The 288358-nt window shown below is 43.6% G+C and overlaps 12 protein-coding genes across 15 annotated transcripts in view; 7 read left to right on the top strand and 5 right to left on the bottom strand.

Annotated features, from left to right (window-relative positions):
* syt10 (synaptotagmin X) overlaps positions 1 to 1941 on the top strand; it is a 9284-nt gene extending 7343 nt beyond the window's left edge. For both annotated transcript variants that reach the window (XM_076111682.1, XM_076111683.1), the window contains exon 7: positions 1474 to 1941. In XM_076111682.1, the coding sequence (XP_075967797.1) occupies positions 1474 to 1545 (72 nt within the window). In that variant the 3' untranslated portion in view covers positions 1546 to 1941. The remainder of the gene's footprint in view (positions 1 to 1473) is intronic.
* Positions 1942 to 16028: 14087 nt separating this feature from the next.
* tnnt2c (troponin T2c, cardiac) lies at positions 16029 to 16832 on the bottom strand. Its single transcript, XM_076111689.1, has one exon. The coding sequence runs from the start codon at positions 16830 to 16832 to the stop codon at positions 16029 to 16031; it is 804 nt and encodes a 267-aa protein (XP_075967804.1).
* Positions 16833 to 19064: 2232 nt separating this feature from the next.
* On the top strand, positions 19065 to 21214 carry LOC142971025 (transcription termination factor 2, mitochondrial-like). The gene is made up of 2 exons (XM_076111601.1): positions 19065 to 19118; positions 19814 to 21214. The coding sequence occupies exon 2, from the start codon at positions 19821 to 19823 to the stop codon at positions 20958 to 20960; it is 1140 nt and encodes a 379-aa protein (XP_075967716.1). The 5' UTR covers positions 19065 to 19118; positions 19814 to 19820; the 3' UTR covers positions 20961 to 21214.
* Positions 21215 to 21320: 106 nt separating this feature from the next.
* cry1a (cryptochrome circadian regulator 1a) lies at positions 21321 to 28580 on the bottom strand. The gene is given in 14 exon segments (XM_076111881.1): positions 21321 to 22052; positions 22529 to 22632; positions 22746 to 22811; positions 23011 to 23103; positions 23194 to 23298; positions 23574 to 23776; positions 23911 to 24062; positions 24163 to 24474; positions 24951 to 25091; positions 25240 to 25328; positions 25612 to 25796; positions 25909 to 26051; positions 26143 to 26251; positions 27699 to 28580. Coding segments are annotated over 13 exon segments (1857 nt in total). The 5' UTR covers positions 27857 to 28580; the 3' UTR covers positions 21321 to 22052; positions 22529 to 22531.
* Positions 28581 to 32111: 3531 nt separating this feature from the next.
* Positions 32112 to 162188, top strand: LOC142971185 (ankyrin repeat- and BTB/POZ domain-containing protein 3-A). Of its 2 annotated transcripts, XM_076111833.1 has the most exons (17): positions 32112 to 32976; positions 118632 to 118769; positions 138977 to 139187; positions 144066 to 144218; positions 145956 to 146121; positions 148009 to 148098; positions 149971 to 150072; positions 150827 to 150920; positions 152508 to 152643; positions 153904 to 154136; positions 155421 to 155599; positions 155847 to 155952; positions 157085 to 157187; positions 157278 to 157359; positions 157489 to 157557; positions 157663 to 157776; positions 157942 to 162188. In XM_076111833.1, exons 1-17 carry the CDS (start codon positions 32112 to 32114, stop codon positions 158170 to 158172), a joined length of 3072 nt encoding a protein of 1023 aa, XP_075967948.1. In that variant the 3' UTR covers positions 158173 to 162188. The 2 variants fall into 2 exon arrangements, with proteins under 2 accessions (XP_075967948.1, XP_075967949.1); XM_076111834.1 differs by lacking the exons at positions 152508 to 152643; positions 153904 to 154136.
* A 556-nt stretch (positions 162189 to 162744) lies between these two features.
* Positions 162745 to 168350, top strand: LOC142971184 (uncharacterized). Its single transcript, XM_076111832.1, has 7 exons — positions 162745 to 163023; positions 163895 to 164097; positions 164480 to 164581; positions 164662 to 164757; positions 164889 to 164999; positions 165176 to 165299; positions 165511 to 168350. The coding sequence occupies exons 1-7, from the start codon at positions 162996 to 162998 to the stop codon at positions 168108 to 168110; spliced, it is 3264 nt and encodes a 1087-aa protein (XP_075967947.1). The 5' UTR covers positions 162745 to 162995; the 3' UTR covers positions 168111 to 168350.
* Positions 168351 to 177199: 8849 nt separating this feature from the next.
* Positions 177200 to 189011, top strand: igf1 (insulin-like growth factor 1). Its single transcript, XM_076111559.1, has 4 exons — positions 177200 to 177247; positions 178591 to 178750; positions 186582 to 186754; positions 188952 to 189011. Exons 1-4 carry the CDS (start codon positions 177200 to 177202, stop codon positions 189009 to 189011), a joined length of 441 nt encoding a protein of 146 aa, XP_075967674.1.
* A 9100-nt stretch (positions 189012 to 198111) lies between these two features.
* pmch (pro-melanin-concentrating hormone) lies at positions 198112 to 199611 on the top strand. The gene is made up of 3 exons (XM_076111675.1): positions 198112 to 198354; positions 199278 to 199419; positions 199562 to 199611. Exons 1-3 carry the CDS (start codon positions 198112 to 198114, stop codon positions 199609 to 199611), a joined length of 435 nt encoding a protein of 144 aa, XP_075967790.1.
* An 884-nt stretch (positions 199612 to 200495) lies between these two features.
* On the bottom strand, positions 200496 to 211140 carry parpbp (PARP1 binding protein). Its single transcript, XM_076111674.1, has 10 exons — positions 210991 to 211140; positions 210143 to 210379; positions 209933 to 210037; positions 208887 to 209057; positions 208586 to 208740; positions 206074 to 206257; positions 205774 to 205955; positions 204762 to 204843; positions 201444 to 201630; positions 200496 to 200935 (listed from the first exon to the last, which is right to left on the bottom strand). The coding sequence occupies exons 1-10, from the start codon at positions 211138 to 211140 to the stop codon at positions 200613 to 200615; spliced, it is 1776 nt and encodes a 591-aa protein (XP_075967789.1). The 3' UTR covers positions 200496 to 200612.
* Positions 211141 to 211813: 673 nt separating this feature from the next.
* Positions 211814 to 222302, top strand: nup37 (nucleoporin 37). Of its 2 annotated transcripts, none has more exons than XM_076111908.1 (10): positions 211814 to 211940; positions 212228 to 212434; positions 212515 to 212636; positions 215972 to 216044; positions 216271 to 216365; positions 220290 to 220380; positions 220920 to 221101; positions 221193 to 221243; positions 221925 to 222018; positions 222097 to 222302. In XM_076111908.1, the coding sequence occupies exons 2-10, from the start codon at positions 212279 to 212281 to the stop codon at positions 222208 to 222210; spliced, it is 978 nt and encodes a 325-aa protein (XP_075968023.1). In that variant the 5' UTR covers positions 211814 to 211940; positions 212228 to 212278; the 3' UTR covers positions 222211 to 222302. The 2 variants fall into 2 exon arrangements, with proteins under 2 accessions (XP_075968023.1, XP_075968024.1); XM_076111909.1 differs by having other exon boundaries at positions 211820 to 211940; positions 212237 to 212434.
* A 2953-nt stretch (positions 222303 to 225255) lies between these two features.
* th2 (tyrosine hydroxylase 2) lies at positions 225256 to 230768 on the bottom strand. The gene is made up of 15 exons (XM_076111310.1): positions 230529 to 230768; positions 229966 to 230140; positions 229697 to 229785; positions 229525 to 229592; positions 229392 to 229442; positions 229153 to 229298; positions 228299 to 228434; positions 228137 to 228206; positions 227995 to 228051; positions 227443 to 227538; positions 227214 to 227347; positions 226701 to 226936; positions 225832 to 225959; positions 225393 to 225505; positions 225256 to 225280 (listed from the first exon to the last, which is right to left on the bottom strand). Exons 1-15 carry the CDS (start codon positions 230766 to 230768, stop codon positions 225256 to 225258), a joined length of 1764 nt encoding a protein of 587 aa, XP_075967425.1.
* A 1195-nt stretch (positions 230769 to 231963) lies between these two features.
* Positions 231964 to 242848, bottom strand: pah (phenylalanine hydroxylase). The gene is made up of 13 exons (XM_076111648.1): positions 242777 to 242848; positions 241426 to 241548; positions 237514 to 237697; positions 235475 to 235563; positions 234923 to 234990; positions 234106 to 234302; positions 233814 to 233949; positions 233655 to 233724; positions 233446 to 233502; positions 233030 to 233125; positions 232455 to 232588; positions 232228 to 232343; positions 231964 to 232007 (listed from the first exon to the last, which is right to left on the bottom strand). The coding sequence occupies exons 1-13, from the start codon at positions 242846 to 242848 to the stop codon at positions 231964 to 231966; spliced, it is 1386 nt and encodes a 461-aa protein (XP_075967763.1).
* Positions 242849 to 288358: the final 45510 nt, after the last annotated feature.

Genomic DNA, 288358 nt, shown 5'->3' on the forward strand with positions numbered 1-288358 from the left:
ATGAGCTTGAAAGGATTTTTTTGCGATTTTTGGAAATGTATTCACTGTCTGTAACACAAAGTCAGTGAAAAGATCGACATCAATTCAATCTCTCTGCATCCAGCTAGCCTAGCTTGGTTAAAGGTGCTTTCCAACAACTCCAATACTGTCTTACTTCCATGTTTCATGTGTATTTAACTCATGTAGCAGCTAAAAAGAGATATGATGTTGTTGAATGGAGCTTTTTTCTGGACCAACAGCAGCAGGACCAAGTGCCTAAGCAAACTGCCAACAAAACAACACTGAAGGTGCTTTGGATGTCTAGTAAGACAGATTTACAGTTGCTGGAAGGCCAACTGTGCCCCCCAACCCCACCCCCTGTATTGCATTTCATATTTTACATGTTATCAATGTTTCTTCCTCTTTTGCCCCACCCCCTCCCCATCCGACGAATAGGAAAACACAGGTGATTTCCCGTTTTCAGTGGTAAATCTACTTCATAAGCTTTGGTAAAAAAAACAACTGTGATCATAAGCAAAAACTGTGTCCTCTGTAGCTCATGTCAAAACATTGTTCTGTAATAAACACTAACTGCATGAGGATATGGGAATACAGTCAACTTGGTTTGTGTTTGTTATATATTTATAAGTCTTGTTTTATTCTCGGGTATTCTGTTAAAGATTAAACAGTGTGCTAAACATACAAAAATAACAATTAAATCATGCAGAAAGCATTAGAAATAATCCTGCAACGACACTCCAGGTACAGCAAACGAGGATGTCCGGACCAGTGGAAGAGCTTTTAACTGCTGCTCACAAGCTCAATAGCAAGTTTAAATTGGAAGCTGTGTGTTATGCTATATTTTGGTGAGGCCCTAAGAAGCACGCAAACAGAAGAGGATTTTGCTGCAAGAGTGCTTTCACAGGTATTTAACAATCTCCTGATAGTTTCGTGAGTTTGTGAAGGTGATACTCCCATTAGTGGATCAATAAAGTCTTGTCTTTTTTTCACCGCTGTGCAAAATGCTGGAATCTGTCACAACAGCCAAACAGCCTGCACTCCTGAAGGGAGGTCATTTTTTAACAGCCAATTTTCAGGTCTACAAGGGGAAGATTTAAGACCACATATTGAATCACGACATATGCACAAACACCAGCCTGCACGCACACAAAATAAATCCTCAAGTAAGTTTATAAGCGATGTGGATGATGTGCAAAATGCATGCCACGAAAGTAAAGGAAATATATTACAAATCACTGTAATGGTTTCAAAGTGTTTTCACCACATGCTGTGGCTGAGACAAAGCCACGATCTGGCTCTGCTGCTAAATGTGACCTGACCCAGCTGAGTCAAAGAAACTTCTATTTTTTTTTTTTTTTTTGCCTATGATCACAGTACATCCTGAGGACTAGTAGAAATAACCTGGCTAGACACCACTAAATGGGCGGCAAAGCCTCTATAATGTGTTGTGCTTTGTGATATTTTCCCTTGCAGTGGCCTGGAAGAGCAGCAAGCTTTGAGAGTCAAGGTTCGTGTCCCTCCCCCAAACCTCCGCAGACGCCCTGATGATCGCTGATGGCGTGGTGACAACCAACCCTGTACAAGACCAGGTGTCTGTTTAGAGTTGCAGACAAGTTGTGTCGACTGTGAGTCTCTTGTGAGCACGTTGTATGAAAAATCATTACGACGCGTTTCTTATATATGTTTCTAAAAAAAAAAAAAAGTTGTATTAAAATAGTTTGTTCATTTGAACTCGAGTCCTTCAAGTTCCCTACAGAGCTGGTTATGCACAGCCCTCACTGTCATTTGATTTGATGAATGTTTCTTCATACATCTGCTTTGAAATTCCCCAAAAGGCTTTACATTTACACGGACCACATGAATGGTAGGACTCACTGCAACAAGTCACCTAGGATTCTCTGGCAAGCTGCATCAACCTTTTTAAGATTTTGAGCGACATTGTTTTCCTCTGGCCCTGGAGCTCTGTAGTGAGGTAGCACTTCCCTTTGAAATGGCAGGAAGTTAAAGGGCTACGCTGCTCAATGCCAAGAAAACATTTACTTGATGACAAATATTCATTAAATCCAGTGAGTCTCAATCCAGGTCTTGGCTGAAGAATGCAGGTAATCGAGCATCTACAAGGGCTGGGTAAATCTCTCTTGAAATTCTTCAGTCACAAATGTCACCGCTGTACAAAACCAGCCGTTAATCAACCTGCACGTATTAGAAACGTCAACAGGACTCTCAGACCTAAAGAAAGTGTAGCAGATAAATGTAGCAAACTACTAAAGTCCATCTGTGGTCACATGGTTAACAAAACAAAGTGTAAATCCGTGCAAACGGTTTTGTAATCAGTGTCCTCGATTCTAGCAAAGAAGAACAAGTACGTCAAGTTGGTATATTTAAGGTGCGGATTATTGGTAGCTAACCTTGCTGTTACAACTAGGTGCTAGCTACGAAGGGAGGCCACACGATACAATATTATGACGATACTTAAGTAATGATACAAACATTATGCGATATGCGACTATTGCAATAACATCTATTGCGGTATATTGCGACATTTTACCTGTTTTCACTTTGATTGCAGTAAAATGGGTTTGTCAGTACAGCAGATGAACTTACCAACACTCGACTAACTTCTTGCCAATCCCGCTGACTTTATCCATCACTTTCTTTTGTTTTCTACCATGTGACCCCGGAGAGGCTTAATAGCAAACATATACGGAGAGATAAACAAAACATCTAAATGTGTTTGAAATACTTTAATAACTTTAAGTATGACAATTTCATATTTATTTTTGTACACACTAGATAATTTTCAGCATATAATTGCTAATTGAAATAACAGCACGTAGAAATTTGTTTAATTTGACTCATTTGTATTACGCCTATAACTTTATTAAATATAATTAAACCGTTGTTTGAACTGCAAATGTCCCTCTAAATAATGCATGTGCCAATGATTTGGATAATTATAGCTTAATAACCATAACCAGGCACAGCAAGCCTGTCAAGCTTTGGTTTTTACCCTCTCCAAAATAATAACAAGACCAATAATGTAAAGAATGGATTAAACTGTGTTTATCTGCTCTAACTTAAGCTGCAAACGTTAGCATGCCTGGCTAACTAGCGTAACAGAGTAGAAACCCATCCTTACATCCAGCTTTATGAGGTTATAGGTAAGAAAATAAAAACAGAGAAGCCCTGTTCACAATCAGCACACCGACTGTGGAAGTTTACATTTGTTACCTGAGACGGCATTACCTTCGTTAGTCCTCTCTTTTAACGTTAAAAGTAGAAGCATAATCTATCTATCTCTGTGAACTAAGCAGCTAAACGGTGTTATACTTGAATGAAATAGTAGAATGTCATCATACATTTTTCCTTATCATACTTAATAGGACCAGGACTACTACTTTTACACTGAAGAACAAGAACAAAACTATGCTGACTTTTTGCCTGGGACATGCTTCTTTAGCCTCGGCCTTTTAACATGATTATATGTACGGTATGTAGAGATCAGGTTATCTGTTTGAAACAAGGTAAAAAAGTTAAGAAGTCAAATTATGAAGCTAACTTTAGCCTAATTGGTTAGCTAGCTGATAAAATCTGCTAGCGACAGCGAGAAAATTGAAAGTCGCCAGCTAGAAACAAAAGGCTGCTTTCGTCGACCTGTGACTGAAATAATGGGCCTATTGTTTTGAAAATGACAATGTATTTCGATTGTTGAATCGGCCACTATTGTTATCGTAAACTGCATGATGTGCCGTGTGAAAAAGGAAAGCTTGACAAGCGGCGCAACAGTAACAAGGGGGGGGGGGTGGAGCTTAGCTTGTACGCTTAATTGGCCAAACAGCACCAAAACATAACGTAGAGTAACACAGGTGGGCTGTGTTCGAAATCGCATACTTATCTACTTTTCATACAAAATATGATGGAAAAATAATCAGAAAATGACGCCGAGTGACGTTTAAGTACAGTTGAGGAAAAAAAGCATGGTAGCTCACATATATATAATGTACTGTTGAAAACATGTTTAACACCAAAAATGAAATAATTTATTATACTGAAAAATATTAAATTGAGTGGAGTTGATGTGATGAGCAATTTTCATTCAACGGTAGCTCGGACTGGTAACGTCCTGATTGATACGGTCGTGTGTCCCAGAGAAGACGTATTGTACAGTGTGAACAGTATGCTAATTGTTAATTTAGTGGGCAGTATGGAGTACATATTGATCAAGTATGTAGTATCAATACGCAAGTATGCAATTTTGAACACAAACTTTATTGCACAACTTTTCCTCACCAGTTACAAATTCAGGGAATTATAATCCATAAAACATTTGCAACTGTTACATGCATTTGTTTTTTTACACGAAGCCATATAAAATTATGTTCAATGCATCTGACTCGGAACATTGACTCAGCTCCTCCTCATGTGTGAGTAATAAGAAACTAATAAAAAGCCAACATAGCAAATAGAAAACAAGGCTGTGTACTGTTATCGTACTTGCACATGGATATGACGCTTTTTTTCCCCTTAATATTAAAAATAAATATTTTTTCTTGTAGCATGCCTTTCACCTCTTTAAAAACACACCTATCGAGGGAAAATGTCAGAAATTAACATGTTATAGTATTCTAATTTAAAACATTTGTAAATAGCATACTTGTCAATGGCACTGTTTGTATTCAAACGTGAAATTTAAGACGTTGTCGTGAACTTATGGAGATAGAAACCATTGTTTGGTGATAATTTGAACAGCTCAGACTTGTAATTGAGTGAAATTTATACACGTTCTGTAATAGTTGTGAACAATTAATCAAACTGGAGACCCAGTGACACCAACTCTACCTTATTATTCCATGTTTAGCAGCTTAGAGCTTTGATCTGTAATTGTTTGCATATTGGTTGATTCTATATCGAGCAAGAACAAGTGCAGCTGCTGTCATGATGTGTACAGTTTGTGATAACTTTTGTAACACTTTAAAGTAAATATTTGGAATATGATTTATTGTATCTGTTTCATATGTATTTTAACTAAATAAATAAAAAATGAAGAGTCACAGCAGGTCTCTCTCTCTTTGTCTGGTATGGCAGAATTATATATTTGATCATAATTCTACTACTCCGTCAAGCGGTCAGAGCTAACGTTATCATGGAGCCCACACTGTCACTAACTGCACTCCCTGAAACATTATCTATGTTTTGGATAAAACAAAAAAAGCTATTTCAGAGAGAAGCCGACAGAAGGGTCTACAATATGCAGAGTTTGTGGTAAGCTTTGAAATTGGCCACAATAATAGCACACATACCCCTCCACACACAGGGAGTGTGTGCAGTATTGTTGCTGCATTGGCAATACAATCAGTTTAACTCTTTTTCTTGTGCTGCTTTTGTCTGATGCAGCCTATTGTCAGTAGCTGTCAACATGCTGGCAATACAATCATTTGAATAATTTCTTAAGTGTTGGCTGCGTTCAAAATGGCACAATTACCCGACTACACAAGAGAGACTTTTCAGAGTGCTGAACTGCATGAAATAGAACAGTAGAAAGAGAACATTTCTTGTTAGCTTTTTCCAAAAAGGCAGACCAATGTTTTATTTTATAGTCATTACAAATATTGGCATTTACAAGTGGGATGAAATGCAACCAAACTTTAAAGAGGCCCCATCTCTAAAACATCTTGTTGTTGGTCTATGTGCTAGGCTGGCACCCTGTTGCATACATCAAACAATGCTAACACTTAAGCTAAAGCAAATAATTAAGGCTACATGAGCACGCCATCGGGCGATACGAGGCCCAGAGTCTGGGAAATGCTTTTAAGACCATGGATGGTTCCCTCTTTCTCATCTTCCATCCGTTTGATGGTAAAACATGAAGAGAGAATTGTGATCGCTCGTGCAGCGTGACACAACTTCCTTTTGATCCGCGATATTGGATATAATCAGACCAAAGGGGGATGTTGCATTAGTTTCCCTGGCAATGAAAGCAGCTCACTCTCCGTGCATTAAACCCCTACTTAGAGTGGAGTTGTATCTTTACTTAGAAAGGGCTAATAGCTCCACGTGGCGATGCATATAATTAAAGCTTTGTCCTTTCCTGAATGCTTGTTTGAGCTGGGTATTTAGCACCACTGCTCTACGGAGACTCAGAGGGAGATTGGACAGGCCCCGTGGCTCAACAATGCACTTGCAGGACAATTTGGGGGAAAGTGAGATCACCCCAGTTTCAGATTGTCAACACAGAAGATGTAACATAAAGATGAGAGCTTCTTTCAAATTCTACTCTTTGAAAACATGTCTTGTTTTGAATAATGACACCTTTAATTAGCATATCAAAGAGCCTCAGTAATGCCAGCGTGATTGGAGCTTTTCATTTAATCAAATTATTCATTAAGATTTTCTCTGAAATATGAAGACGAAGGGATGTAATCATATCCGTCTGCCATCACCTACGCTTGTATTTACAGTTCACATGTCTGCTTTATTACAGCTCCATGCAGTGTTGGATACAGAGGGTCAAAGGTTCCCTCGTTAATGCCGAGCTAGCGGGGTCTAGTTCTATTCTAAGCACAATTACAGTTAAAAGGGTAAATGGATAGACGGTTATGTAATGCCGCCACCCATTACTGCCTTTTAGGGCCTTCAATGTCTCCATTAAAAGAAAATGTACAAGATTTCCAGAAAATATGCAAAGAAATAGATGATTAAATATTACTCCATCTCAGCATGAATACAAAGTTAGCTGATTTTCAATTAGATTCCCAAGACAGATGAAACATCCTGTAATAATCCCTCCTGACATCCTGGAACAGCCAGGCGAAACCTCGTGGTTGTGTAATGATTCAGAGTATCGGAAGCTCGGCTACATCTCGACACCGATGTCACATTAACGGTCCTCTCTTGTCCATATGGAGGCGTGAGAACAAAACTGAAAGCTGCTAACTGTCAACTGGAACAAACCATCGCCATCGCTAGTACACAGGAGACGGCAGGTTGCGACGCTTGCTGAATGAAGAATAAGGAAAGGTGACAAGGAGGTATTGATGTAAGAGACTATCCCATGGGTAAGAAGGCAAAAATCCTCTGTCATTACTGGGCCATCGCAACTTAATTCATCCACAAATTACCCAGAATCCGAAAGTGCATTGATATTAGATGCAGATTTTATAGAGTGGAGCAGGAATGAGTCCTTAAACCCTTAAATAAGTCAGCAACTTTTCACTTCTGGTCAAAAATGGGATTTTGGATTGAAGGTCAGTGTTTAACACAAGCTTAAGAGACTTTAATGTTTTGTTCTATGACGTAAAATACGTCAGTAAATACCCCGCTGGTGAATTTTGAAGCCTTTATGCATCTTTAAAGTGTCTAAATGAGACTACAAAACGTCATCACTAGAACATTCGTCCGCCTTTTGCATCGTGGTGGTGACGTGACGTCATGTGACAGCGGTGTCGTTTGTTTACAGCCTTGCTTTTAGCTTTTAAGCCTCTGCCGATTGCATTTACTCTTCAAAGATCATAAAAGTGGTGACGATTATCTTGCTGAACAAAACGTGTAAGTATCAGAAACTTTTGTTTGCAACGGGATCTCCAAGAAGACACCAAGAGACTGGCATGTCGCTGGTATCAGATAGAAGAAAGCAAATGACCGAGAACTCTAGAGGTCTCTTGTCGACCGCCTATAGTCCAGGAAGGCCGTCGCGTATAAATAAGATGGGATGTTTCTTGTCTAAATGCACCTTGGGAGTTGTAGTTCTCGCTGTTTTTATGTTCACAGGCGTGGACATTAAATGTCCATCCCTGCTGCTCTAGTTTGCCTCAGATATAGCCTCTGAATCAGACTTATATTTAGCCTTCTTTCAAAGTTAGTCAGAGGGTGGTAATTATGACACCATGAGCACCACCGATATGGGAAACAAGAGGCTTCACTGTGGCTCCAACAGGTGTGAGAGAGCCGTCACGGTGGCGGGGAAGACTGATTTACATGGTGAGCAGAGGTGGAGGGAGTTGGCATGAATCACCCGACAGACAGGATGTGAGCTTGAATTTAAATGCAGCCGTTTATCAGATGCCTCTCATGCCGTCACAGGTGTGGCTCATCCAGCAGCGGCGCGATTCATAACCGGTGACACATCCGACGTCCAAATAAACAAACAGGTGGGCCTGAACATAGAGGGATTCCAGATCTCTTCCAGATCTCTTCCACTGACTACACAAGTACATACATACATATACATGCCAGTTTAATCGCTGTCAGGCTCATAATTTGCAACCATCTTGCAAAGACATTGTTGGTACATTCCCAACTCACAAAGCTGGTATCAATAGAGCCTCGCTGTAACCAAACTTAAGAGATTAACATACTGAATGATCACTAGAGATGCACCGATCGATTGGCTGCCGATTGAAATCGGCTGGTTTTCAGCTCGTCAGTCTCACATTTCCATTTTTATTTTAGGCCGAAGAAGACGTAAAGCGGGTCCATTCGCCACCACTGCTCAGAACTTTGATGGAGGTTGCATTGACTTTCATTACGGTGCGTTTAAGCTCTACTCAATACAATTAGTATTGGGAAGGTAAATCATAACGCGATTATGACGCGTTTACATTTGATCGTGTAAAAAGTACAATCTTGAAGCAGATGTTTTCACAGCAATGTAAAATAGATATTATATCAGGAGTTATGACCATTTTAACTTCCTAACACTAACATTAGCTATAAGCAGCTTATAATATATAATTTAATATACAAATGCCAAGATATATTTATTTTTTTATTGTTCAAATAAAGATAGAAAAATGTATTTCCTAATCATTTGAATAGTGCCTTTATGCAAATAAACACTATAGATGACAATAACAAAGTAAAAAGATAATATTTAAAATTTTTGACAGTTTACACAAGACAGTTAAAAATATTTTTTGGGATGGTGATGAAAAAATGTGTCAATTATACTTCTTTTAAAATCAGCAGGTCAGATTTAAAGAAAAATCTGAATCGGCCAAGAAAACTGCAATCAGTGCATCCCTAATAATCACTGGAGTTGTAAATCAACATTATATAGTCGACCCACAGTAGAACCCTCTGACCTCCACAACTCAAACTACCACCATTTATCTGATAGTGCTTTTGGAGTGCAACCCAAAGCTTGAAACAGCAAATTAACTTTTTAACAAAAGCAGACATTGTTGAAGCACGTAAAAGGCTTTCAGTCAAAGCCACCATAGTATCAAGAGTGAATCTCAATGTTGGATCATCCTGTTCTGTTTTTTCCTGACCCGATATTGACACTGTATGTTCAAGACTCCCTCACAACTCGTGGTATAGTCGTGATTTTAACACATAATCAGCCCCAGAGCCCTTGCAGATGCGTCACATCATAGCCAGCACATAATGTGATGTCAGCAATGCATTTGAATCGTTTTCTTTCATGAATGAACAGCCTGAGCTCCTACACTCCAGTGATGAGTCATGGTTCTGACCTGCGTCCTTACAATGAAGGTGTTTGGCAACTGCATGGCGATATATTTATAGTGTTTCCCCGCGGTATGTGACGAAACAAGAGTGACTCACACACACACTCTCTAACTCGAAATGACTCACTCGCTGGCCCTGTGAGTCAACCATCATTTAGTACAATACATCTGCATTCCCCTCACTTTAAATAAATATGAGGGATATTACTAAATACAAGCAGGAACATGGTCCAAGAGCAGCCATTTCCATCTTGATAGGAGGTGTGTGTGTGTGTGTGTGTGTGTGTGATAAGAGGAGAGGGTATGGGGTCTGGGAGGGGGGTTTGAGGGTGATAAGTATGTATATGTTTGTGTGGGAGGTGATGCAATGTTACTGTATTGTATGGAATTTGGGAATGAGCAATAGAAACGGTGAAATTGGGAAGTTCAATTCCTTGTGTTGGAATATATGAATTATACCCAGACCCTTAATCACTCAATTAAAACAAACAAACATTCGTCACTAGTGAGTAGTCTTACCAATTTGTCATTAAAATATGTTTAATTAAGCAGCAGTGATCGGAGCAGACATCTTCAGATTAAGTCACTTGGTAGATGAGGGTCAGGGTAAGTATCACAGTGATTTATGATCCTCTGTTAGTATTATCATATATACCAGACTGGTGCTTCATTCCAGCGCTGAAGCAATGGACTCGTGAACTCACTCTCAACGGGTTGCAATGAGGCGCTGACAGGATGCATGACGACGTCAACTCTTTATATGGCCAGAGGGATCTGGGCTTCGAATACTTGCAGGAGATTTATGCCGTGTCGGCTATGCCAAAGCTCCTTTATACCTCTGGCTGCCACCAACTCCCACCTCAATTTGCAGGAGGTTGGAAACAAGCCCAAACATCGCTGTCTCCGGGGCGAGCTAAAGGCACCCAGAGAGCTGGAGCCAGAGCATTTCTCTGAGCTGGTTCCCTCACTGGTATCCTGTGTGCATGTGTGTGTTTATAGCACAACAACACATCGAAGTCTGTTTGCCAGAAATAAACCACCTGTTAACGCATGTTTTAAACAGCCTCAAATATGAGTTTTATTGTTTTTTATTCTCATCTGACCTGTGAATTAAATTTAATGAAGTGGTTTCTGATATAAATGACCTCCTGGGTTAAATCATGAGTGTTACTTGAGTCCCAATTCTCTGCCTAATTAATAACATAACAAAGTACTATATTAATCACTTCAGTTAACTAAAGTGGATTATGTGGCAATTTAAGTCCAGCTAGTGGAGGAAGAAGTACTCAGATCTTAAAGTAAAAGCAAAATATGATGTTTTGGACATTTGATAGATTAACCGGTCAATCCAAAGAATAATCAATAAACTAATCGATAACGAAAATACTATTAGTTTGAGCCCTAGTTTCATCTTTAATCACGGTTGTATTTCATAAATCTCATGTGTTTTTCACGTAAGATCGTTATCTGCAAAGCACAGCTGTCAAGAAAATCTAGAGGAATAAAGAGTCAAATAATGTACCTCAAAGTTGTATTTAAGTACTTGAGTAAATGTACTTACTTTCCACCTCTCTTCACTGAACTGTATGTCTTCATTTGCAGTTTACCCCAGAAAAACAGACTCTATTGTCTACTCTATCTAGTATCTACTCTATTGTCTTTGTGTAGTTATAATATACAAATATTGACAAGTATTTCAAAACAACCCACTGCCTGTCTGGGATAATGTGACAAGCTATTGTTGTTTTTACTAATCTCATCATATCATAAAACAGATGTTTCTCGTTGCTGTCACTGGATGTAAACGACGGTTATTTGCACTTAAACAAGATAAAAAACTGAATTGTTTAGAATTTGATCAAATGGAGAAAACACGAAGCACAAAGGAGTTTGTTGTGTCTCAAAGGCAGAGAGGAAATATGTTTTTATCTCTCATGGTACTTACCAACAGACATAATATAATTTACTTATCGTTAAAGAAAACCGTAAATAATTAAAAGGAGCCATGAGTGACGACGTCACACGGGCTCATGACAGCCATTATGTTGGATACTGTGGAGTTGAATACACACTGGGGCACTCGGATATTTTGGAAATTCAGACATCATGGCGGAATCAAGACAGCCATATTGTGTTTGAGCCTCCAATGGCTGCATTTACATGCAGGCATTCCACTCGATCAGCTGTTTATTTTCTGGTGAGAGTCGTAAACGTGTTAATTTATTTATGAACCATCCGCTGGGTGAGAATCAACTAATTAAACCACAGATGGGAAATAAATAAAAAGGAACTTACGAGGAGTCGGATGCCAGCTTCCTTCCTTCCTTCATGAGCAAACCTTGGTCGTTTCTTCTGTAACACAAAGAAATGATCCTTTTCAGACACAGAACAGAGTAAGATAAATAAAGTAAGATAAATGAATGCTTTTTAGCAGGTTCAACTCAGAAAACATTTTATTCTAAATTGTTGAAGGAATTTAAATAAACATAATAAACAGTATTTACTGGGTGGTTTGGCCACTTGTGGGCAGGAAATACTAATATACAAAATATATACAAAACATATTACGGCTTCATAAAGTTACTTGCAAACAGTTGTAATCATCTAGTGACTTGTATACAATTTCTCGCTGGTGTAATGTTACACGCTCGGTTTCTGCACCAAATACATGCATGTATAATAATGCATTAGGCCATTAATATTGGGCCGCGTGCTAATGTATTGTACTCGCTCAATAACAGCACACAGATCTGAAAAGTCCGTTTTTTTTAGGTTGCATTCACAATCTTTGGTGGTTAAAGCCCTTGCATAGCTCAATATGGCACTTCCGTTGCCAAAATGCGTGCGCACACCTTCATATGTATCATTATATATAAACTGTAAAAAGGTTTACGCAGAGACAGGTTTAGTCACCATGTGACCGGCTCCCCTGAAGGGTCGGCTAAACCCGGAAGTAAACAAATGCCACCTGATCTCCATTGGCGTGATTGCAAGGTGGGATGGAACCAATAGGAGAGAGCTCCAGCTGTTACAAATGTCCTGCCCAAATGTATCTTAAATGTTCTGACACTCAGGACAAATTGGTAAAATTAAATTATTATTCTCTTGTATTAATGGGACAATTGTGGCAGTGAGCTCGAACTAAACCAAGAGACTAAAAATTGTCCCGAATATAAAAGTGAATGATTAATTAAATAAAGAATGTGACTGTTCAGTCTATCACAAACAGATCATAAAGGTGTTCACGCTTCCATCAGTTAACATAAACAGACAAGATAACGCAAAGATCACACTGCAGTCCATGTGGATGTGGTCAGAAGTCAGGATAACACAGGTGATAATCACAAGAAGCTCTACTATAAAAGTGGCTGCAGACATGCTCTGCACAAATGACTGCTTTTAAACATATCTCACATGGAACTCTAAGATTAACAAATCTGATTATCATACTCCAGCCGACGAACATGATTTTGATTTGTTTACTTCTCTTGGTAGATGGGAGGGAAATCATCGACAGGGGAAACAGCCGATGCTGTATGTGGCCTCGAGGTCACTGCTGCACACTGTGAAGACTTGTGAGTTATATCATCGTCTTCCAGCCACCTTTGATTCATGTGAACCGGTGAACAAAGAACAAACAAGTCCACTTGCCAGATCTAAAGAAAGCATGAGTGCCTTGAAGTAGTGGATTATGGGGTTTCACAACTGGTTGTTGATGGTTGTTGATGATCTGCGAGTGTCATCATGTCGGGTAAAATGTATGAAACATGTAATTAATCCATTACAGTTGAGGTTGCGTTTGTGAAACGTTATGCAGAGACAATTTTGAAAACATTTTTTCTTGGTGCAGTCAGAGATGCTCTCATTGACAAATGTTTCACAACTTCTTTACATCTTTCAAGTCTCTGCCAGGTGATTGTTGAACTGTACTGAAATGAATGGAAAGCAATGACTGTAGACCGGAAATGTATATAATAACTAATATTATGCTTTGAAAGTACTCAGTATGTTTTCTTTATAGGTGCCACCAGAGGACCAAGCTATTGTTGTGTGCAAGTCTCAAGTCTTTGCACACAAATTCAGAGTCAAGTCCCAAGACTGACGAGTCTTAAGTCAAGTCCCAAGACTGACGAGTCCCAAGTCAAGTCCCAAGTCTAGTCCTAGGGAAAAACTGATTATTCCTAAATCAAAACTGACAAGTCCCAAGTTGAGACTGAAATTCTCAAGTTGAGACCGACAAGTCCCAAGTCAAGTCTCAAGTCAAGTCTAAAGTCAAGACAGTCAAGTCCTAAATCAATTCAAGTCAAGACCCAGGTCAAGACCCAGGTCAAGTCCCAGGTCAAGTCCCAGGTCAAGACCCAGGTCGAGCCCTGAACAAGTCGTAATGCATTCTTGTGTAATGTCACACCATTTCCTTTTCGACGCACACGTTTTGCAAAAGACCTGCATGACTCTAATTAAAATACAAACAGCCTTTGGATAACAGAACCACATGATACATTTCCAGTCAGAGTTGAAAGTTTGGCCCTGGAAACTGTCAATCATGCAGCGCTTACATTGTCCTCTAGTCTCTGCTGGGTACTAACGAGCAGATAATCCCACCCCCCCTCTGTGAGTCTGCAGCAGCTGCTCTAAAGGTGCAAACACGCACACGGTTCCAACTCAACATGTGCATCAATATCTGCATTTCAATCCCAAATGGGATCAACATCCAGCAGCAGCTTGTTTCCAAATGAACTTGAGAGTTTCGGGAACATCTTGTTCCCCGGCGCAACACGCCTAGTCGATTGATGCACCATTATGTCAAGACGCTGTCAAGTCGGGCGTTTTGTTCACAACAACATCATTACAGTGGGCGTGATGCGGCTGGAGGAAGGGGGGGGTCTGGAGACCTGATGGCGTTTCCCCCAGTCTCTATGGTAACCTGTTGGCGTACTGCCGTGCCTGGAAGCCTTTTAATGGCTTTTCACGGCCATAAGAGCAAAACAGCGGTAGGGCATCTAGTCCAAGTCTGAGTGACAATCAAAAGCCACAGGGGAGAGAAATGTCCCCCAGCCTTAGTCTGACATGTGTGTCACTGCACTTCACTGACTCACTGTCGGGAAAGTGAGTCTGTTCCATTGAAAAAGTCAGTCTGAATGTATTCAAATGGACAATTGTGATGGACGAAGACACTAATCTTTGGCTGCAGTTACAGTAAAGTCTGACTTACTGGAATTAAGGGCTTTCCACCAATTAGTGCAAAATCAAATATAACGACAAAATGTACAGAAATCTAGCTTTCTGAGTTATATTTTATCATTTATTGTATACATATTTATTGCATGCATACACATTCAGTTATGTAATGTACTTTTTTCCCACAAGTGTGTGTTGAAAGTGTTTGCTACAAACTGGCGCTCTGGTGCCACCTAGTGGAAATAACATCTCAGTGCTGCACACGTTCACTTTCATTTGAGCAGGATGGTATTTTAGGACTACAAAGGCAGAAAATTTAATTAAATTATCAAATTGAACATATAAATTGGGCTTTTATAACATCTTTGCATGCATTTATTCAAATTGTAATGAACTTTCAATGTATGTCAAAGATTAAGATCATTTTGAAGCCAAAAATTGGGACAGAAATTAGGTCCAGAATAGTTTTAGAAACATGAAACACTTAAAAAAGAATATAAAGAATTTTTGATGGGGGATGCGAGGATGCTGAACGCATGTAATTTGCTGCAGATTCCTTATTTAATTAATGAAAACAGAGAGTGAATAAAAGCAGGAGGTTTGATTTCAACTATACTTTTGCCAGCGAGAGAATAGTTTGTGCAGAAGAGTGCATTAATAACCTTTTACACGTCAATTTAACATTAACTATCCGACTGATGTTGAGTTAGAGATCAGTGATTAGAATTATCTGATAATTATTCTGTTCAAAATATGTGAGGTTTGTCTGTGTTTTTCATTGTAAAAGGACAAGAGAGAAAAATGAAGACCCGGGTCTTGCTGATTGCAGGTGAATTCCTTAAAGACATCCAACGCCACTTTGCAAAGCTTCGTCCACTCTGCAGACTCTTAAGGTCACGACCTGTCGGTCAACAGTTGGGTCTTTTTGCTAGAAATACTGCAGGCCTTCTAAATGAGGCTCCTTAAAAAGTCAGCTGTGCAACACCTGTTATCTTAACACAACCAAAGAGACATCCGGTATCAGTTAAGTACCAACAACAACAAACAAGTTAACGTTTCTGTCTTGAGAGAACTTGAGAGACACTCTTTTCAAAAACAACGACATGTTTGAAGAGGTTTATTGGGTATAAATGTAACAGCAGAGGAAACTGCATTTCCCAAGAGAGTTTGAGTTAGAAGAGATTATTTCACAATCATGAAAATACTGTCAAAGACATTAAATCGTGTTTTAAAGACTTTTAAACTCTTGAGCACACTTTTTAGAATACATGTGGGAAAAAAAGTTTGTGGAGTCCCCCCATCAAATCCACACACAATCCCATCCCTGGCATATGACACAGTCCAGGAACAATTTAGCAGTCCCGTTGCTGGTTGAGGGACCCCTCATTTCCAGGAGCCGGACTTGCCCTTGGCCCCGCGGGTGGTCTTGGACGCTTTGGAGCCCCTCTGGTGGTCGCTGACTCGGTTTCGCAGCAGGTAGATGTCGTACTTCTGCCTCTTGAGCTTCTCGGCCAGCTCAAACTTCTCCGCGTGCAGCTGGTGCAGCCACTGCCACAGGTCCTGCGCCTTGTCCGCCAGCTTCTCCTGGTTCAAGTGGTCGATGTTGAGCGGCTTCCGGCGGTCCATCAGCGCCTTCTTCTTCTCCTCCCGCGCGGTCAGCTTCTTGCCCTTCTTCTGGTCCACCTTCTGCATGTAGCCGCCGAAGGACTTGTTGGTGAATATCATCTTCTTCTTCGCCTCCTCGTCGGCGCGCAGCTTGGCCGCCTCGTCCTCGCGCCTCGTCCTCTCCTCGGCCAGACGCGTTTGGCGCTCGCGATCCAGCTCGGCGCGCACGCGTTGCTGCTCCGCTCTGTCGGAGCGCCGGTGCTCCATGCGGCTGCGCAGCGCGAGCAGCTCTTCCTCCTCTTTCTGGCGCGTGGAGAAATGCGACTCGATCAGCGTCTGCAGGTCGTTGAAATCCTTTTCCAGTCGCTTGCGGTGCAGGTCGTCAAAATCCACCTTCTCGCCATCAGGGAGCTTCGGAGGAGCGATATTTGGCACATAGGTCGTCTTGGGCCGCCACTTGGAGTCCTCCTCGTGCTCATTCTCCTCTGCCTGCTTTTCTGTCTTCTCCGCTCCATCCTCCTCTTGCTCCTCTTCTTCTTCCTCCTGCTCGCACTCCTCCACTGTTTCCTCGGTGTCTGACATGATGGAGGCTTTTTAGGGGAGAGACAGCAGGATGAACACCGAGACCAGCTGGTGTCTTGCTCAGAAGAGATGACTGGGGTCTCTGGACGTGCAGCTTGGGGGGTTTTAAGGGGTTTGCCTTTTTTACCATGTGACCTCCAAAGTCTCCAGAGTGGGGGGTCAGCAGCAGGGCGGATTTTGAGACAGATGGAGTAGTCTATTTTCTCCTCACCAAACCTTCAGCCACACTTCACACCCCCCTCCTCCTCTCCTCTCTGACCCTGCAGTGCCTCCTCATTCCTTTGTAAGGACAAGATGAGAGACTATTTCAGATACACAACAGATGCGCACACACACTTGTGCTTTCCCGTCCCACAATGCAACTCAGATACAAATGACACCCATACCTTTAAAGGCCTACTGGAAGCAGAGGATAAACAGAACAATGTACTTCAACTTTATAGATATTTCACGCGCAGTTTGGGGAACCTGCTAATCCACCATGACGGTTTAAAAGCCACCGTGGTGTTTTGAGGAGTTCCATTAACAGAACACATTGCACTCTCTTTAAGTGCATCAGAGCCGGGGGGGGGGGGGGGGGGGGACATTAATGAGGGGAAGTTACAGCTGTCACATTCTCCAAAATGAGCCACCACCTTGAATGTCCTATATCTCAAACTAACATTTTATTTTGGGGGTTTAAAGAGGACATCCCTCTTAATTTTTTGTCTGTTTTATATACTGATATATTTGAAAAGTATTTGTTTTAGCAGTCAGTCAGTGCATTTTAAATATTGGCATTTGTATACCAACAGTTATTATTTCTGTAAAGAAAAACAACACTTTAAAAAGCTCCAGCATCGCAGAGGATCATCAGTAAGAACAAACAAAAAGACAAGATGAGCGTCACTGCTGCGGCCGTGTCTCCACTTTGGAATGTAATTAAAACATTCTTGCTATCAGAGGCTTTCTGCTCTGAGCACTGCGTTGGATTAAAGTCGAATTGCTCCCAAGCTGCAACGCTTCAATGCCGGCGTCAAGAATTTATGTTCCCAAGTCTTGAGTTGTGAAGTGGAAAGGGACGAACGCAGAGGACGAGATGACTGACGGGGGGGAGACAGGTGCTCCGTTGCGTCTGAGAATTCAAATTAAACTGTTGCATTGGCCCTCCTTGGGATAGACGTCGTTCTGCTGTGGAAGATGACACGTTATCTCCAGGGCCTTCAGTTTCAGTCTTAATATAAGTCCTCTGGAGCTCTGGAGTGAGGATAGGTTAATTGTGGCCTTGAGAAAAACAAATTGATCTGCTGATGAGCATGTGCCCTGACTCATCCCAGAGTGGACTGAACCCAAAACATGCCTGCGCACAACAGCAGGCGGTCCCAGTATAATCTTAGTTGCTGGTGGCGAGGGACAACTGTGTCCATCAGCGAAGAAAGACAACAAAGGCTATAAATAGCTGCTGTTTAACACAGTCCACAATGAACAAACAGAGTGATGCAGGGAAACTAAATCCAACATGGTTCGTGATCAAATAAGTTCTTGCAGAGGTTGACGTCCTTAATCAGAATCAGAAAAAGTTTTTTTGCCAAGTATACGTTTGCACACACAAGGAATTTGACTTGGTGTTTGGCTCATGACAAACGCAGTCCAACAGTATAAGACATGATTAGAAATAAAAATGTGAAAATCGACATGGACTGGAGGGGCCAGGGATCAAACCCTGATCTTCCTCTGAGGCACCAGGAACACAAGGAAAAGTCTGCATCTCATGGAGAAAAAGAACATTATACTCATACATGCAGGCAACACCGGGTGAACAGTGACCTCATCTGGTGAAAAGATGCTCACTTGGATATTACACATGCATAATACTTTATATTGTTTGTATATTGCTGTAAGCCAAATAACAATGCTTTGACCGTCTTCCTATTTGTACATCACTTTGTTTTACCCACTTGCTGCCAGTTTAAACTGTGTACAGCCCCACTCGCTTTCCGTCGTGTATTTCACATGTGAAGTTGCACATTGTTTTGTGACACGTTGATGTTGTAACCGCATTTTAGCCGGTTGAAAAGACGGTGAAAACAGGTCTTAGACGTTCAGACCGAATTTCAACCAGAAATCAACGTTGAAATCCGTAAATGGTCCAGTGGGCGGAACTGAATGTTAAACCCCGCCTTCCCCAGCGGGCTGCCCTCTCATACGGGTTTCCTCGTTTGCTCCTCGGCTCCTCCTCTCCTGTTATGTAAGCACAGCAGTGGGTGTGATAACCGGAGTCCTCCGGCTGCAGGGACTTGGAACCTGGTAAAATGACCTGTTGTATTCTTGTTTTTTTCTAATATAAACACTCTCTTTGTGTGTTTTCTCTGGCACTGTCATCACGTCTTGCAGGATTTTTTATTTTATGTGTGTTGTGTGTAGTTGTATGTTATCAAATACATGTATGTAACAAGCCAGCAGAGAGAGGACACAGTGTTCCCTCTATTTGTTCCAGTCTCTGAGAGCTGAGGACATTACATATTCATGCATTTTAACATAAACGTTACACTTCATTTACTCTTGATTCACATAAATATACTGCTGCTTTCTGTGTGTCTTTGCAGTTATAGAGGGTTTGTAGTGACGGCTTGCTTTTGGGTCCTGGAGTCTGGAGCTGCAGAGAATTTGGTCTTAAGTTTGATAAACCTTGGGACACTTCTATTTTAAGCTATGAGTGAAATTCTGAATAAATTAATTACTTTTTATTTACTAGCGTTTAAGCCTCCTGTAGTTCAGTTATGCACAGCCTGCCTAAGATGAAGCTGAGGGGTCGCAACGTAGGAACAAGAAAAACAAGAAGTCACTTTTTTAAGGAGTCAGAAGACAAAAAGTGTGGGAGTCACAGCTGTAATGAGTCCTGCTGGAGGTTTTTAAACTCTCTCAGTGTTTAATGTGTTTCTTAGATCACTTCAGGACACTTTAGGACCTTCTAGGCTCACTTGTACTTCTCCTCCATGCAGGTCCACCATGCTGCGAGTCACCACCACCTCGCTGTGGGCCTACTGCCAGAGGTTGAGGCTCCTCGGCCCGCCCTGTGCCTCGGCCTCCACGGGGACCTCCCGCAACAAAAGACCGGAGAACCAGCTCACAGTGGACTCCCTCTATCAGCTGTCGGTGGACATCCGAAAGGTGCGCAAATTCAAGGACTGGGTTCTGTCTGAGGACTCCGCCTACGTGTCCGAAACTGCCGACCTGCTGAGGGACATGGGCGCGGACGCGACGGCGATCACGCTCATCCTGGAGACTCACCCAGAGGCGGTCCTGTGTCGCCCGGAGGACGTGGCCGCCCAGCGGGACCTCTGGGTGTCCGTGTGCCCCAACAGGCGCGAGCTGATGAGCATCGTTGAGAAGTTCCCGGCGTCTTTCTTCACGTTGAGTCATCATGGCAACCAGCGGGCCAACATCCTCTACCTCCAGAGTCTGCGCCTCAGCAACAGGATCATCGGCAAGCTGATGGCCAGCGCCCCGCAGAGCTTCAGTCGACCCGTGGAGCTGAACAAGGAGGTCATCCACACCCTGAGGGAGACCTACCTGGACCTGGGCGGAGATGAGGGCAACGTGCGCGTCTGGCTGCAGAAGCTGCTGAGCCAGAACCCGTACATCCTGCTGCGGCCGGCCGAGGCCTGGAGGGACAGCCTAGGCTTCCTGAGGGAGCAGGGCTTCACCACGGAGGAGCTCCTCCACCTGGTCTCAAGCCTCAGGGCCTCCATCGCGGAGCTGCGGCCGGAGGCCATGCAGCAGGCGCTGAGTTACATCGAGGGGGCTCTGGCCTGCTCCAAGGACGAACTGAAGCACATAGTCACCCGCTGCCCGGCCATCTTGTACTACTCCCTGCCCACCCTGGGGGGGCGCTTCCAGGGACTGATGGATGTCGGGGTGAGCGCGGAGCAGGTGAAGGAGGCCCCAAACGTCTTGGAGCTCACCACGCATATCATGCTTTATCGCATCCAGAAGCTGGCCTCCTACGGGTACGACGTGTGCTCCGGCAGCCTGGACGTCATCGTGGGAACCAAGAAGGACTTTGAGACGAGCTGCGGCCGACTGCACCTGCGGCGGCAGCGGCCGCTCTTCAACCCGGTCGCTCCCCTCAGATGTGCTGAGGAGTGAACGTTCACAGGTTGATGATGTCTTTGTGAATGTTATTTGATGCAGACCTCCAGCAATACAGTACTTGAATTATGGAGAATCACTGTGTTATGAAACTGTGTTTCAGCCTGTGGCCTTCATCAGCGTTCCTTTGATTTGATGCAGAGGAACACAAGAGGGCTCTTATGAAGATAGTACTGTATATGTCAGAGTGACTACTGTAATTCACAAAATGATTGTGGTTTGATAAGCAATAAATGCACTTCTACATTTTTTATTTGTATCAAATAGCTGCTTTTCTTCACTACTGATTAATACTTTATCATAATCATAACTTACATTTAAATGGTTTGCTTTTTTTTTATTGGATGTCTTCTCCAAAGTTAAAGTGTATTACGATTAAACAAAACATTCATCGGGGGGGATAATACAGAGGAGACACCTCGATATGAAGAATCTGTATTCATGTCAGGAACCTTCTCCGAGGCCAACAACGTGATCTCTAACGTCACACTGAGGATTCAAACGAGTCCACCGGTACGGAGCTCGAGAAAGGGAATGATAAAAACACTTGTTGGTAGATATCTTTAACGGCTCTAACGGAAGTAGAATAAATGAGAGGCAGCTGTATTAGAATAGATATAAGATTTCATCTTATTATTTTAATGGTCAGTCGACAAATGTTTTCATTTTTATGAAAATTGTCCACAAAAAAAAAAAAGAGCCATCCTCATTGATTTCTCATATCAAACATATATCAATGGGTCTATGGCTACACAAAGAGAGAAAACACATACCATATTCAAATATGTACAAGTTGTATGTGAAATTAGCAAATTCATTATATACACAAGGACTTTTTCTTCTTCTTTGTCCCATAAATATTAACCCAAAGATGAGCAGAGTGTAAACGCCGCTCCAGTGACGTCAGCCGGGCCGTGAAGTCCACGTGACCACATACAGTCCTGTTACTGTGTGTGTGTGTGTGTGTGTGTTTAATGAGGCTCCTCTTGGAGTTGTGTCCATGCAGCAGTGTGGCGCTGTCACCAAAAACACCTGCGCCTCAACGTCCACTTAGTGTCGTCTGTGCACTCGGTCCGTCTGCAGACACTCCTGTGAGAGGACAGAGAGGACACACGTCAGCTGAGAGTCATGTCTCATCAAAATGCAGAAACTCATCACTTCTGAAAAATGCAAACTAAAAAGGAGATTTAATGACCATACATTATACATTTAGGATTCACAAGCACATCAATTCAGCCATTTAAGACATAAATGAAGTATTTAAGGACACTAAAAGGAATACATCACCCACACAATTTGTGTATCAGTTACTCGCCATGTGTTACCTTGAATTCTTAAAGAAAACTTTGTTCTTAGTAATCCAGTCGTAACTGAGTAATTGATACACAAATGATAATTCTTTGGGTGAAGTATTCCTTTAAAGAATATTCCTAATTTTATGTAATTGTCGACAAATCTCATGAAAAGACATTCCTTATGTTCCCAAGATTTTCCATTTAAGGTCTGTTCTTGTTCCTGAAAGTTCAGCAGGATTAAGTTCAATTTGAATTTAGTATTTAACTGACCTTCTAGTGGGAGCTTTGTCTCTGGACTTTAGAGCCTTTGCCATTCACTAAGTCCTCGCTGTGCCGCTTGCCACTGGACTGAGTGATGCAGTGGTGTTCAGGTCCTGTTAAAAACAAACGGCACAGTTCAGAAACTGACTACACAAACAGAGGCACGGCTAAATATAGCGTCACAGATAAAGGGTGAGGAGAAGATCTCCCTTTGTCAGTTTCTCACCTTTCTGAGTTGTAGGAATGTGCTGTGCGCCGTAACACATCATACTGGTACTGGTGCCTGCGTAACCTGGAAATCAAGTTTCAAGGATTAGCCGAGACTGCGTGACAACACAAGGGAGACAAATACAGGGAAACAAATGTGGTATACATTTGTTTTTAAATTCAATTTAATACATTTATATTTTACTGTCTGACAAACCAAATTTTTGTATCTATGTATCATGTTAATATGTTTAAACGAATAAAAAAGAAGCATTGGTCCCCACCCTGCTGGTGTGAGCTGGTTTGCGGATCGGCCTGCTGGTACATCCTGACGCCGCTTTGCCAGTCGGCCTGGGAGTGAACCGGCATCGGATAGCCTGTGAGAACAGAACAGCACATTTTAATCTTCACCTCCAGAGGCGATGGAGGAAGTTATGAAGAACTGCTGCAGGTGTTGTGCCGCTTACCAGACGGAGCTGCAGCGCCGTGTGGAGCCTCGCCGGGGAACCCCATCCCGTCTGAGGACGTCTCCCCGTTACCGTGAGAGCCGGAGGGAACTGTAGCCAAAAGGCCTAAAGACACAGACGACTGGCAGTCAACAGCTGATGCAAAGTACTTTAGATAGACAAGACCGCATCAATGCAAACCACAGCTCCATAAGAACTGTTTAGTTCTCTCTGATGGGTCTGGTACCAAGTTTAATATCAGACATTTTAACTCCACTTATGTGGCACGCACCCCAACCATTCGGCTAAACTAACAACCAGAGACGTGACATTCATGTCAGGTGACCCGTCGTTCCCGCTTCGTATCGACATCACAGATGTTTGTGCGTCTGTGTCCTTACCGAGTCCTCTGTAACAGGAGAGCTGCTGGTAGATCTGTTTCATCCGCTCGATGTTGAGACGACTGGCCTCCGCGTGGTGCACCATGGGCTTGGGGTAGTGCACTCCGATGACACATTTGGCCGCCTTCTGCACACTCTCTGGAGCGTTCCAGGGGTCATAAATATACTTGGCCGGAAAGCCTCTCAGGATGGGCAGGTAGCGCCTGAGTGAGGGGTAAAGAGGATCAGTTTAATTTATTCTTGTGGTAATGACGTCAGTTTAAAATACTTCAGCATCCATCAATATCTAGTGTCAATTGAGCCTCAGTTTTAGCATCCCAGCAGTTTGTCAGCGTACCGAATGTAATCTCCGTTGGGGTCGGTGCGTCGGCCGAAACCCACGGGGCAGTAGCAGTGGAAGAACTGCTGGAAGAAAGAGCTGCAGGAGAGCCACATCCAGCTGCCTGCATTCACACTCCAGTCTGCATCCAGCAGCAGCTCCTCAAACACCTGAGGACACACACACACACACACACACAAGCCTCGCGTTAGCCGAGGAACACAAGTATTTATTCTTTATAGTATACGAAAGGACTTCAGCGCGGCCTACCTTCATGCCCTCCTCCCAGCCGATCCACAGGTCTCCTCTGGTCAGGAAGCAGGCCACGGCGTGTCTCGCCAGGTGGTGGATCCAGCCCTCCTGCCTCAGCTGCGTCATGATGGCGTCGATCCAGGGGAAGCCCGTCCGGCCCTCCGCCCACTTGGCCAGCGCCTCGGGGTTGCGGTCCCACGGGATCTGAACGCAGATGGGGTTGCTCTCCATCTTGTCGAAGCAGGGGTTGTTGGTGGCGGCCGTGTAGAAGAACTCGCGCCACAGCAGCTGACCGTAGAGCGAGAGGGGAGGCGAGCTGTTCTTCTTCACCTGGAGGGGGTCGGAGGAAAGCGGCAGGACACTTGTTGATTTTTCTCATAAACAAAGAAGTGGGAAAAAACATCCGCACTGGAATCTGATTTTACAACATCCCACCTCAAGAGGGAGCTAGCGCAACACAGTTAGACTGCAGTGGATAATTCAGCTTGTTACAGAATAAATAAGGAACCACAAGGTGGTGGTATAAACCACCAACAGGAGCAGTAGACGAAAACATAATGTAGTTTAGCTGCAGAAAGAGGCGGGATACTTTTATATAGTAAATAAAATAAATGTGACATGAATGATTAAAGAAATGTCACAATGAGAATAGATCTTATTCTAATCTGATAAGCTTGTTTTAATAACTGTGTTGGCCTGAATATCACATGACCCCTCATTTCCCAACAGCAGTTTTTTTGGGCTGTTCCAGTAATTCGTCGGATGGCGAGATACCAGAACGGTTCGGAGGAGTTTTCGGCACTCACCTTCCTGTAGAGGTCGGTGAGTTTGAAGTAGAAGAGGCGACAGGAGAGGCAGCCGAAGCGCAGGTACGGGCTGAGGCCCGTCGGGCTGGCGAGCAGCGAGTTGGCGTTCATTCTGGGACGCTCAAAGTTGGCGACCCACGCCTGATGGCAACACGGTCACATGATCAGACACGAATGTAATGTCAGATGGAGATATTTTATCTGGAACATGGTCCTTTATAATAGTAGTAGTTCAATATGATTGAACTATTAAATGACAAAGACGGTGAGTAGGTAGGATCTGACTGACCTTCCTCTCCAAATGCCTCTCGAGTCACGTGAGGGCTTCGGTCTCTCCCCCCGGCCACACAGCTGAGGACAGACCTTCAGTGTCAAAGCCTGCAGGGATCACGTACAAAGAAAAACAAACACATTAATGCTGTGTGATTTAATGAGACAAATAAGACTGAAGCGCTATTAAACAGCACGATAAAACAGTCATTAACTGTTGATGTGTGGAGCAGCCATCTTTGATTTAAAGGTCGGAGGTTGGTGGAGTTCGTCTGACTTTCTGAGTCAGAAATCCGACGTTCCAGATGAATTTTCCCGACTTCAAATGGAACGCGGTGTAGATGTATGTGTGGTACATGTTTTTATCTGAACCCTGTCCGGCCTCACTCACCCAGCTCCTCCAGGGAGGGGACGCCGAACTTGTCGTCGTGGTCCTCGGACAGCGGCGTCCTGCATTTCCCCATGATGTCGGCCGTGATGGACTCCGCGGGCATCGCCACTAAATCCATGCGGCTGATGAGGGTCTGGAACCGCTTGTAGGTGAGAGGGGACTGACCCCCATTTAACTCTATGATCCTGCAGAAGGGAAACAAGTATAGAGTCAAAGACCTGAAGAACAATAACAGGTCATAGTTTGTTGTATATTTGGCTTTAAAGCTGGAGTGGTAAAGGGTTGATGTGAACTCACTTGTCCAGGTCGTAGAGTGTGTGGGAGATGCGAACCGTCACCTCCACTCCGGCCTCACTGGCCAGTTTCTTAATAGCTGCATCTCGTTCTTTCCCAAACGGCTCGGAGTCGTACTCGTAAGACAAACGAGAAATATTCCATTCCTAAAGAACAGGGGGTTCGCAAAAGTTAGCTACGGAATGATGATGAACAGGTTTTAAAAGGCTTTAGCTTCACGGTCAAATGAGACGTCACCTTGAAAAGTCTGGGAAAGACATCCGTGGGTTGTCCTCGGATCACAAACAGCCGAGAGTTGAGCTTACGGAGGCTGGAGTCCAGGTCCTCGAGACTCTGCAGTAAGAACCTGGAGGACGGCAGGGACGAAGAACGAGTGGTTAAAGCACTGACGGTAACAATGTACAGCTTAATGTTCAAAAACGTGAACGACGTCAGCAACTCTGGTGATGTTGAAGCTGGAAAACAAGGACATTGTGTTTCTTCATGAAAGTTAAAGAGCTGTTTGGATGTGAAGGAGTCATTATTTCAGGTTGTTCTTATCGGGATAATAAAATATCTACCATCATGATAGAAAAGTGAAAAATAAAATATAGGAATCATCATGCAAGAAAAGAACAGAGTCACACAATAACTTGATTTAAGATTGCCTGATTGATTATTTTAAAAGCATATTTTGTTATATTTTGATATCATGAATCTCTTTCTTTTATATTGTCGACCCACACAAAAGAGTGTAAGTGTATACAAGTGCGTCACATAATTAGTTACTTGCTTGTGCACTCCGAATGCTTTTAGAGACGAAGGGTTTATGGTTTAAATGGTTTAAAAAGAAGCATTGAGGGAATGAATCGGGGAATACTGAGCGGTCTGCGTGTGAGCTCTGCGTCTCCCAAAGGCTTCCGTTGCATAACCGTGGAGGCTCCAGAACAGCCTTCGGTGCTGCCCGGGCCTAACTCTTCCAGTGACGGCGTGGGACCAAAATGCAAACACAGCAGGAAGACTTTCAGTGTAACACAGAAAGGTCAGCTCAGTGCAGACGACTGATCAGTGAGCTGGGGAACCTTAAGATTTTGGGAACTAGAGATTTTACGCACAGTAGAAAAAGTAATATTATAAATGATATGTGATTTATTTAGCCTCATTTAAACATGTATCTGAAGGTCTGATTGATGTTTGGTATTATGATGATTACTGGGTAGAGATTACAGCTCTATTGACCGCTACAGTTCATGATATAAAGGAGGAGTAAAGACCACGTGTACGTCATCTTACTGACACTTTTATCAATATGTGTTCATTACGCATTATGGCATTAACGCTCTGATATCAAAGTGACGTCTGTAATACAATAACAGATAATATAATCCAAACAGTTTAATACTATTCTCTGATGTTGTCCTTCAAAAGTGTATTATTTATTTGTCGAACACTCATAAAGGTTAGATGTTTCTTCTTGTGGCGTACTGAACAGAAGCAGTGCTGCAGTCAGCAGCTCAAGGAGACACCTGCTGTAAATAAAAAAGGGCCACATTTTGTTGTTTAGTGTGATATTCTTTTGGCTATATCGTATGAAGTGTGCTTATCTCTTTGAGGCAGACGCAACAAAACAATGCAGTGTAACAGACACGTGACATCAGAGACATCTGCACCAACCAGCACCACCAATACTAAAAGTCAGTTTTAATATACTGCATTGTTATCATCAAGGGGTTGGGAATGAAACCAACACGTATTTTCATTGAAAAGGTGTCTGCACGTGGTTGGATGCTGTTTTTTCTTTTTCTTTCTCTCACCTCCACCTGTTGATCCCGACGTTGGAGGATCCAGCGAACCAGGGGTCTAGGATGTAGACGCAGCGGACCGTATCCGCTCCCAGCAGAGCTTCCTCGAGCGACGGGTTGTCGTGGAGCCGCAAGCCCTTCCTGAACCAGTGGATCGTGTTAATGACCATCACTCAACTGGATGAGTCCTCTTTTCTTCTTCTTCTTGAATTTAAAAAGAGTCTTTTTTTATGCTCACTCCACTCTTATTCTGACTCACCAATAACAAATATGTATCCAAGGAAAACAAAAAGTGAAATCAGGTCACTGGGAATCCAACTTTCTAAAGGAAAACGCGCGTGCACGTTACTTCAGCTTGCATACAAATCGGTTTTTTTTTGTATTCAGCAACGCAGTCAAAGTTTTCAATTAACCTTGCTCTAACAGAACCTTTTCCATTGTGTCAAATAATTTAAAAACAGCTGGCTGCTGAACCATTTGGGCACGAGACAGCGCGTGCGCGCTCTCTCTCCGGCAATGTGACAAGCAACCCGCCAGGCTTTAGGACTCGGTTGTCGATGAGGTCCAGCCGTAACCTCGTTTCGTATTATATAACTTGTGTATGTGAATGAAGAAATTGTATAATTGTGCACGTACTAAAACGCGTTTGTAGACATGCACTCTATAAACATTACTTACGTATAAACTAAGTAACAGAGTAACCGACGAGCCTGAATAACGTTAACGCAAAAGCTGTTTATGTAAATACAGTTTCTGCATGCGTTTTCTTGTTGTTGTTGTTGTTCTCAAAATCGTCGTCCTAAACCTGCACGAGCACAGAGCTGTTATAAATGCTTGTCCGTCTTCGTAACTGTCGGTCCGATGTTTTTGAGACACAATAACGGTACAGCTGTCCTCAACGTCCACGAATAGCTGCTCAAGCTCATCACCGCACCTACAAAACCCTCTGACTCCGCCCACACACGAGGACGCGCACTGGCTATGAGCTCCGTGATTGGTCCAGGGCGCTGTGTGCGTTTTCTCATGATTGTCACGTTTCTGCAGCGTGCTTTCCCTGTGCCCTTTAAAGAGGCAACACTGAGGAAAAACAATTTAATATACTTGTGACCTCTTATGGTAAACATGCCAAACTGGAAAACACATCTAAATTCTAATGGGAGTTTAGCTGGAAGTGTGGACTGCTCTGATTTTTTTTTTTTTGTGCACTACAAGTAAATAACTTCATTTTTATTTTTAAATAAATAGCTGTGAAAGATGTGCACATGCATTTAAAAGACATATAGTTGATGTAAGAGTTTAAAAGTACCAACAGAACGCTGTGGAATCCTCCAGCTTCCACAGTGGACTGGCTTATTTACCATAAAAGAACCCGGATCAGCACATGAAGTCGGGCATGAGCTGGGAGGTGGGGGCGGTCACGCGTCTGTGTGCGTGTGTGTCTGTGTGTGTCATCGCAGCACTGTAAATTGTAGCTGACGCACTTGGTATTCAACCTGGTTTTTTTGCAGACGAATTTGCCCCACTTCCGGCTACAGAAGGTGTGTGTTCAGAGGTCGAGCTGTGATTTAGCCTACATTTGCACTTTGGATTACTTTTGCATCATGATTTGCTTTGAATTGCACAAAACCTTTTTGTGGGGCACTGCCTTTTATTACGTTACATTCGGAACTATTCATGCGTCATTATTTGTCTTTTTATTTCATGTTTAATATATGTCTTATTTAAAACACTTTGAATGGCCCTGTTTTTAAAAAGGTGCTTTTTAAACTAATTGTTGTTGGAGCCAGTATAAGAAGTAGTCAATATCTGTACCAAACTATCTTATTTTCTTTATATTTTATGTTTTTCACTGTCTAAGAAATACGTCATATTATTCTCTTACATAAAATGTTTTGTAATTGTGCGAGACATAAAATGCAGTTTTTGGATTGTGGGAGTAGTACCATCTTTTGGCCACTGAGCGGCAGTATCACCTCGTGCCATTAACGCCCTCCTCCTGTCAGGTGATAACTTAATGTAAATGATAATAAGAAGTTGTGATAGTGGATGCTGTACTTTTGTTTCTTAGTCTTTTACACCTTATGGGCCAATATTTCCACAGAATGACGGTATTATGGCAATAAACATGTTGAATAAAGTGCAATGAACTATACAAAATTCAATATAAGTCATCATTTTGAAGTGCCAAATGTACAGTCACTTAAGAACAAAATACACAGAGTAAATAACATTTTAAAACAAGCAAAATGCTCTATAATATATAGAGTTATATGCATTCAAACACATGGGAACAAAAAACATTGATGAATAAATTAACAAATAAAAAACGTGACTGTGCAGCATGACTAAGGGAAGCATGTTTACACGATGCACTCATTCTGCCGGCAAAATACTAATAATCTATCATCCTGCCGGGAAAATCATCATCATTTTGCTGTTACCAGGCAACCGAGGCTTGATTCGTGAGGACGAGCTTCAGAGGACCACAGTGCATGTTAGAGAAGCAGCTGACAGCTGCCCACCTCCACCGCTCTCACCTGAGTTAGTCAGCAAGATGTGCTGCATTGCATCAAGAGCTCATGGCAGACTGCAGGAGAGGAGCTGATGTCACAGACTGGGAGACGGGATGTGCTAATGGCGACATCTGCTTAAGAAACTCTTTATATTTATAGGAAGGGTTCTTTATGCAAAATGCATTGTTGTCACTTAATCAAGAAGTTGATATCATCATTTTCTCTATGGAGGTCCTGTAAGACTCAGAATATCCCTTATGTTGACGGGTAAATAATTCAATATTCAGTCAACAGAAATCGTATCCAAAAATGTCTTATAGCATTCAGAGGCCTGACGTGTTCCCACGTGGAGGGTCAATACTGCTCGAAAACAAGACTCTTGCATGGATTGTTTTTACACTTTTCCCTGTCAATCACTCTGCGAGAGTGGGCGTCACATCATTTCTCACAACTCCAGAATTTGTTTTTCTTTTCTTATCAGTTCTGGCACGGCGTCTGCAGTGTCATGCTAAGAAAATAAGAAAAGGGCCTCTGGCACGACAGGCAGTGTGGACAGATGGTTGGGTCCAGCTCAGGCGTACAAGGAGAAGCCCCAGCAGAACGGATGAATCATCGATCCACCAACTGTTCCTCCCAGCATGTCCTCTGAATTCAAATCACCCACTCTTTGTTGTCACGGCAGGGCAAAAAATGAAAAAAAAAAAGTAAATTGTATTGTGGAGAATACATCTCTCAAACATCATGATTGAGGGATGCTGAGCCTCGACGCAGCGGGACTGCAGGTCTGTGTTATCACTGGATGTAGACCAGTGTGTGTTGAACAGTAAAGTATTTATGATCTGGCATTAAAGGCTGTGGAGTTCCTCAAGAAAACTACTTTTGCTGCAGACCCACCCTCACTTATTTACCAAAGATTCTCACTAGTGGTGGGCAGCATGCTAAAAACGCTGCTTTTCACTGCAGCAGGACTACGTGTCACGTCTTTATGTGATTAAAGAAAATACACTTCTTTTTATTTTTTATTCAGAAATGTTGTGTTTCATCCAAATAAGTCAAACAGGACTATTAGCAGAGCAGAATGGAACAAGCGTGAATATATATTAGAGGCCCCTGACAATGTGGTTAAAATGTGTCTATTTCATTATAATTTCATCATTTTTATTTTATTTCTACTTTAATTGAGGAAATAAATAGCACAGCAAGCTGCTTTTGCAGGCAAGTATACCTTGAACTCATCCCATCATATTCGAATCAGGATGTAGGAGAGTAAACAACTGCATGACCTTTGACCTCTGAAGAATGACTTATACTAACAAAACAAAGCACTGTTCATGTCAGTGTTTTTATGCTGTCCCTCTGCTGTTGTTATATGTCATTGGTGCACATTTTCTCCACACCATCGTGAATGTCCACGTCCTTTATCCTCGATCACTTCACTACAAAATACCAGATTGGTTGGCACCGCAGAAAATTGCGCGTGTCATCTCAGATCGTGCAGTTACGTTCCACCAGGTAGCCTCTGCTGTGCTCGAAGGCGGCAGCAGCAGCGGCAGCGGCAGCAGCAGGTAGGGGTTATCAGCGTCGGTCAAAGCTGATGGAGACGCGCATTGGCTCCTTTCAGCCCGCGGGGCTCCAGGCTCCACCTCTCCTTCGGAGTCCTGCCTGCGCTGTGCTTGTTGCAGTGAGCGCGGAGGGTTTGTGCGCTCTCAGGTTACGCGCGTGAAGTTCTGGACATCGAAGACACCCAGTCACTTAGAGGAGGAGGAAAGTAGAGGCTGCCTTCTGTCGCTGGGAAATACAAATTAAACCCTCGGACAGCGGCTGAGAGAGAGAGAAAAGAATAAGCAGGTAGAAACGAGTTTGTGGCATTTAATTGAGAGACCAAGCATACCCAACAGTATGCGGTGCAGTTATGGCAGGCAAGGGTAAGACAGTCGTGAGGACGCTGGAGGATTTAACGCTTGATTCTGGTTATGGTGGAGCCGCGGACTCGGTCAGGTCGTCCAGCGTGTCGCTGTGCTGCTCCGACACGCATCAGTCCATCGCGCATGGGGCCAACTGCTGGCATCTGACGGAATCCATGCACAGCCGACAGAACAGTTTGGACACAGTCAACACCGTCCTGGCGGAGGACACGGAGATACTGGAGTGCTCGGGTCAGTGCGCCAAGCTGACCGAGCTGGAGGACGTGCCATGGAGCCTCGGCGAGGTGGAGGGCGCACTGAGGAAAGACGAGGATCTGATGGTGGGCGACCCTCCACCGGAGGTCCTGGCGCGGCTGTCGGCGCTCATCAGCCGCGCGCTGGTGAGGGTGGCCCGGGAGGCGCAGCGGCTCAGCCTGCGCTACGCCAGGTGCACCAAGCACGAGATCCAGAGCGCAATCAAGGTGGTGCTCTCGTGGACCATCTCCGTCAACTGCATCGCGGCGGCTCTCAGCGCCTTGTCCCTGTACAACATGAGCACCGGGGACAAGTTCAGCCGGGGCAAGTCGGCGCGCTGCGGGCTGGTGTTCTCCGTGGGGAAGTTCTTCAGGTGGATGGTGGATAGCCGGGTGGCCCTCAGGATCCACGAACACGCTGCCATATACCTCACCGCGTGCATGGAGAGTCTGTTCAGAGAGGTGTTCAGCCGCGTCCTGCGCAGCGCGCTGGTGGAGAGGGACAACGGGATCCCCAAGTTCACGCTGGAGTCACTGGAGCAAGCCATCAACAGCGACTCGGAGATCTGGGGTCTGCTGCAGCCCTACCAGCACCTCATCTGTGGGAAGAATTCAAGTGGTAAGACAAGTTGAACAGAAAGAAAACATGCCAATTAGAGATGATCTGCTGAAATATGATTTGACACGCTTTTGTCACCTTTGGTGCTCGGCTGTGTGTCTCCAGTCAACACTCACACTGTAAAAATCCACCATATGATTCCCTTTTGATTTAAATTGTCCACCTGTTCCAAGAAATGTCTAGAAACCAGTGGCTGTGTCTTTAGTGGGAGAGATGAATCTTCTTGACTGAGGAAAGCAGAATTTTCTTTGCAAAAACAAACAACAAACAAGCTGTATTCATTTATTTGAAGAGAAATTTGATTATTTATGATTGATTTGTTTGAGAAAATACTTTTCGCAGTGAACAAAGTGATAATCTGCTCAGTGTAGCCCAGTTGGAAAAGTAATATGTGTACAAAGTGTGTAATTATGCTGGGTAATAACCACTGCTTATCCAACGGGTGTAATCGTATTCCCAAACAAAAGGACTTGACAGTTCCTTGAATATGTATCACCCTCAGCCCACCTCAGGGCCCACCTCTGAAACAGGAACTGCCTATCTTGGTTATCAAAGCAACTGCAGTCAGAATGGGTATTTATGGTCGAGAAGGATCAAACAAGCTCTATGTGCTCCCAGACTCTCATTAGAGTCGAGAACGTTAATGTTAATGGTTGTTTTTGCTTCGTGTGTGTGTAAGATATGCGATTCGTGATTTTTATATGTTTATTTTGCAGAAACAGGCTTTGTGTTTATGTTGTGTGTGCTTTCTGGCCTGGTTGGTAAATGCTATTACTGTCTCACTCCAGAAGGTGTAAGCTGTCAGTGTGGGCTGGCCCTCTCATCCAAAGCCCTGAATGAGCTGGCTGAAACTACAAAGCAGAAGGGACTTGAAATGTTATTCTAGAGCCAAAAACAGGGGCCGTGCAATATTGACCGAAAGAATCATACTGCAGCTCCCTTGTGAAGTGTTTTCAGCGTGATTGTGTTTTTCTTTCTCAGCACTGGTGCGACAAATTAATAGAGGTGATAAACCAAGAGGCTGTTGGGGGAAACCTGTCCTGTGGATGAGCTGTTGCTCTGTGAGATTGTTCCAGAAGCATTGGCTCGCATGCGTTCTTGTCATGGATGCAGGCTTTTTCTCACATAAGATCTCTTCTATAATCCAGAGCATTTATGTCTCACGTTCAACCTGCAGGACAATAATCCTCAATACACCAGAATGCAATAAGAATTAGACAATTAATCGATGCCTCAAGCAAAAACATGGCAAATATTTGGAGGGTTGAAGCTTCTTAAGCTACTATTTTTTGGTTGGTTGTATAAAAAAAATGCCTTGATCTGAAAGTGTCACCGCTGAAATGATGATGTTTCAGCCCTAAAGAAACGACAGGACTAACATAGAAAATGAATTACTAACAATTACTTCCATGAAATGGACTTTAAATGTCAGAGAACATTGAAAGAAAATGCTGATCACAGTTTCCCAGAGCTCAAGGTGACCAACAGTTCAAAACAGTTCATTCAATCTACAATAATGTAACACACTGAACAAAGCAGCAGATTTGAGCTGCAAAAACCAGAAAATGTTTGTTTTCTTGGAAAACACCTGAAATGATGAACTGATTATAAAAACATGTGATGATTCATTTTCTTGATTTGCCGACTAATTGCTGATTGGTATAAACCAGATGTGAGACGTTTCTTCTCACCATTGAATCCGCCTTGGGGAGAGGATTCTGCAAAACGACTGCTGCTTTGTCTTGAAATTGCAGTGGAGAAACAGGTACTTCTCTGCAGACAGGCTGCAGAGCCGAGCGTCATGCACCCCCCCACCCCACCCCCACTTCTATGTGGAACGCATCATTTCCTGATGGTGCAGAGGAGGCTACAATTTGCTCTCGCACAACACAGCATGATGTCACTCCGTGACAGTCAGGAAAAAATGTGAGGATTTAAAAAAGTGCACCATTTATTATGAAACATTGAAAGAAGCAGTATTTGTCACTCATGTGTCTGTGCGTTCTCCTTTTTTCTGTAGTTTTGGGCCTTTACAACTATGATTGTCTATCGGTCGACTTCTAGTCTGTGGTTTAGGTCTAGTTAGGTTTAGGCCCGTAAAAGAAACAAATGGGAGACGCTGACGGTGGTTTTCCTCCGTCATATTCACGTTTCATCAATCCAACAATCCGCCCTGACTTCCTTAATAAGGGGTTTTGGTCTCAGCCTCTAACAATGCCTTGTTACTTCGGCCTTTGATTTGGAGAAAAAGATGTCGCTATTGACAAGAACACAAGAGGTTGCTTGTTAGGAAAATGTCCATTTGGGCTCATATGAGTTTGAACGAAGCCCCCAGGAAGAGCGCAGGGCTTTGAGGCAAATTTAACATCATGACAAAACGGTGGAATCACAACTTCCTGGTCGGTCATGTGAAGCCAAAGAGCCCCAAAAGGACTTTTTACCATAGACTCACATTGGGAAAGAGACATCTGCAATTCACTGGGTCATTGTATTTGAGGTAAGTCAACCTCCTAGTACGCACACTTATTAGTTAATTAGGTCTACAAAGTTGTAAAATGCACTAATTGCCGAAAGCCATGATGCTCCACTGACACGTGTTGCACTTAAACCTTACAAAAGCAACAAAACGTATGCATGGTACAAATCAGTGTTCCATGACTTATCCCTGAATATCATGTGTGAAAACGATTCCTCCTGACTTGTAAATCTCTGCAAGTCTTCACCGTGTTTGAGTCCCTCTTGTCCGTCGTGTCAAACCGACTAACGACTAGTGACGTCAGAGAAAGACAGCGTGGTCATCAGCATCCAAACCTGCCGGGTTTAAATTCGGGATCCCAGATGACTTGATTGTATCTGATAGTGTCTGTCATTTTCCGTGACCTTCCCCCAAGGAACCGATCCCAGCTCCGCGGGACAGATGACACGACATAATGGAATTGCATAGCCTGCTGTATAGTCAGTCTATTAAATTAGCAGCGGGGTGTCTGCTCTCCCTCCTTCTTGACTCTCCGTCTTTCACACCATATTTTATTGTGTTCCCTGCTCGGTGGGCTCGGTGTTTGCATATTTATTTTCCACTGTGGTTTTTAATAAGCTCAACTCATAACCGCATGATCCTGGCAAAGTCTTTTGTTGTCAATTGTGTTATTATTTTTCCGTCTGTCCTTCCCCTCCACGGGGTGGACTCACAGATGAGCTGACAGATTGCCGTTGCTCTGGTGGAGATGCGAGCACCCGGGCAGGCAAGCTGGTTGTGATGGATTTTGATGTCAGGATAATTTCATAAGACCAATGGCTGCACCCACACCCCTCCGCCACGCTTCATTTTCAGCTGTGATCAATGATTGTGAAGTTATGTGAAGTTGTTTTTCGGGGGCCAAGCTGTATTTTACGAGCTGCATCCATTGCCAGTTTTCCCCTCCATGTTCTTGGCTTTCGGAAATATTGACATTTATTTCATATGCTTCTCTGTGATTTCCACAAACACTCCGGGCGAATGGGACATAAATGTTGTGGTTTTATTACTTCCATGTCATTGCAGCGTGTATCCCCTTTTCCACTTTCAGAGTGTATCAGGTGAAAGCACTGGGTCAGGTGGAGATAATGAGTGTGAGGGCGTTGAATGCTTAATGTTGTGAGGGAGTAGAAACCAGGCTGGAGTGTCATCTGGAGGAGGTGGTGCTGGTGGTAGTGAGGGGAGCATTGGCGCAGGTCCCTCAGAGACATAATTACATTACATTACAGTCATTTAGCAGACGCTTTTATCCAAAGCGACTTACAATTCAGAGTCTATCACATTTCTACACCGTAGACACAGCTACGGGAGCAATTTCAGGGTTAAGTGTCTTGCTCAAGGACACATCGACATGCGACTAGCAGAGCCGGAGGCGGGGTTCGAACCACCGACCCTCTGATTGAAAGACGGCCCTGCTATCCACTTAGCCACAATCGCCCCGCCTAATTCTCTCTTTAATCAACGTTTGTGCTTATCCTGTAGTCATTAAGATGAGCAATTAGCAGCGGGGAAACACCAGGGAGCTGCAGAGAGAACAAATATGGTAATTCCACTCATTCAGTTTTTTTTGTAACCCGTCGTGCGGGTCCACGCTGGAATGTTTGATCGGATCGGTCTGTGTGGTCGAGATAAAATGTCTCCCACAGACATTTAGGCCGGTGGACTTTGTTCTGCCACGGTTCCTTCCTGAACAGTGCGACAAAGAAACTTGCACCCGCAACAATAGATGCCTGTGTGGTTGATCAGGAAGACAGCATGAAACACAGATTCCTACAAGACTGCATGCTTCTGAATGCAAGTCAACTGATACTGGTGGATAAAATCTGATAATGATTTGTCAACAAGGCACAGGCATACATTAGCTCCAGTTTGTGCCTCACAGGTACTAGCATCACATTAAAGACAGAGCTAGCTTAAGCACCAGCTTTTTCTAAAACTCAGACTTTAAATGTCGTGTGTGGGCTACACTTGGACTGTACAATACAAATACTGTATGTTAGTCATAGAGACATATTGCTTAGCTAGTTTTCTAGAAAAACACATAGTGGATATTAATAACATATAGATAATATACACTTTATTTTAGGTTCTATGTTCTTCATCTCTGTTGCACAGTCAAACTGGAGCTTAAGCACGCTTCTGTGTCTGCCTGCTACTGTGTGTGTTATCAATATTGTGACTGTTGAATCATAACTGAATCATAGCTGTAATAAGACAACAGTGCATTGGGTGTATTTCTCCTGTCTGAGTGTGCTGGTTCTCTGGTAGCGATCAGTAAGAGAGAAGTTCCAGGATGTGCAGTATCATCATCGCTCTTGTGTCGTTACCCTTTCCTCTCCTTTTCTTTCTCACACCCTGATCATGACCATGTTGAAAAGACATGCCGGCGCTCCTGCGTGTAACCAGCTCCATCTGTCGATCCCTTGACCCCGTGCAAAGGGTGAGAAGTCGGTACAACAGGTGGCCGACGGGTGTTGGGAGTTAGCCGTGTTTGATGAGATTCATCCTGCACACACACACATCGGCGGGTGAGGAGGAAAATCAACGGAGACAATGCTGCAAAGTCGAGATGACCCAATTGTACAGTCCCGAGTTGAGCAAATACACAACATCCAAGTGATGCCTCGATGAGATTAGATGCCGAACCTCTTGAAAGTCTGGAGATTCACTCGGCGTCTTTGATCTCGACACAACGTGTGACAGCGGCTGTCAGGGCACACTGTGTTATTTGATGTTATCTGTCAGCAAACATAATTCAACAGTTATATCCTTCAGGGACTCAAGAAGATTGTGATGCTACTTCTGTTTTAATTTGAACTTTTTTTGGGCTATATTTCTTGAAAAAGGAATTGCATCTTAGTTTTTTTTTCTGTAAAGAGAGTTAATGCTAGAGCACAATATTAACAGCTTCACAAAATGCCTCAAAGGTTCAGTTCACCCTAATTTCAACCCCGTTATCACAATGTACACTCACCAGACTCTACGTATAGTACGCATTAGTATGATATTTGTTTGCACAATACAACCTAACTGGACTTAAGCAGTTGCTGGAATTCTTTACAGTCAGCAACTTCTGAGAAAACAGTTCTGTGACGAAATCCAGTGACCGATTTTGAGATTTTTATTATAGGAGTCGAGCTATTGAATAGTTGTGAAATGTTTTGTTTTCTGTAATACGGATGTCATTCTTAGACAGGGAATGAGGATGTTGGTCTAAAAAAAAAAAAAGAGTCACATCCTCTGACACTCATTTAGTGAGTCAGAGATAGTTTTTTGTCTTTCTGGGACTTTCATGATTGCTTTTTTTAAACTGTCACTTCAAACTGTTTGAGTTGCTCATGCGGTTACGTGTCCCATGCTCTCGACGGAGGGGAATTTCTAGCTCTAGGATGAAGAAAGAAATAGCAGTAAAAGCTTCATGTGGGCGCTCATCAAAAGAGTTGGTCAGAGGGAAAATAAAACTGGCTACCGAGTGATTGGCCTCTTGAGTTTAATGCTTCATCAAATCAATTGTTAGAGAACAAATATGCAATTTAAGACACAGACATATCACTTCAACCACTAAACACTCCCTTTTTTTAAAAAGCAGCAGGCCTCAATCAGAACTCCCCCTCGTGCTTATTATCCTCCCCCTGCTATTATTCAACGCTCCTATTGGAGATTCCTGGAGTTCACATTATTCATGTGTGAAGAAAAATACATTGGAATCAGAAAGAAGAGAATTTCTTTCCTGTTTATTTGTGTGCTCTGTTGCGTTCACTATGCGGTTGTCGACACCCTCCTCTCTGCAGACTGCACTTCAAAATGAATGAAAGTGACAGATGCTTATCTCTCCACTGACTTCTTTCCAGACTATTTTCCCGCTTACCCGTCAACCCTCACACTTCCCCTTTAAGTCAAACCGAAATTTGACAGTTCCTGTGTGTACATTTTTTTCTGGCGAGGACATAAAATCTATAACAATACTGTGGTGCATAATTTTACATTTTTCAAAGCCCTTTTTTTAATATATATTTGTGGCGACAGCGTCTAAGCTTCAGGCCTCTCGGTGGGCGTTTCCCATTGCAGAGATTGACTTTGTTCGTTGCTTTCATGACTGAAGAACTTTATAGCTTTTTTAAAAAAGCCAACATGGAGATGGTGAGACGGCGAGCATTCCTCCCCCGAACATTTCAGGCAAGGAATTTAAATGTGACAGAGAGAAACCGTATTTAGGTATAAATATGCCATGATCAGTGGGGAGTCAGGGCATGACACCACTAATAAATGTGGTTCAATTACCACCAACAAGACGCTAATAATATCACTGTAACTGTAACTATTAGCGCTGATCTTTCTGAATTGGATTATTTTTGCAATGAGGTTCATTTGCATAGAAAAGGGTACATTTTGCACCAAATGTGTGCATATTACCTCATTTAAATATGTGAAAATACTGCAGGAGCACCAAGACACTTATTATATAAAGGAGGCAAGCTAACGGCTAACAATAGCAAATGACCAGACTTTAAATATTCAAAGCGACAGGTAGTCCTGTAATCTGAGTCCTCTGTACCTTATATTGTGATTCAAATCAGTAATTAACGTTGTAACTCGCAAGTTTGTTTTTGCAACAATCAATGTTTATTGGGCAGACCTTTTCCCTTCTTACATTCCAGATATTTCATCCATTTTTCCTCTAAACATATGAGGTAGGATAGAAACAAATCTCCGCACGCTCCCTTACCCTCCCTCGACTCTCCCCTGCTGTACCACTCTCTGCCCTTTCATTCTTCAAACTGACGTTTCTTCCTCTCTCCCGTAGACCTGGTTTTGCTGTATATTTGATGAGAAGTTCCGACACCAACAGGAAGTCTTTAATGTCTCTCTCCTTTACCCTGTGTACAAAGTCTTCTCTGTTTTCTCTCGCGGTGGCTCAGAGTGTCTTCAGTTGACCTTAGCCGGTTTGTGGCTTTGCGTTGACGCCTTCCTGTCCGGCTGAACGTCGGTGGGTCACATTTGTGTTCAATGTGAACGCTGATAGTTATAGCTAACGTCTCCCGGCAGCCTCGGTAAGCACAGATTACTACAAACTATAACATGATTACTTGGCTTCCACTAGTGTGTCCCTCGTGTTCGAGCAGGAGTGATTAAAGGCTTTGCAAGAACCAACAAGAAAGGTTTTTCTCATTTATTTTAATACTTGTCCGTATTTAGACAGGATCCAATCCAGAGAAGAACTTTTCCTGTCATGTGTTTTCATCTGATCCAACCACAGGGCAGCAACCCTTTTTGTTTACTTTTAACATTGAAGTGTCGAGGAGCTCAATACGTTGGTTTTGAAGGATCATAAAGAGATTAACAGCTGATCGTTAGCATTTCTACCAGTTGGGTGATTTCACAGAAAGCCCCTCATATATGATGTCTTTCAGCTGGAGGCCTGTGGTGGTGGATCCCCTGCGTACAGTTTTATCCACGGGCTTACTAAAAACCCATCATTTGTCAGCCTGCATTGAATTGTGTAATGCTCGTGTAATTCTTGTAAGTTATGTACCAAGAAGAGCTTCTGAACACAGCAAGTCTCCTCGTCAAGCTTGCAGACTGAAAGCAGGGATTCCAGCTGTTTGAATAAATGGGATGTTACACTGTTTATAGGCAGTAATGCTGAGTGAAACAACTTTATGATTAATTTACCGACAGCAAGATCACCCACTGTGGAATCAGGTCTACAGGTCCACACAGGGGCAAACTAGTCTACAGGATTCCACATGGAAATTCAAATCTGGACACCAGTGGGGCTGCAACCAACGATTACTTACATTATCGATTAGTCTGCCGAATTTTTCTCGATTAATAGTTTGGTCTGTAAAAGTTTAAAAATGGTGGAATATGTCCATCCCAGTTTCTCAAAGCCCAAGGCTTTAAATGTGTTGTTTTGTCCGTCCAAAACCTAAATATATTCAGTTTAATATGATATAGAACAGAAGCAAAAAAGCTCCATATTCGAGAGGCTGAAAACAGCATTTTGTGCCATTTCTGCATGAAAAATTGCTTTAATTACCATTATTGTTCTGTCGATGGACTAATCGATTACTTGACTAATCGTGGGCTGGGCTGAATATTATCATCTCTCGACTCTCTGTAGGAATGAATTTGGACAAAGTGATTTATAATGTGTTATTGTTCTGACAAAGTGTGTTGCTTAATTAAAACACCTCACAACAATAACCTATACTCTGAGTGCTATTGTGAAAGTAATTTCAGACAAATCTCTCAGCTTAAATTAAATAGTTTAAAATAATAATCCAGTGCATCCCTAATACAGGAAGGTGTCCCTGTTTGTAATTGCACATTTAAATCCAACACAAGAGTGAAAAGCCCCCGGTCCACGTCTGCGTCCTGGTCTCCGCCGAGCCGCAGGGTCTCAGTGTTGATGTTTGACACCCGACAGGACAGGCAGCTATACCACCGCGTGCCCGTTACAGCATTTAATTAATGAGGGCTGAGTGCGGGATCGGTATCTGGCTGTTCCCAGGTGGTGATGGGAAATTACGCTCCTTGCTCTGGGGAGAGCCATCTGGTGCCACAGTGACACAAAATAGGCCAAAAGACGGGGCTTCTTAGCATTCTGGGTAATGCAGTGTATGGGGGAAGACCCTTTTGTGATTAGTAGAAGTGACCCACACTTCTACTAATCTTGGACTTCAACACGTCCTCCCGCCTCTGTTCTGCTTTGTTTGTCGGCGCCACCACTTAATCCTGACACATGACAAGTGCAAACGCCAACTCCCAGAGCCCGCACTCACAAAAGGAACTCCATTTTTTTGTGTGTGTGTTGTCTTAAAGCCCACAGTTACATAAGCTGTTTCTCGACGACTGCTCATTGAGAAACGGCGACAGCGACACAGTCCCCCACTACAGCATTTCTTGACATTCTGAGTTGTTCACAGCTTGACTCATGTTGAAGATGTAGCAATTTAGTTGGCTGCTATTGTGTAGGCAGGATCGCTTCCTCCCACTGACATGCAGCATTTTATAACGGCTGCAAGATAGACGTGGAAAAGAAAGCTACAAGGAGAACTTCTGCTCAGCGCGGTGCAATCAGTGCATGGTTGTTGCTCCCACCAGCTTCTCTTGATGACTTTTCTCCTCAAACCTGTACTTGATAGGATATTTAATTAGACATTTGATGCCATCTCAGCCTGATCTCTTGTCCTGTTTTCTTTCTTAATGAGGGAAGCTGTATTTGTATTGTAAAATGACAGCAGGTACCAGCTCTAAGGCTAAATCATTATAAGTAAAATCTAGCCTGCTACATTTAGCATGTTTGTGTGGGAGATTGGTTTGAACTTCCAGGTTTCTCTGTTTTTTAAGAAAGTGACTGTAGTATACAGCTAGAAATCACTATGCTTCTCATGGTTACTATCATGAAATGGCACCAAAAATACACCTGGCTGCTTTAGCTGCCCTGAGGCAATGACATTTAAGAAAATATATAAGAATCTACAGGGCATATAATGAGGAAAACACTAATGTCAGCGTTCAAATTGTGCTTCTGACCCTCGACATATTGAGCTCAAGCATTGAAGGTGATAAATGAATCATTTTGGCGTTTATGTTCAGTTTATTAATCGGGTCCAAATAGGTTGCGTGTTAAGAAAGCAGGGGGAACTTATGAGGGAGAGAAAGAGGATTATGAAATCAATAGGCAGCAGGATTCTCTGAGACAAAACTCAAACAACAAGTGCCTCTCCACCCCCACTGAGTACTAAAAAATCAGCTCCAAGGAGTTCAAGAGAGCGTTTTTGTTTAGTGGATTTGAAATGAAAAATTAACAATTTGAGTGGATAGAATATTAATGTGTGTGTGTGTGAAAGAAGTATTTTCCCACTGATTGTTTCCTCTTCGGCTTGTTGCTAAACTTGTTTCTCTGTTTCCATCGTGTCTCTTAAAACATGTGTGTACCTGAACACAGTGTTGCGTAATAAGAACTGATGGTTTCCCTTATGTGTTGTCTCTGCTGTGTCATCTCGTGCCCTTTTGGACTTGGACAAGTAGAGGCACATTGAGGCTGCAGACAGGTTGCATCACAGCTCCTCTCTTATCAAAGCCCTGATTCACTGCCAGTGACACACAAGCAGGTGTCTGGACGCTCACGTGTTTGTGTTACTGCTCCTGTGGGAGCGTTTGGTGACTACAGTGACAAAAAACAATGTGCCTTAATTAATTGATATCACATGAAATAATCCACGTAATCATGAACGAGGATTTCACGGTCTATTCCTAAACCTAACCCAAGTAGTTTTGTTGCCGAAACCCAACTGAGTAGTTTCCTGTGAAGATGGAGGTTTATTTTGAAAAGACCGTCTGCACGTAGCGAGAGGAAATTGACGCGGTCCGACTGTAGATACATCTGTCTAGTGTTGCAGTGGTGCACATCCGATGCTGGACCACAAATCTAAACCTACACCAACTAACTAATGAATGGATGATATACAGATATTATGTATTGGTATCAGACAGGTGATAGTCCTCACTCTCCTCACAAAGACAGAATATACCAGAGCTCACAGGAGTTATGGCTGCAGGTGAACAATGCTGCATTGTCAGTGTCAGTCACCTGTTGCTGCTGCTGGATCCATGTTTAACAAAAATAAAAGCTTGTGTAACTTACATTTCCTGTTTTCCTCACAAAGCAGTCTCAGAACATCATCGTCATTTCATAACATGTTAATGTTAATGGGATAAAAAAAGCTCTCCTCAATGCCTTAAAAATAGCTCTGAGTGCGGCCGTCCTTCGGTGCAGAGATATAGGTATTCATGCATATCCTGCAATGCCAAGTTTATTCACCCAAGAACTCATTCACCTATGCTAATGCACACCTACACAAGGCAGCAGCATGATACCTCTCTGCTTCCGCACATTTTAAAGTAGATAATCCTCAGGCTTCACGGCAGCAGACACACAATCTCAACAGTATACCCACAATCCATCAGAATGTCCCAGAGGCTGCCTGGTACCGTCATCGGAAATACTGTTCAGTTCTCTGGCTTGTGTTCGCCAGTGAATGTATCATCAGGGGGGTGGTAGCGTCTCTGTCCCTGACCTGCATTTGTGCTCTGTGAAAGCTTGGTTTAAATGTATGATTCAGACTGAGTCAATATGCGTTTGCATAAAATGCACACTGAACTAGAAAAACACCAGGGATGTTTTACTTTAGTCTATAAAGCATCAGGAAATAGCGAGATATGTCTTCAAATTGCTTGTTTTGTCTGACTAACAGCCTAAAACATAAAGATATCGAGTTCACACTGAATTTGAGACACGTTCAGCACACGATATTTGGTATTTTTCTATTGACTGATCAATTAATCCACTGATGGTTTCAGCAATAGTAATTCCTCATATTGAGTTGAACATTCTCCATCTTGTCTGCTTCTGTTTATCTCCATCCACTGTGTTGTGATTATTGTAAATGAAATTAGGCTTACTGTTCAAAATACATCAGTGTGCTTAATATTTTGCTTGGGGTCTGAATGTATCATAAAAGTGGTCTCATGCTGCTGTGAATACCTTCTCAGTCTATTGTTGCATCAGTTGCTTCCATTCATTGCTGTTCTTTTGTCATATTTCATACAAAAATGGCAGAAAATGCTGTTGTCAGCCTCTCAAATATGAAGAAGTTCTGCTTTTCTCTGTTTTACTTCATATTAAACTGAATATCTTATTGTTTTGGTCGGACAAAACAAGACATTTAGAGACATCACCTTGCACTTTGAGAAACTGGGATGGATATTTTTCAGAATTTCCGGTTTGATCAACGGAGCAGAAACTGGAAATGTTATTTATTAACCTGTTTAACTCCCACTGTTAGCTATTTACATCAGTAACTGGCTGATTCTCACTTGTCAAGGTGACTCCAGATCACTTTTCTTTTTTTTAGTTTGAATTGGGCACCAGTTGACAGCGGTCCTTCACTTTCTGCTTCTCTCTTTCCCTCTCTGCTGGAAGTAGAGGGCTGTGAAATTGCCCCGGAAATATCAATCATGCCTTCATTTACCAGGCTAAACCCCCCCATCCACCCCCATCCACTCCCACCCCGACCATGCCCCTGCCTCTGCTGGTGGTTCTTCTGCTGTCTGCTATCATCTTGAGTGCCTCCTCTGCTGCATAAATCCCTGCATCGTCATGGGAAGGGAGGGCGGGGTTGATCGAGTGCCCTGCTATAAGTTCTCGTGCTACAAGGTGTTGATGTATTTATGTGTTTAGAAAGCTCATTTCAGAGGTTAGCCAGTGTTACAAAGGAGAGATATATGGCAGATAACAGAGACTTCCTCTGCTGGCTGATGGATTGAATGTCAGGATTTTATTTATTTGATTATCTTGAAGCCCACGTTTTGGAAAAGCCTTGGAAAGTACGCAGTCAGGCTATAATGCTGTAGTATGTGATGATAAACGTCCAAGGCTTTGATTCCAGCAACGAGACCTTTGTTGACCTTTCTTTTAGCCCCTCCCCCCCCCCCCCTCTCCCCCCTTTTCCAGTCAGCCTCTAAATTTTAATTTGTCCAACAGAGGTAATATATCTAAACTAGTATTTAATCTTTTATTATTTATATCATTCATCATTCACATTGTTTATATTTAATTTTATTCTATATTTAGCTAAAAAAAAATATTACAAAACATTAAATAAAAAATATATACAAATCAGTAATTAATAAATAATAATCACAACAGGTTACATAGTAACAAATATTATAAATAAAATAAAATAAATACATATAAATTATTAAAATAAAACTAAGAAAATAATGTAATATAAAAATTAAATGATTAAATAGAAAAATAATTTCCCACCAACAAACAAAAAAGAATCATTAAAATGAAGACAAACCAATTTCAACATATAAATAAAAAAATGAAAATATATTGAGCAAATATCATGAATAAATGAGCCATAAAACTGTCTGTTTGCATTCTCCCCTCTTCCTGCAGAACAGATAAAGATCCGTCTCTCTTAGCTTCATCACTGGGGAGATCAGACAGCGAGCTGACCAGCCCTCAATGATCCCAGTGTTTATAGCCAGCTGTCAGTAAGGTGACGCAGGAGACAAGTAATGTGACCCGACAGAGTAAATTATATGCAGAGGGGAGTTTACTGTGAGATAGATGGAGGAAAACGCTGCTCGCTGATGATATTTTCAGGCTTTGATATTAATATGTTGTTGTTCCTCCCGCGTCCTTTCACATCACCGCTCAACTTATACAACTTTTTTTTTACGTGTGTCATCATTTTGTGTGTGTGTGCGAAACACGACAATAAGTCAGATGTACTCAAAGACCAAGTTCTGCCTTCATTGCCAGCCGCTCTTTGCTGCTGTTATTGTGTGTGTTCATCTGTGCATAAGCCCCGACGCCATACAGATACTGCTCCGTCAGACATTTTGCGGCTGACACCGTTAATCACTGAAGTACACGCACGGATACACAAACAGCCTGATGTGCATTCACACAACCAGTCCTCCAGGGGGAATAAACATGTTTTAGAAAAATGACAAAGACTCTCAATCCGCCGCTCAGAAATCAGCTCTGATCACCTTTTCTCAATGTCTGAAATGTTCTGCTGTAGTTTCCTTTTTCTCTTTGTCTGTGGAGAAATCTGTAGAACGGGATTCATTAAAAACTTCTGACACAGTCAGAGATTGTTCACACTCTGCCCACTCGAAGGTTTTCCCGCCGAAGGCCGATCAGAAACAGAAAAGAGTTGTCTGTGTAGGCGTGACTGTTTGAAATATCGCGTTGGATTCATTTCGGCGTTTAACTTTTGTTTGTGCGTGTGTTGTCAGGCAAACATATCAAACATTTGATGGTTTTAGCCGTTGGGGATTGGCAGCTTTTATGAATATTTAAAGATGTCACATGGACATTTTTTGGGACATTTTACAGATACAGTTTTTTAGTCAACATAGAGTAGAACAGACTTGAAAAATGTTGTTGTGTCACCTGATTTTTTTAGGAAGTGCACACCATGTCGTGTTATTGTGTGTGGTTGCGGAATGACTTTATCTAATTCTCATGTCAAACATCAACAAACGTACCCAATCACAGCTGCCAGGATGACACATCTCATGATTCACTTCCACTGTGACCCATGACCTCGCGGTAGTCACTGGTACAGCCCGTCATGTGGACTGTGGGGGTGGAGCAGTTTGTTTACTGAGACAGAGAGCTGCAGTTTCGTGATAGTGCAGGGGGTTTCTGAACACCACTGAACCACTGCTTCAGGCACTTGTAGAGAGGTCAGTGAGGGTTATGCAACTTAATATACTGATCGGAAAATAAACTTTTCAGTGTAACTGTCAGGGCATTATTGGGTTTATATGCTCACTGCAAACTTTAATATGCAACAGAATTGTGAGACATAAACGCAGGGATAAACAAATCCAACTTTTGTTTTTGCTCCTGATATTGATTTTTAAACATTGACTCAGAGTTTCATCACCACTGCTGTTTTCTTTTCTTTTCAAAATGTTTAAAAGTTGTGGTTGTACAGGGATCATACTTCTCCTAAGAGGCTGCAGATGTTTTAGAATCTAAATTCTTTTTAGGCTTGTGCAAACATTTATTATATTGAAGGTTTACTGTCCCATCTTTATAAGAGGAAGGGATTCTAGATTGTCCATTGGCATGGCAATGTTGGCCCCGACTGAAAATCATGAACTATTGGATAGGTTGCTATTAAATTGATGGTCCCCTTATGACACTTCTATTCATATCTACACCATATATTGTATCACTGCCCCCCTAATTATGTGAATCCATGTTCATGCATGTACAACAAGCTGATTGGTGTGTGAGTGAGTCAGTCAAATGAAAGGCCAGAGCATCTTTTTCACTGTGTTTTTACCACGGATGAGGTTGCATGCCTGCTTATGTTTCCCTGGTGTTCATGTGGGGTTTTTCTCTCTCTCGGTGCTGTAGTTTCCTCCCACAGACGAAACACATGGTGGTGTTTTATTCCCCGCCTTTGGTCCGGTGCCTAGAGGGATAAAACTCTCCTGTGATCCGGTCAAGTGACAGTTTTGATAGTGAAGCAGTTCTTACAAATAGTCCTCGTGATCTGAAACGCTTCATCTCTCCACGTCTCTTAATTTACTTTTCAGAAGTCTCCGACACAATTACGCCCAACGGTGGAAAAAACCTCTAATGCAGAAATTGACAGCCTCTAAAATAATAACCTCTCCGTCGAGTGCGCTAATTTGTTTTACTGTGTGTGTGTGTGTGTGTGTGAGAGATGATCTTCAGCTGTTACCCGGCGTTCATGAGTCAGCGTTGTGGACAGCAGTAATTGGGAATCGGACTAATGGGGAAAGACTATTCTGAGTATGTGGGACAGCACAGAACATGTGGACAGCAGTAACATGAGCGCCTCAGTGTATTCAAGTGTCAGTTTAGGGAGCTTAAAAACCAGCCACTTCTAATTGGAATAAATTAGAGAAATGCAAAAAGACGGGAACTTTGAAGCACATTAAAGACCGTTTTTGGAGACTGAGATTGTAGGGCAGGCTGTCAAAGAAATACTGCTTTGATTTACAGTATGTGTTGCTGTACAGTATGTGTTGCCTATTTACTTATTTATTTGACACAAAGCAACAGAAGCATTTATTCGGGTGGTGAATGTAAGTCCAATATTCAGTCTCCTTCAGCTCTGTTTTTGGTCTCTACCAAAGAGACATATCTGTCTCTTTAGCTGCTGAATCCTCACCTTTGTTCACCAGCTAGTCACTAACTTTGTCTGTCTGCTGCTTCGTGCCGGGGCAGATAAAGTACACTCGTGTTTCAGAGTATTTCTTCTTCAGAAAACAGCTGCCTGCTGCAGCCGAACACGACGCTATGAGAGCAACTAGAGGGAACAAAAAAAGCAAAATCAAGAAGCTTTGTCTTATTTAACACTAATCATCTCTTTTTTTGAGTTCACCTTTTGCCAACCAAATGTTTTTCAGAGACGATTTACAGCTGCAGACATAACAATGTTCTCCCCATACAGTAGCAGCTGGACCCTGAAAAACACATTTCAGCATTTTCTGATTGTGCCACGTGCCCACACAGGAGGTTTTAGGAAACAATAACGTTTTTTTGAGTTGCACCGACTTTGCTGTCGTACACCCACTCAGTCACCCTCATCAAACCCACATGTCGGAGCTGAACAAGCCGGCTGCAGTTGCTATAGCTCCGGCTGCTTCGTTTCCCAGCATTGTATCGTGTTCTGGGTGAGACGCCACTTGTTGAAGGTTTATATTAGCAACCTTGGCTTTGTGAAAGACTATTCTTTTATTCTCTGACTTGTCTGTACATAATAATCTAGTTGCATTATGCAGTATAACACAGTTCTATCCATCCAATGCTCCAGCATCGTTCTGCTTTTGATTTGGGTGGTAGCCATCTCCGTAACTGCATCCTTCCTCTGAGGCCTGGTGGGATATATAATCCCCCCCAGTGTGTTTTGGGTGTGGCCCCAGTGTGGCCCAGAAAAACCTCCAACATCAAGGCATCACGAGGCATAGTTGTTGGTGAACCCGGAACCACCTCGACTGGCTTCTTTAGATGTGAAAGAACCAGCAGCTGTAGACACCCGAAGAAGGAAGCTCCACTTTAAACTTTCCTTAACATAAGCATCCATGCAGGAGCATTGCCTTATTTTGTTTAAAATGAGCAATAGTATGTTTTAAAGTAAACAAAAAAAGACTTCCCAGCATTGATGCATGTCGGTCAACTCCTCAGGGCTGGCGCATTTAGCGGATTGGTACATCCCAGCTACCATGACCTTGCGTCATATTGGTAATTAGATTGATGTGCATCAAAGGATGCCACGTTACAAATCTGGCAAAGCATTTGCTGCCAACGGTCTTACTGGACAGTTTAGGACAAATACACATGCGGTCAAGTCTCAAATAGCCAGCCACCATAGAGAGGGGCGAGATGTAATGACAGAAACTATTGAAAGAGAGCTGGAGAGGGATGCTTCCTCTCCCACTGCTGCACAGCCAGCAAACAGCTGCATAAGATGGGCATGATTTGTCGGATTGTTTTGGATTGGCAGGGGATGATCTCAGCTCAAACGACAAAAACAGTACAAACACAAGATGTAAATTACAAATATAACTTTGTGTCATTTCTTACCCTCCTGCAAATCATACTTTACCGCATGATTTTGAGGGCAAGTAACTATACTGTGTCTCTGTTTTACAACCGAAAGTCTGCTTGCAGACGGTAATTTAAGGCACTGATGCATGTTTCCCCTCAATGCCTATTTGGGCCATGGACAGGCTACATCAATCCAAGTGCCCCAAATGACCACTGTCGCCTGCTGTGCCCATGCGTGTGTTCGGGAGGCCTGTGATTCAGCCACAGATGGGGTCATGATTTCAGCCGAGTGTAAATGGACCAGCAGACGGTGAGGACATGCTCAGTGGATCCTCCCAACCCTCTTCTGGGGGGGGGGCTCAGAAAATATGGTGGCCAGCGGGACGGGAGGTGAAGAAAGGCCAGACTAGTTCAGCCTGTTGGTTACGCAGACTGGGCTTTAAAGTAGGCCAGCTCATGCCTGGGAGCAGACGTGCCAAATTAACTTCCTTGGTCGCCTTGTGAGGCGGCGTTTTTGTGGAGGAGCCTCCAGGGAGCCGGCGCTGTCAAGGCAATGTGAAGCAAAAAGTACACTCGCCAACAGTTATGTTAACAGTGCAGAAAGCTTCATATTTTGTGTACGACTGCAACTGATTTTTACTTAAAATTGTGTTCAATCTATAATACTGTATGTCAGTTCAATTAGCAGAGATCAATTGTTAGTGTATAACAATTTTATGGACGTTGAGAATCCAGCACTCAAACTCCCTCCATGTGAATCTTGATGATTATAGTTTATATGACAGGAGTCTAGAAGCTGGTGTTGGTGACCTCACTGGTCGGTGTGGCGGTGATGTGGAAGTGGTGGTTGAAGCAGTAGTGGCTTTGAGAGACCGGACGGCAGAGATGCAGTGATATTTAGAGAGCAGCATCCAAGGAATGATCCCGGTCAGATATGATGACAGCGCAGGGACTTGGATTTGAGGAGCGGATGTGAAAGAGAAGATTAGAATTAGAAGAAATAGCAGAAATTCACCCATGAAAGGCATTACAGTTTTAAATGATATGAGCTGGAGAAAATCTGCGAATACTCTGACTGGAGAAGCTCAAACAAATATTTAAAGCGATTTGCTGAAAAATTGGCCAACTGATGTTTTCTCAAATTTCTTCAGCACTGTACTTAAACTTGCATAACAATATGTATGGCCATCTGGCAGCAGAAACAAGCTTGTTAGTATGCAAGCTTGTTAGTAAACAGTTGATTTAAGCACATCCAGTGGACACGGAGCAACATTGGCATCTGGAGCCGACGAATATCCCATTTTCATTCTCCTTTAATGCTGGTTTGACCTTCACCAACTCCTGAGAAGAACATCTGGTTCTTAATCTGCTAAACTGAGTTCACCAGCTAGTCCCTAACTCTGTCTACTAAACTAAACAATTTCACATATTTTCTTAACAGATATTATTAATATGAATAACAGCACCCGTTGCTGGAAACAGCTGCGTGCTGTGGCAGAGAACGATGAACCAAGACAGAAACGCTGCGTTCAGGAAAATCAAAACAATGAGCTCAAAGACGCTACGAGGAGCTCGAATGATACATTTCTGTGGATTCAAACAAGTAGCCATGTGAATCATTGTTAGCATAAAAATATTGATAAAAGCCGCTTCGATAAAAAACTGCCTTGAGTACATTTTAGTGCATATTTTACTTTCCTAATCCTCCTTCACTGAACACACGAACCAACCATTATTTACCTGACCTCAGCAACTTTTGGTTACTTTCAAAATATATTTTGTAAGCCAGGAAGCTGAGGAGGAAAGCCAATACTTTCATTATTAAGTGCAACCAGCAGCTTTAATCTTGCATTAGGAAAGTAAAGCAAAAAGCATTAAACACAAACTGTCAGATAATCCTTTAAAATCTAACTTCCATATTTCCATATTCTTCCAAAAAAACACTGAACTTCTACTGAATTTCAAATGCAGAAGTCCTATCCGAGGATTATTCTCTTTAAGACCTCCGCCATCACATAAATAAAGGTTTGGTGGACATTTTTCACCGCCGCTCACAGCAGGACCTTGCCTCCACACTTTCATTTAACTGTCGAAATCCACCAGGAGAGTCTTCTAACAGTTTCCATGATGAAATGGCAAGAGCTGTTAAAACAGTCAGGGAGTCCCATGCTGTCGGACAAAAGCTCCTTTAATGAAACTCAAACCCAAAGAGAGACTCGTTGCATTCATGTATTCACACGTAAACACACTGCAGACGCATCGGCCCATATCATGCTGATCATTACTGTGCAGGAGAAAGGCAAGTGGAGAGGTGACGAGATTAGTACGAAATGGGGGAGTGCAATAACTGCACTGACTGAAGGGGGAACTAATACAGGAAGACAGAAGAGAAGTGAGAAGAGGAAGACGAAGAGGAGGAGGTGGAAGAGCGACGAAGGCCCGAGCGTCATGCGGGCCCCCCCCGTTCCCGCTGAGCAGTCCGGGATAATCAGAGCAGGGAAATGAGCCGAGTCCCACGCAGTCCTGGCCGACCGCCCCGGAGCGACCGATGACAAGCCTGATGGATGGCAGCGCACAGCGAGCACACTCCTCCGGGAGGCGAGCGAGGAGAAGGGAGGCGATGGGGGAGGAATGTGAGGAGGGAGCCGCAGGTGGTCAGAGACGAAGCCGGGTACCAGGAGATAGCAGGAGAAGACTAAGGATGAAAGACCACTGAGAGCAAATGTTTACTCCAGGTACACAGGTGATGAGGTCATACAAATATTTCTTGGAGGCAGAACTGCTCTTCAACACTCTTACCGGTCGAGCTTCAGCAGTCTGGTTACAGACCCTTAAATCACCGCTTACATCTCCAATTTCTTTTCATCAAAACAAGCAAGAACGAGGACATCTTGGCATTGCTTTGTTTGTTGTTGTGAGTCGACGCACACACAAGTGACGGCTCTTTGTTTGATCGACACAAGAGAAGTCAGCTGCTCCAAGCGACCACTGCTGCTGCTTCTGATTGGACTGAATATGGCATCGATGAAGCTGGATGTGTCAGTCACACGACCACCAACAAGCGTTGAGGGTTTCACTGACCAACCTTTATGGGAAGAGGCTTTAAGAGCACGAATTGACTTATAACTATGATGTAAAATATGAATTACTTTTATCATCAAACCTGGTTAATAAAATTGTAAGGTCACCACGGTAATTTAAAAAGCTCACCTGCTGTACTTAACGTTTTAATAGAATTATGTCTGTCCGAGGTAAAAAACGGAACATAAATCATAAATTGCTTCCTTTGTGTTGTCATGAAAAGTGACCGCACGGTCGCTGTCTCTGTTCATCTTTTCTTTCCATGTCTTGATCTTTAAAGGTGCCAGACAGCTACAGCCAAAAATAACCCTGAGTCAGGTGGGTTGATGACTTTGAGCGAGTCATTTGATCCACCTTGAATATAAAAATATTGATTATAGGCATCTCTAACCCTCAAAGAGTGGAAAATGTCCACGTTCCAAGAGCCCAAGGCAGCGTCTTAAAAATGCTAAAATGCTTTTCTTTTGCACCACGCAAAAGAAAACCAGAAAATCCTGACATTTGAGAAGCTGCAGCTCACAAATATTTACAACAATTAGTGCATTGTCTCTGGTGGATAAGTTAAGGGACTGATATAGGAGAACCAATTTACTGATTTAGGTGACATCTATAGCACTCTAACTAGCCATATGTGTCACCCTTCCCTTTAAACCCTCCAGTGAAGTGATTGGTGTGATTATGTGGGGAGTTGGACATATTTTGATGAGGCAGAGAGTGAAAAGTGAGCTCTCCCCTGTGGCCTCCCCCTCTCAGCAGTTATACAGTGTTTACTGCCTTGTTTATTTCCTTTGGCTGCTGATCTCCCAGCGATGAGCCCACAAGGTACACTTCAGGGCCGGGACACACCAGCCAATTGGAAACTCGGGCTCAGATACAGTCCCTGATACGGTCTAGTCGGTCTTCTCCTAAATTATGTTTCACCGAGACCCAGTGGAGCTATATAGGGGTAAGTGTAAGAGAGGAGGACAAGGAAGTATAGTGTGTCTACTTTCCAGACGGTTGAACAAACTGCATTTTGGCAGCAGGACAGAATCGGGGTTATGGAGGAGCAGTGCAGTGGATCAAAGTTGGGTTCAGTTAACAGCAGGAGGCACTGGACGTTTTTCAAGCAGATGAAAACCGACCAACGGGAGTTCCATATGTGGAGATGTTTGTTGTTGATGACTTACTGCTTGACGACGCTTCACGCTGTATGTACAAGTGCTGAGAAAGAAACAGTCCACACGTTTCTTTCTCAAATGGAGGCTAATGTGGCTCCATAGTGTTTGTTGCTCACCACCAGCGTTGTGTTTACAGCCCACCCCTAAGTAGCCCAAAAAATCGGTGAATGCGCGTTTAAAGATGAATTAGTTACTCTGAAAAACAACCGATATATTAATTGATAATGAATTCATAATTAGTCGCAGCTCTGCACTGAACTCCTCAGTGTGACATTGTCAGGAGCACCTTCAAGATGTCACGTTACGTCGGCTTGCGAGCGTGTGATGTGGATGTTTTGCACGCTCAAATGTGTGTGTGTGGGAGTCCAGTGGCATTAAATGCAGCTCATATTGGTTGCCAGGTGTGTTGACTCATTAAGGGAGTAATGCAGATTGCGGTTGGAGCGACGGTGCCAACGGTGAGCGCAGAGGAGTGTGTCACACTGCAGTCAGGACTACAGGGCCGCACCTCGCCCATCTCATCCGAAACGCACGGCCGACGGGCATCGGCGACGTCAAAGAACACATGTCAGGGCTGATGAAAAGTGGCTGATGAGCGTATCGGTGTGTCCAATTCAAATCCAGAGCATAACAGACGCTGATGAATAAAACCATCCAAAGTTGCAGCAGCAGCCGGTCGACAGGGAGCCATTAGCTCATGTCACATATCGAGTCAAGAAAATATTATCTGACAAAGAGAACATGTTGGCAGACGGACTCTGTGAAGCTCTACCTCTCAGAAATAAGACTCCCTGCTGAAGTTACGTTGTTATCGATGGAACAGCCGATAGCTTTAATTGTTAATTCACTGCAAATGTCTTTATCTTGTCACCTTTCGTCAATTATTGAGTCCTAAAAGCTTGATTTCTATGTAGTTCATGCCGCTCACATTACCACATTATAGAGGATATTTTATGTAAGTTAACACACTTTAACTATGTGAAGGAAACCATGTGTGATTTCACCCTGACGTTTTCCTCTGTCCACCGTGTGTCTGTGTATCCCTGTGTGTCACTTTAAAAAATAAAAAAAAAAGTTAGGTCTTGAATTATGGAGAGAGGAGGCTGCTCTCCTTCAGGGAATGCACCAGGAATAGTTTGCGGAGATGCTTAGGCTCCTGGGTACCTTATCTTTTTCAAGTTAAAAATAAGGACTGTTTTAAGTTCATCAGAGATGTTCAAGGATCGCATGCAAGGCTGTCTCTGGACCTTCTGGTGCTTTAGGCAGCCAACCACTAAGTGTTGTATTTTTTATGGCTTTAGTTACTTTAGTTTCTTTCAACTTTGTTCAACTTAACATTTAAAACATTTGCTAACATGTCGTCCGTCAAATAGTTTACATGAACACTAGTATTGAGTTTTATCCTGATTTTGATTGACATTTGATATGAAAAACAATAATGCATCCACTGGCAGGTGTTGTTTGATGACAAAAGTTATAGGTGACGAGCTTAGTGTTTAGCTATCATTGTTTTCAGTTATTCATATATTTTACACATTAACTTTCGATGTATTCAGTTATATTTTTGACTTGTCCGATAACCTTTCACTACATTTGGTTCGTTTCAGAGCTCCATAGTAGTACAGCGTGTCTAGAGCTACAAGGATGGCGTTAAATTAGTTATTTTAGGCCATGCTACCACGTGACGTGCTGAAGATGAAGAGGCCGGCTCTCTGGTGAGAGCAGCACCAGGCTGTTGTCAAAGCTGAGAGGCTCTTGTTGAAGAGCGTGGCGGTCTGTGTAGCCTCACAAATGAACCACTCAAACCAGCAGTTGGACCAAAATGACAGCCTTCCTGGAGTATAACTGTTTAAATATGCGACGGAGATATAAGATTCAACAACAGCCGTCGGCACCGGCCACATAGTCCAGAGCCACGGGGCTCCAGAGAGCCTTATGAATAAATGAGCGGAGCGAAACGATCCCATCTGACACTTCTAATTCTCTAATTGACCAGAACACGGGGCCCCAAGGCCAGTTCTTGGGATGGTGTTGCTTCATTGTTCGGTGCTACTCACACCTGATTAAGCATGCGTGTGATCTTTACTGTGAATGGCGAGCGTAGCCCTCAGCCGGGTCACTCCGAGCCGATCTTGACATTTGCGTTTGTTGAACAAAATCACAGTGGTTTGGGGAATAACATGGATGACATACTTACTTAGGTTGGTCACAGAGACATGGGTCATTTTTTGCTGTGAAGTGAAAAATGATCATGCAGGTGGAACGCAAATGCAAGCAGATTCCCTTTAAACTACACAGAGTGCATGGTTTGCATAAATTATGAAAAAATAAAATAAAATACCAAGGCAGCAGTGTCACCCATGCAGATTAGTACCTCTAACTGGCATGTAGCTCCACTAATGGATGCCCCTCAAGGTGCCTAAAGTGGTGCAGATGATATTTTGTATGCTGCATGCAGATAACCCTGCTCCCAGCAGCGTCTACCCTCTATCAAACACAACGGTGTCACTGCTATGCATGCTGCGTACTGCATGATGCCCTTTGTGTGTGTGTGTGTGTGTGTGTGTGTCTGTGTTAAATGTGCTCATACCCCTTTTTTTGCTACTTGTACATTTTGCTCCTTTTTCTCAACGTTCACTTTCACATTCCCCTGTTCTCGTCACCACACGAAACCATTAGCTTTAGCGGTAGCTTGCACCAACATCAATCAGAGCCTAATGAGGCTATCTGTATGCTGGACATGTCATCTGTGAGATTTGCAGCAGAGAGCATCGACACTGTGGCAGCTTGGTGCAAACGTTGAACACTTTCAGACACAACAAGTGCATGTGAGGTCATTTATAAGGCTTTTGTTTTTCTTGGCTGGGAATAGTTCCTCCAGCATGTGATTAGGCCGCTCAGCTGGGTTCCTTTAGAAGCTTCGCAGACTGACTGACTCGCTGCCTCCAGGTGGGTTAGATTTATATTAATGTTACTAAAATCAGCCATCGCTCAGCAGGTCAGTCTAAGGACTCAGAGAAGACAGCTTTGGTGTTGGGTTAGGGTTAGGGTTTCTTTGCATTTTTGTGTGGTGAGTTCTCTTACACACGTTGCCCTTAAGACCTGCTGGCTGCGGTTATCAGAAGCTAAACTATTAGCAACACTTTCCCCCCATTTGTGAAACACTTAGCCGGTATCGATTTTTGACTGACTAAAGTATAAGCCAAATTTATAGAAATTAACAGAATTGATCATGAACATTGTACAGTATACAAAACATTTTTTTTCTTCCTTTTGGGACAACAGCCTCAGAAAACCCCCTGTGCTTGCTTCCTCCACACAAACTCTTAAGCTGTACAGATGCTTCTGTACCTTGGGGACGGACGTCGGCGCGTAGGAACGCTGCCAAACTGGTACAGTAAGATAGGCACACAACGCCGCGCTACTCCCAGCAGATAAGCCCGGTGAAAGAAAGCAGAGAGGAAGCCGGGCGGGTGGTTGGGTCCAGCGCACTACAGGGGTCAGTGGCTCGATTATCTGCTCTCCCTGAGGCCCTCCATTGTTGCCGAGGGGGGCCCCATCTTATCTCCAGCCACTAGATCTCTGACACAAATGAATAATCACACCCCGTATCGCCAACATGGACTCCATCCATCCCAGACACACGGCGATTTGTGGGAGCACACAAGAGCGGCTTTTTATCTGTACTAGAGTATGAATGTGTGGAGGGAAGTATACAGAGGAGCAAAGGGGTGTAAGGGAGAATGATGAGCAAGTGGTGGACATTTGTTAAGGTAATCATAATGGACCTCGGTACCCTGCGCAGTACCCTACTGTAATCTCCCCGCTGGTCTTTTATCGACTGGCTGTCATTGTGCTATTCGGCTCTAAAGGACACCGTCTGTCACACATCTCGTTGTACAGGACTCGCCAAACTGAATCCCGGCCCAATTGAGTCATCCGCACTCGTTTTTAAGAGGCCTTTAGATGTGTGCCGGCTGTGCAGGAGCTAAATCGTTTCATAAATATCTCCCACACTTCTACTTCCACTTGATTATTCTGTATTTTTGCGATGGCTTCACTCGCAGGGCATCACACGTTACATTGTTTAAAAGATGCACTAGAGGTCATGTCGGTACGCCACCAATTAATTACTCCACCACAAGCGCTTGTTCGAAGGCTGCTTCGGACACGGCGCGGTTCATCACTGTTTATTTGCTGGACCGCCGCCACAGGGCACATCAAATAAAGAGGAAATAATTGTGATTACTTCCCCGATCGTTCCGCTTCAAGGACACGAAAATCATAGCGAACGAAAAAGAAATTACAGGAATGACAAGAATGAAGAGCCCCAATCATTCACAACAACAAAGCAGTCGGCAATCAGTGGTGTTTCTGATTAGGTGAGCCATGTTAGCAGGAGAAATGATAGCTTTTACCAAATAGGAAAGAGGAAATAGTTCTCAGCTGTAAGTTTATGTGGCGTTTGCATGTCCTCCAAGTGTTGCATTGAGGGGTTCAAATCCGGGTATAAATCAGACCTCAATTCATTTTAACTTGATCAGCTTCACTTGAAACACACCAAGTGATTAAATTGACCCACGTTTACATTTACCTGACAACCACTTGTAGCAGAGGTTTTCGGGTGATTGGTGAACAAAGCGTGCGACTTGGACACGGAAGATGGCCGTTCATGTCCTGTTTACAGTCCAACATTGGTTTCCTTTTAACTTTGACCACAATCTGTCCTAACCGTAAAAACCAAACTGTAGCTGTGTCACATTATAAAACGCTCATGTGAATATTTTGTGTGGTTGTGGAAGTCATTTACAAACTATTGATTAGGACATCGGGACAGAAAACGCTCACATGGGTTGTTATGAGTCACAAACAACACATCTGATTTAGAGAACTTGGCTCCATCGCAACACGTCCTCAAGAAAACCCATTTTCATAATATGGCTACTCGCAAGGAAAGAGAAAAATATTATTTTCTTCTTGATAAAATTGAGGAATGCACTTAGAAGATGAAAGGAAATTATAGAGAGAGGAGGAAGTGGAGGAATGCATTTTAAAAGCAGGTAGCTGGACTGACAAACGGAACGGCATGTGAGGGCAAAGCACCCCGTTGAATGAGCCCGCCGATGTGCAGAATGGATTCTGCTGTAATGAAACGATTACCCCCACAAAGGACCCCGGTGTGACGAAGAAGCGAAGCAATTAAGTTGAAAGAGAGAGGTCAATTTCAGCACATCTCTGCGGTTAACCCGGCATCCTGCTAACAATAGCGTTGTTGATCTTGTTCAGTTTTTTTTGTTTACACTCAAGATTCTTTCTGTGAACAGAAAAAGCCGACACAGCTATTATAAGCGGACGACACATTTTATGGACTGTTGGTAGAAGTGTTGAGTTTCTTGTTCAGAAGCTAAATCAACACGGCGATCGTCGTCAACACAGAGTTTTTGACGCTCCGTCACAGATTTTCAGTAGATCAGACATTTCCTGGCACTTCCATGTTGGCAGCAGACAGTTTGCAGCGTCTGATGGCTTTTTAATTAAGTCTAGGTTTTAAATGTGATTATGGTGTGTTGAAGTAAACTAGCTCTGAGCACTGTTGAATCCCTCGACCCTTTGGCACTCAAACAGCAAGAGATGTGAGAACAAATATATTTGTTGGACATCGTCCCACGCCGTCTCTTTCTGTCTCAAGTTGTTGTTCTAAATCAAAGTATTCTATTGTTATTCATGGTTTTAGCCACACGATTGAGCATAATATCTTCTGCTTAAAGACGACGACATTAATTACTTAAGCGTTTAGAAGAATAAGTAAGGTAAGAAGTGGATTGAGGCATGTTGTTGTGCTTGTAATGCTACACAAAAGTCATTTTTTCAACCATGAAATGCCAATATTGATAGAAATATTAACACCAGCATTGATGTGTTTCATCACAGCACAGTTATATCATTTAGTTTATAGCTCAAAAAATACATTTAGGTTGTCTTAAGTCTTAAAATTGGATAGGCCTTTGCAGCTTTTGTCATCAAAGACTCAAACAATAAATCAAAGCCAATTGAATCGAGCTCTTCAAAGATCAATGGGCCACGACCTTAAATCAGCAGGATGGATACAAACCTCATCAGCAGGAAGTCACTGATCAACCGTAACACACACACACACACACACACACACACACAAATTTAGCTGACCAAGCAAACTATCGACATCGAGCGGCACATAAACACTGAGCCCTGCGGAGACATTTCCTCTTGTGCTTGTATCAGTTTTACACATGAGCAGCTCCATTCTGTGTGTCACATGCTCTCAGTTCACCAACGGATCACATGCAGTCACTCTAACCCCTCGTGCGCCGATTGCCAAGTTACTGTAAACGGTATCTCAAAACACTGTGTGTATGTGTGTGTGTGTGTGTGTGTGTGTATAATTGATAAGCTAAAATCACACTGTGACCAAGTGTGTGACCTGGGGGGGATCTCCTGCAGGGGTTTATTGTTTGTCCACTTGACATCATGTTTGTTCAGGGTCTTTGGGCAAATCAATGTCAACCAGCATGGTGGAAAAATCTGACTAATGTTTGATTGGTTGTAGTTCGAAAAATGCAACAAGTGAGTAAGTAGTGTTACATTTAATTGTTTATTTATTTTATTCACAACAATCATTATTACATACAGGAATGTAAAATATATGCTACACACACACACGTGCACCAACTTGTAACCTAATAAACAAACCTGTAAAATACAGAATCAGTGGTTTCAGAGTTGTATTCCTGGTTCTACAAGTCTATTATCATCTGCTAGAGCATCTCTATTGAGTTGTGGCTATAGTTACAGTAACTTGTAGACTTTTACTAACAACTTTCCTAAAAGTTAAAGAAGGTTTTAAGACATTATACTAAGTATGAATAATAAGGGAGGGAGCTATGAATGTATCCCACAATCAGTATTGCAATTAAAAACCTGTTTTTAATGTATTTCTTATCAAGTGGCACATTTGTAAAAACCAGTGCAAAGATTCGGGGCAGTTATGTGAACATCAGCTTCATTACAGAGTGTGGGAGTGTAGTCATAGTTGGTCGGGGTTGTGAGGATATCAAACTGCTATTTATTTAATTTAGAGAGGGGGACTGAGGGAAGCCTCATGAATCTACTGGTATGATAGATGTTCGTAGTCCAGAGTTCATTGCTTTTTCTTTTTTTTCTTCTAAATTGTACTTAAAAAGAAGAGTTTTAATCTGATTGTGGCTTATGGAGAGCGCTGCAGTGTCTTGGCTTCGCAAAATTACCACAGAAAACACATTAATGACTCCATGAAACTCTTTATACTCTGTGTCTCTCCGTCCCCTTTTCATTCCAGTCCCAGCCGCCTCACTTTAAATTTACGGGCCTGTTATGGCTCCTTAATTTGTGGCACGGCCAGTGCCTGTGGAGGAGGCCATTACGGCTCTGCTCCGGGTTTGGAGATGACCCGGGTCACGGATTACATCACAAAGTCTCGTTCCCCCTCGCCAGAGTCTTCCACACTTAGGCACCGCAACGAGGTGGGAGAGCTGGCAGAGCTGGCAGAGCATCGTCTTCCTCTGCTGCTGGCGTCGTTTTCATCTCAGCCGAATTACTGCTTTCAAAAGGACGTTTGTTGAGCCGGAACTTTGCAGATAAAAACTTTCCCAGCAGCAGTTGGAGATAGGAAATAAATATGACAATATTACTGAATAATTATTATTCTATAATTGTTCTGAACAGACTGACGCTGCAGTTAAAACTGATTGCAAAGAAGCATTTAGCAATATGTCTGAATGCTTGGTTTCTATTATTGCTGCACTAAATTAAACTCTATGCTCTCCTCAGTCGTCATCTGTCACTCTGCTTTAGGGAATAGACTCACTGGAACAGGTTTAATCCCTGTGGTCAAATTGGGGATTTAAACTCAGCAGAACCTCATAATATCCCCATGTGTGTTTCACTGTTAACACACACACACACACACACACACACACACACACATTTCTGTACTACTACTCTTGTGAGGACCATCGTTGTAAAACTAACCTTCTTAACTTTATCCGACACCGATAGATGAAACACTAGCCCTTATCCTACCCATAAACCGGACATTTTGGGAAAATGCACCTCTTCGCTTACTTGCTGAGAGTTAGATGAGAAGATGTCTGCATTTTAAATATGCTACAGCCAGCGTTACGTTAGCTTAGCTTAGCATAAAGGCTGGAAACCAACGGAAACAGCTAACTAGCTATGGATATAATTAGAGATGCAACAATTCCAATTTTCTTGGCCAATTCCAATTTTCTTAAATTGACAGCAAGGCTTTAGACTAGCGTGTTTCACAACCGCTCCGTTTGATCACGGATATGGTGATCGGTGCCAGGAGAGAAGACAACATCCCCTCTCCTCCGTCTCCAACCATTTCTGGTCAAAACACAAGTAGAGTCTCCTTTAAACTTGGGACGCCCATATAAACTGTATCATTGAGTATGTCCACTCCAGTCTGAGTTTTGGGCTGACAAAAGACCTCGCAGAGGAACTGAAGAGGGTACAAAAGTGCTGCTCCAGGATCAGCGGCATTTTGTCTGCTTCTCCTCCAACACTGAGTGAAAGGCGTGATGAGGCCACCGTACAACCCTCACCAACATCCTCAAAGATAGCTCGTCCTCTCTACTGGCTGTAGCTTCATATTAACCTTACGGACGAGCTTTACGGTAATAAGAGTGGTGTTGATCTTCTCATCTAACGCTCGACAAGAAAGCAAAATGTTGAACTATTCCTTTGGGGGAAGTGAGCAACGGCCGAAATGTCCACTCTTTCCAAAAATATATTCTCTCTGTCTACGTCTAAAAAAAAAAAAAGGTCCTCCTAAATATAGAAGCACAAGGCTACGCAAACACACACACACACACATGCAGCCCTACTCCTCGCTCACCATTACATCATGCAATTACACTTGAACATAGGAACTTTGGCTGGGTTTATTTCCAAACACGGTGTAGCTCAGAATTGATTTCCCGTCGTCACAGCTGCACACTGGCATAAAAACAACCCTGTAGATTTTGCGATGAATGTGGCAGAACGAATACGCCGCACACTTGTTACAGAAGCCGGTCGAGCACAAGCCCTGCCGCACGGAGATCAGCCATCGCAATCAAATGAGTCTCAGGAGGGAGGAATTGTGGGTAATTGTGAGGTTACTGCAGCCCGTTCAGGAAACACCTAGACTCAGGTCTCCCTTTATGTACACTGAATGAATAATCATTGTTTTGTTCGTGAATCAGAGGTATCTAGGTGAAGGACTTATTAAAGGAGACTCATTTCATGGAAGCACAGATGTAGGAGGAACAAAATAACCCATTGGTTGATTTAAAAAGCTTCATAGAGAGAGCCAAAGAATCTTAGCTTGATTTACTCTGAAATCAATATTTTCTTACACTAAAACTCAGTTGCAGCCGCACAAAGATGCCGGCACACTGTTCAGATCAGGTCTGCTCTCTGTGAGATTTCAGTCTTTCCATCATGGCGAAGTACCTCTGTAGATATTAAGACACAAATAATAAAAGATGGAGCTTTAGCCAGCCCTCCACATACCAGAGAGAAATGCTTTATAAACCTCTGGCCACTAATAAAACACACCTTCCAATAATCCAGCATGCTTTTGCTTGAAACTAACTCCCCATTTTGGCTCAATGCGAACAGACAGCAATAAAAAACTTAACAAATAATCTAATATTAGAATTTTCGGTCCACTGTCCACCTCTCTTATATCAATGAGGATAGGTTGAATAACAGCAGCGTCTCTCCCTTAATGCGATGCACTCCAACAGCACTACAAACTGCATTATAACCTTCGCGCAGGTATGGATTGTTGTATTAGACTGTATTACTTTTAGCTGTAGGTGTACCTAATAAAGTATAGTTGATGTGAAACCAGTGAGATTTACTCTCAGAAGAACCCGCACACAAAAGAGAGAGCCTTCAACATATTCTTATGTTCCCTGAAGGCCACCGTAGTTCCTGTGGAGTACCCTGTGGAGGTTCAATGTTTTTTTTAAGAGTGGATCTAAAACTTGGTTTGCATGTTGTATCTTTCTATATCTCTCTGTATCTCATATGAAATGGTTTCAGACTGTTTCACCTTCTGGCAGTTGGTGACAGTAACGTACTAAAACACAAAGCTATTTACCAGCAAAAGGCAGTGACGAATAACAGACTGCTTGCAATGCAGGGTTGAGTTTTCTTTTTTTAAATGGCTTAAAAATGCATTCAAAAACATTTGCCTCAAGGATACACACAATGTCGTATATCTGTAACTCTGTATGAGCTCAGTTGAATATCCACAATCATAAAGGTCCGACATGGTCATGAATACAATTTTAAAAAATGCATTATTTACCTTTCGTTTTTTTTCTTTTTGAAATTAGATTCTGCTCCAATTGAATGCCTTCAAATATTCTTATTCTGGCTCCTTAATGGACGCTCATTCCTTTCATCACCCCTTCACACGCTATGAATCTATCATGGCGAGATTGTGGCTCAGATACATACGGCTGCATTGTAATGAAGTGAGACAGCACTTACTGCCACAAACGGCACAAGGACAAAGAATCTCACATCTCCGTATAATGCAGGAGTAGACAGTGCAAGACGCCCACCGGGGACGGCTCTTTGGCCAGTTCTCACTTATTAGGACGGCTGGCTGAGCATGCAGACTCCCGGAGGGGAGAGGATGTTGAGATGGTGGGTGGTGCCGGGGCGGAACGAGCCACTTTAGTACTCCTCGGGATAGTTTATTTGAGTAGAGCGAGGTCAGGGTCGACGCATTGTTTGCACTTCCTTGCTTCAACTTTGCGCGGCCTTTTTGGAGGTCGGCTGGCAAGTGACCTTTATTTTTTGGAAGAAGTTAAAAGGCAGAGGAAAGAAGTCTGCTTTTGAGACGAACAGGCTTCTTTAATTATTATTCTCTTTTTTAGATTTATTTTCACCTTAAAAAAAGGTTTTTAGAGGTGGAGGTCACAGAGATTCTTGAGCAGCTGTTTCATGTCTTCAGCTTCATGTTTCCTGGCTCTCTGTGCCCTCCATCTTCTCAACCTCTGTCTCTCTCCACATCTTTTATCTCCTTTCAGTCTCACCCTGTCGGATTTTACCAGCTGCAAATGTTCTGTGCTTTACTTTGAATTAAGGAAGGTCAATATTTCTTCTCTTGGATGGGTTTCAAGTGAAGGGAGGCGGTGTTTATAAGTCCAGAGGAGAGCAGACGGGATTGGTTATAATGCATGAAAAGCTCAGAGAGATAACTCTCTGACTTCTTTTGGAATGTAGTGAGAAATTCAGCCAACAAGTAGGTAGATAAACTGGTGCAAGTTGGTTTAACCACCGCAACGCTGCGGGTAAATTCTAACGCAGAGTCGATAAACAGATAACGGCATGTCTGGATGAAATGACAGACACGCTGGTAATCAAGCCCTCCCCGCAGACTTTATGTGTGGACTGTATCATTGACCCAACAAGCGTCGGTGATCAATGTGCCATGTGAGTGAGTGTGACATTACTACCTTTGGGCAACTGGCAGCGATCGCACGTGTCCACTGCAGCTACACAGAGCCGATGGGCTTCTGTGCTGAACAGAGACACGTCACCACCAGTGTTTCAGATCACAGATATGGAGGTAGATGGAGAACATGGAGGTGGTGGTGTGAAGACAAAATGGCAGGAGCTGTGATCTTGTGCAAGGTGAAGGAGTGACCTTTTGGTATTCATGAAAAGGATAAAATGATATGTTACCAAGTAATGATTACAGATCAGGAACTAACTCCTCGTCATTAGTACTGAATAATTCTGATGGAAAGATGATGCAGCTGGAGTTAAGTTACTTGATAGGAGACTGGAGGAAATTTGGAGTTTCTGCTGAAGCTTCCACCTCTTCGCACTGTTTTTGTTTTGTGTTCTCTGCAGCCTCTGTTGTCTAGCTTGGCGGTCGACCGGCTCACTCTCAGTCAGAGCTCAGTGGAGCGTGAGGCCAGTTCAAAAGACAGGGCTGGTCCTGGATCCTGCATGGCACTGAGGCTGCAGCCCTTTTTTTCTCCAGCTAACAAGCTCAGTTACAGTAGCCACAGTTACAGTAGCGTGGCCTCCTGGTTTGATGTACGGTACCTGTTCTGCTCGCAGTAGTTTGCTCTAGTGGGAATGTTTTTACCTTATGGGGCTTTATTTGTTTCATCACAGTACAAGTAAGTGGGATGAAGGTGATGGCACATGTTGGGATTTAGTTGTTGTTGATATTTGCCAGTAATAACAGCCATACTTTCAAAGCACATATGTTGCTAATTTCATCGTTTTTAATACTACTACACATAGTTTATCTTGCAGGTAATTTATGACAATAAAACATATTATTTCAGCTTCAAAGGGGTCAAAAGTCAAAAAGGTTGACAACCACTTCTCTAGTGGCGTCTGCTGCAGATGTGCAGATTGGAATATCTATCGTTGAGATTCCTGCATCCTCCCCAATATCATGGAGGGGGGGTGGGATTTCAATTTGTGGTGCTCACAGGAGTAGCACCAGCATCTCTTTCCAGAAACGGTCTACTTTGAAAGATCAATACAACATAACGACAAGAGTTTCCATAGATAGGGCTCTTTCTTTTTAAAAAGTAGTTCAGATGAAAAATTATGAAATAAGTTGAGTTACATTTTGTAAATTATATTTTTCCGTGCTGTGAGTAGGTCTTAAATGCTTTGGATGGGATAAATGCAAAAGTCAAATTTCATGTATGTAATGAATGTGACGATTATAATTGTTCATTGTTAATTATCCCCTCAGGGCAATTTGTTGCACAGCCAGCAGTAATACATCATCGCACCAATCAGCACACAAACAAACATTGCATAATGATATCCAACATTCAGATATATGAGCAGTAGTATTATTATGTATGGGTATGTAAAGCTTGTGTACTGCAGGTGAGGGTATGTGCAGCAGTGGACTCGTTCCCTCACTGGGAATCAAACCGGGGCTGCCAGTAGACCATCAGGGCCAGCTCACAGTCCAAAGTTTTTTGTAGTTTGTGGCACTCACATCAGAGAGAACGTTGAAACTTACAGTGCAGCAGAGAGAAATGCAGAGTAAACACCACCTCTTCGTCTCACTGCTGCTGATCAGCATAAATCTAATGTAGTGTGAACTCTGCGCTCTCCGGGGATGAAACCCTCGTCATATCAACGCCCTGATTCAAAGAGAGAGCTGTTGGCTTCGTTACCGTTCCTGTTCCAGTACCCGACTAGAAGAGTGGAGGTTGTCTGAAGGTATTTATACAATTGTGGGAGAAATCTGCCAAATTCACTCATCAGCGGCGAGTATAACTCATGTTGTCAGCTTGTAGGGTTCGGTAAGGTCAGGCCGTCATTCGTTTTGGTCTTAAAAAATAAAGAGCCACATGAAGCCACGGGGGCTACACAGACACAGTACCTTCATGTACTGTGTCTGGCAGACATATTGGCGCTTATCGCTCTCCGCAGGGCAGCAGACTCTCAGGAGCCCCGGGTTTTAATCAAGAGGATGACAAATTCTGCTTTCTGTTTGGTTTCACAGTGGCAGTTTATCACGAATTACAGTCATGTTGTGATTATTTTTGTGCCTTTAATGAACCAGTCACAGCAGAGAGAGAGAGAGAGAGAGAGGAGGGACGTATTCGGAGGCAGATAAAGCTCCCTGGCTATATTCCTGCTCTGGACGTTGCAGTTACATGATAAGCATCCAAAAGCAAGAAACCCGTGGTGCGTAGATGTGACGTCAGCAGCCGGCTGAGCTGCCCTCACCAGGATGTGATATCGAAAATAACCACCGAACGTATCCATTGGTCTTTTGACAAAACACACTCGCCTCAAGGTCAATCTAGTAGGTGTACTTACATCAGAAGCTTCTTTACAGACCTTGAGGGGAGAGTGCTTCATAAACTGGTGTTTATTTCTTTATAGGTTCTGTGGATGAAAACTGTTTTTAATCAGACTATGTGAGAAGAGATCAAGTGTTGTTTTGGCTCAAAATGTGGTCGTCAGTCATGCTAGCTGCTGTGCTCTGAGCTAAATGCTAATGTCAGGATGCTAACTGCATGCTGATGTTTAGCATGTAGCATGTTGGGATTAAACACACACTACAGCTGAGGCCGATGGGATTGTCAGTAGTTTGGCAGGTGGCCATAAACGATGCGGCTAGATGAAAAGTTAAGAGATCACCAAAGTGATTACAATTCAACTATAAGGGGCCATGAACATCTGTACAAAATGATTTATTATTTACAAATATCAAGTTAAAACATTACCAAGCATTTCTCACTTAAACCACATTTAAAGCCATTTTCAAAGACACTAACTGAGTCTAATTGTTTTCATCTGTTGAACTATAGTTTTGTAGCAAATAATGAGAAGAAGAGTTCAATTCAAACCTCGAAAGACGCTCATTTAACTACGAACTGTTGCAAACAAATACTAAGAGTGAAGGCCAACAATTCAAGGATATCAATGGTCTGAATAATAGTCCTTAATTCATTTAGAATTCAATTATATTTCCTGGTTGTTATCATTTTATTATATCTTGTGTCGGTTTAAGAAAATGTCTGTCCAGTTTCACCGACTCAGCACGGAATACCTTGATGCTTGAAGTCTCACATAATTCGGCAAACTTTCCTCCTTCACTCAAATCTTACTTTTGGATTTGCTGAAGCGTCGCTGAAATGTTCTCTGCCGGATATTCAAAGGTTTTCTCTCTGAAAGTATCAGAGCAGCTCAAATATCCATAATTTCGTCCTTCCTCCTTCTCTCTGGTTCGGTTTCTATTATACGGAAGAAAGAGCAGAATATTTTTACACCTCATTGACTCAATTGAGACGGGAAAAGTTCTCCGGACGGACGAAACATTCTACCTCTGTTTGAGCTCAGTCCATGTAGGCGCCTCGGTTCATTCGACCTCCTTGACCACACGTTCTACGAGCAAATATTTTACCCTCTGCTGATTAAGGTGCTTCCTCTGTGTTTCCATTAGTAGTCACGTCTCCACTCGGGCCCGTCTCCTCGGCTACTTTTCCTGCGTTCCCGGGGAGTCGAGTAAATGTCATTTTTTTCTCTGGGAGATAATTGGACTCAGGAACATTGCAGGAAGGGATTTTCTACGTGCTTTACTGAGACAGTCTGACATCCAGGTTAACGTCTGTTCACATCCACACTGCTTGGCCTGACGATCTGACACGTCTCTACTGGTTCCCCCCATTCCTAAGCTTAGTGCTCAACTGACCCTTTTCTGTCACTTTACTCATTACGATTTGAGCCTGATGAATATTACAGAGGTGGATGGAAAACAAATCCATCTCTTTGGAACTTTTGTCCGAGGTAAAAGTTTATCTGGCGGTCAAACATTTGACAACACTGCAGCTCTTAAAATGTGTCTCGATAAACAGGTTTGATGTTAGTATAGAAGCTCTGTTTATCGTTCTAGAAGCTTGGATGTCACATCATTATCTTTAAGGAATTTAGGAATCCTACGGACAGATTGTTTGGAGTTGAAAAGAACTTAAAATCAACCCTCACTAATTTGTCTCTCACATCTGTTCATACACAAATAATTTGCATCTGAAACAACAGACACGTCTTCTCCAAAACATATCTGGCAGTACAAGTCAGTAATATATATATATAAGCACATTCTGTATGAGGGTTGTGAAAGCAGTTTAATTCATGGTTATCCTTTTCATCAAGCTCACAGTGGTTGAGACCGTCTTAGAAATTTGTTTCAAGGTCAGTTGTGAATGTGGAACCCTGTGTTGTTAAATTGTCTGTTTTTCTGTGTTGATGATCTCAGATTCAGAACACGTTTGAATGATTTCTGAGAATCGCATCTTAACGTTGGGGATAAGTGTGTAACTACGTGTCTCCCATTCAGGCCTGTTTGAAAAGACATGCTGCCGATTGGCGAACCACCCGCGTGGCAACGTTTCGATGTAGTTACTTCAAAGTCCACGTCCTGTTTCATGTCGCGTTATTTTATCCTTCGCTTTTATTCTTCAGAAGCTCGTTAATGGACCTCTCTGTCCATCTTTGTAGCACATTCCTCCTCTCCTCCCCCTCATCATCTCACCCTTTGATTGACAGCCGGGCTTTTATTTCAGTGGGCGGTGCTTTACTTATGAGAGTTGATGGAGGGATGATTGCCCTCCGTTGCCTTGGACATGAGAAGGTGAATCCATTTCAGCCACATGCACTAAAACAACCTCTGCTGTATACTCTTCTTTATATATTACATTTGTTGCTACTTCTACTGATATTTTTTCTCAGCAAAAAATATAATAAATAATTAAATAAATTGAAAAAGTAACCCTTAAAAAAGATTGTTCGAAAAGAAGGAAAGCGTGTCATTGGAAACTCCTCTACGCGTGGCCGTCTTTAAAAATCATTACCACTGAAATTAGAAAAAGTGGAATAATTCATTGATATGGTTCGGGCATTTCTTTGTCCCCCGATTACGAACAGTAATAGCTTCCTTAAGGGGCCTTAAATAGAAAAGCGAGGCATCCATCAGCCCCTAATGCTTATGATATCATTGAATAGATAATTACCTCCAGGCCGTTTATGTGCCATCCACTCGGAACAATCACTGAGCAAATTTAGCTGAACGCTTTGAAGTGATGCACCCTTAAAATATATGTTCACACCTGAGCTACGCCGTTAATTACTCTTATTGATTACCGGAAAGATCCAGAATCACAGCCGTGTGAGTGTGTATTCTCAGCTGGAATTAAGAGTGTAAATCGTGCTAACATCATTACCTCTCTCTCTCTCTCTCCTACCATGTGTCTGGACCTCATCTCCCCGCTGTCCACTACAGGTAAGCCTCTTTTGTGTTGCACTATCGTCGGGTTGAGTGTGCTCTCACACTTCACTCGCAGTGTGTAATGGTTCAGGCAGCTTGCCAAGCATGAAAACAATTTAGCGCAGCCTAACAAGTTGTGAAATTGGAATCTGTCCATTTTCCAACTGTATTACAGCCAGTGGATGTGCCGGCTTTCTCTCATTGCTCTGAAGTTGGCAGCATGAAAAGCAAACGTTATTTTGTTGGTATGTTGTGTAACAGATTAGAGGAAGCAGAGAGAAAATCCTTTTCTCTTGTCGTCTCCTCTTAACAATTGTGTGTGTGTGGCATCTCTTTACTGGGCTGTAGCTGATTATTCCTTTCATTATGCGTTGTTCTTTTAACAGTTTAGAAAGTGTGATATCTCATTACCAGGCCGCTTCTCTGCTGCTAGTTTTTTATATTTTTAAATCTCAGGAGGTTTGTTATCTCAAATTCATGCTTCAGTGAAGCGCTGCTAGTTCCTGCTTTAAATAGTTTAAAGAAAGCAGCTGGGATCCTTTTCAGACCTTACTCTATATCTGCACTTCATATTATCTTCTATCTCGTGGATGCTTGTTTGTCGAGCTGTCGTACGATATTTAAACGTGTATTAGCTAACAATAGTATATCGGGTGAGTAACTGAGTGGTTTGGAGTGTGTCCGATGTGTCAGCAGCCGTCTGCTCATGACCTCTTATCAGAATCCTGGACCACCTGTGTCCTCTACACGCATATTACAAACTGCTCTGCAATCAGGAGAGCACATTTCAAGAGAGCGATGCTGGTTGAAGTTAATTGGAAACAGCTGGCTTTTCACATTTTGGTTCAGACTTATCGAACCATTAGTGCTGCGGAGGTCGGCTTTGATGCAAAGCTTTCTCTTCCTGCATTAGTACTTCTGTGTTGTAGTACGGGCCGACCAGCTTCACCTTTAAGGAGGGAAAAGACACGTTTATTGGTGACATTGTTTGGTGACACTTTTATAAGCCCAAAATAAGATAACCCAGCATGACCTCCGAGGCCAAGCAGCGTTTCACACACACTGGGGCTGCAGGTTACATGACAGATTTGACGTTAACGTCAGCTGCTGTGTCCCACTTTACACTGGATTTGTGGAAGTTTATATTCCAGCAACTCCGGCCAAACTCATCTTCAGAGATTATCCAAAGACGTTAGTCCTCATCGTAAAAGTTGAGAATGAAAAATAAACCTTTTTCTTGCTTTACCAAGCTTTACTAAGCTAATACAAGAACAGTGCTTTATTTTTATTCCCATGTCGGCTACATTGATTATGGCCATCAAGTGCATATTTTTGTTGTTAGTCTAAATGGGAAATTTGCCTACAAACAAGGATACAAGCCAACATATATATTCTTAATCAAAGGTAGTAATAAATGAATATCAACTTTGGGTTTAAATGGAGAAGTTCTTAAAAGAGAATTCCTTTGCAAATTGCTCTCAAACACAACTAAATTCTAAAAACCTTTCTCAGAATTTTGTCACTTTCTTCCTTATAATTAGTTAGAAATTACACCGTTATTGACAGGAAACTGCAGCGTATTCAGGACTGTATGTATCACTTTCTTGTCCACAGTCAGGATTTTTAGCTGTTTTGGATGCTGCTGTTACCGAGTGTTTCATGCATTTGCTTTAATGTGTCTTCCAGGAGGGATTTGAAGCTTTGATCCGGCAGCAACACTGTGCTCTGGCTGCCGTTCCAAATTATTGCCCAGCGAGTGCCAAATGCAGACAAAAATTGGCTTTGGCGAGGAAATAAAACGGGGTCACCGGCTGGTTGGGTGGTGATTTATTTGGGAATTACTGCCAAGCTGAAAACACTGTGTTTGTTATGCGCTCTGACCAGCTGAGATGATGTTGGAACAATAACATGGCCCTTATATGACCCAATGAAAAAACACTCACAAATCTCAAAGTCAAACCAGCAATAGCTGCGATTTTCATTTTACACCACATCATGAACGATTTCAACATGCTGAGGATGTTTCCGTCTCTGTCAGTGGTGTCGTGATGCAGTTTAATGGTCGGTAAAAAAATACGTCTGGATGGTGAATTTCTCAGTTTACCTGTCACCGGCAGATGGGCCAGAACGTAGATCTTGGTTGCTGGCTCCGGCTGTTGGGCAACAGGCGTCTAAGAATGAGCTGGCTGAAATTAGCATGATGAATGCAGCAGGGCTATTCATCATAGCAACAGGCTCTCTATCACGGTGTAATTACCACTCTGCCAACGATTGCTCCTCTCACTGATGAAAAGGAAACCTTGAACTTCCTCTTCATGTTGTAAAATGTTTGCTGTCATGTTCGTCTTCCTTTGACTTTAATATTTCAGTCTGACTCGTGTTGTTTTGGCTTTTTAAAGGATGAAGAAACTTGTTCAGCTTGTGACTCAACAAAAAAGATATGTCTGAAAAAGTTTAAATTGATAATTACAAGCACACTAATCCATAAGAACTCTACTTATGGGAATTACCCAGTGTTGCCAAATAAAACTATTATTTTAATATGATTACTCTGTTTGTGGGAATGAATGTAAACAGAGTTGGTGTGTAGAGGGAGGTATTGATTAATTTTTTCTCTATCATTTCGTGCTCATTTTGCACTAAAGTTCTAAATTAAATGACAAAATACTTTTAATCTGTCAAGTATTTAATTCACACAGAAGAATACAAAATAAGCTTTACCATGTGGTTATTTCATACAGACTATTTATTTATTGAATTACCAGAAAACATGCCATATCGTTATCAAAATATGACTTATATTGAGATCGAAGGTTTTGGCCATATCGCCCAGCCCTGCTAACAGTTATTTTTATGAATATACCTTCTACTTTTTTGGCACTTCTTGGACAGACGAAAGTGTAAAAGCACGGCTGGAATCAAACCTGTGGACGTTGCAGCTACAGAGGTGCTCCAAACCTCCTCCAAGATTAGTAGCAACTAAAAGTAAAAACCTTTTCTAACACTATTCTCTTATTAACCTAAAGGAAAACTTTGCTGACACTTTTTGATGTAAAAAATGAACGCTGTTCGACCACCTATGAAGGCGCCAGTAACACAGCGGTAGCCGACCTTTGTTCTTATGCACATACCACTTTAGAACGATGCAAAGTATCCCTTTAAGTTCAGTTTCCAGGCAATCACATCATCACACTTATTTATTTTTTCATATGTAGTACCCAGTATTTTGTATTCCTATCAAGCTGTTCCAGGTAAGTATGCAGCTTGGAGTACAATTGTAAAAATATAAATAAGGAGAGGGCGAAAAAGTCTGCTCCCCATACATCAGCGTGAGGAGGCGATAAATCATACGTCTACGTCCTGTAACGACACCATAGCTTGTGCCGCCATAAATAAACCAATGATTGCACGCCGGACGCCTCCAACCCACCGCCGAAGACACCTTAAGAAATCAGTTCTAGCTTATATTGACGCCTGATGAAAGCTAAAGAAATAATTGCGTTTGCAAAATCCATAACGCAAAAGAAACTGAAGACGTTTTAGTTCCGAAGAAATACATTCTGACATTTGTTAGATGCAAATAAAAGCTCCAGTCCAAATGATGAATGGCTTTGGCTTGCTCTTGCATGGTGCATGAGGCGTTGAGCGTAACACCTGTATCCCAGGTGTAATGGCATTTCTACCGGTGACCTTCGGCCGGCTGCGCCGCTGCAGCTCCCGCTCAGTGTATTACAGTAAAAGTGATGTATTATTCCACCCCAGAGGACCAGAAGGAGGGTTAGCGTTTCCCCCCCCCGATGTGAAACGACATTAGAGGATTGAGTTTTGTTCAGCTCACTCCCACTTTCCACCGCTCATTATTTCCTTCCAGCCTAATCACATTCAAATCGCACAGCGACTGTAGATCTTGGTTTTATTGGTGCAGCAGGGAGCCTTGCCTCTTTCTTCTGCTCACTTCCTCCCTTCTGGCTGTATTCTCTGCTCATAACCACACGGTCAAAATCCTGCTATAGTATTCATGCGGCGGCGGCCCTCTGACTTCTGCATTTGTCATTATGAGGGATATAATTAAGCTAATGCAGTGTGTCTGACTCAGGTCAGTTAGTCGGAGGCAGAGCTCGAGTCCAAAGATTCAACGAGCCCCTCGATTTCATTGAGCCTAAAAATGATTTCACTTGATAGATGTTGGCTGCTGTTGCTTTTAAAGAGCCCTGAATCAATGATTGCCAGAGCACACAGCGGAGAAACTGCTTCAAATGACACAATGAAGATGTAATCCGTGTTGTTTCGACAGGAAATATCCAATAAATCCTCCTGGACATCCTGTTTTAATTGCTGCAGATCTGGCTTTATTATGCTGTATTATGTAGTATGTTGACCTTAATTTGATCTCAAGAGTGACCTGAGTTTTTCTCTCGCAATGCAGCTCCAAAGACCATAATGCTTTGCACAATGAATAAAAGTTACATAACATGTCCGGGCGCAACAAAAAAATTCTGCAGAGCATTTTAGAAGCATCTCTGAAGCTTGCTCGATGAATAATTCAGAGCTGCGGCGGCGAAGATGCGTAAGCCGTCGTACGTGTTCGCTGTCATGTTTCTCGCTGAAGGACAAGCGCACGCCGGCGGCCACCCGGGGTTCACCCAGAGATCCCCCAATGCCAAGGTTACATGGGCTTTTGGCTGTAGCGCAAGCAGACTTAATCGGTTGGATGTTGTTGGATGGCTGCCTGTTTTAGGGTCAGCCGGTCAAAGTTCTGAAAGCAACCTCTACTGAAAGATGCAAGAGATGAATAAAAAGTTGATCAAAATGGGTTTAAAAAGTCTTCTAGAGGCTGATGCAGGTCTCTCTGAGCTTTGTGGATTGTATTTATAAGGTTTGTCATGCATCATTTAATCCTTTCTAGTGGTAATGCATAGATTGGTATGTTTTTCAGACGTTCACTCCTTGTCGGTTGATTCAGGTGCCCGTTATGAGTGAAACTGGTACAAATTTAAATGACTTAATGTGAGGATTTAAAGTTGTAAACCGTAGCATTTCAGACAGAGACCACAATCTCATGTTTACAATGTTTACTGAGGAAATAAATGGAAGTGTGACAGAAGGTCATTTTTCAATCAGACTTCTTTTTGCCACCAGAGGAGTCGCCCCCTGATGGCCATTAGAAATAATGCAGGTTTAGGGCACTTTGGCATGGACCGGTACCAGATTTTACCAGTATGAATCATACACATACTCACAAGGTGAAGAAACAATACCAGCCATGCGCCATCGCAGCTGGTGAATACTTAAAGTAAAAAACAGGGTTTGATTTAAGTTTCGTAAGTTACAATTCTTAAATCAAACCCTGTTTGATTTCAAATACAAAGCTGAGAGCGGAACAGATTTCACTCGCAGCGTTTTTAGTGGAAGTACTCAGGAAGAAGCCGGTCTCTTCCCAGAATGCCCCTGTGGCCTCGCTGTCTCCCTGCTCTGGGCCGGGCTGTCAGCCTCCCTCACATCAGCGGGGGGAGGCGGGCCGAGCTGAGAGGTCACGGCTGGACGATCTACTGTCTACACATGGCCTTTTTCTTAACTGTCAGGGAAATGGATAAAGAGGTGTGTGTGTGTGTGTGTGTGTGTGTGTGTGTGTGTGTGTGTGTGTTATTACATAAGTAAACCAGTCCCAACCTTAAATATCACTTATGTCAACAGCTAACGTGAAGTCTCTTATTTCTTTTTAGACTTTTTTTTTTTTTTTTTTTGTCATGTCCACTTCAATTTTTCACACATAGCTGCAATTTAGCTTGATTTTATGAGGGGAGTCTGTACAGTAAGAGTGCAACAGCAGCTACATCATGAAGTATTCATACCGGATATCCAAATAGTTATTCTTATTGGTGTAAGCCCCCATTTATAATTGCCACTTATCCTATCAGGATGAAGTTTGAGTACGATTTGGGCATTTAGATTTACACGTAGCTGCATATACGCTTCTCTATTAGCAGTCAGACAGTCAGAGAAGTGGTAGTGCTGGAGGCTTTGTGATAAAGTGAATTTTTCTTCCTCCATTTTTCTCCACTTTCTCCATCCCCTCAAAGGTCAGTACTGTCAAGAAGATTTGCACGTAGTCAATAACTCACATTTACGTGTCAAATTTCACATAAGTTGAAGTCAGCACTGTGCAAAATTTACTGCACAATTCTGACTGAAATTGAATCCATCTTTTTGTTTTATTAAATTCAAATCTGCTAGGCTCTAACACACTCCAGTGCCACTAAACATGGAGGAAGAAGACAAACATTTCTGCATAACCAGAAATACTAACCAGCAACCACCTCGTTATCATGCAGTGTTAGGTTAAAGCCATACTTTTGTGCTTTTGTTCAACCCAAAATATCTCAACATCTACAGGATGGATTGGCTCACATTCCTGTACAGGCATTCGTGGTTTCCAGAGGATGAATCCTACCGACATTCATTCATCTGACTCTTCCTCTAGCGCCACCAGCTGGTTAACAATTGTATTTGTCCACTGCTTGCTCTTGTTTCCGTCCTCCTTGGCTGTAGTTGGTGTTTAGTGTCAATTAGCAAGTGTTGAGAAGGTTTGTCAGCATTTTGCTCAAAGCCCCGGTGTGTGTGAGTACATTCTCACAGAGACACTGCCACGGGGTTATTCTCTCATTATTGTTAAAGTTTTATTGGCCTTATGTCAATGTGTGTCTCTACCTTCATTTTCACAGCAAGAACAACGAGATGCAAGTATGAGTAGTAATATGCTGAAGTGTTTTTCTCTCTTGCTGCACATAACCATGACCTCAAACTATAGAGTTGAACAATGAGTTTTAAATTAGACTTAAACCTCCCACACACTCCCACATCGCCAAAGAGCCTGTGGTCCTAAATGTTGTTTGTAAAGAGCAACTTTACACAGCCTGAAAGTCTTGTTTTGTTGTCTTCCAGTAGTTTAAAGCCTGACGATTATAATGTCACAGTCGTTTCTTATTTTGCTCTCAAATCTGTGTTAACCGTGTCCGTCTATGTGGCTCTGCAAGATCTGCCTGTCGCTGTCTTCTTCTGGGACTTCATCCGGTCAAAACTTGAGACTTGAATGTTTCTGCTCCAGTTTTCAGGTCAAGTGAAGCCTTTAGGGAGTCGCTGCAAATCAAGTCTCACAGCAGCCAAATCTGTCCAAATCAGATCTGAAGTCGTCATTTTTGTGACTTTAAGGCTCATTTGAGCCTAATGTCTACAGCTCTGATGTTTACATTCCTGACCTGACCTTTTGTTCCCTCAACAAATGCAGCAGTGTGAGAAACAAAGCATTTATATCATATATAGATATATATGTATATATATATGATCGATATATATAGAGATCACATCATATCTGTAGGAAGAGATGTCATTTTAAAGCCAGAAATGAGACTGAATTACTTAAAATGAAGTTCTCAACAAATGCTTTTGGCCCCATGGCAACAGATGACTAAACCAATGTAACGTGCCAGATCGTGCATTCATTCCTCCACTTAGATGTCCCCACTGATGGACAAATGTATCCTGCAGATTTTACATTCATAAGTGCACTAAATACATCATCCACAGTGATATCCAGACTTTTTTTGTGCCCTCACAATTCCCCTCCTTCCTCCTCCCGATGACATAAACCTCTTCTTTTATCTCTTATTATCCTCTTTATTATCCTCTGTTGCCAAGGCGGCTTTTTTCTTTTCTTTTGTTTTTTTTTTGCTCTTCAGACAAGTGATCCAACAGATAAGGCAGCTGAGGAATAAAAGATCGATTGGACTAAAGCCCTGCTGCAGGGGCTGAATTAGAATTTGTCGCAGTCCCCCCCCCCCTCGCTTGCACTTCACAGCCGACACCACACATGCAGAGAGACACATACTCGTACACATCGAGAAAGAGAAAAAAAAGGAGAAGAAGATCATGAAGAAAGAGAGCAGCTCATTTCCTTTTGCTCCTCTCTCTGTGTGTGTCGTGTGCTGGACGTCGCCGATATGTTTCTGTGTTCCTGTGGCTGTAAATCAGACAGCCGTCCAGCAGAGGCATTAAAATCAGGAGCGGCTGCCCCCCGTTGGCTCCACCGAGTCGGGATCGACTCTCGTGAAGGGGATCAATTGAATCCGCCGTGACTCACGAGGTCTCACATTGTAGCGATCAGTGAGTCGTCGCAGCTTGACTCGTGGATTTAGAGAAGGGAAGCTGTGGCGATGTAGCCGGGAGAATTGAGGCTTTGCAAAGACATTTGAATTCCGCTGGATCTTTTTGAAATATGCTCTGTTAAGCTCCCGTATTGATCTGCAGAGGAGAGGAGAAGGACAGTGACAGTGAACGATGGCCTTTTAGAAAAGGCAATCATAGAATCAGAATGCTTCTAGCCACCTTTTACCTGACTTATGGATTGTTTGAAGACACGTTGTTTGGAAAGTGCAGAGTTTTTCAGTGGTTTGCGGCACACAAGGTCCGTTCACCTTTTGTACAGGACTGTAGGGGCCATTGGTGAGCCTTGTTGGATTCAACCCAACTCATCACCATTACAGTGTCTTACTGTACCAGGTTGTCACAACAAAAAAAGCACAGCATTGCGGAGGAAGACGAGTGTTCTCATTGCAAGGGAAATGGATTATCTGCCAGTTTTTGGGGCCCAAAATTCAACTCGATTTATTATTTCACCCTCAAATACGCCGACCTCTAAAACACATGATCTGTTTCATTCTGGCAGACAGGAAGTGGAATGTTTAACTGCAAATAAAAACCAAACAATGCACTTTGTGCACTCAGAGTTACACTATGTAGTTGTTTGCTTTAATCATATTAGTATTTTATTGTCCACAAAATGATGACTTTACTTGACATGGGGCCAGTTGTAGCATTATTATTGAATAGCAGCTACACCTCCGTTAAGCTTTGGTTAAGTTTAGATTCAGATTTAGAAACACTCTGACCTCCACGCTCTGCGACACAGTATCTCCAACGCTGTCATCGAATGGAAATCAGTATATTGTAAATAAGAACATAATTATTCACTATCTCTACAATTAAGCTGAGCTCGACCCGGCCGGCGGGCGACTGCAGCTCGCCCGGTGTGAAAAATGAATCTCAAGAGGCGCTGCTGATGATGAGCAAGTCAACACGGGTTGATTATGGATCTTGTGCGGGTTGTGATGGCGAAAATCATTCAGCTCATCCAGCCAGAGTGGACACTGCCCGGAGGAATACAGGCATCGATCTCTCTGTGCCAACACGGCTCAGGAATATTATCTCTAAATCACAGCCTCCGACACGGAAACACGTTGGTTTGAATACCAACCGTTTACAGAATCGTCTTTCAGTATAGAATTAAACGGAGGTAGAACGTTTTTACGACCAAGATGAACATTTTTTTAAGTTTTGCATCTAACCGACGGACATCACATTTAAATGAGCTTCAGTGTAATGAAATTAGGCTGTGATTTGAGTCACACTGAGCGGGGCTCTAACAAAAACATCTCCCACAGGTTTGGATCAGCGGTGCAATCAGAGCTCGACGTAAACAGCCAGATTAAGAAGAGGATGGCTCTCATTTCTGAGGCATTCTAGAACAATCTTTGGTTGGAAACATCGACACAGATGCAAGACTAAATCGTCATGGTTAGCCGAACGTAGTAGCATCTTCAATAGACACACACAGGAAGTTCTATTGTATATTGTATAAAGTAGTACTGCTTCAAATTGGAGCTGCAGATCCTCTGAAATTCATTTAATTTGAGAGTTTAAGTGTTTTGCACTGCTGTTTCCAAAGCCTATCAACTCTTTGGAGCAACATACTGCACTTGGTAACGTTTAAAACACAAGTACGAAGTCATTTTAGTCGGTAGTTGTGTCATTTACAGTGTGAATTTGGTATTTTTCAACCTGGATGCTCTTTTTCCCCCATGTGACTAATGGAGTAACTAAGGAGGACAACAGTTTTTGAAACTGGTCCAGTGTCGAGCAAAAACGCTGCAGACCACATTACATTACAGCCGCTAAATGAGCTTAAGTACTGTCTATGTACTTAGTTACTTTGCACCGCTGATTTCAATTATTTCAGTCTGTAATCGAGTTCTCGCTTTCTTGTTTTCTTCTGGCAAATAAAAAACACCTGCAGTGCTGTCAGAACATTTCAACGAAAAGCAACTTGTTTCAAGTGTTTTCTTTTAATCTGGATTCCCGTGCAGCGACACGCCGTACTTCCATTTTCTGAAGTACAGACGGGTACGTTCAGTACTTACGTCGAGACATATCTTGGAACAGGTTGATTTGTTTTGGGGAAAAAAAGGTTGTGCAGGTTTCCACCTTTTGTCCCTCACACTTTATTGAACATTGTTTGATTTCAGTTATTTTAATCTGTAATTGAGTCCTTAGAGTCTCACTTTTTTTATAGCAATGAAAACATATCTGCATTGACTCTGACCCTCTGTAACTTATTTCCAATTAAAACTTGTTTCAAGTATTGTTTAAAATGAGGTTTAATTTGTCTTGATTTTATAGTTCACGACACACTAGACACTTTTTTCACTTGTTTAAAGAAGATTTCTATATTTTTAAGGACCTCGTTATAGACAGAAACGACTTGATACGATGGAGTTTTTCCTCCAGTAAGCATCACCTCGGTACATACCATCCCCCAACAGAGCAGTGGCAGAGGTGAAAGCATGCTCTGTGTGATCCTGGCCAGGCATCAGTGGCTCCTGTCAGCCAGACTCATGGTCCAGCTTTATGGGGGTATCCCTGTGTCTTGGCTGGGTCCCCAGCTCCCTCCCCTCCCCTCCGCTCCCCTCCCGCCTGCACGCCTTAGATCAGCCTGGGTCTTTATGAGCTGTCTCTGCCCTGTCTACCTCCCTTAATCTCACAGCAGCTATTACTGTAACAGGAGCGACCGCTCCAGCCCTGCATGGCAACACCGCTGTCTAATCCTGCTGCTGCTGTTCGGGGGTGAGGCTGACTGCTGACGCACCGCTCAGGGGGGAGGGAGAGAGGGAAGGGGGGAGGGAGGGAGGGAGGGAAAGCGAGACGGTCACTGAGTCTTCTGAGAAGGAAGAAATCAGTTTTTCATGAAAAGTACACACTTTGGATGTGCACTTAGTGTATTACTGCTTATGAGACGGCTAAAATAATAGCAAAATACTTTTGAAATGTTCCTTGTACTCCCTAAATGCAGGACAAATGATCACAAATGGTCTCCTCTGCATTGTGGACGCTTTTTGCTGCAAAAGCCTTTTGATTTCCTGTTTACGTCAGGAGAAACTTAAATCTAAGCCTTGAATTGTCAAAACAATCACAGCCCACATAAGTGATTGTTTGGCTGAATTGGGAGCTCTCTATGCATACTGGTCACTGTGTGTGTGTGTGTGGATGTAGTTGCATAGCGGGATGAGAAAAGCCCCCCCCCCCCCCCTAATCGGATTATTATACAAAAGCACGCTGGTGGAAACAGAGCTCGGTAATTAGCAGAATTCAATGGTCTATTAAATATCCTCCTCGGTCTTTCTGTTGTATCTCTGTGTGCCATCCAGAGAGAGCTGAAAGCAAATGGCACCACGTGATTAGTAAGCAGACCAATAAGTGTATTTCATTTGTTTTGAGTCTTCATGTAACAATTATTTTCATTGTCTAAAATTGCAGTGGCATCTCGCTTCGTGTGCTGAGCACAATGGCCCTGAGTGAAAATACATGCAAACAGACGAGTAAACACAGAAACACTGCACGTTGTTCACAAAGGAAGTTAGCCATCAACGCGGCTGACTTAGAGGCTCCGTTAGCTTGTACACAATATTCATTTTAATAGAAAAATACAAGCAGATATCTGCAGCAAATCCTCCCGTCTGAGAAGCTGACACTGGCAACTTTTTGCCATTTTTGCTTATTTTGCTCAATGAATGACTCGAGTGATTCTGTGATTCGTTTTCAATGAGTCAATAGATTGTGGCTCTAGTTTAGTTTGTGACTTTAAATGTGTTGTGCTTTACTGTACATGCTAGTGTGTGGCCACTGAGTAGCACACATATAATTGTAAATCAGGATGATTCCCAGAACAAACACTCGATGTGTTATATTGCTCTTTCCTGAAAAATGAAAAATCAGCAGGATGTCATTTCGAGGTACCGGCCCGTCTCATTGTCTTCCCTTGATGTTACCACACATATCGCACTCATTCCTGTGGGGTTGTTATCACGCGCCCGTCAACCCAACTGTTAATTATTCCTGGTTAATACCCACCTGCATCAGCTTAATTTTGATTCCTGACATTTCATTAGCTTATATCAGATGCCTGCATTACATCTCTGGAATCACAATTCAGGATATTAAGTGGGATGACATTAACTTTCACACTAAAATGTATCTGATGAACCCTGTAAATTGTAAATCATGTAATATTCCACCCGCTGGGAGTGTAATTTCAGGTCCAGGTTTTATTGCTTGGTGTATATTCAGTCTCTGTAGTGTGATGTTCTGTTTTGATTGCATGAAAGATGGAGTCTGGAGTGATCTTGTGAATCTGCTGAGGGCTGTTTTCGTACATGGACTGTTCATCATCTGGACCCCAGATGTACTGATGAGCCCTGAGGAGGAGACAAAAAGATGGAAGTATGACTTAGTGTGAAAATTCCACTGCAAGTTCAACTCCAACTTCTCGGTTGTTTGGCCCTTTGGTCAACTTATGCAACATCTAAGAGGACTGGCATCTAACAGAACTTTGTATAACTGCAGTGAGAGATGACTGGACTGGAGCAGCTACTACCTTCCTACTGTAGATTTGCATGTGGCTTGATGTAAATAAAGTGCTTCATAACTGGATTTTTTATCAGGACACCTGAAATGCAGCCCAGCATCCAAACAATTTCAGTTCCTATTGAACGATTCTCCTCCTCATGATTGAAGTTCATCATCTAGGAAGCAGTGTTACGTTCCTGTAAAGCTAAACTGCAGACTCAGTTACGTTTCGAGCGTAACGCGTGTTCTCCTGGATTGTGGTTACAGTTTTAGGCAGTTTAAAACATGTGGTGAACCAGAACAGGAAAGGTATTTGGTTAGGTTTAGGCTACAAAGTACTTGGTTGACACAGGACATGATCAACACTCTCCTGGGTCAAAGTCCTGTGGTTTTGACCCCTCCACCAACCCGACCTCGTTCCCTACGTGGACGTCCGCGGACACATCAAAAGCTAACGTAATCCACGACAGAATACGCTTGGCTCAAAGCGTAATTCACAATGCAGTTTCTTTATATTGGAATGTCATTTTTTAGGAGACGGGTCTGGCTCTCTTTGTAGTGAGTCAGGATATAAGTGTGTGGATGAATGACGGTGGATCAATGGCAGCATGTGAGACTTTCACCCAGGAGACCAAAGTTTGTGTCCCGTAATTAACGTTTGTTTTTTTATGACCTGTAACCACGTCGTTCCCTAAACAAGTGTTTAAATCATCCAATCCTAACCTTTAACCCTGATCTGTCTTTAACTAAAGTTTCTATGTGCAGTCACTGTAGAGAGCTACTGGTCTTATCTGGCTATAATATTGTGATATCACAAAATTAAAATAGAGCCTTTGATAAAGCTTATCACCTTCTGATGGTTTCATTAAATCTAAAAGACAGAAATGTCTGCCAGAGATTATTTTGTCGTTGATCCTTTTGCTCATCAAGTGAGTTCGTGAACTCCTCTGTAGCGGACCGACGGCCTCTCTCTTCCCGTCCTCTGATCGCCAAGCAGCCGTCGATATCGAGTATTACAGCCGAACAAACGTCTCCATCGGTGTGGCGGTGTCAGATCAATCCATGCGAGTCCCACGGAAGCTTCTTCTGCCACAGCGAAGCCGACCTCGTTTCCTTTTTCCGTGCACACAACAATCCACTCTTGAGTGCTTGAGAGGACGATGTGAGGAAGGAAGCATGCCTCTGATTAAAGGAAGCTCCCTCTTGAGTTGGGACCCAGCCCTGCCGTGGCAGCACTCCAAATCTGCTGATGAGGACGCTTCAGCGAGTGTCTCTCTCTCTCTCTCTCTCTCTCTCTCTCTCTCTCTCTCTCTCTCTCTCTCTCTCTGCCGACATTGGGGGTTTTCTGTCGGAGCTCCTCTGTTCTATAAACATTTTTCCCGTCAAGTGCCCTCCTCTAATTCACCTGGCAGCTCGCTCAGCATTATATAACTCATCCCTGTGCTTTTACCGTAAAAGTGGAAGCTGTAACTCAGCGTGGCCCAGTGCTTATGAATCAAGCTGCAAAAAAAAAGCACTTAAAGGACACTAACATTGAGGAAGATTCTGAAATCAATCATGTATATTATCAAAAATGAATCTCTTTAACCATGACAACACAGCACTCGTTTGTCTTTGCTTGAATGAGAGAAAAACACTAAATATTTCTTTTAATTAGCAAATGAGTTGATACACGATTCCAGGTTGTCCTTGTCCTGTAATGTAATAACACGCATCAGTACCTGCCAAATACTTTGCACAGACTAATTTAAATTTGGCATTGAGGGACCGTACTCAATTTTGAGATGAAAAGTTTAGAAATTCCCAGGTGCAGTTTTTAAAAATAAAACTTTAATCAAGCTCCAAGGTTGAAATCCTGCCACGCTTTTAATTTCCACGTGCTTCATGGGTCTCTGTGGCTGCTGAACCTGTAACTTAAGAGGATATTTGGGAAAGTATAGCGTGTTACAGGATCTGCATCCGTCACTTAGCGTTAGCTCGTCTGCAAAAAGAAAAACTATCAGAGCTGATTAGAAGTTTGTGAGAGAAAACCCAGAAACGGATGGAGGACCGCAGCAACTTATGATGTAACGACTGCTGGAGCAAGAAAAAAGGGGCTTTTTTGTTGTTGTTATTGAATCATTGGAACCGGAAAGATAAAAATTCGAACTATATTTTTTTTTAACTATCCATTGCAGGATTATGAGAAGCAATTTCCAAGTTATTGACCTGCATTTGACCCCACTGCCTTCACCGATATGATAATGTTTACCACATGTCTGCCATGCGTGGTCCGTACACTAAATGTACAGAGGCGCTTGTCACTGCATCAGTGTCTGAGCAGCCGGTGTGCTGATACGAAGTCGCCATTTTGATCCGCTCTTATCTGTTTGGACAGGAAGGCGCTCAGATCAGAGGTGCGAGATAACAAAGACTTTCTAAGGAAGACATCCAGTCTGTGATCAGACACTTTTTTGGCAAAGCTGAGCTCCCTGTGAGGGAGCAGAGGGCGGGGCAACTGGCTGCTCCAGCTGGAGTCCAGCCCATTTTTATTATGGGGATGTTTTAAGGGTTTAGCACATAGAGCCGTGCAGATGTTTGGAAACTCCGTCTTATTTTTTGGAAAGAAACTTGATTGACTGTTTTGGCTCTGCTGGTTTTCTTTTCTGGTCTCAGTGTTGACTTGAAGGTTTTTTTCCCATGATTTTAGCTGCACGATGCCAAGCCAAACCGTGACGAAATACGCTTCCACTACAGACAACTTGTGACGATCTCCTCCACTTAGCTGCGTGTCTGTGCCGAAGAGAAATATCTGGTTTCATAAGTCTCTCTGTGTTCAGTACTTTTGTAACTTCTACCTAAAATAATGTAGTTCTTTCAGAGATCAGCCTTATTTTACTGTCTACTATTGGAGTTGTGTTCAGTTACTGCTGATGCAAACCAAACGTTTCCTGCTGCTGCTGTTTCACATTAAAAGCTTTCCACTGGCGAAGTGGGATGCTTTTATTGTGAAGTTACAGGACATGATTTTGAATCCCTTTTGGACCTGGTTTCAACTTAAACTCAGCTGGATTTGTTAAAGTTATTGTAGGTTTTGTACTTGAATTAAGTTATAGAAAATCTTAACATAGAGATGCACTATATATGAATCTTCTATAACCCAACACCATAGCAAAACAAAAAGGTTTCAGTCTGTGTGATGCCTCTTTACAGCTTAAATCTAATGTAAATAATGATCAAATCTCATAACTTTTTGGACCAGCAGAACCCAATGTTCCCCCCACTCGTTAGTAAATATATAGTTAAAAACAAAATACCCCAATTGACTTTGACATCCTCTGAAATGCTCGCTCTTTATTTGAACTTAAAATAACATCTGTTTGAAAAGCTCCCGTCACAGGTGCATCTCTGATCTGTTCATTGTTGCTCTTGTAGGCAAGAATGATGATATTTCATACATCACCCGTGTTTAATGATTCACTCCACATTCACTTGTATTCTCTGTGTTGTATTCATACTGAGGGCTTTTGTCTCTGCATAAAGGGACGGGTTGGGTTCTGGAACGACTGGAGCGGTGATGAAAAGTGTGGAGAAAATTCTACTTGTCATTCTTCATACAACACCAGCTCAGAATTAGTCTTTTTCCCATTTTGCAGGGAGGGATTTGAACTTGGCTCGATTCCCATCTGCGTGAAGATTTTTCTCACTTTGCTCCCCGTCTTCTTCTGAACGAGGAGAGACGGCATTTAACTACTCCGGACGATTTAATCACGTATGCTAATCTGGATTGATTTTGACTTTAGCCTTGATTAATCCGGCCGGTTGTACGAGTCTTTCATCAGAGGGAAACCTTGAAGGTCTCTGTGTGCTCACTTCCACTTTCTCTGACTATCATATTTCATCAACAAATGCAGATGAACGATGCTCCTCACAGCTCTATTTGTTTATGAGCTTTTAAGGGCATTTTTCCCCTTTTATTTTGCCTCTCTTCGTCAATGTGTTGGCAAATTTGATATCTTTGAATTTTGGAAAAACAAGCAATTTGATGACATCACTTTGGGCTCCAGGAAACAGGGATGTCCGTTTTTCACTATTTTCTGACATTAAACCAAACACGCCCAAAAATGAGTTGAAAAGGGGACGTTTCTGGTGTTGCCCTCAGATCACTCCAGATAAATACAAGCTAGTTCTTCCAGTGTTTGGCGTTTATTCCTAACGATAGAAATAACGTGGTGTTTTGTTGATCTGGCAATGCAGCAATGTTGATAAAGGACAGAACAGCGAGGAGCAGGAAACGTTGATCAGACAAAAGCTAAAAGAGAAACTAAAGGTGAAAGGTGAAATTATTTTGTAAACATCCATCACAGTTTACAGACCGACTTCCTGGATCAACTTAGACCGTACTTGCTGTTACGCACACACACACACACACACACACACACATTGCTATTTAGTTTTACCTCCAAATTAAGTGGTTTTAATAATTTGCTGAAAATTAGATCGTTAGTGGGTACAATATTTTATAAATAACAATAAATTGTGAATAATACTTAGATAATCTTAGAATAATAAAGGTTTGACCAAGACATCATTGATATATGATTTATGATTTATAAATCCCTCCAGATGATTTTCTCACACTGCTGAAGTGAGTTATCCCAGGTGCCACTTTTGCTTTGTTGTTCAAGCTTTCAACAATGATATCTGGAAGTCAGTCACAACAGCAGAAGGCCACAACGGGCAGAATTATGAAAGAGGATTACTGTTTGCATCAATAAAACAGAATCCAGGTGGTGTTCCTGTTTTAATTAGTAGTTACCTGGGAGGTAAATACAAAGAGACTGTTTGAGTCACAACGAAGGAACAAAAGGTTCTTTTCCGTTTCTGTAGGAACGAACACGCACATGCAGCATTCCTCGAGGGCCTTTTGATCATTAGGGCTTACGGTGCCATGAACCAGCATGTCAACAAATTGGATCAGCAAAGCATTTAGAGAATTAAAACACCTCCTGTGGAAAATTGATCGATACGAAATGAGACGCTGGAAAGAGCCCAAACGGCACAACAAAACCTGCTGATGCCTTTCTTTCATCTCCATACTTCACTCCCTGGAGGGAAAGATCCGTATCTTCTCTCGACTTGTTTCATATCTCTGATGTGGACAGATTTACACGACACACGTGGTTCACCTTCACGGATGGGTTTACATAAAAACACCTGTAAATACTGTAGAGCATAGAACACTGCAAGCTTCTTCTTCTTCTGCTTCCTCCAGACTGATTAATGGCCCCCTCTAAAAACCCACACCACCTTGTTTTTCTACACCAAAATGACCAGGATTATTTGAGGGATTTGTTCTATTAGTGCCAGCTGTGGTACATTTCTAGCTGCTCTCTCGCTCCAGTGTGTGTGTGTGTGTGTGTGTGTTTTTCACAGAGAGAGTGGGTGTTATGTAAAGCCTCCACCCAATCAGGGCATGCAGGGGGCAGATCAGTAACTGCACTGGATTGAGGACAGGAGCGTAAGATGCAGATCCTTCTGGAGCAAAGATGTAAAAACCTTAAAAGTGAAATATTTATGCTCCATGCTCCAGGAAAGCTAATGGTGTCGCACCATTTGTTTCCATTTCCAGCTGAGTAACAATGTGTACACGGCTTCATTTGAAGCCGCTCTGGATGGTAGTGGAGGGTTTGCGCCGCAGACTTGTACAATATAGATGACTGCAGTCTGAATCTAACTTTCACGCCTGATAAACGGCAGGGCCATGTGGAAACAGCAGGTGGTGGTGAGATAACCAACACCTCATGCAAATTTTTTTTTTAAAAAGTCTTATTTGGTCACATTGGAGAAAATAGAGAATTTATTCTGAAGCTGAGAGGATTTGTGCCTAATTAAGAGAGGTACCTGTCTGCAGCTTTCCCCGGAAATTCTGGGGAATTGCCTGTGTTTTTGAGAATAATGAGGTGAGGCACTGGCAGTAAATTCATCTCACGAGCAGCCTACAGCAACTTTAATGGAGCTTTTTGTTTCTCACCGAGGCTCTCTGACCTCAATAAGAACAACAACTCAGAAAGTAAGTAGGGTCTGTGTTTCTTTAGAGAGGGAGTCTCTCCTCTAGGGTTTGTTTTGGTGTCTGCTTTAGACCAGGACCTTTTGGAGTATCCGGAACATTTAACTGATGTTTTTTTAATTGTATTTAGCCACCCTTACACAGTAACAATTATTGTCATTATTTACCAACCTGCTGATGAATATCTTTGATCAATCGTTGCGTCTATAAAATGTCAGAAAGTAGTGGTAAAAAAAAATGTAGTCCTCAAATTGCTTAATTGTTTGACCAACAGTCCGAAACCCAAAAATATTGAATTCATAATGATAGAAAACAGAGAAAAGCAGCAAATTCTCACTTTTGAGAAGCTGGAACTAAATCACTTTTGTCACTTTTGTCTGATAAATTACCACAACAAACTGTCCAAAACCCAACGATATTTGATTTGACATTGGGGAACTGGAATAGAATTCCGTTATTGTCATTGCACGAAATTAAGTAGCAATCCTGACAGTGCATACACATATATAAATAAGATCAAAATATATTCTTTAAATAGAGAATATGTGTTTGATGTGACCTATAACAACAGTAAGATATTGCACATTTGCTGAGTTGGAACATGGGAATCTTTGGCATTTATGTGAACATTGATGACGCAATAGTGTTTTTTCCTCCTACTCTTCCACACTGGGTAAAGTGATCCCAGGATTTAGTTTGTTTTGATCCAAATTAGATCAGTGTGGAGTTCACACGAGCTGTATTAATCAGGGCTACACACAGTCACAGAATAATATAAAAAAAATAAACATTCATGAGGTTGCTGCAGATTTCTGCTAACCTCCTTTCCCCTCTCCTAAAGCCACATCCTCGGCTGCCAGGCTGTGTATTTACAGATCATCTATGTATATCGAATACTCACCCTGTGGATGAGGTCAGCCATGAGACTCCAGAGCAGCCCCTCCTGCGTCTGGAAGTTTGACTTGTGCTATTCGTATTCCGCCACCAAAGTGCTCGGAGAGGAGGAAAGAATGGGCGCGCCCTGAGAGGAGAGCGGCTGTATATGGACGGCTGGTCCTCCAGCTGACCCAGCTCCCTAATTGGACAGTCTTACATAAGCCGGACTCCCCCAGTGCACTTGAAGAAAAACACAGCAAGTGTGCATATAAGGATGCCCAGTCCTGGAGTGTGTTGATCTATGTACAGTGTGATTTCAGGGACAGATCGGAGGTTTCACTTAATGACTGAAGAGGTGGAAATTACCGTCAAATACACAAAAGCAGCTGACAATACAAAAGCTTTCCTCCGTTATTTTCAAGCGTCGAGCCTGATTGCGTCTGACTTTGAATTGGTAGCAGTGATTCCCTCAGTGGGCAGTGGATGTTGTCCCAACGCCCACAGCTTCAAGCTGCTTTCTTGCTCCCAGTATTTCAGATTTATTTAGCAGATAGACTCACGATAGCTTCTTAAGTAGCACTGCTCAATATTCTTAATGTTGTGTTTGAATCCAGTTCATTAGCTTCAGCAGCCTTGCAGCTACAGTCTGCTCGGAGCACAGTGCATCCCCTGCTCTCTGTTCCATCTATTAGGAAGCTATAAGGAGAGCCATCACAGTGCTCCTTTTAGAATAAGGTGGTGGGTTTTGTGGGCTGGAAAGTTCCTTGTGTTTAGCATAAACGAGTTTGAGAAGTCTATAGTTAATTTGTTAACTATAGACTTTGTTTAAATTGTTATATGTTAATACACGGTTTCTTTTTTTGTGCAAATAACCAATAAATTCTCATCAACAATACCAATTCGAAGCAGGTTTTGAGTTCGTAGTGTTCTGGAAAAGGGACAAAATTAAGTATACTTCAAGTATACTTACTTGAACCACAGCATGCATACTAAATATGATTGATTGTTCGTATGCTCCCACAATGCAACACACAAAGGAAATGGAAGAGCTGCTCACAGCAGGGGAAAATCAACGTTGGTTAGAGAGCTCCAGAAATATCTTGGAAAACAAACAAACGAGAAAAAGTATTGAATCTTAAACATGCAATAACTGAATTTTGGCCACTTGTAGGGCAGCGGAAACAATATTATTCCCTTGTTACTATTTATAGCTCGTGCACCACAAAAAACGAGGTGTTCAGCTAGTCCCATTGTCATAGTAATAAAGCACTTAATCGGCTGTTTTATTCCTACAAGGAGAAGTCACCAGCTACGAGCAGGAAATTACAATTATTGTGTTTTCTCCAAATATCCACTGCTGTTATTTACTTGGTTTTATTTACACTTGAACTGGCAGGCTTTGAAAATAAAAAAAGACTTAGAAAGTTTTGGAAAAGCAGGTGTTGGGGGGGGGTATAAGAGGCTTTTTATTCTTTTGTGACTTAAATACTTTTTTTTGAAAGGGCTCCGAGGGACGGTGATAGAGCCTCATAAATGTTCAATTACTCCCTCAGCTTGTTACTGCAGGAGGCTCGAGTTTACAACGGCACCCGTGCAACATCTTAATCCCTGACAGAACTTTGAAGTCGTCTCCACTCGCTCACTCAAATCAGCTGTGTGATGATGAAAGTCCGTGGAGGCTGAAGGTATCATGAATAGATAACAATAAAAGAAAGCAGCCTGAAGGATTACAAAGAAAAGATCGAGGTTGGGATTGAAAAGGTAACTGATCGCTTTGATATGGGAGTTTTTTTTTTTTTTACCATGTTTACAATTCCTGGCTCTGGTCCAACATGTGGGGAACCGCTGCTCTTAGTCATGACTCTGCCGACAGAAAGTAGAGAAATTTCAGATGTTGTCCTGGATGAGGCGCAGATTTTAAGGCGAACAGAAACACTCAGTAAATGACAACAAAGGTGAGGTGCCTGCTCGAACACTGCAGCATCCTTCTCGAGTCAAAGGGAAAGCAAAGGCCTTGGAAATGAAGGGTGGCTCCACAGTGAAAGGGAGATTATCTCCAATTGTTCCTTTCAGCCGCCTAAACTGCCCCGATTTACTTTCAAATCATTCATTTTGCAGCCTCATCGCCGTACACCTATAGCATGAAAAGTAACAGCAGGCTGGGTCTCTCAAGTTGCTGCATTAAAGACAGACAACGTATTGTACGCTACAGTACGGACTCGAGCACAAAGCTCTGCCAGGCTCATTTATTAGAGCTCTACTTCTTGTGGAATTATAGTGAATGAAATAGGTCATCAATTTTCATGCTTGGTAAACTCTTTTCATCCTGCGGCTACCAAAGAAATACAATAATGGAAGGTTGCACAGTGCTAGTACAAAGGTGGCTGCCAAAGGGCACCTTTATTAATAAGAGAAAGCAAACAAACCCACCTTGATGAGCTTGAATGAAGGCCCCCTGAGCCTCGTCCAATCTCAGGGTTCAGAGGGACAAAGTGAACAAATCAACTCGTAGCACACACCCCGTGTTCACAAGCCTTTGTTTATGACGGGAAAGAATCCTCGTGGCGGTGGCATGTTTGTACATCCAAGTTGAAAACACGAGAGAGAATGCATACACCGCAAGAAAACACGATCGACACGCCATGAGAAGATGGACCTTCATCACACCTCCAAAATATATGAATAAATGAAATAACACATCAGATCCAAATAGAGCTGTGGTATAATGATGTGTATTCATGGTGTCAGTCAAAGAAAACATAATCATGATATATTGTAGGATAGTTGTAGATACTATGAACAACATTTTATTCTAAATTCATGGTCAATTCCAAATGTTCTCGACCTCTGAGTCGCTGTCCAGGTATACAAATATATCTGGTGTTGTGTTGATTGACGGTTGGAAAAACAACTATCCAAGGATTACGGATCAGTGTGTCACTTTCTTGTACGAAGAAAAATAACTACAGCAGGGTGAACAGGCTGTGGCTGTAGTGGGTTTTGTCTTTTAATATCCTTTTTCGCTCTTTGCAGGCACCTCTTGTCACCAATATCACTGATGCTCAGTAGATGGGTACCAATGATGTTCTGGGCGGTTTTAATCACCCGCAGTAGGGCCGTCCTGCCTTGCACATGCCATGCCAGCTTGTTATGTTTCCAGTCAGGATGCTTTCTATTGCTCCTCTGTAAAAGTTAACAAGAACTTTGCATTTTGAATCTCAGCTCCATTGATGTAGACAGAGGTGTTTGTCCTCGCCTCCTTTTTTCGATCAACAACTTTCAGCATAATAAGATAACTGGCCGAGGAATCGTCTGGGACATAACATGGTAGTTTTGTTGCCTTTGATTGGAGGCAGGCAAGCTGTTTCCTTCTGCGTCCAGTCTTTGTGCTAAGCTAACTGGCTGCTAGCTCGGGCCTCATATTTAGAATGGAGACATGACATATTTCGAAATTATCAAACTGTTGCTTTTGCACAAATAATTGCTGTCAAACTAATTAGATTGCACTGCAAACATCAGAACCTCGTCCTGCATCATTTTGTAATATTTCTCGACAGAATAAATCCGGTGAAATAGTTGTATTTTGTTTGTTTCGTCCCTTTTTCGTCACGACTCTCCTGAGAAACAAAACCACTTAAAAAGTGTCACTAACAGTTGTTACATCGTCTGCTCATGCTGTACATGCTTCTGCTAAAAAATAAATATTAATAGCACTCATTAGCTTCAAATTTAGTGATCGAGTATGGTCATTATTTTCAAATCTTGACAGTCTGTGGCAAGCTGGATAATTAATGGGGAATGCGTTGCCGAGCAGACACACTCATACCTGAGATGAACGTATCTAGTGGAGACAAGACATGTTATTATAACGTCTACCTCTCCATGTACATGCTAATCAACCCGGCTATTCTAGACGAGGCGTTACAATCCTCCTGCTTTATTTCAAAGGAACCATGAAATCAATCTTTGGTCACATTGGCTGGCTGCAAGTCACGTTTGGAATCATGTTCAGAGCAATTCAAACCTATTTCATGTTGATAAAACCAATAGAGACAGTGGGAGATGCATTTGCCTGTGAAAATTATCACAGTGAGGGCTTCAAGTTTAAACACGAGTGAGCCTCCGACAGCAGGGAGCACAATACAAAGGGCCTAATAATAACGGCAGAGCACAATAACGGTGTTGTGGGATTGAAATCTCCCTCTAGACGTGTCATATTAGATCTAATGAAAATGTGGCTCGTATCGTTTGCCAGTGTTGTTATTAAAAGCAATTCCATTCACCGCGGCGTTGGTGTGACTGGTTGCCTGAGCGGTTCCCCCGTTGAGATCCTGAATGACTTCGGGTCATGTGTCAGTTAGACATTATCAGCTACCTTTCTGCAGCCCGCTGTTGAGTAAATATACTGTTGCTGTGGCTCGTATATCTACATCACTGCATGTGTTGCCGACAGGTAGCAAGAAAACGCATTATATTGCCAAATATGTCATTATACCCACCAGCGAGCATCAACAAGTTTATATTCAGCTGTAAAAATGTATACATACCTTGTTCACAATTCTGAAAATCTGCATTAACTAATATTTTTTGCGACTTATGGGCAGTAAAACATGCTCTATGGTGAACATGTTAGCAAACTGGTGAATGTAGGTCCATTAGTCGCTTTACTTTTACCTCTGTTTTTGGTCTCCACCAGCTCCTGACGAAAATATCTCTATAACGAACACTTCCGCAGCAAACCATCCTCTAAAGTGATCATAAAGTTGAATCAACACCTGAACATTATTGCAGGACTGTATCAGACTAATAAACATGTAATGAAGATGCTGATCATGACTCACAAAACCTTGAGTTTGCCCATCAGCATGTTCCCCGTTTCATTTCTATCTGCTGTCAGAAGGAGCACAACTTGACACACTTCTTCTCTCCCTCTTGGCAACACAGTGGATGTGGGTAGTGAAGTGGTCCCCACGTTGGCCCACGATGCTTCACTGCACTTCTGCAGAGCCAGGTAACTAGGCAACAGCCCTGCCGGTCGGCGGAGGTGGGTTTGCAGAGGATGCTGCCGGGAAGACTGTGACTTTTGAGATCCTCCTATTGCGTCACTCTCGTACTCTGAGACGCTCGACGAGGGGGCTTTTTGGTCGCGGCTGGGTCAAAAAGAAGGCGATTTAAAAAAAGAATACACATATATATATTTAGTTTTTGTGAAGAAGGAATATCCGCTCCCTGCTGTTGTTCTAGAAATCGACTGGTCTTGTCGTTTTCTTGGCTCTCCCAAACTCCCTCCTCGACTCCCACAGAGTCGGGCTGCCTGCCGTACGGTGCGGGACACGGTGGAAAAAGAAGTGCACTGAGGGAGTTTCTGCACAGAACTGGGTCGCTAAGATTGCTGGCCTATGATCCGGCACGACAAAATTCACTTTTACCTTTTATATTTTCAACTTCTTTAAGCCCTTTGATTACTGATGTAAATTCACAAGATTAAGAAGCATTACAGTGGTGTTATTTAATATGCAGATAGGGGCTTCTAACTGCATAAATCAATGTTTGTTTGAATAAATAATATCTTTTTTGTTTGCTCTGGGGATTATTTTCCATACGATGATTGCAGAGTAGGCGTAGTGCTCACCTTTATATTTACCTCGGCTGTTACATACAGTGCGAGCTATGTGTTGTTTTCCCACAGTTAGGCTGTCAGGGTGGGACCATCCATCTGTTTGTTTGTTAGTTTTTAATCAAAACTTAAGGGGCATGATTCATACCACCACAACGTTGTAGCATTTACTGATTAGCGTAAGGGGGGGCGTCACAACTACAGGTCAGAGTTATGAATTTTAATAAGCAGCCACGCCGCCCCCACACGCTGAAATAACTGTGAGATTTCCTGCACACGTACATACAACTGTCTTTACTCGGCAGATTCGCCTCCTGGATCATCAATGTACTGTACATCGTGTCTCACCGTCTCGAAAAAGGCTGCCGAAGCTCTTTTATTTATATTCTGGCTGCCCCTCAGTGGGGCTGCGTCACACGTCGGCGCGTTGACAAGCTCACTTTTTTATTTTTGCTGCACAGTTGCTTTTCAGCGGCTCAGCTTGTGTGCTCCATCGGTGTTTGTGTTTTCAGAAGGTGTGTGCTCCCGAGTTCCTGCAATTGTCTTCATGTTTAATTCATACTGGAGTTCATGTATAAACCAGGCTGTGTTTGTCACGTTGGCTCTTCCTCTTCCTGTTGGCCGTCTGGAGCCGAAGTCACGGCAGGAAATGTGAGCGGGCGGGTCAGTTTGATCCGAGGCCGTCCTCCAAACCCGAACAGCTTGTGAAGATTTACAGTAAACCCACCTGACAATCACAGCTGGCGGTCCTGAAAGTGAAAAATAGACACTTCATGACATATTTGTGCAGCTTCAAAGCTCGAGTTCTGCCTCAAAGTTGCACCAACAAACTCGTGTGGCCTCGAGAGAGAGCGGATTTGATTCTTTTTTTAAGTTTGACAGTTTTTATGGGAGGTGAGAAACAGTGTTGAGTCCAGGTTTCACTGCAGAGTGCTGTTTGAGATTTTGAAGCAGTGATTATAGCAGAAATAGATTTGGGTAAACTATGCAAATTCATGGCATTTGAAGCAGAGCAGAATGTAATTTAGGGCTGATTGGTTTGGTGTATTTTTGAAAAGGAAAAAAAATCCTTGCAACAAAAATACTTTATTTTTTTTATACTTTATTCTTTTACACCTTGGTGGCACTTTTTCCATTTATCTGCCTGTCAATGATCAGAACTAAGTTGCATCCTCGGTGTCCGCAGCTGTGTGTGTGTACAACCGAGGCTTGATGGCGAGATGCATAAATCGGTTCAAAGCCCCATGAAAACCATTCAGTCTCTTTAGATGGTACATTACTAAATAAATGAAAATATTACACTGAAATCTCATTAGCACCTGTTTTGTCCATCTGTCTTTGCTCATGCAGCAATGCTCCATCATAGGAAACAGTATCTAGACAGATGAAGACAAATTAAGTCACGGTGCTCCCTTTTTTTTTGTGATTGTTTTCTCTTTTGTCAATTTAGAGATTCCTCGGTTGACGGCCGACGCACCTGCTACTGTGCACTCACGATAATCTGCCGTTCCTGCACAGTAATTGTCTCATTTTGTAATGATGCCAGCGAGATAATCCGAGCTGATAGCAGCAGGACACGGACACAGAGAGAAGCTTCAGCTCCCCCACCCTCCCAACCCCCATGTCAGATGTGGGTTGTAACGGAGCTTCAGAGGCAGCAAAGGCTCCTTCTTACCTGACTGCTCCATTAAAAGGTGACAGCGGAGGTCTGAGGTGACGCGTCAGCTTTTCTGTGGGCCGTAAAAGGCGCAGCTGACAGCGTGCCATGTCACCCACAATCCCCCTGGGCGGCACAGCGGTGACAGTAAGTGGCAGACGGAGACGGTGCCCCGATGTGACACCCGCTGGTGCTCCGACCCAGGTTCTTGGGTGGCCCCTGGCCTCTCCACGAGTCAGCACCAGCCGTCACCATCTGCTGTCAGCGGAGCGCCTCGACAGGCGAGCTGGCTGCTTGTTGCTCTTCGGGGTCCTCGAGCCGAAATCTGACTGCGGAGTCATGATGCAGCCATGTGGACTGCAGATAACAAAAGAGCATCGTGGTGAAGGTGTCAGAGCAGTGATCCCCAACCCTTTCAGCTTGGCACCCTTTGAGACAAAGCAGTGCTGTGACCAGTAAGCAGAGTGCATTGATTTATTGAATTGTTAATGCTTGTCATCGGTGCCACCGGGTCAGATTCCAAGCATTCAAAACTCCTTCAGCGAATAGCCCGTACATTTTTTTACAGCAGATATCGATTGCCTGTTGGGGCTGAGAGGGGAGGAGTTTGCAGGCCTGAAAACCCCAAACACAAGCTGAAAGACGCTAAAACAGCAGGTTCATTCTCTGTGGATTTGTGACTACAAATGTAGACATTTGATCTTTTGTCAATACAAAAAAAGTGACGTGTGCAGCTTTAAAGTTGATAAATAATCCAGATTTCATGCAGAAACTTTATCAGTGAGTCTCGAAACTAGACTTAGCAGTTTTTTTTTAATCATAAGCAAGAAATTCTTTGTTGTTATCTTACAATAGCAACCTGATAGTCTCTCTGACAACACCTCTACTGAGAACCAGGCATCCAGGAGTCTTATTAGCCTTCAGATGAGAGCAGACAGGCGGCGAGGCTGTGACCATGTAACTCTACTCCTCCCGTCATGTTCATGAGGAGCCGATCCCCGGCTTCAAGGCTTCGTGAGAGCCAGACACTAAGCTCCTCATCTCCCCTTCTTCTGCCACCCATCAAGGACTTATCTCCTTTCTAACAGACCGCGAGCGGCATGTCAGCGCTGCAAAGTCACGCTAGGGCAACTGTCAGAGGAGTAACGGGGAGCTGGGACAGTCGGATTTCAAAGCAAAATATTCTCGCCCAAATCATCTTCCTCTCTGCTTTCTATGCTAATCTGACATGTGATACACACAACTCCCAAACCTTCCTGAAGGCCCTCCCTCCTACGGTGAGAGCATGCTCAGCTAATTCGCCTCCAAGGAGCGGTTGTGAGGGGATGGACCAGACACTCCTTCCTGAGGTATAATTACACCACCGCAGCCCAACCTCTGTAGCAGCCGGTTGTTCCGTGTGTCTGGTCTCACTCGGCTGCTGGTTCTCACTCTGAAAGGGTGTGAAGAGGGTTTTTTGGGGGGGAGAAGGGGGAGAGGACCCTGGGGTTGCTACACGATTCCTTCAGCTGAGGAGTGATAAACAGATCCACTCACTTACTGCTCTGCTTCAACAAGTTCGACTTTTTTTTTTTAACTTTAACTTGCAGAAAGTCGAATTTAAAGTAAGAATCTGTGGCTTCATATCAATAAATACATCAATAAATAAGCATGCTGCTGCTGTGGAGATAACCCCCTCAAGGCACTTTATAAAAGTTTTATACTTGCTGTGGTAAACATGAGGAGTCTAACCGATCTTTCCCTGAAAATAATGCACCCACTGTTAGAACACTTAAAGAGGCACGATGAGCGGTTGAGAGCACTTCGGTTGCCTCTCAACGGCTCTCAACGTGGTGGCGGCTTGCGGCTAATGGTGCAAACTACAGCACACGCGCTCACAAAGCGAACAGTGTTTACCTGAAGGGTCACCGGAGGGTGGAAGCAAAGGCTGGCTTGGCAATGTCAACGAAGCAAGAAGACACTCAGATTACAACACATTACTTCATTCTCTTGACACACAGAAAACAAGCAAGCGGAGAAAAGCTTATAACATGCAGTAAACATATTAATATTTAGAGTTAAATACCTAATATAAAAGTGTTCAAAGAGCCCATTGGGGACAGAAGAAAAGAGATTATGCTATTATGCCATTATGGATCATTGTTTGTTTGAAATGCGAAATATCAGCGAGATCAACAACAGCAATGAGCACTACAACTCTATTCAGGATTTCTGTCATTTATGCACATCAAACACAGAATAAAGTGTGTTTTTAGTTCAACAAATACAGTGGTGACTTATTGCACATGTTCTGACATCCAGTCTGATCCAAAGCAGCAATACAACACACAACCGGTGCAGCATCTGCAGGCTCCAGAATAATTGAACATAATTGAACCGGGGCAAACAGAGCGCGGCGACTGACTAAAACTTTTAGCAATCTCATTGTGTTCCTCATAATACGACCACACCTGTGTCCCTGAACACACATCAGCCATAACAGTGTAATGGTGGTAGAGGTGGTGCTGCTGTAGTTTTAATGATTTATTTTTAATCTTTTACTAGAGACTCACATGAAGCCTGAAGACAAGGGCGTTTTCTTTCTGGCTGAGGGGAGATACACTGCAAAAACATCCAGTTCAACCTCCTCAAACTATTAATCAATTCAGAAAACCAGGAAAAGTACGAGCATGACGGCAGTGTACATCCTGTTTCCCGTTGTTTGAGTAGACACGAGGCCGCCTGAGGAACACCAGGTTTTGCTGCAGCATCTCGTTGGCTTCAAGGGTTCTGCGTTTTTCATTAAGACACAATTACTCATATTCCCGTTATGATTTCAATGCGCCTGCAGCACCGTTCTCAGGTAGCCAGCCGCAAACAGCTGTTCGCCTCACTGTGTGGAAGTGACTGCGATCCGTCTTTTACGTGTAAGGCAACATCAGGCTAGACTTGAACAATGCTTTCCCAATTTTGTAAAGCAAAATTGTACAAATATATACATAGATACAAATAAATATTCAATTTGATGGTTTCTTTCATTCATTGAATCATTTTATTTCTTTACATTTAGATGCAAAAATGCACATGAGATGTTAATGTGCTTGCTTTTATTTTGATTGTGATGATGATGATGATGATGATGATGATGATTAATTGATGATTAATTAAATGAAGCAGGCTGATTGTCTTCAAGATGAGTCATAAAAACATTTTTAATCTGGCGGTACAATAGTTTACTGTATGTCGTGCATATTTCATTCATTGTAATAGATTTTTCTTTCACGAAACACTGAGTGTGTGTGTGTGTGTGTGTGTGTGTGTGTGTGTGTGTGTGTGTGTGCCAGACATGATTGGACCTCCTGTCAGCTGTGACTCTTCCTCAGGTGTCGGTGTCTCTTCTGTTTGAATCAGTGTCTCTGAGACAGTAATTGCGACGAATGCAGCCTGCTCATATTCCTGCACCGAGGCACGCTCCGTCACCTCCGTCTGGCACCCCCCCTAAAGATGCAGACTCTGCTTCTGTGCAGCTCATTTCCAACAGTCCTGTCTCAATTAAAGTAATTGTCCCGTCTCTTACGTCCACAGTGACTCTTTGAACTGTGTTAGCCTTGACTGGAGGGTAGATATACCCGCAGATCTGATGTGTGTGAACATGAATCAGTGTAAATGTGCGCTGTGTCATTTAGTTAATCAGCTGATCGTTTTTTTCAATTAGCAGCCCTTTTACACAAGACATTTTAAAATGTCACAGCAGGACAATCACAGATAAATAATAGGCTTAATGATAGCAGGAAAATACCTTTTGTTTCGTCTCTAAAATGTCAGCAAATAGTGAAAATGGTCCAAAATAACTTCCCAGAATCCCAAGGGGGACATCTCCAAAGTGTTTGTTCTGTCTAATAAACAAACAAACACCAAAATATTAAATTTGCAAAAACAGGGAAGAGAAGTAATTGCGTGATAATTGACTTAAACATTTATAAATGATTAAAATGGCTCAGGATTGTTTTTCTATTGATTGAATAACATAGTTATAAACAAATCTTTTATAGCAGCAGTTGTTTTGCAGTGTTGGCAATTATTTGTATCGGATAACATTTTTAATTTACAACAGTTAGTCCTATTATCTGACACGATGTAAACAAAGAAGAACCAAAGATTAACATCTGAATTATTGTCCAGATTATACTTTTTAATGTTCAGTAGATTTTTCAGAGTGACTTCCTTAAATGTTGTCCTACTGTACCGTACAGCAGCTGTGCACAACAGCAGATCCTCTTTGCAAAGGTCAACTAGAACACACGGAGTGGCTGTGCTCCATTTTGGTTTCTCTTTGAAATAAGTGGTTTAGTTAATGCAGATAAACCGGGCATTTGCTCAAAACCTGTGTTAGCATCTGACATCTGGTGTCTTTATACTTGTGCTCATATTCTTTATGCCAATATCTCAGCAGCTAAGTTTGTTTGTGATAGCTGATAGTGATAACTAATAGCAACGATTGGTCATAAAATATAAATCTGACGTCAATACAGTGATTATTTTACTCTCCTGATGATGCCAACATTGGCAGACAAAGTAGTTCCCCTCCGGTGGAAACCGCCCACTAAAAGAAGAAGATGAAATAAGCATTTATTCCAACAAGCTATTTGGTTACTCATCCGTTCAAAGTGGAGAGAGCTGTGTTATCCTGATTTTTTCAAGGGGTTGACAGTTTTGTGGGTGTAATGAAAGAGAAAAATAGAGTCCTTGTTTTTTAGGGAGTAATGAGCCCGACAAATATGATATTTGTACATAATATAAGATGTCCATAACAAACACCAGAGGGGCACGCTGGCTAAACAAAGTGAGCATTCCTCCGCCCTGTCTGCTCTCCGGTGTTGCCGGCTCGCTGTATACGCGGTGCGATGGACATATGGTGACCATCTGGGCCGAACACGGGGACGTCAGGACATTGTGACTCGCAGGTCGGGTTAACCCCCTCAGCGGCGAGCGGAGAGGACAGACGGTCGACTGTTAATAATGCTGAAGCAGCAGGCTCTGGGAGGAGAGCAACAGCCTGGCTGACACACAGAAAACCCTCCCTCTTGCTGTTACACACACATGAGAAGATGCATCCTCACACACACACACACACACACACACATTTCCACAAACATTTCACTTTGCACCTCCACTTCCAAGAAGCAGCCAGGCTTCCTCAGAGAGATGCAGAGGTTTTTGACATTTTCGATGATGACTGTTTGTGACTCTACGCCCTTTCATTCACCTGGGAGCGCTTGTTTATAAGAGCAGCATCTCCCCCACAGGAAAGGTACACCATCGTATACCTGCTTTCATTAACGCCTGTCGGACTCCCCTCTCTCGTATGACACATTGACATTCCTACATGTAAACAGAGCGGAAACCCTACGTTAGCGTGTCGAAATCCTGCAAAATCGGAAGGTCAAACAGAAGATTATCCGGCACAGCGCTGAAACTGACTCAGTCCGGATTCTTCCTCTCGCGATTATGCTTTTGGAACGTCCAGGTATAAACAAAGCATGCTGGGAAGTGTGTGAACAATGCTTGTTGCTTGTCTACACATACAGATGCAGCCACATTGGATTTCCCCTCACAGCCGGCTGCTGCCAGCCAGTTCCCAGCGAGTTTCCCAGCCGCTGGGAGTCCCCCTCCCCCCCCCCCCATTCTGCTCCTGACAGGCCTTGTTTAGACTCAGCTGTAAGCACGCCCATTAATTCAATTGCAGACTGTCACCATGAGATGGTGCTTCCTTCACAAAAACACATAAACCAACTGAGGTACACTGAAGAATAATGTTTCTTTGTTTAGGCCGTGCTTTGCACTGTTTGTTTGCCTCAGCTTTCACTTGTCTTTATTGATATTTTGTATCAATATATATACATAAAATATGATAAGATCAGCTGATTTCAGGCTGCAGTAAACCAACGTATCCTCTTCAAACGGTTCGTATGATATCTTAGGAAAGCTATTCCTCGTTTTTTTGTGCGTTTTCCTATAAAATTCTAGCAACAACTCACTTCACCTCTACTTAGTTAGGTTCAGGAAAAGATTGTGGTTTGGGTTAGAATAACTACGGAAGTTATTCACCACAAACATCAGTCTCCTGGAGGAAAGTCCTCTGTTTGTCTATTTTTTGGGGGGTTTTACACTTCCTGGTTAATGATCGTGTGGATAGGATTTGCTTTCGTGGGATAGCTACAAGGAGGGGAGATTCTAGGTGACTGCATCCGTGCACCTCGGTAAAAACATTGAGATCCACGAAAGCACATTCTCCATTGTCACAACCTCCAGGTAAACAGTAGAATCCCCCCCCCACCTATTTTGCAGAGCGTTTGACTTTCCGACGCAGTGCACCGCTGAATGACATTGCACAGTGACTTTTTTGTCAGTCGAGTCTTTTTGGAGCTGGTCATTGTCCTTCAGGCCAGGAAGAGACAAGATTAGTCCTCAAAAAGACGATCAAATAGAAGCTAAAAGATGAAAACACGACTTCCTGGCTCTCTTGTCTCTTTCCTGTGCTCACAGCTTCCACCTTTACAATCTCCACACACATCAATCACTTTTACTTTCCAATTTTCTTTTTTTTGACATTCTCCCTGCATCCTTCAGGTTGATTGTAGTTCGTCCCCATTGTTCTTTCACACTCTCTTGATCACGTCTGTGGTGCTCTCGTTCTTTCATTGTGGGATCAGAGCTCCGCCGAGCTGCAGCCAAGTCACAGCTGTGTAACCTCGGCCACTTCCAAACTGCCCGCGGCCCAGTGACCTGTGAGCACGGCGCACGGTCACGTCAGCCACGTCGCCGACCTTAACATCAAGACTAAGTCACATCGCCCCCAAATACAGAGCTGCCAGTCCAGATCTGCATGGTTGTTTTTTACTTGCGTCACGGCTATTGTTTTTGTTCAAAGGGGATTTTCGTGCCATGCTTTTTGAAAAATATCACCAGAACAGGAGGGATAGCTGTATTTGATAGACAAATATTTTGTTTTCATAATCCAGCGTTTCTTCTGGGTATGAAGACAAAAATAAATGGATTGTGGATCCCATTTAGCAGCAGCTCTGTTCATAGTGTGTGACATAATGTAAGTTAATAATGCAAGAAATTGTATTTGGAACTTTTACTAGTCCCTATATTTTTTAAATGTGTTTAATGTGGCGTCTAGGGCTGATTTTTAACTGTCCTTCCTGCAAAAAGCCCATAAATAATGACATCAAATAAAAAATGTATAATAAAGGAACATTGAACATCATTGAAAATATATACGTGAAATCCGTTAGACAAAGATTCTAGCACATTCAAACTGTATTCAACCCAGAAATATACACATATCTCCATTACCATGCAAAAAAAGTTATTAAATAATGAAATAAGTAAATAAAAAATGTAATTAACTAAGGTAAAATAATAAAAGCTAGATTATGTGTGTGTAGGTCTTCCTGCATTCTATGAATCACATTATGTCTTTTGCAAGAACAGATCTAATCGATTCGAAAGAGAACCAATGAGGATATCACCTGTAAATATGATTTTCGTAAGAGGAAACACCTTTTTTTTAACTTGTTTTAATCACTGCTGTAAAGATTCCTTCTTACAGCAACATTCTCAGACAGAAACTGCTTCAACAGTTGAGCTGAAGTGATGATTTGTACATCTTTGTACATCTAAAAGGAACTAATGAGAGACCTGCTCCTCCACACACAGGTGTTATCAATCCTCTGCTTGATTAGACCTCTCGTCAGGTTGGAAATGACACAATGAGAGGAGCTCTAATCAGGCGTAAATGAAAACACCTGTGTGGGTGGACTGCTGCGATGGTAATGTACGGACTGTACTTCTGACTAGTTCAGCCTTTGTGTCAACATTTGAGCCGCAAATACAGCAGGAACACGGCGCGGTGTGTTTGTTAACGAGCTGGTTAATACAAAAGTGTGTGAAATCCTAAAACAAACACCTCATCATACAAGGTAATTAAACCCATATTGGATGGGTACAGTGTAAAAATTCACTGTTAATCTTCCCAGCAGCTACCAGCAGAAAGAGAAAATCAGCTCTTCTTCAGCAGTGTTGCTTCACGTGAGATGAGTCCAGCCAGGTGTTATGGCAAAGATGGTTCCCCTGTCGAATAGGGTTTTCTTCCTGTTTAAATGAAAGTGCCCTCCTCGGTGGGTCGGGTTAAGGGTTGTTTTTTTTTTTTTTTGCATCGCAGACTGTTTTTATAATGACAGTGTGTCGCTGGGCTGTGAGAGAGGTCGAGTGAGATTTATGTGGAAAGTGCTGAGAATTTTAAATAGAAGTAATTATTAGCTATTGTTGTTAGCGCTGCAAAAATAATCTATGAAAGCCTATTAAGTGATTCTTTTATCAGCGTGGCTTTTATTTCATTTTCATTTTCACTTTATTGTTATTGAGGCTACAAAACGTCATTATAATTACAATCAATTAGTAACAAAACATCTTGAATGAAGGTGCACTTTCCTCGCTTTTCTGGTAAATCCAGTAAGTGGACCTTACTTTTTTATTTTTCCAAGTTCAAGATTGGATTTTGATGTCCAAGAGTGATAAAAAAAAAAGAGACTTTTAATCAGCCAGGTGGCTCATCCCTGTTGTGACGTTATTACATATGTCGTCTCCAGGCTTCTGTTGCGTCAGAGGATGAGAGGCTTTTGTAGGAGGTTGGACAACTTTCACACGTGTTTCCTTATTCCTTCACATTTAATAGAAGTTATTGATTGCTTGTTATCCTTAGAAAGCTTCCCTCCTTTCTGTCTGGTTGCACAGTCAGCTGTGTTGTGGCCCCTCCGGAGCCGGAAGAGGTTTAGGATCTTACTGGAAGTTACCTTGATGTGATCGCCTGCAGGGGGGGGGGGGGGGGAGATCAAGACTCAAGTTCCCCTGTTCGACCAAAGGCCGGTCCGTCTCTGTCTGCTGCCTCACACCGCTTCTGCTTTTCAAATCGGATGTCATTTGTGGCGACTTACCCAATCGATAAAGCTCCGTTTTGAAGGGATTTTTGTTGTTGTTTGATGCAGTGTGAGAACATCCTGTGAGAACAGATCAGGTGCGGTACGGTAGCAGCATCCTAATGCGAGGTCGCTGCCTTTCCCAACGGGGCAGAAGATCCAAATGTCAGCATCGCACTTGCCAAATTAGGGACGTGCTCTTTTTGGGTACATGTGGCGGCGCGGGACACGCTGAAGGGATGATTGGTCTCAATCCACCTCTTTACACCTGTGGAAATAGGGGAAAAAACAGGCGGATTTCTGGAGGGAAAACCTCGGAGCTGACCATTAAATACATTAACATGCTAAATATAGCTGTAATATGTTTGCCTCTTTGGGACCAGGAGCAGCTGAGGTCTTGAACATGTGACTTTATTCAATTTGTCGTTACAGCACATTAAACCCCAACGGCCGTCAGCTTATTTCGGGATGTTCTCCATATGATTTGATTACATACAGGATCCTTACATTGAGGCGCCGCCACCTTAAAGCACCTGAACTGTTCTCTGCGTTCAAAAGGACGTTTACTCACTGCTTCAGTCTGTGTATTGTAATCATAAATCCCCTCAAACACAACATTATTGATCAGATAATTCTTCTAAAATGCTGTTTGATTGAGAGCGGAAGCTCTGTGAGGAGAATGAGACAGACATGCTTTTTTTTCCCCCAGTTAGTATTCCTCTTTAACATGCAGTTTGCCCCTTTTGTTTCCCATTAAGTAGTTTTTAGTACATTCAATTCTTCCTATACTACTGACAGTCGCAACTTGTTGTCCCAGCCTTTTATTGGAACTTCATGATGTCTACAGTTGATTTATCGACTGATGAACTGAAGGTTTTATTTTATAAAATGTTGTGCTCTGTATGTAATTTGGTCTCAATACCATAAAAAATCAAATCTAGTGCATCATTATCAGATTTTTCGATCAAATATTGATGTCAGTATTAAAATCCACTAGCAGTCGGGTGATGGTTTAGACCGACCATCCAATCAAATGAAAATATGTTTGTGTGTTGTACGCAGAATATTCTGCCTTGTTATCTGAAATTATTTTTAAAAGTCATGTGTGTTTGAACACCGTTTGGCTGCACTGCATGCGTTTGTAAGTCAAACTCACCAGTGGCTGCTGTTGGTTTTCATATTTCTGGAAAACATTAAATATTCACTGCAGAATAAGTCAACGTTAAAGTTTGGAAAAATAATTCCTAGTGATTGTTTATTAAGAGTTTAGGGCACAAAAATCTGTTGGCGCAAGAAGAGAAACCCCACAGCTGTCACGACATTTTAATATAATGCTGCTTCATCCTAATTAGTTGAGCCACAGCCACTTTAAACCAGTGTGAAGATCACACACAAACCTTTCATGTGAAATAACCAAAAAATGCTCCTGTTTCCTCTTGTTCAGAAACACCTCTTCCTTCACAGCTAATTGAGAATTTGAGCTTTCAGGGCCTTTAAAACTGCAGCCTGGACTGTAGGCGACTGTGTAAATTAAAGTAGTTTTGAAGTGAGCACCGTGTTTCCTTTTCATCCTCTTGCACATGTTGTTTTGTTCTTCCTCTGGGTAACGGTGCAAGCTTGAAATTGAATACAAATGGTAACAAAGTCTAGCTGACGCTGGTACAGTCTGTCTGCAGAGCGACTGGTGGCCGAGTGAAGCTGCTAGGATGCACAGAAGGTTTTGGCTTCATGCATATTGCAACTCTTACATCCAGCAGGATAACTGACACTGAGGTGCTTTGAAGTTTTCACCTAAATATTGGCGTTCATGCCAGCTGTTCTTCTTTTTAAGCTGATGTATGTATGATGTCCCTCCTGCATCATTTTTAAGCAACGCCGAAGCTGCGTCAGCTGTTTTTAGTAGCGGTTCATTTAACGTTTGTTATGTTTATTAAAGAGTAATGCTGATTGAAGAGGTTTTATTCTGTAAGTCGACTTATAACAACCTGTAGAGCTGCATATATTTAATGAATGGCAATTTTTGACATGAGGAAGCAGCTGTCAGAGATGGGGACAATGTTTCAGGTATGGAGTGAAATCTTTTCTTCATCAAAGTGAAAGGACGTCTTGTAGCTGATGGCTGACCTTCTGCACACTTTTTAGCTGATGCACGACTTTAAATTGGACCGGAATATTCTGTTGAAGGCTTTTATTCATACCATTAAGGAGAATTAACTGTGTGGTATTAAAGTTTTATGTAAACAATATGGTCGGATAAACCTGCTCTCAGATCACAGAGGAAAACAATGATTTTTTTTTATGTATTTTTAGTTTTAGTGAACAACAGAAGTTTGCGTTATCGTTTTCAGACCACTTACTCCTTGACACAGTCGTTTTTCTTCTCTGATGTTTGTGTTGCGTCTGATCGCACTGCGCTGCCTCAGTGGCTTGTGATGAGTCAGATGGAACCGGGGGAATTCAAACCACTCATTTTGAATATATAATATCCGCATAATGCAATGCAGACTGACTGACAAGACAGCGGTGTCGTTCGAGGCACAAATGCGGTCTTTGTGTTGATTTAATTCGTACCACGATGGGGCTCTATGTGGTTGTAAATATAGTAAAACATCTGGCTCGCCACCTGCAATCCATCTGACTTGGCGTGATAAAGGTGCCCACATGATGAGGGATTAGGCTCCTTGTGATGCTGATGACTCTGCGGCTAGATTAAGCAACAAAAACAGACTCACCGCGTTCATGTCGCTTCTTTTGTGTGTGAATTATGATGCAGAACGTATGGATTTCTCACATTAAATACCACGACTTTGGTTTCACTTCACCTGAAGATATATCGTCCAACAAAAGCAATTATCATGACAGGCCTAATTAAGGCTTGATTATAAGACTGGCGGTAGTTTAGCTAACTATTTGGAATAATGTTTGAGCGGCGTTTGAAGCGTTTCAACACATCCCGTCTCCTTGAAGTTGTGTTTTTTTGGGGATTGAGGCAGTGAAAATAACCAATTTTTGGTTGGCGAGTCCAGCGTTCACACTGACTGAAAGGGTTCTACTTCACTGTGTTGCTTGCATAACTTTTCCCTGACATCTGAATGGAATTTTTGAGAATAAAATAACTCTGGTGTCTGAGAGAGAATGGGGCACAGCAGAGGCAGCCGATTCCTGTTCATCTTTGATCTTCAGTGAGCTCTGCTTCATAACAACTGAAGGACCTTCACGGCACCCTGTGAGGTGCAAGAATGTAGGAACTTCCATTAAGAGCCGCTCTCACACTCTGTGAGGAAGATAATTGTAATACTCCCACTGACAACTTGTGTATCGTCTGTCTGCAGCGTGAACAGGCGCTGAAAGCCGGTAACACAAACGTTTATAAGGGCAATGTCAGAATACACCAAACTGAGCTACTATTATGTAGTAGTAAGTGCTTCTCAGTGACATAATGAGACATTACTTGGAAGCTAAACGACTGAAACAATGAATAACAAAGAACAGCTTTGGGTACATCAACTTAAAGGTCCTTTATCTGACCTGACCAGAACATTGACGGTCATGGGAGGCTTCTTATTTACCTGCTATCGACCTGTTTTATGGATTCTTTTAGTATCAAGAGTGCTTGGTGTCATTGCATTCCTCCTTCACCTTCGTTGCACCCTCATAACTGGCCTGACTCTCATGCTAGATAGCCAGAAATGTGTCTTTCTTTATTATTTTATTTTACTACTTGAATTATTTCAGGCTCTGGATTTACGAAGCCCCTGCAGCAGGGGAAGATTACATTTGTTTTTATCTTGTGGTGATAAGATTTTATCTCGTGTGCACAATTTATCACCACACAAGTTATGTTTCTAAGAGTTATTTATTTTATTTAGTGTGCATGATTATGAGACATTTAATTCTTCTATAAATATTTTCCAGTTGTCACGACACAAATTACACAAGAGAAGGTTTATGGGGAGACGATGTAACTTGACGAATTGACTTGCCTCCATTTCCCATCATCAACGTCATCAAGAGCCATAAAGTCAGCAAACGTACCCGTTAACTCAGACAGAGGACATTTTTTTTTGTGATCTATGTATTTGAATTTTCTAATTATATTAAAACTGATGTTGCTAAAAACAAAAGAGGGAAAAAAACATGCATGCATCCAAACTAAATATAGGAATATCAGCAAGTCATAGCAGAGTCATGAAGTCAAAAGACCACAACTAGAAAAGAAACAGGAAACAAGACCAAAAATATATAGAAATAAATGAAAATAGAAATGACAATAAAAAGAGGCAGACAACAATGGTTCTGTGAGAAGTACTAAAAATAAATCTCTGGCTCATATTGGTCGTTCGGGTCGAGGCTGAGGGAGGAGCTGTGAGGTTCAATCTGTCTCAGGAAGGTGGAGTCACGTAGTGTCTGTCTGACTTTCTCTGGCTCCATAAAGTAAAGAATATCAGCTACGCAGCATCTAAACATCAGCCACCATACGCTGCTGGTCGTACCGGAGTAAGTCTGTGGCAGCAGAACTCCGAGTGTAATTAATTGAGCACTTATGAATTAAACATTTAATTTGTGAGAAGAATAAAAAGTTACATATAGTCTCACTTTAATATCAGCATACGTGCTATGTATACTTAAAATACTGTCTCCTGTGAAGTTGTTGCAGTCTATGTCCTGATAGGCGAGTTTCTGGACTTTTCTTTTACAGTAATGTTCTTTGCATTTCATGAACATTCATCTTAAGTAGTAGATTCTAAACCGTCTTCCAACTTGCATCGGGCTGCTTTCTGTTCAAATACAGAGCCCGTGATTCCTGCTGATGACAGTCCGTCAAACAAAAAAACTTGATCTACTATGTTATCTCCATGTCGAGGTGCATTTGTGTGGTAGGGATGTAAATTTACTGATGCTAAATTACTGTATCTTATTCCCACAAGATAACAACTCTAGCTCGCAACATATGGATCATGTTTGCATAAAATAAATAACTATATAAATCACCTTTTGAGACTTTGTGGTCTCTGTTCTCTGCATTCGGAGATAATTAGTGTCACCATATGGTGAGGCCTGATATATATATATATATATATATATATATATATATATACTGTATATAGTATAATGATAGTGAGGCAGTATAGCTGGTTCAGTCGCTGACATCAACGAGCCATGTGGTTCCGTATTCTTTACCGAGGACTTGAGAGCTGCTGATCATCTTGGGAGCCTCGAAGCTTAGAACACATTTAAAATGCATAACTAATTAGACCCTCACGGGACTCTATTGAATCCACTTTTGTCTCGGTGTCCACTCTTTCTCTCGCTGCTGTGGGCTCCTGCAAACAGCTGGGTCGTGGATCTCTGCGGCTGACATTTTGCAGTTAGCCAGTTGGGGTTCGGCCGTTAAATCATTTTGGCCATTTCACCGCTAATGTGGTCTGAGTCCCAAATACATTCATTCATTATTGATGAGAGAATGAATGTCTCTCTGGTGCACTAGATGCAGCAATTACCCAACTGCATCATCACCCTGTGATGAGATGCTTTGTGTTGGGGGGCTGCTCATCCGTGTGGATGAAGCTCTGAGGCTTAAAAACTCACAGAGCAGCAAGAGACTTTTTCTTCTGTGTTCATGTGCTTTTTCCTTACAGTGAAAAATAAATAAAAGACAGAAAAAGAAACTGCTGCTGTTTTCCCAGCTCGGGCAATCGCCGCGCTTTTTTAGGCAGCCGTCGCCTGTTGCCACGGCAACTACCTGTTAATATTCCGGCAGAGTTTTCCCACCGACTGAGCGGGGAGAGCGCCGCTTTCTCACAACAGAAAAAAATCGATCGGGCATTCCTGCAGAAAATAAGGGATCCGAGCCATGTGGGGATTTGGTGCTGCAGCGCCGGCACGCGTCGGCACCGACGGTACAAAGTGACCTAATTGACCTTTGAGAGCAGATGAGATGCTCGTGGCTTACAGCCAATCAAAACGTCACCCTAGTCATCGTAACGCTTTGGTTCTTATTGGGCAGTCATTTTCTTTTAAAGTGATTTTTCTCGAGGAGATGTTCAAAGGTCGGGCATTAAGGAATTGAGCTTTCTTTGCTCTTGAGTGGTGAAGCCATTCAGAAAGGATTGTCTGTCTATGATGAAAAGGGACGGCATTGATCACGAATCCCATTATGCCCCCGGGCTCAATATCCAACAGTCCAGACGATCCCGCCTCCCGTTTCTCTTCTGAAAAGACCTTTTTTTAAATGACTCTTTTCTCACGCAGACGGCAGGAAAGTCTGAATAACGAGCTATTAATTACACACATGCACACACACACATGCACACACACACATGCACACACTGCTTGTATAGCAGTGTGTGTTTATAGCAGAGGTGTAAGTCTACGCTAGTCTCACGACTCTTATCTTATTTTTTCAATCCCAGTATCTGCGTGACCTCAAACTTCAAATTCAAATCCAACTTGTGGCCCTTTGCAGCATCTCATCCCCTCTCTCTCTCTCTCTCTCTCTCTCTCTCTCTCCCCCCCCCCCCCCCCCCCCTTTTCTGTCTCTCTTCAGCTGCACTATCCAATAATGGCAAAAAGCCCAAAAATAATCTTCATAAATGAATAAAACACTTCAGTAAAGTCAGGAGCAGAGATGTAGGGAGGCATGATGCATCACCTCTGAACCGGTGACAAAGCGCAACAAGGCTATTTTTTTTTTTTAGTACAAATATATAAATGTGTTCAACCTCTTGTTTCAGGCAACAAATAGCTCACATTTATAATGTCAAGGTGTCCCATTAAACCTGTCACCTGTGTAACTGGTGTGCACTGCTTCTGAATTTGGAATAAAAGTCTCTTTGGTGCCTCTCAGACTTCAGATCTCTGGGAAAAAAAGATGAGTTTGAAGTGCTGTCCGACTTTTAGGCACTTTTCAGACCTGTGTTGCTGATTGATATCGCACTCCTCTCCGTCACATAAACCCTTTTTTATTAAAACCCTCTGCACGGTGTTTTCCATTATGAGGCTGAAAACATGGCGGTTTTCTTGAGTTCCTGGAAACTCTCTGAGGTTCTCCAGGTCCTCAGCTTGTAGCCTGTAGGTCATGCTCACATCCAGCTCCATCAGGGTTCAGTAAACACTGAGCAATGATTTGTTGGAAGGGATTGCAGCCAGTTCGGTCCACTGAACTCACAGAGCATCTCGCATTGTTTTGAGCTGTCAGCAGTTTCCCTTTCGGAAAGGGCAACAATATCAGCAGCAGTGTTCTGTTTATATCTTTCACTTATGTTAAAGGTTTTATCAGCTGTTTAAGAGCTGATAGAAGAAAAGTCTGACATTTTTGGGAAGTTGGCTTATTCGCTTTCTTGCAAGCGGATCGACACCACTCATATCTGTGCGTTAAGCTTCAGCCAGGAGACAGTTAGCTTAGCTTAGCATAAAGCCTGAAAACAGTGGGACTTAATGCCAAGCTAAGCTAACCGCTGTAGCTTCATATTTAGCGCACAAATAGAAGAGTGCTCTCTCAGAAAGGAATGCTCTATTAACGATGTCTTTAACGGTGTTATGGCACAATATGTTTGAGCTTTTGCACCGGTCAAACTTGCAGGTCAAGATTCACCATAGTTGATGTACATTTGTGCACATTTGCAACAAGCAAACCGACTGTGTGCGCTACATCTAAGAGAGACTCCATTACAAACACACCTGGAAGCAAGAGCTGAGCTGAACCCTGCGCTGTCTGTGCTGTTAAAGTACGTACATCCTTAATAGCTGTAAAACAACAACTCAGAAATGAAAAGAACCATATTTGTGTTGCCTCCTCTTCCTCAAAGAAGTTCCAGCTCATCGGGCTCATGTAAACATCAAAAAACCTGGTAGAGAAGCCGCTTCATTAACGCGGCAGCGGCTTTAAAGCTGGATAATATCAAAGCGTAGCATCTTTGTTTCACGCTGTGAGATTTATATTAATTGCTTTGTTCTGGGCCTTGTGTTGTTTTTTGTTTTGCTTTTTTGTCTGTCACTCTTCTTTTCCTCTTCCTTATTCTTTTTTTTCTCTCCGATGATCTGCTCCCATACAGACAGCTGTTGTGTGCACATACCTGCACGGCTCGATGTCCTCTACATTATTTATGACGACTTGCACGAGCAGCAGTATTTCTGCGGAGATGACTCGGGGGGAGTTCGGTAAAGTGGTCTTGTCCCGGTGACCCAGTCTCCGTCTTCATCTGCCCGACGGCAGCACAGATGAAGGGAGCCCCGTGAATAGAAAATGCAGGTCACATCTGTTTATCTGGGACTAGTGTTTCTCAAGTAGCTCTTCCAATTGCCTCGGAGGTCACATGAAGATGTGGTGGACGTGACTCAGAAATATGAGCTTATAAAAACACGCCTGTAACGCCTCGGAGTCTCGTGTCGCTTGTCATTTTCTAATCAGGTGTTTGTGTCAGCATCCCCTCTTCCCTCCATCCCGCCTCTTCCTCTCTTTTCCAAGTCTCCAAGGAGCCAGACTGGCTTCTTTCTCACCTCTGATGTTTATTACACAAACAGCACCTAGGATCAACTATTCATACTTTCTTTTTTTTGCTTTTCTTTTCATCCAGAGAAGCCAAGTGTTGGTGAGAGATAACATGTAGAGGGAGTGGGAGGTGGGGAAAGAGAGAGCTGCGGAGTTGTTTATATGTCTTGATCTGATGGGATGAATAATTCAGCAAAGGGCTCCCTGAATTATATTAAAAGAATAGTTAGGGCAGTGGGGGGGGGGGATGTTGGGGTGACGGACAAGATGGGAGGCCTTGATTACGGAAGGCACTGTGAATTATTCAAACTTGTTTTCCCCTCAAACACAATCTCACACACACACACACACACACAGTGCTAAATCTCCAGCAGAGGTAGCCGTGAATAGCAATATGGTTTTGGTGATTAGAGGAGATTTCTCCGCTTCGCTCTGTTACAGGAGACGGAGAGCGTCCCGAGGATGGAGGAATCCCTGCTTTTCTGTTTGCCATCAGCCACTCTGAAGTCTTCTTTCAGAATCTTTACTTTTACTTTTTTTGGACTTTACCTTCCCTCGACATTTGCAGCAGGGCAACTCTGATGTGTTGTTTACTCTGCAGTTTCTCAAACCTTTTATATAAAAACTGCCAGAGTCGCTCTTGAATTCTGACTTGGATTAGTCCCAAGTTAGCTTCATGAACTCATTGAGTCATGTCTTTCTTCATATCATTTTTACTTAACTTTAATGCTCATGATTTGCAGGTCAAAAGACATTTATAGTCAAGATGAATTAACGAGGCTAAAGTGGGTGAAGTCTTGGTTATAACTATTTCAAAAGCACATAAATTACTATATTTCAGTGAGAAGTAGCTCCAGACTATACTTTAAAATATATTCATTTATAACGCTTTACCCTTTACATCCAGTTGTAGCCCCGTTCTCACCTTCCTGCTAATCACCGTATCATTACAGCAGTGTCTCTCAACCTTTTCGAGTTGCGACCTCCCGAGAATAATCAGCTTGGTTCAGTTGCAGCTAGCACTGTGGCTTTTTGACTCATGTGTACTTTGACTCTCACGAATCTATTCTGAGGCAAATGATATCACCTAATGTTAAAACCATTCCTCTGTCTAAAATATGTTTTTATTTCTTTTTTCTCAAAAAACATCTGGCGGCCCCCCGGGAAATGATCTCAGGACCCTTTGGTTTAGAACAACGGGCTAACAAAGGAATCTTTCTTCTCTTTTAAATATAGAAATGCTTCAACATTGCAGACCAAAAACATCCTTTTTTTGTTTCATGGGATGTCATTAGAGACACACCCTAATATACCAGCTGCTCCATCAATACCGTTCAGAGGTTAAGCAGTCATAGAAAAAGCTGTTGTGGTCATCCTCATCATCAGAGGCTCCGGATAAAGCTGACCTCCCCGGAAAGGCTGTGGGAGGAAGAGGGAGCGGGACTCTGACTGGGAATACTGGAATTCTTGGGCTGGACTCTGTGGGAACATGACGGGAGGAATCTGGAGCTGGAGGGGAGAACTCCAGACTCCTGATGCTGCACCTGTGTCCGCCTGCGTGGCTCTTTTGTCTTCTGCGCTGGCATCACACACACACACACACACACACACACACACAAATTGACTGAGCTCCTCCATGTTGTAATTACTGTTTGTTGAGAAACGGCGTGTCCCCCTGCGCCGCGTCATTAGGATTAGCACTCGGCAGGGTGTTGCTTTCCATTCTCCTGCAGCAAAAAACTCAATATCCCATCTGTCTGCTGCCATTCTCTGCAGCTAAACAAAGCCTGGCTGCAGTAACGCCACCAAAATGGATTAATCCTCTCCAGCCAACATGATCTGCATCTTGTGTCCCGGGGGGGGGGGCACAGAGCAGACCTGTGATCACAAGGAAAAAAAACAACTATTTATGCTCAAGGTCATGCTTTGAATTTACAGCTTTGAATTGTGGGTCGCACCCTAGTTAGCTCAATTAGGGTTCAAGCTATAAACAAAAAGTCGGGCGGAAAGCCAGAGTGACACCAAAACTCCAAGACTCAAAAATCACTGCAGGGATTTATTTCAAAGACGACAAGTGACTCTTCTATAATTATGCCCTTTGAGTCGTATCATTTTCATGGTAAAAAGAAACCTTTGTGCAGAAGAGCTGCAACGCATCACCGGAGACTAAATAAATCAGCGTCCCATTCATTAGAACGTTCGGTCTGAGCTTGTGTTCATGATACCAGCTGAGATGTTTTGCCGACAAACGAAGATGTGCAGTACAGTGTGCCATTAACCTGCGACTTTGTCTCCATGTTTAATCATTTCAATAAATGTTTGCACTCTGGCTCGCTCTCTCTTTTTCAGCTTAACAACTCTGTTTTGAATATTTAACTGAAAGTGCTGATTTGTGTGTTGTACTCTTATTATTTTTTCACAGTTTGCATTCCCCCTGAGTTGTTGATTAATCTGACATCAGCAAAAAAATGTGCTGCAGATAAAAACTTTTGGCACTTTTCACTAAATACATATTTTTTGCAGGTGTGCTGAGCCTGCCGGAGAGTTTGAACCTGCACCGGGACCAGCAGCGCTCGGGGAGGGGGAGTGAGGGTCAGGCCGAGCTCCGCACGCTGGAGCAGTCGCTGCTCGCTACCCGGGTGGGCAGCATCGCAGAGCTGAGTGAGTACACTTTTACCAGCAGTTTACACGATACAAAATGTACGTTTTAGAGAAACCAAAGGTTTTCAGGTTTCCCCATTCTAGCATTGAAAAGATATTTGTGATAAAACATGCGAAAGTCAAGGTTAACTTACTAGCTTGCGACGTAGTCCACACGTACACGGGTATTTTTGTAAACTGGGTTTTCCCTTCTTCGTTCTCAAGAAACTGTTTTATAAAAATCTTCATCCAGATGACACACACACACACACACACTGGTGATGTTGGCGACGGGGTCTGTGTCGTGGGTGTGTTGGATAATTGCTGCAGTCAGCATTTTTGCACTTCCATTGGCCTTTTGTCGAGCAGGGTGACGCTAACTTCCGGGTTGGCCTGCAGAAACGCAGCAGTAACTGTTATGCACATTAAATCTGATCATGTCAAGGACCAAATAGCCCCGTCAGTGTGTAGGAATGTTCACTCCCCGTCCCTGTGGGCCATCACGGTGGTCTGAGGGCCAAACCCACCGCCTCTCCACTGTCTCCTCACCCCTCTCCCTCTGCCTCTCCCTCTGACGCACCGCAGCCAGCAACCGTTCTGTTGCAGCTGTTCTAACACCTGTTTATGAGTCACACCCGGAGACCTTTAAATCCAAGGTGACCTCCTCAGAGGCTTTCAACCTCAACTTGAAAGGAAGGGCTCCACCTTTAACTCTGACACCCCGCTGCCTCGCCCCTCTCCACAGTCACACATTAGATCACCCTGTCCCCTGCAGACATCTGCGCCACCGAGTTCGTGTCTGTGCACATTTGTACCGGATGGATGTTTCTTTCATCCCTGTAGCGCATTACAAACCATCACTTCTCTACGCAGCATCGATTAAAGCAACAATTTGCAGTCTTTTCTTGTCACCAGTTGCTGTCACGCAGTTGTGATTGAGCCTGTAAGCAGTTTGTGAAGTGTTTGGGTGCATTTATATTCATGGTGTTTTGGGAATCGATACAATAAGAACTGGTTAGTTAGCATGAGACCTGATAGCCACCGAGGATGAGTAGATGGATAGAAACATACAGAAAGTTCACACTCTGTTAGGTGCAGTGGATATCCTCTTTAAACCTGCAATAACTGATGTTTTGGCCACTTGTGGGTTGTTTAAACAAGCTGTGAACACAACACTGACATATATCACCTTGTAAGTGCAATTTATTGGCAAAAAGTTGCCTATTTATACATTTAGAGTTGTATTTATGTCTATCTGATGAATGTAGGTCTAATATTCACTCTGTTTTTTAGCTCTGTCTTGGTCTCCACCGACTCCTGAGGGAAATATATGGCTCTTAAGCAGCTAACTGCTCCACTAAGTTCACCAGCTACAGGGTTGAACCGTAATGTTGTTTTTATCTGCCATGACTAGATATCTCGTAAACGAGCTTAGTAACAGTGTTAGGTTTCAGTTCTAACCAGCTTTCTTTTTAGTTTAGAGGGTATGATTTGAATTTTGTTTAATATTTATTCTCAGTGTTATCTACCCAACATCTTCCTCATTGCCAGCGTTTTGGTACATTTTGTAAAGATTATTGTCATGTAATCTTTACTGATGTAAATGAGTCTGGAGTTTAACGCCACCCACCTAAACTTTGGTTGGTTTGTTGTTCGGTCGGTGGTTTGGTGACGGACACACACTCTGGAATGATGCGGGTACCTCGTGGGAAAATAAATCTCTGTGTGGCAGACTCGGTGAATAACCACTCGCACTCGTTAGCATCCAAGTGAGGGACATTCTGTTCACGCGCTCGGACCAGAAGGCAGAAAAAAGCAGCACAGGCTGCTGTTTGATTCTTGTTTAATGCACCGTGTATTTGACTCCCACCGCCGCGCTGCCTCAGCTGGACCTCCTTACCTCCAGGGTCGGCCAGTCGAAGCTGCCAGGGGTTGACATGTGGCTCGTGATACAGTTGATGCCAGCTGCTTGTAGTCATTTAGTAGATTTCATTGCATTCTCTGGCACAATTTCCACCTCGTGTTGCGTTATGTGGACAGATTGATCTACAGAGCACGAGCCATGAGTGTGAATCTGCTTCATCAAGTGCATGCTGATTGCATTAAGAGTGCTACTTTTTACATGTTCCACCATCTGCTTTTGCAAGAAACTTAAAGGAGCAGATCTGCTGGAACTCGTGCATCTTATTTATCAGAAACGGGTGCGACAAGAGCAGCTTCTCTCTCATCTGCAGTGCAGCTTGTGCGTAATCTGCTTCTCTATATTTTACACCAATCACACATACGCAGTTCTGCTGCTTCAAATACTCACTACAGCAACAAATGTGCATTAATCCGTAGCTTAAAGTAGTCCCCAATCAAAGTACTATGTTGTCCTGAAAACACCAGTGGCCATCTGTTTTTGGAAATGATATACTCTTTTCTATAACTTAAGTAGGAACCAGTGGGATTGACTGCAACAGACATAGAAAGTATTGAGAGATGGACATTTGTCTTTTCATGACATTTGCAGGGCACGTTGCCTCTCACAGCAACTTCCTGTTAACAGTTATAGTGGAACGACAGAAATAGAAATACAAGAACAAGTGATTATTAGAACAGAATAACAAGTCAATCTGTCATGGTAGTGCGGGGCTGGACCCAAAAGCAAGGACTCGGAGTTGGAGTTAAACACAATTTTCTTTATTTGCCAGAGAGAGGTGTGGGAGCTGTCGTTCACGGAGAGAGAACAAACGATCTGGCGAGGAGTTGAGGGAGAGCTGAGTAGATATACTGTGGGAGCTTGATGAGGGAATGAGTTCCATGTGTGTGAGTTGATTGGCAGCAGGAGGGGGAAAGGAAGGCCACGCCCAGGCAGACACACCTGGGACCATGACAGTACCCCCCCCTCAACGGGAGCCTCCGGGCGACCCGCCGGGCTTGTCAGGATGGGTCCGGTGGAACTCCCGGACGAACTCAGGATCCAGGATGAAGGACCGAGGTACCCATTGCCGCTCCTCTGGGCCATATCCCTCCCAGTCCACCAGGTACTGGTACCCTCTGCCCCGACGACGTACGTCCAAGATCCGTCGAACAGAGAAGGCTGGGTGGTTGTCGACCACCCGGGCGGGAGGTGGGGGATCGGAAGGAGGGCAAAGAGGGCTGGAAGAAACTGGTTTTAATTGCGAGACATGAAACGTGGGGTGGATCTTCATAGTGTGAGGTAGTTTTAGCCTGAGAGCAGTTGGGTTGATTATCCGTTCTATGACAAAAGGGCCAATGTAACGGGGTGACAGTTTCCTAGAGTCGGTCTTCAGCGGGATATTTTTGGAAGAAAGCCAAACACTCTGACCTGGTTGGTATGCTGGGGCAGGGGTCCGGCGGCGGTTAGCAATGCGCCGGTTGCTGTCGGCAGAGCGGAGTAGGGCTTCGCGGGTGTCTCTCCAGACCTTCCGGCAGCGGCGGAGGTGCATCTGCACCGATGGGACAGCCAACTCGCACTCCTGGGAGGGAAACAGAGGTGGCTGATAGCCCACAGAAGATTCAAATGGAGACAAACCCGTGGCAGCACTGGTCAGCGAGTTGTGGGCGTACTCCACCCATGCCAGTTGCGAGCTCCAGGTGGTGGAATTGGTGGCGGTTACACACCGTAGAGCAGCCTCAAGGTCCTGGTTAGCCCTCTCCGACTGGCCATTGGTTTGCGGGTGAAAACCGGAGGAAAGACTGACCGTTGCGCCAAGAGCACGGCAGAATAACCTCCATACCTGTGAGATGAACTGTGGGCCACGGTCAGAGACTATGTCCAGAGGAATGCCATGGAGGCGGAAAACATGGCTCACTAAAACGTCGGCGGTCTCACGGGCAGTGGGCAGCTTAGGAAGGGCCACAAAATGAACAGCTTTAGAAAAACGGTCGACGATGGTGAGTATGACTGTGTTACCTTGAGACGGGGGTAGACCGGTTACAAAGTCTAGAGCAATGTGGGACCAGGGACGGCTAGGAACGGGAAGTGGACGTAGTAACCCAGCCGGCGGACGATGGGAGGTCTTCCCTCGTGCACAGACCGTGCATGCAGCAACATAGGCCCGGGTGTCTGCTTCCATGGATGGCCACCAGAAATGTCGCTTCAGGAGGGACAGGGTACGGTTCATCCCTGGATGGCAGGCAAAACGGGAAGTGTGCACCCACTGGAGAACCTGAGACCGGACAGAGTTAGGGACAAACAAACAGTTTGGGGGGCCGTTACCTGGGTCTGGCTGTGTCCGTTGAGCCTCCCTGACCATGGATTCGATCTCCCAAGTAACTGCCGCTACCACACAGGTAGGAGGAAGGATGGAGTCTTGGCTGGGTAGAGAATCCACCGAGACATAAAGGCGAGAGAGGGCATCAGGTTTCGTATTTCTAGAGCCGGGCCGATAGGTGAGGGTAAAATTAAAGCGGCCAAAAAACAATGCCCAGCGGGCTTGACGGGAGTTGAGGCGTTTGGCCGACTGGATATACGCCAAGTTCCTGTGGTTGGTCCAAACCACAAAAGGTTGCTCTACTCCTTCCAGCCAGTGCCTCCACTCCTCCAACGCCAGCTTGACTGCGAGTAACTCTCTGTTGCCAACGTCATAGTTGCGCTCGGCTGGGGAGAGGCGATGGGAGAAAAAGGCACAGGGATGGAGTTTCTGGTCGGAGGTAGAGCGTTGCGAAAGGATTGCCCCCACTCCACTGTCTGAAGCATCCACCTCCACAATGAATTGACGAGAGGAATCGGGCTGAATCAGGATGGGGGCTGAGGTGAAGCTACCCTTTAGGTCGTTGAAGGCAGACTCCGCCTCAGGGGTCCAAGCGAAGGGGATGGAGGTGGACGTGAGTCTAGTTAGAGGTGCTGCCACCCTGCTGTAGTCTCTGATGAATCTGCGATAGAAATTTGCGAAGCCCAGAAAGCGCTGTAGCTGCTTTCGGTTGGAGGGTCGGGGCCACTCCGTCACTGCCTTGATCTTGTCTGGGTCGGCCCTTACCCTCCCACTCTCAATGATGTAACCCAGAAAGCCGACTGAACTAGCATGGAACTCGCATTTCTCTGCTTTGACGAAGAGCCGGTTCTCCAACAGTCTCTGAAGGACCTGGCGGACATGGGAGACATGGTCGGACATGTTCTGGGAGAAAATAAGGATGTCGTCCAAGTACACAAAGACAAAACGATGGAGGAAGTCTCTTAGCACATCATTAACTAAGGCTTGAAAAACAGCGGGAGCGTTAGTGAGGCCGAAAGGCATTACCAGATACTCAAAATGTCCGAGTGGAGTGTTGAAGCCGGTCTTCCATTCGTCCCCTTCCCTGATTCTGACCAGATGGTAGGCATTCCTGAGGTCCAGCTTCGTGAAAACCGTAGCACCCTGAAGAGGCTCAAAAGCAGAGTTTATTAGGGGTAAGGGGTACTTGTTTTTTATTGTAATATTGTTTAATCCACGAAAATCAATACAGGGTCGCAAAGAGTGGTCCTTTTTGGAAACAAAAAAGAATCCAGCTCCGACAGGGGATGAGGATGGTCTGACTATGCCAGCTGCCAACGACTCCTTGATGTATTTCTCCATGGCCTCCCTCTCAGGACGGGACAGGTTATAAAGCCGACTAGACGGGAGAGGAGCGCCCGGGAGAAGATCTATGGCACAGTCGTAAGGGCGGTGAGGAGGCAAGGAGAGGGCTAAGTCCTTACTGAACACAGTCCCAAGATCGTGATACTCCGCTGGGATGGCGGACAGGTCAGGAGGCTGAGGGCTCGGTGGTGATGTGGTGCCCTCTGCAGGGGGCAGTGCTGACTGCAAGCAGGCAGAGAGACAAAAGGGGCTCCAGCTAAGGACTCTCCCTGCCGACCAGTCGATGTGTGGGTTGTGCAACCTTAACCAGGGATGGCCCAAGACTAGCGGCGAGTTAGGGGAAGAAATTATGTTGAGCCGAATAATCTCACTATGGTTACCAGACAGGACAAGGGACAAAGGGACTGAATGATGGGTAACTTGCGCAAACGGCTTGCCATCTAAAGCAGCTGCCAAGAGGGGGGATTGTAATCGTTCTAAGGGAAAACCAGCCTGGATGGCCACATCTCTATCTAAGAAACTATCCTCAGCGCCAGAGTCGACCAAGGCTAGGAGGGGCAAGGATAGTTGTTTGTGACAAAGAGTGGCTTGAATCAGCAACCTAGATGGGAGTGACTGGCTCGGGGAGCTGGACTCTGAACTAGACAGGGAACTAGATGGGGAACTGGGTTGGCTCGCCAGAACCCCTACTACTACTGGCGAGCCCTGTCTTTTGGGCGGACTGGGCAGAGAGCAATGAAGTGACCGGACTGGCCGCAGTACAGGCACTCACCCACCCTCATCCTGCGCAACCGTTCAGCAGGAGAAAGATGAGCCCGGCCCAGCTGCATGGGCTCCTCGCCAGGAGGAGCAGGGTCTGGAGGCGTGGAGGGATGAGCCGGCGTGGGGTACTGAACCGGGATGGGGGGGGTTGCACTCCCCAGTTAGCTTGAGGTGGTGACGAGTGGGAGCTGGCAAACTGACTGGGACGGCCGGCCCTCGCCTTGTGTCGCTCACGCAGGCGGTTATCGAGCCGGATAGCTAGGGAAACCAGAGAATCAAAGTCTACAGGTTCATCACGAGAAGCCAGTTCATCCTTTAGGTGTTCGCTGAGCCCATTCAAAAACGCCCCTTGCAAGGCCTCATCGTTCCATCTGGAATCCGCTGCGAGTGTTCTAAACTCCACAGAGTAATCAGCCGCACTTCTGGGGCCCTGGCGAAGGTTAAGCAAGCGTCTAGCCGCATTACCAATGTGGTCTGGGTGGTCGAAAACCACCTTCATCCTGCAAAGGAAGTCTTCATAGGAAAGGGCTGTAACTGCCAGATTAGAATTAACGGCTTCTGCCCAGGCTAAAGCCCTTCCTCTCAACAGTCCCAAAATATAGCGTACCTTGGAAACATCGGAGGGGAAGGTCAACGGCCGCTGGCTAAAAACCAGAGAACACTGGAGAAGAAAACCTCGGCACCTACCCAGGTCTCCGGAGAAGGGTTCAGGGTCCGGAGCATAGGACTCTCTAAATGGAGTGGGTACTTCCGGGAGCAGAGCTGGAGAGGGCTGGAGGCCGGGCTGTGCAGGATCAGCTGAGGGAGGCAACCGAGAGGTTAACAGAGACACTTTCCTTGTTAATTCCGCGATTTGGTCTACCATTGCCCGGTCGTTGTCAAATAGGGTGTGGAGATACGCTTGATGTTGTCCGAGTAAGGCTCCTTGGCTGGAAAGCGCCGTCGAGACGGTGGGCTTCTGCACCGGTTCTGCTGGGTCCACTGCTGGGTCCACATGGCCAGATCGTTCTGTCATGGTAGTGCGGGGCTGGACCCAAAAGCAAGGACTCGGAGTTGGAGTTAAACACAATTTTCTTTATTTGCCAGAGAGAGGTGTGGGAGCTGTCGTTCACGGAGAGAGAACAAACGATCTGGCGAGGAGTTGAGGGAGAGCTGAGTAGATATACTGTGGGAGCTTGATGAGGGAATGAGTTCCATGTGTGTGAGTTGATTGGCAGCAGGAGGGGGAAAGGAAGGCCACGCCCAGGCAGACACACCTGGGACCATGACACAATCAACAAGTTACCGGCTGAACTAAAGCAGTCACGACCAGGCAGAGGACGGATGCAGAAGGTTTTAAGTAAACAGGAAGTAACCACTGGTGCGGTAGAAGTGTGCACGTCAACGCTCCAACAAGGGCTTTATAGATAGAAACTCCAGTGGTTATTACATCTCAGCCAGATGTGTCCTCCTCTTACACATCTATTAATAAATAAATAAATAAAAACATTGGGGTCTAAAAGAAAATATAATGAACATGTCGCTGCAAAAAGCACAAGGGGAGAGTAACACTGAATCATTTACAAAATAAAAGCTTTGTGGAAGAAAATAGTATGAAGTAGTTTAAAAAAAGAACTCAATCTGCTAATGCACCGGGGTGATTTCACTCTTATGAGAAGACGAAGTGCATTAGGCTGCAATTACCACGGGCCTGTAGTGGGACATCGATGACGTTTACATTCTGCTCCAACCAGGTGCTCCAGTTGAACCTCGGAAAACATTTTTCCAATAAAAAGTTGCCAAAAATGTCCGAGGCTGCGTACAACCTCCACCAATGATTGGCGAAACCCGGGGCAAAGAAAGCAAGCACTCAGTGCTGCTCGTAAAGCTTAATGCTGTAAGTGCGTCGTAATAAATGATAATTTAATTAAAAGAGCATATCAACAGTTTTATCTCTTCTCTCGTCTTGATATTGCAGCTGTGCACTAAGAGGAAGTTGCTTAGAGCGATTTAAGTGCGTAAATCAAACTGAGACTGTAAGTGTGTTTAGAAATGATTCAGTCAGAGCTGTGTTTAGTAACTCTAATGCACGCGGAACACTAATGCTGCTGCTGCGCCACATTAAAAGCATTCAAGTCTTTACTTTCGCACTGTTTGTGAGAACAACTAGGAAGGAAGATGCAGTGTGATGCACTGAGATGTCCCTGCAAGTAGCTCCTTAGTGCTGCCAGCGAGCCCAGAGCCGCTTTGTGTTTAAAACCGATGCAGCAGAATCCAGTGATACCAGGTGTCCAGAAATCTGGTAACTGCAGAAATACAGGAATATATGCAGTTTTCCTCCGTGTGTTTAAGTCATCTCAGCGGCAGCCCGGTGTATTTACAGTAATTACACTAATAGTCATAATAACAGATAACGTGCCAGCGACGTTAATGTAAAAATGCTGCAAGCACGCCCTCTGATATCACAGCAGAGACCTGGAACCAGTGGAGTGCAGGGAGCAGGTGCTCCCACATAGAGCGTTTAAAAGCTGCTCGGGATCAACACATTTTAACATTTTAAATTGAAATCAATCTTTAATCTATTTGCTCAATATCTGAACAATAAACAAGATCACTTAAAAGTTGAGCGGCCACACGGAGCCGGCATTCAGGGGCAATTTCACACCCGAGCTGTTTGGTAATTAATGGTTGATAGAAGAGGCTGTGAAAGAGCAACATTCATCACTATGTGCATAATTTCATTCTCTAGAGGTGGATAAATACGTCTTTTATTTCTGAGGTTGCCATTATCTCACTGCTCATCGTATTTCACGTCTTTGTCCGAGCGAGGAGAGCAGACCGCCGATGGCAGATGTGATGCTTTGGGTGTTTGCACCTTTCCTCATCTGTCACGACACGTTGCCATGACGGATAACGTTCTTTCCCTGTTTTCCGCCATGTGCCACATTGTGTGTGTGTGTGTGTGTGTGTGTGTGTGTGTGTGTGTGTGTGCGGCGTATAGGATCTATAGGCGCTGAGCTGACATATTGTGACCAGGTGTGACAGAGGAAGGCCGTTCATCTGTCAGCACAGCGGCCGACCCCGCGGGTCAGCGAGCAGCCGCCAGGCAAATAAACGCCGAAATGTAATACAGTGCAGGCCTCCAACAAAGGGGCCCTCCATTCCTGAAGCTGGGTGTGCCTCCACCGCAGAGGAAATATTCAAAGTATGGACTTTGTCAAAGTTATAAACCTTAAGATGTTTATGAAACCAAACCCCATATTTTATTCTGTTTATGGTCAGCAGTTTTTACTCGTGGTGGAGTCAGCCATTCCTGGCCTGGTTTCACATGGCCTTCAAACTAATGATGCAGCGTTTAATCCAGTTTTTTTAAATCTTATCTCATTAATTTCAGCCTTTTTCTGACAACAAAAACATATCCCCTCGTAACGCTTCGTATATCTTACCAAACCGTTTTGGCCTTTTTTTGTATGTTTTTTTTGCGGATGTCCAGCAATACGAGCGATCAGGGCGCCTGCGCGAGCACCTGCAATGTTTAATTAAGCAACAAAACTACTTGTTTAGGTAAAGAAAAAGATACTTACTTATTAAGTATGAAAGTGGCGTTACAAATAAGTCAGCATTGACTTCTGATTTCACACCGGACACGAACAGCTGTCTCCTGGGTGAAAGTCCACCTGACCTCCTCCCTACGTGGACTTTACTGCACCGCGGCTGCCTCACAATTACGTGGGTTGTATACAAATTAAAGTGTATTAACAGCCTGACTGTTTACTCCCCTGCAGCTGTATCACAGCTGGATTAAGATACTGCCAATGCCAATCCAACATTTTGCAACATTAGCTTTTATTGTAGAGCAATGACGGGAAACGCAACGGGTTTGTCACGACAGCGATCGATTATTTAAACTGCGTCAACAAAACAAGACAATTGTTTCAGTTTCTGTGCTTTCTGACGGCGACTCTGCGTTAAATATTGCAGCGAGTGATGGAAGCCAGCTGTTGGATGAAGAGCTGCAGGCTGCACACCTGGAGCATGAAACCATATCCATGGAACAACCTCTCTATTAAAACAATTTGTTTTGCCGCACTGTCAACAGATACAGTTGATCTTCAGTGGCGTTTTCGACCAAGCGGCAGCTCAGGGACTGTTTGCTGCAGCATTAATCTGCACTCGCTGTTACCACAGTAACCACAGTTGAGCAAACCATCGGTTTGGCTAATTTGCACCTTTTTTATGTGAGCTTTAAACATGCAGACATCACTCGCTCTGTATTTTCCCCCAGCTGACAATGGGCAGCTTGAGAAATGAGTCACCGTGTATTCTACTGTGCCTGGGCATGAGTGAGGAAAAGTGCTTATTCTTCAGGGCTGAGTGGATTTCACAAAGAGAGGGATCCCTCTCCCGCCGCAGAGCTGCAGGAGTTGTGCGCCGGTTTAAAAGGCTACAGAGAATCGCACCGAGATGAGATGTTGTTTCTCTTCTTCCAGGAAGCGATTGCTTATTAGAGACCTGTCGAACTCACATTTCTATCCATAGACCAGCAATATTCTCATGATAGATTATTATCTAAAAGCATGCTTTTTCTTATTCTTTTGTAGCACCCTACATTTCAACAGAACGACTTCCTCCCGTCGCTGCTCCATTAACCCACACTCACTGCTGTGGATGTGAGATAATGGGTTCTCTTCTCACACACACACACACTGACTGAGATAGGAGGTGTTACATTTCATCTTGAGGCCGTCCATGCCGTCCTCATTTTTCATCATATTAGAGTTAAAATACGTCTCCTGCTTCGCCATGCATCATCTCTCCTAATCTCACATCTGACCCACTTCTCAGAGAAGAAAAAAGAAGGTGAAAAATGAGTCGGTCCGACTTATTCTCTAAAAAGCTCATTAAGCTGCTTTCAGGAATCAAGTTGCAGTTCGAGGTTGCGTTTCTACCCATTTGACCACTGCAGCTCCCGATGGTAATGTCACCCTCAAGTCCTTTTCAGTATCTCTCTCTAATGGACGTGTCAAGGCAGAACAGTATGTCAATGTGCCGCTGGGAAAGGTCCCCGCTGTCATTTAGTCCTCTTCATTTCATTTTCTCGATCCTCTTCGGAGGTCTGCAGCACCATTTACCTCCTCGTGTCTGTCTATCATAGGAGACACAGTAGTTTACGGAATAACAAAAATAAAAAAAGGAATTGTTGACTTGGCTGTTAAAACGAGGCCGGCTCATTCAGTCTCTGGAACGGGGTGCGGTCATTTCCCTTATCTGTCTCCCAGCACCTTTTTAGGAGGACGGCGGGGGCTTGCTGACACAAACAGCCGTCCTCACAATCCTCCAGACACACTCACCTCTTTATCTCGCACAAAGGACACATGCTGGAAAATCGTGTAGGCTGTTGCTGCATGCTGCAGTAATTACGTGAGGCTGGATTCATTATTGTATAATGGTTTAATGTCCCTCGATACCTGCCACAGGAATCCCACTCACTCACCGCAGCTCGGCGCTGCAAAGATTGCAGTCGAGTCATGTTTCAAAAGAAAGATGTAAGACAACATTTTCTGGGCTAAAGCACTCACACACTTACTCAGTTTGCATTCTTCTGTCTTCATCAGCATGGCGTTGGTGGTTTCAAGGTCAAAAGACTGTAGGTTAAAGCAGGTTTTTATTCTTTATTCTCTGTCGGGATCCCCATCAGCTTTCCTTCTTTTGACTGATGACACACATTAGTGCTTATTTGCAAATGTTAGCATGCTAACACGCCACAATGGTCAACATTGCAAACGGCTGTGTTCCTGAAGTTGAAACATTTTCAGCTCACATCTTTACCTCAATTTGAACCCTCCTGGTAACGTGTGAGTGTTAACATCCACCTTCCAACATTTCCCCTTAACTATTTGCAAAAGAAATACTTCCAACAAGGACAAGCATCAACTTTCTAGTATTTGTTATTCACCTTGGGTCTGTCTTCAAAAGCGTTACGGGCTGTCCATTTGTCCTCCGTAATCCTTCGACAAAATTTGTAAAGGCTGACGTACAACTGCAAAACACAAAGGAAGAACAAGGACGGACGAGGGATGAAGATCTCAGCGGTTTACCTGCCAACTGAGAATGCATCACATGGCGACTTGGCCGGCAGCAGCGGATGAGAGGAAGCGAAGGAGAGCCAAAGACTCACTTAAAGAATCACCCATCACGCCCAAACAACTGTGTGTTTCCTTTTACAGCCCCGAAAAAACCGCAGCGTCACTGAACAGATTATACAACAACAAACTCAGGACCAACTTGAAACCGTTGAACGCCACTTCTTGTCGAGTTCTTGAGAGGTTTTGTTCCACAAGGACTGATGTTAATGACCACCGATGTGCTGTTATTGCTGAATAAGCTCTGAATACTTTGTTTCCTGTTCATACATAAGCTCAGCGGCCTCTGTGTACGTCTCTCGTGTTGTTATTCGATCATGCCGTTGCCATGTTGTCGCGCAGCCCAAGTGTTGGATTCTAATCAAAGTCTATTGAATACGGCATTTCCAATGAAGCTGATGTGTGCACCTGAGCGTTGGAGTGTGCGACACCTCGCCGGAGAGGTACAACACGCGCAGGCAGATGTTCTTCATTAATAATTATTACCCATCAGCCTGACATGCGAGGACTGATGATACTCGAGCTTGCCTCTCTCAGCTCCTCGACTATTACTGACTTTAATGACGGAGGGACTAGTTTAACTTCCACTTTTCACTCAAGTCCTGCTGCAATAAGATGAAGGACTTTACGCCATAGTCCTCATAGCGGTGCTGCTGTGAGATAATGCAGACCCACTAATTGAGTGTTTTTGGAGAGAGCCCAGAAGGCTAATGGACGTTTTGGGGTAATAAGGCGGTGAATTGAACAGGCTGCTTTTAGTTCTCACCTCACTGTTTCCTTAAAGGAAAGACAGGGCAGCTGTTTGATGAAAGGGTTCTTCACAAAAGAGCCTAATAGCTGTTGGTATTTTAACCGAACTTGTCATTGAGAAGGGCATCATTCTCTGGCTTCATACACAGCCAGACTCATCATTTATTTACTGTAATAGGACTCTTCTGTGATTATGGCTTATTGGTTAATCCTTATGCATAGTAGCATTGTTGTTTATTTTAAAATAAAAAGCTAGAAAATACTCCCTCACATATAGAGGCTTGACTTTTTTTTAGTGTCTGCTTGTCCACCCCTTTGGTTCAGACTCACATATCTCAACATGGATGGATTTACCTCAAAGCACCACTGTGCCTAAGTACGGCCTCGCAGAGTCAAAGTGTGTCTTGTTATATGTGTATATTCTTGTTCTTTTGCTACCGGTGCGTATTTATATTGCCTACACACTTCTCTCTACAGTGTATAAGCTGCTGCTGCGTTTTAGTAGCAGGACTAGTAATTTCCGGTGGTACTGTAATTGTGAAGCATATCTAAAACAAATATAAGCCCTCAGCTGGAATATGAATGTGAATACTACTTAAGGACATCAGGACCCAGCATAGGAACGTTATCTATTGGACACTGCAGCAGTGTGCAGTAGTGCTTCTGCAGATCTTCTCAGAAGAGCCATTAAAGTCCCTAAAACAGCCATTAGACAGAATAAAGTGGCATCCATTTAGAAGTCCCCTCCTGTGAGTCGGAGGAGGAGAGATGATGACGATGGAGCGAGAGAGACGGTTTGTGTAATCTCCCGTTCCGTCTCCACAGACCGGTAATATCTGGGAAACGCTAAGCTAAGACAAGATGATGAAGCGAAATGAAGCCTCTTTAGACTGAGAGAAGCCATTATCAAGAAGAGTGTCGTGTTATTTTTCACAGTTTCACACTAGTTTTCTGGGACTTTTACAAATGAGCCATCACAGCTTGTGTTTCCACGCACTGCGCCTTTCCTGTGCTCGGTTCTTAGCTTGTGGTCACAGTCGTCAGTCCAGGAGTGGACGGCTGCAGCAGACTTTCTGTTGGACGGCGTAATAGCCATAAAGAAGGAATCGTGATGGTTTCTGCAGCACACGTTCAATCGGATTCGATACAGAAGCTGAGCAGAGACGAACATTTGACTTTCCTAAACAGGGATTTCTTAACATTTGCAGCATCTTGCATCATGGGACCTTCATTCCACATATTTATTCAGAATATCTTCCTCTGAGGACGGGGGGTAAAAGAACGACTTTGACCCTGGCTGACCCGGATACTTAAATGAAAATAGAGATCTGAAATTAATCTTTTTTATATAAAACTAAACATTTTAATGACTTATTCTTATACCCCACTGTTCTGTTGAAGGATCCCGGGGTAGAACAGATGGTATCATGCTGCTGCTGCCTTCAAGTGTTCCCTTTTGAGCGTCTGCCTCCAGAGATGCACTATTTCGTGGTGTAGTGGCTGGTTAGAAACTGCACATTAACTAAGTTTTACTTAGTCTTTCAATAAAGTTACAGTATCTGAAAGACACCTGAACTTCAAAGACTCGATTCTAACTTTATAAAATCACCACTGCACACTTACCTTTTATCACATCCTCTGAAGTATGCTAACCTGCACATATTTAGGAATATGTGACAAATAAATCCTTGAATCTTGAAGTAGTTATCACCTTATATAGTGGTTATGGATGAAATGCTAGCAAACAGCTGCCTATTTACACATCCAGCAGACATGGAGCAACTTGAGCTGATATTTGAGGTCACTTTTCTGGCCACCCGAAGAATTAAAGTCCAAAATTCACTCTGCTTTGATCTCCACCAACTTCCAAGAAAACTATAATGGCGTTTAGCTGCTAAATGTTCTGGTCTCACTCCGAGGGCGTCAAACTTCACATGACGTTACGCCCTTAGTTTAAGTTACGTTACAGGAGCACATATTTTAAGCCCAACCATGATGTTTTTTCTGACCCTAACCAAGTAGTTTTGTTGCTTTAACTTTACCGTGACCGTTATACAGCGTTAACAGTGTGTTACAACATTTAACGCAACCTTTTTACAACGGAAACCACGTGTTACAACATTTTCCGTGACTGTTTCACGACGTTAACCGCTTGTTAAAACAGTCACCTGCTGCTGCCGAAAAAACGGGGTTGAGTCAAATAGTAGCAGGATTTAAAGCATTTTAGCTCCATTGAATTCTCTTTGATTAAAAGAGTTCCTGTATTTAATCTTTGCTGTTGCTATATTTACTGTGTTGGTTGGTCCCTCATGTGAGCACACCGTGTGAGTATTGTATGATATTTCCAGCAGCGGTTCAAGGCTACACAATGGCTGGAACATCAGTAGTGCTGCGCTGACGTCTGGTGCTGCAGACTGAATGAATCATTCTGGAGCATTTGTTGCACAGCACTTTGTTTGGTTTCAGCCCCACCTTTGCAGATGGTGCCCTGCTGCTTTTCTCTGTCGCTGGGATTTACTCAGAACACAAACAGTGTGTCACATTATTATGAGTTCACCGCATAAAAAGATAAAATAGAAGATGGATCAGTAGCTTGCTCATGACCAGCCCTCCCTCTCTTCCCTCCATGGAGCCTGTTTGCCACTAGAAAGGACCAGAAAAAGCACATTAGGATATATTTTACCCTTTTGTTTCATTCCTGTTTGGCGGCTCCCAGAACTCCAGACGGTCACTCAGCCTCTGATTGCATCCGGGCCAGGTTACTATAAAGGTGTGACCTAGGATCATAAAACCACCAAGCTGAGAGCATATATATACAAACTTATAAGGAGCTCCTGTTCTGTATTGTTACCGCATAAGTTATCACTGACCTCCCTCCACATGTCCAATATTAAATAGGTCTACTGGTGATTCATTTCCCCTCGAGCAGCGCTGGTAAAACGTATCTGCTAGTCCTGTGTTGACGATGACATGTCCTGTAATTGACTGTGATTAATAGTTGCCACGGAATTGCTAATGTGCCCCAAAGGCAGAGCTCCGAGTCGGTCGTATTACCAAGTGATGATTAAATGTCCTCGGTTCGGTCCCCGGGGGGCTGTAGGCCATGACAGCGTGTCAGAGGACGGCGAAAGGAATCTTCCATCTCAGTCGTCCATTAGGGAACACAACAGTTGTCTCGCCGCGATAATATCGGGTCACGTCTGATAATCTGGCTCACCTAACTTTACCTGCCTGAATTACAAGCTTGGTTTCTGACTGTTGGGGGCAGTATGCTCTAAAAACACATCCCATCACAATCACATCTGTTCAATTAGGTCATACATATACGTAGGTAGTTCTTATCCTGAATTTGCACCCAGAACTTTTCACTGCTTCCTCCCAAATATGGCACCAAATTGATGAGGAAACAAGTTTGCAAAATAAAAACATCTAATACTTTTTGGTGACGATATGATTTTTCATCTGGCAGCATCATCAATGTCACAATGTTCTTAATACTTTGGTTTATAACCAAATACCTGTATAAAATAATGACATCAGCCTCAGATGTACTTTGTGTTTAGTGCTAATTGTTAGCATGCTAACACGCTTCACTAAGCGGGTGAACATGGGGATAATCTCACCTGCATGTTATCATATGAGGATGTTCGTGCATATTAGCACAGTAAGTACAGCCTCACTGAGGCTCTTAGTAAAGATCAGAGTCAGAGGTGAAAAGAGTTCTTTATGTTACATGAAAACTATAATCTCCATGAAAACATTCAGCCCTTATTTACATGAGGAAACTGAGAAAGACAAGGTAATTACAGGGTGTGTAGCTGCTGTGTGACATAATTTACAATGTTGACATTTCATTAAAGCAGGGGCTTTTTTTTTTCGCTCTGTGCCGTTTCACCATTTTCCTCTAATAGGGAACAAAGTTCTGCTCTTTAATGAGTCCTTCCAAGAGGAGAGGACTTGGCTGGAAGAAAAGGGAGACGCTAAGCTGTCCTCTATGATTAATTAAAACAAGATGAAACATGACCCCCGTAGGAGTGTCGCTTAGATAATTACAGCAAAGGAGACGGGAGCAAATGTTGTCCTGCTGACAAACCCAAAGTCAAAAGAACAATTAATAACGACAACGAATGCTTGATTATCAGACCCGGCACGCTGGCTGTTTAGCTCTGAGGGACGGCGGCTGGGTTAGCCATTTGCTCGTTGGCTGACTGTTCCGTTTGTTGTGGTGAAAAACTAGATGTCTTTTATTTATGGGCGCGGTGTGGTTTGCAGAGTTTGCTCTGCAAACCACAGGGAGTGGTTTTGGGAGTTAGTGTTTCTCTTTTGTCTTTTTTTTGTTGTGGTTGGTTTATGTCGTGTCCCACTGAGCAGGAGGGGTTTGTAACGTAAATGCATATTTCTGTCCCCTTTGCTTTATCGTAATCTTTATTAATGTCTCACTTCCTCTTAATATTCAGGCCAGAAGCACACTGCGTAAACTCACCCTGAGTAGCATGGGGACTTCCTGAGTACCTGGAGTGGAAAGGTGTTCTGTGCTGAATGAATCTGCCGGATTGATGTTTCATGCTACAGTAAACGCTACCAAACAAGCAAACAGAGTCTGCAAGCTGCAGTCAAGCAGAGAGGCGCAAGTGATGATTGTTGCATTTAATGATTAATGTATTGATTTTCTTTCGTGTGTTGCTACAAAATAGTGGAAATTCCCATGATGACATGTTCCCAGAGCCAAAGATGAAATCTGCAATTGCTTTTTTTGGAGTAAATTCAATCAATCAATTAAAACTCTCACCGTGAAGAAGCAGTGTTTGGCATTCTTGTTTGCTAAAAGACAAAAGCAATTAATCAATTCTCACGATCACATGATCATAAGATACAGCAGTGTTTAACACATGTCATATTTAATTGACGTTGAAGCACAGATCCCTGCTGCCTCTACTCCTCTCTCCTCGTGTCGCTTCCTCGCCTCCTCCCCTCGCATCTCAGGAGGAAAGGAATCGAGGACGTGCAAACTGAGGAATGAAAAGAGCCGTGCAGGTGATGTCATTGGTTCGCACTGAGCACCTTCAGGAGCTGCCTCTGACTAAACGCACTGGGTGACCTTAGCTAATCGTGTTTGTCTAATGTGTCATACCTGGAGATGGGAGCCTTTTCTCACCACACATCTTTAATCACTTCATCCTGAAGAAACGGGGCATGATTTCCCTTGTTTCCTGTGATTTATTGATGTATTTAATTCTTTCTAGATAACCGTCTATAAGGCTCCCCCGGAGCCGGAGAGCAAACTGTGCCGTGAGCATCGTGCTCTGTTTACGTCTGACTGCCTGTGAACCCTGTCAGGGGCCTTTGGTCTGACAGATGGAGAACCTCGGAGCGCACACTCACCGTGTCATTCTGTCGAAGCAATGAGGTTTCAAGACGAGGCCAACTTTGCTCAGACTGGGTATTTTTGGAACAAACAAAATCAGAAGAGCAGATGTGTGCGTTGTGCTGCGGTGTGTTTACTGTTGCACTGCAGCTCAGAGCTTCAGACTTTCACACATGTTGTTTTATTCACATAGTACTCATCGTGTATCCAGAAAGAGAACGCGTTAACTCGCCATATTCAGGCTGTGGTGGTGTTTTCCGTCCGTGTTTTCCTGTAAGCCTCACACCAACCAGTGTTCCGATAAGCAGAGTAACTAATTAGATCAATGGGGGTATTAGTTTTGTCTGAGAAATCGACCCTGCATGCTCACACTGCAGTATTTTCCTCCCTCGGAGCAATATCGTTATTCTTAAATGCATCGCTAATGACCTCATCGATAAAATCCTACATCAGAGAATTATGACTCTCTAAATGTCAGCGCTGAGTATTTGAAGTTCATATCTCCTCCAGTGTTCAAAACTATTAGAATCGTAAAATTTCTTCTGACTTTCATTCGCTCCCTGCTGCCTACAGGCACGGCGTGAAACAGGTTCATATTAAAAACAATGGACCACATTTATCAAAGAAGATACCAGGAAATGTTCTCCATGCTGGTTTACTTAATCTCTGCAGTTTTTACAGGAAACTGTTTTGAGATTTTGTTTTTAATGTGTGAGTCCTCAGGACCGTGAGAAAAATATCACACGATGTTCTCAATCCTGAATAAATCATGATTAAGTACGGCTTCACCATTATACACGCACTTGTTTTTGTTTCTTAAGATGACATTGCATTTTTACCCCTTGGTTGAAAACATAGTATGTGAAAATACTTTTGTCCCTACAATGCGACTTAAGGATCATCATCATTCCAGCTTATTGCAGTTTGGATATTATTATTATTAACTTTATTTCTACTAGCTAATGTTGCTGCGGCTTCTGTGTCGACTGAAACTGGACTGAAACTCAAGTTTGACTAATTCTGATAGAAACAATGGTAAGAGCAAAAAAACAACAGGACCCATGTTATTAAAAATCGGAACTATCCTTTAATAGAACTACAAGTTTAACGTTTCTGTTTGTTCTATTCAAGCCTACAACCACGTTTCTAGTGAAGTTCACCTCATTTTGCACACACACACACACATGCACACGGATGCGCTGTAGTTTTCCCCATGACTCTCTCGGTGATCATGTCAGAAAACTGGGAGAAGAACAGAGAAAAGTAAGAGCTGAAGGTAGAATGAGGACAGAACAAAGGCTCTCACTTCACCGATTCACTGAGAGAGGCACGATGTGCGTAAGATTTAATTTCGAGCCAGCAATTTCCCACTCGGCGAGGACTGTGTGGGCATATGTCTCTGACTAAATGTACGGTGAATCAGAGGGTGTGTGAATGAAGCAGTGAGTGCAGCGAGTACTCCCGTGACAAAGCAGTGGTGAAAGAAATGGATCTGCGCTCTGGGAGTAAAGCGTAGGACTTTCTTATAATGAGTAGATCTTCCCTCAGCGTACTACACGGTGGTATTATTCTTATCTTTAATGAATTTCTATTTCTGACATCTTTTTTTTTATTGCATGTTGGAAAAGTCCATGCACCGTCCTCATGTGTAAAAATATTCTCCAGGTGATCTTGTATCCCGGGCCATGCACCACCTCCAGCCCCTGCACATCAAGAACCCCAGCAATGGGACTCCAGTCCACCAGAAGACCACCAACACCACAGTGCACTGGGAGCCCGAGGCCCTCTACACCCTGTGTTACTTCATGCACTGCCCACAGATGGAGTGGGAGAACCCCAACGTGGAGCCCTCCAAAGTCACCTTACAGACCGAGAGGTGAGTCGAATACAACCCAGTGAATGATGCTGCTTGCACACTTTTACTTTAGTCCAAATCCAGAAACAGATATAGAATTGTACCAGTTTGAGTCACAAGTTTCATAATTGTATTGTGCAATAGAGGTGGAGACAAGAGCGGTGTCACAATGCAGTTGTTGGCTCCTCCAAAGGACACAACCCCTGAATGGAGGGTTCCACGCCTCCTCCCCAGAAATGACACATTGCACCCACACGGAGACGAAAACTACTGGTGCGTTCAGACGCTTTAGTTTTACTGAAAGTCAAGTCAATGACGTCGAAGTTTACCCCCAGAAAGTTACCTTCAAACAGTCAAACGTTAAATGTTCTATGATGCCCAACTTTAGAACATGAGTGATGATGTTTTACTTCAGCACTTGACAGACAAGTAGCAAATATGTTTCTTTGGAAGCCCTTTGATTAATATATCCAGGTTGCTAATGAGAGAAGTCAGCAGCTCGTCTGGCGACTGTTATTGACTCCGAGGTTCCTTTTTTATTGGCATAGATTTACCAGATTCACCAGTAACTGTGACCACCTCAAAACAAATACCTGGTAAATATGACACGGTCGTGTGAAGGATTACTTTAATTCTTGAAAACAACTTTACCACTTTGGCTCAATTAGGGCAAATGTAAAACCTTTCTTGGCTGCTCTGGCAGAAGTCCACATGGCACAAGTCTCGGCGAACACTTAAGTGTCCCAAAGAGCCAAAAAATAAGAATCCCGCCTTCGTTATTACATTGTGTCAATTAGCTACTTTGTGCAGTACGAGATGTGGTGCTTGGCCTCCACTCCTCGAGCTGTAAATCAAGCAGCGAGATGATTTTTTTTATCTCTGAGAAATCTGTGTGTAAGTTACAATCTCCCAAAACGTCCATCACCCACAATTCTGGCACACATCACACACTTTAAAATCTCTCCGTCTTGATAGGTGGACACATATATCCTGTCAGCCATATTGCCTCTTGTCAGTTTGTCTCACATTCCAGAGCTGGAATAATGTCAACTGGTCTGAAAGGTTGCTGCAGACATTCCTACTTTCTTGCACAAGTTTTTCGCCCCCACAAGCGATCCCGTAAGACGCTGCATGGTCTGGGCAGCGCTGACACTTCCCCGGGCGTCAATCACATTGATGGGAACCAGAGGGACTTCACTCGGATAGATGAATGGACAGATTTTTCCCAACGTCTTTCCTCCACTCTGAGGAGATAAAACTCCATTGTGACGACCTCGGGGAGCATCAGGAATGTCAGGCGGAGTGACATGTCAGCAGGCTCTCGGATCCCCCGAGAGAAAAATCCTCTATTTAGCATTCTGCTGAAAGGTTGAAGACGAGCAGGAAGGCCCCGAATAACACAGAGACGACGGGAGAATATGATGAAATGAGACAAAGTAATCTTCTAGCGTCTGTGTTGTGAAGCTTTAGATTATAGAAGGGGGAGTAAATTACTGAAATGACTTGTACGCTCTTTACCTGGAGTTACATCAGAAGAAGAAAATTAGTTTATCGCTCCAATTTCTTAGAGTTAATAAGAAAGATGAAAAACCTTGAGGAATTTAAAATAGTAACATAGTAATAGTATTTTGGCCCAGACGTTTGCTTCCAAGGTGTAATTTTTACCCTGGCAGCTCTGGGTGTTGGTTGTCGCTGCAGGCCCGCCGTCTGAATCGATGGATAACATTACCCTCACTGTTTTCATTCCAGACTGGGCCTCCCCTTTCTGCAAACCCAGAGCGGTAGTTATGTCTTACGGGGGAGCACAAGCTCTGAGGAAAGGGAGGAGGTCTAATTTGTCACATTAGTCAGCCAACATGCTAAACAGCAGCTCCCTTTTTTTTTTTTTATAAAAACCCTCGCCAGAGTTCAAATTCCTGGCACATAAAAAAAGACTAGTCAAACAGTGCGTGTCAATATCTAAACGCTGCTGCCTTTATTAAACATGTGCTTACAGCTAAATGACTACAGAAGGAGGAAGCAGCTGAATACACGGTAAACACAACAGTCCCAAATGGTTTCGCTGACTCGGCTACGTGCTGGTTTGAATCATTTTTGGAGAAATTACGGTTGCCAGAGGGTCATGAGGGAATAAAGCTCCACTGGGGCCTTCACTGATGGATTCATAATATAATTTAACTGACTATAACGTGAAATTAACCCAATTGATTTCAGGTTTTAAGGTTTTCTAATGTACATCTGAGACTGTTTGATGGTTTTAAAAGCCTGAAAGGAAACTCTGTCTTAATGACATCTAAACAGAATTATTCCTAGCGCTACTATAATTCATATTTATTGTATAATAAGTACATTTGTTGCTAAAGGTAACTTTAATGGTTCGTAAAAAGGCCATATTCATATGGTTAAGTACAAATGGGGGAAATAATCGTGCTTAGTATCTGCTGAAGCGAGTGAAAGGTCTTTTCCTATCTAACAATGACGTGTAATAAGTACATTTGTTGCTAAAGGTAACTTTAATGGTTCGTAAAAAGGCCATATTCATATGGTTAAGTACAAATGGGGGAAATAATCGTGCTTAGTATCTGCTGAAGCGAGTGAAAGGTCTTTTCCTATCTAACAATGACGTGCTAAGTGCCAGGGATTGCAAAAAGACTGTACAAGCCACATATACCAAGGCTGTTCTTTTTGTCATTCGTTCCCTTTTACAGAGTAGAGAAAAGGGCAGTCTTTATGAGGACGATTATTATAATAGAGGAGGATGTACTGAAGGCACACTGCCAGTGGATGGACTCAATGTAACAATAATTATGATCTATGAACTCCATCAAGTTCATGAAAACAACAAAGTTTATCATTTCCGTTTTGTGATCAATTTTTCTTTTTAAAGAAACAAGAAAACAGATGATGATAAATTGATTTTATATTTGATAGATAACTATATATACACGCAAATTGGTCATTTGTGATTTTACGTTCCCCCTAAATCATATCCTGCAGTTGTTCATAGAGCTTTCACAATGTTACAAAAATTCAACATTAATAATTTTAGCTAACGTGAAATCATAAAAAAAAATCATTAAAATATATTTGATAAGATGTGTTTTATATTATTGGACAACGAGTATTTGAATAAATGTGTTCAGTCCCATTTTCCTGCATACAAGGCTGAATGAAGTATGCATTAGCTTTAGCTCAGGGAACCAAGCCCTCTTGGACATAAATAAATTATTTCTTACGGGTGTTATCTGTGTTAGCAGAATGATGACCAATTTTACTGTTTGGATTTTCTTTGTAGTTTGTTTTTCTCTGGGTTGTCTGAGTGCTCCCATTGTGGTATGAAGCCAGTGTGACTGAATGAATGTCCGAGAACACCAACAATGCACTGGAGAAGCACTTCACTGACAAAGAGAAATGTCATGATTAAACAGTCACCTTGGACCTTTTTTCACAGAGTTATTTATTCTCTTATAAAAACATGAAAGCTTGTCAAATTGTATGATTAGCGTTGCCCAAACGTAATATGTCCCAGGTTTGATTGTGGCAGCTCAATAGCTGTCATCTTACTCTGGAGATACTGTGCTGCCATCTAACAAAACAAAGCTACATTTCAGCTGCTGATCAGATTGTGTTGTAGCTTATTAGCTTAGTCGCTAGTTCTCAACAACAAATTGTTATTTCAGCCGGAAAAATGTACGGTTACAGACAAGAAAGGTTTTAGCATATGTGGCGTGCGAGAATAGAAAGCTTGACGAGCTTAGCAACAAGTAAGGCGTTAGCAAACAGTCAATTATTTACAATATATGGATAAAATAATGTAAAATCGCCTCATAACACGACACTTAACGCACAGCCATATCAATCTATTAAGAAACAAATAACTGTATTTCCCTCCAATTATTTCTTTAATGTGTTCTTTTTTTTCTTAGAAAACATGAAGTTAGAAAGTTGTGCATGTAAAATTTCATATATTTATCTTTTCTGTAAAGCACAGCAGCTCATTCTGCCTGTGACGTGACGTAAAGAGGTCAAATGTCTGATGAATGACTGACCTGAATTGTGCTTCTGTTGCATTGTGGGGGGAAAAGATAAATAACAGACAGAACAACATAAGCATGTGTGTGTTAGACGTTGTGTGATTAGAGAATATATCCACACACACACACACACACACACACTAGTCCTGGAAATAAATGATGAAACATGAACATGTCAGCTAGGAAGGACTCATTACTGATTTTGATTAAAGAAGGTAATAACAGCGTTTAGGGAGGTTGCAGCATCTAGATCTCTATTTGTTCTGCGCTATCTGAGTTATAAATTATAAATATTGATTTGGTGTAGCTGCTTTTTCAGTTAAAGGCATCTTTAATTAGAAAGTGTGTGTGTGTGCTATCAGTGTTGGGTCTCTATTAAGTGATTTTATGTGAAAAGAGAAGAGAGCAGACGTGTGTTTTAAAGGATTAGTTCATATTTCATCATACATAGGTCACATTAATCATGATACTATATATTGATATGGCCTATAACACTCTGTGTATCTACATTTCTACACGTGTTTATATTAACTTTTTTCATGTTTTATAATGACCTATATAGCTCACACATAAGTTAAGTAGTACTTTTACTTTGTAATGTACTTAACTTACTCGATGTACGTAACATAGATAAAATAAGAAAGTAACAAACATACTTATTTTATAGCTTTACTTCAACCTGACCAAGTAGTTTTGTTTGAATGTTAACCGTGTTACCGCGTTTATACCTTGCATGTGGAAAATTGATACCCAGTGTGTTAAAAAGTGACGCTAAAGGGTCCTGACCAATCATCCGTATGTGACGAGTCCAGAGTGAGATAATGCACATTTCATGTGCGCAAAACGAACTTTTGTCCCCCTGCAGGCCGTTCCTGGTACTGCCTCCGCTGATGGAGTGGATCCGGGTGGCGGTGGCCCACACTGAGCATCGACGAAGCTTCTCTGTGGACAGCGACGACGTGAGGCAGGCCGCCAGGCTGCTGCTGCCCGGGGTGGACTGTGAACCAAGACAAATAAAGTAAGGATATGATGCTTGTGACAGAGTTTCACTGCAGCAGGCAAGCTGCTCTTGAGGGAAATAATCTCACTGGTTCAGATAAACCTCAGTGAGTGAAGAAGGAGTGAGTCCTTCTTGCTTCTGGAAGTTTTAATCATCATAAACTTTTGCCCTTAAACCAGTAGCTCAACTCAGAAATCTCTCAAGGCATTCAAAGGTCCAGCTTTGTGCAAATATTTTTAAATCCTCAATTCCCCCTTTAATATAGTCTAATAATAGTGTGTACCTAAAGCCCTCTGTTGACCTGGAACTCATTTTTTCTATTTATTATTTAATTTAATTTGATTTAATTTAATTTAATTTATTAAATTGTATTTCATTTTGGATCCCTATTAGCCACTACCAAGCTAGCAACTACTCTTCCAACAATAATAAAACTGTGTGTGTGTGTGTGTGTGTGTGTGTGTGTGTGTGTGTGTGTGTGTGTGTGTGTGCTTCTTTTCTAGGTTGTGGTTGTTGTGGCTCTTTGATGTAGTCTTATATCATCAGTAAATTGCCACTTCCTGGCACTATTTGAGATCAGTCCGTCCTTCGATCATTACGATAGAAGGGCATGTCGCCATGACATTTGATTTAGTTTTTATTATGGTTACCTTTATTTTACAGGATATTCCCATTGAGATATAAAAGCTACATTTGTGTTTTTTAGTCAAATCTCTTTTCATCTCGCGCCACCATCAGATCCACTGCTTTGGTTTGTGACCACACAGCTGCACAACTAATGGCATTCCCATCAGCCTCAGCTGTTTAGTGCTAATTAGCAAATGTTAGCATGCTAAACTCAGATGATTTACATCATGTCTGCTAAATACAAGCAGGTTAGCATTCTCATTGTGAGTGTGTTAGCATGCTGATGCTAGCATTGAGCTCAAAGCATGGCTATAGACTCTTGTTAAACTGCAATGTCTAACTTCAAAGTGACTAAATGAAGTGTGTTTGTCCCTCTTTGAATGGACAGCAGCAACTAGTCTGCTAGCTTCAAGACTTGGGGATGAATCTTCTCTTTTCTAGTTTCTGTCTCACTATAGTCTCCCCTGTTTCTCCCCTGTTTCTGCCCTGTTTCTCCCCTTCTATCTTCCCTCCTTCACAAACACACCCATCACGTAGCCATGCACAGTGTTTGTCACACGGCAGCTCAGTCTGCAGCGTCGTGTTGGTGTCAGTGGGTTAAGAGTCGCATCACATCTCGAACGCCAGCAGAGAAATAATAAATAAAACACTGCGAGGTGTGAATTGCCAATTAACATCTCTTTACATATGTCAGCTATAATTGTCGCGTAACATTTGACAAAACATCATCAATCGGCTCCTCTGCCACCTCGTGGAAACGTCAGCTGTGACAGCGGCTCACAGATTGGATTAAGACATGAGTGAGTAATAATGAGTCGCAGCAAAAGCCTCACCTGGAGGAAAGCTGCTTTAGGAAAGGAGGAAATTAGAGAACTCGGCGCAAGCAGAGAAAAGTGACATGTTGACAAATGTGAAAAGTGAAATGACTTTGAATTCAAACAGCCCCAATGCTTGTAATAAACTTGTAAAGTCGCAGTAAATATTATAAATTAAAGGGTTAAAGTTGTGAACAGCAGAGTGGCTCTGCTTCAGTGTGCAATGGAGATGTTTATCCGCTGATCACAAAATCCATTTCTCAGATAAGCTCCCACTTAATCACAGTAATGGATCTGCTGTGTCCACCTGCAGAGCGGAGGATTGTTTCTGTGCCACCAGGAAGCTGGACGCCGCCTCCACAGAGGCCAAGTTCCTGCAGGATCTGGGCTTCAGGATGCTGAACTGCGGACGGACGGACCTCGTCAAGCAGGCCGTGAACCTGCTGGGGCCCGACGGCATCAACAGCATGAGCGAACAGGTGACAGGTTACCTTCATAATGACATCACACTCCTACACAGAAATAGTGAAGAGTTGAACACAATTCATTTCTAACAAGTATAACCTGGCAGTCCGTCCCAGTTCTCTCATACTGGGCACAAGCTGCTCCCTATGAGTCATGCAATGTGCTTGATTCTTATGCCGCGGTGCAAATTTCTAACATAATTTACAAGAAAATGTTGTCTTTGTGTCTGCGTATAAGGATGTTTATAAGAGTACAAATACAGAATGCGAATATGCACAGATATGGACACACTCTGAGTATTCACTGTAATATTTGTCGCATGAACAAAGACTCACGATTATTCTAAAATATATACAACTTGCAGTATGAATCCAAATACAGATCTGAATACTGCTATTTTTGTTAAATAAAAAGACTGGTAGTAGCTGTGCATTTATCCAAATACAGAAGAAGAAAGGAGTGACTTAATGGTGCATTTGATACCGCAACACTTTTCCTGGACTGAGCGTTTAGGTCGATATCTTTCTGCATCCAAGTGTTAATGTCATTAGGGATTTTCTACCTTCTCCAGTCAATGGAAATATTGGTTATTCCTCGCTCTGCTAAGTGGAAGCTAATAGTGCAGTCTGTTTTTTTTCCTTGGTCACAAAGCTGTGCCTGGCAGGTCTCGATATTCAGGATTTATGTTTGTACAAAGCAAACTTTTGTTTCTAGCATAAACCTGTATTTTAGAAAAAGTACAGGTTTCATTTCATCCACAGCTCCTGGCAGGTTGATTCATACCACATTCATATGTTTCAGTATTTACAGGTCCTTAGGAGTATAACAAATTGTATTGACTGACACTTTTCCGCCTCACTCCTCACCTAAATAACAAGCTGTGGTGACATACAGACTTTTTATTCACTTGCTGCTAAATGGTGCAGGGGCCCAGACGGCGGTACAGGAGCAATAAAATGAAAGCTGCCATCACGGATGAGAAGCATTTGAACTCATCACAATGATCATCAGGGTCCGCCATCTATCGCTCCTTTAGCTGTCAGTTGATTAAGTAGATCGGTGTCCGGGAAATATTTAATAATGAATCACCACGAAGGGAGATCGGTCTTCCACATAAAGTGCTTTGGTGTGTTGTGAACGCGTCATAAAAGGCTTGTTTGTCCCGGATCAGACACATGATTGAAGTGTTACGGAAGCTCGTCCAGGGTGATAAACGTGAGGAACGCGCCGCCTGCTTTTAATATAAATATCCTATAGAACTAAAGAGCACAGCTGTTGGTGAGAAGAGTCTTAAACCTGCATTCTCTCTAGTGTCCACCAGGGGGCGACTCCTCTGGGTGTATAGAAGTCTATGAGAAAATGACTCTACTTCTCTCTTGATTTATTACCTCAGTAAACATTGTAAACATGAGTTTATGGGCTCAATCTCTAGTTTCAAGTCTTCGTCAATACAGCATGATGTTCATTTAGTAAATGATGGTAATTTAGAGTCAAATAGACCATGAAGCCGGATGTGCTTTAGGGCGGGGCTACAAGGTGATTGACAGGTCACTGCTGATAAAAATGCTTCATACTTCACACATTTCATAGTATTTGTGGATGTTAGTCGTTAAGGTAGTAAGTTAATCCAAATGTATGCAGTGTTAATAGTAAAAGTTAAAAGTACAAGTACATCAATTGGAGTAGTTTAAAGTATTGTAGCATAAAATGGTCATAGTACAAGTGTGGGCATTCGTAATCACAATTTAGAGGCGCTACGCAACTGTTAAAATCCAAAGAGCTGCTGAATAAAGGCTGAATGATTGTGATTGGCTGAGAAAGACATAGAGTTCATCACCTTTCCTCTGTACTAAAGTGCATCGTAGGAACCCTGTAACCTCCTCCCTCCCTCCCTCCCACAGGGAATGACCCCTCTCATGTACGCCTGCGTGCGCGGTGACGAGGCCATGGTTCAGATGCTGCTCGACGCCGGAGCCGACATCAACAGCGAGGTCAGTGTTCACGAGACACCGTCACTCCGTCAAAATGTCACGTTAAATCCACATTTTTGTTGTTGTTCTTTTGTCCAAAATGTTCATTTACATTTGTTCTGTGAAAACGATGAACCCACTTTGTGTTGCTCTCCCCCCCCCCCCCCCTCCCCTCTGTCCTCATTGTCTCACCTGCTGTCGGCATGCTCTCTGTTCTCCTGGCAGCTTATTACATGAAGTGCACTGATGAGCAATAAAGGAGGATCATTTGCACAGTAACAGTGATATAGAACAATAATCCACCGATGCTCCCTCAGTGCAGACAGTTACTTCATTACATTTTACATTGTAGACTTCCAGCAGCAAGTTGCTTTAAACCGCATCACTGTTGCACAAGTGTGTGCACTTAGTGTAATCTGCTACCATAGACTGTACACCAAGCACGAACTTCATTGCACTTGTGTTTAACGAAGAACAGTGAAAGTAATCAGTGAAACTTTAATATTGTAAATCTCATTCTGTCTCCGCTGTGTGTCCTTTGTTTGTGTGTGTGTCTGTGTGTTTGTGTGTGTTTGTAGCTGCTTTAATCGTACTCAAGAGTAGAAATGTTTCATGGACTCTCCTCCACCATAGTGACCCCATTGTTGGTTGTTGTGATTGCTCCATCGGTCTGGTGTCTGTGTTCAGTGCGTTGACTCTAAATGTGTAAATCATCTGGGAGTCCACTGTGACGTGTTTTTAATCAGTTCACCCAAATTACAAAGAAACCTATTCATCAGTGTCTCTACAAGCTGTCATAAGAAGTGGACAACTTTCTACTTTTAACTTTTTAAAATAAGAGAATGTACTGCATCTGGTCGCATTGTGCAGAAGGCTTTTTCTGACTTTTCTGAGATTTGTTCTGAAGTTTATGGTAAATAAGTCATTTAGCATGAAAAACACATAAAAGAATAACTGACGTTTGTCGACTAAGGCCAAAACGACTGATTCATTGGCTATTCGACTAAGAGGGGGCAGCCCTACGAGGTAGTATGTCCCAGTTGAATGCATACCGCATTCAACAGTATACGTACTGGTGGAAACTGTCCTGAGCGAAGTCTGTGGGATATGAAACGGTACTTTAAATGAATTTCCAATCACCTCCACTGAAATCTCAAAAACCTCAACATATAAAACAAAAACTATCTGCAGGGCAAGTACATGAGAAAAGACAACTTCTTGATTGTAATTTGGGTGAGCGGTTAAGTAAAATGATGTTGCTTAAATTAAGAACTAGTTAATAATTCATTAGTGTGAACACAATAACACTAACAGTCCCACTGTTGTTTAGCATCAGCGCTCAATTGAAATGTGACATTACATTAAACGTCTGTCGTAAAGACGGTCCTCCTCCAGGCGACATTTAGGAACCATTTCTGTAATTTAGTCTGTGACGCAGCCACTTTATTAGAGATCCCAGAACGACATCATCATTTCACTCTGACGCTGCTGAGTCATTACCAACCGCCTCGACTGCGTTCGTGGTCTTTGCCAATGTGGTGTATGTCCTCTCCGGTTTCATTCCGCTTTGAAATGAAACGCCGTTGAAGAGTTGGAGCTAGGCAGATAGCACAGAGCGCTGGTCAGAGAGCCGTGCCCGGGCGGACACACGCTCTAAAGGCTGAGGATTGACATGACGAATAGAAGTCAAGCTGCTCAGGATTTTCTGTGAAACTCAAGAGGAAAATCTCCTTCTGCCAACCCGCCCTCCCTTTGCTTACACTTCTCCTCCTGCATACTGCTTCTCGCTCCCCCTCCCCCGCCTCCCCACCCCCCCTTCATCTCCCCGCCCTGAGCTGTGAATGTTAATGGCTGTATATCTCTCTCCCTGAACCTTCACCTATGACTTCCCAGGTGCCAAGCACAGTAAACAAGCACCCCTCAGTTTACCCTGAAACGCGCCATGGGACGCCACTCACTTTCGCCGTGTTACACGGACACGTGCCTGTCGTGCAGGTAGTGACGTTTATGACCTGTAACCATTAACCTGTGGCCCTTGCCCCCCTGACCTTTGCACCAAAATGAGGATATAATGATGATAATAATGCCATATGTCGTTTTAATTGCTCCTCCTTAATCCTATATGTGCAGTAATTATTTGGAGAGGAGTTGGTCAAGGAGAACTCTGTTTTTAATAATATATGCTACTAAGAGATGTGTAGATGAGTGATCTAGCCTCCTGGTTTCCTCCACAACTTAAGGATTTGTCCGACAGCAGCAGGGAGAAGCCTCCGGAGGCTAACGACACAGAGCTCAGCCAGCCTGATACACAGCTGCAGGGATGCCAAATTTCAGTGTTTTGTTCATCATCTAATATATAATAAATTCTGTTGCGGTAGTTATTGTATGAGCTGACACCGGCTGAAAGCCTGATGAACAGCGTCACCCTCAGGATTTTTCTAAATTATTCATCTGCACTACCGCAATCAGAGGGTTTTTTTGGGGGGGGGGGGGGTATTGAAAAAGAATCCATTTCTCAGCTCAGGCAAGTCGTCAGCAACAAGAAGAAGCTAATGAGGAAGTGTGTGAGCGAGGACAATCTCTAACTGAGGGGGTTCAGGTTTCCAACAGTTGAGGCTTCCCCTGTTGCCAAACCTGAGTGTAACACACCGTCTCCCCCTCGCCCCCCCCCCCCCCCCCCTGGTTTGTTTTCCCCCTCCCTTCCTCCCTCCCTCCCTTCCTTTTCCACCTCCCTCCATCTCCGCCACAGTTGTTGCTGGATAACAGAGCGAACGTGGAGGGCGCCCTGCAGGATGGGGCGGAGAACTACACGGAGACCCCGCTTCAGCTGGCCTCTGCTGCAGGTAATCACACACACAAGCAGCAGATATGTGGATTTCTCTTCACGTTTAGAGTCCGGTCGTTCATATTTGACCCGTATAAGGGCCATTAGTCATGACGGGCTTCATTCTAAGCTCACCAGAAAGCACTCTGCTTTAATCATCTAATTAATTCATCACCTTTTAATTACTATCTGAGATTCGAGAATGCACTACATTTTAAATGCTGCTCATGATTGTGTTGTTGCCGTGTGGTTGTGCAGCCACGTATAAAAGAACCTGCAGCATGTCGTTTTATTCAGTCAAAATTAAACTGACTGGACTCATCTGTCAAAGCAGCACTGAATGTGCATCTAAAGGAATAGTTTGACATTTGGGGAGGAACATTTGCTTTTTTCCCCCCGAGAGTTAGATGAGAAGATTCATGCCACTCTTTGTGTGCTCGGGTAGACGGCCATATTTTTATAAGGTCATCCTGGGAGCGCTTCCATCTACCTCTGTATGGGACGTTATTGTCTTCACTCCCTGGACTTACTCCTACTACCTGTCCCCAAAGCCAGGGCTGCAACACTGTTATGTGATGCTGGATAATGAATGCTATTAACATCCATAATAAATAATGCAGATTAAATAAAGACTACAATCCCAGAGCAAATTTAGTTAATGAATAGCAATGAGAGAATAATTGTATGCAGGTTGAGGCTCCTGCCTGTTTTATTGTACTGTTACATTAACTTTATAAGGATGTACACGCTTGAGGAGGCAACGCAAGTATCAGCTGATTTCAAATGAGCAGTGAAGTGTTTAAACTACTTTTAAGCTGGTGCCGACAGTATTTCCTGTTCGCGATGCTTGGCTGATCGCATCAGGGATTAGTTTTGAGTTGTTTTTGTCCCCAGAAGAGCAGATCTCACTGCTGCCGTCGTCTCATTTAACCGACGGCGACCATGTGGAATTCGGTGAATGTGAAAAGGAATTTTGATGCTTTGTGTTTTGTTGTTGTGCACTTTAACATTAGTGCTGGTATTCAGATCCGTTACTTATATAAGAATCCACGCTGTAGAAATACTCCATTACCTTTTTTACACAACAACAAGTTATTATTAACAACTCTGGAGAAGGGAACTAAGTTAGTATCGTTCTTTACTTGTTCAATCCAAACTTTACAACACATACAGATCAATACGCACCTTGTCGTGTATGCACTCAAACATAAAGTAGTCCCTCATTATAATGTAGGCTATATGGGACACATCATTTTGTTTTTTTCATTTTTAAAAAGTAACTATTAATGACAAATAAATGTATGAAGTAGCATTAAATGTAAATATTCAAGTAAAAATTGTACAATACTTGAGTAGATGTATTTAGTTACATTTCACCTCTGGTGAATTCTTAATAAGCAAAGTAGCTATCAGATGAATATATATATATATATATAATATATATATATATATATATATTTATATAAAATGTCTCTTTAAGTATAATACTTTAATTAATTAGCAACATTCCACCACTCGTCAACATAGATGGTTGCAAAGCATGAAAAGTAAGCTGTAGTTTAGTGCATTCACCCTAAACGTGTGCTTCGCGTGTCATCCTGGTCAGGTAACTTTGAGCTGGTGAGTTTGCTGCTGGAGAGAGGGGCCGACCCCATGATCGGGACCATGTGTCGGAACGGCATCTCCTCTGCCCCGCTGGGAGACATGAACTCATTCAGCCTGGCAGCAGCACACGGCCACAGGTAATACAGGCAAGCACACACACACACACACACACACACACACACAGGTGCCAGTCAGCAGAGATATATCCATTACCACAGTATTGATCCATTTACACACTGGGCCCTGGTCTACCTGCCTCTCACGGAATCCTGCAGCATGTGAGAGGCAGATATCTCCCCGTCAGACAGCAGGCGACGATAAGCTGCTGCAGTCGATTCAGCGCCACTTACGGCTCCAGTTTGACATACATCATTTCCACCGCAGCTGAGTAAGATAAAGCCCGTTAACAGTCAGAGCAGAGGGAGCTGTCAGGAAGTGGAATGGTAAGCCAACAACACAATGCAGCATCATTAAGACAATCAATTATAGAGTCATGATAATGCTGCAGCGAGAGGAAATCAAAATGCTCCCAATCTTGGATCTTGCACCTTTAAGCGCTGCTATTTTAAACAATGCTGCGCTTCCAACTATGTGCCGCCTGTTTCCCCATGAATGAATACCCCACGTACAAAAAGCCAGGTCCTGAAAGAAACTTTCACAATGGGGTGTAAAGGAACTTGACTGATCTACGCACCTTTTGTGATGAGCTGAAATGTGACTGTGCGTCAGCGCTGGACCTCACTAACGATCTTGTAGCTGAATGGGAAGAAAGCAGCCAGTCTCCCAAATCAAAAAAGAGTGGTGGCTTTTGTAGGAGATCAAACAACATTCTACCGACAGCTTCAAAGTGACGGCCGTGAACCTCCCACCAACTTGTCATCCGTGATCAAACAATCTCCCAAACAGGATATGATGTCGCGTAGGACTTCTCACCTCCCCACTAAAGCAGACGGTGGCAGTGATGCATCATCAGGCTGTCATCTCACTGTATACGTTACGTTCTGCATCATTCTGTTGCTGAAATGTTGCGGTATGAATCTGCCGACTCGAACAAATGTTGTTTTTTTTCACTGTCTGCTAAAGGTAATCAGTTTCAGCTTCATGTGTTTTGACTCTACGGAGCGATTGTGCTTGATTATAAGTCCATGGGGATATTTTGAGTGCCATCAGAGCTCGAGAGCTGGATGGGCTTAATGTGGAGTTAACACGGGACGTGTGAGCTTAAATTAGAAGCGTTTTCCAGTCTGTGACCTCAGGCCATGCTCGGTGTTTTGCAGTTTTCTCATCCTCTCCCCGCAGCTTGCCCTGACCATGAAACAATCTGTCACTGTGTCTTATCCCTCTCTGCGTTCCTTTAATCTCTGTTTGGGTTTTATTTCCTACCTCTTCCACTCCAGGAACGTGTTTCGGAAGCTCATGTCTCAGTCGGAGCAGGAAAAGGGGGACGTGCTGTCCCTGGAGGAGATCCTGGCCGAGAGTACGGATCCCGGGGAGAAGAGTTTGGCGCCGCAGGCCAACGGCGGAGGGACGCTGCGAACAGGAAAGGCCAAACTGAGGGCCCTGAGAGAGGCCATGTACCATAGTGCAGAGCACGGCCATGTGGACATCACCATAGACATCCGCAGCTTAGGTCAGATTTACTAATACATGCTTCACTGGCACACGTGCATCGCTCTCTGGTGCTTCCAGCTGTCCTGGAGATGTGCTCATGCTGTGTGCCTGTCCTGTCCTGTGCTGTCCTGTACACACTCTCAGCAATCACCGCCACTCATCCAACCATGAAACGGTCCGATAATAGGCCGATAATATGTCGGGTGCAGTGGTCACTCTGTACAAGATCATCAGCTTTCACCTCATTGTGAACCTTTATTTGGCCGAATGTAGCATTTGATCAGGATTCAATTAGGATTAATTGACTGACAAAACAATCTCACCACAAGTGCCATTTAGTAGTTGTAGTTAAGACTACCTAAACCGAGACATGACCAAGACCAGAGTGTATCTAGACTATGACAAGACCAGGACTTTTAGGGATGGAGACCAAGACCAGACCAGAGCGACACTGCATGACACTCTTCTTTTTTCTATTTTCATGTTGATCAGCCAAATACAACAAACAAACAACTCCTCTTCCTGCTCGTGTGTAGAACGTGTGAATATATGAATGTCTGTAATGAATATATAAGTGTCCGTGTCTCCACTGAAGTACGGTCAAAGCTCGACTGTGTCCCCCTGCTTCCAGTCTTCGTGCTAACCATCTTCTGGCTGCAGCCTCTAAATGGTATTTGTGATGAGATTGTTTTGTGAACTCCGGTTTCCAAGGTCAAGAATGAACTTTCAATCAAAGAAAATAGAGAAAAATGCCCATCACAAGCTCCCAGAGCCCGAGGGGACATCTTTAAATAGCTTGTGTTGTCCGACCAAGAACCCAAAACTCAAAAATAACAAATTGATGCTGTTATGTAACATAATAACATAAAAAAAGCAGCAAATACTCAAATTTGAAAAGCTGGAATCAGCAACTTTTGCTTGATGAAAGATTAATCTCTCACAAAAATTGATTAACTTTCGACTCCATTAATCAAGTACTCATTTCAGCAGAGCTGCTGATACACAAAGCCTCCACTGTCATGTCATTTTTTATGTTAATCTCACACACACGTCATCCGCCGCTCATCCTATTGTTGCAGAACATTACAGCCATTTTTTTTAACAGGACATTCTTTAATTGTATTCACGTGCTGTCTTTATATTCCCGCCGGAGCCTCCCGACTGTCACCACGCAATCAATCGCCCTTCAACTCGACACAAACGCCACAAAGTGATGGAAACATGGTCGGTTCTGTCGCCCCCTTGAATCCGCTCCGACTCAGCTTTGTGTGTATTCACTGTGGGCGTGTGGTGTTGTTCCCAGGCGTTCCCTGGACGCTGCACACCTGGCTCGAGTCCCTGCGCACCTGCTTCATGCAGCACCGCCGGCCGCTGATCCAGGGCCTGCTCAAAGACTTCAGCTGCATCCAGGAGGAGGAGTACACGGAGGAGCTCATCACGCACGGCCTGCCGCTCATGTTCCAGATCCTCCGAACCAGCAAGGTCACCGGGGCTTTCTTTTCATGTGCATGTAAACAAAGTGCTTGTTAGAGAAACATCAGACAAAGTAAAGGCCTGTTTTGCTGGGAATACTAGCTCGTGTGCTAGGGTCACATTAACGCTCATATTTTACATATATTTAGTTGCACTCCACACTATATTACCATACATTTGCATACGATTTTAGCTCAGAAAACTTTATAATCTGTTTAAAGTTTCTGTCCTCACTTGTGTTGGTGTCTGTTTGCAGAATGAGGTGATAAGCCAGCAGCTGTCAGTCATTTTCACCCAGTGCTACGGGCCCTTCCCCATCCCTAAGCTGACAGAGATCAAGAAGAAGCAGACCTCGCGCTTAGGTAAGAGAGCGAGTTAAAAATAGGGACCGCTGCTCGACGTTTTCTTCTGCTTTCTGCATTAAATGAAGCTGAGTGACGAGGGACCGACAGCAGGGTTTGAGCTAAAGTGGCAAGACGAGAGACTTTTGGAGGGAATGTGTCTCTTGAGGTCAGAGATCACAAGACTAGACGAGGTATTTTTTTCATCAGATTTTTAGTTTAGGACGTCTCTGTCGGGGGCGACTTTGTTCATATGAGATTATTATAGTTTGTAATGGCAAAAAGAGAAATATACACTGATCAAAATGTCACAGATTATTGCTTTATTACATAACAGATCACAGAGTTATTACCTCTGTTTAGTTTCAAGGTCTTAACGTTTGCACGAGAGAAGCAGTCGTTGGATCTCAGACTTCCTCCAACACTTTTTTCCAACAGAAAAATGAGAATCTAAGATATAAAATGCTAGTTGCTTTTGGCACAAGCTTTTTTCTCAGAGTATCTGCAGGTCATGACAAGTCTTTAAAAGCATTCAATTCACTTTCCTAAAACAAGGCCTTTGACGGTGTTTAAATGTCATTATTATTATTTACAAAAGTCCCAAATATTTTGTGGCAGCGATGTTACGAAATGTTTTCGGGAGACGCTACACTTTCATAAAGTCACTTTGAACATTCATCATGATGTGCTTTGGAAGCATGTCTGTAATGATGTGATTCATCAGTCTGATCTGGTGTTTCAAGCTCCTTTAAAGTCAGGAAGGTCACCGACATGTCCACATTCTCATTTCTCTCATGTTTCACATAGTTAGAGCAGCAGGAGGCGCTGCAGCACCACCAAGTGTTTGGCTAACAACATGTTTACTGGCTTCTATACTTTCTGTACGGAGACAATGAATGCTTTAAAAAGCGAATTGATTGATTGATCAGGATCTTCAAGGATACACTTAAAGAAACAGCTCAAAGGACCGGCTATGAATCCAACCGCCGGCCTTTAAGAATACTAATGAAATGAGACTTGTTGTATTTTCATAATCCTGAGAGCTGAGTGACGAATCACCCTCAGAGTAACGACCACGTCAGCTTAGTCTTTTGTTGTTTGCTGAGACTCTGGTAATGAGGCATCTTCTGGCTGTTTTTATTGTCTTCTTCAGACCCCCACTTCCTCAACAACAAGGACATGTCTGACGTTACTTTCCTGGTGGAGGTGAAACCGTTTTATGCACACAAAGTTCTGCTGTTTACAGCTTCACCCAGGTAAAGGAGCTATTTTGCCGTTTATTGATGTATTTTCTTTTTGCCTCACACGGCTATAATAAATGCCGTGATTTCCATTGTTCCATCCAGGTTCAAGTCACTTCTCCAGAACCGACCGGCAGCAGAGAACACCTGTATTGAGATAAGCCATGTCAAGTACAATATTTTCCATGTAAGAATTTAATTTTCATCCAAAACCCTCTGTCATTGTGTTGCACCGTCATCTATTGCATGTCTGACCAGGACGGACAGATGTGTCCAGATGAATGAACAATGGAATCGATGCTGTTCTGTGTTTCAGTTGGTCATGCAGTATCTGTACTTCGGAGGCACTGAGGCTTTGCACATACGCAACACTGAAGTCATGGAGGTAAGAGAGACTTAACCAAAGCCTGCCGAGCGACAGCGAAAGTATTAGCATTTCTAATCCCCGAGTCCTGTGCCTCATTCTGTGTGGCTGTACTGTTCCCTCCAGCTCCTGTCTGCAGCCAAATTCTTCCAACTAGAGGCCCTCCAGAGACACTGTGAGATCATCTGCTCCAAGAACATCACCACAGAAACCTGCGTGGACCTCTACAAACACGCCAAGGTGAGACGCAAACAAGGTGAAAAGGAGAGAAAAGGACAGACTGCTGCGAACTAAACTAAAAGCAACACAACACCGTATGAATTGACCAGGAATACCTAATATTTCTACCATCACATAAACACTCAAAAACTGCTTTTGTCTCTCCATCGTCTTGTCTCAATGTAGTTCCTCGGCGCCGCGGAGCTCACGACTTTCATCGAGGGCTACATCCTGAAGAACATGGTGCTGCTGATCGAACTCGACGGCTTCAAGCAGCTGCTGTACGAACCTCCTCCCGCCGAGAGCCCCGCGTCCAGCCCCGGCATCTGCACCGACATCCTCCTCGACCTGGAGAAAACTCTGGCCACGCGCATCCACTCCATCCACCTCTCCACCTCTAAGGGCTCCGTGGTGTGACGCCGTCCTCCCACGAAAGCCCTCCGATCTCCAGACACAGCGTCCATGTAACACGACCCCCCCCCCCCCCCCCGTCCACCTGTCCCGGCTCCACTGCTGAAAAGGGGCTGTCGGATGTTTTGATGTCAGGGATTCCCTTTAATTCTGCCCCAGAGGGTTACAGTTGGCATATGTGACAAAATCAGAGAGAGAGAACTTTCCGGCTTGTTGTCCTAATGGCTCCCACTGACCACTTCACACCCCTACAGTCTAAAAAACACTAAACAGACTCAGCAGTATCACTAAGACCTAATCGTGATCATAAAACGTATCGTATTTCATATAGGACACATGCATGGAATACATTCTGTACACCTTTAAGGTAGAGTAGAACTCAATAAAATTAGCTTTCTCATCATCTCCGATGTGAGACTTTAGGTTTACAAACTTTACGGAAGTGGATGCCATTACAGTGTAAAGTTTTTCACATGCCAAAATATAATCATACTATACAACCAATAAAAAGTGACTAGTAGCAATGCCAGCAGACAGACTCTAGGTGGACTTATCTCCGTTTCATCCTGTCACTTCTACGTTGGATACGTTTCACTGTGTTATATCTACTGCGTGTGCAGAGGCCAAACCGATCACAGGCACTTCCACCGAGGCCGACGCTGCAGCGCTGACTGAACTAAAGACGGCCCACTCATAGTGAGATCTATGCTGACGTACGCTTGAACCATGGATGTCCAACCGGGGAAATTAACTACGATAACTCCACGAAACGCCGTCGACGTTTCTCTTTTTGTTTTTGGATTTTTGCATGACACCTCCTCAACTGAGCTGCCGTGATATTGCTTTTTATGCAGAGCTTACTTCACGGACCACTTTCGCAAAGGGGGAAGTTAAGGGAAACCGCTGCTTATTAACTTTCTATCCACCGCAAAACTGACTGAGCGGGATTTGGAGATGGATTCTGATTCTCTTTAAAGACGTTTAAAGCAAAGTGTAAATACGTCCCTAAAGTCATCTTGCTGGTCGTTCTTGGTTTTTTTTTTGTAAACTGATGTACAGTATTCTCCCACACTCGCTTGGCTGATGGCACCAGTCTCATTGAATGTGCTCCAACAGTTTGTTCCCGCCGTTTTGTGTCTGTTTATGCAAAAGTTGCATGTTTAATCTGTTCCTTTGAATCCTCCGTTTTGGCTTTAGGTGTGCTTTCTGTGTAGGTCGTTAGGGCTGAGCAGGGTGTTGATTGTTCGTGCAATCAAAGGATGTTCCCGTCAATCATTGAGCTATTTCTGATGCATTCCAAATGATCAGGGTAGATAACGAGAAGCAGCTTAAAGGCCTCACCTCAGCTGAATTTATCAATCACATCAATTCTGTGAAAGAAAGGTTCAATTCTCACACGCTGCCAGTTTATTAGAGACGCAACAATGTTACGTGACTCACAAAGTCCCAAACTCTTTTCATGCACATTAATTTCAATTTGAGCATAACAACTTTAGTACATTTGAAAAATGCTCTTCATACTTTGCACCTTCATCAGTCACCAAGTTCACGATGTGCAGCAACACGTCTTTATACCAAAGCCAAAAGAAGAGCGACCAAATCTCAAACACCTCTGACAATTATCACACTAATTATTGATTAAATAACAAATATATCAATATATGTCTAAATACATGAGGCAGATCTGACCAGTACAAGTCTCACAACCAGGTTTCATTTGTATTCTGCCTATTTAAATAGATATTGTTTGTCACATTCTGGTGTGTATATCAATAATTAACATGGGAATGGTTCCAGGCGTTTTGAGATTTGGTTTTCATTGGTTATTTGCAGCTTTAGTATAAACATGTGTTGTTTCACATCCGTGACCAAAAAGGCCGCGTCTCTAATAAACCGATTCTGAAATTCAAACCTTTAGTTCCACATGATGGCATCGTTGCCGACGCCTGTCGCCCCCAGGTGTGCATTAGATGATACTTGTGAAGTCTAAAAGGACCAAATGTGAAGCCGTGACTCAGCAGCAGCCTCTGTGTGTCAGCCTGCTGTTTGACTTCAGCCGTCTCAATACGGGAGGAAACCCTCGAGCCTACAGTTCATTTTATGAATGTAACAATGCAGCAAAGGTTTAATATTTACATAATGTGCAATATCTGCAGTCCAGCAACAAACCAAAAACAAAAACGCTTCCCTCTGTTTCCAGTGTCTCTGAAGTGTTCGTACTCTGTGATGTTGTTTCTACATGAACCCGACTGTACCTTCAGATATTTCTTAAAAATATTGTAGCACACTCAAAATTACTTCAACATTTTGTTTTGGGCCATAAAACAACATTTGAACGGAAACACACAGGCATATAAGAGTTGGTTTTAAGTTCTGTAAATAGTTACAGAAAATGAAATATAGATATTATCCTACGACTTTATTTTCTTACCTACATGCATATATATTTTATTTTACATTCCACAGCTCTTTTATTTTACAAAAGTGAAAAAGATTATATAAAAAAAGATGCTTTAAAGTTTTGAAATCAAGCAATATTTCCATGAGACTGTATGACTCTGAGTAACGATGAGTAACATGCCACCGGGTGTGGAGCTACAGTGTAAAGGTGAATTGAAAGACGCATAACAACAAACAACAAATGAGTGACTGAGAAAAAGCATGAATTTACTCATTTTTGTGACATCCCACGTATTTTATTTTAATTCACTCATTTTAAAAGAACATGTCTTAACTTATAGGCTGCCAGTCTGATGGCTTTAACAAAGCTGATAATTTATTTAGATTAACTCTGGTTGAAAAAAATTCACATTGAGCTTTTTATTGAATCATCATACATGCCCACATTTCTAATGAAACATGCTTTTTTTTAAGGTGAAATGTAACTTAAAGATGCAAACCGTTTCATCTCCAGAGGTGAAAAGGTTCATAATGATGTCAAGCACTTCCCGTGCTCACACACACACACATTATTTCAACAGAGAGCTCAAGTCTCATTGTGATCAAACAGCAGCTGAATATGACTTCAGAACAAGAGAAAAACCAAAAGACTTTATCTCTGTGTTCTTTTTATTCATCTTAATATTATGTAATTAGCAGAAGACGAGCTTCTGATTCTGAAGTCGGTCCGCATGGCTCTTCTTGTTTAATGTTGTTGAGAATGTGCTTTGTACACCAGCTTTGTCGAACAACACTCCCCTTAATTTGTCTGAGCATTTATTTGCCCGCGTGTTTGTTCCTGGTAATAAACAGCATTTCTCCGAGACGCAGTGGAAACATGCATGGGATATTCAGTAGATAGGAGGGGTGGGGGTGAACTTTTGCTATTATTTTTCCTTTGATGAGAACATGTATATTGTACAAAATATATATATATATATGAAATATAAATTATACATGGTGTGAGAAGCAGGGATGTGGTGGAGTATAACAACAAAGAGGAATGTTACACTCGTGCTACAGTTTCTGTTGACATGCTTTTGTGGACAGCTAATAAAAGACCAGAGTTTAAAAGAGTGTGAAGATGTTTTTTTTTTTGCTATTTTGGTATAAAACTTCCAAAGATGCAGAGCAAAGTTAGGGACAATGTAGATGGAAGCAGTTTGGGATAATTGTATTCCTCTACAAGGACACTGCAGCATCCTCTGGATGAAAATGTGACAAATGTGGCCACAGCCCAGCAGCAGCGTGTTTTATCGATCCTTTTTACTTCTACCGAGCAAATGACTCAAGGCACTAAAAGTGGTGACACCTCCCTCACAGAGCCAGCGGACTGTCTGCCGTCAGGCCGATGAAGAAATACAAGGTCTTAAAAAGTCAGGAGGACAATTTGGCTGCGATTCCTCTTTTCTTTTTTTTTTCTGTCTCCATAGGAATTCACTGCACCAACGAAGGAATGAAACCAGCGCAAGTTCAAGAAGTTATTTATTTATATGAATAGAGGCAGTTGTACTAGTAGCCTGGGTGTAAATGGAGACTGTAACAGGCCACACATCGTGTTGCTTAAGTATATCTAGTCTGCCCTTTCCTGATGAGTACATGCCATGGTAGCTTTGGAGGCATTTTTCCCTGCATGAACATGGGCAACTAATAAAAGTAATTATTTAAGCAAAAACGACAAAGTAAAATTAACTTGTTTCAGCACCACAATTCAGAATTTGTGTTGATTGTTTTTATTGCAAATAATTGTTGGTTGCAGCCCTTATATATAATATCTTCATCTACTCTATTTGTGGTTTATCACAGCCGACAATAATCACCAGTCCCATAGACATTGGGTTCATTTTCCCTCCCTAAAAGGAAGATTATTTAATCCTCATTGCCATAACTTTATCATAAAATAACTGAATACATACTTATTCTGAATCTACAATAACGTACTTATTGAACGCCTCTGAAATAGGAAGAATTTGCTGTATTTTGCCACAGAAGATGCTTGTTTTAAAAAATATGTTTGGGCTAATTTCCTCAAATGGCCTCTAGGGGGCAGTAACGACCAAAGCATCTTCACATTCCTCAGGCGAAGAAGAAGATGACCATGTTTCCTCTGCAGGCAACCGCAAAGTTGGGCAACTTAGTCCACGGTGTCGCTTTCGTGACTGAAGTTAACACAATGAATGTATTAGCAGATATCGATTGATCCCTAACAAACCGCGGCTGCTGAATGAAACCAGTGGGGACGTGTGTTCGCGACTACGCATGCGCACTCCGGGCCGAATATCGAGCCGCCCTTCTTCTCCGCCAACTTGCACCGCAGGGTCGCGCGGACGTCGACTCACAACAACCCCGAGTTCATTTGCTCGTCTTGTTGAGTATTTGCCGGCATAAAAATGGAGAGCCCGTATCGCGCCGAAAACGGTAAGCCAATGATTTTACGAACGCGTGCCACCTATCGCGAGTTATCGGCTGTACTTTTGGATTGTGTGCGCCCGATTTAGAACATGGCGTACCCCGCTCTCGAGATGGCGGTGGCTTTGTGCTACGAGCTGATGTGTGCGGTAGTTATCGGAAGGAGCTTCACGTTAGCTCAGCTAACGTAAACGTCTGAAAGTCGTACCAGTGTTACAATAGAAACCATTAAATATAAATGTAATTGCACTCTTTTTAATAGTATACTTCCCGAACCATTTAAGCAACTTATATAGCATAGTTATATATTTACGACTTTGTTGTGGCGGTCATGTGCGGATAGTCGTAATTCCGACACTGTTGCCAGTCCGTGAAGGCAACCAAGGCTAGTTTAGAGGAGGTGCTACAAGAGACCCCCAGAGCGTCACTGTAATGTCAGGAATACTCTGTTTGGACATGTTTAACGTCATTATTTCAACTTATATTGAAATGAAATGGTTGACATTCCTAGATAAATGTGTGTTTATTTGAATTACCACTCAATAATTAAACCCGGGGTCATAGTAATGTTACCACGGGTTGGTTATTGTGGTTTTAGGCCAAGTATAATTAAGCTACCTTATATAATCAGCTGTGGCTACTGTACTTGCTGGACACTACGGCTGAAGCTTCCAAGTATCTTCATCGTGGATCAACCTGCTAATTTGTTTCATGAGTCAATATAATGTCAGCAAATGGTGAAAAATACCCATCACGATATCCCAAACCTAAGTTGACACAAGACCATGAGAGTGATTGCAGTGAGGAGATGTATTAGATTTTTAATGAAAAGCTGAATAACGTGATAATTCAAATTGCGGTTCTGACAAATGTTTTCCAGATTCCCTTCTTCTGCTGCCGTCTCTCCGCCTCTTCATCCCTCCTCTGCGCCTGGTGTCTGCAGCCATGTGGCAGGTGGTCCAGCGGGGCAGCGTGCAGGACTACGGGATGGTGGAGGAGTTCGTCACCACGGTGTCAGAGATTGTGCCCGAACTCCTGAACGCGGATCAGAAAGCTCAACTCCTCCTGGGCCTCAGAGCGCGGGTACGAGGTTTTTAAAAGTTCATGTCAAACAACAGCAGCGGTTTGTTTTCTTCCGTGCAGATGTTTAGCTGTCAAAACGAAGTGTAAACATGATTTATTACTGTTCATTCTAGCGCTCTCGTTTGACTCAGCTGGTAACGACATCGTCTCAACAATAAAAGCTAAATTATCGCCTGACAGACCGTAAAAGTGCAGCTGATGAAAAGGTTTAATATTTTGAGAGAAGAAGTCAGCAGCACCTGCGAGGCACCACACGTCTCCCTGGAAGAGTTATTGTACAGCTTCCCAGTGCTGAATCCTGTGAGCCTGCTGTTGGTGCTTAACATGCCCTGGTGCCGTTCCGTCGGTCGTATTCACCCTGAGGTGGAACCGTTTGTTGCAGGTGGTTCTTGAATTGTGTCGGGCCGAGCAGATCCGAGACACGGAAACCATCGAGATGCACCTGGAGCGGATCAGGGCCCTCGTCTCCACCTGGGCAGCGCAGGTTAGCCTCTTTAAATGCCACGTGTAGAGCAGCAGCGTTGTCGTGTCGTTGTCCCGCTCAAACTTCGTCTTTTGTTCCAGCCGTGTTTTGCAGAAGTCGAGTTTCCAGAATCCAACTTCGTGGATCAAATCGAGTTGCTGTTGAAAGACGCCGACGAGAAGGAGAAGTTCTTCCAGGTTTGGGATTCGGTTCTTTGAATTTATAAGATGGATTTCATCATATTGCTGAAGCAGTCTCGGCTGCAGCACATTTTAATGTTCACTAGTTGTGGAGTACTTGAGCATTAAACTGTGATTATTTCTTCCAGGATGTTTTTCCTACCGATTTCGGGCCTGAATACGACGACGCTCTCCAGGTCCTGATGCTGGATTTTCTCTCCAGGCTGGAGAAGCTTCTTCCTGTACCCGACATTCAGCAGGTACTGGAACATACATCTGCTCAGAAATCATAGACAAATATGCTCCTTATAACTCCAGAACCTGCCTGGAAAACACAACATTTTTAAAGTTTAAAGTAATCCAGTGATGGTTATCTGTGCGTCAATAGGTAACAGGACCTGCTAATGGCTAATTCAACATTGTATTTCTTCACTAGACGGCCTCCATGCTCAGTGCGGTCCCGTCCACCCTGGAGGAGTGTGTGCACTCTGTTCCTGACCCTCAGCACCTGAGAACGGTGCTGCTGTACCACACCACACTCGGACATTTGGATCTATCTGGTGAGTCACATGCATAGTATTAAAAACCTTCATTCAGTTCAGTTCTTTATTGTTTTTCAGGGGAGCAAACTTGTCACCTTACGGCGAAAATCGCAGTTTTGACGGCTTAGTGCTTTCGGTTTAATTAAAGGAATTGTGTTTTTGCTTCTCTGATGTCCTTGTAGTTTATAGCTGAAGCATGAAGCTAATGGCGTCCTTATTTTCCCCACAGATGAAACTCCGACCATTCCTTCCTCCTTTGGGAACTGCATCCTGTCGTCGCTGTCCCTCCCTCAGCTGGAGAAGGTTGTGATCGATGCAGACCAGATACAGCTGCAGCCTCCGTCAGACCAGATTCAGGGCTGCATGACCGTCCAGGTGGAGGGCGAAACCGTGACTCTGCTGGACTACATCCAGATCGAACAGCCGTTGGGTCTGGTCGAGCCCGATGATGATGAAGAAGAAGAAGAAGAAGAAGAAGAAGAAGAGGAAAATGAACTAAACGAGGAGGAAGCTAACGAGGACATCGGTGACGCCCTGACGCCGGCAGCTTTTCAGCCACTGAAGCAAAGCAAGAGGCTCCAGGTAAAGAGGAATGCTTTGAAAGACAAAGACTCAGCGGCGGCTAAGAGGCAAAGAAAGAAATACTCCAACGATAAAACATGTCCTGTGTGCAATAAGATCTTCCTGCGGGCTGCAGCCATGAGGCGGCACCAGGAAACTCACTCTGCTAACAGGGAGTTCAAGTACAAGTGCGCCAACTGTGACAAACGATTCAGGGACCATTACGACATGAACCGGCACAACATGCGCGTTCACGAAAAGGACGAGCTCGGTCACAGCACCAAAGAGGAGGACGCAGGAGACGCCAGCACTTCTGACATGTCGGAAAACAAAAACTGCACGCTGTGCGGGAAGTATTTCGGCCGCCGGGTGGACATGGAGCGACACATGAGGTCCCACTCGGAGGACCGGCCGTACAACTGCTGCTTCTGTGAGAAGAAATTTAAGAATCCTTACGTTTTAAAGAGACACCAGCTGGAGATTTGTAAGAGCAGAGAGCTGAAGAGGCCGAGGAAGAGAGAGACGCAGCGCTCCAATCCACAGCCGCCGCCTGAGGGCTCGACGGAGGGCAAAGTCTGTCCCATCTGCGGCAGGATCCTGCCCTGCACTGCGGACATCGCGAAGCATCTACGGTCTCACACGGAGGAGCGGCCTTTCATATGCATCACTTGCGAGAAGGGCTTCAAGTACAAGGACACGTTGAAGAAGCACCAGATCATTCACGGCCACGAGGGCATCAGAGAGGAGCAGAGCAAGACGGTGGAACAGATTCTGGCCGAGGCCGATACGGGCAACCTCGATAGAAAAGATAAAAATCTGGATGCTCCTGCCGAAGCTTCTGATGAACCCCCGTCGGCGCCCGCGCAAAGAGTCAAGAGAAAAGCTCCTAAAGTTTGCCCCGTCTGTTCTCGGGCGTTCGACAGTGTCAAAACACTGAACAGGCACGTGCAGTGTCACACGGAGGACCGGCCGTATCACTGCATCCACTGCAAGAAGCGCTTCAAACACATGCACGGGCTGAAAAGACACCAGATTTATGCCATTTGTCATAAGAAAATCACCCGCTTCTCGTGGAAGAAGGAGCCGAGAGCCGGGCCCAGCCAGAGCGAAGTGACCGGCGCCGACCCGCTGAAGATCCCCGTGTGGTGCTCCAACTGCGGCAAACACTTTGAGTACCCGTCCGCTCTGAAGGAGCACCAGGAAAGCGTCTGCAAAGTGGAAGTGAGTGAAATCATGAGATGCGACGACTGCGGGAAGGAGTTCAAGAGCATGACGATGCTCAAGGTGCACCAGAGGATCCACGATCCGCTCTACTGCAAAGAGTGCGGCAAGATCCTCGCCAACGAGCCCGCCTTCGAGAGGCACAAGCTCATGCACCGGCCGATGCAGTGCACCATGTGCGACAAGGCTTTCACTCTGCTGAGGCGCTTGAGGGAGCACTACGAGAAGCAGCACGAGTTCACCGGGCCGTATCCCTGCGCGCAGTGCGACAAAACCTTCATGCAGCTCTCCTACCTCGCCATCCACCAGAGAATCCACAAGGGCGAGTTCCCCTACATATGCAGCATGTGCCCCGAGAAGTTCCGGTCCTCCAACTGTCTGACGGTGCACCAGAGGAAGCACACCGGGGAGAAGCCCTTCCTGTGCTGGCAGTGCGGGAAGTGCTACCGCTCGGCCTCGGAGCTCACGGTGCACATGGGGACCCACTCGGAGGAGAGGCCCTGGGCCTGCGCGCAGTGCGACATGGCCTACCGCACCAAGCTGCAGCTGACCAACCACGTCGAGCAAATCCACATCGGCGTGCGGTACCCCTGCAACAGCTGCGGGAAGCAGTTCATGAAGGAGACGTCGCTGAAGAGGCACGAGCTCATCCACACGGGCGAGAGGCCTCACCAGTGCACGGTGTGCGGCAAGACCTTCCTGACCGCCAACGAGCTGCGGCTCCACAACCGCTACCACACCGGGGAGCGGCCGTACAAGTGCGAAGAGTGCGGCAAGGCCTTCATTCAGTCGGGGTACCTGAAGTCGCACATGCGCATCCACACGGGAGAGAAGCCGTTTAAATGCGACGTGTGCGACAAAGGCTTCCGGTTGTCTTATCACATGAAGAAACACAAGCGGACGCACGCCGGCAAGCCCAAGAGCTACGTGTGTGAGGAGTGCGGGCTGACGTTCCCCCACAAGAAGTCTCTCTGGGAACACTCGCTCTGTCACGACGTCAAAGTAGAACCATCGTTCACCGGCGAAGTGAGGATAGAGTTTCAATAGAAATCCTCCTTTTTTTTTATTTCTTTTTTTTTTTTATTCATGCAGGTTGTTTTCATTTATTCATTTATTTCATCCTCAAATTCTTAATTTTCTTTTTGTTATCTGATTTTGACCAGTTTGTGACTTTGTTCTTCTTTTCACTCCTCGTTGCTTCGCGTGTTCTTTAAAGCAGTTTGTTGTTTGTTTGTTGAAAGCCGATGATTCGTTTCTGCTTTTTGAAATAAATGTACCTTGAATGTATTCTTGCTGCAGTCATGTTCATTTATGAAATGGTGATGAAGAGGTTTATCAATGAATCGATGATAGTTGAGTGAAAATTAAACAAATGCTTGACCAATTATTTGTTTAATTTGAAGATGAGCTCGGTCCAGCCTTTAAAATATGAGTGCACATTGATCATCTTCAGGGTTTTGGACTGTTAATTTATTTATTATGTTGAATAATTTAGGAAACTGTTTTCTGACATTTCAGCTCTTTGGTTATTCTATTACTACTAAAAGACAGTTGGCTTGTTTTAGCCCTCGTAAAAAATACTTAAGTCATATTTTGTCGTTATTTAAGAATAATCCAAAACAAATCCAAGATTACGGTCGGTGAGTAAAGAGACGTACTTTAAATTCAGCTAAATAAATATTACGCTAAATGTGCAACGTAACGTACTGATTAAAACGTGAAAGATTATTAGAATAATCATTGTTTTTTTTCAAATGGATCCAATACCTCGCTGAACATTACACAAAATCTGGTCCTCCATTAATATAAATATAAAATATGCAAATAATGTTCACGTAAAGTTTATTCCCTGTGTGTGTGTGTGTGTCTGTGTGTGTCTGTGTGTGTGAACTGGAGGGCTGCATTTCATTGGTTGTTCCACTTCCTCCTCAGGTGGGCGGGGCATTTAAATGCAACGCACCTGCTTGTGTACACTTTCAACCCAAACTATCAGAGTACCAGTTGTACACTAAGAGCTAAACTGCTTTTTACAAATATTATAAAAAATCCTTCTTCTGTGGATAAATGCACCACGTGGGCTCTCGGTAATTAATAATATAAATAATTAGCTGCATCAGTTTGTTTGTGATCTGTTTCAAGATGATCACAACTATTTATTAATCTCCTTCAGTGGAAGCTTAAGCAAGCAACTGCAGTTTAACCTAATTACTGTCACCTAACCATGAATCTGTTTTCCACCAAATGCATAACTGCAATGCATTGTGGGTGATGGGGAGTGACCATCGTTGCCATCTCACAAAGTCCACTTCATGACAAAAAGGAACGAGTCTTCTGATGGTCAACGAGCGCGTGCTGATCGACTGACGCAGCCGTGGGTTTCAGGTTTCACGTCACACCTGTGTAAGTTTCACACTCTACTACGATTGGCTCCCCGAACTAGTTGTGATGTCACAAAATCATCTCCCACTTGCACCTGTTCAACTCCGACTTGAGGTCGACCTTTCCCCTCTTCAGCAGATGGTTTAGAAACAGACGCTCGATTGTTAAACTCTGCCCACACACCGAGAACCTCCAACACACAAAGATCAACATGTGTTTGAGTAGGAGGCTTTAAAGCGCGGTTCAGGGCTACAACATCACAGCCTCACACAGCAGACGGTGTTTAGTCAGTGGTCTTCTTTCTCCAGAAGATGGCAGTATAGTAGTGATGATGAGCATCAGAGCTCAGCTGTGCTTCACTCACAATATTTGCCACAGCTTGTGTTGGAGGCTCTGGACTCTGCAAGCTTCCTTATACATAAATAACAATGTTTACCTTTTTCACATCAGCATCCATATCTCATGCTCAGCATGCACAGAGACATCTGTTTTGCGATGTGCAAGGGAAGAGCTTGTTTGTTTACGCAGCTTTTATGCAACATAAATTTCCCAATGACTGTTTACGCAAGCGCAGCGACTGCGAGTCAATATTTATCCTCGCCTCTTCCTCGCTGTCCGTGCCACCTGACGTGTAGACTCGGCACGAGCGACGGTTCACGACCACAGCGGCAGCAGCTAGAGGCGGCATCGTGGCCCGATTCCAGAGAAACTGCTCCCATCTCTCAGGAAAAAAATCAGAGGCCGACTGAGTCAGAGCCTCTCTGGAGTGTTGGGAGCAGATCACTTTTTAACCCAAAGCATATTGATTTATATGGGGCTGTAATTGCTTCAGTGTGTCCTGGATTATTCCCCCAGTAATTGAGGCCTGGCAGAGGTCTCTTTCCTAGACATAGCCTCCCCGCTGCCAGGTGGTGGGGCAGAGAGGAGCACCGCTCCCGACTCCCCAGCCACCCGGAGAGAGCCAGGGAGCAGTGGCCTCTTGACCCCCCACAACCACTCCTGGTCAGGGGGTCAGTAAACGGCACAAACAGTGTGCTTCCCGGCATGCGTCAACTTATCTCACTCAGGCACTCCTCCAGCTCTACTTGTATGAGGCAGCACATTGTGAGTAAAGCTGGATGGAACCAAACAGCCCACCGCAGTATCCCTCACACTAAAAAGTCCTGAATGTGTGCTTCTTTTTTCTTTAATATTTGACTGTCGTCTGCAGTTTCTCTCTCCAGGATTAGTCGTGTTTACTGAAACCATATATTAAGGCTATTGTTCAAGTATTTGTTTGGTGTTGTTGTTCGTGACTCAGTGGAACATTCCTGGATTTTGTAGACGGAATGCTTGCACGCACTAACAGGTCTCGAAAATCACCGCGGTGTCACGAGTACGAGGGGTAGACAAAATAATGCAAACACTCCACGAAGAAGTCACTTTTAGAAAACACTACTTTGTCTTTGCATTGTGTGCTTTACGTTGCACCTGCAGTTTATTTGGTCTCGATATCAAATATATAAGAAGGGAAACTATATTTCTGTCGGACAAAATTCATTTGTCTCTCTTTTTTGGTTTTTGTTTTGGATACTTTTACCTCTTCAGTCCTTCAAGTGAAACAATCAGAGAAGCAAAAAAGTCAAAGACCATAAGTTGTAACGAGGGGTCGCACATATACATCGGTTTGTTTGAAGGGGTCACAACATCTCAGATCAACTTAGTTTAGACTACCTCGAGTCAACGAGGAGCCAAAAGATAGCAAAATATGACTCCAAATTAAGTCTGCTACATGAATAAATAGGCATTTATTGCTATTACATTAGCAGTAACAACTATATAAAGTGAAAAAACGTTATTTTTGTTTAGTTCTTCTGCCCCCCTTTGGCCAAAAAAAACAACCTCCCCTACCTTTTGGCGACTTGGGTGCAGTGGAACAAGCAGAAAACACAACACTGTCATTTTATTCAGCCTGGACTCAGAAATACCTGAAATCGTCATGACCTTAAAGTTACGTGTCGGCGGCACGAACACAATGACAAGTCAATTAGGATCGTTTTTAGTGGTGGACACATGGTGTTCGTGTCCCAAAGTGTTGTTTTGAAGTGAAGTGCGTACTTCAGTAACGACACTTACGTAGTTTCTTTAACCCAAACCACGATCTTTTCCTAAACCTTAGTAAGTAGTTTTGTTGCCTGAACCTAAGATGTTTCCTGTGAACAAGTCTTTTTTTGAAAAGACTGTATTCACGTTACAATGTCTGCACGTTACAATGTATGCACGTTACGATGTATGCACGTTACAATGTCTGCACGTTACAATGTATGCACGTTACGATGTATGCACGTTACAATGTCTGCACGTTACGATGTATGCACGTTACGATGTCTGCACGTTACGATGTCTGCACGTTACGATGTATGCACGTTACGATGTATGCACGTTACGATGTCTGCACGTTACAATGTATGCACGTTACGATGTATGCACGTTACGATGTATGCACGTTACGATGTATGCACGTTACGATGTATGCACGTTACGATGTATGCACGTTACGATGTATGCACGTTACGATGTATGCAAGTTACAATGTATGCAAGTTACGATGTATGCACGTTACGATGTATGCACGTTACGATGTATGCAAGTTACAATGTATGCACGTTACAATGTATGCACGTTACAAGCAGAAATTGACATGTTTTGCTGGACTTTCTTTAAAAAATGAGGAATAAGATATCATACGAACCACTGTATGAGGATACGTTGTTGTTTTGACACCTTATAAGTTGGTACGTGAACTTTAAAAGGAAACGGTTGTTTGTTCTCACATCCAACCGTTACGGAGGAACGATGTCATTCATATGTAGTTTGGGTGGACCAGGTGAATGTAATATTCTGTCTCATTTTTGCTCTGTTTTTGGGCTCCACCATCTCCAGAGAGAAATATCTGTCTCTTTAGCTGTTACATGCTCCACTATGTACTCCAGCTAGTCGCTAACTTTGCTGTTGCAGGTACACTCGGTTTATCTGAGTTTTTTTTGCTAAAAACAGCTGCCTGTTGAGCGATAATTCTCTGTGGTTTTGTCACTATAATCAACTTCTTTTATGTTGCACTGCAGTCATTTGATCCATTGTTTGTACAAAGGTATCGATCGATGCAGCTTTAACTGATTGGCATTGTCTAGACTTCAATGAATCAGCTACTGGAGACTAAAATTCATATTTTGTCGAACTCCAGCTACGCAGAATAAGGCACAATCACAGAAACGTTCAGTAAAGAACAACCAGTGCAGCCTCCACGTTTGGTTTCCTGAGAAACTGATGTGATTTATTGAAAATCCTGCCAATTCCAGCATGTTCAGCGATCACAAGCAATTAAACTGTCCCAGAGATATTTTTGAAAATAGTTTTTGATCATCAACAGGCACCACGGAATTTCCTGGCTTTTTTTTTTGCCAAAACACTGTGACCCCTGCGAGTTACTACGGAAACATAGCGTATCAATAACAAGCGCCCCATGTCTTGCTTTTGCTCCATGACGCACCTTTATTTCTTCCATATGAACAGTGAATGCACAGCCGCAGGCTTTGATCATCTGACTTGAATTGTACAGCAGTGGCTGCACTACACCGTGTTCAACCACCAAGCCTGGTAAAGTATCACACACAGAAGAAATACCCTGACAATCACTTGGAATAGATACTTTCATTGTTTTTGCAAAGCGTTTTCCTTTTGTTTTAGTCAATTGATAAAAAAGGAAATATAACACAGAACCCATTGAGCTGGAAAACCCCCTGCAGACTAATGAAGAGAATAGAGGATTGCTGTACTAATCAAGTGGGTGTACGTGCATGCGCTTGCATGTGTGTCCTCAAGTGAACCTGTGTGTGTGCCCAGACCCATCCCCAGCCTCACACATTCCCTCCCATCTCGAGTACCAGCCCTGCAGTCTCCCACACGCAGCCCTCCGTCCTCCCTCGACGTGTTCACGCCGTGTTTATCTAGTTTTTCATCCACTCTAATTCTTCCTCCGCCATCTCACTTTCATCTACTCGCATTCATTTGCATTCTGCACTGCTGTCTGTATCTGTGTCTCCCTCTGACTCTGACATTTGCTTGGCAGGAGGAACCAGACGGGATGCTGTTAACACTGCAAAAAGTGTCTGTTTTTGCAAAGGCTATTGCTTTTCGTTAACGTGTAAAGATTCCTCCAAACGGGGGGAAATAACTCTGCTTGTTGCCAAATCTGTTGCATACATTTTCTTTTCTTTTCAACTTAACAAGGCAGATCCCTCAGCTATTAATAAAATAAATAGATTCAAGAGAGAAACCTTTAAAAAGTGGGCAAAGCATTGTATGTTTGTTTAACTATCCTGGTGGCATCATTTTTAAACACTTTTTCAGGAGAAAACGTGTGATTTTTAAAACACACTCTTCATCAAGATGCACATTTTTTGCAGTGAACACTTTCTCCTTCCTTCACCAGAACGGAGTAAAAACAAGTCTTTCCCTGGTCAATGAGTTCAAAGGGGCGGACGTCTCCTTAGACAAGGCTGCAGGGGGGGTGAGGAGGGGGAGGTGGTGGTGGTGGTTGGGGGGTTCAAAAGTCTTGCAACCGAAGAGAAAAGAGAGACGGAGGGAGGGAGGGAGAGAAACCTGGCACCAAGACAGTACAGAGCACTGGGTATTAGAGACAGCGAACAAGGGAAGGTCAGCCCCCCCCCCCCCTTTTTCTTCTTCCTCTTCCTCCTACTACTGCATCAGCAGATGTGCAGCCCATCATCAATACTGCTAGACAACAGTGATAACAGGACAGTCTGTGATGAAGCATTTACATGCTAGATTGTGTTTTTTTCTTCTTCTTCTTTTAGTCAAGAGTCAGTGAAAGATGAGATCATTTCACATCCAAGATGAGCTACTGACAGAGAGGCTTATGGGCATCAGTGACCGGCTATACGTCCCTGATCTGATGCTAACAAGGTCATCCTCTGGTCTCAAAGCAGCTTTGCCCCTCTAATCAGAGGAGCATCGCCATCATCATATTCCACGATGTATCAGCAGTTCTCAGCGGTGATGCAATCCGCCAGGGGAGGCAAACGGAGACGCTGGTCTCCAGCAGCACTGAGAGGAAGAAAAGCCTGCTCACAGATTGACGAGGAGCTGAGATGTTGAATGCAGATTTGTTATTTGGTGCGCCGCATTTTGTATAAATGTGATGGCGTAAAGCAAGGCTGCAACTACAGTTACTCTCGTTATCGATTCATCTGTGAATTATTTGCTCAATTACAATGACCAAAAACCCAAAGATATTCAGGTTAACATCATATATGACGAATTCAACATTTGGCATTTTTGCTTAAAAAATACATGATTGATTTAGTCATTTTGTAGAGTAAAGTGGAGCGGCATTTTCATCATCGATTAATCTGCTGCTGCTTCACATTATGGTGAAACATGGGCTGGCTTTCATTCTGAAGCAGCCACTGAAAAAGGGAATGTAGTCATTGCATTCAGTGCTAACCAATGTCACTGATCAAAGATGTGACAGCGATCATTATCTGCATTAATTCATCAATCGATTAGTTTTAAATTGTGCAGGCGATAAGCTGCACTCCTCTGCTGTTGTGTGGACAACTACGTGTACGGTGTGCAGCATGAAATCAGATCACGATTGTTATTGACTGACTTCTTTACTAAAACAACATTCGTTTGTTTGGCTGCACTGTAAACAGATCAACCCAGTTGCCAAAAGAAATGTTGGCATTGTACGTTTCTGCAAACCACGGGAGGCGTTGACCTCTCTGAACCCTAAAGCTTCATAAATACATTTCATATCAACCTCGTATCAGGCTTGCAGAAAAGCATCATTGTATAAGGATGGTTAGGGTTATGTAACAAAAACGCCCTTCGGGGATTTTCTTAAGAAACAAGCGTAAAGTCAACGTTTACTTTTGGTTTCAAATGGGACAGACTAACAGCATCCTGGGTGAAAGTCCTGTGTTTGTTTGACAAAAAGACTTGGACGGTGATTGGGTGAACAATTTGTCAATCAAACTCTTACTGAAACCAGTCAGTGGAAGAGCAAAGCATCTTTTCTATTTAAAAAGCCTTCCGTACCGTTCTTCGCTCTTCTTTCACTGAAGAAATACTTTTAAAAATGAACCATCGCAGACCTTCGACTCCTCATCACGGGTTGCACACGACTGTGAGCAGTTCACACAAAGTCCATCTTTCCCTTCATCTAACTTGAATCTTGTACAATCTACCAGAATAGTTGGTGATTAGCCTGACTGAACTAAACTGACTAATCGCTTGATCTCCAGTGTAAAAAATCGTCATCGCAGCGATGACCAATATAGCTTAGCAGATAGCGACATGGCATGTGGCACTGGATTTGATGATTTAGTGCGGTCCGTGTCATTTGGGGACATCGTGCTCACGTTTTGACCCACTTTACTCCAACCACCTTAACTGTTGCGTGTTTTCGGCCTTGGCCCCCTTTTGGATCCGACCTTGCTCGTGATGCACTTACACACACTGGCCGAGCATGCTGGGATACACGCTGGTGTCCTGTTTTATGATTGGGTCGCAGCACTGATCCCATGTTTAGTGCTTGGATCAGTGTTGAAATGCCAGCAGGGATGGCATTAGTGCTTTTCTGTGGCACAGTGGGAACTCCGCTGGGGCCCTGACTTTAACATGTGGCTCTGCACAATGGGTGCCACCAAGTGTTAGCCAGTCCCTCAGTAAAGCATCCGGTCTCTGTTTGCTCCAAGGAGGGGGTTAAAAATCTGATAGATATGAAATCAATGTCTTCTTCGTCATAAATTGACACTTTTTTTCCCACATTTTTTTCACATCAGTCACTCAGATCATGAAAGCATCATGTGTTCTCATTTACAGACAAAGCTGCATTTATTGACTCAATTTCAAGACAGACACCAGAGCAATGACTTCTGACATGAAATCACAGACAAAGTGCGAAAAAGCAGTAAATCCTGCAGAAGATCAAAGTCTAAAGTGAGCAGGACTTCCGATTAAGCTTTTTCTGCTTATCTCTGATTTGTATTTGCTCTAACGAAATACCACATTTTGATCACTACCACTTCAGTTCACATGTATTTAGCTTTTTTATTTAGTTTTTATTGGGTATTCAAGTCAGTAGCACAGTGGTGACTGAGTGGGAAACTGTTTTTAATGATGAATTTCAGCTTTAATCGAATCAGACTTTGGATAGAAGGGCTGTTGAATTACGCGGTGCCAAATTACGCACAACAACCAGCAGCCACATCAAAACCTCCAGCTCGCCTTTAACTTCTCCTTCCCGAGCTCTCAGCGCAGTGAATAGTGTGCTGCGTGAGTGTGAGCTGCTGCTGGTGGGGCAGCACCGCTTTTTCTGTCTTGATCTGAACTACTAACCACGTCTTAAGAGAGATCAAAATTCAATCCCGTTCTGAGAAAAAAAAAGAGAAATGACGTTATTTGAGTATGTGCCCAAAATCCTTAATGAATAACTTAGGACGAGTAGGAGGCAAATGCTGCCCCAGCTGTTTCCTGTTGAAAATGTCTGTGTAATGTAGATAAATGTGAGGGATTTTCTCTCTAAATCCGTCTCCTGTTCGCTAAATCTCACTTCTCCAAAACGAGCCTGCGCAATGGAACAAAGTCGGAATATTGAGATGTGACATTGCCCGCATCTCTTTCTCCCCGTTTTTTAATGACTTCAAACAAGTTCCTTTTCGCCGGGCTTTGTCTTGCGGGGACCCGTGGGGATGTCTAGCGCTCTTTCCTTTCAGTGGCATTTATGTGATGTCTTCAAGGTAACTTACCTGCTTTCCTTTGACACTATATATTATCACCTTCACTTGCTCACCATTTGCACAGAGCATCCTCAGTTTAAACTGGAACACCACTTGTTTCAGTTTGAATGTTTTACTGATTTTAAATGCATGACAAATGTGGATTTATTCTGATTTTCATCCTTTTTTATGCAGTTAGAGAGCAACTGTCCTGCGTGTTTTAATGACTTGCTTTTTCCACAGATAACAAGAGATTGTCCACCTACTGCTTAAATTGACTTTTTTTTTTCTTGACATCGTGCATGAGTTTCTCTGCGCGGATGAATGGGTTCTCATTCTCAGCGCTTCTGTGCGTCCTGCGCTCTTTTTCTCCAGAAAGTCCGAATGCAGCTCTGCAACTTTCAATGTCATGACTGCTGAGTGTGCATTATGAAGTGCTAAATGTCTAACCTGAGGATGCGGGGCTAAGAGAGAGGGGAGCCTTAACATGAAATACTTCATGCGCGGTTGGGGTTGTGATGTAGATGGATAGTGTCCTGTGTTTATTCTTTTTATTATGTATATTTGGCCCACTCAGCTTCCTCGGCTGGGTTTTGGCGGGGGAGCCGTTTTCCATCTCTCAGTTTGGATCGGAAAGAGATCCCTCGCGCTTTTTGATTCTCTTATTCTGCTTTTTTGAAATTTGAAGCACTTTTGGTTTAGTTCTGTGCGTAATAATGCGCTGACAGCTGCTTTTTTGGCACGAGGGGGAAATGCTTAAGCATCATTACCGAGTGGTACTGTATACATTTTTTAATTTGAATTGATTAATATGGATTGTTATTAACTGGTGAGGACATGCAGGGGCTGAGAGATGATAAGGAGAAACGTGTGTTTTCAATTTGGTGGCACTCTTCTCGGTTGCGCACAGGCGCTCCGGAGCATCAGAGCTGGTCAGCCTCCTGTTTGACTCTTTGACTCTGGCACACAGTGGAAGTTTGGATTTAATACATTTTCCTCCACATCTCCAAACTCCTGTAAAGTTACCATCTGTGGCCACTTTTATTTCCCGTTTTTTTAGCAGAGCGAAAGCCTGGAAGTTATCAGGAAGCAAGCCTTCGGCTCACTGGGTTCAATGTTCAATGTGGGAAAATGTTTAGTGTTGCCACCACTGATGTGTCATTGAGCAAGGCACTCAGCCACCAACTGTCACAGCAGATGTGCTCAGTGGCCAGCAGTTTAATATGGGAGCAGTGATTTTAAACGTGTGACTTCCCTTGCTTGAATTAAATGAAAAAAACTCTCTCTCTGGCTCTGTCTTTAACAGCAGTGGAAATGCTAAAGATCTCTCTCTCTCTCTCTCTTTCTCTCTCCCTGTGCTGCAGAGTGCGATGTGCTGTATCTCCTGTAGCCACACCCTCTCACTACTGCTGTGCGTCCTCACCCTGACTCCGACGGCAACAGGGGCGGGTCCAGAGACCCTGTGCGGGGCGGAGCTGGTCGACACGCTGCAGTTTGTGTGTGGAGAGAGAGGCTTTTATTTCAGTAAGTGCAGCTTTTTATTAATTCATAAAGGTTGGCTGTATCTGTCCCAGAGCTCTCCACCTCCAGCGAGCTCATAAATAAAAAAGCAGCCTGTTTGACATCTCGTCTTGACTTTCTCCTGCATCAATGTTCCCTTTCTTCTTCCATTCATTCCTCTTACATCTTCTCTTTAAGTTCACATTCATCCCTGCACATTTGTTTTAATGCCCCACTCTCATTGATGGACAGGAGCCCAGATTTTGAACAAGCAAACCTAAATGAAATATGGAATACTGATAATGAACTATTCTGCTGGTGGCAAAGGGCTTTAAGTGGAAATTGGCTCACTATCTCTGAGAAAGAGGAGGGGCAGAAACTAAATGTTGCAGTGAAGTTTTTTCACTTTTTTTCCACCAGAGAAGGGAAAGTGACCCAAAGAAAACCCTCCACAAACAATCCAGGATTTAAATCTCAGATTTTTCCATTAAGGGTACAAACCAGCCCAGAACAGCACAGGATGGAGCTACAGAGGTTAGGTGCAATGCTCCATTGGCTGCCAGTGTTTCTCCGGACATTTATCCTGATCCTTCTGACAGAGACGAGCAGTGTGATTGTACAGTATAGCTGGCTCCGACCCAACCGAGCTGAGGTTTATAACCCCATTATTCACATTTCTTTGGCTGACATCCACCAATTAAGCCAATTCGCATCGCATCTCCCCAAAAGTCATTTGAAGATTTCTAGATTAATTGATTGTCCCGGTGACTCCTGTGCCGTTTTGACATAGCATCCATTATTATTGGTTTGGTTTTGGTCCCAAAGTTATGAAAGCTTTTCCACATGTGGTGGACTTTGTCAGCTGCCAATTTCAAAAAGAAAAGAAGATATAAGATTTCTGTGGGAAATCAGCAGGATCTATAATGTTCTCTTTCCCAGTAATTGATTGCTTTCGCCTCAACCTGAACCTGGAGTGGTTTGTAGATACACCTTCTTGAGAACTTGGTGACGGATGGAGGATTATAGGGGCCGGAGGGGGACTTTATCTTTGAATCCCAGCCTCAGTACAGCAGTGGAATAATGTAGTAGTGGCCCATGTAGCATTTATGGAAGAGAGAGAACAAGTCATTAGGATTCATCCTCTGTTGGACCATAAATATTCGTACAAAATCTCATCCATCCAATGGTTTTATCCACTGGATCTATTGCCATTTTAAAGCCCACTCTGCAGTTTATCCTTGGCTTTGATGCTCTATATCATCCGCTGCCCATTTTGACGCAAACTATACGTGCCTCCATGTGTCTCTCTTGATTCTTGGCCATCTTCGTGTGACTGGCTTCTTAGTCCAATCCTCCCATGAACCGTCTGTTCACTTTACTCCGTGACCACCTTTCTTGGCGTTTCAAACAGCAAATGTTTGCTGGTGTTTGAAGAAACGAAAAGCCACTGCAAAGATTTCGGGGGAATTTGAACTTCAACATCAGCCTTTAACACCTGCTCATGGTACCAACAAAGCATCCTTTTTACGAGACAGCGAACAAAACCCAGTTTTTTAACATTCAATGTCTATGTTTAAAAACATTTTTTCTTTGCATGACAACGTATGGTTAAGGAAAGGAACATTAATTGCAGGCATGTGACGGAAAGTAAGGGTGTGAGAATTGGAACGATGTTACCAGTTTGTGTCCAGTCACACTCCAACCCTAACACCGAACCTTCTCCCTGACCTTCATCAAGTGTTTCCTAACCATAACTATGTCCTACATTATTGTGGTTTTCATGCACAGACGTTGTAGAAATACTGTAAAACGGTTGGCATGAACCATTCCAAAATGTCATTGAGCGTCATCCAAAGTTTTTTGCAGAATCATCCAATATCGATGTTCTGTCTGGAGGTCGTGTGACCATGCACCTTGCTGCTGCTCCCCACCACCCCACTGCAAAATTCTTCCACCCCTTCATGCAGCTTTTCCAGCACCAGTCAACATCATTCTCTGCATCAGGCCCTTTGTACGGCGTTTGCCAGAGAGTTTGTTGGAGAGCCACCAAGCTGCTGCAAAGCTGCGAGTCTTGTTCGTCCAGATGCTGCTGGCAGCACCCACATGCTGTGAAGTGGTCGTGACAGCCCGCTCGATTGCCAGTTTTCTGCCAGTTAAGACTTTTTGGTCTCTGGATTCCCTCTGCTGCAGCACTTCGCTTGCATAAATGACCATGTTCTCTTCATTTAGGCTGAGAGACGGCAGAAGATCGTGGACTACGTGATCACAACAGCTTTTGAGTAAATCATGCATCGCATTTAGCATGTGATGCACGGATCAAATCTTTAACACCAACAAGACATTCTCTTCTTAGGTGGTGATTGCAATTAGTTCATGATTAGTATGTCAGTTTAAAGGTTTGTAAAATGTTCCCAAGCAGTCTGCAGCTGTAACTTAAAGCCAATGAAAATGTTCAAGATTTTGACAAGGTTTGAGGGTGTCCAGAGATCGGACGATGTGAAAATGTGACAAAGAGTTGGCTACTCATAGCAGAGTTTTACTACAGCTTTGTAAATGTTTCTCACAGGCTATAGAAGTGCGGCACTACTGTCCATATTCATCTCATGAGAAAGTGTTGAATGGAGGCCAATGTAACTCATGAATCCTCCTGCAGGATAAACTTCTTAAACAGGAACAGACCTTTTTGTGGTACGGGGAACATGTTTGTCTTTCCCGCATTACCTTACGCTGTGCAGTCACTGAACTGCACAGCGTCCATCTATCAATGCCACATTTTCCTGTGTTGAAAAAGAGGTGTATTTCACGAACACTCCATCCCTTTTTTTTCTGAAAAGAAGATGAGGTTTGAGCAGCAGGGTGCAGCGCCTTGGAAAATATGTTGCTCCCCGTCTTCCTTCTGTTTCACTTCGCTCTCTCATATTCTCTCTGTCATTCCTTTTCCGTCTCCTCTCCTTCAGTCGCCACATTCACCGGTGGCTGTTTGCACGACGATATCTGGAGAATTCATTTAGTTTCTGTCGTCCATGTGACCCGGTGGCCTAGAAAGCTTGGCCAAAGGAGGCGTGCTCCTTTCCCTGAACTCTTCCTCTCCAGTCTGGCCGTGTTGAACTTGGCAGCCCTCTGATTGATAATGTGTCCAGAGAAAAGTGTTGCAACGGTAGTGGGCTTTCTGTGCTGACGGTGCTTTTGCCAATCCACCTTACATATGTCATCAGTAAAGTAGCACACTTGCATTTTAAGACTGAAGGTTTCCAACCCTGACAGAAATGCTAAATACTAGTTGGTGGAAATTTTTCTTTTTTTTTAAGGCAATGAAACAAACTGCACTCTATGAAACAGAAAGAAATACCACTGGAGTCAGTTTTTCCAATTATTAGCCTGACCTAGAAATCCTCAGTTGTCTTTGTAACGCTTTAGCAGGCAGGACCGTAGGGTGATTTCACTGCGATGTTCATTCCATGAATCAGATCTGTTATGGGAGTTTTTTGGCCAAAGTGTGAGTGCTAAGTGGCTCCCAGTCCTAAGTCACTTCATATTTTATCAGTTCTTGCTGAAATATTCACATTTATTCGAGAGTGAGAGCGTATATATATAATCTTACTGTTGATTTCTGTGAAATGAATGATGTGCAAACTCTCCTGAATTACGACAAGATGGAACAATCCGTCATTTATGGCCCAGGGGCTAATTGTTGGTACACAAAGTTCCACCAAATATGAAACGTGGTATATGTTTTTTAGATGTTTTGGCTTGTACTGATGGCATGTGAGGTGGAAAGGAAAAGGGAAAATTGCTTTTAGCAGCCATTGATGAGACTTCCTCGTCAGTGTTTGTCCCTGTCAATTTTATTCAAAGCCACGGGAGCTGCAGGGAGGTAGAATGTGCAAACACCACATCACAGGCATGCACGCACACATGCACACACTCAAACACACACATAGCTTGGCATTGTCCCTCAGCAGCAGGGGATTATGTGGATTACAGGATGATCAGGACACCCCCACCCCTCCCTCCCTAGTTTTACACTGGACCTGGACACACAGCGGAAGGCACTGAGATCTGAAGAAAGCCCTCCTGTGTCCTCTTCATCACTGAGAAAAGGAAAAGGTGTCGTTTTCCCATTAAGACCTGAACTAAAAAACTCTCCGACCCTTCTGTGAATTACTGCTCGGCGGAACAAAGAGGCATCTCATGAAAAGGACAGGCAGGCGATCTGTACATTAGCTGAATCTGAGACACGAGGGATTTGAGGACACCAACCAGTACTTTACCTTTTGAAACCCTTCATCAGTTTAATCCATAGGACCCCCACAAAGAGTGCATTAGTGCAGAGATCTTCAAGGTTTACAGTTGATATCTTGGACCTTTCTGGCGTTCTTTCTTCTTCATCATAGGCAGTCTCATACATTTTCTTTCATTTCTTATTCCAGTTGTAAAGGAACCAAAGAATCCTGCGTACTATTCATCACTTGTACTCGCTCTATTACCAATAATTCAGCAAAAACAGACACGATGACAGCAGGCAGCACTGTCTAACCACAGGCTAACATATCTTATGATTGATACCTATTGGCCACCAAAGAATCCAGGCACACTGCGTTGTTTCGCACCTAATTAACCTCAGATCTTTTATCTTTATTAGGTACACGTCGAGGATTTTTTGGTTCCTTTACTGTCTGGAGCTTTTGATCCTACTCACCTGTCAATAAAACCCAAAACTATGTGTTTCGAACACCAAGAAAAATAGATAAAAACTCCCCTCGATTCCTTTATTCATTTAGTTAAAGAACACCATGGCATGTGTAAACCCTTTCCAATCACTCTCGTTTCTACATTGATGGTGTGACACTTAAATATAGTTCATTGTCTTCCAGTGGCGCCGTAAAGTGAGGAACACCTCACTCCTGCCATAAACTCTTTGTGGTACCAGTGATAAAGAGGTAGTTTCCAGTACTTTAGCAGCTCTTACAGTCCCTGCCCAGCCGTAAACTGCTTGACACTTCGCAGGAAGAGCGGTGCGCAGGCTCCAAGAATCCACTGCTTTTTATTGACCATGACCAAGCTGTAAAACTCAGATGCTTTCTGTGTCACTCTGGAATGGGGGAATCCAGCCATCAGTGCCGCTCCTTGGAGGAATGAACGCTATGTGTGCTGAGGCTCTCAAACACCAAACCAAAAGATGCTACGTGGAGCAGCGCGGTGGCATCAGATGAAACACTTAGTCAACACTTCATCGGACAGGTTGAAGACTAGTTTTCTGTGAAGAAGGGTGCTAGCGCTGCACTCCAAAGGAATATTTTGTGGAGTGTCAAGCACTTGAAAGGTGGTTCTGAAGAGTTCGTAGCCTGCTCGGACGGCGTCTGTAGTCAGCTTGGATTCACTGCAGATACACATTTATTGGAAAGGCAACGGAGAGCTACGCAACATAAAATATGCCAGAACATGTCAATATACCCATAGAAACTGCAACCTTGTTGGACTCTTGATTCGTCTTTATGTCACTTAAATATGCCACTCGTGGTGGTGCTTTGTAACTTTGAATATGTACAGTAAAAGAAGTAGTGTATTTACTATGTATCCTAGAAACTATTAGTGTTTGAAACATGCAGATAAAGAGTGGAGATAGTGAATATGCTACAAAAGAGCTTGGACAGACGTCAAAACGTCCATAGAAAGAACAAAGACCAGCCCGCTCTCATCAATTGGCGCATGAATGACAAGACAATGTGTGAGTCCTTTTGCATGCTATGAGAAAGGCGGTCTTACGTTTTGCATGTAATTTGTACGCCATGTAGTCTCAACTGACTGCAATGTAAATGCATTCCGCGTGAATATGAATCGTCTGAACAAGAACGTAGTATGAAATGTGAGAGAGGCGGGAAGCACTGGCAGAAAAAGTTATTTACCCTTATTTGTTTAACAACAGTCACAGAAAACAACTCTTTATGAGGGATTACAGCAGCTATCCATGGAATTGAAGCATTTAAAACCTTCCAATGCTTTTAGACCTGATTATTATATGCATGTTTTTTCCCAAACCTGCCCGAGCTGATTATCCTACATGTTACAACCAGTGCCAGCTGATTTTTCTCTCCCTTCCAGCTGTTTGTGCAGCAGGGTTGCAAGCTATTTTCAGAATAATAGCGGATGTTAATTTGTAAAGGCTTTATTGGGAGGGATTGAAAAAACAGGCCAGGCTCTTTTGGCTTTCAGCAGCCATTATATAATCACCGGCCAGGGCCGAATGTCATATTTCTCTCTTTCTACATTACTTGATATCAGGCGGTAGTACAGCAGCCAAGGCTGGGCCCACTGATGATACTCACCGCAGGGAAGAAAAAGCTTGTTTGTTCAGATGACTGAAAAGAAATAATTAGTAGGTGTAATACCTGGCCATGAAAGGTGTAGCTGAAATTAATACAAATGCAAATGCCAAAAAAATGTTCTCATCTACCCATTTTATTTAACACATTCCCTTTTCGGCAGTTTGAGATCTGGGTGAATGTGGTTCTTCTGCTGCCTAAATAATGCAGGTGCACGGTGTATTTCTAGCATCATTCTTACCTGATGTGCAACATGAAAGCCTCCCCCAGTTCCTCCCTCTCATTCACACCTCCATTATCTTCCACTCTAGCTTTGTGTCCGAGGAGAAAGATGCCGTTTCTGAATGAAAACTGCTCTCTGTCCAGAACAGCATTGTCAGGACAAGGCAGGCAGAGAGCAGAAGTTAATGCACTTTGTCAGCACTGGCAGGCTTCTGAGCCAAGAGCTATGAACTCAGAGAGGGAAAGGCATTTCCTCCTTGTAAATGCCATATTAAATTATTATTATTTTATTTGGTAACAGGGGAAAGTCCATCAATGCTATATTGCTCAAGGTGAGCAGGGAATTGTTAATGAAGACTGCGTTTTTCTAAAGGCCACCAAAAGAGGGTGGGTTTTGGGGTGTAAGGGAGTTGAGTATTGGTAACTTGATGTGGTCACTGACTCAACAAGCTGATCACACCTTCAACTAATCTTTTGCCCATTTTTTTCAGTGATAACATAGACTACAACATCTCCACCTCACCTCTACTGGCGTCATATAGTCACGGTCGTTTCTTGGGCGCAATCGTGCCGCCGTCTTGAGTGCCTATGTTCTCGTGGCTTCTGCCAAATAAAAAATGTGAATGAACATTGGGGCAGAGCCAACAGGGGTGCAGCCTCAACTTCTGCCGGTTGATCGAGGCCCAGAGGGCTTGTGGTTTGGCCTCGCCGGACGGGCCGCCGTGTAAAAGATACCTGGGCCAAAATGGCTGAGTGTGATATTCTCAACGTTTGGGTGACTGCGGCCGCCTTTGGAAGCAGCTGCCAAAAAGGGTCCATAGTGTGCAATGTGATACATGGTAAATTATACACCGAAGAACTCCATGTCATTAAGGCTGTTCGTATATCTTTGGTATCAGACCCATAACCATGGCTGTTATCACTGCTAACAGATTAACACTGCTAACAGATATAAAGCAAATGTAGAAAAGAATGTCGGATCAAAAATCTGATTTGCATACATTTTATTGCCTCTTGGCTAAATAGAGTTCACGTGGGTTTTGTCACTGCCCCGCCCCTTTAGGACACCAGCTGCAGGTCTTGAGTCTATTAACTCCAATGAGAGAAGTGAATGTGAAGACAGATTCTTTGAAGACAGACGATTCTTTCACTCCGTTGTAAGTTTATATTGGACCCACTTTTGACTAGTCACAGATCTTCCGAACATTATGACACTGAAATGGCATTTTCCTGCAGATCCGGAGAAAAGGAACTTTGTTCCAGACTTGTTGCCAAAACTAACCCCTCCTCTTGCTGTTCCTCCTAAACAGGTAAACCAGGCTATGGCCCCAATGCACGGCGGTCACGCGGCATTGTGGACGAGTGCTGCTTCCAAAGCTGTGAGCTGCGGCGCCTGGAGATGTACTGTGCACCTCCCAAGACTAGCAAGGCTGCTCGCTCTGTGCGTGCACAGCGCCACACAGACATGCCGAGAGCACCTAAGGTTAGTACCGCAGGGCACAAAGCGGACAAGAGCACAGAGCGTAGGACAGCACAGCAGCCAGACAAGACAAAAAACAAGAAGGTGAGCACAGCACCAAACAGATACACTCTCAAAAAAAAAAAGATTTACTCATCAGGAAATATGTAAGAGTAACGAGAAAAGGATTGATATTTTGGTAGCTTTTGTCAGAGCATGCACACAAACTATCCTGAGAAATTGTTGACATTTGTTTTCTTGCCAAGGGTTAGATGTTAGCTTAGCATGAAGATTCAGTTGGGGATCAGTTGGGGGATTGCCCATTTTTCAAACCGTCCATTATTCCAAAACCCCAAGAGTCCAAAAAGCGTCCCATTGGACCGAAAGCCCCTTATCCCGAGAACAAACGCTCAATGTTCAGAAGGCCCATTGATCCAAAAAATCAAACTCTCTGCAGCAAACAGAAGCACATGGCTAATTATTAAGCAGAATTACATCATTGAGACTTCCCGATTTGTTGCCTCTTATATGGTTGGGCTGGTGAGGTTTAGGTATGAGGAGTGGGATTAGTTAGGTTTAGGGTACGCCAGCCAGAGTAAGTTGCAACAAGGCGGCAACCTCCGGTTTGGCCAAGTGAAGCCAATGCGGAAGTGTCTTGAACTTGCATTCTCTCTACTGACCAGCAGGAGCCGACTCCCCCGGTTGCAGAAACAAGTCTGATTGTATAGAAGTCTATGAAAAAATTGCTCTACTTCTCACTTGATTTACTACCTCAGTAAACATTGTAACCATGAGTTTATGGTCTCAGTTGCTAGTTTCAGGGAAGATCTCTTGATGTCATAATAATTAGCCATGTGCTGCTAAGAGTTTGTATTTTCAGGGCGTTTGTGTTCAGGATAACCAGCTGTTGGACAAATGGGCTTTCCATCCAAAGGTTGGGGTTTTGGAGTAATGGGCTGTTGAAACAATGTCATGGCACCAATCAGGTAGACTAGCTTTGACCACAGGTGCCCAGCCAAGAAATAGTCTTGCACATAACCCTCCGTTAAACTACATTTAACTTTAATTTTTCATTTTTACATACAGTTTTATATGGATTAAACAAACAAGATAGAATGTGTTTATTTGTGAGCTTTATGTTTGATTTTGTTGCAGACAGAGCCGGGCTAGCCAAAGCTCACTACTTAATAAAACGAAAAAACGCTGGGCACTTTCTGATAGACCAAGGCTAGCAGTTTAACCCTCTTTCCACTCTATAATAGGGTTTGCAAGCAGTATATCACTGTATAACAAGACAAATTAATCCATCCAACTTAAGTGGCTTAATTTTCTTCCCACAGAGACCTTTACCTGGACATAGTCATTCATCCTTCAAGGTATGCATGCCACTGGACACTTCATTTCATTTTATTGTAATTTTTGATTCGTCTAGTCATTTAAACCTCTATAAACCATACAATCTCCACTCTGACATGCTCAAGAGTTTCAAAAGAAGAGTATTTATTTTGAAATGAGAGGGATTCATTTGAATTTGTTCCGAAATCTTAAAATCTCGGCCAACGAAAGAAAGCGTGAGGTCTAAATGGAGACTCTGTTTCATCCTCGAGTTGCCAACCTGCAGGAGAGTGTGATCCTTTTAAGATTCGACCGTGTGCTTTTTACCCTTCTCTCAAAAAAGAAAACCATTAGCAAGAGAAGGAACTAAGTGGTTTTTGTGGTAGACCCAGTGGCACTCCCGCTCCCCAGGCAGAATCTCCACTCTGCTGCTGTACATTATGTGCTGAAATTCTGGCGTCTCACCATAACAGACACATGCAAGGTCCGGAGATGAAGCGAGCGTATCACGTTCAGTGTGTCTCCGTGTGCAGTGGCTTCTCCACCACTCAACTCCTTTAACTGATAGGAATCCTCCTCACATGTTTCTCTTTATGTAAAAACTGAAATAGGAATCTGTGTGTTTTCTATATTTTCATTTTTCTCCAAAGAAGATATTTTTGGACATACCAGTTTTTGAGGAAACAGCATCTAAGGCTTTGAGCCTGTGGGTACTCAAACTAGGCAAACAGGAATTGTAATTTCAGAAGCAATTACCTCGGTGACCAAGTTTTACTTTCACCATCCAATCAACGCAATTCTTTCCCCCCAAATATTTACCAAAGCTTGCAAAATGTCTATCTGTGTCTCCGCTACGTGGCTAAAATGTGCTTTTCTTTTATTGCAGGACGTGCATCAGAAAAACTCAAGTCGAGGCAACACGGGGGGCAGAAATTACCGAATGTAGGGAAGGAGCGAATGGACAAATGCCCAGCGACTTGGGAAGAGAGAAGGGAGTGGCCTTACCTGGTACCCCTGTGGAATGGTTCACTGTAAAACAAAACAAAGAAGATGCTAGCAAATGTTCTAAAAGCTCTTCAAAATGATTGAAACCTGAGAGCTAAGTGGTGTTTAAGGGTTTGATGAGGGATCTTGTGATTATTTTATACACTGCACCATTCCACATCGGGAGGAATTCTTTGTAAATGCAAAGTAACAGACTAGTTTAGCTGCTGAGACACGAACAAGAGCTTATTATACCTCCACGTGTGAGCTGCAGCATCCCCTGGCTCCAGGAAAGGTGGGAAACGCATCTGGGCTCCAGCCAATCAGAGAGCGGCAGGCTGTGTTTGAGAATGAGTGTCCTGTCCCCTGAACTTTCCAGGGGGTAAATCTTTTTACTCTGAGAGAGTGGATTCATTCACTCCTTTGGTAAGACAGGAGACTCTGTCACCGGTCCCCGATTACAGTTACTACCCCAGTTTGTCTTTATGCACCATGCATTACCCAGGATATTTATAATAAGTAAAACAAGGTTTGCTTTAAAGGACAAAGACCAGGCCGTTCATTATCAGATTTAAACATTGTTTTAGTTATTTTACCTTGAGCTTAAGTCAAATCCCTAAGTTTCATTAACTCCCGAAGTGGAGTCCCATAAAGGTTTGAGTCCAATCCAAACCCCTCTTAAACCTCAGGAAGCGTTGAGAGCCTGGGGATTGAGTCTACGATCCAAACACTTCTACAACAACAGATCAAACACCATTAGAGGGGATTTTCGGGAAGGTGGGAAGTACAAAAACAAGACAAACTTACAAACCAGAAGCTAAATTGAATTAAGGTTTTTTTCGGCCCATCAGTTCATGGTGCATGTTTAGTTGTCAGAAATGGGTATTTCGGTAGAGTCAAAGTACATTTGGCATAAACCAGTGGAATTAGTCAAACAGCAACAAATAGGTCACAAAGCCGTTTGTCAACAATCCAGTAACCGGTGACCAACATTTGAGTCTGAGTGGAGGCCTGTGTTCAAGGTTAAGCGCAAGTCGTAAAAGTCTAGTCACGGCAAGTCAACAAGCGCTCTAAAAAGAGTCAAATATTTTTCTTGTTCTCTTAAAGAATTTACAATATGTTACCAAAGTTTGAAGCAAAAGGAGAGGCTCTAAGAGTTGCCACGTAGATGGGAAGTTTAACATTTGATTGATCGATTGTTTGTATTTTTGTTAGTTTAGGGAGGCTGTCAACTTTGCTACTGCAGTTGTCGCTTGGACTGCATTACGTGGCATCATGGCAACAGTACAACAAAACTCCACGGCAATCTGTTGCAAAGTCCACCGGAGAAACATGCAGATTAGACAGATTTGGTAAATATTGCAAACCAAAACCAGACAAGTCTTCCGGGAGATATGAGATACGGGACACATATAACAGAACACAAACAAACACATACAAAGCACCCACAGTGTAAATGACAGTTGTGTAACCGTGAGCAAAGGTGAAGCGCACACAACCACGATTCATAAAAAGACAGTTCTGAGAAGTCCTTGCATGAGGACTGACGGTCACGGCTGTTTATTCAAGCCTCCATGCAGATTTACAGTCTTTCTATCGCACAAACCACCCAAGACATCTCATCTTTGCCTCTGCCTCCTCTGCCTGTGTATAATCAAACAGTACTCCCATTTATGTTAACCTATGCATTACTATCATTCATTGTACATGATGGTTTCATATAACAAAACTGTATTAAGAATCCTATCCACTGTATAATGGTGCTATTTTGTAGTTTGTTACTTGCAACAGACGGCTAAGACAGACAGATGGCAGGGCTTAATTGGAGGTCTTCCCTTTTGCACAGCCTTGTGGCCACCATTTTAATAGTGTTTTTATTTGTAAGCTGTTTCAATAAGGTAGTAGTGTAAGCGAGTAAATGTATCTGTGTGAAATCTGTGAATGCATGGAGATTAAATAAAAAAAAAGAAGATAATACCAAGTTGTGTTCCCAAGAAGGCAAAACGCTATTTTTTCTACTGTTTTTGAATTATTTTCTCAATATAGATCCCTTCTGCCAAATAACTTGACAAAAGTACTGTGAACTGTGATTCTTCCAATTGTATTGAGATTGTTAAAAGTCATGGTTTGCTTTGTCTGTCCTGAGATGTGTGTGTACATGCACTCGCTGGAAGCCAAGGTATTGATTATTAAAAACACTTCATGCGAGACTACGTAACTATTGCTGAACAGCGGCAACTGTGGCTACAAGTGGTAATTACAGGAAAATAGAATCTTGAATTTGCCTTAATTTTCCAAGATTCTCTTAACTCGGACAACATTATCTTTTACCAACAGCTGTGTTTCTATTCAATCGTCAAGTGAACTTTTGAACCGTCGCAAAATAAAACACGAATTAAGGCATCAACTGGTGTGCAGCGGATAAACTCAACTACAGAATTTGGCGCTAAATATTTGCTATGTCAGAACTTATTCGGCAAAGGTGTGTCCATATCCTATTTAGTGCATCATCTCTTTTCAGACAAAAACAAAAGAAAATCTGTGAGAATTGTAAAAAAAAACAATAATATGTAACCTGTACTCAAAGGATGTGGGTTTTTTCGTGCAATTGTTTTAAGGCTTTCGCCCAGCGGTCTATGTTGGCTATAGTGTCCAGCTGTGTAGAGTTCTTGTGTTATCGGTAGGGGCGTCACAATTTAGATTCTACGTCGTAAATCGATCGGAATGAGCTTTTGATTTCGAACTTCGAAGTCAAAAACAGGATTGTCGATAATCCCAGTTTTGTTTTTATTATCTCCACACCCGCCTATTTGGACGCGTCTGAAATAAATTTTGAAAAAGACACCGTGTATTTTAATAGCTGCAAAATATAATTCAAAGGTAGATTTTCTAAATTAATGGATGTATTGTTCCACACATTCCACAGGAAAAAATAAACATGATTGATACTATGTTTAAATTTCGCACAATTCCGAGCAACATACCGGCGGGAGCTGCTGATAAAAAATAGTCTACGTGAAACACGTTGAATTGTACGGTATAGTTTAGGAGCGGCCATTTAAAAAAAAAAAAAGACTGTCCAGTGATTAAAAAAAGATTACAGTTGCTTTTGACGGTAGCTTGGCTATTTTTATGAATTCTAGTTTTGGCTCAACTAGCTTGGAACCTTGACGAATGGTACTAAAAACGCACCAGGTACAATCGACATCCTTTGCTAATGGGAAACCCAAAAAGAGTGAGTCCAGTTAAGTTGTGGAAATGCCGCATAAATGTTTGCTAACAATAGCCTGCGGAAGCTACTGGTCAGAGCAAGGGTGCGTTTGGTTGCTAATGAATTAAACTTTTCATTTGTTAGAGCAAGAACGTGTTATTTCCTCAGAACGTTACATAGTCTCACTTTAAGAATGAGCCAGGAGTTTAATTTATTTTAAACAAAACATTTGTTACCACCCTATCGAATTAAAACCTATTTTCATTCAATAAAAATAGTGTGTTTTTGTATGACGATACTTTGGTGTCTACAAATTGTATAATCAGTCGACCTGGCGGCTGAAATGAAAAAGAAGCTGGTTGTGGAACAACTCTGGTCCTCCCAGATTTTCAGATTTACAGTACAAACCAAAGACTTTCCCCTGAAGCTCACTGTCCAAGAAACTGTTTGATTACAGCGCTGTTATTTATGGTGCTTGATTGCCTTCTGTAGAAAAAAAATACTGACAAATTGTTCACCATTCCTGCTGAATAAACCACTTGTCAACATCACATAAATGTCTGGAGAGTTGTTTTTTTGTCATGCAGCATGCACATACAATATATATATTTTGCTCATTTATTAAAAATAAAAAACAGAAACATGACATTCAGACTCTTTGCTATGACACTTGAACTCAGGTGCGCTTGATCATCTTTGCTATGTTGCTACACCTTGATTGGACGACACCTGTTGTGAATTCAACTAATTGGACGTGATTTGGAAAGGCTCACAGCTGTTTATATAAAGGCCTCAGAGCTGGCCGGCAGAGCCTGGAGAAAGGATTGTGTTGAGGCAGAGCTCTGGGGAAAAAAATATTCTGCTGCATTGAAGGTTCTCAATAATTCCTAAATGGAAGAAAAGTTAAACTGAGCAATTGGGGGGGAAGGGGCGATCTGTAAGAGCGGTGACAAAGAACCCACTCTGGCTGAGCTCTTGTGTGGAGATTGGAGAAACTTCCAGAAGGAGAACCATCAATGCAACACTCCACCGATTGGGTCTTTATGGCAGAGAGGCCAGACAGACGCTTCTCTGTAGAGAAAGTGCAGTTCAAGTTTGCAAACAGTTTGCAAAAAAGCTGTGCAAAGCCGGTTGCGTCGAGGCCGCCGAAAGTGCTTCAACTAAGTACTGAGTTAAGGGCCTGAATACTGTCGGTTATTTAAGTGTATTCCTTTGAATACATTTGCAAAGGATTCGAGCAATAAGGCTGCAACATAACAAAATGTTAAAGGGTTGAGTACTCTCTGAAATTCAAACACTCATAAAACCTCTGGTGAAACATCATCCTATAAAGACAAAACTCCCTCTAATATGCAACATCGCACTGGTAAACCGCTTTTATGAGGAACGCAAACCGCAGGCACCTGCAAAGCAGAGGTTAGTCTCTCTTAAGGCATTTTGACTCCAGATAAAGCCGTAACTGGAGCTGAAACTTTGTGCATGGTGCAGTATGAAACTGAGTGTGTGCTGAATGACAAAGTGATACTTCCTAAGAGGTGGCGGGGTCTGCCAAAGCAAACGTAGCGGGGGCGTGGTGCTCCCCGAGGCCAGAGCTGCATGTTCAGCTCTTTGGAGGATGCTCGCACTGACAGCTTGAGCTCCAACTCACTCACTGTCAGCACTGTTTTTTTTTTTTTTTTTTAACGGATGTATGTGGGACAACAATCAAACCAGGATCTATATTGCCTCTCTGGCCGACGTGCAGCAAACGCCAGAGATCGAAATGTGAGCAGCAGGGAGGTCGGCGAGGTCCCGGTCATCGCGGCCATCCTGGATGTTATTTCATCCGTCTCTATGACTAATACACAATCAATTATGGTCCAATTGCCGGCTGCAAGCTTGCAAGATTTAGAGTTCAAATAAATCCGAGAGAAATTGTGCGCAGAGAGATGCCTGGGCAGTGGCAGGTAACCAAGCCATCACAAATAAGCCAATTACGGATGTACAATATCATGCTGTTCTAATTATTCTAAAACACACAAAAGCCAGGATGTCTTAAAAATGCACTGTTTATCCTCTTTCATGCGCTAACTTTGGATTATATGGAGTGCAACACAAAGATGTTTGAACAACCTCAAGAACCAGGATGGTTCTGGAAAGAACACAATCCGTTTCCCATTGATCTGCGTGCACTCACAACCCAGGGCATCTGAGGACACAGACTTTGGACCGAGCCCTGAAACACGATCTCTCCACACTCTTCAACTCCTCATCTTAAGCACACAATTGTCTTTTGAATGACCTCGTGGTCTTTTTTTTCTTCTTTTTTTTTAACTACACTCACCAATTTTTACTTATTCTACTGGTTGTACAGGAAAAGTGGTTGTAAGGCTTCATCAGTCTTTAACCATTCTTTTTTTTTTCCAGTAGGACACACAGGACTTCACTTAGCTGGGTTTAACTTTTGCTCCTGCTGTTGTCAACTCAGCATTCGTTGTCACTAATCCCAAATATTCTCGTATCCGAAGGCTAGCATCCAGTCTTGGCTAGCGATGAGTTGATCATGAAAAATACACAAATAGCCTTATGTCACATTTTATTTTTGCCGTAAGCCAAGGCCAGATGTAAAAGGAAATAGAGACACAAGAGTCCAACAAGTGCACCGCGAGCTTCGCACTACAACGGGAATGTTAGCAGTCAGATTAAAGCATGTGTTAGAAAAGAAAGTGCCCAAACCATTGGAGGAGATTCTCCCTCTTTCTCAGTTTCAGTCGACAGTGGAAATTCACTGAGGCTTGATTATAGCAGGAGAGAGTGTTGGCTCAGCTGTGTGCTTTAAGAACCCATGATGTCAGAGCCTTATTTTCCTTGGAGAGACTCTCATCAGCTGCATTGTTCCAGGAAACTATGGTCTGTTCTCTGGGCAACAACAACAAAAAAACAAAAAAAACTGCCTGAAATGTGGTGGGTTTGCACCCGCATTTATGCAGCATGCCGCCCTCAAGACTCTGCAGCACAAACATGCAGATATCATGCAAGGAGCATCGAGCCCATCCCCCCCCTCTGCTGCGACACTTTTATTTCCTTCTATTAGAAGACGAGTGTCGGTGATGAAAGGCAGAGTGTTAATACATGATTGTAATAATGTGTTGGCCTCCGGGGGATTATAAAACAATGCTTCTGATGTCATAGGGTGCAGACTTCTGAGGCCTCTTTATGCACAAAGCTGTGAGCGGTGTGATTGAAATACTGCAGCTGACAGGTGATGCAAGCCGCCGACAGAGCTAATGAAAAAAAGTACTCCGCAGCTTCCTCAGGTTCAAAATTCAAACCATGCGTGAGGCCGAAACCAATCTGGATGCAATTACGAACGCATACAACAAAACAAAACCAAACAGAAATCAGCGACAGCACCGTCTGTAGTTGAATAAACTTTACTGGCATCGGTTGAAGATTTGACGAGCTGTGTTGTGGAAACATAAAGATTTAGTGAATAATGTTCATGGATACCCACAGAATCACATCTGGTCCTCATAAGATTATTTGACTGTTGGCTTTTTTTGCTAATGTTCTTTATTAGAGAATTATGGTAATGATTTCTTAGAAATTCAGATCAGGGGGAAAGAAATCACAGTTACCAGATAAAGACCTTCACCACAGCTCAGAGTTCATTGAATCTTCTCAGTGAGTGCCAAGGAAGCTTCGGATCAGGTGGCATCGGTTTGCAGGTTGTCTACTGTCCATGTGAGCACGTTAATGCAGCCAGAAATATGGAAAAAAGGGGGAAGGAGAGATTATCAGAAAGACAGCGAGAGCAAGAAAGGTTACAACAACAGAGCATGAAGCTCACAAGTTCAGTTGTGCTTCTGCTGGAACGGCTGTGCCCCTGTGGACAACTTCAGTCCTTCAGTAGAAGTCCTCGCCCTCCAACAATAATACTTACAAAATAAAGGCTGACCGCTCCAAGTTAAATCACTTCAGCTGAGTTCAATAGCTATTATTCATGTCCCGGCTCTCCATCTCCTGCGCCACGGCTCCTGTGATGTTAATAAGGTAAGCCTTTTGAGCCGAGTAGAGCTATGTCAACATGAAGGCCCTTTTGGTTTATGCTTGCCTCCGCCTTTCATCCTCAGCTGATGATGGTGTGGGTTCTTGACGATCAAGGCTTGATCACAGAGCTGTGGCAGATCAAATTCTCCTTCAAATGAATAGTAAGACATTTGGGGCGAAAAAAAGGTTTATTTCCTTTCTTGTCGGCTTAGCATCTCAAAGCTCAACAATAAACACATTATATCTTATATAAATTGGAAGAATAAATGGTGACATTGTAGTGTAGTGTTTGGTTTCTGCCAACCACAGGAATCGTTCTGATGGAATCCTCCGTTTTCTGAAAAGTGAAGCCAATGCAGAAGTGCCCTTAACTTGCATTATTTCTACTGGCCATCAGGGGGCAACTTCTATGGTTGTCAAAGAAGTCTATGAGAAAATTACTCTACTTCTCACTTGTTTATTACCTCAGTAAACATTGTAAACATGAGTTTATGGTCTCAATCTGTAGTTTCAAGTCTTCTTCAATACAGCAATACTTTGTGATTGACATGTCGCTTACTCTGCGTTGTCCGGTCTGGAGGTTGTCCGTGTTTTTATCTTACAACTTTAACACTTTCACAGCATGTCTTCAGTTCATGACAGTTCATTATAACCTCTTTGGTCACTGAAAAATGTCTTAGTCAGCGTTAGGTTGTACTTAGCTCCACCCTCTTGTATCACTTCTGGTTGCAAAAAGCCAAAACGGCGACGGGCAAAATTCAAGATGGCGACAGGCAAAATGCCAAACACGAGGCTCCAAAACGGTAGTCCACAAACCAATGGGGGACTTCACAGTGAAGTCTACTTCTTTTATACAGCATTGTTTGAATGCATTGGTTGAATGTCAACATTTCTTTTACAAAAAATACATTTCATAAATATGTTTTATATCAGCCTCCTATCACGTTTGCAGAAACACACAATGCCACGTTGTCAACGTTGTGTAACGATTGGTTGGGTTAAGGCAACAAGACTACATTATGTCGTCATTCAACGTATCTGTGGTTTGAAGAAACGTACAACGTCTACACCTGGTGACGGGCTGCCACAGCAGTGCTTTAAGCTAAACGCTAACGCCAGCACGCTAACATGCCGATGTTAAGCAGGTGTAATGTTACACGTTCACCATCACAAGCGTGTTCGCGTGTTTACTCTTCTCAGCAAGACAACGAATAAGTGGATTTCCCATAATGACTCATGATGTTGTGGGTCGTATTAGTGTCACCAGTTCATACATGTTACTGACCTTTTGTTGATGGTCCATCATGTGCAGCCACTGATGCCATTCAGAGAAAATGACCACTCAATGGGCGTCTTTCATGCGACGCAGCCAGTCTCTGTCCGCTCGCCTGCTGGGTTCATTTCAGCATGTGGATTTTGAAGCAAAAGAGTCACAATTAATTCCCGCCCTTTTGACCTCCTGTGGGCCGTCTCGACGCCACTCTGTGGTGTGGTGGAATAAAACCGCCCTCCGTGTTTCTCCCCTTTTATCCATTTGAATTCATCACATCTCTAAACAGACAAAATAAAGCCATTCACCTTCTTATTTATGAAAGGAACACCTATTAATGGAATTACAGCTGTGACTTTAAACTTCCTGTGACCTTCGGCCTTTGAGATGGATGCAGCCCTGCAGGAGACATGACGCTTTCTTACATTGAACAGTTTTAGGTTCAAAATGCTCCTCTCACTGAATATATAAGACGGGTGAAAGCACCATCACAACACTCGCTAGGTGAGAGAAGATCAGTCAAAGACGGCCGAGCTAAACATTATAGATATCATGATCTCTGTTTACTCTGTCCTGTATACTCTGGTGCTGTTCTCTGAACTGAGCAGCCACTCGGTCAGCGTCGCCATGCCTGCATCTAAAGTAGAAGACGGCATACCGGAGCAAGATGGCTTCTTCCTGGGGGGTGAGCCCATGACTGAGCCCGCTGTGGTCCCCCTCACGTATAGACGCAACCTCGTGCTGGACAACGACATGAGGGATGAAGATGGGAGCCCGAAAATCATCATCGTCTCAGTAAGTGTCACATTGCAATTGTTGTTTTCAAAGTTTGTTTAAATACCTTTATTATTAATAAATCATTTGCTGATTAGTGGTGTGTATCACCCAGGGCACTTTTTTTCTTTTGTTATTTGGGTGAAGCAACCCTTTAAAGTAGTGAGCTCAACAACATATTCATCCAATCTAAAGTTACCAGCTGTTTGGAATACTCTTAGTTATGTTATCCCAAATAAATGTACTGTATAGGTGATTCTCAGTTTGCAGTCGTTGAACTCTGCCAATAACAGTCATGCACCATAACTATTCATCGTATGAGATCTCTTTCCATAAACAGCCGCAGTTAACCATCGTTCAACAACAACAAAGAGCACATTATCTCCATCCTGTGGCTGAACATTTGACCCTTTTCAATTGGTCACCGTCCTTGTGTCGACTGCTAAGTGAATATGTGATACACATATGAAAACTTTTACAGCAGCGCTGGAAAACCGGGAAATACTGTTAGCTGAAAGGTCATATGATCACAAGCCTATAAAGATTTATTGGAACCACAGTGGGAAGAATGATGATGTATCTGTGCTCACTCAAACGTTTGGCTGCGATGCGTTAAGAGTTTATCTGGCGGTTGCGTCTCCTGTGTGTCATGAACATGGTGGTTATCTCTGCGGTAATGGGAAACAGGCGGCCATGTTGGAGAGAACAAAGCCATCTGGGTGAACCGAAGGTGGAAGAAAAACGGGCCACTGTGAAATCGTAAAAGCGGGGAAACACATTTCTCCATTTGGGGTTCCTGTGGCTTGGATCAGCTGGTAAAGACAGATCCAACACCTGTGCTGCAAGTGAAAAGATAATGTTTGAAAGCTGACGATCCAGAGTTCAGATCAAGTTGTGTGGTCTCATGGTGTCACATGTAATCACTGATCAATACTGTGTTGCAGGACATGGGGCTGAAAGGACACAGTATCCGTGGGCTGAACCCGGCTGCCAGCCGGAGCCTTCCTCTGCTCACAGACCGAAGCTTGAGCTACACTCCGGCTGAGCACAGTTTGAAAATTGAACGCAGAAACACCGACATCGATAGTAAGTATGCAAACCCCAAAAAAATGTTGAGTATCCTCTGATATAAATAAACATACCCAACCAATAAAGTGGATTGTGACATCAAACTACTTAATATTTGTCAATGCAAGTATTCTTCACTCTCTTTCCTCTTTCCTCCTAGTGTTGCGGTGTATGATAGGAAGAGTGTACCGACCCTGCTGGCAGGTATAAATGTTTCCCTGCCATCCAATATGATTAGCACGCTTTAAACATTCAATTAAAACCGTTAGCAGCTTCAAAATGTCCGGTTGTTACGTGTTGGGTTGTCAGAATGGCGCCCATTTTAGATTCTGAGTCTGTCACAGTATTTTACATTCTGTATGTATAGTTGTAAGCATCTAGTGACTTGTATGCCCTTAATTTCTCACTGGTGCAACATTACACGCTAGGTTTCTACCCTAAATACATGTATATGTCTGGCCACTATATATTGGGCCACTAGCTAATGTATTGTACCCACTTACTAATAGCATACACTTACTAATAGCATCCACCTTTTTAGGTTGCATTAGCCGTCTTTGCTGGTTAATGCCCCTGCAAAGCTTGACAAGCAATTGCAGTCTGCCGTACTTCAGTTGCCAAACTGCATGCTCACACCGACGTACGTCATCATTATTTACAAATTGTAAAAGGGCCCATATGTGTGTTACACTGAAATGCATTTCCTTGTTGAAAATGAGAGATCACAAACATGTAAAACAAAATAAAAGTTTATTAAAATTGAAAAGTGTGCATCTTATTTACAAAGTCGACTTGGTTGAAGGTTGAATAGATAAACTATACAGCTAGTGATACAATACATTTCAAGTAGGACTTGTCTTGATAGAATAAGTGTGCTGATCGAATGTCCCAATGATCGGTCATCAGATGTATTCACGTTTAATCTATGCAATAAAAATGAATGTATGCTAAATGCTACTGCTAGCCAGATAGCTTAGTTTAGCATAGAAACTGTTTCCCTGACTCTGTCCAAAGTTTTAAAAATTTGCTCTTAAGCACCTTTTAAATTTTTACTAATTAACTTTTTATATATTGTTAAGCAGAGCCAGGCTAGCTGTTTAGCTTTGCTTGATGTGAGAATAAGCTAATATAAGCACCTTTTAGCTTCATATTTAGCGTACAGCGTATCCCAAAAGGTGTTCATTAAAAGAAATGACCAGTGCAAACGACCATTAGACTCTGAAGAAGCTGGTTAGCTTCCCCTGTCCAGCTATCAGCTTCTTCTTACTCGAGGCCTTGCCGACATTCTTGCCAGGCATTTTGACAGAGACACAAGTGAGCTGTTTCTTCTCCGGAGGCTTGTTCTCCGATCCTCCGTGTTGGTCAGAATCCACCTGCTTCCTCTTGTTGCCCTTTCGCTGCGCCGGAGTGCCAGTTTTCTTTCTATTGCCGGAGCCTGCATCTCCGTTTTGGACATTTCCACTTCTTGGCCCGAGAGCAGCCCCCCGCTGCACGCCGCTCTGCTCCTTATTCGGGCATTCAGAGGTAGACTTGGCTGGAAAGATTGAAACAAAGCAAAAGCAACTGTGACCACCTGGTAAGGGGGAGGGGAAAAGGGAAAAATGTTGTGACGAAATTGCTGACGTCAGCTGCTATTTGAAGCAGGCTGTGTTTATTCTATGAAGCTGAAATTTAACATTTGTCATGTAACCCGACGGAGCCGAGCCTGAATTCCCACGGAACAAAAGACAGAAGGGGAAATGGGCAAAAAGACTGTGTGAGTGAGTGTTTGGGGTTTTTACTACAGATGTGGGTGTGAGCAGGTTTTATAGAATGGGGATTGGTTTAATGGCTGATGGTAAGTTCCAGTCCCAGGGCAGGGGCTGCGAAGGGTTCAAGGCTGGAGCTGAGAAGGTGTGACTGGGCCTCAATCCAGCTGTGTGGCGTCAGAGGAAACAAAAAATCCAACCCAGCAAAGAGAGAACGCTGCACCGCGTGTTGACATCTTGAGCTTTTCTCTACATGCAGAAAAGCACAAAAGAAAATGGGGGTTGAATCTGTACCTTTGGTCGTCTCCTCCACATCAGAGCTGCACTCTTCCTCCACAGCTGGGGTGGTTTGGTGTTTGGGTGCTGGATGCACACAGGTAGGGACTTGGCTGCTGCTGGGGAACTCCAGCACACGGTTGAGTGGCATTTCTTCATCTTTGTACGTGCACGCAAACTGGGATCGAATACCTCTGTCTTTGGCCTGGAATGAACAGGACAAAACAACAACTTTAATCCAGCGGATATTACATCGTGACACGGTCAATGACCAGTATCAATGACTCCAGGCAGCTGGCCCAGGGCTTTGTTTGTAGCCATGGAAAGATTCACTAAAAATAATTACAAATGTTAACCTCATGGTGGCCTTACATGAAAAGACAGGGGCCAAATGATTCATATCTATGTATTTATTTGTTGCATTTTGTTTTTACTAAGTTGGTAAAGCAACATTTAAGTCAGGCCTGACGTTGCCTTACACATCTCCCTCACACAGTGAGGCATACAGCGTATTAACTAAACACTAGTATGGGAACCGGTTTTCAGTATCGTTCGATACCAAAAGCCCAGGTAGTAATATCGAGACTGAAATAGTCGGATCAATACATCGAAAACACACTTTCTGGGTTTTACATTGTCTCTCTTTGGAATTTCTAGTGCTCTCAAGACGAGAGGAGGCACCACAAAATGTCACAAGACATTTATTTTTCACGCCTAAAATCAAACGAGAAAGAGGGAGGCATTATTAGTAGCGTTTCAAATTAATCTTTTCTGCTTTAATTAGCCAAGCATTATTTTTATTTATTTTTTTACACCAATTACAGGCCGCCTGATTGTCATCGATAGAGGTTGACAAATCATACATTAGTCCAACTTTAAACAAGAGTAACAGTTTTCTTCAATCTTATCACAATTACAAGGCTGAGACAGTAGAGCAGCACCTCATTAAAGAGCCTAGATATAACAAAGTGAATGAAACTAAAGACTACAATCCTGGCCCCCGGAGCACACAGATCCACAGCTTTTCAACATCTGTTTGATCTACGCCTGCTTGGGATTATCACAATCCAGGGATTTCGCCCTTCAGGCCAGAGGGCCTAGGTAGGGAGGGAAAAAAATACAGCGAGCAAAGCTGGGTGGGTCCGTAAAGCACAAAGGGATCAAAGCCTTTGTGCTTTTCAAAATAACTTCTTAAAAGAGCATCTAAAACAACAGCAACCCTAAGAACTAGGCACACTTCAATAATGGAGCTGAAAATGTATGCTGCCCTGGTTGCATGCTGATAAAACACATCTGAAATGCCCGTGAAACAATGGGAGTGGACGGAAGAGTGAACACGGCCAAACTATGACTGACGGGTAACATTTAATCCAATTACAACACGTGGGAGCGCAACATGGCACCGCGGGGTCAGACAGCCCTCATTCCTCCGAAGACGGCTGTCCCGAAATACCCTCTGCACACCGCCCGACCCGGAGACACCTGACCCAGACATTCCTGACAGTAACTTCCAAAAACAGGTGCAAGCAAATCCTGCAGCTTTGTGTCTCGACGCACAGGTACATAGAAGTGAGAGCAGGTGCCCCATTTATATGATCACCCCCAGAGACTGATACAATCATGAAATAAAGTCTATGCATCTTTTCACAAACGTCATTACCGACGTCACAGAAGAGACTAAATCGTTTCAGAGTTATGTCTGCGTTTGTGGCACCGAGACAAAGATTTGGAAACGTCCCAAATCAGTCCATCTGTGTGTGTGCCAGTTGACGTCAGCGCATGATGAAACTGCCGGAGAAGTCTGGGATAAAGTCATTCGGCAGACAACAGGAAACAATAACCTTTCAAGTTTCCCTTGCTAGTCGAATTACGCGACTGATATGGCATCTTCAAAGTGAAATTGATGCAGAAAGCTTCCGCTCGCCGAGTTCAGGAAGCGGTGAGCTGCCCAGGGACCATTACAGCGCACTCAAACAGGAAGGCAGCCAGATTGTGGGGAGCTAAAATGACATCTGCTAGCACAATCAAATAAAGGGGCCATTTCACAAAATGTGTTTAGCATACATGTTCAAAAGGAGTTCACACAGCGGAGCTGCTTCGTGTTTAAAAGAGCAGTCCTGCCGTTAAAATCTAAAGCTGGTCTCGTCAGTGCTTTTTGGGTGACTCGGCAATTGTGTGGTTGCAAGTGGTGGAAGAAGTAGTGTTGCACTCCTGTGCAGTTAATAAAAAGAAAAAAAGATCGATGCAACAGAAACAAAGACGTCGCCTTTTTTTATTCCGCGCTTAATTCTTCCTCGTCAAACCCTGGTGCCTACATTACCCACAATGCAACCCAACCACTGACAGATTGGGCGGAGATGCCGGTGTCTTGTGCTAGTCGCGCTTTGAGAGGAGCAGCGTAGCTGCAGAGTTTTGGTAAACGCACTTATTTTTAGCTCTACGCCAACAGAATTTTTTCGTCATTGTCAACTTTTAGTCTTCAGACGTCGACTCGAGTGACATCACTTGAGGCAATTTATCGGCCTTCTTGCAGCTCCTGCTGCGGCCACAAAAGGCTTTATACAACTTTATGCAAAAAGTTTCCCTTTTAAAACATTTGTGGCCAAGATGCATCTGTGCTCTCTGGTGGACAAACTTTGTAATGTCGACAATGTTTCTTAATTACCTGGACTGTATCAAGTAGTAGTAACACCTTAAATGGTACTTAAGTAAATGTGCTACTTTCCACCGCTGAGTGTATGTTATAACTGCGGGTTGTAAATCAAGAGTCTGATTAAATAATCCTCTTCACTCAATACAGATTCAATTTCAACAACAAAAAGCACACAAACAGTAAAGTCGGTACACTCAAAACCTTTTGGCGATAAAATCTGTCTCATCATAATGTCATCATTTTGTCACACTGACCCCAGAAACACATAAAGGAACAAATACGGAGCAGTTGAGCTCACAGCCAGGAAGGAAGGAAGAGATATTGATATCAGATTCACAGTGCGTTATATTGCGCCACTGCGAGCAAATTGACCTGAGCCCTGACAATAGGATAACTCATCATCAGGACTGGTTAATGGTTTGAATCCCCCACGAATAAGTAGTTTCATGCCATGGATTTGAACGGCGCCCTCAAACCAACACTAAAAGCTAAAACACAGCTGTGCAAACGGGAACGGTGGAAGTCAGTTAAGATGTGAGCTTCAGCTAAGCAAATAAATAATATAATACCAGGGAGAAATTACAGGATGTAAAGACGTTATTTTCAATGTTTGTACATCTGATTCAATTTGAAGTAACTGATGGTTTGGTTTTGGGGCTCTTGGGTGAAGGGGCCCACGTTACCTTGGGTTTGAGCAGGTCTAGTCGGCTCTGGACTCGGTTCTTTAGAGGTTCTGGAGAACATCCAGTAGACACTTCAGGGGATCTGAGGGCCGAGCCACAACCAGAGGCAAAGACAAGAGGTTTATGAATTAGAAAAGCAAGAAGGTTAAACGGTCGCACTGCTTAAGAAATCGACCCTCTGCTGTTCTCCCTTTATTGCAGCTTTAGATAATCATATTCTCGACATGTATAAAGATGGTTTCACTCAGACTGAGCTGATGTTCGGCTTTTGCAACAAATTGGATATCAGCCATTCAATGTCATGCACCCCCGACATAATGTAGGTTTCCCCGAACACAGCCAGTGGCTATTTCTTTTAAATATTATTATTTTTAATTCAGATGTTTGACCAGAGAAATTGTTCCAGTGTGGTGTGGGAGGACTTTCCTCCATATGGTTTTGGTGGAGAGTCTCATGTTGGTCTAATTGCTGTTTTAGGGGCTTTCCCACTCTGACTGAATCCCACAGAAGTAAAAATAGTCAAATCTAATTCAAAACTCTGACTTTTTTCATAGTGAAATATTAACTTAACCAAAGTGGTGGACTGACTGACTGACTGACTGAGCCATCTCGCGAGCTACTGGTTACAAAAAGAAGTCTGGTTGTATAGAAGTCTATGAGAAAATGACTCTACTTCTCTCTTGATTTATTACCTCAGTAAACATTGTAAACATGAGTTTATGGTCTCAATCTCTAGTTTCAAGTCTTCTTCAATACAGCATGATGTTCATTTAGTACATTATGGTCCATTTAGAGTCAAACAGACCATAAAGCAGGGGATGCTTTAAGGCGGAGCTACTGTGATTGACAGGTCTTTACCAGAGTCGTATACGGTGTCTCTACGTCACTCCTTCACAAAATATGGTCACTTCAGTTCACTGGTTGCAAAAGGCAGTCCACAAACCAATGACAACTTAAAAACATAGTGTATGCTCCCTAGTAGAAAATCACAGTTTGCACGGTGTGTGCCAACCTGAACAGGCTGAGGACGCAGGTCCCCTCCGCTCCACTGAGGACGGGCTGGTCCTCAGACAGCAGGTCTGCCTTGTTCCGACACGGCGGAGTCAGCGCCTCCTCATCCAGCAGAGCCATCAGCACCTTCACAGTGTCCCGACCTCCGAACGCAGTGCAGTGATTGACTGCGTGCGCCTTTGGCTGCAGAGCAACGCAACAACAATCAGGGCACTGTCAGAAAGATGAAGTGGGTTTTCTTATGAACCTATGGAAGCCCAAAGTGCAGCCGCCTTGCTGGAGAGCGGAGGTTATACATTACCCTGGCGGGGCTTATCCCCGTCCCGCTTCCATTAGCAGTCTGCTTCTGGACCTGGTGTAGCTGGCAGATCCTCTCCTGCAGCTCCTTTGTCGTCTCCTCGGCTGCAGCGTACACTGCATCTCCACTGCTGCGTCCCTTCACCAGCGCTGCCCTGATGGCGCTCACCAGCCTGGCTCCGCACACACTGAGAATCAAACACAACACGACAGTCACAATGACCGTGACGTAGGTAACCTGCGTTTTCTTTGGACAGCAATAGACTCTTCTGCAGAACACACGTCCAGGTTTTCATCTGGTTGGAATTAATAGTTCTCAAGAGTTCAGCCAATATTTGCCAACATGAATAACTCTCTCATAAAATGCAAAGCGCAGAAAAGCCAGGCCTCAGTGTGAATGTCTTCAAAAGATATACTGCAGCTTCACTTTCAATTAATTGGACACTGACTTTAAGGGCTCAGAGTAACTGTTTCGGTGTTAACATCCAGTTGAGCTTTATTTCACTGTAACGCAGCTTTGCCAATGTTAACAGTTGTGAAGCAGAAAACGTTCTCCAAATCCCCGTTAGAGTCACCCCGGGCACCGTCACATCGCTCACCGATGGACTGTCAGCAGACAAAACTCCAGGATTTTCCTCTTTTTTATAGTTTTTGGGGATTTTTCGCTGCGTGCTCCGCGCTGCATGTCCAACAATCATAGCGAGATATCACTTCTGTAAGTTTGAGCTGCACTAAAGTGTGCTCGAGGAGATCGCAGTAAAGTGGGAAGAGGAGGTGGTCCAGCCCTGACCCGGGGCTCAGTAACAGAATAATTTGGGAAAACAGATGTTCGTTGAACAAGGGGCCCTGAACTCTCCATAGAAGGTGTTTGTGTGAGGAAATACAGTACTCCTCTGAGAGCGCAAAGGCACTGCCTGTTGAAAGACACATGTTGGCCGAGTTCATCAGTGTCTCGTCAGACGTGGAGCGCTCTCATCAGCCCCGCATGAACTGAAAACCCTCCGAAGAGCAGCAGCGGGAGTCGAATCCACTGTTGCACAAACATCGCAATGTGTTGTTATGGCTCTGGCGAGAGGAGCTAACGTCGCTACTGGGACGGCTACAAAGGGTGCCTTCAACAGCTTCACTTAAAAAAAAAAAAGAAAAGAAAAAGAGCTCCACCCTCCACATGATTGACCGGCTAAACCCTCTCTGATAACCGCTTCTGTTGTGGTGCCAAATGCGTTGACATCCAAAATAATCTGAGACGGTATTGGGGAATGATCTGTGGAGCTCGAGGGTTGATGATAATTCATCAAAGGAGGAAACAGGGAACACGTTATTTAAGAAAGATGGGCTTTGATGTGGCAAAGACGAACATGCTTTAGCAAGCCAAAATTGTTATCATGAGAAGCTTAGACGAGAGGCCATTACAGGGATTTGAAGGAAATAATGGCGAGCTTGGGGGGGGGGAGACAGGTGGATTTGTGATTCCAGTGCACAGGCTATTACTCTCAGTAGCAGCAGTAGCACCCCCCCCCCCCCCCCCCACACACACACACACACAGAGCTGAGAAGATTATATTCAATTCACCGGAGAGAAACGAAGAAAGAAAAAAAAGTAATTTAACATGAACTTGAACTGCAGGAAGAAGTGAAGCAATTCAAAGAAAACCCAACACAGTCATGAATCACGAGCTTTAGTGTGTTTGACCTCAGTCGCTGCCAGATACCGACGCACTCGCAACTCTTCTTGGAACCTCCGTGTTCCCACAATCAGCTCAGGGTGATTTATCTGGAAATTGAATAGGTGTGTCTGATTATTAGACTACAGTAAAGTAAAGCCAGCATTTTGCAGCAATGCGTCACTTAAAATGGAAAGTTGCTTGCTCCGCATGTTTAGGAGAAGCTACTACAAATAAGTGAAATATCCCTGATTTAACTGGTGCAACAGTTACGATTTCAAAGGATATAGTCATTCTGCTGCTGGAAAAACTTATGAGTGCAACCAATGTGTATTATTCCGTGGCTGAAAATATTCCCCAACAAATGCACCATTTCCTCCTGTTCGAGGAGGGTTTGATAAAAACTACAGTGCCCCTGCTGTTTTAGTAATTCAAGGAGTGAGACCTTATACTCAACATGCAGAGACTCCAGGAAGTTACTGTACCTGGCCAAGAAACACACATAACCCATAGTAAAGCTTTTACACTTCCTTTTTTGTCGCTTTTAAACAAACAATATAACGTGTAAATTAGTGAGCTTTGGAGGAGCTGGAAGGTAGAATTTTTTACCGAACTGTTTCCACCCAGGTTCCCAACTTTGTGCTAAGCTAAGCGTATCACCTGTTCCGGTCTTTCAAAGTACTGTAGGACCAGGGCCGCAAACAAATCAAGAATAGAGCAAGAATTTGTAGTTCAGTCCTAAATGGAGCACTACATTTACAGCCGATTCTGTCACAAGAGAGGCGGCATTACTTCAAAAGAAACAGTAAGACAGGGAGCGAGGGGAAGCCTGGATTAGGCTGCATTGTGTACCTTGGGTCAGGAATCTCTCCCAGTATTTCTTCCAGGTTGTCTAGAAACTGGACAAAGTCAGACAGGCCTTTGACATGTTTCCTCAGTGGGTGGGACTCAGCTGGAGCGTAGCCCTTCCCTCCGAGCTGGATGGCCCTCACAAAAGATGACACAGCCTGCAAAAGCATGAAAGAGACCCAAATGTTGTGCCAGAGAGGATCACTCCAATTTTGCCGTCATAGGTTTGGTTTTTCTCGTGAGGTAACGTGTGAATACATCGTCGGTAAAGCCCGAGCACATGCCGAGTGTGGATGATTCTTACCAAGAAAAGAGAGGTGTTGTTGTCATGTGCAGCGTGCTTTACGTCGGTAAATGCCTGTCTTCCAAGAGCGCGACTGGGGACATCAAGGGTTAGCGCCAAGGCCATGTCGTTCTTGGCGTTCACAAGCAGATTCAGATAGGAGCAGAAAACCCTTTTCACTGCCATTTTCACCTGAAGATAATGAACAGATTAAACATAATTAAATGTAACATCAGAAAACATCACACAACAATTTGTGTAAAATGCTTATTTGCATTATTTCGGAGTGTTAGGTGAGAAATTTGATACCACGCACATATCAGCTAAATATGAAGCTGTACGTGGTTAGCTTAGCTTAGCACAAAGACTGGACACAGGCTCAAAAAGCTAGCCTTACTCTGCCCAAAAGGGAATAAAATCCAAGCTAAGCTAAGCTACTGACAGACATGAGAGTGGTATAGGATTTCTCATCTGAGTCACCAGAAAGTGAATCTATGCATTTCCCTAAAAGTCAAACTATTCCTTTAGTAAAGCTTTTGGCAAGTCCAGGTTGTGTTTATAAAACTACCAAAAACAGACAGTAGCTTTACTGCTGCAGTGAAACCCCTAAAAACAGCCGCTGACAGCGCATATTAACCTCCAAAAATTACATCACTCGAGCTGGTAATGCAGCAGCAAGCCTCCACTAAAATAAACTCATAAATTCACAAGTGACAGAGAAGAGTGGAGGAAAGAGACTCTGCAACAGAAGCACTTGTCCAGCCTCACACTGTGTTGTTTTAAACATCTGCCTGGTAATTGAATTCAAATTGCGCTCTTAAATCTAATGATATGATATAGAGTTCCTGTCAATAAGAGCAGGATGGATTCCAGAGAGAAATTAAGTACGCTGAAGACTGGGAAAGTAAACGCGTGGATTATTGCCAGCAGGAGAAAAAGCATTTTATTTTCCTGAAAGAAAACTTTAGATGAGGGTAGAGGGCAAAGTGGAAAGAGAAGTTTCTCATGGTGGTTTATGGAATAAGTTGCACCTTTTTATTAGTGTGTGAAAGCAGGACTGGACCTACCTGTGAGCTGCAGGGTCTGCTTTTACTAGACGGTGTTGATGGGACTGAAGAGTCTGGCAACTCTGACACCTCCCTGTTTCCTGATAAAAACTCAAAGAGCTGGATCTTTGCAAAAGAATGAAACAAGTAATTAGAGAGATACATTGATTGGCCTTATTAGATCATCCATAATCAACATCATCAGTCTGATTTCAGCCGGCTCCTGCTCACCGGGCTCACAGGTTCCCCCGGGTCCGAGTCCACTAGCCTCAGCTGGTCGTACATGGAGAGGATATCAACCAGGTCCACGGTGTTGGAGCGTTTCAGGGAGGATTCGTATGCCTCCAGGATGAGATCAAAGTTCTCCAAGCGTGCAAAGTCGGGGGGTGGCAGGTGAAGTTTGTCTAGCAGTAAGTGTTTCCAGGCCATCAGGACATCACTCAGAGCCACTTTGAACTCTCCAGCGTGCTGCCACAGGAAGAGAGAAAACAGTGAAAGCAGCAGCCATAATTACCGACGGCCTGGAACCAATCAGTTCAAAAGCAGAAAAGACCTTCTCCGACAACGGGCCATGAGCGGTCTCGGCCGGAAATCTGTGTTAATGTCATCAGTTATAGACGTGATGACAGTCAGCCTGATGGTTCAATTGAATTATGCCACGATGAAGATGATGATGATGTAAACTGGGTTTGTTTCGCTTACAGCGGGAAGCCAGAGGACAATCCCATTGTTTTATTACTCTTCCATCGAAAGTATTTTTTACTTTTTATTTTATTTGTTGGTTTACATTCCCTGGCAAGGTGATGTTAGACTCAGCTCTAAAATGAATAGCACAGCGCAGAGATCACTCACAAAGCTCAATACTGAAGAATTCCCCAAAAAAGGCATTCATCAGAGGCCACAGTACAAGTGGTCGGTTTGCTTTGTGTACAGATAAATGTACTTTTTGACATTATGTGTAATATTTGACTGTTTTCTGAGCGTTCGCATGCACAAATTGTTCATATGGGATGAATAAAGTTTTTTAAACATAATCCAACTGAAGAGAGGCTGTTTGAATAAAAGCAGTGAAGCGTTACCTGCTTGCTGACTTCTGCCATGGCCAGCTGCAGCAACATTAGCATGCCATCAGCTCCATGAATGGCGGTCCTCTCAGAGGGTAAAACCCTGTGACACTCTCGCCTGAAGAGTTTAACCATCACTTTTAGACGATCTCCCAAAGCCTCCATTTCCCCCTAAAACAACAGTAAAGGAAAATCTGGTTGATAAACAAAAATTAATGTTAAAAAAAACAGGTTTTACTCCACACAGATGGAAAAACAACATTTAAATTAAACTTTTTTTAAACATAAAAAGTAATTTATTAACAGATGATAAGGAACAGCCTTCCATTTTCATTGAAAGGAAAACTTTCAGATTCGTTGACCTCGGTGGCTTAAAGGAAACTTAACTTACTGTTTATTCCCAAAACATGTCTTTATGTCAGCGCCCACAAGATGCGTTAATATAACTAAGAGTATAATATGTTCATGGCTACATCAAATCACAGGCAATGTTAATTCAAAGGTGCAAACCTCTAATGTTGTAGTAGCCTCCGAGAACACACGTCCACGAGAATAAAGCAATTGTTTTGAAATTTTAAACTGACGATGACGTTTATTGCCTTCGGCCAATCAGCTTTCAGTACACAACAACGGGAGAGGTTGACTAAAAAAGTATTTCTCTACTGCATTAATCTTTTATAGTTTTGTAGCAGAAGTCTGTGAAGAGATGTTTAGCATAAATAATTCTTTATAGCTCAACAATATGCCAATATATTGGCGAGGTGGTTTAGATGTTTTCCTTTACTTTGCGCGAAATCCCCCTTGACATTTGTACTCAATGGTACAGTCCATGACGTCCCCGGAAACAGCTTGAAAACATCTCAAACGCGCGCACCATTTGATTCAAGGAAATTCTTGAAAATAAAGTGGTAAAGTATATCACTCTGTGCTGCGTTTTGACTCGGAATACACTATCATAACCCCGGGTAAGTATTAAGCTCTTGGTGGGAGCGTTAAAGTGTTAAAACGGGAAACATAAATCTTTGTTTGCTAGCTAGCGGTGCACATGCAGATAGCAGTCACGTTTTAGCTCTTTGCCCGGAGACACATGACAGTTATGTGTATTGTGGTAATATCGTTATAACCCCTGACTTTAGCTGAATTATTCATACCAGCCTACGTTAGCTCAATGTAATGCCCAATGTTGTTTAGTATCAACAACGGTGATCTTCTAACTTAAGGCTAATGCTTCTGTGTCCTCTCTTGTTCTGAGGTATTACAGTTGACTCTCTGGTCTGAAGCCAGCTCTACCAGGACACCCAGCATGCAGGAGGACTCTAGCCGCAGTCCCAGTTACACGGTGACATGTGAGGACTACGTTCATGTGGTCGAGTTCAGTCCCTTCAGCTCTGGTACCCCTGCCTCTCTCCTGGCCTATGGTGGAAACCAGTATGTGGTGGTGGGCACCTGCCTATTCCAGGTTAGCGTTGCAGCCTCACACAACCTGGTGTAGCAACTATAATCCCCATCTCTTTTCTGAATATAAGCATGTTCCCACAGGAGGAGGATATGGAGATCGAGGGAGTTGAATTCAATGTACTTCGAGCTTTCCATCACGAATTGCGTGTTGATGCTCTCGCCTGGAGCCCAGAGTCGCGGCTGGACAGGATACCCACTATCAGGTACTGCTTCTTTGTTTCCAACACTTTTTTGTTTGGTGATATTGAGTCTCCACCAAGTTGCATGGTGCAGGACAGTATGGTGGCAGTGTCTGTCTGTCTTGAGTTCCCATATAGCCAGACCTATCTCCAGAGAACCCTGGCTCCACACATTATCATTCTGGAAAGACCGCTCTGGCTTATATATCTTTCAACCAATTACAATCGTCTCGCTCCGAGACGTTCGTGGCCATTGCCAGATTTAAACCCACAATCTACATCTGGTGAGTCAGACTAGTGAGTTGAGTAGATTTTGGAATTCCTTCTTGCATAAATTGTTTCAGCATCAAACTTGCATTGTATGCACATTAAATGGATTCACTGTAAAAGATGCAAATCCAGTATGTTACACGATACAAAACACGTCACTACTTGATGGACAATACATACTACCAAAGGTCGCTCCTAACTGATCGTAAACACGGTTTAGTCCATGGTGAATGACCACAGTCACTTAGTGTACAACGAGGAACGCAAGTTAAGATGTTTGCCGTGTAGATCATTTCATTTTGTGGTGAGTTTGGCGGTCCCTCTGGACAGAAGTGGTAGTGTTTCCTAACACCAGAGTCCCTTTAGAAAACCTAATTTTCTGCTGCTGCTGCCCTGCACACATACGGCGGTTACAGACACTCTGACTGGTTACTTTTATCCAATGCAACTTCCATTGTCCTTCCATGCACATGCATCATTTGGGGGGCTCAGTGTCTGACTCAAGAACACTTTGACATGTGGAAAAAGAGGAGTCTGGGATCAAACCACCAACCACCATTCGATGGTCATGGCCCCCCACCAGCTAAGCCGTCCATATATGATGTGAAGTGGTTCTGACACATTTGCTGAGTCATTAATCCGTTTAAGCAATGATGCTATTATCACATCTGGCTGCTTTTAATATAAGATATGTTTATGGTGGGATATCTGCGGCTCTAGTGTCTCTCGGTGTGTAAGTGTCATTCTTCACTCCAACATCAGAACCCTGACATCTGTGTCTTTAAACACAGCCGTATGAATATTCACAAACACTCGTCTATTGACCAGAACAAGAGGCAGTTGTAGAGAAAGCACAGCAGTGGTCACGCTTGTGTGAAAGTAGTCATCACCGCCTCTCGCTGCCAGGATGTGAGCAAAGTTATTTCAGGTGGCCTCGGACAGGAGGGAAGTAGCCGAACTGTAGATTGTTAGAAAGCAAGAGTTCCCTCCTAATTGGAACGTCGGATGGGTGAGGTCCCACGATCCCCCCAGAGGTGTTTAGGCTTTCTGTAATTGTAAAGGAAAAGCAGCGATAATTCCTGGCCTTCTGCGGTTTACTCCACAGGGCCCTCGAGCCAGCGCTGTGACGTGCGCACATGTTATTGCGCTGATGACTGCCCACTCGGGTTCCATCCCTCCCTTCGATCTGCACGTAGCCGTGCCTTCCAGGAAAAGTACAGCGTTCTCACGGGCTTGCCTCAAGCAGGGGCCCAGAGAGTGAGAGTGAGAGTGAGAGTGAGACGAGGGGAGGGGGGGCTGCTGCGCTGCCACCACCACAGTGGCTTGTGATGGGAAGATGTGAACAATGACTCCTACAAAGACCACATAACAACTAACTTCCACCAAATACGCAGATTTTTCAGTCTTTACAGTCAGAAACGAGCACTTATTGAAAAAAACATGTAATTTCAGCATTTACTTGCTATCTACAGATCTGCAATGTTATATATCATTCGAAGCAATCCAATAAATCAGATTAAGCCCACCATTTGTGCTCTAAATATACACATTTACTGCTCGTTAAAGAACAAAAAACGTGGCTGATCGCAAAGACAAAGAGTGCCCCATCTGACAAGAAACAGCCTTATTTTATTAATAATTACGTTTTGGTCACATAATAATCCCTCTCAGAGCAGATTTGCTCAGCGTACAATATATAAATCAAGCTAACAAGGAGTGAAGAAGAGCTCTTGTGGTAAGAAACTGTTGCATCTGCTATTTAAAAGTACAACTGCAGGGTTTTTCACAATGGAGGTGAAAGGAGGGAGGATAAGAACCCTCACCGGCTTCCCACCCGCTCACACGGCCAGCTGGGTTTGGCAGCTACTAGGATTAAAACCCTCTCTGGGCAAGAACTTCACACCTGCACTAACTGTGACCCGGCTTTTATACACTTATATTTCACAAACAAGATATAACGTGTTAATTATCGAGCTTAAGAATCTGCTGCGAGGCTGATTTTTGAACTTCAGACAGAGCCAGGCTAGCTGTGTCCAGTCTTTATGCTAAGCTAACTAGCTGCTGGCTGCAGCAATATTCTCCTCCAGAAAGCGGAGAAGCATATTTCCCATAATTCTGAAATATTCCTATTTGATATTGCAATGTGTGTAGCTGAAACCTAAACTATTGTAAAAGAAAGAAACATTAAACCCATCGCATAACGTAACTTTCAATTTGAGATGTTTTGGGGGAAAACAATGTGGAAGTATTCAGAAGTCAACTGAAGACGTCCCACACTTGAAGATAGCTCCTCTCCTCACATCCAGGTCTCTGGGTTCAGGTGTCCTCTGCGGTGACATCATCTAGGAAAGAATAAACTCATTTGCGTCTCGTGCTAAAACAATAATCACAGTAAAGCTGAAATGAACCGGTGCTCAGATTCACTGCTGTTTCCCTTTTCAACAGCGACTTTAACTGTAGATTGTTGGAGATCAATAAAGAAAATGGCCTTGACATTTAAAGTAAAACAAAAAAAAGACGGAATGAGTTCCATGCTTTCCTCCAAAGAACAACACTAATTTGCAGGGTTAGAAGGCCAATCCTAATATAATCTAATCTCCTGGAGCAGTAATACCCCAAAGCACGTTAAGGGTGTTTGTAGTGACATCGTGCCAAATCCATCTGTGCCTGCGACTGAAAATGTGTGAACCGCTGTCTGTTTATTCTGCTGATATGTGTGTGTTTTTCTTGTCATAAGTGAGTTAGTGTAATTGTGTGAATAATTGCAGGCGCTGGTGTATACTGCGACTGATTAGAGGGGAAAGTCCTCTGCCCGGCTTCGCACAAGCTCTTCAACAGAGACCTGCGCAAATGGCGTGAGGGATCCTGTTTTGCTCCGTGTTTATCTTAGCTTGCAATTAGAATCTCCCTGGCAGCGTTTCTACCACACACACACTCGCGCTCTGATCCAGAGGTGTCAGTCCAGGCGGCTGCAGGCGAGCATGGAGGAAGAGGCGCCGCCTGTCACTGCTTCTGCACAGTCCGACTCCGTTTTGATGTTCTCCCTTTTTGTTTATTTTTATATCCTCTCTTCCTCTCTCGTTTTGCAGATTCTGCACCGCTGCAGCTGACAGAAAGCTACGCCTGCTGACTTCTGATCTCCAGGATAGGCATGAAGTCAAGGTAATGCAACATCTGGAGCACATTGGCCAGAATTGCGCTTGTCAGTTGGCGTCAAACGTTCTCTTAGCACTGACATTTGGTACTAAGCGATGTAGGAAATGTAGGTGCACACACAGAAAGCAGAGCTGCAGCCAGTGTAGTAAAGAAAATGCTCATTGAACAGTTGAGTATTGATCATGTGTCTGCTCCTTTTGTTTACGTTTAGTTCTTCTATGATGTTTCCTAGGTGATGGAGGGCCACACCAGCTACATTAACCAATTGGTGTTCGAGCCCACGGAGGGGAAACAAATTGCTTCCGTCAGTGATGACCACACTTGCAGGTCCAAACTGTTTTGTTTCCGTGTGTGTGAGTGTGTTCGTGTGTGTGTGTGTGTGTGTGTGTTCGTGTGTTCCCAGCTTCTGATTTTCAGTTCTGTTCTCTCCTAATGGTGCAGAAAGTCCTGACTGTGTTTCCACAGTGAAACTTGATGCTAAGCACAACATGCTCCGGTGTGACTGTGCCTAAGCACAGAGCTGCTTTGTAGCTTTTCTAGCTAATTGGTTAAATATGGAAATCCAATTAGCTGCAGAAAGATTTTCCTCTCTAACGGGGACCTATAACAAAGTCCCCAAACTTTCCTTGTCAATTAATGCTAGAGAAGGGAAAATGTGTGTCAGCAGCCAGGGTCACCCCCCCCCCCCCCCCCTCCCCCTTCATCAGCAGGCTGGTTCTCCTGCAACATGCAGAGCTGTTTTGCAGTACTGGGTCCTGTTGTTAGATTGTTTTTGTACAGTAAGTCTTCTTTTTAAATACTTTTAGACTTTAACCAAAAGTTGCACTGCAGGTGAAGACTTGGCTATTTTCATTGCCATTTAATTGTTGTTAGAGAAAGATGTTAGAAAATGGTGACATCTTCAAATGACTTCTTCTGTCTGATCAACTGTCCAAAATATTCAGTTTACAATTAATGTCTTTGGGCTGTCACTTAAAACAAAAACAATTCTTAGTGAACCAAACAAAATGCACAATTTATTCCAAAATCCTCCTGACTTTGCACATGACGCATAGTCATAAACGAGGCTAGCATCCACAGCCAGGCGGCCACATCGGTGCCGCCGGCTTCATGATTGTGCCGCCACAGTAGCCTGACTCTCCTCCGCTCCCGTCCACTCTCCTCTGACCCTGCCGCCGCTGACCGGCCAGAGAAAACAGTGAGTGCGCTCCATCTGCTGAAAGATTTAAATTCGGTCATGTTGAGAAAATATGGGACGCGGGAGGAAGAGCGGGGCGGAACAAGGGATGGATCAAGTTAACGGGAGAGGACCTTCCAGTCAGCCCACACAAACTGAGCTCCGATATGAGAGGAGGAAACTGGTCCTGCAGACAGACGGGGAGGGAGGGAGAGGAGTGTTTGCCTGCATGTATAGTGTATATGCTCATGACCTCTCCATCGCTCTGTTGGGTTTGGCAGCAGAGCCTCTACTATAAGTTTGCTTAGCTTTGTCATCACGGTCCCCTGCAGTTGTGGGAAGTCGGCCGTTGCCAACGTGCAACCTGACGCTGCAGCGTCTAGGCGGGGATCCGGACTCTACTCCCTCGGGGGAGTTTGCGTTTGGTTCACGTCTAAACGGCTCTCGGTATCGGCGTGGACGGAGCCGGCCGAGTCTGTGGGGAAATGTGCCACCTAGAGGTCACAGGGGCACTCTGCAGGATCCTGAGGGGATTTGGGGTTGACTGAGTTCGCAGATGAACTCGGGACCGAGCACACCTGCTGCTGCTGCATGATGTATATGGTTTAAAGCATGTTGTCCTGTTCTCAGCGATAATCTGGAGGTTTATTTTATGTTGTGTAATGGAGACTTATTACGACAGCTTAATATCTCAGCCTCGCCTCCGACCTGACGAAACCCTGCAGCCACATCAGATGAACTCCAGTCCCCCGTCAATAGATTATACACTGCATGCTGTTTTACACTGTTGGTTATGAAAAGTAGATTCTTTCTCACAAAATGAAGTTGTTGGTGTGAGAGAAGCTGGATGTTTCAGCCATTTCTTTCAGATATGTTTCAACTCTTACGGTATTACGCTTACGACAGCAGCTGCTAAACGGGCTGTAACAACTTTTAAAAAAGTAGATAATGTTAGATTGTCCAAATCAAATGTTGAGCTGGTCCTGTAGAAACGGATGCTGATGCACACACGGTGCACCTCGAGCAGAGCGACCCTGTGATGCCCTGTGATGGGATTATATCGTCTGACTCTTCCAGTTCTCCCCCTCCAGAGAGTCACCCCCGATTATTTACTCTGCTCTCGACAATAAATCAGATCACGCAGCTCTAACGGCATTTCCCGTTTCCTCCACTTATGGGAAACATTGACAAACCGTGACGCTCCGGCCGCACTGTTTTCTCACTTAGATAACACAATACAGGACTTCAGATGTCCTTTTCAACTCTGTTGTACATGGAAGCCGAGTGTTATTGCTCGTTGTAGTGTTATGCAATTACACAGTGTTTTATCAGAGGCGGTCACGCGTGTTTTCGTGTCTCATGTCTTTCACCTCGTTTGGCGGCGGTTGTGTTGTTTTGGGGAGCCGGTGCTCTCTGTTTGAAGGGCAGAGTGGTTGACCACAGTTTGGCCGTTGGTGGTGTAGCGTGCAATTGAGCTCTGCTTGGCTAGTGGTCTGAAAGAATAGGGTTTAGTCGTTGTTTTCCTGGTGTGGTCTGGTTCTCCCCCCCACCCACCCACCCACCTCAACCTCACTCATGGCTACGTCTGCACATGGGCAAAGGAAAGAAGCCCAGAGTTTCGCCGGGGCTCTGTCCTGCTGCAGGGGAGATGAGGCAGGAAAAGTTGAGTTTACTGAGGTCTTCATCTGAGACGGGGCGTATCCTCCTCTTCACCGCACCGCGAGGACATCGATCTCTCCAACAACACACTTGACATTTAGATGGTCTTTGGAGGTACTGTTTGGGCTTTATTAGATGATGTCTTCTGCATGACCTCATCAGTCAGCGCCTTCCCATGCTTCACAAGCGTTTGCTTTATATTCCCAGAAACACTTGCACCCCCCCATCCCCACCTTTTCTTCTCGTTCGGGGATCGGTCTCATGTGGTTAACCATAGATCCAGGTCTCAGGACCCGCATTCTCTCCATCCAAGTGCTTCATTACATCCGTGGTCTCTCTCAGCTGCTTTTGCCATCACGGGTCTTATTAAGCTTTAGAATGGGCTATTATTTCAATGACGATTGGTGGTAATCCTCACACGAGCTTTGAATCTTGGTTGGCCTTTTGCTCTTTCATTTGCACAAAGCGGGATGCTGTTGGACTGCCCTCCGCTGCTCTTCTTCAACTCACTTGCTGCCCTCTCTGTACTCCGCAGAAAATGAATGGCAGCAGGCCGCCCACAGCGAAACATTTGCTGTAATGTGAGTGGAGCGTAACGCCGACTCTGGAGAGGGTGATGGCCCCCCCCCCCCCCCCCTGCTATCATAGCTCAATGTAATGAGAGTCTGGCGTTTCTCCCTGAAAGAGGAGTCCAGCATGAGTCTGTCTTCACAGCTCGGGGCCCCATATCTGAGAAAAGAGCCCCTTTCCCTGGAAACGCACAAAGAACCCTGCACATCCCTTTGGCACAACAAGCAGAAGTTGGATCAATTAGGAGCAAACGTGACGTTCATCATTGCCCACGTTGTGCGCCATAAAAGCCTCAAAATCGTGTGGCTTGTATTGAAAAGTTGAGCTTGAATTCGGTCAAAAGAGCAACGGAGAAAGAAAAACAGAAGAATATTTTGGTATGTGAGGAAACTTGTGAGGCTGTTAACATTCAGGCCACCTGGACAATGAACTATGTCACCTTTTTGTGGATCCAGCACCACAAAGAAGGGAATCTTGGGAAGGTGAACCCTCTTCAGGTATTATGTAAGCCTCTCAGGGTGGCTCAAACGCCGAGGCTTTTGTTAGAAGTGCTGTAAAACCCCGTCTTTGTTGTTAATTAGGAGGTAGTGGATTCTGTTTTGGATTTGAGGCCAAGAGCGGTTCACACATCAAACCGTATTAACACTAATGAGAACTGATTAAAAGTCCTGTTTACTTCCTTCACAATAACATGAGAACTATTGGAGTTTTTGCAAAGAATTCTCGCTTTCAGTTTAAAAAAAATAGTTACACTTGTAAAAGTTAGCAAATATGATGTTTGTGCAAAAACACGAAAAGCACGCTCTGGTCAATATTTGAATGCTGGTCTTCATTCATCTCTACAGGGTGTGGGACCTGGAGGGAAATGCAAGCTCTACTCTCAGACTTCGCTCTCCTGGCATCAGCGTGTGCTGGCACCCAGAGGAAGCCTTTAAGGTAGGAGGGCTTTGTTTCAGATGCATGCTCGGATTCTCAGGTTTAGGGCCGCGACTAACGGCACGGTAATGTCTTGTCAGAATCTAATATATAGAATATTCAGTTTAATGTGATGTAAAACAGAGATAATTGGGAGCCTGAAACTGCATTTTCAGTGTAAGTTTAGGTGAAGTGTCCAACTCTCAAGTGGCCATTAGATAACCAGCGGATCCAGATGAGTCCTTAATGTAATCTAGCAAACGTAATGTCATGAGGTCAAATGAGCCCAGTTAAGATTCTGCCCAACTATAAAATGTGAAATATCCTCTAATGAATCATTGTCTAGTAGAAGCTTGTCCTAAATGCTCAAAATAAACCAGCTATCGGTGTGCAGAACTCACACAATTACGTAATTAAGTAATGTCTGTTTCTCGCTCTCGGCTTGAAGCATACTGAAGCATACATAATGGAGTACAACTTTCCCTGACATGGGACATGGATTCTGGAGACGCACCCAGAACTATAAATATTGTTTTAAACGACCCGTCTGTCTCCTCCAGTTAATGGTGGCAGAGAAGAAGGGAACGATTCGCTTCTACGACCTGGTGACCCAGCAGGCCATTCTGTCTCTGGACTGCGGTCAGTCGCCGCTCATGTCGGCCGACTGGTGCCTCACAAACACGATCAAAGTCGGCGCCGTGGCGGGAAACGACTGGCTCATCTGGGACATAACTCGCTCCAGGTAACTGGGGGGGGTCATCGAATATTGATGCACGATGTATTGGGTCATTAGAATGGGATGTGCTTTAAACCTTCTTCTTGTTTGTTTGCAGTTACCCACAGGAAAAAAGACCAGCCCACATAGATAAAGCCCGGTTATTCAAGTAAGAAATATTTCTCATTCCTAGGCCTCTGCGCAGCTGGTCACTGGGACCTCACAAAACACATTTCTGGCAGGCAGCAACCTCAGGATCGCCCAAAAAACACTGAAATGACTCTACTCCTCTCGTGATTTATTCCCTCAGTAAACATGAGTTTATGGTCTCAATCTCTAGTTTCAAGTCTTCTTCAATACAGCATGACGTTCATTTAGTACATTATGGTCCATTTAGAGTCAAATAGACCATAAAGCAGGGTATGCTTTAGGGCGGGGCTACACGGTGATTGACAGGTTGCTACCGCGTCGTCCAGTCCGTGTTTTTGTTTCACAGCTTTAACTTTTTCAGTGTGTTTTCAGTTCATCAAAGTTAATTATGACATTATGGTCGCCTAAAGTTGTCTTATTCAGTGTTCGGTTGTCCTTCTCACTTCTGGTTGCAAAAAGCAAAGATGGCGACGATGAAATTGCCGAACTCGAGGCTTCTTCTTCTACTCCTCATATATGCTCTATGATGTTGTGGCCACACGCTAGAATTCATATGCTAATAACTGAAATTTCACACAGATGTCTTATAGAATAAAGTGATGAAGTGATTACATTTTGGACAGGCATGGATGTAAACTGCACCTTTTTTTTGACGTAGTTTAATTGCGCGATGACATTTATATGTTGCCCCTCCCCTCAGGTGGTCTCGAGCCAATGAAAACCTCTTTGCCACCACTGGATGTCCGGGAAAGATCTCCAGTCAGTTACTCATCCACCATCTTGGCCACCCACAGGTGAGCGGGGATGCTTTTCACCGGTTTTTAATGTTCTCCACGGCTCCAGTCTCACATCCCACCCTGATATCGTTACAGCCGGTGATGATCGGATCGGCCGCAGTGGGATCGGGTCTCAGCTGGCACCGGACGCTCCCGCTCTGCGTGATGGGAGGCGACAGGAAGCTTTGCTTTTGGATGACTGAAATGTAGATGTCTGTACAGCGCTTTCCATGGTGGACACAGTCGAACTAAGTGTTTATATTCTAATAAATGTCCAATAACAATAAATATTTTTCTGAGTATCTGCTGAGGCTTTTATGGCGTTTGATGGATATTGGCTGCACGCTTGAGTTTTGTTATTTTTCAAATCTGCGCACCAATTCAGGTCGGCTACAGATAAACGGCAGGCTGGTCGGGTTTCTGCGAAGGAGCTCGTTTTTCTTTTCTCTTAAGAGTAAGTTACGTCAGCTTTCTGTTAAGTCCTGCCAAGACTTCAAAGGAATGCACCGAGGCTCCAGCGCCAGGTCTCCCCTCAACATGACCATCGTACTACAGGTGTTCTCTCTCTCTTGGCTGTTTCTCACTTTTCTTTACTATCAATGATCGACTGAATCGGATAAATAAAATGTTCTTTTGTACGGGCCGTTCCACCTACTGTGGAGCGCCGAACATCCACAGAAAGGTCGGGATGAGGTAAAACTAGGAGGCCTGGCCGCGCTCCAGCTGTTGGACAGACCCTGAAGGGGAGGCCGGGGTTGTAAGCGTAGATCATAGGAAGAGCTTTGGGAAGTAAGGGAGCCATTTCAGGTCAGCACCATGGCATGCAAAGGATCATTTGGCAGGAACTTGTAATGCCCTCCTGTAAAACAAGGTACTCATTGTACTAGCACAGGAACGTCGTGTGTGTGAACCCAACGTCTCCGTTTTCAGACGCCCGCTGAGCAGCAAAGGGCACTTGTTTAATTAACTCGATCATGAATCATTCTAGGTGACAGCTGATCACTTGTTTCCACAGGTGTGCCTGATCTTACCCGTTCATAACCAGGTGTCTAATATATATATATATATATATATATATATATATAGTAATGCAGTAGAATAAACTGCTCTGTCAGCTGAAACACCAGGTTTGGATTGTACAGCGTCGCCTCTGCACGACAGAGCGTAGCAAGTCGAGGCCGCGGAGACCTCCACTCCCTCAAAACCGATTCGTCAACCTTCTATATTTCTTGGACGGGACGCGTTAACCGTCATCCGCAAAGCATAACATGCTACTGCTCTCGTGCTCTGCGCTCTTGTTTGAACAAGTCCAATGTGGTCTACGTTTGCTGTGCGTTAGGCGCAAGTGGTGCCGGAGCAGCTGCGTGTAACGCGGGAGAAGTCAACGACAGATGCGAGATGCTGCCATTTTTTTTTTTTTTTTTCATCCGTGCACACTCTGAATGTTTTCCAAAGAGTATAAAAGCTCCATCAGAGGGCACTGGAGCCGCTTTCCTCTGAAACATGAGTCATGAGTCTCAGTGGCTTCACAGATCCCTGTGACTCGAGGGCACCATCTGATGGCTGATGAGCAGAATCACATCGAAATCCAATTCTTGTCTGTGAGATTTCTACAACATATGACCCCCCCCCCCGGCCTCCTTGTTACCTTTGATGTAACCTGAAAGAAGCTATTGTACCTCACACACTGTGTGTGTGTGTGTACTGATAACAAACTGTGAAATGGATGAAAGAAAGATCAGACTGCCTTAAAATCCTCACTAACTTTCTCCTAATCTCCCCCTCAGATAACTCTTCTGGGGCCCTGCCCAACTTTAAGCCCTGGGCTCAACAAAAAAGAGAGCAAATAAAAATAATGAGGAGCATGATATGAAGGGAAACAAAGACAGAGATTAAAGCTCTTTGAGGCCGGTGTTTGATTTAATCTCACGGTTGATTTGTTGCGCAGCGCTTTTCCCAGAATGAAGCGACTACGTTGATCGTGATGAGCAGAAGAGAGTCGGCCGAAAAGTGCTCCATCACAACTTCTGAGTAGTTTGCTGATCATCAGAACTGTTGTCAACCAAAGTCCATTAAAGAAAATGAATATGTACATCTACTGTCTTGATATTAGTGACGACGCTTCATTTTTTGTTTATTTAACATTCATAGTAGCGATGACTTACGAGCTTTTGCTGTCTGCTCACTAGAAAATGAGAACCGTGTGGTGCGTTATTAATGGCTCGTTAAGATTTATAACCGCACACTTGATGGTTAATTAGAAAGTGAGAAACACTAGCATTTAATTTCGGGTCACTGAATGAGTTACCGTAATGAACCTAAAAGCTAACTCGAAATTTAAAGCAACTGTCAGGGAAGGACATTAAAAATAATAGAAAACAGCCAACCAGATGTTTTCATGACCTGGCAACCCAGCAATTGTTCTTTTCAAAGGAGTAAATCAATATTTTAGGATCTATGTGTCCAGAGAGATGAATAGATGGGTTTTATGTCTGTGCATTCAGTGCATAGTACATAGTTATTTCTCCTGTGGGACATAAACCTCCATTACTTCTTGTCCTTGGCAAAATGTCCCTTTTAATGCAACACATTCTCATTCCAACTCGTCACATACTTCAAACCCCTTAGCACCACATTCTAACACGCCGTGCAGCCGCAGCGCCCGGTCACAGTAAAAACGTCATGGTCGGGCTTAAAATAAGTACTTAAACTAAGTAAAAGGTAAACATAAGTACAGAAAACATGTCACTAAAGTAACTTCAAAACAACTCAACATTGGTCTCTTGGTTAAAAGTCCCGTGTTGGATTGACCCGTCCACCTCCCCTCCCTCTTTTGGTCGTTCTACTACTTTCTCTGAGCGTCTGATAATGAAGTAGATTAGTTTACTTTGTAGTAACATGAAAGCGTCTCATACGGACACTACAGGGTGCCTCGTGAGTCGGTATCGGACGCAGAGGGGCGGCCCTTATATATATGGTTATAACTGATCTATTAGTTGACTATGAACAAAGCTATAAGACCTTTATCGGGCCTAAAGGGCACAATGAGCAGGGTGCTCCCCAGCAGGTGAAAGCCAACCTCAGATTCACTCTTGTTTCGTAGTGAGCTTCGTTCGCTTGCTGTTTCGCTTCACTACATTTGCAATCTTAATTTTTTTTTTCCGGCCCTGCTCCATTTTCGTAGCTTCCTCTTGGGTGCGTGCTTACAATCCTGCACCTGGTTTCTGTGTTTTAATGGAGGCAGAGTGAACACAGTCAAATGAAAAGAAAGGAAGGGTCTCTGTAGATACAGACACCACCGCACACAGTGAGTCATAAGTGATGATTAAGAGGAATTATTTTTGTCAGTTAAATTATTTTCTCGGAAAATACTCATTGTGCCTACAACTAACCCGATTCCCTCCCCTACTCCTGGAGGATCTCTCTTTCTGAGGACAACGTGAACCTCATGACCCTGCTTCCAGTCCGGAGGAGGCATCGTAGCCAGCTTAGCGATGGGATGGCCCTGACATCAATAACAAGAAACACTTATGATATGAGGGCTTGATTTACTGTACAGTGGAATCATGGGAAGGGGAAGCTTCCCAACACAAGGTGGCCGATGGGAGGGTTTTGCCAGCCGCCGTGATGATGCCGGCGATGCTTTACGAGTCCTGCACATGGAGACGATTTGTCTCTTTGACGTGCGCAGCTCTGATATGCATTGTCGCCCGTGTGGAGATCAAAACGCTGGACGTCCGTCAAAAAACCCCGAAGGCCAAATTCTGCAGCTGCGCAGCGCAAGAGAAATAAAGAGAGAAGAGCATCTGTCAGCAGTGCAGCCCCGCGGACCGTGCTGTGGTTGACTGTGAGGTCCCGGTGACCTGGACCCAGACCAATGTTCTGGGCCGCAGTGCTGGCTCTGGCCTTGACCAGCGCAGGGAACATGATACTTAAATCATTCATAATTAGCTCCTTCCCTTCGCTTAATAACACATGAAGATAAATGGGTTCCAAGAATTTTCCAAATGGAAATAGTCGGTTTGGAATTAAAAAGCTAGAAAATGTCTACAAGCTCTGTATTGTAGTGGCTCTCTCTCTCTCTCTCTCTCTCTCTCTCTCTCTCTCTTGTTCCTCCTGCTGGCAATCCGTGTCTTTACTGTCTTCAATGGTGGAATGTAACTAAGTACTTTTACTCTAAGCACTGAAATATAGACTAACTACTTTATATACATATTTATATATAATAACTACATTGTTAAATATTGTACTTTTTACTGTACTACATCTCAGAGGTAAATAATGTACTTTTTACTGTACTACATCTTAGAGGTAAATGTACTTTTTACAGATTAACAGGATATAAAGGAGGTAAAATGCAACATGAATGCAGCAGAAACATCAGATATAATAGTAAAACACTGACGGGGAAAGTTTTTCTGCACTATCAATACTTTTACTTTTCATATTTAAAGTAAATATTGCTGATGATACATAATTGTACTTAAGTGAGGTTTTGAAGACGGGACTTTTACTGAAGTAAAGGATCTGAAATACTTTACTTTTCTGTCTCTCTGTAATGTAAAAAGTTTTCAAGACTTCTTCATGAAAATAGACGTATATTTTTACATTATACACACATTGTGGAACCACACAGACCTGACTACGTCCTGATTCTCTTTGTGTTCTTCATCATAGTAGATCTCATATACAATGTTTACAGGCCAAATGTCCCTCCTTCTCTTTTCCTGCAGGACTTTCTTCTCTCTGCAGGGAGTCTGTTCCCGGGTCTGAAGATGAGCTGAACTTCTCCAAGGCGATGTGAAGGGTCTTCAGGTCTTCTCTGATCTGGCTCAGACTGTCCTGGATCTTGCCGGGCTGATCCAGAACCTCCACGCTGCAGGTAAAGGGGTCGTAGCGAACCGCAAAGGGACGCTTGATGGTTGCAGAGTATCTCCTGTGGAAGGAGAATTAACAGATGCAGTGATACAGATGTGTGACAAATATCAAGAAAAAACATAATTTAAAGGTATACACACACAATGTGTTTTACTGAATGTAAACAGAAACTTTATTCTCAAGATTTCACCTTAATTTGCAGCCATCTATAGATCAAGTAATTTATTCATTCCATTGGGAAACTGCGTTATTATATCATCTAAGTTGCAAGACTCTCATAAAACACAGTTGGTTAACAATAAAGTAAAGACAGCAGTAAAGTATCAGGCGGATACCTCAGCTTGGTCTTTGCATCCTCGAAGCTCTCAGAAACAAAGTAAACGGGCTGGTAGGTCTGGTCCTGGTACGGCTGCGTCGCCGTCACCTCGGGGTTGAACGGCTTGTACTCCGGCTCGTTAGACAGAGCGTACTGGAGAAGACGGGTCAAAGGTCAGAGACTGGCAAAAAAAACAACAACTGAATATGCAGCAAAATATGTGCGTGAACGTCGGAGAACAAACTCACAACGAGCTCTCCGTAAGATGACAGCAGTCCGGCGCCGTACGCTTTCACCGCTCCGTTCTGCTTGCAGAGGCCGAACTCCACCGTGAACCAATATAACTGTAAAGAGAGAACATGATAACCATAAAGGAAGATGAAGACATTATCTGAAAGAGAGCGTGGTTAGTCATGTATTTAAGCCACTAGATGGCAGTGAAGAGCCATTGCACAGAATGAGGAGAGCCTGTGTTTCCTCAGATATTAGAAGCTTCTGATTTAATCAGAAAACAGGTTTATTGACAAGACGGTTCTCACATACAAGGAATAATGAAAGAGTCAATAATCATACAACTATAATAGAAATATACGATTAAACATGTGTTCGATATATCCGTAGGAAGAAAAAGAGCTATAGTGTTTAAAAACAAAGACAAGTCAGAATGTTGCCAGTTTAAAGAGAGCCGGTGCAACATAATAAGAAATACTTGAGCTTGTGTCATTCTCCTGTTCTCACGATGAAGAGCTGACAAAACAGTACGTATGTCTGAATATGTTAAAATCTCAATAACAACCTACCGTTGACAGTTTCTCAATGTCTTCATCTGAAGCTCCAAGCGAGGCAAGTCCAATCTCCTGAAACAGTTCAAATGAATTAGAATTAAAGGTAATAAAACTAGATTACACTCTGATTATGTCAACGAGCCGACGGTGCAGTTACCTGTGAGAACTGTGCGAATTCTTTGTCTGCCAGCATGGGAATATGGCCGAGTAGTTCGTGGCAGCAGTCCCTGTCGGAGCAGACGGAAGCGAGTCAATGAAAGAAAGAAATCAGACGAATGAATAAATGAATAATTCAGGGTCCATGAAAAGGATGACTCACGGCTCGGGGGAGTGCATGGGCGCCGAGGAGTGCCGGATGTACTGCGTGCACTGAAACACCCTGAAGGCCAAACTGTTGAGGAAGTCTCTGGCTGACAGCAGGCCGGCTACCGGACGCAGCTGGAAACCAGTTTTCTCTGAAACCAGCAGAAAGTCGAATGAAATGAAATATCTGCGTGCTTAAGCAGTCCTTCTGCAGTATCTCAACCACACATTCTAATAACTACTTATTGAATGATGTGTATGTATCTTTGTGTCTTTGTCTTCTATGCAGCACAGAATGACATTCATGATTGTGACTTTGTGCATTTTGTTTCCTGTTTATACAACAGATATTAAAGTTTGTGTGATCTTTTTATGTAACTCATATTGGATTACATTTGTATGTAACATAACAGTTCATGCATATGCTTGCAGGTATTACTTTAAACATAATGACATCAGTAATCGACACTCTGAAACATTAAAACAGCGCTTTTGAGACTGCATTGTGTTTTCTATCCTGGTCCAGCTGTTCATTTGAAACTTCTTGTTTTTACTTCCTCCCTCTTTCATGGCCTCTTAAATGTGTTTTGTGGAGTTTTTAAACTTCTTTAATGCTCGATGCTTCTTTTGATTACATGTTTTAGTTTCTGTGTTATTTTGTTAGAATGTCAGACGCCTATAATTTATGATTTCTGTCTTCTTTTATGATAAAACAAACTTTAACTGCTAGTTTATAAGTGTTATTACTGTGTGTTTCTTATCTCTGTAACCTTTTAGAGAGACCAAAGCAGATTCATTGATTTAATTAATCTCTATTATCTTTTGAAGACTTTAAGCTCTCATAATTCTAAATGTTTCCATCTTTGTCACCTTTCAGGAAGGCAGAAACCTCTCTGAGCTGAGGGATGCGGTCCTCTCCGTAGCCGGACTCTTTCTCCAGCTGCTGCAGCCCGTCCAGGAACTGTCTGCAGGCCAGACCGGGATAGATACTCCTCAGCTGCTGGTAAACCTCCCTCCTTTGAACACAACCACACATCATTGTACGTTAACCATCCTCTGGCATGCATTCTGCATTTCTAACGGGCAGGACATGAGCACTTCTTTCTCACCATGTGGACACTTCTTCTGCTGTGTACTCCACCGTGGGCAGCGGGTCCCCCCTGTGACAAAGACAATGAACTTAAGAGAGAATATCTGAATGGCGCTCTGTGTTTCATGACGATGGATGAATATCTGACTCACTGTTTGTATCTGAAGGCGAGCTCCGAGATGAAAGCCCGTCTCTTTCTGTATTCTGGATCGCTGTATCCCTGCCGGCAAAAGAAAGACATTAAGTCACCATAAATAGTTTTTTTGTTTCATATATATTATTTCAAACCGTGACATTCTGCAGCAGGTATGTAAACACACTCACTGGGTGATCCTGGTCCATGTCTGGATCAAACTTGGTTATTAACATGTTGCACCTGTCGAGGTCTTTTATCTGTCGGGGAAACCAGGGAACTGTGACGAGAGGGAAATAGTTAATTAGTGCTTTTGTAATTGGCCTTATTGTCATATGACAACAACCTAAAAGGAGCAATAACTGATTTAATTTAACATTTCATATGATGTCCTAACATCAACGCACCTCACAACATATAGGTCCGATAAAAAAGAAAGAGTAATGATGAAGTCAGGCACCTTTTTCCTCTGGAATGGAGCGCACGTCGTCCACCACTCTCTTCAGAGCGTTGATGAAGACGTCCCGGTCGGAGCTGTGGACTTCACACTCCATGAAGAACTCCAGGTCAGTCGTGCTGTTCTTTGACTTCCTTCCCGGTCGGCTTTCGATGTGGAGAAGTTTAGCCTCAAACGTCTGTGAGACACAGAGAGAGACCAACATTGTTCCTTCTTATCGATGTTTTGACACCGAGGAGAAGCTTTCGCGTCCCAAAAATGGCCTCGTAGTTTAGTTTTTGTTATTCTTATGAAGAAATGTAGGAGCTACAACTTCAACTCTGCCTTCATTTAATAATAGTCGGCCGAGTAATATAATATCTTATAATATCACCAATCAGTCAGATGTTTATTAGCTTGGATTGTTGGAAGTTTAACCTCAAGTGATGCATTTTGGGGGAAAATATTTAGTCACGGCCTTAAGCACAATTTTGAGGTACTTAATGCTGCTTTCTACTTTCTCTCTCTTTCTATACATATAACATGACAGCATCAGTACACAAGTACAATATCTGAATTTAATATACCTCGAATATTTTCCCAGTTTTGAAGAAGCCCGCGTTTTTCTCGTTGCTGAGGGCGAACAGGACGTTCAGCGTGACCCGGCCGTCCTTCTCCTCGAACACGAAGCCGTCTCCGTACCTGGAGGGCCCCGGGGAGCCCGCGGAGCCCGCGGAGCCGCTGCCGCGCTCCCGGCGAGCGTCCTCGATCAGGCTCTGCTTCCTCCCGCCGAACGGCGCGGTCTGCGCCCCGCTCTCCGTCTTCATGGCTCCGCTGGAGGCTTCTCGGTGGGACCGGAGCCAACTGGATGTGTGCCATCGACACCTCCGCGTTTAAATAGCCCGTCATCTGAGGGCTCTATGGAGATGAGTTGCGCAAGAGCGGCGCGTGCGTTTGGCTTTTTTTTAAGGCCTGTTTTGCGTCATGATATATTGCATCCAAGAGGTCCCCATAGCTCACATACATGTCTTATTATAGGTCAAATACAGTTTATCCGGATTTGTGGAGGTTAAAAGTGCTTTGTGTTGCACATCAGAGACTTTATACTCTATTCTTCATTGAAAAATCAATAACTCAAAATATTTTAACTGCAAAAAACATTATTATAATTTCAGTTACACTTTAAACCCATTTATAAGAAGATAATACACATTTAACAAATGGTCAATAACAAACTATTTCATATGTAGCAACAACTATAACTGAATGCTGATATGAATATAATAACAGTTTTTCTATGAAGACATATTTATGTTTTTTCCACTGTGTTACTGTATTGTCATTCATTATCTGTTGCAGCCACTGACAGGATGACTTATAGTTGTTATTAGACACTTTTCATGTTTAGTTAGTGTAGTATTGTTTAGAAATGTGCAGCGTCCTGGCTCCTTGCTTCTATAATTATGTGTTGTCCCACACATAATTATGCAGCACATCATGATAAAGGATTCTGTATAATATTATTAAAAGATATGCAAGAAGTAACTGTAAAGGAACTCATGAATGACAAAGAGAGAGAAGAGAAATGTTTATTTGCTTCATCAAAACACTTCATGCATATACAAAACATTACATTTAGCCAAACAAAATGAAAGCCAGTGTCTGTCAGAATGCTGGTTTGAAATGCATCAAAATATCTCATGATTTCAGCTGTTTTTACATCATATTAGACATTAAATTAGATGTTGACATAATGGGTTTTAAATTCATCAAAGTCACTAAAAAGATCCACAAAACCCTCTTATTTTGAAAAACATGCCTCTTAATAAAACTTACACTGAGATAAAATTGACGGTAACATTTTTTTAGCCGTTACAAACCCATTATTATCCTACGGAAGTAAGACAAAGAAAGCTAACTTGCAAGTGTGCAGAGCACAACTCCAAGCGGACCAATAAGAAACGGTTTCATTGAATACATGAGGAGACTCTCGGGGAGCTCGGGCTCAGATTACACGTGGACTTAATCCAGCTTCCGCAGGGCTTCGCACAGTTTCCCCACTTCACCTGGAATAAGAGAAGACATTTAGAGGAAAACGAAACTAACCTAAAACTAAAAAAAGATTGACTTGCATCTTCAGACTGGCTTATTTATTGTTACAGAAGTTGATCTAATTTATGTTAATGCTATTGTCTATAATACTGTGTGTGTGCCTGTAGACTTCTTGAACTGAAGGTGAAGGACAACGGCGGGCAGAAGATAGAATGGTGCAGAGAGGCCACATACTATTGATGCAGTCAGCCAGGTTCCTGAGCTGCTGAGTGTTGTCCAGCACCTCGATACTCTGAGTGTAGGGATTGTAGCGCACCGTGAAAGGCCTGGGGATGGTGGCTGCAAATTTCCTGTAGGCAGACAGAAGTAAATGTTTATTTTATATATGCAACCTAATCCTGTATATATGCAGGAAAGCTTCAAATCAAATGGACAGAAAAAAACAAAAAACATTTACTTACCTCACTTTCTCTTTGGCGTCCTCAAAGCTCTCAGCCACAAAGTAAACGGGCTGGTACTCTGTGATCGGGTATTTCTGGAGGCTGGTCTTGGCGGGGTCAAAGGGCAGGACTCTGGGCTCGTCTGACAGGCAGTACTGAAAGAAAACAGTGTCAGAAAAGATGTTATTTTGTGTTTTTTTTACCGTTTGTATTTCAGTTTGTCAATATGTGTCTCTGCTCCCATCACTACTCCAGTAAACAGGAAGTGCAGCATGATTCTGGGATCTGCTTTCTCCGTTGATGTGACTTGGCAGAGTGCACATCCTCTGCTGACAGCAGCTTATGAAACCGGTGGCCTAGATCGTCCTCCCGTCTCTCTGCCACCCTCCCCCCCCATTTACCCACTGAATCACTTCACCCACTGGGGGAGTAGTGACACACAAAACCCCAATCTGAGTGGACCACTAACCCACTGCAACAAGGTTGAGTGTGTGTTTATCGTGCTGCTGCCTCCATGTTTGCTAAAAGTGATGTACAGATGACTCAAACACGTGCACCCCCCCCCCCCCCCATCCCATCCCCTCCCCCTCTCTTACCTGCAGCTCGCCAAACGATGAAAGCAAGCCAGCTCCGTAAGCTTTGATCTCCGAGCCCTGCTTACACAGGCCAAACTCCACGGTGAACCAGTAGACCTGAAGACACACGATTCATCAAAAAACATATCATCCATTATCCAAACTCAGACAGGAATTCACCAAACAAGGAGGACGTCTTTCCACAAACCCAGAGAACTCAGAGAAGATTGACAGAGTCACAATCTGTTGCATTGCTTATCCCTGTTAAACAAACGTAGAAATAAGATAAATAGTTGCCCTTGAGCAATGTTTCATTGACATGAAGAAGTGCAGAAGTACCTGTTCTGAAGCCGACCAGAATTAGTTTCTTGTTTAGTTCTTAAACATTATTATATAATAGACTATGTATATTTTGGGCTCATGTACACAGCACTCACAGTAGCAAGTTTCTCAATGAACTCGTCAGGGGCACCGAGGGAGGCAAGACCGATTTCCTGCACAGAGTTAAATAGAGAAAGCATAAAGATTAGAAGATAAAAAGTTACAGAACCACAAATGTTCCAGAGATTTGTGTGTTAAAATAAAACTTCATTGATCCTATGGTGTATCTTTTCATCATTTCTTCTCTGACAGGACACTTGGTTACCTGTGAGAATTGGGCGAAACTGGAGTCAGCAAACAGAGGAACGTGTCCCAGGAGCTCGTGGCAGATATCCCTGCATTAGAAACCAAAATGACTCCTTGAAAAATCACATAAAACATGTATTTTTTCCTCCTTTTTATGAATAGCGTTTGGAACACTCACGGCTCAGGTGTGTATGTGGGCTTGGAGCTGTGGCGAATGTACTGCGTGGAATGAAAGACGCGGAAGGCGAGTCCGGCCAGGAAGTCCCGGGACGAGAGCAGGCCAGCCACCGGGCGAAGCCGGAAGCCTGTGCACGCTGCAGGACAGAGCCGGAGAGATGAGAGAGGTGAGCGTTTGGTTGTGTTGAATAAGAGCAGTTAGTGAGGGAGGGATAGGAAGTAGGGCGTTTGAACAGGTCCTGCCTCCCACATCGAAACACCCCGGGGTTTCCAAAATGAAATGAAGGACTTGCACTGCAGGAAGCGGGACACGTCCTCCAGCTGTGGGATGTTGTCCTGCCTGTAGCCGCAGTATTTCTCCAGCAGGGGGAAGACCCGGTTGTGTTCGTGGCAGGCGTGAGTCGGGTACAGAGTCTTCAGCTCCTTGAACACCGTCCCCCATGTGGCCTTTTCCTGCTCCGTGTACTCCACTCGAGGGACGATTTGGCCACTGGGACGAAGACGTGAGGTTCATTTATGCACTTTGTGCCGTTTCTTGTTGAGTTTTGTCCAATTTAGGAACAAACATTGCAGTAAAGTAATAAAGGGTAAGTCTATAGTTTAACTGCAGATAGACTTGTTGCACAACGACAGTATATACGTAAGCAAACAAACAGATCCACGTAAATATTCACTTATTTATTATCTTTTATTATAAATGTATTCTCTGTTTTTGCTGAATTGTATTATAGACACATTTGTTTTTATTTTTAGTTGAAAGTGCCGTCATTTGTAAGGACCCTCCTAAGACTACAAAGGAAGTTACATGATCAGTGTTACTGTCCTTTATCAGTCAATACATCCTCCTGCTTCTACATTGCACTTTAAGCTGAATTCATTTCCCCCAAATATCCCCATGATGATCGACTACGTGAGCACAGCAGCTCTTCATTATGATCACAGTATTACGTATGTAAATGCGAGCCACCTCAGTGGGTATATCATTGGGGGTTCGGAGCTCTTTGTAGTGCCTGTGTGTGACACATTTCAATTATGCACACAAACACCAAGGCCCTTTTTAAAAACACACACAAAATAAGAGGTGGACTTTCAAAATAAAGGAGTAGTTACTGTCTGTAGTTGAAGGCGATGTCAGCAAACTCCTTCCTGCGGGCTCTGTACACTGAATCTGTGAAGCCCTACACACACACACACACACACACACACACACACACAAAGGAAAGCCATGTTAGATCTCATGATCGCAGCCTGGCCACTCACAGCTAAATCAAAGAGTGGAAATCCTCTGCTAAGGCTAAACCCTGTGGCCTTTGACAGCATTATGCCCTCCGTCTCTAATAAGAGCATGCAAATACATATTCAAATGAAGCCTTTGTAGAGGGGTTTTCAGCTTATGATGAATACATTTTGCTTTAATGGCGGTGGCAAAAGGGAGCAATTATCTATAATTATAGGGGCTCAATTAAAGCAATGACATCAATTTGTGTGTCGAGGTAGTTTCCATTAGAATAGACGGCAGAGTGCAGCCTGTCATCTCCACAGCCCCGTCTTTCATAAGACGCGTGGGTGGGAGTGGACACGTATTCACACACAAACACACACACACACACATGCGGAGGCAGGATGCGGCACACAGACAGTGATGGATGAGTCAGTCCGTACCGGGTGATCAGAGTCCAGCTCGGAGCCATAACTGAGGATCTGGTTGGCAAAGCGGTCCAAGTCCTGGATGTCATTAGGGAACCACGGCACTGGAGAATAATTACAGTTATTAAACATTGATAGTTTATGTTTGTATTCAACATGTATATATTCACGTCAAATCAATTCAGATTTAATGCCACAAACTGCGCAAGGCGAAGAGCATTTTAATATTCTGGATATTTTGACGTAGTATATTATAATTTTTATGCCAAATAATTCAAATGTGTAATGCCAATGAGAAGTAATCTCTTGTTTTATATGATTTTAAACTGAGCTTTTGGGTTTGAGGCTGTTGGAGGGACAAAACGAGACATTTGAAGACGTCATCTTGGATTGGAGATTAATTGTTATGGACATTAATTGTTTGTTGCAGGCTGAGAATCGTGTGATTCTTGACTGATGTGAATGAGTAAAGAGGATTTTTTTTTTCAGTGCCATGGCATTTTGACACTCAGCAGAACAGTAATCAAGGGTCATCTGCTTCTTCATATGGATTTATGACACTCAAAGACACTGGGGCCCAATCATTAATCTGCATTTGTGCAGTGTGGTCCAGCCTGAGGCCCCAAGAAGACAATATGTCCCTGCTAGGCTCCTCTATAAACAGGCAGTCTCCAAAACAGGCCATAAATATCCCCTCGTCCACTTGACCCTGACCAGCAGACCACAGTGTCTTCACCGAGGTCAAAGGAGGATCCATGGTGGCCCTGTCTGTCTCTGCCTGCCCTGTGTTAGTCCGGGACCAGGACACAGAGCCCCTTTGTTCCTGCTGAGCCTGTTGGTCCTCAGTAGCTAAACTAATGTCATTCTGGAAACAACTAATAAAGGGGTCTAGATGTGGGCGATGGGCCATCAGTCTTATCGGCGACGCTGGCTCTCCATTACCCCGTCTGACTGGAGGGTCATGAGGCACCACCCAACAGCACAACAACACTTGATAAATGGACCGTTTCAGCTGTTTTGATCTCCATGTAATTAGATTTTTTAGCCACGCTAGCTGTGTGGCTCCAGGGATTGCCACATCGGGCCAGACTGAAATATCTATTCATGGTCCACAAAGGATGAATCCTACTTACTCACTAGCTATTGGATGGATCGTCATGAGGTTTGGTTTGGAAGTCATTCATACATTTGTGGGGCGACTGTGGCTAAGTGGATAGCAGGGCCATCTTTCAATCAGAGGGTCGGCGGTTCAATCCGGTTCAATCCCCGGCTCCGGCTCTGCTAGTCGCATGTCAATGTGTCCTTGAGCAAGACACTTAACCTCAAAAGTGCTCCCGTAGCTGTGCCTACGGTGTAGAAATGTGATAGACTCTGAATTGTAAGTCGCTTTGGATAAAAGCGGGACCACAAATGCCAACTCTAATAACAACTCTAATAACTGCCCTGACATTTTCTCAAACACCAACTCAAGATCAAAAGAGTCACCTGTGTAGCAAAATATCTCTACATCTATGGATGAGCACAAAATCGAATAAAGACATTCATGATCCCCAGGGGATGAACCTTAATGACTTTGGTAATGCCCTGATATTTTCTCTAGCACCACCATGAGGTTTTCTAATACTTTAATCATAAACCAAAAACCTGCTAAACGAATAACAGCCTCAGCTGTACTTCTTGTTTAGTGCTAAGCAAATGTTAGCATGCTAAAACATTATGTAATATGGAGAATTTAGTAAACAATGCATGATTAAAAGACAACAAAACACAGGATGTTAGCAAAATTCATTAAACTTATGGCCCCTTCTGTGGATCTAATAACATGTGACACACAAATGTAAACACTCCTTCGAGTTAGGGAACAATTTAGACCAAAATAGTTGTTTATTGAGAAGATATTATTGTTATCGTTAAGCTAATATGGTGAAGTGTGGATAAACTCACTCGTAAACTCTCCTCTCACAACTTGTGGAGCACGTTGTTAAAACACATGTATATGATCATGTTGAGGATGCGTGCTCATCCGCTCTCTTCAGTTACACGAACTCACTCACCTGTGTCCTTCTGTTTGTTGCGGGACAGCTCGTGCACGGGGCCGCTGATTTGTGTACGCAGGCTGTCGATGACCTCATCCAGGGCCTGGGAGCAGCTGGCGTCCACGCTGATGAAGAACTCGTGATTTCCTTTGTTCATCCGCGACGGACGGGACTCGATGTGCATCAGGTTGATGCCCTTCTCCTGAGGTTTGCAGGAGAAGAAAAAGGTGAGACCTGATTTGTTTTTGCTTTGAAGATCCTGTTAGTTTCTTTTATATTTAATGTAAATTTCAATTTGTTGACGATAAAAGTTTCATCATGAAAACAAAGTGGAAAATTACAAAATGCATGCATGTAAGACAAACTTGTGCTGCAGCAGCACTGCCTTTATTCCACCACTAGATGGCGTTGTGTTGGTATTAAATTGATAGCTATTGATCAGACGTTGTGTCGGTCACCATGACTTCAGATCAACTCTCTCTGCAAACTGACAGAGAGCCACACAGACTAGACTTGCACAGTGAAGTCATTCAGGACATATTGTGGTGGTTTAGTGGAATAAACAATCTTTGCTTTTTCTCACTCTGCAGCATGAACACAAAACCATTGAGATGTTTCCAAAGTCTTTTGAATGAAAGTTCTTCATGTCCAAAATGAGGCTCTAGCTGGTGCTGGAGAGCGTAACTATCTCTAAGTGGTACTTACCATCAAAGTTGGATTTTGGTTCATGTAAGTTTGGAGAGGGAGAGGGAGTATGTTGTTCTCTGTGTACTATTGGCCAAGTAAAGAGGAGGGCGTGCGCAGCAGATCCCATCTGGATCCTATTCTACTTTCAACAGCTTATTTTAAAGAGCATGTGGTCCTGCGTCCCCCTGGAGTGACTGCATTGATGACCAAAGACTCAGTCCAGGTCTGCATTCAAATAAAATGTAACTCTGTTTTTCATGGGCAGTTATCTGTTCGCTGTCAGCAGATTCACTGTAGCTTTCTAAGCAAACGTGCAAACGTGGCTGCATCTAAATATTTGGAAGATGCGCCCTATTTTGTGCATGCATTGCATTTAGCAGCAATGAACAGAAGAGTGAAGCGTTTAGATTGCAACACTTAGATTCAAAAACATTTCTTAAGTCAAGTCTGTTTCATTTAAATGTTTCATTTGTCCCTCGGACAAAAGCTCAAAAGCTTCAACGCTATTGCTGTTTCTGTGCACAAAGGGAAATACTTCAGCATGCTATCGGTGGGCTGGTCCAGCTTAACATAGTCAACCCTAAATCCTAAACCCAGCACGATGCAGTGGTCGTCAGATTGCTGTACCTCTCCGAGCCGTCCCTCCACCGGTAGGTGACATTTACCCTCCTGTCAGCCTCGCTGAGTTCAAGGCCGACCCCAGGCTCCGGCTCGTCACGTGAAAGCCACGTTGCCGTGTCACATGCGCTTGAGTCCCAGGCGGATAAACAGTGTGACGGTTTTAATGTAGCCACTGAAATATGCAGATTAAACATTCACACGTTGATGGAATGAAACGAACACATGATGAGATGCCACCGCTGCTCGGCTGAACGCTCGCACAGGGCAGTTGCTTTCAATTTGTCAGAGAAAAGCAAGGAAGACGTGCAGTGTGTGCTCTTCAACATGTACTTTTTAGGGGAATCAACATGTGTTGCATTGCTGTGAGGGGGGGGTTTGATGGTATGGGGGTAAATTGGCCTTGAAAAAGTTTGAAAGAAGAGGAGATCTGGGGGAGGAGGGGGGTGGAGCAGGGGGAGGATCAGGAAAGTGGGAGCTCATAGGTCCAGAAAGGATCCTGATGTGTTTACTGCTGCATTTGGCAGATACTTGATATTAAACAGAGTCAAACCAAATCTCCACCCCCACAACAACAAAAATATCCACAATAATGTTTTTCTCTGAAATAAAACATATTTTTCTCGAGGGATATCAGCACGTATGTGAACTGTTTTCCGGCTAACTGTTTTCCGGCTAACTGTTTGGGAGACGTGTTTTGTTTGCAAGCAGAGTAAACTGGCGCTGCCAGTCAGTGTCTACTTCGAGCCTCACACAGTCAACACAGTCAACACAGAAATAGTCACGTACACACAGGCAAATACATGTTTTTGTTTTGTTTACTGTTAATTAGTAACTTTGTGATTATGAATGACCTAAAAAAGTTAATCATCCCGGATCAGACCATAAATATTTTGGGAAATACTCTTATTAATTTTTTATTTTTTATGTTATTGATACTATATTATATTGCATTATTACTGATGATTTTACACATAAAGTTCTGTGTATTTATCACAAGCCTGAAAACAGGTGTATAATGTCCCATGTTGCTCTGGAGGAAGCAACTTTAATCTGTAACAATCTGTCAGTTTATACCGTTATCATATATTTTGTATGTTAAAGCAAAATTTAAAAGGTAGCTAATAATTGTTGTGAAGTAAAGAAGTAAAATGTGTTCAACTGTAGAAGTATTAAGTGGTAAATCAAAAATGACAAATACATATTTCTAAATTGGACTAAGTGGACTGCTACATAAGTGAATGCACTTTCACTGCCAACTACAAGTAGACGATTGGTTCATAGATTTCTGAGCAGTTCAATGTTTGACTGTTGCATATAGAAACCCTGGAGGAGGTTGGTTCGTGGATCAGAGAGCTGCCCGTCATGTTTGCACACGACTGATACGCAAACATGTGAGATAAGCTCAGCTTGTTTAGTTCCCTTCGTTAAAGGGTCAGCTACACCAGCAGCAACTACAGATAACATGTAAAAGCTACTTCCTTCTGCCCAAAATACTGTTCAATGTTGTAACTACATGAACTGGTGAACTAGATTAAGTAATATATCAGTCCCTCAATTTTGAAAGAACCTAACTGTTCACGCAGCATGTTTTGTTCATGTTAATCAATAACTTTAAAAGACCTGAAGAACCTTCGTCATCAGCTCATCATGTCCGTCTGTTGTTTCAGACCGTCATTGGTACAAAGGAATGGTTTGACATTTGGGAATTTCACTTGGGAAGCTGTATCGGAAACCACCGAAGCTGAACTTTTTGGCAGAATTGCCAAAACTGCAGTCGGCTTAAGTTGGTCAATCCCCATAGACCCCCATGTAAAAATACCCAACTCTACAGCTGAAATACGAATATCTAATGTCTGCGTTCATGACAACTGAGGTTGAATTTCTATAAAACTCATTTGTTTAAATTATATTAAGGCATAAAGTTATATAAAGGCATAAAGGTGTCGTCACTGCGAAGATGGCGACAGACGCAGCTTCCAACTTTGAGCTTCTTTTTGTCTCTTCAGAAACCTTTGGGGGACGTCACAGAGACTACGTCCATGTCTTATACAGTCTATGGTTGTGGATTCCTCTGACTCAGATGCATTTCATAATTGTAATTTAAAGGTCCAGTGTCCAGTGTTTGTCCGTTCTGGGCTACTGTAGAAACACGGCTGCCGGCTGCTCCCTTTAACGTCTTCTTCTAAGCTAACGAAAACACAACAATTCATACGTTCAGGGGATTATACACTAAAGCAAACATACTTATTAATATTATATTCCATTTATGCCAATAGATCCCCCTAAATGCTACACACTGGCCCTTTAAAACAAAAGAGATTATTTCTGGATGTGTTAGAAGTCAATCTCAGCGACTTGTTTTTAACGACACCATGGAGGGGTTAGTTTTACCCAAAGTATGGTCCCAGTAGTACATCAACATTCCTGCGTGCTCGGGTTGGTGTTAAACTGCAGAATGCAGTTTTGCCTCCTGAACAAATGCAGTTCAGACCTCTGGCCATGCAGACCAGGTTTCCTTTGGTGCTTGTAACTTATGTCATGATCTGAGAGAAAGGATGGATCTTTTATTGTATATCAGCGCTGGGGAAGCGTTAGGGTCAACAGTCGAGAGGTGGCGTTTACCTCAAAGAGTCGCAGGCCCCTGGCTAAAGCTCCGACCTCCTCCTTCAGGGAGAAAATGCAGGTGATCACTTCGGACTTCTTGTTGGTCTCCTCCTCCAGGTACATGGAGCCCCTTCTCCTTCGCTGAGAAAGACACACAGCAGAACACATGGCTTTGATGTGGGGTTTACGGGTTTTTTGAATGTGCTTTAGACACTTTTCTTGACACAAGCAGAATCACAGAGGAGCAGCTAAAACAACTTCAACTGCAGCAGTCAATGAAAGAGGAGGACGAATTGGAGTATTTTTTATCTCGATCATATGATCTCTCTAAATCTGGCAGCTGAATGGGCATGATTGTCTAATTAACCTTAATAAAAACTAGGGCCCATCATAACTACTTCACGCCACTGCATGGGATTGACCATATGCTCCACACATGAGAGGATTTTAAACAAACGAGAGCACACAGCGGATCACAATATCTCACAGATGTAGAAATTCCTGCACAGTCCAGATAGTTATTTATTAAATCTAACATGTCATATGGAACTTCAGCACACAGTCTGTACTTGAGATAATTCATGAACCGAAATGGTACATTTTAAATGAAGTGTTACATTTAACAGTTAATTAAAGATAGTCTTGACTGCACAGGAATCTTTAAAACAGAGGCCTTCTGTTGGTGCTGCAACTAACGATTATTTTTACATTTGATTAATCTACACATTATGTCTTCATATAGCTTGTTTTGTCAAATCAATAACCCTAAAACACAAAGATATTTATATTTGACATGAGACAAAGAAAGGAAACCCTCATATTAGATAAACTGGAATGAGGTCATGTTTGACATTTTCTGCTTGGAAAATAAACTTTTAAATAGTTGCATATTATTTTTCTTGCTGATCGACTAAAGCTCTAGCTTTTGTAACATAACAGACAGGATATATATATATATATATATATATATATATATATATATATATATATATATATATATTTTAATCCAGGTTCCCAAATACCTTTATACATAGATCATTTGTAAAAAAAAAAATTTGCAAGACCTTGTCATCACATAGTTTTAATTTTTTTCAGTAACAGCTGCTTTTTGTTTTGTTTGTATTTGCCCTCTGTTCACTTCAACTCTCCCTCCTTTGTCTGCTGTACCTGGAACATTCCAGCTATGACTCCATCACTGTTGTTGCTGATTTGAATTAGCAGGTGGAAGATTATATATAATACCTCTTTTTTTTCATCTTAAAATTACTATTTCATCACAGAAGAAGAGAACAAATAAGCTGATGGGTTTTTGGACATAAAGTGGTGCCCCAGCCAAATGCAAAGGACGTTAAATGTTATATAGATTTACCCCTGTGTTTGGTTCCTCTGGCTCTGCCTCTGGCCCGTGGTCTCCATTCACTCTCTTGTATGCAGCGTCCATCCTCTTGCTCTTCGGTTGAACGACCTATGTGTGTGCTGCTGTGGAGCTGTGATAAAGTTTCTGTGTGCAGCTCCTGTCTATAAAAGCTCTCCGCTCTCCGCGTTTGCAACGGCGGCCCACGTGACACCACACACCCCTCTGCATCGGTATGTCACGGGACGGTTGTTGTGAAACAGAATTACAACGGAACATCTGGTTATGGCTGTCCAGCGCTGGGTTGAAGTTGGTCCCGGGTATGCACTGCTGGGTTTCAACTTTAACTTTTTTTAATTTAAATGTTGCTGCTGCCCATAGGCTAGTTTGTGTTTGTGCAACAAGTCACCTTTACCTATTTTATTAAAATAATTACACTTATTGGTGATCTTTTACTTTGGTTACAAAGTAGCAGCATCACAGTGTAGAAACACTTTAGTTTATGTAAAATATCTGCATTGAATTTTTTTTTCTTAAGCAAAAATATTATTAAAAATAAAAATATTTAACTTGTATTTTAAGTTATGTCATAATTATCCCCCGGCTCAGTGTATAACACTACATTTAGCTTGTTGCCACATTGATTTATTCTGAGTAACGTTAACGGTTGTTTAAAACTGGATATTTAACCTTACTCAAGTCTTAACTGGGTACATTTCGATGAACACGGCAAATAAAAACACAAGACTGCTCTCTACAGACTACTAAATCTCTACAGTGCTTTGAGCTAAATGCTAACGCCAGCATGCTAACCTATAGTCACAATGACAGTAATAGCATGTTTATGTTTAGCATGTTGATCCTAGTTTAGTATGTTTGCATGCTAACATTTAGAAATAGAATAAAAATCTTAGTTATTACATTTCATAGAAAATTATATATTACAAGAAAAGTCCTTCCGCCCTTTCGTAATGATGTATCTGCGTAACAGATATGCAGATCTATATATATATATATATATATATATATACTGTATAGCTAATAAGAGAAAGCTGCTTGGGCTACTACATGTGTGCAGTTGTGCACATGTTTGCATATACTTCAGAAGGTTCTGGAAACTACCTATGGACTGTGAAATTACCAGTGTGTCCACAAGTGTGACCAATAGTCCACTATGGTCAAGGTGGTTGCAGAGGTTAGTCTCCCGCTAAGCAGACAGCAGTGTGTGTCATACTCTTGAATGTGTTTCTCATGTTTTTTCTCAGGGTAACCTAGTTTTCTTGGGCTGCTTGTATACAAAATATACCTTCCCATAGTGAGACATGTTTTCTTTATCTTTATTTGTATCCGTTTAATGAACATAGGTAGGTTTGAAGGGAAATGAAAGAGTTTTAATACATATTTAAGGAATAGTTGTTACAAGATTGCATCCAAAGTCAGTGGAACTTCATCTTTTCAACAAGAGCTTTTAAATAGTAAAGAACACAATTGATGCAAACAAAATTACATTAATTCTGTATTCAATATACCATATACAATATACAACCACAAATTCAAAGCCAGTAAAAACGTTAAACTGCAGCCATATCAATATTGAAGCCATATAAAAACTCCTACAAATAACAAAGAGCAAATTTGTGTCCGTGCAAACAAATCAGCTCCGACTATCACACCTGACAGTGAGGAGGTCCACAGGTGCCACATGAGGGCAGTGTAGGTTTGGTAATGTTGAGAGCAGGCCACCAGTGCAGCACTCAGAGCAGCACATTTAACACCCGATGATTATTCAGTATGATGTTTTATGTTACATAAATAGTCATGAAGACATGTAGGAATTTGATGATGTGTTAGTTTTGTTCGTTTAACTCCTGGTGTCTTTTTTTAAAGACTGTTTTGTATTTGTACATGACTCTAAATTAAGTGTGAATGGTTCTCTGTCTCTGTGTGTCAGCCCTGCGATAGTCCGGCGACCCGTCCAGGTTGTACCTGCCTTCGCCCAATGTCAGCTGGGATCGGATCCACAAACCCACAGAGAATTGACATTTCAACTTTATAAAGTTATACTATGACAATATTGTGTTTACAGCTTGTTTGGCTGCCCAAAGCTACCAGCAGGCGCTCTATTTCCTTTTATGTGTCCCCCATTTCTTGCAGAGAGGGACTCATAATGGCCCACTGTATGTGTCGTCTGCTTGTCTCCAGCGGTCAGTAGTTTGTTCCTCAGTGTCCTCCTCATATTGAACAGTGGATGGAGAGCTCCCCACTGCGTCATTTACTGTCTTTAATGGTGATGGAGACAATTGCTCATTTATCACGAGAAGTGGTGCAGTGTGCGTCTACAATGGCCCTTCTCCATAGGGCCTCAGTCTGATTCACACACTGAAGATCCATTCTCACTCTGATGATTAGCCAGATGCAGCGGCTTTACTGCCCGATGGGTTCAGACTGCGAGGAATGAGCTCTTTTACACTCTGCAGCTGTCCTCACTTAAGGAAAAAAAAAAAAAAGTTTTGTCACGATTATGCAACTTCAGTTTTTTTTCATAATAATTGTCGGGGACAAGTGCAGTTGGATGAGGAAAACCAACTTCGGCACAGAGCGTTGCTGTGCAGGACGAGTAGCAGGGGGTGCTTAGAGATGATAATCTGTTATAGAGTTGTGAGGTTCCTAATTGTGCTTTCATGAGACGCCGTTGATTAATGGACTAGTTGACAGACATCCTGTGAATGTTGTCCACATGTGCACTGTCCACAGGGGTGCTGAAGAATCCACTCCAGCCTTCCAGCAGCATTGTGGAGGCTCTTTTCTGAGAGTAGGAGAGCAAGAGGGGAAGGGGGGAGGGGGGGGGGGGGGGAGAAAAGAGAATTAAACTTTGAGGCTTTCGGCAGTGCTGTTGTAAAGGGGAGTGAATGAGAGAGGGGGCCGTGCAGCCAGCCACATGGGCCGTTCTCACTCGGGATAATGGAGGTCTTTCTGTGGTTCTTAACCCCCTTGTCGCATGCTGGGAACGGGCAGCCGTCCGCCCACCGCTCACAACAGACACGCTCACCCGCTGGATAATTGAATTTTACACCCAGGAAAGTCACCCCCTTCCTTGACCGGGTCCCTTCACTACACGTGGCCCTGACAGGAACTCTCTCAGGATCAACATCTCACCCAGGCAAAGAGTCTGATTTGGGCCCAGTGGTTGTTTAAAAAAGAAACAGGGAAGTGGTGCTATGATGTGAAGGAGACACTTGTTGTTAGTCGGCCGGTCTGTCACTTTGGTCCAAACTTAAACATCTTAACACCTGTTGGATGGATTGCAATGACATTTTGCACGTACATTCATGGTCGCCAGAGGATGAATCTTCATGACATTGGTGATCTGCTCATCTTCCCTCTTGCACAGCCATGAGTTTGACATTTGTAGAACATCTCAACCACTGTTGGAAGAATTGACGTGGATTTTGGTGCCAACACTCCCGTCCCCCCGCTGTTCAATTGTAATAACTTTGGTGATCCCTCCACTTTTCATTTAGAGCCACCAGCAAGCTGGATCTTCCTATTATACTTCATCCTGTACTTGCACAATGACATTCCCAACAGCCTCAGCTGTACTTTGTGTTTACTGTACCTGCTATGAGCATGTTAGCATGCTGAAATTAGCATTTAGCCCCGCTGCAGCCTCTCAGAGCTGCTAGCATGATTGTCAACACACTGAATCAACAAGAAACATGAGGGACTTCCTCCTGATATTGACTTGTAGCGTCCATTGCTTGTCACTCGTGTTAAAGCTACAGAATCCCCCCTCGTGTTCGTCTGGTTCTCTTTATTGACGTCTTCTGTTTTGTTTAGGGTGTAAATTTAATAAGAGAAATCAATAAGGGAAACAGGCTGGATGTGTCCCTCAGGAAAAGAAAATAGTAGTTAATATTGTGTGCACTTAGTGTTTGTTTCTGAACAATTAAAACTATACAAGTTGGCTTAATCAATGCATCCAATTTGATTAGAAACACTGATTGCATGCTATAAAGGCTTTTATTGGCAGAATGTGCAACAGATAAGGCATAGTGTTACCTGCAGGTGGACGATGTTTTGTATTGCCTTCTTGTTTCCTACACATGTGGTAAAGATGGAGATTAGATTGAGTGTGTTTTAAAGGGGAGAGAGCTGAGGTCCCTAACTGAGGGGGATGACATGCTAAGGTCGTGATGTATTGTTGATGTGAGGAGAGAGTGATCCAGATCCTCCCCTCCTCGCCCTCAGGCGGATGATCTCGACGGCAGGGGGACCTGGTTCACCGCCCTCACCGGCTCTCTGACCAAACACAAAAGGTGTTTCCTCCCTGCAGCCGTGGTCACTTTCACCTGTCAGTCAGACTTTCTCTGTGTCCCCCAGAGTCTGTGAAAGGGTCCAGGTGAGCGTTGGCTAACGGCTCCCCCTGAAGGGCCTTCTTGTGCTCGGTGTCAGATACTAAAGTATTGGCTTATAGGAGATGTACATATTTAGTTTGACTCTGCAAGAAAGCGAGTATGCATTTTTACCCAAAATGTAGAACTACTCCTAAAACTAAAAAACTCCTAAAAATCTACTGTACTGGGTGTTGTAGTTCGGTGGTGTCCCAAACATCGGTCTCAGTCATCAGGCGCGTGTTTGCCTTTTAAGCTGTCCTCAGGTCTGTGTTTACCCAGCCGTCACTGGCAGAACGTACAGTGTGCGGAACACGGAGACTTAATGAGAACTCTGTGAGTGACTGACATGCATCATGCTTGTCACACGATACCTGACAATACCTGATGGCTGCCTTCACCAAACACAGAGGGACTGTCGCTCTGCAGCAGCTCATCACATTCATGTTTGACGAGTCATTTCCTCTCTATAGATGCGTAATGCAGTTCACCTTCACTGTCAGGGCCACACGTATTTCTACATGAATTTCACAAAAAAGGGGGGGGGGGGGGTAGATTTCTCTTTGCATTCTAGAAATTAGTGGTGATGGATGGATTTTTTTTTTTTAGTTCATACTAAATATCTTAATATTTAGAAAATCAATCAAGTTTAATGTCAAGACAGCTAGAATACAAGCCTATTGATGATGCATTCAGCTTATAAAATGCATTTTGAGAACTATTTTTCTGGGGAGGAGGCAGAAATCTCTGAGACAGATAACTGAAAACATTGGCAAATAAAACCAAAGATATCTGCGTTGTTAGACACCATAGACGTAAGAGAGCACATGTGTTTTTGTAATTTGGGTGAATTGACCCTTTAAATCATACTAAATTCTTTCTTCAACACCAAAAACATGTTCAACAGGTGTCCTCTGTTGGAGGAAACGGCACCAAATATTGACTCTGTCTGTCAAACTCTCCAGCAGAGGACGACATTCGGCCGGCAACCTCCCACCCATCAGCCCCCTCCTCCTCTTCCTCTTCCTCCTCCACCTCCAGTCAACCTCCTCTCTGTCCCCAGCGACCGCCCCTACCATCAATGCCGTAGCCTCTCCTAATCCCCCCCACCCCTTGTCGCCCTGGAGACGGCTCAGACGAGCAGGTGATGCATTGACAGGGAGCAGATGGTTCCCTGTGGAGGTAAGCATGGCTGAACAATGCTTCCATATTCATCATAAAGTCTCGCTTACCCTCCGTTTCTCCCTCCTTCAACTGCGAGTACACACATAACTTCAAAGTTGAATGAATCATGCTTTCACTGAGACACACACACACACACACACACACACACTGATGTTTGTTCAGGTCTTGCTGATTGAAGCCGACCACATTCTGATGGGTCTGTCCATACAGCGGCGTTTTATTTGCAGGTGATAATGTTGTGACAGGTTATGAGACGGCACTCGTGATAAATAAAGTCTCCTGCATTCAGAAGAAGCCGGCTGACGGCACCTCGGAGGGTAGACGTGTAAAGTAAAGACAAACAATAGGGTTGCCTTGCCTCGGCCTCCCCGCGCTCGTCTTCTGCAGGTGTTTTCGGGCTTTTCGTCGCAGTAACTCACTCCTCTAAAGAAGCTCCGTCTTTAGCCCCTGTCTCCCCTGGAGATAAAGTACAGACACCCCACTCGCCCTGTCTCTTTCATTCAGCTAACTCCTGAATAATCCAGCAACAATACAGGGCTCTGAGGCGGTGTGCGGCGATTCGCCGGAGGCCTGACTTGTTTTGGGGTGCAGCGGGGGGGGATGGCATTATGGAGATCAGCTAATGCATGTTAAACACTGCATCCATTTTTATTATTTTTGTGGTAAAGAAAAAGTCCGCGGCACAATAGAGGCTACGGAGCGCTACGCTTAACCCACCACACCTGGAGCACACAACAGGGGGTGAGTGGCGGCCCCCCCCCCCCCATCCTGCCTCACCCATCATCACCAGCACCGCAGCACCTATCAATACAAGCTGTAAGGATTTTGGTTGGGCTATGCGAGGAGGGGGCTGCCTGTATTCACGGCCTGACTATGATAAAGACGCACAGTGAGGAGCCATTCAAGAGCCCTGTGCCCATAAAGGAGTCACTAATAGGTGCCTATTCAGCAAGGAAAGTGTTTTCTGGAGGAGGGAAAAAAGTTTTGGGGAAGCAACAATCACTTTGTCTGCTGCCTTGTGTATGTAAAATTTATGCAGCGCCCCACCCCTCCACCCTCTCCCAACTCTTTTTGCTGTCTTTTTTTTCTTTCTTTAAAGAGCGTCACCCGTGAATAGACGACATGCATAGTTTGGAGTCTTCCTTTCATCCTTACTTGAAAATAAATTGAATGGTCTGTTCTCGAGTGAGTCCAGTCCAGCGGCAGGAATATACACTCTCTCTTTCACCTCCCTCTCTCCATAAAACTGTTAACCACAGGTGGCCAACTTTTACTTAAAGTATCTTAGCGACTGGATTTTATCAAATCTTTGTCAGTATTCATCGTTTAAGTTGGGTACTGATGTGTAGTAGGTGTGTAGTGAGCAGATGTGAGGAAAGAGGTTCAGAGTTAATGAGCACGCTTGGTAATGGTGTAGAATATCACACAGGAGAAGATTACATCTTAGTTTACTTGCACAAATAGCACTAATGTATTCCCAATACTGTAGGATGCTACTTCAAAACAACAAAGGCTGAAACAGCTGCAGGTCTGAAACGTTTTTGGGACATACATTCAGTATGTATCACTCCCAGATCTTCAAAAAATACATCCCTGAAGATTTCCCACCTCATTTACTCACATTTTTAATCAAATGACATTAAATTCATTTAGAATTATCTCTAGCTTGAACAAGGACTTGTCCCCTGGAACTTAAATTGTTGTATCTTCAGTTTTTTCGAATCTTAGGGTTTTCTCTACAACTCATGACTAAAACCATCCCAAACTGTACAAACGCTTGCCGTAAGCCCTGAAGAGTGGGAGTATGCAACTTGCGAATAACCAAAACTGTCCTGACTTATAATGGATAATGGGATGAAATGAGATGAACATGATCTTGGTTCCACTATATCCAAAGAAAGAGAGTATATAGGATTTAGTGATTGCTTATGAAATTACAACCTGTTTGTAATTGAACTTGTTTAGATAGATAGATAGATAGATAGATGTATACTTTATTCATCCCCAGGGGGAAATTTGTTGTTTGTCGCGTTTGAAATTTCAGTTGGAGTTTTAACACAGATCTGGTCAATGTTTGTTATTATTTAATTTAAATGTGGAGAGATTTAAAATACATCTTCTGGCTGTTGTTCAGGCCTGAAAGCTGCCATTGCTTTGCTTCTAGCAACTATATTTGTGTTGAACCCCCCCCCCCCTTTGGTCCTAAAGGCACCAGGGGAGCAGACCTTGTGGGTGAGCTGACTAATCTTGAAATGCTGGAACCATATTGAAAAGAGGGGGAATGAACTGAGAAATACTGGGACCATATTGTGCTGCGTGTCAAAGGGCTTAGCTGACAGATTGACGAGATGAGGAAATAACGGAGCGAACCGGGGGGCAGCAGGAGGGAGTCGAAGTGTGGGGGGGGGGGGCATGGCAGGCAGGGTTTGGAGTCAGAGCAGGAATTCCCGCAGGCCTGCCGGGCAGAGCTGGCGCAGGTCAACGCTCTTTGATTCTGGGTCCCGCTGCCGACAAAGAGCAGCACGCAGAGGGCCGGGCTGCTTTCCTTAGAACAGCATGAAAGCCCTTGTAATTGTATTTTTATGTGTTTGGTGAGAGGCTTTGTCAGCTTTTGTGTGCTGATGAATGTGTTTATTTATTTGTCTTTGTGTGAGGGAGCTTTTTTGTCAATTTTTTTATCTAATTGAGAAAAAAAGATTGAAAATTAATTATATTTTCATCTTAAAAGCACATAACTTTTATTTTGTCTTAACAGGGACAGTCCCTGTAAATGTGCCAGCAAGTTCCAACTGTTGTCCCTCAGCCAGATGTTGAGTTAGATATTCATTTACCAGTTAAGTACTCTCAAGTATTTGAAAATGAATAGAGAGACACGCTTGAACAGCTTTAATCAATATTTATATGACTGTATGTAAAAGGAGTTGCTCATAGTGAAGACCACACAGAGAATCATCCGACGCTACAGTCTTTAGCATCTTTCACGTTTTGGTTTTGGTTTTGCAGCCACAACTTTACTGTTTTGATTCACTCGCACAGCTAGAGTCGTTTTCGGATCCAGTCGGCTGCTGATTTTAGTAAAAACTCTCAAACACGACTGTAACCTACCAACACAAAGTAATGCACTATCATTTTTATACTTCCCACAAAATCAATTGTTATGTAATCCACGGAATTGTGAACCAGAACGTATAGAGGACGGTTAAGGTGGATCAGGTCCAAAAACAACAGACTTTTACCCAGAAGGCCGCTGTTCGTGTCCCTTGTGAAACCAGAAGTCAACCTTGATTTATTTGTCACGTAATATTACTTATGTAACGCCGCTTCTGCAGTTATTCTTAACTCAAACCACAATCTTTTCATCAACCTAACCAAGTTGTTTTCTGTGAAGTCCGAACTTTAATTTGAAAAGACTGTATGCATGTAACAAGTGTAAATTGACACTTGTTGCTGGACATTCGAAGGAGAACGCACGACAAATGAGGAATAACTTTTCATAAGATATGAGAATTTTTTTCATTTAGCCTTTAAAATTACAATACAACACATTTCAAGCTAAACCAAAACAGGAGACTGTGAGGATTGCTCACAGTCTGACAAGCTGTACATATAGTCAACCATATATAACACAACCAGTTTGCACTGTAGTGATTATTCAATGCAATAAAAACTGTATTAATATAAGAAAAGATGCACAAGCTTCGTCACAAACATTCTTGTCATTAAAAAAAGAACATTCTCATCCGTGCCACAAAACCACTGCGATTTCCAACCGTACGTCCCCTCACACAATGCATTTTCTGGCAGTGTCTTAGCAACTGGTATTGTGGCGTCTGGATTACCCAAAAAGCCCTGCAGAGCCCCCGTAGGGCTGAACAGAGGGAGACCTCGGAGAGAGTGTGCTTGAGGAAGGGAGACGTCGGGGAGAGGTTGATCTCAGATGGTCCCAAGAAGCTTTCGTACATGTCACAAGTTGGGCTTATATAATCAGAGTACTTTCATGTTTCCTCTTTTTTTAAATTTCTTTGTCAGTTTTGGAGAAATTTAATGAAGCAGATTTGTTTTTTGCAGCTTCAGAAGCTTCTGCAGAGAACATACGTCTTTAAGATTCATTTTTGGAGCTGAACATGAGTTGTAAGGGGGGTTGGCTGCTTGTGTCTGTGAGTGTTTGGTCCGGTCACCATGGAAAACACGGACTGCTCCTCCCACTGGTCCACAAGCCTTGTTAATATTACACCAAGAGCGTATTTACTTTGTTTTTCCTGCACTACGAATCTTAAACTGAAGAACCTCAAACACAAGTCACACTCTAGACAATAAGCTTTGGCTGGAGATGCAGATAGAGGGCTGTTCAGAACCTGCACACACACACACACACACAAGGACATACACACTCGACTGAGCTCTGATTTGTGCAATTGATAGGGCCCATTGTTTCCCCAGTGCTTGCCACTCTATGCCCTGTAATGTAATTAAGCCCAGGAGATTTATGCTGCTGTATAGCAGCCCAGAACCTGATCCATGTTGTGTCTGGAGTCGGGCTGAAAAGCCCTCTCTCTGTCCAGCTGCTCCTGATCTCTGCTCTGGCCTCTGTCACTGTGTGGGGCTACAGTGCTGTTCACTTCCTAATTGAAAGCTTTGGTTTGTTGTAGTCCATGTTTTTGTGTTGCATGTGGAGGGAGCGCAGGGTTTAACTTTATTATTTCCCTGCAAATTCAGAACATGCATGGGAATATTGTCTTGTGTGCTTTTTCTTTGGTGGCCAAGGAAACGATATGCATGAGAGAGTTGCACCAGTTTAGCAGGATTGTAATCATTAACAGACATAAGCTTTTTAAATAGAGAACATTTTTTAGCCTCCCACAGAGGGGCATTGCTCAGATCCTCTCCCCTTAAACCAGTCGGCTACAGAGCTTGAAGGTGTATTATTCAACGTTTCCTTTGTTGAAATGTAAAGTGAAAGACTAGCGCTCATTGGACATGTCTGCTGTCGAGAGAAGAGGAGCCCCAGAGCCTCACTGGGAAAACAGAGCTTCCAGAAACCAGGACTTCAGGTATCCCCGGAGGCTTCTGGCTCGGCCCCGGCATCCAGTCGGCATGAGCAGCTGGCGGCCTGACGGGTCCCGTTCCGCGCACCACGCTCGCAGGGTGAGTTCATCCATGCCCACCCAGCTCTTCCTAAAACCCACAGCCGAGCGGCCTGCTGCCGCCACCGCCCACAACTCCAATATCCCGAATGAAAGACACGTCAAACGCTGCTGAATGAGCCCCATGTAGGGAACATGAGAGAGAAGATCCGTAAGACCCGGAGCATCTGTCCACCTCTCTGACACTAATGAATGTTAAGTAGGTTAGCTGCTGGTGTGCCACTGTCCCACAGGTCATTGTTGGCCGGTGGTGGCAGCGGGGCTGTGCTTTTGTCAGGGTGCGCCAACCCCCTGTGAGACATCTAAAATGGCTGGACCGCTTACCTCTGCACACAATCCCAGCACCAATAGTCGCCATATCGATTCCCCTTGCTTGCAGATTAAAGCATAAAGGAGCTCTGTCCTGCCAGCGGGGGTCCCCACTGACTCCCAGAGCTCATTTCAGGGTCACAGAGTCCTTGCAGCCCCCTGACCCGAACCCCAACGTGAGCACACACAAACACCGGTGCGAGGCAGGACCGAAACCTTTCCAAGGATGAAGCCCATTAAACAGGATTGGTCGGATGCTCACATTCACGGCTCATTATAGCTGACCCCGGGCTTTCTCTCGCTCAATCTGGGTGCTCGTCTATTCTATCTCTGCCTCTAACCTGGCCCAAGCCATGCTGAGGTGGTCACACTCGCCCTTTGTTTGCCATCGATTGCTCGGCCGTTTGCTTGATTGTTTTCTGAACTGGATCTCCTCATCAGCTGTGTTGCGCTGCATTGTCGAGTTCCTGCGGTGTGCTTTTAAAGTTTTTGTCCGTGCTTTAGAAACTGTGTAGCTCTTTTGTCTCGAAGTTAGTTGGTTTATCGAGAAATCCTGCAGCTGATATACGTGTATTGATCTTACTGCAGTGGCAGAGTTGAACTGACCGCATCTACACTGAGAATGAAAGCAGAAGTGTTTTGAGTTTTCACCGTCTCACTTATTCAGCCCCAAAGCACTGAAGAGTCTGAAAGCGAGAATATTGGATTTACATTTGCCAGGTCGACAGAATAAAGACTGAAGATGGATCACGGCACAAAACAGAAAAGTAACTACAAGCTGGACTAAAATGAGTTTAAAAGATTATCGCCGTATTTAGATTAAATTGAATGACTATATTTCAACATTTAAGAGCTTTAAAAGTGAAATCATCTTTACATAGTGTTTCTCCCTGGAGACTGTAGTTGGTAATTGGAAATTTACGTAAGATAATTAGCTGCCGAAGTACCCAACTTCACCAATATTAGATTAGCATTAATGGTCAATGGTATCTCCTGCAGTGACGCCACCTGTTTGCTGTTGTGCATTGATGATGATACAATTGAGTTTGGACTATAACTGTAGTGGATACTGTAACATTAGTTAACGTTAGTTACCTTAAACAATGTTGTGTCCTCACAATGCCTTGGTGTCTTGAATGCAGCCAGGATTGTTCCGGTGCAGGCCGTCACAGTAATGTAATGAAACGCTCTACATTAGAGTGGTACACAGGTTTACGTGCTTGTTTATTTCTTCATATGCTGTGTGTTAGTGTGTCCTTGCTGCTGACCTCACCAGGATGCAGCTCTGCTCTGTGGCTCTGTGTTCAATGCCTGCTCCCCTTAATTAAACGTTGATTAAATGCCTATTTATGTGCCCTGACTCACAGACAGGGTGTAATCAGGTGAAACGGAATTAATAAAACATCCAGCGCGGTGCTCAGGAGAGGAGGAAGGGCTCCCCTGAGAAAGACGGACAGATGGCGGCAGGAGTCACCCGGGAGAGGAGTGGGAGAGGGGATAAAGCAAAGACCAGTCACCATTTTGGTGATTAGCTCTAAATTGGTAATTTGATCCGGCCCGTTCCACCTACTCATTATTGATAAGACTGACCACATTTGACCATATTGTCCCCCTGCTGGCTCACATCGGCACCACAGCACTTCCTGTCTGTCTGAGTCCTGCCAGCCCACGCCGCTCTGGCGCTCAGCGGCTCTGCAGGAAGTACCTCGAGGTGGGGTTTGCGTGGAAAAAGGGGGGAGATGCACGCCGTCTACACGAGCACAGTGGAGATCCCATCTGCTAAGAATCTCCCTAATCTCATCATCTTAATTGAACAAGGAAAAGAGGAGCAGCAATCACTTTAGACAAACCCTGTATGGGATTATGTGTTGTATTTGTGATGATGGGTCAAACGATGACATCAAAGGCAGAAAGAGGCCATTGAGTGATGCATTGTGGTTTGAGCTAAAAGAACTTCAGCTTTGGGGTTTTTTGGCACGGTTTTACAAATGTGTGTTATTTTGCCTCTTTTTGTGTGTAATTTTATTCTTTATTGTCATTAAAGTAGTTTATAAATCAAATAGGTATTAAGATTGAGTTCCATTTAGTAGCTGTTCTGGATCTTTTGATGGCGTCACATGATCTTCATGTTTTTTCCTGTTTGTCACGGAATTGTAGCAGTTAAAATTTCTGCAATTTCATTAAAATACGTCGCTACACTTTATGTTGAAATATGACAAATCTAAAGGGGTTCAGCAAACAGACTTAATAGTGAAAACGTAATACAAAACATTAAATAAAAAACTAATTAAGTGTTCGTTTTGCATTTTCTTTCCCTCACAGATTTTTGAAAATGTAGAATTTACTCTTTTATCCTTATTCATTTAAATGATGGCTTTCATCCTTTGCCTTATTTTCTGTTTCAGTTAAAATAATTACTCCACATTGTTGTCAACCCAACTCTCCAGCCACTTCATCTACTGTCTCAAAATGTACTTGATTTCACATTCAGCACATAATTAGTAAGAACAACGTCATCGGGCAGCGAGCACCCCGTGATTCACTGGGGAAATTGGTTGATATTCATTATTTCGCTGCAATTAAGGCTTCTATTAAGGATGGAGAGCTGGTGAGATATTTCTGGCACAATGTGCGTAATCACATGTAACGTGCTTTGTTGAATACAACAGGTACGGTCTAAGTGAAGCCAATACACAAAGGCGGGGGGGATGGCCAGACCTGACGCTGCCCTCTAGCCTCTCATGGTGGCACTGAATGGGTTTTGAGAGTCTGCCACAAGCTGGCAGAGAGCTCCACACCAGTGCACTCCCAAAGAAAAGGGAAACACACACACACACGTATACACACATCAAGCTCCATTGTCCTCCCACCATGCGAGTCCCTCTTGCCCCCTGTCACCCACTCTGGTCTGGGGTTACAGCCCATGAATGGAGGGCGAGTCCTGGGAGGATCTGCTCTCTTGCTCCCTGGAGTGGACCGACTCTGGAGCTGACTCTGTGCTTCTGGGAGCCGCAGAGAGAGAGAGATGGATGAGCCCCTCCGCTGACTGCTGGGCATCGGCGTGTGATGTGTCTCCGGTGATTGATGAGTTAACACATCGGCCCCTGCTCCTCAGGGTCAAACTGACGCACCCTAACCATAAAACCACCATGCTGTCCTGAGGCAGCTACATGTTTAAAAAAAGAAAAGGGGCAAAGAGACGAGGAGCAGACGTTTTGTAAACTGAGCAGATGTTGGGCGAGTGGCTGCGTGGGAGAGCAGAGTCCATCATTGAGTCTTCTGCTGCAGTGGCTCAAACCACTGGAAGAGTTTCACAGCAGCTCGATGAGCAAGACAGAGGGGTTATTAATGCACTGGTGGTGGGTTGGAGGTCTCTGGAGAGCCCTCTCACTGTGTGGCTTTACATTCGTTTTGCCAGGCTTCAGTCATTGTGCTCTCCCCGGGGGCCCGCGGAGCAGGAGATTGAGCCACTGAAAGCAGTTCATTTCTGAACCCTTGATTGATCAATCTCAATCTGACTCTGATAAATCTGTTTTTAAGTTTGAACATGTACCTGTGCCGTCTTCCTGTGATACCTTTATAATATTTATTTGGCTTGTTTTCTCTCTCTCCTTTCCTCGCAGAGCCCCATTTATGTGTCTTTTGTCAGCAAGGCCATCTTGTGGGAAAGAGGACTCTGCCACCACACTGTGAGTGCCCGAAAACTATTTGAACTTAAATACAAGAAGGCCTTTTTTAAAATTCATGAATATCTCTTACTTTTTTCCAAGGCTTTTTCGTATGTGCCTGGGTTATTGTTGTACACAAAAGTAAAATAAGCAGTAAAATATATTGTCGTAAACAGAAAGTGATGAACTAAACACAATATCCTTTAAGAAAGAGCTGTTGTAGGTTTGTAACCATGAATGTATAAAGAGAACTGGATACAGTGTTGGAGGCGATGCCCCGTGAAAGTTGCTAAGTGGCGCATGAAGTCAAAAAAGGTTCGACTTCCGAGTATAAAATTACCCGGATTGTCCGTCAATCTTCCGCATCCATGGGACGGAAATTGTAATTCCACCGTTTGGCCGCTATATGTCAAATATGCCTCAAAGCCCGACGCTCTTCCTGGAGGCTTTGTTGTACCTGAAGATTCAGTTCATTATTGATGAATCTGTCTGATACTTTTAAATTCATAATTAGAAATTTAGGACAATTAGTCAAAAATGGTATAAGCAGCTCAAGGTGACGTGTTGAAAGTGTTGTTTTTTAACCAGAAATGATCAAACCAAATCCCAATATTATTGCCTTTCCTCTAACAAGGGAAACACACACACACACACACACACACACACACACACACACACACACACACACACACACACACACACACACACGCTCCTCCTCTTCTTTTTTCTCTCGTCCAACACTCAAAAGTCCCCACCTCTCCCCTTTGCTGAAAGGAGTCCCGGGAGTGGATGTGCCGCAATTAACAGTGGGGTTGCCATAGGGACAGCAGAGTTGTGTGGGCTGGCTTCCTGTCTCGGCCTCTGGTTAAACAAACAAGTAAAGTCGGGCAGACAAAGACGCTCGCTGGTCCTTACAGCCTCATTTACATCCTCAACGGCCTTCAGCACGTCTGCATTCAGCAGGTTCATCAGGCCTGGCATCAATCTGTGCCGTCCTCCACCTCTCCACCGCTCCTGCTCATATCTAATAAATCACGATGGGCATTGTGACGGAGAAACTGCTCCCGTCATACTGCGACACAACTTTTACAACAAGCGTGTCCCTGTCTAAACAGACGGGCGGCCGACGAGAGGCTGTTGACCCAGCGGCGTGTTTTATATAAGCGTCAAAGCTCCCGTACTGTCACCCGGGACACGAGCTGCAATGGGACGGTCCCGGTCAGAATGCACAGGTGCCCAAACAAGGCTGCAGAGCTTCAGAGCTGCAATTTAACACTTCATATATGTGTTTTCTGTTCAATTGTGAGTGAAGTCTGAAAACCTTTGACGATATACAGCAGAAATTGTGTTAATCAGACTTTTTTAACACAGGTTGATCTTGCGACGCCACATATTTTGTCCCTTTAAAGGTCACATATTATGAAAAACTCACCTTTTCAGTGCTGGTATAAATACATTTGGGTATCTGGAGCGCATACCAGCCCACACAACAACCCAGTCGGTTTTATTGTGGGCTGCCTCGATCATAAAACATGCGATTCAACAAGCCATTCGGGTTTCACTCCCCTTCATTACCTACTGGCTTATTACAATATACCGCCCGTACCAGAGATATCTTCTTTGTTTATTATGTCTTCCTTGACTTGGTGCCTACGTTACCCACAATGCAACAAGATTGCCTGACAGTCCAGTCAGAGTGTGTTTGGGTGTGTTATTCTAATAGCAGCTAATGTAGCCTCAAGCAGAGCTCCGGTAAACTCACTTCTTTTTTATCTCCACACCCCCAGATTTTTGAAAAAAGCTCTTCAGACCCAACCGACGCTGACTCAAGTGATTTCACTCAAACAGCTCCCTCTGGAGCCACAATATGCTTATGCATATATGCAGTACTACTACTTTGATGTGTAAAATGGGTCCAGCTCCCCTTTAGGTACAGAGTCTGAATACTTCTTCCAGCGCTGGATGTAACGCTGTATCTGAGTTCTGTCACCCTGTGTTGTGTTGTTTCAGTTGGGGCTTCAGGGGAAGGGTTGCTGGGCCCTCTGGGGCTGCAAAGAGGGGGGGGGGTCATTGTCTAACCATCGAAAGTAGAAAGTTGCTCTGAATGCTAAGCTGTATCTGAGCCTGGCTTCTGACACGAGCTGATAATCAGATTTACTCCCCTGAATCCGCCGGACTCCACAATGTGCCCCACTGTCATCGTCCCCCGCTTCGCCCCTCGCCAGCATCCCCGACCCTTCGTCCACCCCCCCCCCCCCCCCCCCTCCCCTCCCCCGCAGCAAAGCTAATTACACCCCGCAGAAACACAAATCTCCATGATTTAAAAAGTCACTCTTTTTCAGGGGTTTAACCTTGTTAGGGCCTAAGCCTGGCCTTCTTGTGCATCAGCTCTGTGAAGAATTCTCTGTTCCTGCAGACACTGGGACATAGACACACTTCTGTCTTTGCTCGTAGTCGTCCGCCTGTCAGAGGGTTCACTCGGAGGCAGTGTAATTAAGTGTGCGTGTGTGTGTGTGTGTGTGTGTGTGTGTGTGTGTGTGTGTGAGTGTGCATGTGTGTTATGCTTGAGTGTTTAGAGGTGGGGGGGGTGAAGGAGCACACGCAAGTCTGTCCTCTGTAGGCCATCTGGGACTCTGACTAACTAATAGACTTCCTACATTCATCGAGCAGCGCTACTTGTACGTCTCAATCAGGGAGCTGTTGACCACAAACAGGCCCGTAATGACATTAGCCGGTTCTGGCTGTGTTGAGGACAGCGTGTGGGTTGCCTGACGCCAGGAGGTCAGCCTGTTTCCTGGAGGCCTGCAGGGGCCCCGAAGGAGCCCACACGTGTGTTCTGGGTGTGTACAGAAACTACACTATTACCGACTGTCCCCTTTTCTAGTGCTGCAAAGTTATATTTTTTATTGTATAACAAACTTTATGCAGCTCTCAACATTTGATCCATCTTTAGTATTTAGTCATTTTCTTCAGAGGGGCACAAATATCTGAATTTGGTTTCTCTCATTATGAAGATGCATGTTATATTAAAATTGCACAACTTCATATTGACTTCAGTTGTTAGGTTGATGGTATTCAAATAAAAATATTATGATAAACTATTCAGCGGTATTTTAATTTTCAGTTGTGATTAAATTTCACAATAAGGCACTCCGTTTTCTTTTCTTTTTCTTTCTTTGGATTTCAGTATTTCAAGTATTGGACATCAATAATACGTTTTTCTGATCATTCAAAGAAGCATACTGGCTAAAAACGAATATGATTGAAAGTAATCACTGGATAATTCCAGTTCAACACATCTCTGGTCTTATTTTTGAAGTTAAAATAACAAGTTACAAGAGATTAAGATGCAAAAAGAATGGACCAGAAATACACTTTTAGTGCCGAAACACAGGAATACAATCACCAATTTTGATAGCATTGAGTTGCTGAAGAAAAAGCAAGTAATAAACAATGATTAGTATTTTTTTGGGCACTGTGTGAAAGTGTAAACTGCTCTTTAAGGTTGGACCATACAGAAAACTCATCAGTGTGACCACATGAGATAAGAATCAGGATACGCAGCTTTGTCCTACTGTATGTATGATCGTGTGTGCGTGTTGTGGGTGCATTAAAAGAGCTTCAGCGTAGGTTGTAATGACACAAGCCGATGTTAAAACATTCGTGCCCGAACCTGTTCTGCAGAAGTTCAGGAGTTTGATGACACCAGCCCGAGTCTAGCCTCACAAAGCCCTCCTCAGCCTTTTGACGGGCCTGAGTGACAGGTAATGAGGAGGCCGTAGGGGAGGAAGAGGAGCGAGGAGGAGGAAGGCTCCCCCGTCACCGGCTCTTGTTCGGCTGTTTCTACCTCACTTCTCCCTCTTTACATCACAAGAATGCAAATCTTTAAAGCCTCCACATCTGAGAAAAGGGAATCAGTGGAGATGGTGCAGGGATTTAAAAGCTGATCCTCCCTGTGTGAGTCACAGACAGTGACCCCCGCCATCCCCCCTCCCTCTCTCTCCCCCCTTTCTCTCTCTGTCTGAAGCTCTCCTGGTTCATTATTGTATTCAGACAGATGTATCTGTGCATTTTCTGTTTTTTTTTATTGTGTGTTAAAAGGGTGAGGAGCTGAACTTTGTTTTAGATGAAGCTCAAATCCAAGTCAAATAGAGCCCTGTGTCTGTGTGTTATTTATTACAGCTGTTTGCTCTCTAAAGGCCAGAGAGGGTCTGAATGAGTCTCTGGCACCGGGGCTCTACGCCGGGCTGGCTTTCACTGCTTGGCGTGCTGCCGGCAGTCATCCGTCCCTCCACATTTCCAATATTGACCGTCCCGCCTGCTTTTATCTCGCGTGTCCCGACCGTGTACTCTAAAGAGTTTTATCACCCTTGAGATAATGTTCTGCCTCCTTTATATTAAGGAGGAGGAAGGTTTTTGGGAGGAAGGAGAGACAGCTGGAGTCAAGAGGTGTGTGATCTGTTTCAACAACACAAGGGGGCAGTAGTGGCACCATGTATCATTTGAATTCTGCTCCACCAACAGCAGGGATTCTCATTCACGCTTTTATTTTGTAGTAGCATGGGACACAGATGTTTCACAGAGTGACTTTTATTTTGTATATCAATTGACACACAGGACATGTTTTCTTAGAAATAAATGTCAATAACCACAAAGTGTTAAAAAGAAGAATAACAATGGATTTTCATTTTTTCAAAAGTGTATTAATTTTTTTAATTGTATTTTTCCAAATAATACAGTGATCTTTTCCTCGAATAATGATTTAGTTTTTCATTATTTATTGACTTATTTGTTCTTTGCATCTTTGTTAGTTTTTTTATATGCATTATAATTTTATTAGTTTCATTGTTTGTTTGGGTTTTTTAAAGAGAGACGAAAGTTTGTTCGAAACAACAATGGCGGCTCCTAAAGAAGTCAGCATTGATGCCGCAATAGCATCAGTTATATCAGAAGTGGAAAGTATTTCTTCATTGAAAGAAGAGCAAAGATCAACACTGAAGGTTCTCGCTCCTCTACCGACTCGCTTTGTCAAGAGTTTGATTGACAGATGGTTCATCCAATCAAGTGCAAACAGTTTATAATGAAACCTTCTCAGATGGTTTTATGTAACATATTGAAAACAGTTTATTTCTCCAACTTTTATTTTGCACTTTACTGACTTTTTTTCTCTATTTCTTCTCTTCCAGGCCCACAATGGTCCACATCATCGCCCCTTATTGTGTCCACGGTTCTTGTCTCACATGAAGGCTCGTCCTGAGGACCTCAGACCTCCTTGCTTTCTGAGCTCCAAGTCCAGACCGCTGCCTCCATCTCAGGAGAAGACGGCGAAAACGCACACTCTCGCTGCCCCAAAGACGCAAACGCTGGACGGTGAGGCTTATCAACAAAACACCTGGTGCTTTCACACCATCGCAGCCCAAACAGGAGGAGGCCACTGCCTCCTTTGACTCCACAGCTCTGCTCATTAACAATTTTTCTCGCCTTTTCTTCCCCTCCTGGAGCAGTGGAGGTAGAGGCCACCAAACTCGTCGTTAGCTCTTAATCTCTCTCTGTGGTTGTTTGGTTAAGTGCAAATCTCCTCTCTGGCGAGGAAGTGCCCACAGCGCCGCCCTCCTGGTGGTCTTCTGATGGGAGTGAAAGGCCCGGGGCCGGGAGACCTGCCGCTCCTTTCAGAGCCCGGCCTCTGATGTGAAGGCATTTTTTTCCCAGCACACACCTCAGCTCCACAGCAGGGCACTGCTTTCACCATGCTGGCGGTGTATGAGTGTGTGTGTGTGTGTGTGTGTGTGTGTGTGTGTGTGTGTGTGTGTGTGTGTGTGTGCAGATAGCAGAGGAGGGGGGCATTTCTCAGCACCGGGGTCTAATACTAATTATTCTGCCATATGGTGGTTGGCTCCCTCACAATCGCCCTTAACCCTGCTCCCTGAAGAAACGTGCTGCGCCCTGCGCCGTGGCTTTGCACTCTGATACATGTCATTCACATGCACATCGGCACGCACAAAGCATACACATGCACCAGTTCACGTACTCTGGTGTGTGTGTGTGTGTGCGTGTGTGTGTAACAGATGGGAATGGCAGGGCATTGTAAGAGGAGGCAGTGCAGAAATGTGCTCTCCAATGCGTTCTCTTTATCCCCCTGTGCTGACTCCTCTTGGCGGCAGACCCCCAGGAAACAAGAGCAGATTGTCTGACACCCTCCACCCCCCCTATCTCACACACACACACACACACACACACACACACACACACACACACACACACACACACACACACACACACACATTCACTCTCAGCGGTCAACAAAAAAATCGGAGAAGAGAGAAAGGAAGGGGTGTGCTGAGGCAAAGGGGGAAGAATGGAGGAGGTGAAAGGGAAATGGGCGGTGCTGGATGGAGTTGATGTTTGTGGAAGAGAATCTCAGAGTGATGAAAGGAAATGTTCAGAAGAAGAAAGAGGATTTGGAGAAAGGGAGATAATGGGTGTTGTAGGAAGAGAGATGGATGTATAAAACATGCTGTAGAAATGAGTTGGGCTACGCACTTTCTGTAGCGACGAAAAAGCGTAAAAGTAGCCTAGTATTAAAAATGTATTTTATCATCAATCCGACATCTAATATATATATATATATATATATATATATATATATATATATATAAGATGTGCCTCTGGTCTTCTGTTTATTAGTATTTTCGATTATACAACGTTGAAAGGCTTCACCCATATGAACACATGTAAGCTGTTACGAGGTATTCATCACAGAGCCGTAGGGCTGTGTATTGGCAGGAATCTGGCGTTACAATACGTATCTTGATACATGGGTTGGGATTCAATATAAACTGTAAGCAAAGCGATATGTATTGTGGTTTTTAATCTAAAGACCACCACATGCATCTTCTAATCTCAGTCAAAAAGTTTACTTTTGTTAATCGAATCAGAACAGTTGGATCTGCATTTATCACATCCAACATTATGAAACTACTTTTTGTGCAATCTGAGCTGTGAGTCTTTGCATTTTAAACTATTAGATACAATTCAATACAGTGAGTTTGAGAATCAATACAGTTTCACAAAACGTAATATTATTATTAAGTTTATTTGAATATGGCCGAACGTTTTGTTTGTAACCACTCAACTTATCACAACCCTCTTCAAAACCGCAAAAAACTGCCACTGATATTCCTCAAACACTTGTTTCAGGACACCTGTAACTGACACAGATATTCTGTCCTCGGGTCTGATTACTGTTGTGAATATTGAGTTTGGAAACAAGCAGCTGCTACGGCTGGGCGATTTCTCACTGCTTTTGTCAGCAGGCCGACCCACCCAGCAGGGAAACCTAACCAGTGGGCAATGAGAGTGTCACAAGCAGACACTGGAAGTTTAAAAAACTAAAATTACCTTCAGCATGTTGGCGAGTGAAAAGTGACTTTTATAAGAATCTTACTCTCAACACCAAAACCGTTTCTTGGATGCATTTTGCCAAACCAATATTTAACGACTCTCTGAATGAAATATGTTTTTTCTTCTTGTCTTTCTTGAAGGTTGCTTCCATCTCAACCCAGACAGAAGAGGAAATGGTGTGCAGATGGCAGGAAGGCGCTCTGCTGTTGTTGTTCCCTGTCCTCCGCTCCCTGCTGCTGCTCCACCACCATCCACCGTGAATCCAGCACCTCCCCGCCAAAACACCCGTCACAGCGACTTTGAGAGACAACAAAGCAAGCCGAACACAGTGCCGGCATCTCCCTCCTGCCAGCAACCTGCTCCGGAGGGAGAGGCTGAAGTTCAGGAGACGGAGAGAGCACCACAACCTGCTGTGGTGTCCATCCCGGAGTCAGACTGGAAGCTGCATCCGGAACCGGCTGGACCAGAACTCTCACCGCCGCCGGCCTCCACAATCTCCCACGGGTCTCTCTCAGATTTCAGCCGTCCACCGTCAAGCCTGTTCAGCCGCAGCACTGACCTCGCCAGTGGCAGGAGCAGTGTCCTGTCTGGTGGTAAAAGTTCTAGATTACCTGCGGCCTCTTTCATATGTGCTTTTAAAACTTAATGATTGTGTTAAATGAGGCTACAGTCTAATTTTCCTCTGTGGTTTTGCAGCAGATATCAGAGACTCGGACCCCGAAGGCAGCGTTTGTTTCTCGCCGCTCCAGCCTTGTCCAGTGATGAAGTCACCTTCGGCTTCTTACCCTCCGGCGGGATCCAACCCTCGCCAATCTCCCACCAATGCTACGGCCACCCCTCCACTCTATGAACCGCTATTTGGCCAAACCAAACCCCTCTCCCCTCCCTTAAAGTCAGCTGTCCTTCCTCAATCAGATAAACCTCTGAGCAGGAGTGAAAGTGCTAAAATATCAAAGAATCTCCAACTGGATGCATCTGTGGATCCTGGTCTCCACCCATCCTTGGCCTCCGATCATGGCCTCGTTGCCCTTGCTTTCCCCTCCGCCACTTGGTCTTCCTGCCCGAGTCCACAGAGGACCACTCCCCATTCCTCAGGGTCAGGACCAAAGCTGACCCCTTCTGCATCAGTGACTCGGCTGGAGTCTCACCGCTGGTCTGTCCTGCCTCCCATCTCCCCTGTCAGAGGTGAGAAATGAGCTCTGCCGGCTGCATATGTCTCGTTCACAGCCTCCTCCCTGCCCGGCGCTACGCTCCTGCCCGTGTTCTTAGGGGCCCGATTGTCCTGAACATGGCTGGACATCCACCCGTAGACAAAGAGACTGGGCCAGACAGAGAATTCAAAGCCTGCTTCCATAGTGAGGCGTTATGATGCTCCTGCCCCCACCAACACATTGTGAAAGCATTGCTGTCAGCCTGTTTTTCCCACCTCCTCCTGCCCCGTAATAAATAACGCAGAAAGCTTTTCTTTTTCTTCTAAATCAGCAATAGAAAGGAGGGCTTTTGATGAAAAGCTGGTACCGTTTGATTCCCTCTTCAAAGGCGTGAGGCCCCAACAATAGAAGTCGGGGTGCCTACCTCGTGTGCCGTGCCTCTCAGCCTCGGCTCCCCCGTGCCTCCACTATTCTCTGGGCTCTGAGAGAGAGACGTGAGGCCGATGGTCATAAATCCACACTGACCACCGCTCGCTGACGGCAGAACACTGAGGAGGCACGCCACAATAGAATACCTCCGCAGCTTTCCTGCGGACGCTAATTTACCGTTCCCAATGGGGATAAAGGACGGGGCCACTGACATCTGACTCCTCCTGGAACTTTATGAAAGAAAGCAAACAATGTGGAAATTGTGTAGGGATTTTCTCTTTTCTATCAGAGACATCTACTGTTCCCTGTGTGGTGCTGTACTGCGGGGGGGCCCATGCTGTATCGGAGCACGCTGTTCTCTTCACGGCAGACACAGAGCGAGTGTCACTGGTTCATTTATTTCACTGCAGATGGAGGCAACTCAAGCTCAATGCGGCTTCAATGTGGCAGCGTGTAAAGCGTAAAGGATAATTCTGGTTTATTGCAACTTGGGTCTACTTTAATAGTTTTGTCCGTCACTTCTAATTATTAAGATGACAACGCTGCTACTGTGAAGTCTGACAGGGAAAGAAACACAACAACCACAGGACAGTTTATCCTGATCATCTAAAGCACTTTATTTGGAGGTTAAACCAAAAGTGAGAACACCAGAAATGTCAGTAGAAGTCCAGCATCGCACAGGAATTTGTGCACAGCTACAACATGTAGAGTTGAACCAGACAGTTGGTCTGTCAACTGTGACAGTCACTTTGTTTTTTCCCTGTACTTCTGCGTGCAGTGTTGTTGCATCTAAGAGTTTGGCTGTAACGTTAGTATATGCAGCATCCAGCATTAAAAGTGAGCTGTAAAGGCGTGTGGATGATTGACTCAGTCCCTAGAGGCCTGAAGCCCCGCCCTCACTGCTGCACACAGCGCTTTCGCCTTTTTATTTTAAGTTTATTAATATTGAACGCCCAAATTGCACCAAATTCGACACTCCCTTGGGTCCCTTTTTGCACAGGATGAGGAGTGTAGATTTTGTCTCTCATCACTTGCACATTGAAATTGCTTTAGGAACAGATTTCTTTCCTTTAGTCTTGTTTTTTCTTGTCTCGCCCAAAATGATGAGATAATCTTTAAGACGTTTTGTAGAGGGTTATAAGTGCTTCCTTGGAAAAGTATGTGGGAGAAAAATGTGGTGGTTTTTAGTGGTAGATGAGTTTCTGCAGCAGCAGATTACATTCAACCATGTGAGGTATACATAGTGTATCTAACTGATGGGAGACTTCTCATCTCCGTCAGCCCTTTTTGACCCCCAGCGTGTTTTTTCAGACCCCCTACCATCCACAGCGTGACCCTGAGCTGACCCGTTTTGAGCACCATCTCCAGAGTGTAACTGTCCTTGACAATGAAGCGGGGCACTGTCCTGTCCTGGCCTGGCCTCTCCACTCTGAGCTCTTATACCACCGGCACTGTGACCGGGAAAAGAGGGCCACAGGCACACAGAGAAGGCCTTGTCTGCCTCTTACTCTTATCAAACTCACTGACACCCCCCCCCCCCCCCCCTCACCCCCTCACACCGCCACCTTTAACCTCCCCGAAAAACTCACCCTGACTCAGTGCAGCCCTCCGCGTCTGCTGAGAATGACAGCTGAGTTGACAGCAGCAATATGCTTTGAAGTGTCAAGTCAAGTCCCTCCATTGTCTCTCTGAGCGGAGCGCCGGGCCGCTCAAGTGCACAATAGTGCAGCGATGTGTGCGTGTCGTTGTTCACATACTTGACTGTGTGAGTGTGGCTCCATGTGTACATTTAAACTTGTCCATGTGGGCAGACACCAAGGAGCTGAGTTAGCCTTTTTTCCTTTTAGAGCCTCCGTATATATTATCCTTTTGTCCGGGGCCAAGCTGTTCTGCATTTCTAATGTGAGAAAAGCCTCGACAAGCCTCTTTCAGGACGACGACAAAACACACCACCCGGTGAAACTGTTTCTCCCGCTAATCCTCTGATTCCTAAACCAGAGCGAAACACTTTTGTTTTGATGGTTTGAGAGGAGATAAGTAATTAGTGATTTTTTTCACCATTCCTTTGAGTGAGTTCTTTGGTAGTTAAATCTTAAAGGAAGCGTTTTTTGCCCCGTGTTTGTTTATTGAAGGTGAGATGAGAACACTTTCGCCCCAGAGGTCAAACTGTAACGCCGTACTCGGGCCTGAGGGGCTTCACTCATGGAGGTCCCGGCTCGTGTTGGGAGTTTTCCACCTGTCAGAGTGTAAAACCTGGAAGGGACAGGCTTTAACTAAACCCACAACAACATCCAGCCAAGATTCATGGTCCGATAGCTGCACAAGAAAATGTCCTCCGGGAGCTTTCCTTTAGCCGTCGGCTCCTCTGGTGTTCTTTATTTATTTTCATCTCAACAGTTATCAATCCAATCCACACCCCTGAGATTTACTGAAATCAAAACAAGCGGATGAAATGCCATTTGATGCAAAAAATATTGAGAAACTTATTATTGTTCTTATGTTCTTTTGCTTTAAGTGTGTTGCTAAACAAATTCTTCCATTAATAAACCAAAACAAATCTGCCAATGGCATAAACAAAAGTCTTTGAAATAAACAAAGCCATCTCGTTTTCTCTTACAGGAATAGTTTAACATTTTTAATCAAGATTTAATCATCCTAAATGAAGATAATGTGACGTTCCTTAATTGACCCTTTTGCAGCAGGCTCATGGAGTTGTTTATTGTTTATACACCTTTCATCTGTTTCCTATTATTTCCTAATGAATCAGCCCACTGTGCCCACGTGTGTCATTAAAGTAACATCTAATCCTCATCATCACAACACAACACACCCACTCTGTGCTGCTTGCAGGACGCTGTGGCACCGCAGCATCACGCTACTCAGAGCTCAGCTGCAATCAGTCACACGTGTTTGATGAACTGGATGCCATCGCCCCTCGGTCCCCTTCCTGTCCGTCTCTGGACCAGCTATCGGACTCATCCGGTCGCCCTTCACCCGACAGAGGTACCCTACACACACACACACACACACACACACAATTTTAATGTGTCCAATACTTTGGTTTATAACCGAATACCTGAAAAGTGAATGACATTCCCAGCAGCCTCAGCTGTGCTTTGCTCGTAGTCTAGTTTGGTCCTAATTAGTAAACGTTAGCATGCTAACACGGTACACTATGATGATGTTCATGGTGAACATCATTTTCCATTATTTGATCAATTATTTTGTCTATGCAATGTCACAAAATGAAGAAAAGGTCCCACGGTTTCAAAGTGCACACGAGAGTAACATCTTAAAATAGCTTGTTTTGTCCGACCAACAGTCAACATTTCAATTTTCAGGGATCTAACCAAAGACCCATTGATTTGGAGACGAGGGAACCAGAAGCTGTAACTGCCACCATCGTGTTGTGCTCAATGCTTGTTTGTTTGTTTGTTTGTTTCCATCTCTCTCTGGCTCCCAGTTACGTCTCAATTAGACATTAGACATGCTCTCCTTCCTCTGTGACTTCGGCCTTGTTACAGACGGGGATGGGCTTATCTGAGCGCTCACTGTGTCAGGTCTTTTGTGTCAGCAAATGTTGCCCAACAAAAGCAGAGTAAATGTGATGTGTGTGTGTGCATGCCTGTGATAGATACCATGTGTAAATGTGTGTGTGTGTGTGTGTGTCCTGGAGGTGGTTCAGTGAGCTGCTGAGAGAGACATTAGCCAATGAAGACTTCCTCCACCTCCCTCGTAGCCCTCTAATCCCCGACAAGGTGTTTAACCTGCTTGTTTGACCCGAACCTCCATCTGACCCCGACGGCCTTTGCCCCGAGGATGTGGAAGGATCAGGTCGACCGCTGCCATAGTGACCGCAGCGTGATAAAAATCAGCTCGGGGCTCAAGCCCAACGTGAGCTAATGCTCCAGACTGATTTTTATCAGAGACTGACATGAAGCACCATTTACATTTGTATAGAATGGGGCAGATTTAAAGCTCCACTGAGCAGGATTTTTATTGTACAAATAGAGATATGTTATCAGCCTCAATCACAGAGGGGCTAATACATGTGGGGACCCAGGCCCAGCTTGTGCTTACAGAAAGGAATAGGCACTAAATCATTTGTATGCGCAGCCCAAATTAACACAGCTTTGTCAGGATTCAAATGCTGCGTCCAGAACCCTGAAAGATTTGACTTTTAAACAATTTGATTTTGAGGATGTGTGACTTGTATTTCACAGCTCTGAGGCCTCTTTACAGAAAGGTCATGTGTCTGAAATCTTATCTCCGTTTAGGATGACATTTAGATTTGTTGTATTACAGAAACATATTTCCTATAAATGCATTTATCTTTCTATAAGAATCTAGTTATTACAGAACCGTCCTAATCTTAAATTCAAAATAACTGACAGAACTGGAAGCAGCTTTGATGCTCGGTCTTTATGGCAATGACATTGAAGATGGGGAACAATATGATCACCGAACTGTAATGATTGAAAGGCTACTCACACCCGATAATGGGGCTTTAAATCTGCTGGTCCATGTATTAACGGGTATATATCAAGTGCCACGACGATTCATTTTGAATTTGATCGACGTTCTACGTCATGTTCTGGAGAGGCCTACGAGGAGGCAGGACTCTGCCAGGGGTCGTGCACACAAGGAGAAGAGATACGGGCATGACAGGACGAGTGCTGATTGAAGAATCTTATGCACAGTTATAGTCCGGATTTCTTAAGTTAAGATAAGATAGGAGGTCTGAGAACGGATAGGACTCAGCCATGATCGGACAAGTAGTCAGGATTTCTTCCTATAATGAGACTGCAGGTATTTAACTCAATGACTTTCCTTTTTTCCCCAAACTTAATCTGGCCAAAGTATAAAGCATTTAAATAAGAAGTGTGTCTGCTGTCTTTCTCACTCTGACTGGGTGGTAACCAGTGCGTCCAACACCTTAATCACGAGATTACTCATTTGTTATCTGCCACTGTGTTTGCTGAGTGTCTTTCAATCGCGCGGCTACTTTTGGCTAATCATGGACTAATACCCCGGCCTAACTGAAAGTGTGTCCCGCCACGTTATGTCACGCTCACGGTTATCCCAGGGATTTCCTCTCAACGACTCCTTAATTTATCAGCCGAGGCAACAGTTCCTTTTTTTCGTACCTGAGAGGATTACTTTACCAAACGTCAGCACACAGACGGACACATGTGAGACGTCCCAACGGAAAACGCTTACAGGAGAGAGAGAGAGAGAGAGAGAGAGTGCGTGTGTGTGTGTGTGTGTGTGTGTGTGTGTGTGTGTGTGTGTGTGTGTTTAGTGGGGTACCTGTAGCAGAGCGTGTTGTGTGAAATCCCCTCGGAGAGGAATGGCAGCTCCACACCCAGCCAGCGTGGGCTGGAGATTTGCATGGGCCCCGAGCCACACTGTCACTGATCCGCTTTTAATTGGGTGTGACGATGAGAACTTTGCAGCCTGAGGGAGGAGGAGGAGGGGGGGGGGGGGGGGAGTCGCTCTGGGGTGGGGGTGTTTTTGGGCTCCGTGTAAAGAAGGCAGTGTAGTTTACAGTATATTCATAATCCAGTTCAACAAGTCATTGGGTGTAATTATCTTCAAAGGTCAACGGTTGATGATGTACTTCCTTTTAACACAGGACTTGTTGTACTTTGAAAAACACGTTTACATTTTCACAATTGCTTCAAGTGTTTTATTTCACCTTTTTAACCATGCATTTTCTCTAGGGATGGAAATATCTGTTTGTCATTTGGTCGGTCAGTCTGAACTGAAATATCTTTTAAATGGATTTTTGCACAGACTTTTATGATACCAAGAGGCTGAATCCTCGAGACTTTGGTGATCCTCTGAATTCTCTTCCATAAGGTTGATATTTGTGGTTTCAGATATCTTGCCATGGGATTTGGTACACACATCCATGTTCCCTCTCTGGATGAATTGCATTAAATTTGGTGATCCCTAAACTTTTTATTTAGTGCAAAATGAGTTTCCTCTGTAGGGTGGAAGGAGCTCAGACATGTGGAGTTAGTTCGGAGTAGAAGAAAAGAGAGAAGAAGCCAGTTAAGGTGATCAGGATGCCTTCCGATGCGTCCAACTGGCAGGAGACACTTGTGTAGACCCAGAACACGCTCTATATCTCCCCCGTCTCCCCCAGCAGGAGCTGGAAGACGTTGCTGGGGAGCTGGATGGATGGATTTTATGTTTGAATATAAGATGCAATAAGTTGTTTGTCTGCTTATTGTTAGCAGCTGCTTTGCAGACCCATCCGTGGTCTGTTTAGATACCAAAATTATTCACCTACACAAAAGCAAACCCGTTTGACAGAAGTCACATCGGTATTCGTTATGTGCTGCAGCGCCGCGGGATGTTTTTTTCTTATTTCAGACTTCGTTGTCTCCCCCTGCAGAGCTGTCTCCCGGCCTGGCGGCGCTGACGGTGGGCTGTGACTCCGGGAATCTTGGCTCCCTGTCCCGGGTCCAGCTGCTCCTCCTGGACCGACCGCAGCCCGAGACCATGCCGAGTCTATTCGGTCCGGAAGAGGAGCTCTCACCGGTGCCGGACTGGTCTGATTTCATGATGCAGTACGATCCAGGAGGTATACATAGATATATTTAGAGCAGTAATAATGTTTAAATGAAAGCCCATTTTCTCTGAAAAGTGATCAAGTATCAAATCCAGCAATAAATTCCACCAAAACACAATAAAAGAAATAAAATATAACACTAAAAGCCACAATTTTGACTGTGAAAATTCATTGGAAACCTAATTCAAGGTCCACTAACTCGATTTTTTTAGGCGCATTCGACCTGCGGAAAACCAGAAATATATTTTTATCAAAATAAAATCAACACATTTCCCGTTACACATTTAACAACTCTGATAATAAAACATCTCCATGCAAACCAATATCCATTTCCTCAGTAAGACGAAGGGTTTGCTGTCAAATTTGAAGACTTAAAATAAATTGAGAGAAAGTGATGTCGATAGAAGTATTGAGGGAAGGCCACATAAACACAGTTTAATACCAGCATCAAACACAATCCAGCCAAAACATCCAGATGCAGCTTATTAATGCCAGCAGCCAAAAGAGGAAGTTCCCGTTCCAATTAGTCAACATCAAGTTCCCTTTCTAACTTTTGAAACTTCTTAATTATTAATATAATCAAAAATGATCTGTTATTAAGCATCTGTGATTTGTGGTCATGTGAAATCATTGCTTGTGATTGTTGTTGATTATTGTGAGTGTATTTTTAATGCCCATTGTGGCTGACAAGCAATCTCAGTATTTAGTCAGAGCAGGAGGCTTATACTTTATAAGCCTCCTGCTCTGACTAAATCTTTCTGACAGTTTGAATGAGATCGTTAGATAAGCAAAAACCGTCACTTTAATAACAGGGAGCAGTCAAACAGGTGTGTGTGTGTGTGTGTGCGTGTGTGAGGTTAAAACACACATGGCCAATCAGCGGGGGAAACACATCGCTGTAGGTGTGTTTTCTCCGTCCGTGGTCGGCCTTGAGAGTCAGCGATGCCTTTATGGCGTTCGAGCGACTTTTCTTTTAACGAGCTGTGATACCGCCTCTCATCTGCTCCCAGGCATGCCGCTGCGAGTGCTTAACTGCTTTCCCCCCCCTCCTGTCAGAGGGAAAGGTTTATAGGGGTATCAGGACGTGCCATATTAATAAAGATCAAACCGCTAGAGTGGATCATTAACCGGGAAAGTCCGACTAAGATAGCTGGAGACACTAAGCACTGCATGCATAGCAATGGATAAGAAACTGAGACGAGGGTGTGCAGAGAAGCCATTCAGTCTAGCGCCTGTTGTTTATAGTCTGATAACGCTTCGGGGCGAGAGACAAACACTGCCGACGTTTAAAGGTTCAGTTCAAGCTAATTATAAAAGAACATCTTTCAATTAACTTTAGTGGTAGGCAGATAGTTTAGGGTTTATTTGTCCAGGTATGGAGATATATGTCGCTGAGATTGTTGTCTCTATCCCAATACGACACACCCCAATGCCCCCACGATTCTGTCATCGGAAAGGTGTGCGGGGGGGGGGTTCAGATGCTGTTTGACAGGTTGAGGCATTCTGACACTTTTAAGCAACAATCTCTGCAAATATCGGCTCGGCCACATCAATTAAAACCAGTGTGAAAGAAAATAGTGTTCCATTTTGGTGCAATCTCACAGGTCAGAGTTGATCTTTCTTCAACTCTGATCTGCACATGTGTTATTGTTTGACCAATAGAACCAGTGAAATACTGAAATCCTTGTTTCAGTGATGTGCCGCCATCAGTTGATACCCGATTCTCTTGCAGTGACACGTTTGTTGCACTGAAGGCAAAAGGTGTCGGTATGCTTTGAACGAACAGCGTCTGATGCACCCTCTCCCGAGTTATCATGTCTCTTCCCGCTCTATGTCGGCAGCTCTTTGCTCTGCCTTCTGTTGTGTGGTCATTCACAACAGATGCACACTATCGTCTTTAGACTTGATCGGATGACACTCAGTGCAAGCTAATTTGTTTCAAGTATATGTGACCGTACCTTCACTCAGGATAATCCACAGACCTCAACTGTGAACAATTTTCATTGGCACCACTTTCTCCTGAACGAGTCTGAGTCTGAGTTAGCAGCACCATTGAAATTCCATTGAGCTCCATTGTTTTTGACATAGCTGCAGATATCTCAAAACCTGAACAAATAAAACCAAATCTATCAGCACGGCTGCGTAGATATCACCAGATGCAATTGCGGGGGGGGAAAGAGCAAAAGAGAAGTATGTGCTTTTGTTTTCCTTGCTTCTGTGCCACCAATGTTTACAAGAGAAAATCTGTCTGAGTTTGCTGAAAGCTTGTCTTTCCTTTCTCTGTGTCTCCAGAACAATGTTTGCACCTGGCACGCTCCTGTAGGTAGACAGGTGCTCCACCAGGGTTTTGTTGCTCTATTTTTTTGCTGTTATTTGCTCAGAGGTTAAGAGACATAATTGGAACTAATACACGACATTACTCATATCTGTGCACACACACACACACTCAAGTACAAAAGACAAGTGCAGGTAAGTGTGTGCCGGAGGCCAACACTTATGCACACACATGCTCGGGCGCACACGCCTGCCGACTGCAAACACACAATCGCTTCCTCTCCTTTTAGCTTGACGCTGTGTCCTGTGTGGTTTTGTCAGGTGGTTTGAGGCCCCTCACAGCTGGCAGCATCTCTGAAAGGTGCGACTCTGCAGGGAAAGTCCAGGAAAACAAATCGGTGAGTGCCGCTGCCCCTTTGGTGCGCCGCCTTTCACTCTCTACCCCCCTCCTCCGTTCATCTATCAGATTTTCCTCCAAAAAGCAGGCTTGCACCTTGTCGTGAGCAAACACTAGACCTTCGACAATCAACTCCCATCAGACAAAAACCCCAAACCTGGCGCACACAGTCACCAGCCTACACAAAGACCCCCTTTTTACAGACTTGAACTGGCATGCATTTATAACTGTCATTCCAGTTAGAAGGGCCGAATTGTTGTTGATAATTGAGACACAATATAACAGAGGGCACGCGGCGTGCAGCAGGTGTGTGGTTAATCAGTCACGGGCTGCAGGGGGATGGGGGGGGGGGGGCCTGACTGTACCGGAGCAGGCGGGCTTTTACACCAGCTCATTGCTCTGTCACAGGGGGGTACGCTTGGCTAAACGCCCGACACGGTGGGATTCTTTCAGAGGATGCACCACCACCAGGATCAGACAGGGGTTGACGGGTCAGGGGGGGTAAACAGGGCTTGTGCATGCTGGGCTGCAGCGGAATGGACGCAGGTGCTCCACGTGATCTACGATTAATCTCCCCTTTATGACGAATGAGAGAGGGCCCCTGAAAAGCATGAATGAGACTCATAAGCCCCCTGCAATTATGCCAAACCACAATGACGAGCTGGAGTGCTCAGAGCAGGATTCATACGAGCATTTGCATAATGCACCTCACCGAACCACATATCCACACACTGGATTATTTATAAAGGAGAGAAAGTGATAAACCAGGGGTGGGTTTGGAGTTGGGAAGAAGGAGATGCTGCTTTCGTTTAGTGAAACGTCCAATGTTCTGCAACATTGAGATTCAGGAGTGTCTGGAGTTTTAGAGGAATAGTTTGACATTTTGAGAAATGTGCTTATTCTTTCTTGCCGAGAGTCGGATGAGAAGTTTGATACAAGTCCAATCAAACCCTGGAGTCTTGTCATCACAGTCAGGAAACAGTCCGACACACAGACCCCCCCCCCCCCCCCCCCCCCCCCCCTCCCCCCATGAGCGTTAGCCACCGTTGCTATCGAGAGTCAATCAGAGCTGTGGCGAACAGGACTAAAAATTATATTTAAAAAAAATAAACGTGCACTCTAGAGCCCTGGACACCCAGAATGATGTCTTGGCTTTGCAACTAATAACAGGCCAAGTTTGTTTATTCTGTCCTCTGTGTCCCTGCAGGATCAGTCTGAAGGAGGTTCTGGGTCTCCGTCTTCATGGATCATAGACCCGAGTCCATCGCTCAACATGCTCAGATCAGCCGGTTCTCCCTGCGTGTCCGATCACGGTACTGTATCCCTTAAACCTACCCAGAAAATAATTATTTCTCTTTATCTGTGTGTGCTGCTCTGGCATATCTCCTCTCTGTTAAAACTGGCGCTCTCTCTTAAGAGCCTATAACAACAATAGTCAATCAATACAAGAGCCCGTCTTCACCATTAGCGTCTGATCCGGTAAAAGCCCACTCAGTCCCCGTCAGCTCTGGTTTATGAGGATCCATTGTCTCCTCACTGTCAGCGCTGTGTTTGGCGTTCCCTTGCCTCCGGTACACTTAAGCCCGCTAATCCTTGCTCGGGCCAGCTGGCTGGCAGTATCACCTTCACCTGTGTGGCCGGCTTGTGTACATTCATGAGGGACGGTTCAGAGGAAGCGCTTACTGTACGGACCACTAACACTGGAAATCTGGCAGCGCAAGACAGGAAAAAGGTCGACTGGGGCACGGTCACGACATAAAAAATGGAGGGCCACCCCTCTTTTTCACCTGTTTTCATCTGACCACATCTGTCACACTGCTTCTTTTCTCTCGCTGGTGACTCCCTCGTCCAGTATCAGTCATTGTTCTATCACGCTAATGGTCCGTGGTATTCAGTATTCCTCGAGAATGTTACAAATGCATCCATCATATCAGTGATTGATATGTCTGAGGGCCAAGCTGCGGCTAACCGTTAAGGCCAAGGACACAGTGATATGTCTTTCTAATTCAACATGGCTGCTCAGCTTAATTATGTTATCACTCAGTGGTTGTGCTGGTTTTGACGGAGGAAGGTGGACTTATGGATTCTATGTTCTTATTGCCACTACAGTGCACCCGATACTGTGGTTCAAGATGTGGAGTCATGCACGCGCTGCCACTTTCCACTATATCGCTAAACTCCCCCGACTTTATGGAGGTGCAAAAGCACTCTTATCATGGAAAGGAGAACTCAATGGTGAATGAAAGACTGATCCAGGGGCCCCCGAGTTGGTCTAGGGCCCTGTAATGTATCGGCATATATCCAGACACTTGTTGACTCTACTGTGCAATGTGTTACTCAGTTTCTTGTGTGATCACACCCGTCATCTCTGGAACTAGGAATGAGTTTTATATAATTTACCAGCCTTTTCTTTTCAAAGAGTGATTGATTTATTAGCTTGTTAAAGGAATACAATGTGCATCAATTGTCATAGAATACAATGTCAGCTGTTACTGTTTAACTACCCTGTAAGAATTAGGCAAACTGGACTCGTGAAGGAAGACGTCACCCAGAGGATCTTGGTGATGGCTTGTGTGCTTTGACCTTTTGGAGGCCAAAGGCATGGCCACACTCACGGGGAGGAGGAAGGGGGGGGGGGGGGGGGGGGGGGGGGTCATCAGCAGGGCGTGGAGGGGTCACTCCTGAGGTCACACCATCTCTATAAGATGCCCAGTGTGTGGCATGTCTTTGTCTGGATAGGTGAGATTTGGTTACCCTGGAGGTGCGAGCAGTTAAACCCTTTGAATGGGGCTCCAGAGTAATGGAGGGAATGACCCCATTATGACTCAATGTATATGAGACAGTGGGGAAAATGGGCTGGAGACACCATTTGGATCTGGAATAGTTGATTAGTTCACATGACTAACTGCTGATTAACATTTAGATTCAGGGAAGATAGGTTGAAAATATAATGTATTTATATATCAATACAAACCTTTCATTTTCTTTGCATTATATAATTGTGAATTTTCCAATCTCCAATCAAAATCTTTCTGGCCTGCAACTTAACGCACAACTCCGTCTCAATACTCTCAACAACCACGTTTCCAGCAGCGGGCCGCTGTATTCTAAAACAAAGCCAAAAGTAGAGTGAATAAGGGACTCGACCTTGATCAGGTGGACAGAAACACGACTCAAACTGAATGCACGCTTTGCTCCGTGTCTGCTGGATGTGTTAAAGTCAACTATTCGCTAAAACAATAAAAGCAATTTAGAATGACACGTCCATACATTTGGGGAACTCACAAGAGACTGGTGCCAAAATAAGAATGTCGACATGGAAAGAGCAGACACAAAGATATCCTGGCAAGCTCCAAAACCACTGCATCCTACATTTCCCTTCATGCACCTGAATAATGTCATTTTTTTAAAACTTTAGCAGAGCCATAGACGACATTATGTGATGGTTTCAGTAACCCTTAACACTATTACATCTTTAAATGTAATGATGAGTAAAATCTCTGATGCCCGTTCCATATCAGTGAGTTGCCCTCCTGTCTCTGGATCGATCGACAGCAGTTGACCGATTGCGAGATGAAAGTGAAGCTGCGATGAGATGCTCCCCAGTGAGGCTCATGTTAGGACCTTTGTCCGTTTGCTGCTCATCAGGAATTCATAGGTAGAATAATCCCTCCCCTCGTAATTGTTTCATGACTGTGCCCCGGTCACTCCGCGCTCACTCCAGAGTTTAGCATTCAGCTGCTACTAAAGATGTTAGCGTCCAAATGAATGTAGCGATGTGCGGGGCCACAAAGAGCACTAATCTGAACTGACCCTGGTGAATTGTTCCAGAAAGCTGAGGAAGCTACGGGACAGATTAGCCTCCAGAAAGACAGAGATGGTGCAAGCAGAGATTAGTCGTGTAAGGATCGTTTCCCCCCCAGAGGACCACACACTGACAGTGTAGCCATGTCACCATTGTCTCTAAGCCACCGCCGCTGTGGACTCATTGGCTATCGTCTCCGAAATCCTCCAGCGTTTCCCCCAAAAAAACCTGGACTCAAGCTCTTTGATTGGCACTTGTCAGGGCTGATAGAGAGGCTGACGTGTTGGGAAAGGCTTCGATAAAGGAGCCCTGAAAGGAAAATCCCCTCCCCATGAATAATAAATTCTGCCATTCTCTGTCAGCAGATAGAGGAGTGAAAGCTCTGGGTGGCATCAGTGAATAGCCTCGGCACGCTGATTGTCTCGCTGATGCTCATCCCTTTCTCAAACACGCAAAGAAAGAGATACAAGTCCAACCTTCTTGCCTCGGCCTGGTGCGCTGGATGGTAAAGGGCAGGCGCTGTGTGTGTTGGAGAGAGTCGGACGAAGGGTGGGCGGCGTGTGTGTGTGTGTGTGTGTGTGTTTATTGTCTTCGGCAGCCTTTTCCAGGGGATTTGACACGGCCGCTCGCTCGCAGCCAAATCCAGCTATCTGCAGTGTTCAGATGCTGCAGTTGGTATGGTAACCTGCTCTGTGTGTTTTTAGATGGGCTCTTGTTTCCAGCTTGAACTGACCAGTAATCACTGCTGTGCATTCACGGATTAGGCCGTGTTGGAGGTTAGGATAGCAGGGTTTGGACGGGAGGAAACCAAATCCTGAATAATGTGAGTTGTTCAACCTACTTTAGAGAGTGTACACTACTGGAACAGTTTGGACTTGTCGTGAAATAATTAGTTCATCATCAGGAAATTGGTTATCAACAAATCCTTTACTTGATTAATCATTAGGAGCATTTATAAAGGAAAAACCTCAAACATCAAATCACAGGTTTTCACGTGTGTTTAGGTGGAAAATGGTGTGTTTTTAATACAGTATATCACGTCCATGCAACACAGCCTCCACCAATAACACCAAGGTAAAAGATGCACCCTTAATACTTTGATGTAATTGAACTGATAAAGTTAGGTAATGTAACGTTCAGTAGCAAATAAGTTGTTGTACAATGTTAGCTAGCTACGCTAATGTTGTTAGCAACCTAACTTTAGCACAACAACAGAAAAAAATGCAATGCTATTTTAAGATTAAACAATTAATCGTTTAATTGTAAAATTTAACAGATTAATCTAAAAGAAAAATAAACACAGATTTCTACTGATGTTATGTATGAGGCATTTAAGGAAAAGTTTTAGATTTTTGAAAACTATTATCTTCTCATCACATGACGTCACTGGATTTGCTTTATGCTGCATTATGAAAAAACCCTGAAGGAATGATGAATCCTGCGCTCCAGAGATGAATACGTTTCTCATCCCGTCGTCTGCTTTGGTGACATTGAGACTTCAGCGGGACGTGGAGGCCGACGGGAGCGTGTGATTGTGTGCAGTGTGGCGGGAGACGGCCTGTCAAATGAGACACGGCTCCATCAATCTGGGCTGCTGACCTCTGAGCGCTCACCGCCGGGATAAATGAATCCACCCCGCCACGTTTGGACGGCTTGATGAATCTGCTGCCTGTCGGCTGCTCGACTGGTCAAGCTTTCTCCTCCCAATGAATAGAACCATCTCCAAATGTATCCCATTTGAATTATCGCTCATGCACTAACGCGAGCATCACGTTTGCAAAAGTATAGCGTGAAGAAAAGAGTCCAAAACTTTTTATGGAAACTGTTGCAAAAGACAATCGAAGCCCTCCTTAAGCTCGAGTCTGCATTGACGAGGCTCTTTGTCTCTGCTCTGCCACACCAAGGAGTGTATTCTGTGGACTTTGTATTCAGAGATAATGGGGCTCTTAATTGGCTGGTCAGTGACAAAATGGATGGCTGTTTAAGTTTCAGGGAGAGCGTCCGCTCCTTAGTGAGACTCTGAAAGGAGATGTGACTGTGGCATTTAGGAGAACAATGTGATGTTTATTAAAGGAGCTGAAATGGTTTTAGTGCTTTTTTACCAAGTAGCTACTTCCTCGTAGTTGACCATGAATACATCATGTGTTTTTTCTGGTTCAGGACTGTGGCGATTACATTGTTTATATTTAAAAAGTTAATCCATGTGCTGAGCAATAAGCAAAATACTACTAGATATTGTTTTATGTGTTTTTATATTGTATCTCTCTGCTCCAGGTTCCAGCAGAGTGGAAGGGGGCCCCACCGAGGAGGAGGCCAATTATCCGGGATGGGGGGACCGAGGCGAGTCCTCGGCTGAAGGAAGGAGGCCCGGGAGTGTTGACGACAGAACTGAAGAGAAGGACGGACGGATGGAGGAGAGAAAAACAAAGGTGCTGAAGTTGCTTTCCAAACTGCAAGATGACACGCCTCGGCAGCCAAATAGCAACAAAGGTTGCTCCAACTTTGAGGACTGTGAGTTTTAATCGAATGAAAATGAGATTATTTAATCCCTTTAAACTACATTTTAAAATTCAGGCAGACTGAACCAAACTAAACCCATTACCCTTAACACATCTTCAACCGTTTTATTATTTGAACTCTGGACAATGTCCCGACCTCATTCTCTGGACATTGTTTTCCTTTCACACAGGCGTAAAGATATTTTCGGTTCATTATGAAACTGTGGTTGGACAAAATAGACTTTGGCGGGGCGCCGGAGTCTAGGTAATTAAAGGGAAACACTGTGGATGCCTCAGAGGCTGTTTGAATGAAACTGTATATGGAGGGTCATTCATTGATTACTATCTAACGGCTTAGAGTCCACTGGAGGCTGTACTGAAGCAGGCGAGGAGATTTGGGTCAGAATGAATCATTTCAATGGATAGATGAAGAAGACGCGTGTCCTGGTTGAAAATGCTTTGTGTGAAATTATAATCAAGGGCTTTCCAACTCAGCCATGTTTGAAGGTGTAATCTATCTCAGCTTGCCAACACTCTTCTTTGCCTCCTGTTAGTAGACGATGCGTGGAAAAACACAAACACCCAACGCGTTTACCAACACTCCTCTCGACTCTCAAAATGTCCCCTCAATTACAGCACTTGATTTTTTTTAGAAGTATCTTTTTTTTTTTTTTTTGCAAACAGGAGTTTAGCCAGGAGTTCTCTAGTTTCCCTCCTCTAGTGCCTAATTTCTGGCATTCAAGCCTTTGTGAGTGTGCTGGGGCTGGCGGGTCCGACAATAAGCATCCACACCTAAGGTCAAGGCTGAGGGGCCGGCCCTCTGTGGAGGTTAGTCAGGTCAGAGTTCTCCCGTGAGGGCTGGCACCCATGAAAGGGACTGATTGGACGGGCTTGTTCAGACGATAATCAAGCAGGATGAAGAACCCTGCAGCTGGCTTCACTATCCTGCAGCAAGGTTATTACTAATGGAAAGCTTTTGTTGTGTTACAGGAGAATGGACTCTGGTGTGTGTGTGTGTGTCCTTGTATTCATGCATATATGACAGCTTTTCAGAGCGATGTCAGGCTACAGCTTTGGTTTAAGGTTGGAGTGTAGCAGCAGTGTATCCGTCACTTCAGACTGTAATATCTCTACAACCATTGCATGGAATTTGAAAAAGATATTCATGTTCCCAAGAGGATTAATCGTAATGACTTTGGTGATCCGATGATAATTAGGTGACGGTTAGACTTGGGTGGATATCATATGAAATTTGCCAATTTATCTTTTTTTTTCTGGATGTTGGAGGCCAGTCCTGCCTCATGGCCCCATAATATGTGACTGTGGTGAACAACCCAGGCGGAGCAGACTGTGAGTGCGTGGAGAACGGGGTGACACTGATGTCAAGTAGCTGTGGTCTCCTTTGTGTTGCCACGCCGCAGCAGCTAGCGCCTGTTAACCAGCGACAGCGTGTGTTGTGTGAGGGACTCTGTGGGCTGAGGTCTCTGATGAATGTCAATGTTGATGGGGAACACCTGGCGGCCTTGAAGCCAGCCGCGCGTTGACCCCACCCACCACCACCACCAGCAGCAGCAGCAGCCTTTATTACTGTCTTCTACCTGTGGGCGGAGTTCAGGCCCTAATTGTTGTTTTCAAACAGTGAATGAGCCTAAAAAGACACGTACGGTCGACCGAATGAACAAGAAAGACCAGTCGCTTAAAAGAGAGATGAAGGGAGGTTACGGGCATTAGTGTGAGGTGTGTGTGTGCGGGGTGGGGGGGGGGGGGGGGTACAGTGCCTTTATGTAACCCCTGTTTGCTCAGCCTTTGGTCGGGAATACCTCTATGTATTTACCATCAGTCCAGAATGACTGGGCAAACAAACAGCTCGCCTATTGATGAGCGGCAGCGTGGAATATGCCCGCTGTATTCATAGGGCCGAGAGGGAGAGAGAGTCAATCTGTCAAAGAGTCTATTATACGGCGTCCAAACAGAGAGCGCCCTCCACAATGGCCTTATTAATGGCACAATGTCAAGGAGCGGCAGGGCAATAAGAGCAGATGATTTTGCTTTGTGAGGTAATCTCTGGAGATCTGGTATTGCAATACGACAGATGATTTGGACCCTCGGCGGGCATATCAGTGTGGATCTGCGGCAGGAGCTGATTGGGGCGTAGGCGCGCGCGTGTGTGTGTGTGTGTGTGTGTGTGTGTGTGTGTGACACGCTGCGAGTGTTTGTGCAATAAGTTGTGGTTTGTGGTGAGGCCGATGGCGTGCAGCCAGAGACGGGAGTGTGGCCGCTACGTTTGTCTTTGTTTGTTTTTCTGCCAAAGCTATAACCGCCCCCTTCTACACAAACACACACACAAACACACACACGCTGCTCAGTGTTTTGGGAGAAAGTGAGGGGGAGGAGTCGAGCGTTCATGGAGCAACAACAGCGCCTGCGGGAGAATGCTGCCAAATACTGTCACCCTCTTTTACATTGTAGTACCCACTCAAGAGACACCAGCACACGTTGCCAGATTCTGCTCTGAAAAGACTGTTTTATAACACCGGGGAGGCGCTCTGAATATTGATGTACCAGTCGGTACTCAGTATAATTGTGGGTCTTTATTGTCTTGGACACATCTTTTAAGAAGCTTTGACCGATACAAAAATGACTCCTTTCCCCTTTTACTATGACTTTAACTGACATAAACAATATTGTATCTTCTTACCACCAGCTTGTATGCTTGTTTTTTATTACCTTGCTAGCTACAAAATAAAAGTGTTCCCACCAAACAAGCATTGTTAGCCGTCTCTGAGCTACACCAGATGAATGACTAGTGATTTAATAGCCTAATTTCTATATGAATAATATTCATACTGGTCTAATACTTAAGTTTCGGCAACTACAACTACTTTGTTAGGATAAAGGTGAGATCATGGTCATGGTTAAGAGAAACCAATGCTGGTCAGTGTGGCCTCTGATGGGAACACATACGGGTTATTGTAATTGCTTGAACAGGTATGTACCTGTATTACCTGCATACCTCATCTCTGCGATTTCTTTTCTTTTCTATTATGCTTACTGGAAAGAAAATAAATTGTCAGCTGACGGGTGTTTACTTGCCTGCTGGAAGTTTTGAAGCTACATTAAATTCAGGCCAACAATGGTTGAGATTGATTGCTCTATATTAAGTAAATATGGAATAATTTAAGTTTCCTTCAAACCGACTCAGTTTACTGATCCTTTAATCTTCATCGGCTCAGTTAAATCTGTATGACAAACATCTCACCTGTATCATAGCATCAAACTCATGTAAGAATAGACAGTAAATACACTTTACTACCTGATGAAGTGAGGAGAGAGTGATTGAATACGTCACATATTTAAAAGCTACAAATTATATTGAAATGAGCTTCATCAGTCTGGAGACCGGCTCAGTCACTTCTCCTGCACCTCCTGCTGGTTTACTGGGCTTTTCCTGCAACACTACTTCAGATAAGATTTCCATCTTTACGTTTGATACGGAGCCTGTTTAAAAACAACAATAGCTCATTCTATACTGGTGTGCAATGATACGCTTGGCCTGGTTCACAGGTTTTTGGCGCTTTAGTCCTCTTACCTCCTTATCTTCCAGCACCACACTTCATATTTTATGCCTTTGTCTCATCGCGTTGGGGCAGTAGATTTACAGCATCATCACATGTTTACGGACCCAGAACATCCCATAAACCTATTTCTCATTTGCTGCAGTCAAAGATCGGTTTAGACTCTGTTTATCTCTGTGTGTGTGTGAATGCTATTTGCTCTAAATTCGCGCTCCTACTCACATATCTTAGGGCTGTATATGTGGGGCATGTTGCACTCTGACATTCTCCTGCTATTAAAGAAAGGGGGTCACCTCCTCTCCACTGCTGAATGTGACCTTTGTTAAAGGAATTATGGGACATTTTATACAGTGTGATGAGGAGCAGAAACAAAAGTCTGGGATTAAGCGGGAAAGAGCAACAAACAAGGGAACTCGTTAAAAAACACAATAGACCCGTGTGTGTGTGTGTGTGTGTGTGTGTGTGTGTGTGTGTGTGTGTGCGGGAAGGTGCCGGATTTTGAATGAATGCAGCCAAAAGCACGCTTCATCGTGCTGTGGCCTGCCTGTGAGGTCTGTCACTGTTCGATATAGCATCACGTAGCAAAGACACTGACAGTGGAAACACACAGACGCACATTAAAAAAACCACAGTGATTTAACAACTCAGCCGTTTTGTGTCGGAGGCTAAAGTGGGCCACATACTTTGTGCCTCGGTACGCCGAGGGGCGGGACAAAGCGACGGTGTTTGACTTGGGAATGAGAACGGGCTGCACACTCTGCTTAATGGCTGAGTTTTACACCCCCGTGTGGGGCCCGAATGCTCTTTGCAGACGTCCAGAAGAGTCTCGAACACAGCAAAATAAGAAGGAAATAAAAAATACAGGCAGAGGACAGGGTCTCTGCAGATACAGACACCACCACACGCTTCTAGTGGATCATAAGTGATGATTTATATCAGTCTATACGTTGTTTTTTAGGAAGTTTTACTAATGTCACTGCAGAAAAATGCTGTTATTTTTCTACAAAACCCTTTTTTATTTAACAAAAGAAGCCAAACTTTTCAAAACTCAAGTCTAAAATGGCAGTTATGAATCTTAACGGAACATTTGATGCCAGCTATAAGTGCTTTCAGGCAGAGCCAAAAAAAACAAAAAGCGTGGAGGTCACAAAAGGAACTATAAATCATACACAGATGAGCACCAATAGTTGTCAGACGAGCAGTCGCCAGTGTTTTTCATCTGTCAGCTGCAGACGTTGAAAATGGCGCCCACGTGTGCGTTAAATGAGTTGTGACCCGCGGCTGTTTGCAGCCCGCAGACCGGTGCGCGAGCAGTGACTCTGCAAGAGAAAAGGAACAAAACAGAAAAACAAACGCCAGTGAAAGAGCGAACCTCCCTGCTCATCATCATCATCATGGCCCCATTCTTCCTCTCTCAATTGCAACTGAATCGCCTCGGTCTCATTACAGATTATGGCCTCAACAGAGTGACTCTCCCCTTTCTCTCGCCTTTCTCCACACAGTCCCTCTCTTGATTAACATTTTCTGCTAGGCTTCACACCAAAGGCACAACCTGTGCGCTTTAAAGGCAGGGTGAAAAAAAAGCCATCAAGCGCTGGAGTGGAATCAGATAAGGCTATCAGGCAGGAGGCTTTACTGCCTCGGCTTTGTCCTGCTCCTCCACCCGCCCTCGCTTCCTCCCTCAATCTCTCACTCCACTGCACCTTTTGTCCGGCTGACTCCCTGACGGAGTGCTCCCTCAGACTGGGACCCCCGACCTCCTCCAGCACCACTGTTTGTGTGCGTGTGTGTGTGTTGTGTGTGTGAGTTGTAGTGCAGACAAGACCAGGCAAGGCTGTGGTCAGGGCTGGTGTTGAGGTTGAACTTCCTCAAACTCTGCTTCGTTCAGAGTGACAGTTTATATCAAAGTAAAGTTTATCAAAGCTAGTTTTATGATCTAATAGACTATGTGATATATTTTACCTAAACCAACCATTTCACCTCTTTGTGGTAATTGCTTTCCAGTATAATTGCAGATGGCCCCGATAATTTGATCTTGACAAATGGACATAAATACTGTTTGAGAGAAATCCTTTTTTTATTATTTATTCCATGTTGCATCTTTTAAAGGGATTTTTGTCCCACTGATGTCTAATGTCTGCCTGGAACATAAAGAAAGTCCCCGCTGTGGTGTGAGTACGTACACAACCCACAACAAAGACAGGAAAACAGACCCAAGTGCATAGATGCTCTTCCACCTGTGGACTCATAGATAGTAACTCATTTATCACCTGCATGTTCTAGTAGAGCGTGTGATGATGATAATAAACCACCACAGGTCATCACAGCTAACTCTCCTCCAGATGGTCAGTGACCCTCACCCTGCCTCGCTGTAGAAGAGAGACGGTGGATCCATTCACTCGCTGGCATAAGCTGCCGTTTCACTTTAGCAAATTGAGCGGTCCTCTGATCCAGCCGCTGTGTGAATGTTGGTGTCTTTAGAAGGGAGAGGGCTTTTAAATCTGGTCCCATGCGGGCTGAGCGGAGGCTGCATGTGTGACTCACAGATCCTCCTCGTCCTGCAGACCCTTTTTCTCATCACAGATATTTGCAAACAGATGCGCGAAGCCGGCCCGTAGGTTTTTTCTTTGACCAATCAAGCTTTAACAAGTCAAGTTGACTAGAAGCGAATGTAACATTTTGCATGTGAAAGGACGAGGCCGGAGAAGGCCTGGTTTCGATTAGGCCTAAGCTGATAAATGGCGGATTCAAACAGCCCCCCTGCTATTGCGGAGAAACCCCAGAGGTCCA

Source organism: Anarhichas minor, unplaced genomic scaffold, assembly GCF_050575085.1.
Source record: "Anarhichas minor isolate MPS153535 unplaced genomic scaffold, ASM5057508v1 ptg000045l, whole genome shotgun sequence".
Classification (NCBI taxonomy): Eukaryota; Metazoa; Chordata; class Actinopteri; order Perciformes; family Anarhichadidae; genus Anarhichas; species Anarhichas minor.

Coding starts and splice junctions, on each gene's coding strand:
- LOC142971184 (XM_076111832.1), top strand. CDS start 162,996: ATGGAGAGCCCGTATCGCGCCGAAAACG. Junction 164,098..164,479: donor TCCTGGGCCTCAGAGCGCGG/GTACGAGGTTTT, acceptor CGTTTGTTGCAG/GTGGTTCTTGAATTGTGTCG. Junction 165,000..165,175: donor CTGTACCCGACATTCAGCAG/GTACTGGAACAT, acceptor TTTCTTCACTAG/ACGGCCTCCATGCTCAGTGC.
- LOC142971185 (XM_076111833.1), top strand. CDS start 32,112: ATGGCAGGCAAGGGTAAGACAGTCGTGAGGACGCTGGAGGATTTAACG. Junction 150,921..152,507: donor TCAGCTGGCCTCTGCTGCAG/GTAATCACACAC, acceptor CATCCTGGTCAG/GTAACTTTGAGCTGGTGAGT. Junction 155,600..155,846: donor AGATCCTCCGAACCAGCAAG/GTCACCGGGGCT, acceptor GTCTGTTTGCAG/AATGAGGTGATAAGCCAGCA.
- th2 (XM_076111310.1), bottom strand. CDS start 230,768: ATGAAGACGGAGAGCGGGGCGCAGACCGCGCCGTTCGGCGGGAGGAAG. Junction 228,207..228,298: donor CCCATGCACTCCCCCGAGCC/GTGAGTCATCCT, acceptor CTGCTCCGACAG/GGACTGCTGCCACGAACTAC. Junction 228,052..228,136: donor AATTCGCACAGTTCTCACAG/GTAACTGCACCG, acceptor GAACTGTTTCAG/GAGATTGGACTTGCCTCGCT.
- LOC142971025 (XM_076111601.1), top strand. CDS start 19,821: ATGCTGCGAGTCACCACCACCTCGCTGTGGGCCTACTGCCAGAGGTTG.
- igf1 (XM_076111559.1), top strand. CDS start 177,200: ATGTCTAGCGCTCTTTCCTTTCAGTGGCATTTATGTGATGTCTTCAAG. Junction 177,248..178,590: donor ATTTATGTGATGTCTTCAAG/GTAACTTACCTG, acceptor CCTGTGCTGCAG/AGTGCGATGTGCTGTATCTC. Junction 186,755..188,951: donor ACATGCCGAGAGCACCTAAG/GTTAGTACCGCA, acceptor CTTTTATTGCAG/GACGTGCATCAGAAAAACTC.
- pmch (XM_076111675.1), top strand. CDS start 198,112: ATGATCTCTGTTTACTCTGTCCTGTATACTCTGGTGCTGTTCTCTGAA. Junction 198,355..199,277: donor CGAAAATCATCATCGTCTCA/GTAAGTGTCACA, acceptor ACTGTGTTGCAG/GACATGGGGCTGAAAGGACA. Junction 199,420..199,561: donor CAGAAACACCGACATCGATA/GTAAGTATGCAA, acceptor CTTTCCTCCTAG/TGTTGCGGTGTATGATAGGA.
- pah (XM_076111648.1), bottom strand. CDS start 242,848: ATGGACGCTGCATACAAGAGAGTGAATGGAGACCACGGGCCAGAGGCA. Junction 241,549..242,776: donor CAGAGGAACCAAACACAGGG/GTAAATCTATAT, acceptor TGTCTTTCTCAG/CGAAGGAGAAGGGGCTCCAT. Junction 234,303..234,922: donor ATCGCCTTCAACTACAGACA/GTAACTACTCCT, acceptor TCTTCGTCCCAG/TGGCCAAATCGTCCCTCGAG.
- tnnt2c (XM_076111689.1), bottom strand. CDS start 16,832: ATGTCAGACACCGAGGAAACAGTGGAGGAGTGCGAGCAGGAGGAAGAA.
- parpbp (XM_076111674.1), bottom strand. CDS start 211,140: ATGGAGGCTTTGGGAGATCGTCTAAAAGTGATGGTTAAACTCTTCAGG. Junction 209,058..209,932: donor GCAGACCCTGCAGCTCACAG/GTAGGTCCAGTC, acceptor CATTATCTTCAG/GTGAAAATGGCAGTGAAAAG. Junction 205,956..206,073: donor CGGGGATAAGCCCCGCCAGG/GTAATGTATAAC, acceptor GTTGCTCTGCAG/CCAAAGGCGCACGCAGTCAA.
- nup37 (XM_076111908.1), top strand. CDS start 212,279: ATGCAGGAGGACTCTAGCCGCAGTCCCAGTTACACGGTGACATGTGAG. Junction 216,045..216,270: donor AGGATAGGCATGAAGTCAAG/GTAATGCAACAT, acceptor GATGTTTCCTAG/GTGATGGAGGGCCACACCAG. Junction 220,381..220,919: donor ACCCAGAGGAAGCCTTTAAG/GTAGGAGGGCTT, acceptor TGTCTCCTCCAG/TTAATGGTGGCAGAGAAGAA.